Source organism: Euleptes europaea, chromosome 4, assembly GCF_029931775.1.
Source record: "Euleptes europaea isolate rEulEur1 chromosome 4, rEulEur1.hap1, whole genome shotgun sequence".
Classification (NCBI taxonomy): Eukaryota; Metazoa; Chordata; class Lepidosauria; order Squamata; family Sphaerodactylidae; genus Euleptes; species Euleptes europaea.
In genome coordinates this window covers 101,017,353-101,305,710 of record NC_079315.1, presented here as the reverse complement: position 1 = coordinate 101,305,710, position 288,358 = coordinate 101,017,353, and the positions used below count along the sequence as shown (strand labels likewise).

At 43.1% G+C, this 288,358-nt stretch overlaps 1 protein-coding gene across 1 annotated transcript; it reads right to left on the bottom strand.

Annotated features, from left to right (window-relative positions):
- Positions 1-47,864: 47,864 nt before the first annotated feature.
- On the bottom strand, positions 47,865-282,822 carry HCN1 (hyperpolarization activated cyclic nucleotide gated potassium channel 1). Its single transcript, XM_056848743.1, has 8 exons — positions 282,431-282,822; positions 243,109-243,532; positions 141,214-141,375; positions 123,860-124,078; positions 99,006-99,152; positions 75,448-75,688; positions 54,061-54,225; positions 47,865-48,801 (listed from the first exon to the last, which is right to left on the bottom strand). The coding sequence occupies exons 1-8, from the start codon at positions 282,820-282,822 to the stop codon at positions 47,939-47,941; spliced, it is 2,613 nt and encodes an 870-aa protein (XP_056704721.1). The 3' UTR covers positions 47,865-47,938.
- Positions 282,823-288,358: the final 5,536 nt, after the last annotated feature.

The window sequence follows — 288,358 nt, the reverse complement described above, 5'->3', positions numbered from 1 at the left end:
TACAACAAATGGTCATGTGGCAACTTAAACATTTAGGCCCTTTTCAAACTGCCTTTAAACCTGTTTTAGCAGCAGGTTGCTTATGGGTTTTTTGTTTCAGTTCAGACACAACCGATTTGGCTCTCAGCTGCTAATGGATTTTTTTTTTTTTACCTGTTCAGACAACGCTACTTGTGTCGCAAAGCGGGGCTGAGCCAGTTTTTATGAAAACTGCTTTCAGTTTCAACCATCTTCAGTTCTTCGTTGCGCTTCATTGTGCTGTTTGAACAGTCTGGAGCGCTTCTGAAAGGACCGCAATTATTTTCCTGCCTTTTTTGGCAGCACAGTCTTTTCTATGTTTTTTTAAAAAAACATTCTGACATTTGTGCTTTAGCGTGATAGCACAAATCTCAGAACGTTTTAAAAAAATGCCGGAAAAGAACACACCACCCAAAAAGGCAGGAAAACAACCACGGCGCTGTTTGAATTGGCCAGAGCGCTTTAGAGACGGCTCGTAGACAGATTGAAATGAGCTGTATGAACGCCCATCTCTGTATCGCTTCGCTCCAAAATGGGCCAACAACACATGACATCCGGTTTAGAATGGTAATCTGAACAGGGCATTGTTGTGCCATAAATTTTGGTAAGCCAGAGTCAACTTGGCATGCTCTATGTACCACAATAAATGTGTTCCTCTTTCAAGTGTTACAAAACTGTTCATTGTTTCGGGCTGCCACAAACAGACACAACCAGCCCTTCAGGAATTGGTTTAAATGAGAGCTCAGTAGAAATGTTCAAATCTGCTTTTGAAGTAAATGAGTCTAAAACTGTTATGTTTTCATATTATTAAGACACTATACAAATCCCCTATATTGTGTTCTTGAGATGCACACAAAAGATCCTGAAAACCCATGTTCTCAAGAAAATATGTTGTTTTGCTGAGTCATAGGCTAACATTTTTGCTTTACCACTAAAACAGAACCTACAGCTGTTGTGTGGGATGTGATTAATTGATGACTGAATACACAGACAGTGAGAGGAATGGGATTTGGTGTGCCTCTCAGAGCTTACTAACATGGCAACATGAATGTTCAAAAGCTATGGGCAGTGAGAACAATCCAGCGATCTATTGCAGGTGAACGTTGTATTTCAATGTGTCTGGCAAGTCTCAGGATTACACCTGTAATCATTCTTGTGGCACTTCCAAGCATCTTAAGACATGGCCAATTATCCAGAAAAGCATGAAACTGAGAACCACTTTACATGGTCATCTTACACTGCAGTGTATGTATCAGTTTCCGAGTGGATCTCTCTGATGTGAATCAGTTTACATGGTTCTTGTGGATCCCACAAGTTGGACTGAACTATTGTAAGATACATATACAACGCATCTCGTCAGCAAGTTTCTAACGGACATCTCTGTCATGACTCATTCTCCATCTCTCCAAGAACCCAGATTTTTATCCATAGTGTTGACTCTTCTGTTCAGTAGCAAATTTAGTTATATATGTGAACACCTTGAGTCAGTATAAATTTCATGACCCTGTCCTGGATGGCTCAGGCTAGCCTGATCTCATCAGATCTCAGAAGCTAAGCAGGGTTGGTCCTGGCTCGTACTTGGATGGGAAACCACAAACAAATACCAGGGTCTCTATGCAGAGGAAGGCAATGGCAAACCACCTCTGTTAGTCTCTTGCCTTAAAAATCCTACTGAGTTGCCATAAGTCGGCTGTGACTTGACAGGACTTTACACACACATACATTTCATGTTTGATAGTGGTTCTTGACCTGCGTGTATCAATTCCATGTGGATCTGACATGCTTACTTGTTTAAATGCTTTTCTCACCTTCTCCCCCCCTCCCTCAATTGACCCCTCTCCTTCTGTAATCATGTTCTGTTCCAACTTTCTGTTTTGGCAAGTTTTCTTAAGTTGTAACCCTTTCCTGGATTCACTTTTTCCTTTCTCTGTCTTTGATTGAACTAGGTGTGTATCTCCTTGAAGGCAGACTGCACAGGGAAAGAGTATCCCATTCCCAATGGGTAAAGAATACACAATAAAGCTTCCCTATGGATCTAACGCCTTCCAAATGTCTAGTCCCAGAGAGGCTATCTTGTAAGAGAAGCAGAGTTTTGTGGATATTTGAAACACAGCTATGTTTAAAAAATGCATGTGGGGAAGCAACTTCGCAAACATACCATGTGAAAATCAGATGATCAACAGATCATTCTGAATTTACAAAGCTTCTCTTCCTCCTCAGGGAATCAGTGAAGGGTTTTTTAAAAAAACCAAAACAAAAAACAAAAACTGAGCAGCCCACACTCCTGGCATGCCAATCTGCTTTTGAAACTTTTGACAACTTATCTGTTGTTCAAGCACAGCCAGGATGTCATTTCAGCTTCCAATGAAACCTTGCACAACATTTGTAAAACAGGGTGAGGTCCAAAGGCACTTTTTTGGTCATCTTGAAGGATAAGCCAAAAGAGGCAGTATCCTTTAAGATGGCTTTGCTGTGGTGTGAATTGGGATCATAGCTCAGAAGAAGTGCACAATGTCTACTGGAACACGCATGGATGCACATTAAACTGTGTTTTATTGAAGCAGAGCATTGGTCCATCAAGATCAGCTGCATTGCTGGTGACTTCCGGTGCTGACGCTGGGCTGATTGCCACGTCCTCCCAGGGGCTCCTGGGGAGAATCCAAGTTTGCGTGTAATTTGGGGTGTTTTACCGCACCCCAATCCAGCCCTTGCAAGTGGGCTGAGAAGCAGGAATTCCCTGCAGCCATATATGCGGTTTGATCTCCTGAATACTCCGAGGAAGCTTTATTAAGTCCCCCGGAGTTTCAGACGTTTGATCCCGTGGGCACGAAGGGATTGAAATCGCCAGCGCGCAACTTCGGCTTTAGAATCTACCCTCCAGCACCTTATAAACATCATAAGGACTACATCAAGATTAAAACCTCACCTCCAGACGCCCAAGTGAGTAGATAAGAATCCTTCGCTTTTCACTGGCGTTATCGAATAACAGGGGGTTGAAGAAAACATTCCTGGTAACCGTTTCCCTCCCTTAATTGAACTGGATGATTTTGCTGCATGAGATCCATCAGACAAAGCAGCAGGAGCCTTACCAAACTGATCAACTTAAACTAAAACAACGAGCTTGAATGATTGTCGTAAGATCTGCCAATCCGACGCGTTCTTAAAGGAAGGGGAGGGAGAAACCTTTGAGAATTTGCTTGGGGTAAAAAAGGTCCTCCAGCCACGTTTTACAACAAAGAGGATTTCTTGACCGGAAGACTCTGTGCTTCATTCAATATCCCTCTCTATTGTTCTACAAGCAAATCAACAGGAAGAAGGTCGTAGGACCGGAAATTCGTCTTACTCGTGTTACACCAAAACCATTCCTGAAGGTAACAACCATAGAGAAGAGACGATAGAAGGTCCGCGATGAGGCAACTCCTGGAATACTTCCTGGTTCTGCCGATCTAGAGCGTCTGGTAAAACTCGTTGGTATTTTCAACTTTAAAAAGTTATTTTAAGCCTAAATACTCACTTCTTCAACCCGAAAAAGATATTAAGCTGATCAATGAAATATTCTCTATCAACTACATGTAATGGACTCCTGCTAGATGACCATCAATTTTTTAACTAAGTTACATATGTAAATGTCTGGAACCTCTCCCTGATCTGGCTAAATTCATAGCCCTGTCCTTATGAAATTAAAGGAAACTACAGAATTTAACCATGGAAAAAAAAGTACAGGACATGCTTGCTAAACATTCTGAGGCGACAATTAAACAAGTAAAACAGATATCAACACAGATGGCTCAACTGATTTCAATGATGATGACTCTTGACCAATCATCACAGGTATGTAATCAGAAGTTGGATCTGGTTACAGAAGACATAAAAGTCATGAAAATTCAAATGATGGCCACAAATACAGACATACAAGTAATGGATTCTTCTGTCCAAAAAGTCATGGAAGAATACAAGGATACAAAGAAGAAGACAGAAGTCCAAGAAGGTAACCAGCTGGTGACAAAGAGATCAGACATACAAGAAATGGACTTTTCATCTAAAAAAGTCATGGAAGGACGTGTGGATATAAGGAAGAAGAGAGCAGGTCAAGGAACACAGACTGAAGCCATGATGGAAATGAAGCCCAGAAAGAATTATTTTTGGATACGCACCTTGTCTGAGGAAATGAGAGAGAATAAAGAAATCCTGTTCCCATACCTGACTGACTTATTTCAGTTGCAGAAGGAAGTATTAGACCATGGTTAAAGGACTGATTTAAATATGATTGCTGGATTGGAAGGCTTTGACAGTGTGGATGGGTGGCATGGCTATTAACGATGTAGTGGAATTAAGATTTAGACATCATTTTGGGATTATGTAAACAAGTCCTCCTTATATAGACTATCAATTGATATAAAAGTATACTGGAATATGTGATTATTACTTTAAGGAAAATGTTGGAATGTACTAAGGATATTGGTTTTTTCTCCTTTTTTTTATAAGGGGTGGACTTGTGATATGGATTTGGGATATGATTTACACTGAAATAAGATCGATTAAACAGGAAATATCCCTAAAATATTGGAGAGGATGTTGTTTAGTATGATTAAATTTATGTTATACTGGCTGCAATCTTATGCAGCCAAACGGAAAGGGACAAAGGTTTCAGAATAAAGGGATTAAATCATTTAAATGTTAGAACTGGTGGAGTTGGAGAAACTAGGGAAAAGGGGAGAATTGAAGGAATCATTGTAATAATGTATAAGATCTGGGGAAAATGGAAGGTTACTTTTTACTCTGATCCAGAATGTAAAATTTTATATAACATGAAACTTTAGAATGAGATTAATACTAGGATCAGAATATGTTAACGAAGGATAATAACACTTCATTAAGAGGTAGATGGAGGTGATGGGGAAGTCGATTTATTTTTTATGTTTAATGGTAATCAAGACAACAATTAATGTAATTGTGATTGTGATATTATTTTTACATTGTTGTTAAAATTATGAAGAATTTATAGTTTTAAAAAACCAATAAAAATTTATAAAAAAAAAGATCAGCTGCATTGCTGGTAAGCACCCCAGGAAGGGGGTTTCATTATACCAACACCCCCAGATTCTGGGAAATCACTGGACCAACCTGAACCAGTGATCTCTGTGTATATTTTTGGCTCGGGAATTTCATTTTGCACACTCCTAATGGTTAGCATGTCAGACTAGGATCTGGTTTGCATCCCTACTCTGCCACTGTGACTTGTTGGGTATCCTTGGCCCAATCACACTCTCTCAATCTAACCTACCTCACGTTGTTGTGAGGATAAGTAGGGAAGGACGAGAAGAACAAGGTACAATGTAGAAAGTGTATTGAGTCATTCTAGAATCCAACATGCTTCACCTTGGGAGCTGAGAAATCTCTATAGAAGATCCACTTATGAAGCTGTATGTGAAATGCCCAGGGCTCTAGAAGGACTCAATACACTCATTACCTCACACCTTTTTCTTCTTAGCCTTCCTGCCTACTGGTTCAGCCTTATTTTCTCCTGTTGTGAGAATAAAACAGAGGAGAGAAGAATGATGTTGTTGTACCCTGTTTTGGGTCCCGATTGAAGAGAAAAGCAGGGTATAAACAAGCCAACAAATCATGGGTCAAACTGTTCTGAAGCGTTTTGTTAAAAAGAGCTGAAATACCAATGACCAAATGATTTGACAACTGGCCTTTCTCAATACATTAAGCTGGACAGTGAAATATTGACAAAGGAGAATTCACCTCCATTTTTCTCTTGTCCTTTTGTTCACCAATCACATCGTGTGCATCCAATTTCCCAGAAATGTCATAGAGTGTTAGGCATGAGATGCAGAAATGCTTCTTGCTAGGAATTCACTGGGCAAATGAAGTGACATAAAAATATCATTAAGGAAAAAGGGGGACACGTGTCACCCATATAAAAAAAGACATGGTGTCCCTTTCAAAGAATGCCACTCATCTATTCTGATATTTGGCAGATGGTAAAATCTACGCAAGTTAATAACAAAAGCGTCACAGGCTAAAAATAAGCTAGCAAAACTTGGAGGTTGCTTGGTAGCTCTATCAGGGGTTCTGGGAAATGGAATATACTCAAGAGTGGATAACGTGACACTAAGATGTGTAAATTGGAAGTTTCCATTTTGAGTAGAGAAAAAACAAACAAAACTTGGGTGATTATACATTTATCCCAGTGCTGGAGTCCAAATATTTGTCTTATGTCCAAGACTTGAAAAAAGAGTGAATTAGAACTAACTACTATTGAATGTATTGTATTTGTAAAATAGCTTACCTTAGTTCAAATTGAAAGGTAGGTCATGATCATTAAAGAGGAAAGGATAAAACTGTAACACAAGATGCAGCATACAGTCCTGTTTTATGCACCTGTTCAATTTTTCCATCGAAATGAATGGAAGTACTGGACTTTGGCTGGATTGTGCCTGCCATAAATAAATATGATACAGTCACAATGAGGAAGGTCCTTCTGGGTTTCTCCTGGCAAGCCGCACACTTAATAGACTGCAGTATAGTGTAAACGTAACTTTTAAATGCACTGGGAAACCAAAAAATCCACGTGACTAGCTTTATTGCAGAACAAGAAGAGTTGGCTTTAATATGCCGACTTTCTCTAACACTTAAGGGAAACTCAAACCGGCTTACAATAACCTTCCCTTCCCCTCCCCACAACAGACACCCTGTGAGGTAGGTGGGGCTGAGAGAGCTCTAATAGAGCTGTGACTTGCCCAAGGTCACCCAGCTGGCTTCATGTGTAGGAGTGGGGAAACCAACCCGGTTCACCAGATTAGCCTCCACTGCTCATGTGGAGGAGTGGAGAATCAAACCCAGTTCTCCAGATCAGAGTCCACTGCTTCAAACCACCTCTCTTAACCACTACACCTGCACTATCTCTGAGGTATGGTTGTACACTCTCTCCCGTTCCTCCCATTTACTGATATTGAAGACTTCCTGTTTTCTAAGAAGCTACATTTTGTCATAATGCCCAGATCAGACAAAGTGACAAATTATAGACTGTAGGCAACAGAATAAACCACTCTCATGTTACCCAATCCTTGGGAATCAGGATGCCTTTAAGATCCCAGCTGCACACAAGGGAAAGTGTGCACAAGGCCAAGGACTTCAGAGTTTTTTTCATGGATCAAACAAGTGCTGGTTTGTTTCACCATCTGAATGCAGAAAGTGGGAATGATAAAACCAAAGAAGTGATCATAAATTCTACTGATTGTAAATCCAGCTGAGATCCAGAATAGTGCTGTACTTGTAGAAAAGAGCAACAGTCCAGTAGCACCTTAAAGACTAACAAAATTTCTGACAGTTTATGAGATTTTATGAGTCACAGCTCACTTCTTGCCATATTTGGAAGACCAGATCTGCACTTTCGTATGAAATTCACTGGATTAATTTGGGCTGGCCATTCTCTCAGTTATCTTGCCTTACTGAGTCACGAAGGTAGAAGTAAGAACCCTGTTTTCTACCCTGTGCTCTAGGGAGAAAAGTTGGGACAAAAGTCTAACCAGCAATTTGATTTCAATGGAAGAGGTAAGCAGGTGGTTAAATCTCTTCTGTGAAAATTGATTAAATTTCAAAATGCTTTGCTTGGGCTGGATCATGTCCAGAAAACTCAATTCCAGAGATGTGTGAACTTGGTAGAAAAGGAAGATAGCAGACATGCAACCAGATTAACCCAACAGCAAACTACTATACACTCCCAGGTTCCTAATCACATTTCCTAGGAAGTGCCACATATTTCAATATGACTCATTCAAAGTAAATATCTGATGAATGCAAAGCACCCTGAGTGAAGCTGAGTCATAATAATCAGCCATTTCATTCTAGTGTCAAATTCCCACTGACATTAGTATATCTTCAGTTATGTGCTGTTTCATGTTAGAAATAAGCAACTAATCAGACAATAGGTGCAATCCACAGCAAATTATACAGAGGACAAGAAGTCAAATAAGAAAGTCAGCAATTTCCTCAACTTGTAACTAGGGTACTTGGTAGAGTTGCCACCCACCAGGTAGTAGCTGGAGATCTCCTGCTATTACAACTGATCTCCAGCCAATAGAGATCAGTTCACCTGGAGGAAATGGCCACTTTGGCAATTGGACTCTATGGCATTGAAGTCCCTCCCCTCCCCAAACCTCACCCTCCTCAGGCTATGCTCCAAAAACCTCCTGCCAGTGGCGAAGAGGGACCTGGCAACCCTAGTATCCGGGTACATCTGGTAGGAAAGCACATTGTCTGGACATAGGTTTGCCAACATCTGGGTGGGGCCTAGAGATCTCTTAGTATTAAAATGGATCACCAGAGTTCAGGACAGAGATCAGTCCCCCTGCAGAAAATAGAGTCTATGACATTATACCCTGCTGAGGTCCATCCCTTCCCCAAACCCTCCCTCCCCAGACTTCACCTTCAAGTCTCCCAACCTGGAGTTGGCAATCAATCATATCTGGACCAATTAGATGATGAAGAGGACCAAAGTCTACATAATGTGACTGCTGGCCATTGTCTTGTTTTTTTCACTTCCTGTGTTGTCTCTTGTCATTCTCAAACACTTATTTTTTTCTCCTTTTGTTTCCTTCAGACGCCCCCCCCCCCCCAAAGCCAAAGGGAAAAAACCCTTAAGAATATACATAAAGACAAAAATATGATAACGGTGGTGGTGTATCTAGACATACGTTTCTATAACTAGTTCCCAAATATCTAAAAACAAGTCCATGCGCAAGTGCCGTCTATATGCTATATGTTCAAATACTGGTAGAGTTCTAAGGCCCTCAATCCATTGATTTACCAGAGGTGGGCTTTTGTCTTTCCAGAGTTATGATATAAGTGTTTTAGCTGTAAGTAAGGGCATGGAAGGTCCATTTTCATTGACCATCAGTCAGACTCCATGAGAAAGGCAATTAGTTTAAAATTACACAAGGAACATAAGGGAGAGAATCACAGAAGAAGAAGAAGAAGAAGAAGAAGAAGAAGAAGAAGAAGAAGAAGAAGAAGAGTTGGTTTTTATATGCCAACTTTCTCTACCACTTAAGGGAGACTCAAGCCGGCTTACAATCACCTTCCCCTCCCCTCCCCACAACAGGCACCCTGTGTAGTAGGTGGGGCTGAGAGAGCTGCAACTTGCCCAAGGTCACCCAGCTGGCTTTGTGTGTAGGAGTGGGGAAACAAATCCAGTTCACCAGATTAGCCTCTCCCGCTCATGTGTAGGAGTGGGGAATCAAACCCGGTTCCCCAGATCAGACGCCACCTCTCCAAACGACTGCTCTTAACCACTACACCACTCTGGCATTAGTCTCAAATGGCCTGTACTTTTTTTCTAAACACTTTCTGTGTAGTGTGCAAGGTGAAAAACCATGGACTTCCCCTAGGGTGGGATGAGCAGATTCCGTAAGTTGACTCATATAGTCAGGCTATTGGTCCATTTAGCTCTCTGTTTGCCTCCTCAGACTGGCAGCTGCATGCTGTTGGTCATTTGGGGGTTCAGTGGAAAAGGGGTGATGTGAAAGTACCATTCCACTGACAGAAATCCCTTCCTTTAGCAAAGATTCACCTTGGGAGAAAACACTTCTTTCATACACCAGCAACAGCCTGGCTCAGATTCAGCACATATAATGAGAAGGCAACCACGTCCTGCTCCTTTCAGTCCCATCACTGTTTTTCCTCAACATCTTTGTTTGGAATAATGATGGCCCTAAAGGCTTCTCTATAATTAATTCTCATATATGAAATTTCCCTAATGTGATTATCTGTTCCCACAGTAATGAGGTTTCCTCTCTGGCAGATTTGCATCTCATCTCATTCTTCTGCCTGCTTCTGTTCTTTCCAAGTGAAGAAAATAAACATTTAACCAGAAGTGTGACACCCCCTTTTGCTTCCCAAACATGGTGAGCTCAAATCCATCATTCAGAGGGATAATTTACCTGAAATGAAGATGCAAAGGACATGACACCAGCAGTCAAGAGTTCCGTATATATTTCTGTAGGTGAGTCCAGATGCAAAGAAGGACAGGGCTTCTATTAACTGTACTTAATAGCTGTGGGCCCTGACCTGGATGGCCCAGGCTAGCCTCATCTTGTCAGATCTCAGAAGCTAAGCAGGGTGAGCCCTGGTTAGTATTTGGATGGGAAACCACCAAGGAATACCAAGGTTGCTGTGCAGAGGAAGGCACTGGAAAACCACCTCCATTAGTCTCTTGCCATGAAAACCCCAAAAGGGGTTGCCATAAGTCGGCTGCGACTTGAAGGCACTTTACACACACAATAGCTGTGGTAACAAGGAAAAAATGTGGCAGATTGTCATGTAGGATTGTCATGCGGCAGATTATCATGCAAATCTGCATCTGCTGGAATTTCTCTTCTATACAGCTGTCAAAAGTACAGGAACTTGATCCTCCTTTGCATCTTGTAACTCTATGGGAGACTGTGCTTCTCCATTTAATCACGTTTGCATTATTGGGTACAGTTGAGCAGCCCTTATCACAGTGTTCAATGGAAAACTCTTGAGGATGAGGGAGCTTTATGGATTCAAGGCTGGGTTTGAGGCCAAGACTAGGAATACAAAGTTCCCAAGGCCCAGATTGCACTGGGGTCATGAGAAGTCAGTAGGGTTGCCAGCTCCGGGTAGGGAAATACCTGGAGATTTTTGGGGGGGAGCCTGAGGAGGGAGGGGTTTGGGGAGGGGAGGGCCTTCAATGGGGTATAATGCCATAGAGTCTACCTTCCAAACTGGCCATTTTCTCCAGGAGAACTCATCTCTGTAGCCTGGAGATCAGATGTAATAGCAGGAGATCTCCAGCCACAACCTGGAGGCTGGCAACCTTAGAAGTTAGGCAATCAAATGACTCATTTTGCTGTGGAGGAGGGGGTGTTACTCAGTGGTAGAACATTTGATTGGCATGGAAAAGGTCCCAGGTTCAATCCCTGGCATCTCTAGCTAAAAAGATCAGGTGTTAGGTCATGTGAAACACTGGAGAACCACTGCCAGTCTGAGTAGACAATACTGACCTTGATGGACCAATGATCTGATTCAGAATAAGGCAGCTTTACATGTGGTTGTGTTTTTACATGAGGGAAAGGGAGCAGCCGGCACAGCACCTGTTGGTCCAGGTTGATAGCGTGACACTTGGGGCTTCAGTGACAACTTGAACCCTGTCTAGGAGTACAAATGTGCTCGTTTTAACCCTTTGCTTGACTGGAAAGCACAGCCAATGCTCTCCTGTGGCAACAGAGCACTTAGAGGGGTGGAACATAGACAAGAAAGAATTTTGGAACAAAAACAAGGAACATAAGGGAGAGAATCACACATGCACTTTCATCTTCTGAGGCCTGCTGTTCTTTCCTTGAGTGAAACCAGCTATACCAGAAGCAATACCACTGAAACAGGCCCATCTAACTGAGTAATGCATACACTGACTAGTAACAGCTTTCTGGTGGAAACCTACCTACAACCTGGTAGAAACCTACCTACAACCTGAGATCCTTAAAGTGGAGACAGCAGAGACCAAACCTGAGACCTTTTGCAACCAAAGCATGGGCTGTATGGCTGACAGAGCTCTGATATCCCTTGAAAGGCAACATTTTTTCAATGAAAGCTATTAAATGGTTCAGCTGTAGATCACCAATACTGACTAAACTCATGACATAACATCAGGTTCACATTGGCTCTATGTGCCATTCAAAAGAAAGCTGTCTGGTTCTCCCCACCACATCCATTTCTCTTTGGCCCTTTACGCATGGATACTTGGACTCATGCTCGCCCCTGGGCTGACTTGGTTGTCCTTGGAGTTATGCAGGAATTTCCCGTCCCTCAGTGATGACCTTGCACCCAGCCCTAGCAAATCCAGGGTCTTCCCGATGCTGTTTAATCCCAATTCTTCAATCTCTCCTGAGATCAGCCAGGATCAAATCCTCCTCCTCTCCATGCATAAGCCAAGGGGGACGGGGACTCAAATGCTTCCTGATTTTTCGTCTCCCAGCCAGAGTTTTTTCTGAGTATATTTGTCACATAAAAATGGGTTTTAAAACAATGCTTGGGTTCCCCCCTCTCCATTCTGTTCCTTTAAAAGAGCTCCTTTTTGTGAAATGATTTTTAACATGCACTTGGGTTTTTGCAGGGGTTGGGAGAGGGAAACTGGACATTTTTCTCACATAAAGCACTTTAGCCAATTAGTAAGCAGCGTTTTCAAGGGGCGGGGACTCAGACGCTTCCAGAATTGATTATGCCGGTGCATAGCAATTTTAGCATTCACAACAGAAAAGTGTGGGAGAAGCGAGCATCGAGCCCCAGGTGAAACTCCCATGCATAAATGACCTTAGTCTCACAAGCATTCTATATGCCATTAAACTAGATCCAGTATCTGAAATGAGAGCAATTCCAGTTCGATCTTAAAACATTTCTGTTAATTAACCCAATTCGAAAGCAGCAACTGGAATAACAAATGACAGCTCTGAGACCATTACCATAATTTAAATCATCTTGGTATTATGGGTTGACTAACAATGACAGTTTAAAGAACATTACACTGGTTGGTGCTCATTAGCATCTTTATTGCAAGCATCCTGTTCAGAAAGAGTAAAAATAAATAAATCCCAGTTTACAATAAGAATATTTAATGCACACAGGAGAAAATGAAGCACCTGAGAATCTGAGCAAGCGAAATTTGTCTGTAGTCACTTACTGCATGCTGTTTTTGCATCAAACACACACAAATAAATACCACTATCTTATTTGGATTAGTAAGCAGCTGGGAAATTTAATTGAAGTATATTTTAGAGCACTGATGGTGCAGTTCTATGCATTGCAGAGCCGAGCTCCATCCTATTAAGGTCACTGACTTCACTAGAAGGGTATAAGTCTATTTAGCACTGCACTGGGTATGTCCTAGTTGGCATGCTTTTGCATGGTCTGTGATGATTGGTTTTATAGAATCATAGAATTATAGAGTTGGAAGGGACCACCAGGGTCATCTAGTCCAACCCCCTGCACAATGCAGGACATTCACAACTACCTCCCCCCCCCACCCCCAGTGACCAGAAGATGGCCAAGATGCCTTCCCTCTCATCATCTGCCTAAGGTCACAGAATCAGCATTGCTGATAAATGGCCATCTAACCTCTTCTTAAAAACTGCCAGGGAAGGAGAGCTTACCATCTCCCGAGGAAGCCTGTTCCACTGAGGAACTGCTCTATCTGTTAGAAAATTCTTCCTAATGTCAAGATGGAAACTGTTTTGATTTAATTTCAACCCATTGGTTCTGGTCCGACCTCCTGGGGCAACAGAAAACAACTCAGCACCATCCTCAATATGATATGGTTTGGTCAGTGGTTACATGCATACGTGCAGCATGGTGTAGTGGTTAAGAGCGGCGGAGTCTAATCTGAAGGTTTGATTCCCCACTTTTCCACATGAAACCTGGAGACTAATCAGCAGCTAGTGAAGGGACTTCGGGATCGGAATGACGTGGTACTGTCAGCTAGTCCCAGGTAACAGACGATCTGCCACATGCAGCTTCAGGATCATCTTCAAGGGCAGACCCATGTCCATCATGTTACAGTATTGTAGCCTCAAGATTACTCAAGTATGAATCAGCACGATCAGATTAAGTCACTGCAAATAGGGAATGTAGCTGGGGAAAATGCATTTTTCACTGTCACGGACACCTGTTTCTCCAGCAGGAGACCAGGCTCCAACAAGAGTCCCATGGTTTAAACAGTCTTTCACTGAAAGCTGCACACTATTGATGTGCACTATTTAAAGCAGTAGCCCTTCCAGTCAGCAGCACCTCTGTGTTATCTGGATTCATTTTCAGTAGGTTCCCCCTTGGCCACTTGACTGCTGCATTCAGACATTAGGCCAGGGGAGTACTTAGGGTTGCCAGGTCCCTCTTTGCCACTGGCGGGAGGTTTTTGGGTGGAGCCTAAAGAGGGTTTGGGTAGAGGAGGATTGGGGAATCAAACCCGGTTCTCCAGATCTACCACTCCAAACCACCGCTTTAACCACTACACCACACTGGCTCTCATTAGCCATATATTAGTCTGAACAAGCCACCAGCTGTTACTTTCTCAGAACTGCTAGGGTTGCCAACCTCCAGGTACTAGCTGGAGATCTCCTGCTATTACAACTGATCTCCAGCCGATAGAGATCAGTTCCCCTGGAGAAAATGGCCGCTTTGGCAATTGGACTCTGTGGCATTGGTTTGGAGTGGTGGACTCTGATCTGGCGAACCGGGTTTGATTCTCCACTCCTCCACATGAGTGATGGATGCTAATCTGGTGAACTGGATTTGTTTCCCCCCTCCACACCAAGCTCCAGCTACCTCACAAGGTGTCTGTTGTGGGGAGAGGAAGGGAAGGTGATTGTAAGCCAATTTGATTCTTCCTTAAGTGGTAGAGAAAGTTGGCATATAAAAACCAACTCCTCCTCCTCCTTCTCACCAGCCTATTAATGACAATCTACTCCAATACTTTGAACGATCTCATTAAAGGTCCTTGCATAGACTGAGCAATCCACTGCAATCCAGCAATCACTTGCTAGAAAATTGCCCGCTCACCCTCAAGTTGAAGACTGTACCAAGAAGACACCTATTATTGCAATGGTCTCAAAAGCTGAGGCGTCATTTTTTGAGGTTGCTTCAGTAATATATCATTAAGTACCAATACAGCAGGAGACAATCAAGGTTGTGTTGCTCTTAAGAGATTATGTAGTGAGAAAGCCATACTCTGGCAACTGCAATCTGGATCCTGTCAAAAGCTAATAAATTGCAAGGTCATTCTAAAGGACTTTAATGCACCAAGGTCCCAAGTACCACCACACTCAGATTTATCCTTAATGAGGAGCTACTGCATTTGGCATTGTGCTGAAAAAACAATGTGTATGGTACATGTCGTACCCAGAGTTTTTCAGACTACTGGCCGCAGTCAGTGACTTTTCTTTCCCATGTTTAAACGGCAAACGATATTTTCCCTAACTCTTCAACTCCAGTTTGTTAGCATCAAAAAATCCTAGCATTTCTTTCTGTCTAGCACTTGTCAGTGAAACAGTACTCGGGGAGACGAGAATTCCCACTGCCTCCCTCTCAGATTCCATCAACAGCACACCCTTTCTCCCCAATGGGGACCCAAAGTGGCTTACATCATTCTCCTCTCCTCCATTTTATCCTCACAACAACCCTGTGAAATAGGTTAGGCTGAGTGTGTGTGACTGGCCCAAAGTTTACAACAGGTTACATGGGACTTACTGTAACTATCGTCAGAAATGAAGTAATTATCCTTTATGACACATAGGTCTATAATGAGTAAAATAAAATACATAACAATTAGCAAAGACAGGCACATAAAGATACAATGGAAAGTCTCCCAAACCCAGGTTAAAACTTACAATATGAGACAATGAAGCTATAAATTCAATTAACAGGCGCAGTGTAAATGACTATGGGCTGAAATGGAGCACAGTGTATTACCCAGGCTTCTATGCATGTAGGGAAATACGTCCTTAAAGGGACCAAGAGCAAACTGAGAGAGATATTCTATGTGTAAACCTCACACATGAGCAAAGTTTATAAAAAAGGAGGTAGCTCCAAACGATCCTTAAGGCCATATGGAGCTAATGTATTTGAAGTGAAATTCCAATGGGCCTACCTTTGTAACAGTAATTTTTCCATTTTATAAGATTGGTAGGGTCTGGGTAATATCCTGTCAATAACTAAAAACTTGAAATTAGATGGTGAATGGTGTTTTCCCATGAAATGAGCTACCAAAAGAGCTTGTACATTGCAATTTCTGATCTTGCTGCGATGTTCAGAGTCTGTATCTCAAGGGACGTGTGGTAGCGCCCACTTATAAAAGATCACAAGAGTAAATGAGAATGTAAACCATGTTAAAAAGAAGAAGAAGAGTTGGTTTTTATATGCCAAGTTTCTCTGCCACTTAAGGGAGACTCAAACCGGCTTACAATTACCTTCCCTTCCCCTACCCACAACAGACACCCTGGGAGGTAGGTGGGCCTGAGAGAGTGTGACTTGCCCAAGGTCACCCAGTTGGCTTCATGTGTAGGAGTGGGGAAACAAATCCAGTTCACCGGATTAGCCCCCACCGCTCATGTGGAGGAGTGGGGAATCAAACTCCAGATCAGACTCCACCGCTCCAAACCACCACTCTTAACCACTACACCATGCTGGCTCTCCAGCTGGTCCTCAAGTTAAATGATGAGCAACTAGAAAAATGATTTAAAGTAAAGGCCCTTTTAGTAAAGGGATGAATGAAAGTTTTGGTCTGAATTGTCTGCAAACAACAGGTACACCCATGACATTTGTAATGGCCTTTCAAAATAGGTGTGACACTTGCAGTTTTTGAGTCAGCACGTACCAAAAGCTCTTTAATGGGCTGAGATTTTGTAAATCCAATAACAGGCTTGGTGTCACAAGACGGGATGGAATTTAACAAATGCCAGTGTCTAAGGATGATATTTTTAATCCGCATAGCCAGAGGAGAAAATTGTAATAATAATAAAAAAGATAGAGCTATCCTGGGTAGAGGTGGAATGTTTGATAAATAAATCTTTCCTTGGTTTGCAACTAGCTGGTTTTCTTTTTTTCTTTTTTTTCTTTTTTTCACCAAAAAAAGAAAAAGTGATATTTAAACAATATACAATAAAAAAGAAATCACAACCAAAATACAGGAAAAAAATGGAAAGAAAGAAAAAATGAAAAAACAATTGTTGTTTCTTTTTGATACATTATTTTGGTTAAATTATTAAAACATACATTGAAACAACAAAAAGAAAACATACACACAGAACATAACAATAATAAGAATGACAATACATCTTTAAGATTAATAGACCCTTCCCCCCCTGTGATTATGTGCCCACCCCCCACCCCCATTGTGACTTCCGGAGAAGTATCCCCTAGCTTTATATTATCCACTATATATTTTATTTCCCATATTCATAACAATTCATTTACAACTCTTTCACAATCCTTGTGAAGTCAATCTTTGCTGAGTTGTACAAAGGCCTTTTGCCAAACTTTTTTGAAGTCTTCTACATCCTTTCCATGTAGACTATTAGTTTGGCCATTTGTACAAAGTAGAAAAGTTTATCTCTCCATTCCTTTAAAAAGAGCTTAGTTTTCCCCTTCCAGGTTTTAGCTATAATTATTCTTGCAGCCGCAAAACTATAATGGCAGCTAGCTGGTATTCTGAGTGATATAACCACTCTGATGGGGTATCCACATCGTTGAAACTTATGAACCAGATTCTCAGTTTCCATGTCATACTCTAAATCGGACATGGTATTCCGTTTAATACGTAAGAAGCAGCTATAAGGAAGATTCCTAATAAGCCAGGGTGAATGACAACTAGTGTAATGAAGTAACGAGTTCTTATCTGTTGGTTTGGTATTAGATCTGACTTGCAACTGCATCTCTGCTTCCATGGTGCTGACTGACCCCAGCAGTTTCCTGCCTTCATTGCTATTTCATGTCTGCTGCTGGTAAGGTTGGCGGTGGTCAGTAGTGACAGCCTCTGTGATGATAGAGAAATGCAGGATGTCTTAATTAACACTCTGGGAGGCCATGTTCTCAGAGAAAACATTTTCCACTTCTCAGATGTCAGGCTCAGAGGAGATGAGTTTTCCTTTATGGAGACAAATCGGAGGCTGATGGTACCTACCTGCTGGGAAGGAGCAAGATAGCCAGCTATTCAGATATCCTCAGGTGGGCCATAAAAGGCTTGGAGAACCTTTTTTTTAAAAAAATAAATTATTATTAGTTTTATATCTTTTCCATTAGACAAGCAACAGTTTAAAAATATATAACATTTAAATGTCTAGGTATGTTGCTAATATTCTAAGTACATAATAATAGAAAAAGAAAAAAGAAAAAGAAAAAGAAAGAAATTTTGACTTCCCCTTCACCTCCGTCTGCCTCTTAATAAAATGGTTAAATTCCGTCATGATGGGTTCTGATCCTAATTCTTTCCAATAAAACCATAACATTTTCATTCCTAAACTATATAATCTATTCAACATTAATTATTAACATCATTATTATCACATGGATCAGATTAATAAGTATTCTTCCATTTTTCCCAGTCCTAATTCATGTTTACAGTAATTCATCCAAACCTCCCACTCCCCCATAAATTGCTCACTGTCCTTTTGATTTATAAAGGCTTGGAGAACCTTTGATTGGATTGGAGAAAGGTGCAAGACTGCATGTGGACAGGTCAAAGTAAAACTCTCCCAGTGGTGTCAGGAAGGGTTAAAAGGTTCTTCTGATACACTGTGAGTGGGGCACAAGCCAAGAAGTGGGGAGCAGGGGGGAAGTAGTTAGTAGGCTGATGACATGCATTTCTGTGTTTTTTTTATAATGCTGGTCAAATGACCGTAATAAATTGGAATTGGGGGGAAGCACAGTGAAGTCTGCCTTGATCAGCCTCTATTTCAGCGGATGTGTGTCCATTCCACAGAAGGAAATGCCAAGGTAACACCTGTGACTGTACAACTTAGCCTCACGTCTTTTTAATTTCTTCTCTCGGTTCTGTAACACCCTGTAGTGTTTTGATATAGTTTCCCTATGACCTTGTGCTCTAGGGTCTTGAGAATGTATTTAGGTAAATAAAGATCTTTCCCTTTTTAAAGATCTCAGACTGCGGTCAGAGAATCTCACCCAGGGCTCCTGACCACTCATTCCATGCACAAACTAGATACTCCTAACTGCTGTATAGACAGAAGCAGTTCACACACACACACACACACACACATATACACACACACAGCCTCTGTCTGCACCTCAAGCAACAGATAGTGAAAGAAAGGGCAGAGCTTGAGTGATGGTGGTGGCAGCCAGAATAAGGCAAGAGAAATAGAGGCAATAGAAGCAAGCTCTCTCTCATGCACAACCTTCCCACCTTTAAGGGGAGACATGATAGAGGTCTATAAAATTATGCATGGTTTGGAGAGAGTGGACAGGGAGAAGTTTTTCTCCCTCTCCCATAATACTAGAACACGAGGTCATCTGTTGAAGCTGGAGGGTGAGAGATTCAAAACAGATAAAAGGAAGTACTTTTTCACACAATGCATAGTTAAATTGTGGAACTCCCTGCCCCAGGATTTGGTGATGGCTGCCAACTTGGAAGGGGAGTGAATATATTCATGGAGGAAAGGGGTATTCATGGCTGTTAGTTAGAATGGATACTAGTCACGCTGCATACCTATTCTCTCTAGTATCAGAGGGGCATGCCTATTATATTAGGTGCTGTGGAACACAGGCAGGATGGTGCTGCTGCAGTTGTCGTCTTGTTTGGGGGCTTCCTAGAGGCACCTGGTTGGCCACTGTGTGAACAGACTGCTGGACTTGATGGGTCTTGGTCTGATCCAGCAGGGCCTTTCTTATGTTCTTTTGAATGCTCTGAGGTGAGGAGGAAGAAGAAGAACAGTTGGTTTTTATATGACAACTTTCTCTACCACTTAAGGAAGAATCATACCACCTTACAATCACCTTCCCTTCCCCTCCCCACAACAGACACCCTGTCAGGTAGGTGGGGCTGAGAGAGCTCCAAGAGAGCTGTGACTAGCCCAAGGTCACCCAGCTGGCTTCTTGTGTAGGAGTGGGGAAACCAACCCGGTTCACCAGATTAGCGTCTGCCACTCATGTGGAGGAGTGGGGAATCAAACCCAGTTCTCCAGATCAGAGTCCACCACTCCAAACCACCACTCTTAACCACTGCACCACGCTGGCGAGGATGAGGACCGGGTTATTACAGCCTCTACCTGCTTCATACACCCAAGCATATCACTTCATCTCCCCAGAGCCCAAGCATGGGGTTGATGATGGACACTGATACACGTTGTCAGGAGGGGCTTCACCAAAGCTCCAAGGTTGATACGGTCTCCTTATGTCACTTCTACCCCAGAAATAGCTGGAGCTTTTCTTTTGTATTCCTGCAAATGATACCTGTGAGAATTGCTTTGGAACTGTTCCAGGACAAATGGCAAGGAGCTGTAGAATTAGACCATAGGGAGAAAGTAAGTACAGAGTACTTCACTGAATTGTACAATAAGGCAGTCAACATGAGGTCAATAGGGTACTTTCCCAAGCAGCGGAAGTTGCATTAGTGTGTAGCAAAAGTCACGATAGGTGAGCAGGCAAGCAAAATGCTGATCCATCAGGTCAGTTAGGCATAATAGCCATAATTACATAACTATGCACTAGTCCAGATAAATACAGCACTGTACACAGAGACTCAGGAACAATTAAGGAATAATTTAGGTATTTATGCTGAAGTAAAGTGCATTAGTCTCTTCGAAATCTCTATTTTCTCCCATCACGATCTGTCATATAGTAGGGGCCATTTTCAATGATGACGCATAAGAATCCCTCACCTTCTCCATCAGGCATTTTTAGCATAATTCAATAAAACCAAAGGCAATGGTGTAAGCATATGGGCCGCTCAAAGCTCCCGGGCGGGTCCTGGCATCCCAAGCAGAGACGTGCGCATGAAGTTCAAGCCGTGCGCCTAGCCCCAAATGCTACGGGGAAGGCAGTCGTGCACCAGTGAAATTGACACAAGCCGCTCCATTCACCGTGAAGCTACCGGCAGCTGAGAAACAGCGACCAGGGTACCCTCCAGTGAACCTGAGAGACTCCATTTCCCCTACGCATTCCTGTTCCAGCAAGAAGCCATTTCGTGGAAGCGAGAAGGTCACGTAGCCTGCTCCTACATTCCCCCCTCCCATTGCAACATCAGCAGATTAATGGGACATCAGCAGTGATCCTGTTATCAACGATGTGTCATCCTGCCAGCCATGCCCAGAAGCAAGCCTCCGGACTTTGCAAAGCTGCGCTATTGTGTTGAATCGTTAAGCCAATCACACCTGAGACTCCCGGATCCTCCCGGTTGTGCAAGTCATTGGCATTAGAATAGATTTCTAAATTCCAACCTTCCCCACCCCGGCAGCTAGTAATTAATTCTTTTGTCACCTGGGAACCTCGGAGGGCTAATCCCATCACCCCGCCCCCAGCAAAAGAGTATAACTGGGGTAACCCACACTCATTATGTTACCTTAGGTCTTTCCTTGGCATCTTCACTGTTACTCTGTTGGTCTGGTTTTGCGCAGCCTGACCACGCTCCCCTCTTGCCTCGCTGGTTCGAGTCTACGGGAACCCCCTTGCCCTCGCTATTGTTTCTCTGTCTAGTCTACTGGAACTTTGGGACAACTCCTCTACAGGAAAAGGTGCAGTATTTCCCCACCAACGATATCCTACCACATTGGTTACCGTCTCTAATCTCCTCTCTTTGAATTCCTAGTTTCTCTGTATGGTGTGTGTTGCATCACTGAATGAATGACTACATAAACATTATTAATTTGAAATCCATTCGCTTCTGTGTATTCAAAGTCACAGATAACAGGCTCTGAAAAAGTTGGTTGATCTCGCTATATAAATATTGTAGTTTCCAATTGCTCAAGCTAATTTCCCCATTTAAAGAGAAATTCAGCTAACAAATTACTGGTGGAGAATGCGGGCAGCCCTATACATCTGAATGCATGTGAGTCGACATACGTGTATTTCGGAGGTATAGATGTAGGAGGAAGTTTTCTGTGACTTTTGAATTTCGACCAAAAATACCGTCACCTCAGTCAATTGCCACTTAAAAAAAAAACAGTGTGTGTGTGATTCTGTGTGTTTGGCTCTAGAGAGCGCTATTTGTGGGTTTGGCTTTTCCCCATTCTTGTCTTCAGCTGTGCAGTCTAGACACCCGTCTTGACATTGCCAGTGGGCTGTACAGTGGGAACCTCATCTCCTTTGTGGGGATTCCTTGTTTAAACGGCTATCGGGGTTGGGATTTGCAGTGTAGGATCACACCTAGACACTTGCACGTCTACACGCAGGCTCATATAATACTCCCCATTGCCTATGAACCTTCGTCCATAGGAAGACTGCCCCCGTCTGGAACTTTGCTCATGAGAGGAACTTTTTGAAATTTTTCTGCTCGCTTTTAAAAACGCCTCTAAGGCTTCCTTTCCTGGCAGAGCCAAGCTCCGCTGTGATCATTTCACTCCATTCTAGCGAGAATCATAGCTAGGACAAGTTCGAGTACCTAGGGCCGTGTTGGCGAACCTATGGCACGCGTGCCAAGTCCGACAGGGCTAGCCCTCTCTGTGGGCACGCGTGGGGGCGGTGGGGGCTTTGAAGGGAGTGCGGAGTCCTTCAAAGCCGCCCCCCTTCCCTGGACTCCCCACCGCCGGCTTTGAAGGGCTCCACGCTGCCTGCAGGCAGCGTGTAGCCCTTCAAAGCCACCCCCTTCCCTGGACTCCCCATGGCCCCCCCTTGCCGAGCTGGGAGGAAACCTCAGTATTCAAGTTAAATTGCCGTGGGGCACTTTCGATAAATAAGTGGGTTTTGGGTTGCAGTTTGGGCACTCGGTCTCTAAAAGGTTCACTATCACTGACCTAGGCAGAGGGCCAAGGAAGGCCAATCCTACAAAAGACCCTAGAAAGGAGGAAAAGACACTTCCCTCCCCCAACTAAGCTGGGACAGATGAACCGGAGAGAGTTGTCTGTGAATAAGGATAGGTGAGTCGGTGAGTGCTGCCTAATCCACCCCCAAATAGTAGGAAAAAATGGACGGGTGAGCCGGTGAGTGCTGCCTGATCCCCACAAATGGACAGATGAGCTGGTGAGCGCTGCCTGATCCGCTTCAAAACAAAAGGGACAGACGAACCGGGAAGCGTTGTCTGGTCCCCTGGAAAGTAACAGGTGAACTGGTGAGCGTTGTCTGCCTTTCCATAGTGTGAATCTGGAAAACTAAGCCCTGTTCAGGGTTAAGAGGAAGGGATTGAACTGTCTGATCCATCTCCGCCTGGAATAGAGTTCCTTAAGGTGAAGCCAGGAGAGGATTAGACTTTTCACGCCATTCCACCCGGGGAAGAGAAAACAAGAAAAAGAATGTATAAGAAACAGCAAAGCCTCCCACAGTTGGCAAAATGGCTCACCAAGAAAGGCAACTGTCCTTGGGAAGAGGGGAGGATCCCATAGATCCTTCCACACGGAGGATCCCATAGAAACTTTAAACAATGCTTTACAAACCTTCTGTGAGAAGGACAAACCTTCCTCTTCCAAGAAGGACAAATATATAGCTTGGGGCATTTACACTGCACCCCAGGACAGTGTGGCCAAGTTAAAAGAGGCGCGAGGCGCATTTGATGAGGCAGAACGGCTCTCTGCCCAAAACCAAAGCAAGGAGGCTGAGAACCAATGGCTGGCCACCAAAAAACACTCAATAACCACAGCTATGATTGAAATAACTAGGGAGAGGGACGCTTTAGTCCTGCACACCAAAAATCTAGAGCAACAATTAGAAGAATTCAAAAATGTCTGCCAGAGCCACTCAAGCGGCCAAATTTCTGGTAAGGCAAGCCAATCAAAACTTTGAGGCTACCTCTCATGAAGCATGCCAAAGAGAGATCCAGGCTTTAAAACAAAAATTGGATCTTCAGCACTCCATCATAAGCACCGTGCACCCGTGTGATGATAGGAGGAGGCCTTCCCCCTCTACCCAATACTCAGTCAGATGGACGTGCCTAAGCCCATTTCCTCCCATGGGAGACCCCCATCCCAGAGCAAGCCCCGGTAGAACCAATACAATCCAGATGCGTGACCACTAAGCAGGGAAAACAAGCTGCGGTGGTTAAGTGAGTTACAGAAACAAGGAAATGGAGTGCTGAGGAATTAAAAGCCATTGCTGCCCATGTTGGCCCCCTCAATCAGGACACGGTCATTTCTTGGCTGGCAACCGCCTCCTCCTCGTACCCCACAGTAGATGGAGACGATCTAAGTACCTTGGCCTTAAGGTGCACTCCCTTGCACAAGCACTCCAGACTGCAGTCAGTCCTGGCAGCTCGGAATTTGAGAATGGCTCCAGTACTTGACTGGATGAAGGGGGAAAGGAAACCAAGGAATGTACTTTTTGGAATGGAGTCTTTTTGTGCTAAATGACTGTGTAGAATGATGCAGCAGTATGTAAGAAGACAGGCTTCACTTCACCTGCCATGGATGCCACACTGACAGGTAAGATTACCAAGTTTGGTTGATTTATTCTAGTACATGCTGGGGGGAAAATAATTTATTACATATTTACAAGTTGCCTGAGAAGCCCTTGTTGGCAAATCTATGGTGTTGTCAAGGTAACAGAAGCATGGGGACACTTTAAAGGAAGAATCAGAGGGTGAGCACGCCTCCACATGAGTGGCGGATTCTAATCTAGTGAACCGGGTTGGTTTCTCCACACCTCCACGTGAAGCCTGTTGGGTGACTTTGGGCCAGTCACGGTCCTCTCCAAACTCTCTCAGCCTCACCTAACTCACAAGGTGTCTGTTGTGGTGAGAGGAAGGGAAGATGATTGTAAGCCGATTTGAGACTCTTTTCAGTAGAGCAAACCGGGGTATAAAAACCAACTCTTCTTCTTCTATTGCTAGGATACTCAAAATACAACCTGTCTAGCAACCTGTCTGCTCCTTGTCATAACTGATTGGTGTTCTGCTTCTCACTCAGAAATAGTATGAATATACTACATTAAGAGCCATCTCAGGAGGTTCCTTATGTTCATCCAGGCCTCTCGCTTGTTAGGGACACAGCATCCCATTAGCACCCCTAAACATATGGGGTGCCCCATTGGCAAGGATTGTGCCATCCTTTGTTCTATAGGTAACTCAGTGAACATCAAAGGCTCAATGCACTAGCAAAGTGAATTTGGTCTCGTAAACTTTCTGGATGTGAGACTCCCTGGCAACGGTATGCAAGTTGCTCTGAGCTCGCTGGAGGAAGTAGCAAAGTATCATCAATAAAAAATAAGTACACTCCATCAGTGTGGTGGCGAACGTCCTCATGAACAACACTGTGCCGACAGCCTTGCACAATGATTGTTGGATCAGTGCAGTTGTGTCTACATTATTTATTGATTGTACATTTTTACTCCCCTTGTCTGAGAAAAAAGTGCTCTCAGAGTGGCTTGTAGCAATTGTAGCCAATGATACTGAGGGCTTCTCAGAGAGATCTGGCATGACTTAGGCAGATTGGCCATTTATTTACCATGAAAAATCGCAGTGGGTCACTGCCCTAAGCCAGCATGGTGTAGTGGTTAAGAGTGGTGGTTTGGAGCGGTGGGTTCTGATCTGGAGAACCGGGTTTCATTTCCCACTTCTCCACATGAGTGGTGGAGGCTAATCTGGTGAACTGGATTTGTTTCCCTACTCCTACATATGAAGCCAGATGGGTGATCTTGGACTAGTCAGAGCTCTTTTAGAGCTCTCTCAGCCTCACCTACCTCCCAGGGTGTCTGTTGTGGGGAGGGGAAGGAAAGGTGATTGTAAGCCGGTTTGAGTCTCCCTTAAGTGGTAGAGAAAGTTGGCATATAAAAACCAACTCTTCTCCTTCTCCTTCTCCTCCTCCTCAATCGTGTGTCCAGCATGGAAGAGCACAGGTGTAGCAGTGCCTGGCTTCACCCTGCCAGCCAGGGTGTGGTGCACAGGGTTGCCAGGTCCCTCTTTGCCACTGGTGGGAGGTTTTTGGGGGGGAGCCTGAGAAGGGTGGGGTTTGGAGAGGGGAGGTACTTCAATGCCATTGAGTCAAATTGCCAATGCGGCCATTTTCTCCAGGTGAACTGATCTCTGTCGGCTGGAGAGCAGTTGTAATAGCAAGAGATCTCCAGCTAGTACCTGCAGGCTGGCAATCCTAGTGGTGCAGCCGGCAAGGAGGAGCATGACAGAGCCTCCTTTCTCTCCTGCCAGCTCTTCACCCTTCCCTCAGGTGACAGGGCCATGGTATCAGTAGGGTTGCCAGGTCCCTCTTCACAACCAGCGGGAGGTTTTTGGGGCAGAGCCTGAAGAGGGCAGGGTTTGGGATGGGGAGGGACTTCAGTGCCATACAGTCCAATTGCCAAAGTGGCCATTTTCTCCAGTTGAACTGATCTCTATCAGCTGGAGATCAGTTGTAATAGCAGGAGCTCTCCAACTAGTACCTGAAGGTTGGCAACCCTAGGTATCAGGAGGGATCTGGGCCCTTTTCCTTGGCCATTTTGGCCCTCCGTTTTGCCTTTGGGCATGATAGAAGGGTACCTGGCTGCTGCTTTTTTGCCCTCTGGAATTTCTGATAAAGTTGGTAGCTGGAAGAAAGGGAACTTTCTCTCAGAACCTTATCTAGGCAAGATGGAGAAGGGTCTCCCTACTGTCTCTGCTTTCTTTGGTGGTCGGTTGCTGGGAGGAGGTGGTTCAGCCACTACTGGGTCCAGACCTAATAGAGGGAGAGGTTACTGCCGCTGTCTCTTCTTCCTTTGGCTTTAGCAATAAGTCGTTTCCCCCATTTAAATAAATGTCCACATGCTGAAACTCCTTGGCAGCTTGATCACTGTGGTGGCAGGAGTCCTGTCCCCAATTAATTCATCATGGCTCCCTGCCAAGATTTTAATGTGTAGATTTATCTTTATGTTTTCTGTTCCTGAAATTTGGCTAGGTAGTGGTAAAACAATGATGATAATAAATGTGTTGAATAAAAGAAAATTATGGTCTCTTAAAATCTCCCAGTAAATGTTTAATTACCTTTGTGCAATAATACAGTTCAATAGAAAGTTGAGGAAGGGAAAGATTCCCCCCCCCCCCCGGAAAAAAAACATATATCTCCTAGCCTTTTGGCAAGAAGGCCATTAAGAAAGGAAAATGCCAAAATGTCACCCTTGGCAGTTAATGCGACAAACATAAAAGCAGTAATTATTGAGTCATTATAACAATAAATATAATGGCATATATATGTGAAAAAATAGGATAACTACCTGTAAAGTTGAGAATGAGGTAGATGAAGGAGTCCACTTTCCAAAGCGGCCATTTTCTCCAGGTGAACTCATCTCTGTCCCCTGGGCTCAGTTGTAATCCCAAGAGAACTCTAGCTACCACCTGGAGGTTTTCAACCCTAGCTATGGTTACTGTGAGTTACTAAACGGGGGATGAGCACCGTTCTGACAACTCTAAATCCTTTTCACTGTCCCATAGGTTTCAATTAAAGTAATGTAAACACATATTTAACATTCCCAGTGAAATTAGGAGGACTCTGTACTTAATTTTGGCCAGATTATGCTCACAATAGTTCTTAGAGGTCTTAAAATGCCCAAGATAGATGTCCCATGCACGAGTAGCAAGCATTTCCACTCCCCAAGAGAATGCTCTTGGTCTTCCCAGGGCTGTCAAAATCTCATGCTTCCCCACACGTATGGCACAAGATGTAGTATGGGAAGCTGCAGATTCAGAAAAAATTTGGTAACTGACCCAGATACAATGCTCTTTTTGAATCCACCTACTGCATTTTTGAAATTTACTTTGGCAGGAGTTTAGACATCACTGAATCTTGCTTCCTTCCATTAAAATCTGTTCTCCCTGCCATGAAATCTTAAATGATGTCTTGAATAGATTCAAATGACAAGCGGGTGACCCGAGGCAGTCCAGAAGAATGTGAAGCCTATTTTGTTAACTGTGGAATAAAAAGTATTTTTGCATAGACTGGTATAATAAGCCAGTGGTTTTCAGACTTTGTACATTCATGCTACCTTTCTACTTTGACTTGCCTCCCAAAGAACCCCTGCCAGAATACCTCTGTGTACTACTGAAGATTCTAATGCACATTAATTTAGAGTTCATACAGAACTCTGACTAGAGTTCACAGAATCATAGAGTTGGAAGGGGCCATACAGGCCTTCTAGTCCATCCCCTTGCTCAATGAAGGATCAGCCTAAAGCATCCCTGACAAATGCTTGTCCAGCCACTGCGCAAAGATTGTTAGTTGATTGAACTGAGAGTGAATCGAACTCTAGAACACACCTAGTATAATCCTACACCTGTACATTGCAGGGGAAGCGCAGCAGTGGTAAGCAAACTTAGAGCTAGGAAAGCATATATAATTTTTGGTCTTACTGAGAACCCTCCACATGTAAGCTTCTGACCTACAGCCATATGAAGCTGCCTTATTCCATAGTTGACTTAGCTTTGCATTGACTAGCAACAGTTCTCTAAGGCCTGAGGCAGAGAAAGATCTTTACCAACATTTACCTCCTCCCCCATGGCGCAGAAGGGTAAACTGCGGTACTGCAGTCCAAGCTCTGCTGACGACCTGAGTTCGATCCTGATGGAAGTTGGTTTCTGGTAGCCGGCTCAAGGTTGACTCAGCCTTCCATCTTCCAAGGTCGGTAAAATGAGTAACCAGCTTGCTGGGGGTAAAGTGCAGACAACTGGGGAAGGCAATGGCAAACCACCCCGTAAACATAGTCTATCTAGTAAACGTTGGGATGTGATGTCACCACATGGGTCAGTAATGACCCAGTGCTTGCAACGGGGACTACAGTTACCTTTTACCTACTTCCTCCAAGGAGCTCAGACACAGTATATGTGTGTCTCTCCTCCTTCAGTTTATCCTCATAGGTAGGCTAGATGGAGAGACTGACCCATGGGAAGTCAGTATGCTTCCTGGTCAAGTGAAAATTTGGACTTAGGTCACCTCCTAGCCTTGTCCTACATTCTAACTACTAGACCAAACTAGTTCTAAGCTGAAGATGCCAGGACTGAATTGGAGCTCCTCCATGCAAACCATGAGCTCCACCACTGAGCCACAGTCTCTACTAAAATCTGCAGTGACAAATCACGATGATAGATTAGATTAGATAGTAGATGATAGTAGATTATGAGATACGGGAAATTTTATATGACTATCACAGGCTCCATCCCTATCCTCTTCTCTTATGTAACCATTTAAAATGTTTCTAGTGAATTAGTTTTCTTGATGGAGACCTGCAGAAGTATTTCTCGGTTCAAGTCCCAGTTCTTTTATATTACTCTTGTTTCTTAGATTAAAACTTTCTGAATACATTTTAAAAGTTATGAGCGTTGTCCTTTATCTACCCTTGATATCAGCCGATCTTAAAACTGCCTTTCTCCCTGTGGACATAAATGCTAATGTTAACAGTGTATTAAGTTTTCCTTCATAATGATTCTGGCTAATTGCAAGAGTTTTCTAAGATCAATAAGAACACTGAGTGTTCATGGTTGACCTATGAATGATGAAGAAGAGCGCAGAAACCAAAACAGACAAGATATGCTATTTTAGATCTGCCCCAATGTTTTTTTTTACTATTATATTCATATCTCACTGCATTCTTTTCCAAACTCAGTCACAATTTCAGTGTTTTACATAAAATTCCTTACAACAGACTATGATTACTTAATCCATTCTGTTCTCCTACAAACGGACCTTGAGCTTGTTTGGGGGTTCGAGCAGGGGAGCACAGCTATTGTATACCCTTGACTGAAGAATGGTACACTCCTTCTATTTGGGATGGTTGTCCTCTTCCACCAAGCGTGCAGCTTTGGGAGGGATGCACATGGAGCAGTGAGGGAGGTAGGGGACACCCACCTAGCCAGCCAGATCAGCCGTATCAACCCTGGCAATCAATGGGGTGACAGATGTCGCAGCCAGATCGCCCTCACATCCTGATTACTTAATCAATGTTAAGTTCATTCAGCCATGAAACGTCCTAGGAGACCATGAGCCAATCATACTCTTTCTTACTCTGTGTATGTGTAAAGTGCTGTGAAGTTGCAGCCGACATATGATGACCCCAGCAAGGGGCTTTCAAGGCAAGTGAGAAGCAAAGGTGGTGCGCCATTGCCTTCCTCTGCAGAGTCTTCCTTGATGGCCTCCCTTCCAAGTACCAACCCTGCTTAGCTTCTGAGATCTGTCAAGATTGGGCTATACTATGCCACCTTCCCCTCTCTCACTTTAGCCTTCCTCTAAAGTTAAAACGGAAGTGGGGAAAAAACATGTACACTGCCCAGGGTTCCTTGAACTTATAAAACTGATATATATTGGTCTATCAAGTGCAGTATTGTCTGCTGTGACTGACAGCAACTCTTGAGGCCCTCAAGCAAAATTCTTCCACATTCCCTATGATCTGAGCCTTTCTTCAACTGGAGATATGAAGGATTGAACTCAGGAGCTTCTGTGTGCAAAGCAGATGCCCGACCACTGAGGTACAGCCCCTCCATCCTTGAAGGAAGGGCTACATAAAACACAATAGATTAACACACATGGGATCTTCTGGGTTTCTTGCATGCTTTTTGGATCTTAGTTTGTCCATCTTTGGATTGTCTTATCATAGGGTTTTTGAGGTAAGAGTTGGTCAGAAGTGGTTTACCATTGCCTTCTTATGCGCAGTACTAACCAGGGTTGGCTGAAGTGATACTGCTGTTGTCTACAAAAGCTACTCTGCAGAGAATATAGAGAAACATAAGGGTTTCCAACTGGCAAATGTGTCAGACAATGATGTATTTTATCTTCCTGTCCATTCTGTATGCAGAACATATCATAAGGAAAGCTGGATTAGATTTAGATGAAGGAGAAGTGAAAATTGATGGAAGGAGCATTAAAAATTCAAGATCTGCAGATGACACCACATTACTGGCAGAAATTAATGAAGACTGGAAATGATTATTGGTGAAGTTTAAAACAAAAAGTGCCAAAGCAGGGTTACAACTGCACACGAAGAAGACAAAGCCATGACTACAGGGGAATCACACACCTTTAAGCATGACAATGAAGAAATTGAAATTGTTCAAGATTTTCTGCTCCTTTGCTCCATCGCCTGCTAAACAGCAGGTGCAGCACCGCCATTCCCGGCACCAGTGGAGGTTGCCGAAAGTGGATAGGGAGCCGCCTAACCGGCAGCTCCTCCCCTTGGCCCGCCCCCGGAACGCCCCCCTGCACTGGCATGGCCTCTCCACACCATTGCCGGTGCCACGGAGAGGCCGAACCAGTGGAGGGGGGAGGCGTGGTCCCTCGGCACTCGGCTGCCACCGGGAATGGCCTCGCCGCCAGTGTGAATGTGTGTAATTATGTGATTACACGCATTTATGCCGGTGGCCAGGTCACGCCGCTTCCAAACAACTTTCAGCCCCATTCTCAGGAATGGGCTGTAAGTGATCATCCCTTACAGCCTCAGATTGTTGAGTAAGGTAATAAAATTACACGGAGGGAGGACAACCCTCCACAGTGTGCAAAAAATGCACATGCATAAAATAATGTTGAGAACCCATCCTTAGATAAACACCAAATAGCAATACTTTTTTTTTTGGAGGGGAGTGTTTGTTTATAAACACCAGCAGCCTGATTGGTTTGCTCACTCTTTATTTAAATGGCTTAGAGGACGACAGGGAGCTGTTCCTGTTGGCAGCAGAGGATAGGGTTGATGTAAGAATGGAAGTGTCAAGATACAGCAGACCTAACATTTCAGAGCTGGGCAGATTCAAGATGCACCAAAAGTGAGTTTTATAGAACAATCCTGGGGGAGGCATTTTTTGAGGTAGAGTTCTTCTAGTGTGCTCAGTTAGGCACACTAGAAGAAAGTAGGGAGCTGTTCCTGTTGACAGCAGAGGAAAAGACTCGCAATAATGGATTTAAATTGCAGGCGGAGAGGTACTGGCTGGATATTAGGAAAAATGTTTTTACAGTAAGAGTTGTTCAACAGTGGAACCAGCTACCTAGGGAGGTGGCGAACTCCCCCTCACTGGCAGTCTTTAAGCAGAGGCTGGACAAACACTTGTCAGGGATGTTCTAGGCTGATCCTGCATTGAGCAGGGGGTTGGGCTAGATGGCATATATGGCCCCTTCCAACTCTATGATTCTATGAGCAATCCACAGCCACAACACATGTGTGTTTGCGGGGGGGGGGGGGGGCTGATACTCCCATCTGGCTGTGCGAGACTGTATATGTATGAAACACTACTGATTGTACTGTATTAGAATATGCAGAAAGTAACCAACTGGTCATTCAAACTGTTTGATATAAAAATAGGCTCCCTGCTTGCAGATGGCAAACAGAATACAAACCGAATCAGTGGTTACTTAAGCATCTCTTTCTCTGACACAGCTGTCATCCATCTTTCCTCAGCCCATTCTGACATATACCTTTTTAATATGGCTTGCAAAAGACAGGGTTTGTCAGTATGCCAGAAACAATTGAAATGGAGAACGGTGAGGTCGGCAGATGTTATTACTTCCATATCAGTGCTGCAAGCCACTAAGTTTCTTCCCTTCCACTATTACTCGTGTAATGATACAGCAAAGTTAATTCATGTGTGGAAACAGGAGTCTGTCCAGTATTTTAAAAGGAGTGACCAAAAATCACAGTTATTGACTAAAATCACAGTGATTGAAAGCTAGCCACAAAACCAAGGCCTTGAAATTCTTCTGAAAATTTTTTTTAGCCATTACATACTGTCCAATTGAGCATAAAAAATATCAACATTGAGTGAACCTGATTCTACTTAGACAAGGGCAGGGAGCTGTTCCTGTTGGCTGCAGAATATAGGAAGTGCAATAATGGGTATCAGTTACTAGTGGAAAGGTATTGGCTGGATATTAGGATATATTTTTTTACAGTGAGAGTAGTTCAGCAGTGGAATCGGCTGCCTAGGGAGGTGGGGAACTCCCCCTCTCTGTCAGTCTTCAACTAGTGTGTACTGGCTGGGCAGGGCTGGCTGGGGCTGCTACTGCAGCATGGTGCAGAGGGAGCTGAGAGCAGGTGTGGCAGCAAGCCATGGAGGGTACAGAAGCCAAGGCTTCTGCAGCCTGGACGGCTGCACAGGAACAGTGGGGTCAACAGTGGTGAGGCAAAGTCTGGGAAGCAGTCCAAGAAGTCAGGTCCAGGTCTCTTACATACCACAGACTAGGCAGCAAGTGTCATCATCAAGCAGTCTAAGGTCTGGGTCACAGGCAAGCGTCATCGTCAAAACAGTCCAATGTTGTTCTCAGGCAAGACAGCAAACAGGATGGGGTGTAGGAGTGGCGCTCAGCTGAAACTGGGAATTCATTACATTGCTTCCACGCCTGGGCTGGCTTTAGCTGTGCCTTAAATCTGGCCAGCTATCAGAGTGAGGTTGGTCCTGTCATCACTCACTGTCATTCTCTTCAGCTGGAATGCCTCTCCGGTTTTGCAGATGAACCGATCCTCTTCTTTCATGTAGCAGGGTCCAGAGTCTCTGCCACTGATGAGCCATGGGGGAGGATTCTTCTGAGTCTCTGGCTAGCTCTGGCAGTCGGGCCTCAAGGGGGACTGGAATTCCTCAGCCTGGCTAGACATAGAAGCCTCTGGTGGCCCCTTTAATTCAGTGTCTGGCTCAGAAGGCTCATCAGCTGCATTCCCTGGAGGGTCAGCTGCCGATGGGATGGCCAACTGCTCCAGTTCTGCATCCGAAGCCTCGAACTTGGCCACAGGAGGGGCCATGACACAGCGGCTGGACAAACACTTGTCAGGGATGCTCTAGGCTGATCCTGCATTGAGCATGGGGTTGGACTAGATAGCCTGTATGGCCCCTTCCAATTCTCTGATTCTCTGATTCTAACTGTTCTGTTACTAGATCTGTCCTCTGTACAACTCATAACCATAATGAGCAAATATGGATACATCACTTTTTTTTGGTAAGCTGTTAATTTCACCAAAATGTGGGTCTCTTTTACCTTCAAAAGCCAATCTTGAATCTTAGGCGTTTGGGGTGGGGGGTCCATTTCCTGGCAAAGACTAATCTGAAAGCAGTATTAGTATATAAGACTACCATTTGAAGATCTCTAAGGATGTCAGGTACATAATTTAGCAGAAATTTCTCTGGTTTGTCGGGAATTTGTTTTCCCTACCTGGCTGATATAACCCTTGCCACTTGCTTCCGATAACATAGTAGCTTTGATCTACAGATATTTAAGGGTAGCATTGGTATCTCTGCCAAACAGAGAATTAGTGTTGTTGTTGTTGACTATGATAGCTCTCATCAATTGGGGGAAAGGGAGGGAATAGGTCATAGGCATCAGCCTTCCAGTCCAGATGATGATCAGAACTGATGGGTACCAATCACCCGAATAATGGTATGCATTACAGACTGAATCCAGCAAGAATCAATGTGTACACAGCTGGGGGTGCTCTATTTGGGGTGGGGGAAGGGAGTTTCTGTGCACAGCCCATTTTTGTATACTGCATCCACTGGATGAGTCCTACCCTCCCTCGAATGTGTTCAATTTATATTTCAAAGCAGTTTCATACTGAACTGAAAAGAACACACTATTGTTAATAATCATTAGAAGCATACTTTCAGTGATGTAGCATGCATGACTGCATAGGGAGATACAATTCCATGTGGGGATTGGCTTGCTGAATGGGTAACTAAAGAGCAGCAGCTGATTGTTTTGTGTAAGAAACCTACAGCTTCAAATGCAGAGATCCTTGCTGGGTGAAAGCTTCACCTGCAGCACAGCATATAGTTAACACAGTCAGCATCCATCTACTGCTTGAAATGAGCTTGAATCCCACCAAATGGTTCGGATGATGGCAGAAGTTCCATCTGCGGAGGGCAGCTTCCTTGCCTGTCCCTTCCTGATGTATCTTGAAATACTCTCTGATAGGGTTTTGCATATTGATAAACCCAAACCGAAAATAAACCCCAAAAAGGCCTTTTTGGCTTCTTTTCGGTTTAATTTAACCCAAATATTAAAACTGGGAATAAAGCCAAAGCCAGATAGCCGATTGCCAAATCAGCTGGATAGGTATTTGGCTTTTTTTTTTGCTTTCCCCAGGCTTTTCCTTATGGTAATTTTTTTGATGAGCTCTGGGGGAGGCATTTCTTGAGGTAGAGTTCCCAAATTTTCAGGGTAGTTTCAAAGGACTCTCCTTGCATGAACACTGAAGTTTGGTGAAGATTGGGTCAGGGGGGGTCCAATTTTATGAGGTTCCAAAGGGGTTTTCAGTCACTTCCTATTTTAATTGCGAGCCAATAAGTTCAGGTACCATTTCATTAATCCCTTTATGTAAAAAATAATAATTCTACAATCGCTCTTCCTTTTCGCCATCAAGCAACAGCTGACTTATGGCCACCCCATAGGGTTTTCAAGGCAAGAGATTTTCAGAGGTGATTTGCCATTGTCTGCCTCCTTGTCACAACCCTGGTGTTCCTTGGAGGTCACCCATCCAAATACTAGCCAGGGTAGGGGCTGAGAGTGTGTGACAGGCCCAAGGTCACCCAGCAAGCTTCCACAGCGCGAGTGGGGTTTTTAACCTGGGTTTCCCAGGTCCTAGTCTGACACCTTAGCCATTATACCATGCTGGCTCTCTCAGTCCTTTGTTTTTTGCAAAGCAATTAACTACTTCATCAAGGAAATTACAGTATTATCAGTTTAAACTGCTTGGATAGTCAGCACTAATTCCCTGTATTCAATTTAATGCCCTGACCTGGATGGCCCTGACTAGCCCAATCTCATCAGATCTCAGAATCTAAGCAGGGTCAGCCCTGGTTGGTACCTGGATGGGAGACCACCAAGGAATACCAGGGTCACTACACCAAGGCAGGCAATGGCAAACCATCTCTGAACATCTCTTCTCTTGAAAACCCTATGGGGTTGCCATAAATCAGTTGCGACTTGATGGCAATAAAAAATGTATCTAATACCTTATATTGCTCTACTTTCCCAAACAACAATAATTCAGTAGGCCAATTAAATGACAAGAGGTGAAGGTAGAACCTTTTTCAGGTACAAAAGTGATGGTGTCTAATAATGTACCACTTACAAATTTTTGACTTGGGATCTTTATGGATAATATTCAGCCATCTCAGCATGTTTTGCCCATATCAAAACATTTCGTAACTGAATGCACACATCTACACACTAATGGACATTTCTAATCTTGGCATGTCTAATAGCTTGCCATAGAAAGTTCAGAAATCAATTCCGCTCCACTGTATTGATAAAGCATAGCTAGTAACGGGCAGGGGGAAACAGGAAATTAGATGAATCACTTAGTAAAGGTAGAGAAGCCCTTCTAGCTGAACTTTCCCAAGATGAAAGATTGGGCCAGTGTCAGATTCCTCTCCATTTTCGAGTTTCCTTGCCAGAATAAATGTAACCTTTTGAAAGTGCAACAAATTCAGCTGACATGACTGATGGGGAACGGAAAAGGTTTCAGGGATGTAATCAGGAGAGTGAAAAGCAATACATAAACACTTCCACATTGAATTCCAATGGAACTGCAATTATATAGGTCAACTTGCCAATGCGATTTCTCAAGAGGAAATTTTGCAATACCACTGTGATATATACCACCGCACACCTAAGACTTCGACAAGTTGGGAATGCAAACACAAGCCCATCTTTCAGCAGCAGGTCACTAACAACAAATCTGTGTCCAGAAGCCACAGTGAACCTGTAGGCAACCAGAGCCCACCATATAATTCAGACGACAGCAGCAAAAAGGTGGAGGGTTGGGGGGAGGGTCAATCCTTCTCAGTTTCTTTTCCTCCACCTGGTGAAGCCTGCCTAATCCATCCGCAGGGCCTGACATAACACCCAAGTGTCGAATGTAGCCAGTAACGGCACACATTGTGGAACTCCCTACCCCAGGATGTGGTGATGGCTGCCAACTTGGAAGGCTTTAAAAGGGGAGTGGACATGTTGATGGAGGAGAAGGGTATTCATGGCTACTAGTAAAAATGGATACTAGTCATGATGCATACCTATTCTCTCCAGGACCAGAGGAGCATGCCTATTATATTAGGTGTTTTGGAATACAGGCAGGATAATGCTGCTGTGATTGTCTTGCTTGTGGACTTCCTAGAGGCACCTGGTCAGCCACTTTGTAAACAGACTGCTGGACTTGATGGGCCTTGGTCTGATCCAGTATAGCTTTTCTTATTTTCTTATCTGTGCTTTAAATTTAGATTAATTAGATTTGGTTCTTATACCCTCCAGATGACTATTTTTTAAGCATCTCTAGAAAGAAGGGTTGGTTTTTCTTTTTGAATGGTGGACTGTTTAATAACCTAACCATTTCTCAGTCACTGAAATCTCACATCCAAGTCCTCCTGACAGGTCACCTGCTGCACACTTCCTCCCCTACTGAGGCTGAACCCCTCAACGAGAGTTCAAAAATTCATGAATTGCAAAAGGAAGTTCATTTTTGATGAATAGTGGCCGGCCTAGCTCTGCCCGCAGTTTAGTGACAAAAGACCCATTGATTTCCAGAAATGCAGGCAACGGCTTAATAAGGTCTCCCAACTAGCATGATAAGCTCATGAAGAAGTGCCCGGTGAGCAACCCCCCCCCCCACTAAAATGTTTCCCTACCTGCCTATTTTAGGACTATTCCGATTCCCAGAGAGCACCGGCTATTTCTGTTTCAAGCTTTGCTAATGCGGCTGTTTGGAAGTCTCACAGCATACACGATACATAGATCATCGGGTTGTGGAGCCCCCAATGTGTCTTATTTTGTGTACTAGAATATATTTGCAGCATTGCAAATATACTGCTGAGTAGACCTCTAACTCCAGAGGCAGGTGTGTGCAAAAGTTGAGTGTTATTAATTGTTGCATAATATTGTCTTAGCACAAAGAGATTACATATGTTTTAACGAAGTGTGATCTGTTAGAGGAAGGTGAAAAAGAAATGCTCCATGACTCAATTCAAGTAGACACCTTTTGTGTTTTCTTGCCATTCTTGGCATAATTTTTAAACCGTCTTTCTTTTTCTTTTAACTTCAAATTAATACCAAGAGTCAGTATTTATTTATTTGTTTGTTTATTTTTTGCAGTTTCTAACCCGCCCTTCTTGGCCAAAGCCAGGCTCAGGGCGGGTTACATCATTTAAAATTTTACACCAGTAATATTAAACTGAAAACAATAAAACCCAATTGAAATCAAAGTCCCAAGATGGCGCTCACTATCTGATCATATTGGACAAGCAAACAGGTAGGCGCCCCCCAGATCGATCCAGCAGAACATATAAGAAGGGGGGGTAGGGAGGCCAGCCAGGGAGGGGCTGTGGCTCACTGGTAGAGCATCTGCTTGCCATGCAAGTCCCAGGTTCAATCCCCGGCATCTCCAGTTAAAGGCATGCAGGCCCCAAGTTTGACCCCCAGCATCTCCAGTTAAAGTGACTAGGCAGGTAGGTGATAAGAACATAAGAAAGGCCCTGCTGGATCAGACCAAGGCCCATCAAGTCCAGCTGTCTGTTCACACAGTGGCCAACCAGGTGCCTCTAGGAAGCCACAAACAAGACGACTGCAGCAGCACCATCCTGCCTGTGTTCCACCGCACCCAAAATAATAGGCATGCTCCTCTGATACTAGAGAGAATAGGTATGCAGCATGACTAGTATCCATTCTAACTAATAGCCATGAATACCCCTCTCCTCCATGAATATGACCACTCCCCTCTTAAAGCCCTCCAAGCTGTGATGTGATGTGAAAGACCTCTGGCTGAGATCCTGGAGAGCTGCTGCCAGTCTGAGTAGACAATACTGACTTTGATGGACCAAGGGTCTGATTCAGTATAAGGCAGCTTCATGTGTTCACATGTGTTCAATTGTGATATCCACGGCTGCCCTCAACTATAGGCCTGGCAGGAAAGCTTTGTCTTATAGGTCCTGCTGAACTCTTTAAGCTCCCACAGGGCCATGGTGTCATCAGCAGAGCAGTCCACCAGGCTGGGCCAAAAAGCCCTGGCTCTCGTCAAGGACAACTGCACATTCTTATGGCCGCGGATCACTAGTAAATTCTTAGCAGATGATCGTAATGCTCTTCAGGGGCTATACCAGGAGAGGCAGTAGTGCTTAGAGAGTTGGACTAGGATCTGGGAGACCCAGGTTCGAATCCTCACTCTGCCATGGAAGCTTCCTGCATGGACTTGGGCGAGTCACCCTTTCTCAGCCTAGCCAACCTCACAAGGTTATTGTTGTAAGGATAAAATGAAAGAATGGAGAATGATGTAAGCTTCTCTGGGTCTCCACTGAGGAGGAAAGCATTCAGGTAAATAAACAAACAATAATCAAAGTGTTGGACTGGTCGAACTTGAAAACCCATGACAGTAAAGAACCTCAATGGTTCGAAAAGAAGCTTTACCGTTTGATGAAGTAGGAAAATAGGTTTCATACTTTTGACTAATGTGGCTGGACAGTGCATTCTTAGGTAGTCATGGGTGAACACCTCTGAGCTCAATGCAAAACCATCTGCATCCTCCTGCCCCCCCCCCCCATAGCATCCCTTTTGGATGCTCAAATATGTTCATAGGCATTTTCAGTGTTCGGTGGGATAAGTATGAGTGCAGACATTGACACATATTCCCTCTGCACCACATCCCCAGCATGGCGTAGTGGTTAAAAGTGGTGGTTTGGAGTGGTAAACTCTGATCTGGAGAACCAGATTTGATTCCTCAATCCTCTACATGAGCAGCGGATGCTAATCTGATGAACTAGATTTGTTTCCCCACTCCTACACACAAACAGTCTTATTCCTTTGGGTTGGAGGGTTATCGAGTTTTACTTTGGCTTGGATTCTCAGGTTGTACATTTGCCTCACATTCCCGAGAATTGGTGTACGTACGGGAACAGCGGGGAGAAGGTGTAGGCTTTCGCAGATTTTTTTGGTTTAATGGGGCCTTTCACCCCATTGAAAACAGAATTGGACCTTTTGGTCCAATTCACTTAAAACTTGGAGTTTATTTAAAGGACAGGCACCAGCAGCTCAGGTGCAATTTTGGCATAATTTGATTTTTTTAAAAGCAGCTCCTGCAGCCCTCTGGAAAGATTACCCATAAGGGATAATGGAACCGAATAATATTGGAATCCTGAAAAAAAACAAAAAACCCCCACACAGATCTGAATATCAAACCAATATTTGAACACATGAACACATGAAACTGCCTTATACTGAATCAGATCCTTGGTCCATCGAAGTCAGCATTGCCTACTCACACTGGCAGCCGCTCTCCAGGGTCTCAGGCAGAGGTCTTTCACATCACCTACTTGCCTGATCCCTTTAACTGGAGATGCCAGGGATTGAACCTGGGACCTTCTGCATGCCAAGCAGATGGTCTACCACTGAACCACAAGTCAGTGGAACCTGGAAAATGGGGAATACTATTTTTTTTATCTCCCTGATATCTAGATCTGAAAAATACTGATTTTTTTTCAAGGTACACATCCCTAATCACAGGCGCCAATCTCTGCTGCTCGCCCAGATGCAAAGTCATCCTGCACCAGCAAGCAGGGACAATCAAGCTGCTATAACGCGATGACACTTTCAGAGGAAGAAGCCACTTTGTATGATTACAGCACAGCAAGTCAGCATTATGGGAAATAGTTATTAAGGAAGACTGATGCGTTTATTTACAGCATGCATTATTGTAATAGATCTTATGAATCACGGTGCCTCAGGAGGTAGGTTTGGTCCTCAACCTAACATTCTTCATATTGAAAGATTACTATTTACCCAGTGATTTCATGAAAGATAATGTCTAAGTCATGCAAAAAGTAAACCAAGAATTTGACAGTTGCATATTTCTTATATTCATTCTGAACTTTCACATTACCGGTCTCCTTTCATGCATTAAAAATGACTTTTGGAAATTTATGATCTTTAATTAATGATTACTTCCTCCCTGTTTGTGAGTCTCTGCGCTTATTTTTTATTTTCTTGTTTTAAATATTGTATAGACATTTATCTGTAGTTTAAACACTGTTTTAATTATTTGATTGTCTGCTGCTTTGGGGACCCTAAGCTGGGTCGACAGGTTGCATACAAATATTTTTAATAAACTAAATAAATAAATATCCTTATAAGCCACAGATTTGGCCTGGTAAGTTTCTCTGTTGCTTTCTCTTGCATCTTGATTTCAGGGATATTTAAGCTGCCTAATTGTATGCAAGTAACAGAGATTAATCCATGGAAATGGGCTTCTCAATGCACATCTGCTACTGATGTGAATGTACATAAGCTCTGAGTGCAGTGCTCATCTGAGGTTCCCTGAACTGGCATGTCTTTTGCTGTGGATAATGATGTCTTTTCCCATTTGAGGCCATCAGTTGTACTAGATCTAGACCTGGGCCAAGACTGCAGACTGGACTTCTAGCAGCTTTCCAGATGATCATTCCCAAGCTTAACGTAGGTGATTGTTGGGAGAAGGAGATATCTTCTGAAAGCGGTACTCAGTCTGCAGTTTGTCAAGAGACACTTTCCCAAATGTTTGTGCATTAAGTGCTGTCAAGTCGCTTCTGACTCATGGCACCCCTATGAATCAATGTTCTCCAAAATGTCCTATCTTTAACAGCCTTGCTATTATTACAAACTGAGGGTTGTGGCTTCCTGTATAGAGTCAATCCATCTCTTGTTGGATCTTCCTCTTTTCCTGCTGCCTTCCACTTTTCCTAGCATGATTATCTTGTCCAGTGACCCTTGTCTTCTCATTATGTGACCAAAGTACGACAGCCTCAGTTTAGTCATTTTAGCTTCTAGGGTCAGTTCATGCTTGATTTGATCTATAACCCTCTGATTTTCTTTGGGCAGTCCACAGTATCTGTAACACTGTCCTTCAACCCATTTCAAAGGAATCTACTTTCTTCCTATCAGCTTTCCCGATTACTATCAACCAGAAGAGCCACATTTACCAGAATTACTATCAACCAGAAGAGCCACATCTTTGGCATGGGGCCTGAGGGAGGCTTACGGCTTCGTTCTTCCAGCAGTGGCTGTTTCAAGATGGGAACCACCTGACAGCAACAAGCCTTGCCCAGTTTCCTGAAACATAGGGCAGGTGCCACATGGAGGAACACTACCAAGAAAAGCCACAGGTGCAATGTCAAACAACCACATGTGGCTCCTGAGCCACCGAGTATCACTGTCTTATGCCGAAGTAGCACTTTTGAAAAGGGGGATGTTCCAGAGAACTCAGGTATGTTTTGTGCCCGAATACAAGTGCCAGATTAACCCCCCAGGGATTGACTTACCCAAGCAGGTGATGGCCAAGACAGGAGCAGAATTGCTGGCAAGCATTTTGGATCTATAACCCTGCTGGATAAAGCATCTGGCAGAAACTTAGCAGCAGTCAGTCCAGATCAAGGAGGCACAAGCAAAGACATGGCAGTACTGGAAATGACATCACAGTTTTCATGACAACGGCCACAGCAATAGCACGAAATCTGGAAGTCTCATGAATGGGAGAAGGAGAAAAGAAGGTGCATTGGGAATGCAGCTGGGTATTTAAAATCCAGCTTGGCAAGGCTGAGGAGACTTCTTGTACTTTTGGTATCCCACAGTTAGACAGCAGAAAGGACTGGAGAAAGCTGCAGAGCACTTGCCTCTCATCTGAGGTCATCAAAAAGGGACAACGTAGTCTAGGAAAACCTGATGAGGTTGCTCCCACTCTCCTGGCTTTATGCACCCTATGCAAAACTTTTCTACACAAGCAATAGGGTTGTAGTGTAACACAATGGTTCAGAAAGTTTCTAGGGTAAAGGTGTTAAAGACTGTAGTCTATACTTCTGTGTAGAGTTTGTACTGCCTGTTGCTGTAAGTAGGATCCTACTATGTAATTTTTGCATTAACTATCATGTTAATACTTATGCTTTGCTTGGGTTCTGTTTTCAGAACTGGAGATGAATGCTGTGTCCACAAATCTGTGTCATTTGATGAACCTGATATTAACCTGCTGAAAACCTTCTAGCTTGCTAGGAGAATGTTTGCTTCCTCCAGACTAAACAAGCTGGTTATGTCTCACATGTTAGTATATGTGGCACCTGCAAGGTGGATCACACCAAACCAAACTTAAATCCAAAACATGTTTCAGTTGGGAAACTGCTGGAGATTTGCTAGTCCTGTTCCAGTTCTGCCATGGAGTTAACTGGGTAGCCTCCAGGAAGTTGCTATGTATTACACATAATGTATTACACATAATGAATAAGGTATCCTAAAAAACATCCAAGAATGGCAGCTGTTATCCATCTTGTCCATTTGGTTGAAACTTTTCAATCTAGCTTCATGTCCTATGGCCAGAGACTGATTTAGGGGCCTTGGGGGATAGTCTACCTCTACAAATAGATAATTTTATTGAGCTCTTAGCAGCTGATCATTCCATTCTTGTTCAATTTGGAAATGTGATTAGAATCTTTGGGGCTGCTTTTAATTGGTTCCAGTGTTTTTAACAGCAGAACCATACAAATTACTATAGGAGCTGCTGAGTCATCATTCTCACTGATGTTATTCAATGTATATACTGCTCAGTGAGATTATCCATAACTTTGAAATCAGATATCATCAATAATTCTGGTAACACCCACCTCTATATTTCTGTAACTCTGTAACTGGGAATGGCTGTGTGTCTAGCACCTGAAAGCGATGGCCAATAAAATTACTTCCTCACCTCAGTGAAGGCATCTCTGCACATGTGGTAGTGAATAGCTCGATGAAGATGTCAACCCAGTGTGCGGCTGCTGTGAAAAAGGCAAATTCCATGCTGGCCATAGTTAGGCGAGGAATAGAGTATAAAACTGCTGCTATCATAATGCCCTTGTACAAATTAATGGTGAGACCACCCTTGGAATAGTGTGTACAGTTCTGGTCACCACACCTAAAAAGGATAATACACCTTGAGAAGGTACAGAAAAGAACATCCAAAATGATCAGGGGGCTAGAGCTACTGCCCTATGAGAAGCGGTTAAAACGGTTAGGGCTGTTTAGCTTGGAAAGAAGGTGGTTAAGGGAAGAAATGATAGAGGTCTATAAGGTTATGCATGTTATGGAGAGAGTGCACAGGGAGAAGCTTTTCTCCCTCTCTCATAATACTAGAATGGGGGTCATCTGCTGAAGCTGGAGGGTGAGAGATTCAAAACAGATAAAATGAAGTATTTGTTCACACAACATATAGTTACATTGTGGAACTCCCTGCTCCAGGATGTGGTGATGGCTGCCAACTTGGAAGGCTTTCAGAGGGGAGTGGACATGTTCATGGAGGAGAGGGCTATTCATGGCTACTAGTAAAAATGGATACTAGTCATGATGCATATCTACTCTCCAGGATCAGAGGAGCATGCCTATTATATTTAGTGCTGTGGAACACAGGCAGAATGGTGTTGCTGCAGTCGTCTTGTTTGTGGGCTTCCTAGAGGCACCTGGTTGGCCACTGTGTGAGCAGACTGCTGGACTAGATGGACCTTTGTCTGATTTAGCATGGCCTTTCTTATAGTCTTAACAACCACGACAGAAGTGAGTGGGCACATTCCTCATTGTGCTCACGAAGATACTCTGCATGCTTTTCCATTCTCAGAAATCCTTATATCACAAGTTTCCGAGTGACATTTCCTCGCCCCCCTTTGCACTGGTCAAACATATTTTTCAAAACACAAATAATATATCTCCAAAATTCATAGGGGAATATGTAAATTAAATATGCAAATTATCATAGGCTATTCAACCATCACTGTATTTTTAATGTGGACCTCAAAAGTTGAACCAGCTACACATCCCTGATTGAGAATGTCTTGCGGCACCTTCTTACAGATCTAATCTCTGTGAAATTGTTTTACACAAGGAGGACTCTGACCAAAGGTCTCTTCCTTGCCTTCTGATATATTTTAACTTTAGTATGCTCTAACCCTACCTGCGTTTTATGATATCTGCTAGCTATTTATTTAACAACTTGCAAATGAAGAAAGGACTCAGGTTCCTATTGAAACAACACACCATCTTTGGTGAGAAACATCACAGATCAAATAAAATATTCATGTTTTATATTTTTGTTCAATTTATTAATAATCTTTATATTTTTATATATATTTATGGCTTTGAGCAAAAACAAAAGAAAAAATCTAACTCGTCCCTGATCATACAGTCATTGTAAGAATCAGTTCGATGTATTGTCTTTTCAGCAGCGACACGATCCAACCTCATCATAAATACATTTCATCCTATACAGATGTGAGATTCTGTATTTAAGGGCTTTTATATATATGTACAGAGAAAAATAGGTCAGTTCTCAAAATAGCAATGGATATTCTTTATATTACAGAAATGAGTCATTTGTTTCATAACCTAAATATATATATATACACATTCATACATACATATATATATGTATATAGTTTTTATACCCTGTACCACTTTTAAGTAACTTACAAACCTTAGATTTTGCCCCTTCTATTACAAAGTCATTAAAAAGTTTTTTTCATTTTATGGTTTCACTGAAAGACCATGTATGTTAATGTTTTTTTTATTATACTTAAAATAAAATAAACATATGTATAAAAATAGTTCACTACTAACTCCATTTATATGCCTATCAAATGTAAACCTTGAGCAGTTTTAAGGACCAGAATATGATTCATCAACAAGTTGGATATAATTTATTATCAGTATTAAAATAAAGTCAGGGTTCTATTGTACAAAAAAATAAATGGTCTTGCAGTTTATCCATAACACTTCAAAGTTACATTCCTCACACACGATTCCTGACCACTCCCATTTACCGCTAGCATCGTATTCACGGAATAAATGACATCGTTGACTTGATTTCACTTGGGAAGCAGGATTCGCTAAGCAAGTTTAAGGGCTGTTAATTTATTTAGGTATTTGAAATACCATTTGAAAAAAGGCATAGCAGGCAACATGATGTTTGGGTATCGCTCCTCAAGCCACCTGTCTCCACAGATGTGGTCACTGAGAGCAATGAGGCCCCTATAAAGACTCTGTACATTTCAAAGGCTAAAAAATTTGGAGGCAATACATTGAGCTCAGCTCATGGAAATGGATGCGGCTTGCACCGGAGAAGTACCTGCTGGATTGCGATCTTGGCCATAATTAGTACAAGCTTAACTGGGAAGCACCACAACGTGTAGTTCGATGATGCCACTTTTTTCTTCCATTCCCCTGTGACACCCTTATTAATGTACCCGTTCCCATACCAAGTATGGGAACGCTTCGGGCTGAAGCAGTAGATAATGTAGTTTACATAGCAGTTTGGAATGCGATTCAGTTACGACATGGCCAGTTTCAGTCTTTGTTCAGCTGTAACCTTCCTCAGGCACTAATAATTTGCTAAGGGACGCCCTTCGCAGGGAGGATGGCACAGGTTTGCTCCACTTCCACCATGTCTGGTTTTGTAATGTAGTATTAAACCGGAAGCAGGGGGAGGAGAACCACAGTCACCAACCATTATGGGATTTATGTGCAACAGTTGCTCTTCTAGACTTTGCTATTTTATGGGGAACCATGCAGTTTCCTGTCTGCCGCCTTGTCTAGAGGGGATCAACACACAGTCCTGGCTGGGAACCAAAACACTGAGGCTGGGCTACATATTACCTACAGAGGCACAACCACTGCTATCTCACGTGGCTGTCACCAACATTCATTCACATGGTTAGGAGGGGTGAATCGTTATGCACTGCACACCCACTAATGTGATAGGTGTTGATAGTGTGTGTGTGGGTGGGGGGGTAATGTATTCATGCCCACAGCAGACACTTAAAAAACCAACCGTTCGGAAACACCCCAAGTCAGAAAATGAAGAGCAGAGCAAATGAAAGAAATGTTTTACAAAACCGTATGCTTTAACCCTGCCTTCTGTTACTGTGTCCCTCCCTTTTGTGCAAACATTACAACGGAAAAAATATAACACCTAATTTTCTATGGTTGAAACTACATGCCGTAGTAGGATATGTTGTCCAAATTATTATAGTACACACTAAGCAAGGTGTGCATTCCCAGACAGACAGGATGCTATAGTATACTCAGTTGTTTGTAAAAATATCACCACAGTCAACTACAAAACTACAGTGAGGACAGAGAACACACTTGAAAGCTTAACAAAAGAAGTGGCTGACAAAAAAAATCAAATAAAACAACTTCTTCATTTTAGTGAGCATCATAGGAAATGAAAGGACAATTCACATTTATCGTTTTCTAAACTTAAGATCTATGTTGGATTCCCCTCCCCCCCGCTGCCTGAATCTAATACTGGGATGCAAGATACATTTTGTTTGGTCTTCTTTTGGTTTGTTTTCTCCCCTCCCCCCTAAATAAAAAAAAAAGCATGCATGAAATATTTTTAGTCACTGTCCAGGGCAAAGAAGAGAAGGGTGATGGTCCTTGTGAAATACACATAGCAGGATCAAGCATACAATTTTGCATAAAAACACTACATGGAAAAGTAGCATTGTAGGTCTCAAGCCATTGCATTACGATTGTGTTGCGTTTTATAGTTAGTAAAATTTTAAAATGTTATATTTTGGCGTGAAGAGCTGGAAACTAAATTTCTAAACAAATACTTTGCGATGGTACACCACACAGGAGCTATTTTCGTTGTATTTGGGTCTAAAAAGTTATTTACAGAGAGATTAATGAGCCTCCGCTAATTCCCCCCCCAATATGAAGACAGAAGTACACCCAGCTTTCTTAAAAAGAATGATTCTGAGGACAGACTTCATTCAGAACAACAGTAAAGCTACATCCTCTTCTGTAGATAGTCAAAATTTAATTGGTCCTTCAATCTAAACCTGAATGTAAAGCACCATGAAAGGAAACTGGACCTCTAAAACGGGAAATGTGACTCAATTATCTTTGATTAATATAAATAAAAAAATGTTTAACAGCTCCTAATACCATACAAACTTGTATTGTATCGATTTAATTTAATTTGTGGCTTAGTTCCTGGAGTTAATAATACTGTCTTTTTGCCATGGAATTTCATTTTCCATCAGAACAGGAAATCTCTTTATTAACAGAGAAGCAGTTTAAAAACAAATCATGTTACAACCAACGGTTTTAGACTCGTTTAACGGTTTATAAGAAAGGAAGACATGAGAGGCTATTTAGATATCTCTCTTTACTTTTGGATGTCTGTCTGTCTCTCTATATTGTACATTCGAATTTAAGAGTTAGATTTGTATACAGGTTTCCTTTTATAGAAGACAGCCGGAGTCTATCAGACAATATGATAACATTGTTTCCTGGTAGTGATCTCAGTTTACGTTAATGTCTCTGCTTTATTCATAAGTCTGCATGGATCATAAGTTTGAAGCAAACCGTGGTTTATCGCCCTCTAGTTCAGTGTTTAAGACTGCGGAGGAATCCTTTGGTGGTGTGGCCGTGGATGGCGTGGCCCCTCGCGTAGGCGGAATTGCTCCTGAAGACATCTGGCGGAAAAGGGCGACTCGTTGCGGCACCGTACCTTTGCTTCCGGCCTGGATGCCTGTGCTTTGGAGACCTGCGACCGGCTGTGGAATGGAGGCTAATGATTCTCCCACTGTTGGATGAGGTCTAGCAACCACAGCAGAAACCTCGTGCGGCAACGAAGGCTGCGAGGCCGAGAGAGGCCTCACCTCCCTCGTCAGACTAGCATTGTGAAGAGCTTGCGTGCTCTTGTGGACGTCGCTCTTCTGTGAGGTGCTGGGCATTTGCTGCGGCTGCTGCGACGACTGCTGCTGTGGTGGTTGTGGTGGTTGCTGCTGCTGCTGCTGCTGCAGTAGCGACAACTGTGAAGCTGTAGGTGTTGCATATTGAAAAGTTCGACCAGCCAGAGGGCTTTGTACCGGAGGACTGCAGACCGCTGAAGGGTAGGGGCTGGGAGAGAAAACGGCAGCTTGCTGGGGCGTCTGTGTGCTTGGTGTTGGAGAATTCAGGCTCCCATGAGAGAGGTTGGGGACAGAATATACAGGTGGGGACTGTGTCCTGATCTGCATCGATGAGGCTGCGGCTGGAGTGTTCAAATTCAGCGCTGACATCTGCTGTAAGTTCATCGGAATAACAGCCTGCACCATCTCTCGGTCATGTTTTACTATCTGCTTCAAAATTTCACTCTCTTGGTTGTTGAAAACGCCGGTATTGAGATCTTTTTGGAATTTCTGCAGGAGAAGCGAATTTTTCTTTCCTTTGGGGGGGGAAGGGCGTGAGGGGCGGGGTGGTAAAAATGGACACAATGGCATGCAAAGTTAGCAAATTCCCAACATGGCAAGAGATACATGAACAACATTTTACGAGGCAATTTAAGGTCATGATGAAAACAATTAAAGACCATCATTAGCTGTCTTTGCTCTGCATTCCCAAGTTCCCTGTCACATTTGAGCATGACCAAGAAATATAACTGAGGATGGAACCAGGCAGATGAAAAGCTGAGGCTATGCAGAGAGGGGTAAGCTTGTTTCTTAATGGCTGAAAGCACTGAGATCCCCAGGGTTAAGGACCACCCCTATGGTGTCCTCACTTCCCTTCACATCCCTTCCCTATGGTGCATCCCTTCACTTTCTTCTAGTCTACTCCCATGCTTATGATAACCCTATAATGGTGAATACAAAAGCTGGTACTGGAGGGGGGTATTGCCATCCTTGCCATGGGTCCCAGGGGAATATCTTTTTGCACACAGAACTCACCAGTTCCAAGTCACCCTTTGGCTTCACTAACATTGCATCCCAAGGACTATCAGAGGAAACCCTCAGAAACTATTAAAGTAATCAATGACTGATACCAAATGCCTACAAATACTAGACATTTTGCTTCCACTGCTGTTTTGACTCTTAATGAGCAAATATTCCCTGCCATCTAGTAAGGTCAATTTAATGACAATAGAGAGGAAGGGAAAGGCAGCAATGAGACCCTACGTATTAAAGAGTCTATCTTTCTCCTTGCCATGCTGTTCCAATTTCATAAAAGCTAAACATGTTATGTAAGTTAGGGGAGGGGCCGTGGCTCAGTGGTAGAGCACCTGCTTGGGATGCAAAAGGTCCCAGGTTCAATCCCCAGCATCTCCAGTTAAAGGGACTCGGCAAGTAGGTGATGTGAAAGACCTCTGCCTGAGACCCTGGAGAGCCGCTGCCAGTCTGAGTAGACAATACTGGCTTTGATGGACCGAGGGTCTGATTCAGCATAAGGCAGCTTCATGTGTTCATGTGTTCAAGTATACCCATTTAACATGGTGCCTAGAACCAGTTATGAAACTTCGGTAAGCAGCGACCACCAGGTTGAGAAGGGTCATCTTCCTCTCTGTCTTTGAACTAATATGAACCTGGTTGTGTAATAAGGGTCTCTGCAAGCAAACATAAGACCTTGTCTACCTCTTATAGAACAGAGGTTTCACAAACCCACTGGCCAAAAGTTAATTCTACCGACTACCCAACTTGAATGCTCCTTGTAACATTTTTGTTTTTGTTTTGCTGTGGCTAACATCCTAAAAAACAAACAAAACAGTCATACTTAATGTTTGTATCTCCATATGAGTGTGGCAATCTCAAACCCCTTGCAATAATCTGAAGTCTGGATAAAACAGCATTCTTATTTAGTTGGGCTTACATAGCCACAAGGGCTGGCACTGCTGAGGGAGGGTAACGCATGCGCTGTGAACCTGGGCAATCACTTGGGTAAGCTGGGGCTGGTGAAATGGAGAATTACCTTGCCCACTGTCTGAATTGGTTCACCACGTGGATTGAGCGACTGTCCCCAGGCCACAGGTTTCAGCCAAAGAAGGGTCTGTGATGACATCAAGAAAACTGGCCAATCCGTGCAATGATGCGTTCCACACGAACCATTTTTTTTTTAAAAAAAACAGCAGCCTTGATGCGGCAGCCATAATGTGTGTGCTGGACCCAAGATACAGACAGCAATGGTCGTACAGCACACCGTTTGGGGAAGAAAACCAGCTTTGAGGTTCTCCGGCCCTAATCCGTGTAGCGCTGGCATTGCTGAGAATGCTGGCAGCACCCACATACGATTAATAAACAACCAGAATCATGACATTCAGAATTAGATCCTCAAGGGGCACCCAAGAGCTTTTTGAAGCTCTTTGCATTACTTAAACTTCAGTGTGAGCTTTTCAAAACTTTAAATATTTGATTTAGGAATACTCGTCTTCAGTGGTTGCCTTCATGCAGAATTCTTTAGAATCTCAGCTCCCTTTTCATTGGACGTTTCTGGCCCTCATGGTTGAAACGGGGCTGGCTATGATTGCAAAACGGCCCTGGGAGGATGTGTGATAGCCTTCCCTTCCCTTATGGCTTCATCCCTTTTTGAATACCACTCCCCTCACCACCTTGCTTCCCCCCAAAAAATGGTAGATGCAGGGATGTTCTGCATGTTAAAAGTAGGAATAATAGGGGGAGAGGTCATATGTACAGTGATGCCCAGTTCTTATTCTCTGGTCTGGAGTATGAATTTTAGGGGCTTTCATCAGTCACTTGTAATGCAAGGTCAGCATTTAGGGTTGCCAGCTCCCAGGTGATAATGGGAAATCCCTTGCCGCCATACCCAATTGCCCTCCAGCATGATATAGTGGTTAAGAGCGGTGATTTGGAGTGGTGGACTCTAATCTGGAGAACCGGGTTTGATTCCCCACTCCTCCACATGAGCGCCGGACGATAATCTGGTGAACCAGGTTGGTTACCCACTCCTACACATGAAGCCAGCTAGGTGACCTTGGACTAGTCACAGCTCTCTTAGAGCTCTCTCAGCGCCACCTACCTCACAGGGTGTCTGTTGTGGAGAAGGGAAGGGAATGTGATTGTAAGCCAGTTTGATGCTTCCTTAAGTGGTAGAGAGCACTGGCATATAAAAACCAACTCTTCTTCTCCACCAATCAATGTGGCAGTGGGAGGGAGAAAGGGGGGAATGGTGTATCTGACACCATGATGTCATTTCCAGGCAAAATTCTAGAAGTGCGAGGCTCCTAGTGCGAGGCTCTAAGAATGCCACTGATCTCTATGGTGTTTACCTAGAGTGTTGAGGGGTCTTCTAGGTATTTTGCCTGGAAATGACCTCACAATGACAGCAATACCATTTTCCAGCACTCCGCCCCTGGAAAGTTCCCAAAGGTTGCCAATGACGAGCTGGCAACCCTATCAACATTAAGACTGCTGAATTCTTCTCCCTCCCACTTCTACCCACTTGTCTGGTTCCTGTTGCTGCTCCAGCATTGGTAACATGAAGGAAGAACAGTTGGCCTCTCCTTTTCTTCTCCTGCTCCTCTCTGGGGCTGTGGTGCTAATAGTGGCAGGGAAGGGAAGGAAGTCTCATTCTGTCTTGACCTTCTCCCTCTCCCTGCCACTTTGAATGCGGCTATCTCAAGGGAGCCTGGGAAAGGTAGTTCTCCCCCCACCCCAGGCCACCAGGGAGGATAAGGGGAGAACAAAGGGCAGATCTCCCTCCTTCTCATGCCAATGCAGGAACAGCAGCAAATACCACTGGAACAGCAGCTGCCAGTGGTAATGTGGTACAGTGGCTCACAAGGGTGTTTTGCAATTGCGAACAACTTTAGGACTCTTGGGAAAGGGGAAAAGATTTATTGGTATGCTGAGAGCAGCTACTTCTATTTCTTAGTGCTTACTAAGCATCTAGCTATGGCCAGAGACTAGAGGAGGATGGCCTAATTCAAATAAACTGAACAGTGAGGTTGACGAAACTTGCGGTTTCCTGGCTTGGAATGAAAACTTGCCTAACTTGTAGTGCTCAAATAATCATTCTTATTGTTAACGATATGTTCTGAGTTAGTTTGCAATGTAAAATGAGCTTCTGCACATGCTCAGAATGTGCCTTTAGTTCTATGCTCAGTCTGCTTACAGTTGGAAAATATGGACACTAGCCCCCAAAAGTGATGGGCAAGCACTCTGCCAAGGAAGATTTTTTAGGTTCTACCATACTGTGAGCAAGCTGGTGCTTTTTTGGTCCCAAAATATTGCTTCTGAAGCTTTGTGGAGCAACATTTTTGTTGGCTCAGTGTGAGCCTAAAGGTTCAAGGAAATAAAGGCCACACAAGGGGAAAAGAAAAGGAAAAAAATAAAGCCTCCATAATATTATTATCTGGGAGTGAAAAACTAAACTTTCCAGTGTTTGGGTCATTCAAGCTCAGAGACTGCATGACTTCTTTTTCCCTAAGGGTCTGGGACATCCTTGAATCTGCCCTCCATACTGTCAAGCCTTAAAAGTCCCCAATTGTGGTATGTGTGTGTAGTCTGGAGCTACAACTACCTTGTGTGTACGACTCAGACTAACAACAGACATAAATGCTAGCGCATTCTGAGCATGTGCAGAAGCTCATTTTTATATTGTAAGACAATATAAGTCTCATAAATAAATGAGAGAGAGAGCATTTTTGGAAAGTGTCTGACACTGCTGATTTTTACTGGCAACCCAATTAGGACATATGATGGGAAGAGCTTACCCATTACTAAAACTGATATAATCCTGGTTGGAAGACCCACTACTGTGGGAGGGACAGAAACATATGTCATAAATGGAAATAACCTTGGCTGATTGCTGGGCCTGAATGTGGAAGAGCCAGTAGTGAAAAGCATGGCAGTACTTGTTAGATGCATAAATCTCAGATGATTCAGATAGCAATCTCAGGGTCAAAGCTCCACACATGAGTCAGACTAATGATTCTTCAGAAAAAGCTGTTGGCTTTCTGGTAGAATGAGACAGGATTCTAGGTGTTTACTGTGCCAGTGCACAGGATTTTACATAGGGTTGCCAGGTCCCTCTTCGCCACTGGCAGTAGGTTTTGGGGGCAGAGCCTGAGGAGGGCGGGGTTTGGGGAGGGGAGGGACTTCAATGCCATAGAGTTCAATTGCCAAAGTGGCCATTTTCTCCAGGTGAGATCACCTTTTCTCCATCGGCTGGAGATCAGTTGTAATAGCAGGAGATCTCCTGCCACCACCTGGAGATTGGCAACCCTAATTTTACACCATATTCCTATTATTTTCCAGAGTACATAATTTAAGGTGCTCTTAATGGCCTGCATTTAGACTAAGAAATGTGACTATCAAATGAAAAGAAATTGGTGGTTGCTCCCCCAAATACGGATCTCACATACCTAGGGGTCTGGGAAGCTTTAGCAACTGACTGAAAAGGTAGGGGGGAAAATTAAACCATATCTACAGAAATTCAGTACATTCATTTACATTGTTAGGTACAACACTTTTCTTTCCATAACCCAAAGGAAATAGGATCAGGGCTTTTTTTGGTGTGGTACTCACCAGTACTACTGGAACCTTTTTTGGGGGAGGGGGGTCTCCCATGTCCTGAGGGGTGAATTGGTGGAATCAGTGCAAATTTTTATATAAATACCAGCACCTCTTTTTTTTAATATACAAAACAAAAACACTGCATAGGACTGTGTTCGGTTGAGAAGATTAAAATAACATACCTATCCTGTCCAATCTGTCAATGGCTACTGTTTCAAATGCTCTTCTCATCATGGGGTATTCTTCCAGAACTTCATTAAAATTGTCCACAGAAAGAGAATACAATCGGCAGTATGTATCAGCTCGTACGCTGGCAGTGCGGCGGCCTTTGGTCAAAAGACAGATCTCTGGAGTACAGAAAAGGAAAGAACACAGAAAGGAAAATGGAAGAACAGTTAGATATGGATACTGAAAGGCTAGCCAGTGCAGGAAGCAACCATTTAAACCCTGTTGTGGTATTTCCCATGTTTTTAAGGGAAACATGAGTTTAGTCAATGGGATGACTTAATTTATCTTTTCAATATGCACTTTTCAAGTTTTTTTTCCTTCCCAGAACACAGAAACAGTATCACAACACTGATATCATGAATACTTGCACAGAATCTAGGTTACTTGTGATGAATCCTGTGACCATCAGATGTTTTCAAGCTATTTTCTTACTAACTGCCATCTATTGGTGAGGATTCTACAAAAGAACCATCTAGGGCTGGTCTGAAGCTATTTTGCTGCCCTAGCTGAACATTCATCATCTCACCTCCCCTATAGCGTTGGGGCAATGGTGTCCTCACAAATGTTTCCCCAACTATACCTCTTATTCTGCTCCATACAAGAAAACAGTTGATGTGTGGTACTGAAGAAGAGAAGGAAACACAACACAGATGTCACTTGCCCCAGCCTCTGGGAGAGGGGAAATTGTGTTCCCTCCTCAGTTTGGTTCTTCTTAAGAAGAACCTTGCTAGATCAGACCAACGTTCCATCTAGTCCAGTATCCCATTTCTTAAAACAGACAACCAGTTTGTTGCCCTAGAGGGCCAACAAACAGAGTGAAGGCCCTTTCTCGATGTGGCTTCCTAGCACTGAGTTTAAGAAGTTTACATACGGAAGTTTCCTTTAGTCACCGTGGATAGTGCCTGCTGATGGAGCTCCTCTCTATGAATCTGTCTAATCTCCTATCTATGCAAGTGGCCATCACTGTTCATCACTACTCTTGAATTCTACCACATGAGGCAGCTGCCTGAATTGTTTATTGGCGTGCACTAACCTGGGTCATCAGAGTAATATGAAGATATTTTTTCAAAGGATACCAACCTGACCTCCAAGCTTCAACATTTGTACCAGCCCTTATGATATAAACATATTTGCTAGAGATTAAAAATATAATCACTAAATACGTCGAGGTATTTGCTAGGAACTGTCATATTACCTTATGTGTCAATTAGAACTGTTGTCAACATTGAGAAAGAAGTCTTCTGAATTAGCATCACTACAAGTGTCGATGTTACTTTCATTGAGGTACTGATAGCAATAAACCCTGTTAGAGCAGATGAATGTGCCAGTGGGAACAGGGCCCCGTCAATAAAATCCAAGATACTAGGAGGTTAAACCATTAATAGATTGAGCACAATAAATTAACTTGGGGTTAGCATCAAGTGTCATGCTGGGAACTCCTGTAACGGAAACGAGGCCATGAAGAACCACTGACTCACATGCCCTATGCCATTGATGGCAGGCAGCCTAGTCCCTGGAGACCAATGCTGTTCAGTGTTATATTTATGGCCACCCTCTGCTAGTGTAAAAAGGGGAAGAGATTTTGCTGCAAGAGAGGAGGAAAATGATGGCAACTCAGAAATCCTTTCAGTTTCCTAAGAAACCTCTTAAAAGCTTGCTCCACTAAAAGGCAGTAAAATGGAGAGCAAATTACTGTTGATGTAATAGAAGTAATTCACTAGCTAAAAGGAGAATGATGCTTTCCTCAAATTGTACTTGCTGGAAGAAACCCTTACAGTAGTGGGACAGAATGCTACGTATGTGGGTGGGGACAGTATATCAATAGAATATGTCAGTGGCAAAAGGGAAAAGGGAAACTGAGCCAAGTTGGAAGCATGATGGGAAAGTCCTGGGTTATAGTGGGAATCTATGCTCACTTAGGAGTTAGTTTCTCTTCTGACCAGGATGCAGCATGACATAAGGGGAAAGGGTGGTCTGAAATCAATAGAAATTTAGTATTGAGAGTTTGGCACCCCTTCCCCTGGACTGTACATTTGGTCCCATTATTGTTTATTAGTAGAAAGCAAATGAAGACCACCTTTTCTCCATGGGCCTTTGGCTGAGGAACATGTTTTTAAGGGGCTGGCTATCTCTGCCCATTACAGTCTTTCTCATTTTTACCTACTCAAGAATCCCTAATGGATCATTACATTGTAGTTGCCTTCCATCATTCCTCACCATCTCCCCAATGATTCCCCATCAGTCCTGACCATTTCCCCAATATTTCTGTCTGGTTCTTCCTCCATTGGATTGGGGTCTGGGGACATTGGACCCTCCAGGACAACTCCTTTTCCCCAGCTGGCCTTGATGCAGGTGCCAGAATATGGAGAGGAGGGGGTTTACAGCACCCTTGGGCCCTCTCTCTCCAGCCACCCTCCTCTATTCTGACAGTGTGGGAGAAGTCTGGCTCTTCCTCCCTGACCCAACCTCAGCCCACCTAATAAAGAGCTTCCTTAGGGCAGAGAGCCAGCATGGTGTAGTGGTTAAGAGCAGTGCTTTGGAGTGGTGGATTCTAATCTGGAGAACCGGGTTTGATTCCCCACTCCTCCACTTGAGCAGCGGAGGCTAATCTGGTGAACTGGGTTGGGATCCCCACTCCTCCACATGAAGCCAGCTGGGTGACCTTGGGCAAGTCACACTCTCTCAGGGCCACCTACCTCCCAGGGTGTCTGTTGTGGGGAGGGGAAGGGAAGGTGATTGTAAGCCGGTTTGATTCTCCCTTAAGTGGTAGAGAAAGTCGGCATATAAAAACCAACTGTCCTTCTTCTTCTAGTTTGGGTGTGAGAGACTGACAAGAGGTGCTGATCCATTAGACAGTGACAACCATTCTAATCAGGACAGGAACTGGTCCAGAGGATAGGTCATTGCTCTAACTGCTTATGAAGGCTCTGTCTCAGGTGTGTGATTGGATCTTTTCCCAGGAGTCTGCAGCCAAGGACTGAACCTGAGGCGTCTTGTAATAGTCTGTGCTGTTCCACTTAACTACAGGTGCAAAAGAGATCCCTTTTGACTGGGCTGAGTGCTGCCATACAGGTGGGAGTGAGCAGAGGTGAATGTCCTCCGTGAACGTGACTGCTTCTCTCTTTTTGATGCTATGGCTGTGTGAGCAAAGTACTAGTCTTTGGAATGGAAGGTGTGGATTCTGGCCTGGTTGCCTCTCTCCTTTTCCATCTTATTGGGGGCAAGAATCTAAAAGACAGTTGTGTCTTGAGGAGACCATTCACATCTTCCATTTCCCCTTGTTCTACTGAACTACTGGCCAACTTACTAGCCAACTGTTTTCATTGTTCCCCATGCACTGACTGCAGGGCCCTCACCTCATCACAAGATAGCAGTACCAATATAGCCTGTAATGTGTTATGATGTTTGTATGGAGGCACCGTTCCCACACTAGGACCCAAACCATTTTTCCTGCAAAGCATCTGGGTTCTCTATGAAGGCCTCCTACCTGCAGCTCCATGTTGCCATGCGCAGGGAGAGGAGTTGTCCTATCCATTGCAAGATGCTTTTGAAGGGTATATTTGTACTTAGTTGGATTTGTTGGGTTTGTTGGCTGCAGCAGCATGCTGATCAGTACCTTCTGCGCCCAGCTAATGCAGGAGCATTATAGCAATATTTCCAGGGATGCTGTAGGAGCATCTGTTGATATTGCTATGGTAGCATTTGTTTCTGTAGCAGTTTTGGTTGAGCACAGAAATGTAAATAAATTACATTAGCATTGCCCCTGACTGGTTATTCTCTCCCTCTCCCCCCTCTCTCTGGTGTGCATTTAATTACCTCCTTGAAATTTTGTCTTTCCCCCCTCGTATCCTAGACACCAGAAAGTAGTTTTTGAAAGCACTCAAAAGCTGGTTATTAAGGGTCAAATAATGTGAGGTACTAGGGAACTGTGACAGGATCCCAAGATATGTATTTCATAGGCCAAAAGCAGCTGGGGGCAGGTGGCGGTGGGTGGGATGATACACATTGGGGTCACAGTACTGAGGACGGGGAGCTTAACTTCCTTTGTGTTGTTTCTCCGATTGGGGATATTTCCTGACGCCAGGCTTCTGGAATTGTTATTGAATTATTTATTAAATTCTTAAAGCAGTTCAGTGCTAAATTCCAGTTGGGAAAACAGCAAGAGTTAACACCCTCATCCTCCATTTTTGGGAACTAAAATACATGTGTGCAGATCCAGTTAATGGATGCCCTGCATCATGTGTGATTTGGCCCTACTACTCCAAGTGTCTGTCCACTATAGAGCTAGACCATGTGGCAAGCTTAAGGAAGCTCCCAAACCTTGGGAGCGAGACAACTGTGCAACCCCAGAAGTAAACTGCTTCTCTCTTTTTGATGCTATGGCTGTGTGAGCAAAGTACTAGTCTTTGGAATGGAAGGTGTGGATTCTGGCCTGGTTGCCTCTCTCCTTTTCCATCTTATTGGGGGCAAGAATCTAAAAGACAGTTGTGTCTTGAGGAGACCATTCACATCTTCCATTTCCCCTTGTTCTACTGAACTACTGGCCAACTTACTAGCCAACTGTTTTCATTGTTCCCCATGCACTGACTGCAGGGCCCTCACCTCATCAAAAGATAGCAGTAAACTTCCCAAATGTGTTGATCTACAGCTTAGGCAGATATTCTGTAGGTCTCTTCCCAGCCCACATGTGAACAAAAGCTCTAGCTTAGCCTTCTTATTCCCATATTTGCCTGCAGTCATATAGGTTGGAAGAAGGGATTATGGAGAAAATATGCTGTATCTAACTTTTAACTTTGTCAGGAGCAGGAGCTTCCTTGAGGAGCTTCCTTGAGATAGGCAGAAAGGTTCTGGGTTGGATCCAACCCATTTTTCCACTGGTGATAAAGGGAGGCAGGTCATAGATAAAAGTCCTGTGGCATAGAGGCTATTAAAAATGGGGATTGGGACATAGAATCATAGAATCATAGAGTTGGAAGGCACCACTAGGGTTATCTAGTCCAACCCCCTGCACAATGCAGGAAATTAACAACTAACTCCCTTCACATCCCCAGTGACCCCAACCCTCCCTCCACCATGCAGGATCCCACAATCAAAGAACTCCCAACAGATGGCCATACAGCCTCTGCTTAAAGACCTCCAAAGATGGGGACTCCACCACCCTGCGAGGCAGCACATTCCACCATCAAACAGCCCTCACCGTCAGAAAGTTCTTCCTAATGTTTAGGTGGAATTGCTTTTCTATTAGTTTAAATCCATTACTCCGCGTCCTAGTCTCTGGAGCAACAGAGAACAAGCTAGTTCCCTCATCAACATGACATCCCTTCAAATATTTAAACATGGCTATCATGTCTCCCCTCAACCTTCTCTTCTCCAAACTAAACAAACCCAACTCCCTAAGTCTCTCCTCATAGGGCTTGGATTCCAGACCTCTAGACATGCTCCAACTTGTCAAAATCCTTCTTAAATTGTGGAGCCCAAAACTGGACACAGTATTCCAAGTGAGGTCTGACCAATGCAGAATACAGTGGTAGTATTCAAGAGAAGTAATAATTGTGTCTAGATCTAGACACAATACTCCTATTGATGCAGCCCAGAATTGCATTGGCCTTCTTAGCCGCCATATCACACTGTTAACTCATGTTCAGTTTGTGGTCCACTAAGACTCCCAGATCTCTTTCACATGTACTGTTGTCAAGCCAACTCTCTCCCATCCTGTACCTGTGCCTTATGTTGTTTCTGCCTAGGTGAAGTACTTTACACTTCTCCCTATTGAAATCAATTTTATTGCTCATGGCCCAGCTCTCCAGTCTATCGAGGTCATTCTGAACTCTGACCCTACCCTCTGGGGTATTAACTACCCCTCCTAACTTGGTGTCATCTGCAAATTTGATTAGCATGCTCTCTATTCCATCATCGAAGTCATTTATAAAAATATTAAACAGTACTGGTCCCAAGGCAGACCCCTGTGGTATCCCACTGGTCACTCCTCTCCAGGATGAAGTTGTGCCATTAATGAGCACCCTTTGGGTTCAGTTGTTCAACCAATTACCAATCCACCTAACAGTAGCAGTGTCCAGCCCACATTTTACTAGCTTTGTTTCAAGAAGATCATGGGGGACTTTATCAAAGGCTTTACTGAAATCAAGATACACTACATCTACAGCATTCCCTTCATCTACCATACTTGTCACTCTTTTAAAAAAAGATAGTCAAAAAGGGCAAGAGTCCAGTAGCACCTTAAAGACTAACAAAAATATTTTCTGGTAGGGTACGAGCTTTCGTGAGCCACAGCTCACTTCTTCAGATACAGCTAGAATGTGAATCCATTGGTCTACCTGTATCTGAAGAAGTGAGCTGTGGCTCACGAAAGCTCGTACCCTACCAGAAAATATTTTTGTTAGTCTTTAAGGTGCTACTGGACTCTTGCCCTTTTTGACTACTGCAAACAGACTAACACGGCTACCCACTGTGAATTAAAAAAAGATATGAGATTAGTTTGCATGACCTGTTTTTGAGAAACCCATATTGACTGTCAGTGAGCACGGCATTTCTTTCTAAGTGCTTACAGACCATCTGTTTAATTATCTGTTCTAGTATTTTACCTGGTATTGATGTCAGGCTGACTGGGCGATAATTGTTTGGGATTTCTCCCCCCCCCTTTTTAAAGATGGGGACCACATTTGCCCTCCTCCAGTCTGCTGGAACTTCTCCTGTTCTCCAGGAATTCTCAAAGATTATTGCCAGTGGTTCTGAAATCACTTCAGCCAGTTCTTTTAACACCCTTGGATGCTGTTCGTCTGGCCCCGGAGACTTGAATTCATCAAGAGTAGCCAGGTATTCCTGTACTATCTCAGTGTCTATACTATGCTGTAATTTCCCTATTGCATCCTCTGCTCCATTATTCCCAGGTTTAGCACTATTCCCCTTTTGGGAGAAGACTGATGCAAAAAACGAGTTAAGTAATTCTGCCTTTTCTGCTTCCCCTGTTAATAAGTCACCATCCTCTCCACAGTGTGAGTGAAAAAGCTGGCTGGATCCAACCCACTGTTTTCTAGAGCTATGAGGAGTCTTTGCACTCCTCAGTCTGACTTCTAATGAATATGCATGAAAAAAAATTCTTTTGATTTTGTGTGATTTGTTGTGTGTGATTTGTTTAGCCTGTTCCACAAAAAGGTTCTCCCTTATCAAGCATGAGAATTCTGACACAAAAACTGAAACACACACAAAAATGGACTTCACCCTAATTAAAATTATTCACATCATTCCCTTCTGCAGGTTTCCTTGAATTGCTTGGCCTTTTGGAACAATTGTTCCCACAAATGTTTTTTTTAAAAGAAGGCCAGTAACTGACTACCCTAAGCACAGGGAAATCGAAAGGCACCAAGTCAATGCTTAAAACATCAATTTATATCTGCAGGCCAAATATTGTATAACAATTACAGCTTTAATTAAATGGAAAAGTCAAACAGATGGTACCATGTATCTCCAATGCAACCTAGTTACCATGAATACCCAGCCATGGAAAGTAGAATTAACCTGTGTGGTCATTAATCTACATACACACCAAGCTTTGGGGTATGTATCTACATAGCATTCAACAGATTTATGAACAGTGCAGAATATTTTTCTAGAGCCCTAATGTTACATTTGTTCTTCTTTCTTGACACGAACTGCTGCAGGGAAGAAAATATCCTGGAAGTGTCAAAAAGACTCCAGAAAAAGATTGACTTTAGTGAGATTTGAGCATCCTAAAACTGCTCAGAGGATAGTAAGCAAAGTGTACTCCAGCTCACGTTGGTCAGGGCAAGGCATTCACATTTTGAGGCCAAATCCAATTGCCTAATCCTTCCTTCAATACCATCACAAGAGCATAAGAGGAGCCCTGATGGATCGGACCAGTGGTCCATCTACTTCAGTATACCATTTCCCATAGCAGCCAACCAGTTGCCCTGGAGGAAGGGTTGCCAACCTCCAGGTGGCGGCTGGAGATCTCCTGCTATTACAACTGATCTCCAGCCAATAGGGATCAGTTCACCTGGAGAAAATGGCCACTTTGGTAATTGGACTCTATGGCATTGAAGTCCCTCCCCTCCCCAAACCCCGCCCTCCTCAGGCTCTGCCCTAAAAACCTCCTGCCAGTGGTGAAGAGGGACCTGGCAACCCTACCTGGAGGATCAATAAATAGGGCATAGAAGCCAAGGCCTTCTGAATATGGAGCCTCCCTTTACTCACAACTCACAAAGGGAGCTTTGAGACTCAGCAGATCAGTATCTATTTGAAGCCACCACCTGAAACATTTGCGAAGGATATTCATGTGGTTCTCTGGAACAGGAGTGAGCCTCTCTTTTCTCCCCCATTTCTACAACCCTTTCTGAGAATCAGCCGCACTGAGAATTATCGTAATACCTGGCTGACAATGCCACACTGATCCAATTACTGCCACATAATTGCCCATATAAAATTACGCTTCTCGACGTTATTACTTAACTTGCAGCATCATGTCAATATTAGATTAAAATCTGAAAATCAGCGAGCAACATAACCAGCATGCAGTTGCCTTCTGGCGATAATGTGGATGCAGGACTGAAAGGTGAATGAAAAGTCTAGTGACAATCTGGCCACATGCAGCACAGTTGGTATCTCATTCTCGTTTGGAAATGACAAACAGTGAGAGGCGGATTCGTGATATCTTAGAATGCAAGTGGCCAGGCAATTCAACGTTGTTTCAGGTTTAATAAAGGGAAAACATGAACCTTTATCACTGTGTTTCATGTTCCCTACGTCCCTGAACAGCAAAGCAGTCCCTAAAAACAAACCAGGCACACATTTATAGAGCTATAGTTTAAACAGATTAAGTTAATTCATGCCATCGTATTCCCTATTACTATATGTGGGTATGGAAGCTGGACAATGAAGAAAGCTGATAGGAAGAAAGTAGATTCCTTTGAAATGTTGTGTTGGAGGAGAGGGTTACAGATACCATGGACTGCCAAAAAAAGAAATCAGTGGGTTATAGATCAAATCAAGCCTGAACTGACACTAGAAGCTAAAATGACTAAACTGAGGCTGTCGTATTTAGGTCACATTATGAGAAGACAAGAATCACTGGAAAAGGCAATCATGCTAGGGAAAGTTGAAGGCAGCAGGAAAAGAGGAAGACCCAACAAGAGATGGACTGACTCTATAAAGGAAGCCACGGCCCTCAATTTGCAAGGCCTGAGAGAGGCTGTTAAAGATAGGACATTTTGGAGGACTTTGATTCATAGGGTCGCCATGAGTCGGAAGCGACTTGACGGCATTTCACACACACACACACACACACACACACACACACACACACACACACACACACACACACACACACAGAGTTTAAACAGAACAAAGCCCCCTCTAATTACCTTAAGGAGTTGGTAGAACCTTTACAGTGGCCCGGTTTACAAGTGCTTCCATCAGATGTTATTCATGGTAGATATGGTCTTATTCCATATGGTTTTGCCCCTGTTCTGCTGACCAGGTAGAAGACCTGCCACATGTTCTTTTCCACTGTGCCCTGTACACCACGATACGACCTAGATTGATCCAGTGCGTACCACAGGTGCTGGTCTCTCTCAGAAGAAGCGTGAGTAAGATTCTTGCTGGCTGATGTAAATTTACCTATTACACAGAGAGCGGCCTCTTTTTTCATTATAGCATTTAAACTAAGGAAAAGTTTTAATAGGCCTGATACAGGTAATATAATGGCTTTATATGGTACACAATGATTTTAATGGGGGGAGTCTTTATTGTTTTATCTCAATGTGTAGTAGTAGACGTTATTGTGATATTGGATCAATACATGCTGTGGGTTGAATTTTTTTTAGGGTGTAGTTGGATTGTCAAGGTCTGTGACCACAACATAAATTTGATCTTGATCTATAGAGCTACAGTTTTGCACTTCCATTGCCTGAAATATGCACTACTCAAAATAGAGGCAAGTTTGCCCCCTTTCAAAGCTGCTTCTCGCCAGCCAGGCTTCAAACTGAAACTCGTTTTCTCTCAGCCCAAACTAAAAACAGAATTTCCCTTCTGGCAAAGTCCAAAAGCGTTTCAGCCCTCAGCCAGCAAAACAGGTATGCTATCTCTAGCTGGCCTTGATTTCCCATTAATTAGAGTTCATTGTTAGTGGACAAGCCATGCCAAATTGTGAAGGGGAGCTCTGAAAACAGGACATCACAACCCAGAACATTCGGAACACCTTGTGCACCAAATCTGTCACAGATCATGTTTCCTAAAGAAGGAACTTAAGATGCTTTTTGGGGGGGGGGTTGTTTCACAATCTTGTGCAGTTATGAACAATCAGGTTTGTTTGGTAGCACAGTTTTAAAAAATAATGGCTTGTTGATTAAAAAAAAACACTTCCATAAAGATTGCTCTGCAGCATTCAGATAAAACATAACTGAACTTCTGCATGGATCGGCCAGTCTCTTGCACATTTGTGTGAGAAATTCTGTTCTTCTAGCACTGCCAGGGCCAAGCCAAGCCAGGCCTTTTCATCATCTGCTACAGAATTGCAGATTAAAAAACCCATAATGAATTATATCCTTCCAGCTGAGGAAAGCAGACTTCAGCTTAAATTTCTCAGTGGGAAGTGGGTGTTTCATCACGTACCAGGCATATTATGTTGCTGTCTAAACGGGCAAGCTGCTATCTAGGCCATATGGTAGCTTTCATCAAAAGGAGGAAGCAAAAGGCTCGGTGCACTTTACCTTTCGAATAGGCACGTTTTGCCTTCTCATTGGCTGAAATGTACACTACTAGGAAACAGGGAAGTTTCCATCTTCTTCTTTTTTTAAAAGCCAAACTAGGAAATCATTACATTTTATTATTTATACTGCAGAATGGTCAGAGGTAAGGAATCCATGCCCTATGAGGAGAGGCTTGGGGAGTTGGGTTTGTTCAGTTTGGAGAAGAGATGGTTGAGGGGAGACATGATAGCCATGTTTAAATATTTGAAGGGTTGTCATGTTGATGAGGGAACTAGCTTGTTCTCTGTTGCTCTAGAGACTAGGACATGGAGTAATGGATTTAAACTAATAGAAATGCGATTCCACCTAAACATTAGGAAGAACTTTCTGACGGTGAGGGCTGTTCAATGGTGGAATGCACTGCCTCGGAGGGTGGAGCCCCCATCTTTGGAGGTCTTTAAGCAGAGGCTGGATTGCCATCTGTCGGGAGTGCTTTGATTGTGGGATCCTGCATGGCGGGGGAAGGGTTGGGGTCACTGGGCATGTGGGGGGGTAGTTGTAAATTTCCAGCATCGTGCAGGGGGTTGGACTAGATGACCCTGGTGGTCCCTTCCAACTCTATGATTCTATGCTGATTGACCATTTTTCTTGCCAACCATTTCATTAGAGATCAAAGAGGATTTTAAAACAGTAAGAATAAAACTTCAGGCATACAGATTTCCCCCCCCCCCATCGTGCTACATAAATGGATGAAGGACTTGTCACCGTATTAACATGTTAGGTCTTATTGCCCCAGAGACCAATCCAGACTCCTACATTTTGTTTCCACAAGGTTCAAAGGTCTTAATGAATTCAGTTTAGGTTTGCCAGCTCCATCTTCGGAAATTCCTGGAGATTTGGGGGTAGTGGATGGGGAGGGCAAATTTTTGGGGAAAGCTCAGAGGACAGCAAGGATATGATTCCACAGAGTCCACACCTCTAAAGCTGCTGTTTCCTCCAGGGGAACTGATCCCTGTGCTCTGGAGATCTACTGTAATTCTGGCAGAACTTCTGCCCTCACCTCACAACTGGCAACCTTTATTCAGTTTGTAGCCAGCTATGTCCTCTTGTATTTTTCATTAGCTTGGGACCAGCTTTTCTCAAGTCTTCTTCTCTACATCCTATTGACAGTCTCAACTGAGAGCATCCTCCTGAATTTAAAGCTGTTTGGTGTTACTGAGCCAAGACACATTGAGGGGCATTCTCAGTGAAATGAAGGCTGCTGGGAGAGGAAGATGAAAATGTTTATACTATTTTGCTTAGTCAGCTTCCACCACATCCAGGAAATATGCAAGACAGCACAGCTGCAACCCACATACCATTTCTGGGATGAGAAAAAAACAAAACCAACTTCTTGGCCAAGTCTGTCGGCTTAAATAGTTTGTGGATTGTGGTGTTCAGTTTTAGTTCTGCAATGCATGAAAATAAACAATCCGCATGCTCTCCGTTTGCCACTAAGTCCCAAAGCAGACTCTGTTGCTTAATTTGTTAAATTTTCCTAATTGAAGGCTGGCAGACATGTTGGGTGAAACATATTGTTGGAACAGACACATCTGTAGTTGTCTTAATAGAAGAGAGTCTTGGCACCTGTTATGCGTGCATATGGAAAAGACTCAATTTATACATGTTCAGAAATTCAAACAAGTGCTGAGATTTTCTTTTAGAAGAAGAAGAGTTGGTTTTTATATGCTGACTTTCTCTACCTTTTAAGGAGTCTCAAACCAGCTTACAATCGCCTTCCCTTCCTCTCCCTTCCACAGACCTCTTGTGAGGTAGGTGGGGCTGAGAGAGCTCTAAGAGAGCTGTGAGTAGCCCAAGTTCACCCAGCTGGCTCCGTGTGTAGGAATTGGGAAACCAACCCAGTTCACCAGATTAGAGTCTGCTGCTGATGTGGAGGAGCAGGGAATCAAATTCGGCTCTCCAGATTAGAGTCCACCACTCCTAACCACTACACCATGCTGCATCTTGTGGTGATTTAGTTTTGAGGATGCCAACTAATCCTCGGCATAGGGTTGCCAACTCTAGCTTGGGAAATTCCTGGGGATTTGGGACGGTGACTGGGGACAGTGGAGTTTGGGGAGGAGAGAGAGTTCAGCAAGGGATATGATCCCATAGAGTCCACCCTCGGAAGCTGCTATTTTCTCCTGCCATATTTTATTTTTCATAGACTGTTTTGATTTCTCCACGGCAATATGGGCTGGCTTTTAAAATAATGTCTAATTTGTTGGCCACTGTGTGAACAGACTTGCTGGACTTATTGGGCCTTGGTCTGATCCAGCATGGCATTTCGTATGTTCCTAAAACTGCTTTAAATCTGTCTAATCATTTTTTAATTTTACTGAATGTACACAAAAATCATAAATGAACTACAGAAGCTGTAACTAGAACATAGGTGCTGTAATATGTGCTTAAAAAGAGAAAGCAGGTATATTAGGATCTGGCTGAGCTGACACCATCTCAGAACAAAACAGCAAGATGGTAGCATGCAGAATGCTAAGCAGTAGTGCTCACCTTCTGGTTGGAGTGCTACATGTCCAATCATTGAAGCAAAACAGAATATTCAAAGCATGCAGTCCCAAAAATATATAAACCCAACACATTCTGGCTTATACAGTTCTTCTTCATGGATATATTGCTTAGTCAATTCAACAGAAATATTGAAGTGGGCATCATGGCCTAAAATAAAATAAAACAGTTTGTGCCCTGACCTAACCGTTAATATAAATGAAGACTGTCCTGCTCCATTATTAGTTTTCTCTGGAAAAAGGGGGCACATTATGTCCCCTCATGCTTTGCCTCTATTGAGCAGGTGCAATCTAAGTTTCTTAGAGCGGTCCTCTAGTTACCAAAATGTGTGCCAAATTCTGTGGTTCATTTAGAAACTGGCCTGATGAAGGTTGAGGTGAGGGTTTGCTTGTCTTCTCTTTAGGTAAAGGTCCCCTGTGCAAGCACCGGGTCATTCTTGGGTGATGTCACATCCAGACATTTTCTAGGCAGACTTTGTTTACGGGGTGGTTTGCCAGTGCCTTCCCCAGTCATCTTCTCTTTACCCTGAAGCTGGGTACTCATTTCACCAACCTTGCAAGGATGGAAGGCTGAGTCAACCTTGAGCCGGCTACTTGAAACCAACTTCCGTTGGGATTGAACAGGTCGTGAGCAAACCTTTGGACTGCAATACTACAGCTTACCACTCTGCGCCACGGGGCTCCTCTGTCTTCTCTTTACTTATGGTTAAAAATCTACTTTCTCCCTAAAGGTCTCCTTCCACTCATTCTTAATCCATCTGGCCAAGATTTCACAAGGCTTCGCCCAGAGGTTTGAAGAAAAATACCTGTTGAACACGGGCAGAATTCCTTTCTGTCAACTCGAAAAACTACAACCTCCATTCTCCTCACATACTAAAAGATGCAGAGGAAGCAGTGTGGTCACTCAGTAATATTTTTAAAGCCCTCTTCAAAAATGAGGATGCTCTGTTCCTTTCATGAGAATAAAAAGAGCCCTGTTGGATCAAAGCAAAAAGTCTGCCTAGTCCAGCACCATATTTTCCCACAGTGGTTTGCCATATGCTTCTGGGTAGGTTGCCAACAGGCCTGGAGAAAAACACCCTGGTCCTTTAATAGAAGTTTCATATGTGGAAATGGACAGCTGATGCTTTGTGTCACAAAGAGGTTAATAACATCACCAAGCAAATATTGTCCCATTACGGCCCTATTAAAGAGACTGGACATTTTCTCCAGCAGGGGATGAAGGCAACAGCTACTCCACGTAGTTGCCCTAACTACTTGAATTTAGAGATGGACTGCAGCTACGGGGGAAGAACGCAGCGGCTGCCGACCACCCTTCTATCAGAACTGTGGTGATCTGCCTTTCTGCCAAGTGTGTAATAAAAACAGATTATTCATTTTTTCGGAGCAGTGAGAAACCGCTGCTGCAAACCGCTTGGCAAGGCCTATCAGAGAGGGATGAGACTTCCAGCCAAGGCAACGCAACGGCTTTTACCCTGCTTCTTTCCCAGACAGAATTGAACTAAAGGGCACGGAACACCCATCCCATTTGTTTTCTTGCATTCTCCGTGTTCCTACAATTAACCCTTGATGCTCGCTCAAAAGTTAACAACTTCCAAAATGAAGCCTTGTAATACCAGTATGCAATGCTTCATGTAATACTAAAATTAATTATTAGTCATCTGAAATTTCAGCTGGCAGTTTTGCTGGGAGAATGCTTCCTGTAACAGGATGTAACTCAGTACACCTATTCTACACTAACTAGAAATTAGCCACTGGCATCAGGAAACCTTATACGTACCAGCCCATCTAATGTAACCAGCTACAATTAGGAAGTCTTGTGTAAACATAAATTGTACTTTCGGAAGATCAGATGATAACCAATTAGCATGTCTGGGTAAGAGGAGGGTTGCTTTCAATCAAGAAAGGTAAGCGATAAAGCCTTACGCATTTTCTAAAAGACAAATGGAATTTACAGTATTAGAAGATGGCTCTTTTTATGGGATGGACCAAGACTGGTAGCAGATACTGGGAATTCAGTCACTATGCCAGTAATGGATTAACACCACGAACTTGCAAACTTAATCTTTCCTCAGTTACTAAGCCACGTGTTCCCATGTCTATACACCATCAAAAGAAACAGTCCCAGACATTATGTGAATCCTGACCTCTTCCTTTAATTTGTATTTGGTTTTAACTTTGAAGTAAGCTACTTGGGGTCCTGTTGATCGAGAGGAAAGAGGGATATAACTAAATAAATAGACAAAACATTAACCCCCAATTTTGTTGCTGGGGGCCCAGCAGTTACCCCAGAATAAAATTGGGGGGGACAAAATGTGGGCATTTGGGGGGGTCTGCTGTGGGAGGGGTACTCAGCTGGAGTTGCTGTGCCCTCTTCCGAAGACTTACATGCCATTACATCCTTGGAACTGTGTGATTGGATACACATCACACCTTATGTTCACTGCTAAAACATGGATTGAAATAGAGTGACCCAGAATATAACACTCCTGAAGGGAGTGGCAACATCCAGGTGAAATCAGAAGTCCAAGGATTAAAACAGACATGACATCCTCATGGAGAGGGTTAATTATAATATATACTGAATCTTCAACCTCAATTGTTTTAAAAACCAAGATTGGCTGATAGAAGCTTTAAGTCAGGGGTGGGGAACCTTTTTTTCCGCCAAGGGCCATTTGGATATTTATAACATCATTTGCGAGCCATACAAAATTATCAACTTAAAAATTAGCTGACCAAGCCCCAAATGGGCAGCTGCCCCAGATGACCTCCCCCCTGCCCTGGGCAAGCAGGCAGGCATCCAACTGGTGGTGCACTCGCCCACCTGGTGGCATAGGATGGTCTGTTGCACCAGCCGGGTGTAGCCGTCCAGCCACACGCCGGAATTGCTCCTGCTCCACGTGGTTGGGGCCGGATTCTACAGCCGGCTCCTGCTACCTCTGCCAGCAGGGATGAAATGAGGACACAATGGCTAAGAATCCCCCCTTGTGCATTCTGGCCCTGCCCCCTTTAACCCCTCCATTGTCGCCACTTCCACCCCCAGCCCTCTTGTAGTACAGAGGGAATACGTTTCTCCACGGCCTGTGTGGGAAAGGGTTAATACAATTTCTTGGGCAGTCCTAGCGGCTTCATAGCTAATGACTCTTCTGCAAGGGGGGGAAAGGTTCCTTTTCTCAGCAAAACAAACTCACATCCGCCTGGAATAGAGGCTGTTCCTGTCCATGGGAGGGGGCGGATCGCCAGTCTTAGATCCTTCTGAGCTAGAGATCTGCCAGGACCCACAAAGGGCCAGACCAAATGATTTTGCAGGTATTAAATGGCCCCCGGGCCTTATGTTCCCCACCCCTGCTTTAAGTGGAAGACTGGTGGCATGAGTCTTTCCTTCCTGCCATTTTCCCCACTCAAAATTGCCCAGTTCAACCATTATTCTCTACACGGGGAGAACATGAGGAGAATTTTAGCCGAGTTTCAGTATTGGAATTTCAGCAGAAAAATAGCCGGAAAAGAAGCAATTAGGCATCAAATCTCTTTCCTCCTGTTCTTCCCCATAAAACCATAGTTTCCCTAGGTTGCCTTTAGCTTTACAGAGAAATAAAGTTGAGGAAAAGATGCATGCAACTGTGCGTCATGACACATTTGAGCCTAAGAAGCAAAGAGGGCTGAAAGAGACACACAGCCGGAAATGACACGAAACAATTGCAGTGTTTATCTGCAAGCACTCTATACTTGTGAAAACAGGGCTGATTGCTGACCTGCTGATAAGACTGCTGTTCTTCTAAACCAGCATTGCTATAGTTGTCTGGCTTTCAGTTATTAAATGCGAGAGGCTTTGCCCACATACATATTTTGGGGATTTCAACAAACAGAAAATAAATGAAAATGACTCTTTACCCGCAAAAACAACAGAGATTCTTGTGCTCTTCAGAGAATGCCAAATATTTTATAACAAATAAGCATTTGTGGGTTTAATGCATAAAGTGTTATACTCAGTTTGGCATATCTTTCCACAAACCAGTGCACAAAAGATCTTGTACTTTTACTGATAGCATTTTCTTTTGATTTTAATTACTGATTTTGGTTCGTTCTTGGATTTTGCATTTATTGTTTGCCACTCTGGGAACTCAATAAGGAAGTGGGCCAAAATGCCATAAAACACAAGGGGTTGCTGAAAATCTGTTATATTTCTATGCAGAATTCAAATATTTCCAAAACAGAGTGATCCACCATCAGTCAATGATGGATAATACTAGCTGTCTTATTAGCTCTGCTATTCTAATTTAACATCTGCAGTGGGAAAAGGTTCCAGAGCCCCTATGACATAATCATCAATGAGTGTGATTAGTTATCAACAATGTACAATATTTATTTATTTACTCCATTTATATCCCACCTTTCTTTCCAGAGGGGATCCAAAACAGCTTCTATTGCTCTCCTCCATTTTATCCACACAACAACCCTGTGGTGTAGGTAAGGCTGAGAATGTGACTGCCCCAAGGGCATCCAGAAAGCTTCCATGGCAAAGTGGGGATTCGAACCTGGGTCTCCCAGATACTAGACTAACACTCTAATCCCTACACCACACTGGCTCTCACATATGTACACACGGAATATACATTGGAATAAATGTACTCTGGGAAACTATTATTTACAAATACTTTGGAGATCATATTTTAAGCATAAGGACAGCAACAGCCAAAAGTCATTTTCACATGATCCTTTGGGAATAACTCAATGCATGGAGGGAAATGATCAGGTCATGCCCAACAACTCTGTACCAAATCACTTTTCATTCAATGGTATGATTTGTCAGAGTCTACCTATGTACCCCTGAATGCACGTGGGCTCTTGTACATATAAGCTAGGCTCCTCCATATTGTAGGCTCCATGCACTGGTACCCCTGAAGATGTAGACTTTCACTGAAAGTGGGACCTGCAAGCTCTGCCTGATCACTTCTCTAACATATGCATTTATATGCAAATAATCATATGAAAAGGATGATAAATCAAGTCCTTATAGATATATAAATACCTTAATTGTATACATACATACATACATACATACGTACATACGTACATACGTACATACATACATACATACTTACATACATACATACATATGGTGCAATAAAATAATTGATGTGAACAGGGAAAGAATAAGTGGCATCTTGGCTCTTGTAGAATTTCCATTTGTTTCAATGGGTCATGTACAGGAGACTTTTTAGTGGTAGCCCGATATCATCAGATCTAATCAGGGTCATCCCTAGTTAGGATTTGGATGGGAGACCTCCAAGGAATACCAGGGTCACTATGGAGAGGAAGGCAATGGCAAATCACCAACGAAAGTCTCTTGCCTTGAATACGTTATTGGGTTGCCGTAAGTAGGCTGCGACTTGATGGAGCTTTATACACACACATTTTATCCACGTTTTCATAACTGGCAGCTCATTCTTGAGCCTTGCAGTGGCCAGGGACGGCAGGGACGAGGCGCTGCTGCGGCACCTCCAAAGAGGTCTCCTGACCGCTGCAAGGCTTTAAATCCTTTTTAAAAATGAAAATGCAAAAATGGGGAAAATAGCCCCATTGAAAACAGCGATGTTTCACCAAGAAAAACCTGGCGCAGCAACATTGTTGCTGGAGGGGGCGTCTCTGGGCTGGAGGGGCTTAGGCTTCGCCCCTGGGAACACCCCCCCCCCCACACACACACCGGTGCTGCATTTCTCTTCCAGGATATAGGTCCTGGAGAGACTAAAGAACGATGCCCAGGTGCTAACGGAACTGCCCCTGGCGCTAGCATAAGTGCCTCTTATTCCGTGATAAGAGGGCAATTACACTGGCAGTGGGGTCACGCTGCCCCCACTCCACATTCACCACAATCCTCAGGAATGGGCTGTGAGAGTAGTCTACTATGGGTTTAAAATAAAAGCATAATTATCAAATATTTAACCAGATTGAGTTTACTGGATGTAGGAAAAAAATCAGTTGTAAAGCTCCATTCCCTTATTTAGAAGCTATTAAAATGTCTCGATGAAAATAGCTGGGAAACTTGATGAGAAATGGTTATCCTGACCCGTTTAGATATAAAATGAAAGCACTTAAAAGTTCAAAAGCTGTTTTTACACATCGTGATATTGTGCTAATTAGCTCTTTGTGTCTATGTCTCTCCTAAGCTGCATAAAACATTTATTTGTTATTAATCACAATTTACGGTCAAACGTAAGAAGTCATTGACTTTCTTGGAAAAGGAAATCAGTAGATCTCAGTGGGAGATACTATAGCAAGAAAATAAGTGTCTGTATATCCTTTCTGCTCCTAGGAACTATCAGAACCTCTGTCCTGACTGCTATGTCCCTGTACGTGTAATGTTAAATATGGGCAATGCCTATAATGGAACACTGTTATGTTAGACCAAGGGGGCAACAAGGAAGACGTGTCTGACCCACTTGATAGGTTAGCAATGACTGCTCTAGAAAGGTCTTAGCAAAAAGTTAGTTCAGTTTAAAGATGTACACCTCAGAAATTTTCATAATAATTTCAGCTCCGGATTTTCAATAGGGCACTGTTTTAATTATCCTGATATTTCGGAAGAGTTGATACTGGTTCAGGATTTTTTTCTGGGAAGTTTTTTCAGGTCCCAAAATTTGGGACCATTCGTTTTTGTCGTCCCCCTCAGGTACCAGATAAAGGGAGGGAGGGAGGGAAGGAAAGAGAGGAACCCAGCCCTAGACTTTCCATGATGGCATCCCTGCTGGAGGTTTCTCCCTGCTAATGGCACTGGAGGTATTGGGGCAGGCCCCACAGCCAGAAAATGGCATGTGGACTGGCAGGCTCCTGCACTTCTGTGAGGCTTAGCTGTCACAGCTGCCATTTCTTCCCCTGCCACTGGGGGCTTTTTTTAAAAAAATCAGCAATTCAATAATGTTATATCGATATAACAGTATAGCGATATGTGTTCCAGGTTCTCTGAATTTCCAGCTTTCATTTTCAAAAAGGAAATCTCTAGATCCTTTCATTGAGGAGATATAAAGTAAAAGGCATATCTCTGCAATCGAAGGAGCTAGAGACTTACTTCTTTTTAAATGAAAGCTGGGATCTCAGAGAACTTGCTACACATATTGCTGTACTGTTATATAGCTATAATGTTATTCAATTGCCGATTAAAAAAAATACAAAGCGCCACCCCAGTGGAGGAAACAGCCACTCTGACTAACAGCCAATCCTCGTGGGAGACGGGGGGCCCACCTGCTCTGCTGCCTCTGATACCGGCAGCATAGAAAAGCTTCCAGCAGGGACAGGCCTGGCATAGTAAGTCTGGGGCCATTTCGTTCCTTTCCTTTTTCAAAATGTAAACGACCATGAATGACAGCCAGGTCTATCCGAGCATAAGAACATAAGAAAGGCCCTGCTGGATCAGACCAAGGTCCATCAGGTCCAGCAGTCTGTTCACACAGTGGCCAACCAGGTGCCTCTAGGAAGCCACAAACAAGACGACTGCCTGTGTTCCACCACAACCAAAATAATAGGCATGCTCCTCTGATACTAGAGAGAATAGGCATGCAGCATGACTAGTATCCATTCTAACTAATACCCATGAATACCCCTCTCCTCCGTGAATATGTCCACTCCCCTCTTAAAGCCCTCCAGCTATTTATGAGCTATTAGCTGGTGTCTCCCTTGTTGAATAAGAGCTGTTTCCCCAGCTGGCTTCCTCTCCTTTGCTCCCCACTCCTGTATTTCCTGAAACCCCCCAAACACTCCCAAAATTTCAAGATACAAATTTTCATTACTCCCAGAATTTTGGGAGTGCTTTGCGCCATTTTGGGTGTCCCTGAGCCAACCCAAAGGAGCTAATTATGGGTATGATTTTAGCTTGGGTATATCCAAGCACACACCCCTAGTTCACTTACTGCCTCATACTGCCCAGATCCTCATGTGTAAACAAGATATGTCTGACAGTTGTGCAACATTGTCTTTGTAACTCTCCTGAATCCAAACAAGTTCAGATAATCTACATTCCCTCTTTCTGCAACATATCCTGTGTTTCCTTTGTACTCACCTCCAAAGTAGGACCCATCTGTCAGTTTCATCTCTTTACTGGATTTAGTGATGACACCAGCAACCCCATGTTGAATGAAATACATCTTCTTCCCCACAGCCCCTTCTCGGATAATATAATCTCCAGGCTGGAACACCTCAAACCGTAGTTTGCTCAGCATGGCAGTAACAAAATTTGGGTCAGCATTTGCAAAGAGCGGCATTGTGGCGACAAGCTTCCGGCAGTTGAAGTTGACAATCTCCTAAAATGGGAAGAAAATGATAATTTTAGGCTGCTAAACATTTTATGTTGTTTTAATGCTTTGGCTGGGCTTTTCAACGGCTGGGGCATTTTTGGTTTGTTGACTTTGTGAATTACCATGAGAAAATCTCTGGAGAGCTGGCACATAAATTTTCTAAACAAATAAATAATTTTTATTCTCCACAAAGTTCTGTTCAGGTGAGCAGCAAGAGATAAGCTTGTTTAATGGGTCATATACAACAAAACCATCCACACAATAACACTTAAGAGGTTAATACTGTATTACAGTACAACAAAATCTTCCAGGCTATAAGCTTTTGTGAGTCAAAGCACACTTTGTCAGAAGTGTATTCTATTGTCTTATATGGTGTCAGTGCTGATTACAAACACAGCGATTTATGACTTTCAACTCAATTATTATGAACTCCAGAATACAGGCATAGGAACAACATCTTTCAATAAATGTTCTGTCAACATCCCACGATTTCAAAAGTTGCTTATCAAAGAACGAGGGTACTTCTCTCCTTGCAAATGCAAGTTAACAGCAATTAATATTACCTGTAAACGTACTATGTGTTTAATTGAAGAAGTATCATGTCCTAATAAACCTCAGCACCACAAAGACACTCCTTTGGAAAGGGGTCTTGCCGATCTTATATATTTTTGTCTACTGTAGTGTTACTTACTACAAAGTAAGTATATACAAATATACAAAGCAGACATTAATTAACAAGCACCACGTCTATATATCTATAATATATCTATGCATAATAGATAGATAGACAGACAGACAGACAGACAGACAGACAGATAGATATGGCTTTAAAAGGTTGCATCAGCAAAAGGGATGAAGCCTGTTCCTCTGTAAGCAAGAAGGTTTTGGCCCCAACAAAGGAACTACCCTACACGAATCACCTTTCCTAGTGGTGATCCATGATAAAATTTCTCTAGCTCCTTGTCATTCATTTCCTTGGGAAGTGTCACTTCACCAGGAGAAAGTGGAAGATGAAGTCTTTCAATATAATGTCAAGCCACGTCAGCCAAAAATAAAAATGCCCTTAAAATACCCCAGCGATTCTCATTGTCCTTGGTTTTAACTGCTAAACCTGTTTGAGCATCAGCATCAGATCTGCATTGGGGCAGTGGGGGGGGGGAGAGAAGCTTTGAAAGGGCTCTGTGATAGCATGAAAAAATGCTTGGAAAATTCATGTTTGCTTTTACAAAGAGACAGGAGAAAGAAAGAAGGAAAAAAGTCTCAGATATAAAAAGCCCACAGCACTAAGAAATCCATGAGGTCAGCGGTTTTGCAAACTTTATTTTTCAGAGAAGAGAACTTTTTCTGCATTGATTGACCTGCCCCCCAAACCCACATGCTTCTTCTGTCTCTCTTTCTGTGTGTCTTAAGAAAGTAAGCTACTCAATATTATCCTTTAAAAAAGCAGAAAAACAACAAAAGAGCAAATTTTAACAAACTTAAACTTATGCTAGGTAGAATCCCATGGTCAGAAATACTTAAGGAGAAGGGAGTTCAAGAAGGGTGGGCGTTTCTTAAAAATAAAATACTGAAGGCGCAATCCCAAACCATTCCTATGAGAAGGAAAAATGGGAGGAGCCTAAAGAGGCCAGGGTGGCTCCATAAACAGCTTTTTAAAGAGTTGAGAAATAAAAAAGACTCATTTAGGAAGTGGAAGGAGGGCCTTATAACCAAAGAGGAATATAAGCAAATAACTAGTGCTTGTAGGGAGAGTGTTAGGAAAGCTAAAGCTCAGTATGAACTTAGGCTAGCGAGAGATGCTAAACGCAACAAAAAAGGGTTCTTTTCCTATGTACAGAGTAAGAGTAAGGACAAAATAAGCCCATTGCGTGGACCGGAAAGTTAAATTGTAACAGGAGATGAAGAGAGGGCAGAACTCCTCAATTCCTACTTTTCCTCAGTTTTTTCTCGTGAGGGAAGTGGTGCTCAACATGGCATAATCAGAACATGTGATGAGGGAAGGGATTTGCAGCCTAGAATTGGCATTGGGGTAGTGCACAAACACCTGGTTTCTTTAAATGAAACAAAATCCTCTGGGCCAGATGAATTGCACCCAAGGGTACTCAAAGAACTTGCAGATGTAATTTCGGAACCTCTGTCCATTATTTTTGAAAAGTCTTGGCAAACAGGTGAGGTGCCAGAAGATTGGAGGCGGGCAAATGTTGTCCCCATCTTCAAGAAGGGGAAAAAGGAGGATCCAGGTAACTACCGACCCATCAGCTTGACTTCTATACCAGGAAAAGTGTTCGAACAAATCATCAAACAGTTCGTCCTTGAGCATTTAGAAAGGATGGATCTGATCACTGAGAGCCAGCATGGTTTCTCAAGAATAAGTCATGTCAGACTAATCTTATCTCCTTTTTTGAGAAAGTTACTACCTTGCTGGATCAGGGGAATGCTGTAGACATAGTTTATCTAGATTTCAGTAAGGCTTTTGATAAGGTTCCACATAGTATTCTAGTTGACAAATTGGAAAAATGTGGGTTAGATCCTATTATTGTTAGATGGATCTGCAACTGGTTGACAGATCGTACCCAAAGAGTGCTAGTTAATGGTTCCTCGTCCATTTGGAGAGAAGTGACTAGTGGAGTTCCTCAGGGATCTGTGCTGGCCCTGTGTTGTTCAACATCTTTATAAATGATTTGGATGAAGGAATAGAGGGGATGCTTATTAAATTTGCAGATGATACTAAATTGGGAGGGGTAGCAAATACGGTAGAAGACAGAGCCAAGATGCAGGATGATCTTGACAGGCTGGAGAAATGGGCTAGAACTAATAAAATGCACTTCAACAAAGACAAATGTAAAGTTCTGCATTTAGGTAGGAAAAATCAAATGCATAATTATAGGATGGGGGAGACTTGTTTGAGCAGTAGTGTGTGTGAAAAGGATCTTGGGGTCTTAGTAGACCAAACACTGAACATGAGCCAGCAATGTGATGCTGAAACTAAAAAGGCAAACACAGTCTTGGGCTGCATCAACAGAAGTATAGTGTCCAGATCACGCGAAGTGATGGTATCGCTTTACTCTGCTCTGGTTAGACCTCAACTAGAGTACTGTGTTCAGTTTTGGGCACCACAATTTAAGAAAGATGTATACAAGCTGGAACGTGTCCAGAGAAGGGCAACAAAGATGGTGAGGGGTCTGGAGACCAAGTCCTATGAGGAAAGGTTGAAGGATCTGGGTATGTTTAGCCTGAAGAGGAGAAGACTGAGAGGGAATATGATAACCATGTTCAAGTATTTGAAGGGCTGTCATATAGAGAAGGGTGCCGAGTTGTTTTCTGTTGCTCAAGAAGGTCAGACCAGAACCAGCGGGTTGAAATTAAATCAAAAGAGTTTCCGTCTAGACATTAGGAAGAATTTTCTAACAGTTAGAGCAGTTCCTCAGTGGAACAGGCTTCCTCGGGAGGTGGTGAGCTCTCCTTCCCTGGAGGTTTTTAAGAAGAGGTTAGATGGCCATCTGTCAGCAATGCTGATTTTGTGACCTTAGGCAGATGATGAGAGGGAGGGCATCTTGGCCACCTTCTGGTCACCAAGGGTGTGGAGCGGGGAGGTAGTTGTGAATTTCCTGCATTGTGCAGGGGGTTGGACTTGATGGCCCTGGTGGTCCCAACTCTATGATTCTATGAACAAACATCACAAGTAGAAAGAAGACCTGTAAAGAGAATTACTAACCACGTTAGAACTGTCAACCTGATAGATGGGGAAAACGGAATCAATTACCTATGGTTTATTTTTTTAAAAAAACCTATTAGGGAACAGCAATTTCCCCTTCTTATATGTAGTTCAAAATTGAAAGGGCAGCCATGTGAAACGGACACACATCAGGTTTTTTTTTCTAAAAAGGATTTGTGTTGCTGCTTTTGCCATAGGATCCGAAATTGCTGGGGGTTTTGCTGCCACAGAACACAGTGATGGTCATTAATATTAAAGAATATTAAATATTAAATGAACTATTAGGAGCATGGGCACATTGCTTGCACTGTGGATCAAACTTTAGAAAATGGTCATCCTACAAATTCAAAAATCGAAATGCCACTGACTCCACAGCGAACAACCGGCTTATGTTCCCCCACCCCCAATTAAACTCTGCCACCAGATTAACAGAGGGAAAAAAGATTTGGTTAAGGACCTGGTGATATTTAATTCCATTTTCCCCAACTGAAGAAGATGCAGGGAATTCAACAAGAATCCTCTTCACAAACAAGGGAAATCTGTCAGAAAGAAGTGGTTAAAAGGGGAGGGGATGAGACAATCTATCTTGACAAGTAGGAAGAGGCCACTGCAGAAAAATATACAGAACATTTTGTCCTAGCACTCTGAACTGGACTGACACCTGAAGAGTTTTTTTCTCTTCTGAAAGCTCTTCTGCCTCACAGCAAACCATTCAGGCTGTATTTTAGATCTTTTAAAATGTTTACCTGTTTTTTTTTATTGTTGCTCCAAGACTTTGATTTCAGTTCAGATATCTTGTCTTTTTTGCAACTTTATTATTTTATTATGATTTATTGTGAAGCTATAACTGTGCAATCCTGAAGGGGAGCGGAGCTGCTCAGGAGCCGGTGTGATCCCTATGCTGGCGTCCATGCCACTGCGCTGTCCAAAGGAGAACGAATGCTGGCTCCGGGGGGTGATGTGGCAGCGCAGGACTCGGGCACCGGTGCTGGCTCCTTGGCAGTGGTTTTCTGGCACAAGGGCCTGTGCCGGCATCCAGTTCCCAAAGCCCTTTTGCCCTGGGAACACCCCATTTTGCAGGAATCAAGTTACTCCTGCAAAATACCTGGTGTAGCCCTGTGAAACCCAATGGAAGCGTTTCATAGGGGGTTGTAAAAAGAACATTTTAGTTTTATTTTTGGGCTGGGAAACCTCTTCAGAAGATGGTGTGGCTGCGCCGTCCCCGGCTGTCATCTAACTACCCCTTCCCTTCAGGATTGCTCTGCCCGATACTTTAAAAAGTTGTGTGTTATTTCCAGCTTGATACAGGTATGATATTAATAATAACAGTCTGTGATTATGTGCTTGAATCTAAGCATTATGTTACTGTGAAAGTGCCCTGCTGACAGGACTACAGATGTACTTTTGGCTGTTCCTGGGGCTGTTTTTAGCATCTGAGTTTGCCTCTGCCAGCTAGGGTTGCCAGGTTCCTCTTCACCACCAGTGGGAGTTTTCTGGGGCAGAGCCTGAGGAGGGCGGGGTTTGGGGAGGGACTTCAGTGCCATAGAGTCCAATTGCCAAAGCGGCCATTTGGTCCAGGTGAACTGATCTCTATCAGCTGGAGATCAGTTGTAATAGCAGGAGAGCTCCAGCTAGTACCTGGAGGTTGTAGTCAAAAATCGGCTGCAAGTGCTACTCAGGAGTTTAGAATTCAAGGTGCAAGCACCAGCAAAAGTAAACCTACAATAAGGTAACTACAATACAAAATTGCTCTTAGAAAAATATATTGAGAGTAATTTCTAACAGGCACAGCCTTGGTTGAGCAAACAAGAAATTTACAAAAGGTCCAAAGTAGATTCAATGTAACAGTGTACAAGCGTTACACAAAGATAAATATAGGCAAAAGTGCTCAATGCATATCATAATTTCAAGTCCATGCATATAGACTGCAAAATTCAAGCAACGGAGACAAGACGTGTTGCAATGGAAATCCGGTATAATTCCATTTCATATGAAACTTTTTCAAGCTTTTAGTCCTTCCGTGCTAAGTTCTGTGGAAAAACGCATGGCTAAATAACACCATTCAATATGAAATGCCAATAAAAAGTAAACATTCAAATACAAAATACAAAGTTACATACTTTTGTTTACTTTTTATTGGCATTTCATATCGAATGGTGTTATTTAGCCATGCGTTTTTCCACAGAACTTAGCACGGAAGGACTAAAAGCTTGAAAAAGTTTCATATGAAATGGAATTATACCGGATTTCCATTGCAACACGTCTTGTCTCCGTTGCTTGAATTTTGCAGTCTATATGCATGGACTTGAAATTATGATATGCATTGAGCACTTTTGCCTATATTTATCTTTGTGTAATGCTTGTACACTGTTACATTGAATCTACTTTGGACCTTTTGTAAATTTCTTGTTTGCTCAACCAAGGCTGTGCCTGTTAGAAATTACTCTCAATATATTTTTCTAAGAGCAATTTTGTATTGTAGTTACCTTATTGTAGGTTTACTTTTGCTGGTGCTTGCACCTTGAATTCTAAGTACCTGGAGGTTGGCAACCCTACTGCCAGCCAAAAACACAGGGCTACTTTTAATGGTTTGATTCTATGTGTCCATTCTCCTCTCTCTTGGGTCAGATGCAACGAAGGACAGAAAGTCTCTTACACCCTTAGTAGCTGAAAAGAAGGGCGGGCTTTGGCAAGTGCAACTTTTCTTAGTCTAGTTTTAACAGGCAGTCACAATTCCCTACTGTATAATTGTTAAGAGTAAAGGCATCTTGCAAATCTTGATTATCTCTATATTTCTGTTGCTCTTTTGAAAAAGAAACACTTACAAATGGTAGTGATTCCACAGATGCAATCCTGTGTAAGTTTGGTAATGATCCAGTCATTAAAGGCAGATGATTTACACAAAATTCCTTAGAATTATTACTTTGTTAACTTGATACGACAATAGGATGCTTCAGTAAAATTATCCATCTTGAAAATATTTTAATACATCAAATTTTCTAAAAGTTAACAAATCTTCCTTTGAAAACACACTGTCTAGCATAGACAGTACTTTACAGTCCATTGGGTAAAATCCAGTCTTTGTATAGTTTCAGAGGATAGCCAAGTTGGTTTGCAATAGAACAGCTAGATCTGCATCCAGTAGCACCTTAAGAGGCCAACAAGATTTTCGGGGTATAAGGTTTTGAGAGTTAAAGCTCTGACAAAGGGAGTCTTGACTCTCAAAAGCTTATACCGAAAACCTTCTTGGTTTCTAAGGTGCTACTGGACTAGAATCTTGCTGTTACTTTAAAAAATTACACTTCCTACCTTAACACGGAATACCACACAATTTTGTCTCCCAAAGAACATACAAATGAACTTGCCTTATACTGAGTCAGATCATTGGTCCATCAAAGTTAGTATTGTCGACTTTGACTGGCACTGGCTTTCGGTGGTCTCGGACAGAAGTCTTTCATAGCACAGATTACCTGATCCCCTGACTTGGATTGCCTAGCCTCCCCCGATCCTGTCAGATCTCAGAAGCTAAGCAGCGTTGGCCCTGGTTAGTACTTGGATGGAAGATCACCAAGGAAGTGTTATGCAGAGGCAGGCAATGGCAAACCACCTCTGTTTGTCTCTTGCCTTGAAAACCCTATGGGGTTGCCATAAGTCAGCTGCAACTTTGCAGGCACTTTGCATACACACACTACCTGATCATTTTAACTACAGATGCTGGGAGCTGAACTTCAACATGGAAATTTGAGGCTCTCCCACTAAGGCATGCCCTCTCCTCCAAGAATCTGTTGGGAGATCTGTGAGATCCATTGGGTGGATTTATCATCGGTAACCCCCGTTAAATTACTGGAACATGTGTGGGTTCTGTTGGATTCCATCTAAAAGGGAGCCAGTGTGGTGTAGTGGTTAAGAGCGGTGGTTTGGAGCAGTGGACTCTGATCTGGAGAACCAGGTTTGATTCCCTACTCCTTCACGGGAGCAGTGGATGGTAATCTGGTGAACTGGATTTGTTTCCCCACTCCTACACACGAAGCCAGCTAGGAGACCTTGGGCTAGTGACACTCTCTCAGCCCCACCTACCTCACAGGGTGTCTCTTGTGGGGAGGGGAAAGGAAGGTGATTGTAAGTTGGTTCAATTCTTCCTTAAGTGGTAGAGAAAGTCAGCATATAAAAACCAACTCTTCTTCTTCTAAAAAAAGTCACAGTGGAATTTCTTAGTGGCTTTCAGCAGCTAGTGTATCACGGATATTAAACACGTTTGACAGTGCTCAAAGTCCTCTGTCAGGCTACAGACAGAACGGCATGGGATGATTTAAAAATTCTAGCATTCTTCATATTTGGGTTTCCGACAGGTGCATGTGAAATCTGAATGTGCTGTGAGTGGATGCCTGCTCTTAAGACATAGCTTTTTTTTTTTTGGTCTTGACATTTCTGCTTATCTACTGTGTCCCTCCCCAAATGCCACCCCAATGGTTGGGGACTCTTGGTAAATGTGCAGCTTGTAGAATGGATGGCTGCAGCAGGAAAGGATAATTGATTTTTTGTTGCAAATCCCACCTTACTGGAGATCAGGAAAAAAAAGTTTTAAAAAGACTTTTCTACCTTCTGATTGTATATTTCATAGCATCTATTCACAGCCATTGTTCACAACACCTACTGTGTGTCCTCTATTGCTTAGCCAGCTGGGCTAATACCTTGCTACCCTGCACCGGTTGTTTCATTGCCTGCCAGAACTGCAGTGCAAGATTTTTGCCTGGATCCAGCTCTAGTCGTGCTCAACTACTTTGGGAAGAATGTGGAGGATGTCCAATGGACAAGCTTTGGCACATGCATTCAAGTGCACATCCTCTCCATGTTCTACTCCAACTAGTCACCACATTGTACCCAAGCTAGTCAATTAAGGATGACAGGACTGAACCAAGGGAGTGTTGATAAGTTGCCTTGGAAAGACTGATGCATTTCCAGCCAAGGAGTGTGAACAACTGCCAAAAAGGGAGGAAGAGAATTGATTCACAAAATGTGCCTGTGATTTCAGCTCAGCTCTAAAATGTATACCGTCAACCAGAGCATGGTTACCTGACTACTAGGAGCAAACATCAGTGGAATATATTTATAAATGTCTCTTGGTGGGAATGTATGAATTGTCTCCTTCCACTCAAACACACACACTTTGGTTAGTGAGACAATATTTTCCTTTCTTTCCTTTTCTTTTTCAAGCTCCCAAGACCCAAAGGTTTTGAGCAATAAATGGGGAGCCTTTATTTCTTTAAGGAAAATATGGTGGAGAGATACTTGGAGAACCAGGCTTGATTCCCCACTCCTCCACATGAGTGGCGGAGTGGAGAACCAGATTAGATTCGCCACTCCTCCACATGCAGCCTGTTGGGCGACCTTGGACCAGACACAGTTCTCTCAGAACTCTCTCAGCCCCACCTACCTCACAAGGTGCCTGTTGGGGGATGGGAGGGAAGGTAATTCTAAGCTTCTTTGAGACTCCTTTCGGTAGAGACCACTGAGCTTGGATGGAGATTCTTTTTTGTACAGAAATTCTGCTGTCAGGAAGAGGAAGTTTATATAGGAAGGGAGAAGGATGTAGGGCTTAGTGCTGTAGGAGATGGGCAGAGCAACTCAGAGTGCTGGAGCTTGGGAGAACTGCCAAGAGAAAATTTGAATTATTATTATTTTTCCAATTTTGTGAGTTTTCCCAATTTCATAAGTGATTATTTCCATAAGCAACATTTTCTCCTGTCTTAGTGAAGTAGCATGAATTATTTTAAAAGAGTGGATATCTCAGTTTTCACTTCTCTGAATACATTTGAAGTTTACTTGATTTTATAGCACTTGAATGTTCTCTACACTCAGTACAGGAAGTACAAGCCAGTGATTCATATGATGTATATCCATTAAAGTGATAAATGCAATTACTCTACTGCAGGTGGTGAAACAGTTTCTTGTTCTCAGTCAGGGCAGACTTATGGTAACTCTCCATGTGAACTTACTGCCTTGAAGGGTTGATGTAAGAATGAAAGGGTCAAGATACAGCGGACCTAACATTTCAGAGCTGGACAGATACAAGATGCATCAAAACTGAGTTTTATAGAACAATCCTGTGCTCAGTTAGGCACACTAGAAGAGGGCAGGGAGCTGTTCCTGTAGACAGCAGAGGATAGGACTCGCAATAATGGGTTCAAATTGTGGGCAAAAAGTTACCGGCTGGATATTAGGAAAACATTTTTTACAGTTAAGAGTTGTTCAACAGCTACCTAGGGAGGTGGTAAGTTCGCCCTCACCGGCAGTTTTTAAGCAGAGGCTGGACAAACACTTGTCATGGATGCTCCAGGCTGATCCTGCATTAAGCAGGAGGTTGGACTAGATGGCCTATGTGGCCCCTTCCAACCCTATGATTCTATTCTTTATGCCAAGCAACATCTATCCTTAAGCTCACAGAGGGTCTTGACAGGATTGCCTGAGGATATCTGGCAGAGATTCAGGCTGAGCGCCATCACCTCACTCTGGCCAAAGAAGAGAATTACCTGCCAGCTAATAAATGGGCCAGAGTGATTCTATCGCAGACCCTGCTGATGACAGAAAGAGGCCACAGACTCAGAAGAAGAGACAGATGGGCACATGACACTACAACACAAGGGGGCAGTCGGAGCCCCCTTTGATGTGCAGCCCCAAGAGTCTGAACCCACCTGGGAAACAGCCCTGTTTTCTGACTCAGATGTGGACCCTGAGCTCTCCATCCCAGGACCTGCTGCTGAGCCAGAGGTCTTTCCCCAATCAACCCCACATGCCTCTCCAAGCCCTGAACCGCCTCAGCTCTGTCACAATACTCACCGCTCTAAGCAGGCATGACACCTTTAAATACCAGTAACTTGCACCTGGAGGGGAGGGATCTGTATTTCCACCTCCACCCTCAGCCTTTGCTGGAAGAACATCTGTGATACACTGTTGACTCTAGCAGCAGCGCTTTGACTTTTGCACCTCAACCTTGAGCTGGAGAGATTCTCCCCCACTTTTCTATAACTGTCAGGTCTGACTTTCTCAGTTCTCACAATGGCGGGATGTGAGCAGTGGGGTGCCTCAGGGATCTGTGTTGGGACTGGTGCTTTTCAACCTGTTCATCAGTGACCTGGAGTTGGGGTTAAACAGTGAAGTAGCCAAGTTTGCAGATGACACCAAATTATTTAGGGTGATTAAAACAAAATCGGACTGTGAAGAACTTCTGAAGGATCTCTACATACTGGAAGAATGGGCATTAAAATGGCAAATGAGATTCAATGTGAGCAAGTGTAAAGTGATGCATATTGGGGCAAAAAATCCCAACTTCACATATACACAGATGGGATCTGTGCTGGCAGTGACATACCAAGAAAGGGATCTTGGGGTGGTAGTGGATAGCTCAATGAAGATGTCAACCCAGTGTGCGGCTGCTGTAAAAAAGGCAAATTCCATGCTGGCCATAATTAGACAAGCAATAGAAAATAAAACTGCTGCTATCATACTGCCCTTGTACAAATCTATGACCACACTTGGAATACTGTGTACAGTTCTGGTCACCCCACCTAAAAAAGGATATTACAGAGCTTAAGAAGGTGCAGAAAAGAGCAACCAAAATGATTAGGGGACTACAGCAACTGTCCTATGGGGAGCGGTTAAGACGCTTAGGGCTGTTTAGCTTGGAAAGAAGGCAGCTGAGGGGAGACATGATAGAGGTCTTTAAAACTATGCATAGTATGGAGATAGTGGACAGGGAGAAGTTTTTCTCCCTCTCCCATAATACTAGAATGCGAGGTCATCTGTTGAAGCTGGAGGGTGAGATTCAAAACAGATAAAAGGAAGTATTTTTTCACACAACGCATAGTTAAATTGTGGAACTCCCTGCCCCAGGATGTGGTGATGGCTGCCAACTTGGAAGGCTTTAAGAGAGGAGTGGACCTATTCAAGGAGGAAAGGGGTATTCATGGCTATTAGTTAGAATGGATACTAGTCATGCTGCATACCTATTCTCTCTAGTATCAGAGGAGCATGCCTATTATATTAGGTGCTGTGGAACACAGGCAGGATGGTGCTGCTGCAGTCATCTTATTTGTGGGCTTCCTAGAGGCACCTGGTTGGCCACTGTGTGAGCAGACTGCTGGACTTGATGGACCTTGGTCTGATCCAGCAGGGCCTTTATTATGTTCTTATGTGTCTGAGTACCTAGGAGACTTGCTCCTGCTGGCACTAAGTGGCAGTCAACTCCCACATGAATGAAATCACAATTGAGGAAACAGCACCCACCTAAGAACATCCTGCATGGCAGCACAGTGGACATGAATAATTGTAGCTTCTTCAATGCTGTATGCATGGTGTGGGTGAAGGGGTAACCTTGTTTGCTGCTCTGGAGGTGCTAGACAACTGAAAACTGGTTTCTTACCCAGTAATAACGATGGAAAGGGTATTTAGGGCAGCACTTCATATCAGTTGCCCCCTCCCCCAAATGGAAACAGCAACTTAACTAAAGCTCCTGTTATTGCATTCAGTGTTCCTTCTTTGGAATGCTCATAGAAAGTCGTATGTGTGCGTTTAAAAACAAATCTCTTTTTACAATGCACAAAAAGGTTGAGAGCGGAGGTTACATTCCAAATACCAATTATGTTCTCTGGAAATGAAGTGTCCCAATGTTCTATATTCTGCAAGGAGACATGATCTGTATCTATTCTCAGCTAACATCTTCTCACACTACTATCTAAAAATAGGCCAGCTCTGAACTTTAAATAATGGCTCAGAAAGGGTATTAACCTCTTTCTCACAAGCTAGCTTTGTCTTGCTGCTGCAGCTCTTAGCTTTATGACCTGTATTGTAAAATGAGAGCTGTATCTTTAAAGAGCATTGCGACCACCATTCTCATCTGAGGTTCTTCAGATCTGCATAGCTACAGTGGAACATAAAGCAATACGCAATGTAAACATGAAGGTATCATGAGCAAGATAATCAAGATGTAACTGTGCTACTATGCTATATATTCAGCCTTTTTTTTTTTACAGGTCATTTCAACAAACAAGTGGGTTGTTTTGCTTCTGAATGATAAGAGCATATGGAGAGTTTTGCTTCTGAATGATAAGAGCATATGAAGAGCCCTGCTGGATCAGATCCATTTGGCCCAGCATCCTCTTTCACATGCAGCCGATCAGTTGTCTTGGCAAGCCAACAAATAGGATAGAGAGGCTAAGGCATTCCCTTGATGTTGCCTCCCAGAACTGGGATTAAGAAGCTTGGTGCATCTGAATATGAAGTCTCCATGGCCAGTAGCCACTGATGGACCAACCCTCCACAGACCTTTTGAATTTCCTTTTAAAGTGGTGTTTGCTCATGGCCGCCACTATGTCCACCGGGAGAGAATTACATTATTTACAAGTACTTTCTTCTGTACGTCCTGAATCTATTGCTGTTAAGGCAAAATGGAAAGAGGAATGCCATCATCATGGATTCAAATGCATATATCTGATCAACGTGTCTTTTTCTCTTGATTTACAAACTCAGGTAACTGAGTAGAAAATAGCGAGAGTATAGTAGCACCTTAAAGACTAACAAAAGTTCTGGCAGGGTACGAGCTTTCACGAGTCACAGCTCACTTCTTCACGAAAGTGCATACCCTACCAGAAATTTTGTTAGTCTTTAAGGTGCTACTAGACTCTTGCTATTTTCTACTGCTTACAGACAAAACACAGCTACCCATCGTGACCTATCAGGCAATTCAGGTACAGGTTGAATCATAAGAGCAGCCATGCTGGATCGGACCAGCCCGAGACATTCCTCTACCAGCATTGCTTCTCAGTAACTGGTATTCTGAGACATAATGCATCTGAGCCTGGAGAGGTCTGTCCTCCATCAGTCTGACTATGTCCCTTTTCAAAGCCATCAAAGTTGGCAGCAGCTGTCAAGGATCTTATATAGGAGTCTTTCACATCACCTACTATCCAATGCTTTCAGCAGGTGATGCACGGGATTGAACCTCGGACCTTCTGCATGCCAACCAGCTGCTTCCTTCCACATGGATTCATCCACAATACTGATAAACCAAATGGCCAAATGTTATGCTAATATTTTCAGGGGTATACTCAGTAGGATTATTCTGACTATATCTGGGCCGAATATATCCCCGCTGCCTTTAAGTGTACTTAAACAGCTATACTGTGGTCAGGCTGTTTATATGCAAGTACACCTACATGCAAACTTGAAAGCACAAATTATTCTGTTAGGAATTTGACCTTGGGAAAGGGGATTTATGCTCAAAAGAAGTGAGCCATTTCTAAATCCTTTGGTAGTGTTTCCACATGTAGCTTTTTTGGAATTCAAGGGGGGAAATCTGTTTCCTTAGAGGTGCTTGAAACATCAACTATTGAGATCTTTCCATAGTTGTAAATTAGAAAATTAATGATATACAGAGAAAATCAATACATTTGTTTGCATGAAACCCCCTTCTAACACCAAACCATCTTCCTACATTTAGAATTATAGGAATAATCTCTGTGGTATGATCTAAACGAAATTAAAAATTGTGGCATGCCTATGAAATAATGGTGGAACCATTTACATGCTGGGTAGCACATGACACAAAGTTGATTTAAATAACTGCAAACCATACTTTGCCAGTTTTTACTTATTATTCCCTACAAGAAGCAAGACACTGGGACTGAATCTCTTTTACCAAGCGAGGTGTCTCTTCCATTCTCAGAAGGACAGAACTCCACTCTTTAGTGGATTTAAAAAATAGAACATGCAGCTGAAGATGGTCACACACACAGGAGGACTTTTATCCTAATACTCCTGAAATTGTATATCATATAGCTCAGTTTTCTGGAGCAGCAGGGTCATGAAATAGTGTTCGGTTTTGATTTGCCTTAACTAGCCCTTTTGGATCCAGTGGTATTCTTGTAAATCATTTTGCACAGATTTGCATCGTACACCAATGACTGTACTTTAAAAACAATAGTACTGAATGTATGCAATAATAATGGGGTGCTTTACAATGCTGTAAAAAAATTAAAAAAAATGGACCATTATTTAGCATGAAGAACCAACAGGAGATAGGACATTGGTTCTTCATTTTGGCCATGACAATTGCTTGGACAATATGAGGGATGTGACAGCTAACAATATCCCAATGATGAAATCATTAGGGTCTGGAGAGGTGGTGGCCCTGTGGTAGAGCAGGCACCTTGTATACAACAAGGAGAGTAGCAGGTGTTCGGAACGAACTTTCTTTATCTGATACCCTGGAGAGCCACTGGTAGTCATAGTAGACAGTACTGAGCTTGATGGACCAATGGTCTGGCTCAGATTTAAGGCGTTTTTGTATGTGTATATGTGTATGATTATGAAATGTCAACTATCGCACAAAGAAAGCTTGAAGATATAGGAGCACCAAGCAAGGAAATAGATTCCATTCTGGTAAAGAGAGCACTTTCTTTCAGCCTAAGGAGACCCACCCAGTGCAAGAGACTGGAGAAGACTTATTGTGCTGGGTGAAAGTGCTACAGTTAGCAGTGGCGTAGTGGTTAAAAGCGATGGTTTGGAGCGGTGGACTCTGATCTGGAGAACCGGGTTTGATTCCCCACTCCTCCAGATGGGCAGCGGAGGCTAATCTGGTGAACTGGATTTGTTTCCCCACTCCTACACATGTGAAGCCAGCTGGGTGACCTTGGGCTAGTCACAGTTCTCTTAGAGCTGTCTCAGTCCCACCTACCTCACAGAGTGTCTGTTGTGGGGAGGGGAAGGGAAGCCGGATTGTAAGCCGGTTTGATTCTTCCTTAAGTGGTAGAGAAATTCGACATATAAAAACCAACTTTTCTTCTTCTTCTACCACAGGGAAAAAAACCTACTGAAATGTGCAAACAGATTTTTTTTGGGGGGGGGGTGAACATCACTCCACATGCTGTCATCTTTAGAAAACTCTTGAAGCAACTGAATTACATTGATTTTGGTATGAAATGTTCCTTGCAGTCAATGTTTGGCTTTGCACATTTGCTGATACTGCGCCATCCAGAATCCATTCAGCTACTTCCAATTTGTCAGCGTGACCAAGTTGGTTGCTTCTAGATTTAGAGATTTAGGGAAGCAGAAGGCTGCTGTTCTAAACACACAGATTATTATTCAACAAATTAAGCAGCGTTCTTAATTTGGCATAGCAAGATAGGAAACATTAATTTTTTTACAACAATCTAAACATTCTTGATGGGATCACAAATGGAAACATGTCAATCCATCTTAATTTCTACCACTGTGGACATGTCAACAAGACTCAACATTCTGCGTTCATGATTATTATAATTTACCACAAACTAAAGCTATTACATGTAATTAATTAAGCTTGGTATACTTCAGCTTTTTTATCAACTATATTGATGAGAACAACATTAACCTCTAGCTATTAGGAATAATGGATGATAGATAATTGATCTGTTTACAGAGCTGTTGTGTGTCAAATAAATATATAAAATTGAGTACCATTTCAGACTTCATATTACAGATTTTAATCAGAGCCAAGATTCACTCTTGGATACGTTCAAGATTAAATTGGAAAAAAAGAACATTTTGGTGCAAATTGTCTTTTATAGCTAGTATAAATGACAGCTGTGTTATCTGCCCTGGACAAATATTCTTTTCTGAAATAAAGGGATCTGTATCTTTGGCATGTTCTTGAGAAATAAATATAATGTTGCTATGGGGGATTGGAGTTCTGCCTGATTCTGATTCTTCAAAGACTACTGGATCAGCTGTGCCATTATAGCAGTACTATGAGCTGAACTGAGATGTTCCATTTATAGTTAGCTCTTTATGGACAACACAAGTTGCTGTGGGTACAGAGCATGGAAAATATGCAGAATGCAGTAAACATGCCTATAGCAAACAACAGGTTCAGATCATATGCATTGCTTCAGAAAAAATATTACATGAAAACAAAAATCATCCAATTATAATTGTAATAAATTAACAGTGGAATCCTAATAGGGTTACACCCTTCTAAGCTCATTGAAGTCACTGGACTTAGAAAGGTATAACTCTGTTTAGGATTGCATTGTCAGTTGCCATTATCTGACAGCAAAAGCTACTTAAAATATAATCGCTGGCTATCTTTTCTACCTCACCATTAGTTAGCAATGCTAAGAAGTACCACTTGCTACCTGCATTCTATCAAGGCAATCACGAGAAAATAATATGGAAAAGGAAAGATCAGTTTTCAGCTATCTGATCAGATCAGTTACCACACTGTGATAACTAGATGCACTATTTAAACCATCCTAAGCAGAGTAACACCATTCTAAGCACACTGACTAACTCTGCTTTGGATGGCACTGTATTTAAATCTGTAGGAGAAAAAATAAAGAACAGTAATTGGTTAAGGGTAATTTGATTGCCCTGGAAGAGCAATTAGAAACCTTTCCATCTGTTAGAAAAAACTGCTGCCAACAGTTCCTTGGCTATAGAGTCTCACTGATAGCAGATCAGAGGAGTTGCATAACACAGAAAAATGGCTTCTAAAGAGTTGTGATTTAACACGGAGAGCAAGTTTGGATCTAGAGCCAACATCATGACATGACATCATCCTTTATTGGCATAAAATCACTATACATACATTTGCATGTAGGAATAAAGATTTTGGAGTATAGGCTTACAAAATGGTTAAAAGGCAACTTACATGAAATAGTGTTATGAGTTAACACATCCATCTATTTAACTGATTGGCGAAGTTTTATAGCTATCTTTAAAAATTTGCCACCTTCTCCAATACCTGGAGTGAATCGTTGTTCAATAAAAAGGAAGCAGTACAAGACTTAAGAGCATTCAGTCTATTTGTCAGCAAAGGACTTAATAGTTCATTATGGATTTCTGAATAAAAAACACAATAAAATAAAACATGGACAACTGTTTCAATACAATTCAATACTGCCACGGGAACAGAGTCTGTTTGGTTGGGTTTTTTCCCCTAAATCTACCTTCAAGTAGCACAGATGGCATAACATAACATTGAACCTAGCCAGGGAAATGGCTCTACGTTGGAGTGGATCATACATGTGAGATAAATATGGGGAGGGCTGGTAGACATCAAAAAGTATCCCTCCGTTTAGTGGAGCGCAGGTTTTATTAGCAGCCCTATTTAGACCTTGAAGGCCTATGTCTAGAAGTCTGCATTTTATCATTTGAAAAGCTTCTACATCAGAGACCATAAGTAAGGAATCAAAATTAAGCCCAATAGATTTCATTTTGCTTTCAATGTATGAGAACCAATTAGACGCATGTGACTGCATGAGCATATGATGAATAAGGGAAGAGGGGTCCGCCTTAAAGTGGAGGCGTAGCCAGAATTTAAAGGTAATAAACCATGCTCTTGTTTCAAGTAACATTTGGCTGATTTTCGGGCACAGTGCAGCATATGGTACGCAGCAGAGCATGCCCATTGTTTTCCTGAGAAATTCAGCTTGAGTATGTTCCAGTGGATATTCCATTGTAGAGCCAACATCTTTCATGCTTGCCTACCCCAGTTCCACCAAGCACTCTGTTCTTTTCAAGAAGAGCAGCAGAGCAAATATCAGTAAATACGGCGGCAGGTTGTATTTCCTACCACACCGCCATTTTCAAAAGAGTAACTTCAATGCATTTAACAAGCTTATTAACTTACACCTATAACCTGCTCATATAGCTTGTGCATATTTCAAAAATATTATTCCATGGTCTTTTAAAAGTACTATTGGTGCAGAATGCAGTGACTACAAGCCATGTAAGAGCATGCATCTTAGGTTCTTTTTTACCCACTAGAGGTCTGTAGGTTGCCAGCTGGCAGCGAATGAAAAGCCTGGACATAACCTGAACATATTGAGAAAATGTTTGCAATTTATGCATACTGCAGAACAAATGCATTCTTTGTGAGAATAAAGAAATATGCTAATTGCATTCAGCTATAATGTACACATTGTGTTTTTTAAAAAAATGAGAATTCTTGCTGTCCATCAGTATCTGTGAAATAGATCACGATGGGTAGCCGTGTTTGTCTGTAGCAGCAGAAAAGAGCAATAGTCCAGTAGCACCTTAAAGACTAACAAAATTTCTGGTAGGGTATGAGCTTTCATGAGTCACAGCGCATTTCTTCATATATCTTCAGAAGTGATATCTGAAGAAGTGAGCTGTGACTCACAAAAGCTCATACCCTACCAGAAATTGGGTTAGTCTTTAACATGCTCTATGTATGAAATGTATAAAATCTACCAAGCGAGAACAAGCTCAGATTCTCTTAATAATTTTGGGATTGAGTCAAAAGGAAGCTTAAAGGGAGGGTAAAGAGGGTATGGATATTTTGGAAATTATATAAATCTACACTAAAAAAAGCACAAATGGAATGTACACCCCAGCTTAGGTAAGGTAAGGTACCACTATATCGAAGAGGATGCCAGAGTGGTTAGTGAGTAAAGTCAATAAAGCCAGAAAATACAACAAGGATCCTTTTAAATAATGGAAGTCTTGTCAACATATGTCAAAGTTATGCCTAGTCTGCAGTTTGCTAAACAGATCATACTGATCAGAGTGACAGCTAAGTCATGTGATGAGGCTGGTCTGATCCAGTTTGTACAGCCAGGAATGGGGATTTCCAGAATGACTCATCTCAGGTGAACTGTGATTGGTCATGAATGTGTATATAAGTCTGTATAGTGAATGTAAGTTACCTCTTGCTGAAATATATATGCTGGCGGAGCATGCTGTTGCTCAGAGCTGTGAATGTTAACAGCCAAAGGACTCTGTGTAGATATTGTAAATAAACTGTACATAGCAGAACTGCGTGGTGTGAAGTTGCTACCAGGTAAACTCCTGAAGTCCAGACAAGCTGTGCGCGACAAGTCTTACCCAAACCAGGTGAACAAGAATTAGCATAGGCTCTAGTAAAACAAAGTAAGCTGATGATAAGGTGGATGACAAGTGAGTAAGAACAGCATACTGAATATATATTTTTGAATTGGTTTTTACTGTAGGAATTGTGGGGAAGTTACCCATGGTGGAACTGTTTTCTTTGGGAAGAGTGTCATAAACGAGTGTCATAAGAACTGAGCCCAATGCTTCACATTACAAAAGAAGCCATTTAACATGACCTTTGGTGTTTGGCCTAAAGAAATATCCTCAAGGAACAATGCAAAACAACAGAGGCGTGTTTGCTATGCAAATGGTAATGGCTATGCAAACAGCAACAAAGGAGCAGGCGCGTGGGGGGAGTGGAATTTTTCCTTTTGCGTCAGGACTGTGAAAAGGCATTTTTAAAGTTGCATTTTAAAAAAGAGCTTTGAGCAAGCATCAAAATTGACCATGCAAAAATGGGAGATCAAGTTATAGGGACAAAGGGCAAATTAAAAACTAACAAGCCACTATCCAGATAGCATACACATGAGGGCTTTTAACACTTGGGTGAGGGTGATCTGGTATACACTTCAACATCCAAAAAGATCTTAAGTAAGTCCCTCAGTTTGGATAAAAGGACAAGCCCTCTTGTGCATTAGAAACTGGTTGACATCAAGGGACGTAAGCATTGGAATTATTATCAGTAATGTGCTGATACTATTTAATGTGTTCATAAATCATCTAGAACTGGGGGTTAGCAGTGAGGTAGCCATGTTAGGATAATAGCCAAAGTGCATTGTGAAGAACGCCAACAGGAAGGAATGGGCAACAAATTTGGTAAACGAGGTTCACTGTAAGTGTAAACGCTTTAACTTTAAACATATGCTGATGATGTCTGAACTGGCAGTGATAGACCAAGCATGAGATCTTGACATTGTGATAGATTATAAACAAAAAATGTCAGCTCAGTATGCAGCAGCAGTGAAAAAAGGCAACTTCTGTGTGAGGAATGGTTGGGAACAGGACTGAAAAGCAACAGCCAGCATTGTGATGGTCTTATTTGTGTTCTTACCTGAGAACTAGCATGGTGTAGTGGTTAAGAGTGGCGGACTATAATCTGAAGAGCCAGATTTGATTCCCCACTCCTCCACATGAGCGACGGACTATAATCTGGAGAACCAGGTTAGATTCGCTACTCCTCCACATGCAGCCTGTTGGGCGACCATGGACCAGTCACAGTTCTCTCAGAACTCTCTCAGCCCCACCTACCTCACAAGGTGCCTGTCGTGGGGGAGGGGGGAAGGTGATTCTAAACTGCTTTGAGACTCCTTTCGGTAGAGAAAAGTGGTTTATAAATACCAACTCGTCTTCTTCTTACGAAGATCTATGGTGTGGCTGCTTGTCAGAATTAGGTCTCAGAGCAGCATTTTCTGGGCCCAGAGAGAAATCTCTAAAGTATGGCCCAGGTTTTAAAAAATTCAATTCATCAGTCAATATTTTTCAGATTTGCAACCTGTTCTACTACTAGGCTTTTTTGTGTGCATAACAACTGCATGTACATTCTCATTAGCACTTGATGTAGGCTTCACACTGAATACAGTGTCTGATGAGGGCTTTTTTTTTTTTCATTTGCAATGCTTTCACCAAGCACAAAAATGTACAACAAATGTAATCACAATATAATTGCACCAGAAACTGCAGTGACCTGCTAGAATTAATGCTGCATAATCATTTCCATTCTATTGTTCCCGATTCCAGCTGCCCACTTCTGGGCTGAAGCATTTTCTCTTTCAGTATCATCAGGCAATTGCTGGCTCACTTGTATTTTTCCAGGTGAAATTTGGGGAATAAAGCACAGCTGCTGATGTGTAGGAGAAATAAACCTTTGCGCCTAATAAACAATATCTTGAACACTTAGCTTGGGAAGATTAAACAGTTGCTGATTGTTGTACTATCGGGCATGCACGTTTCAGCATTTGAATCTACTACAGGTCTTATAACCAATGAGTGCGACACACTAATAGAAAATGTATGCATTCAATAAGAGAAGAAATTCTCTGATCATTAGTTGTGTAAGAAGCAAAAAACCACTGAGTTTGCTCAAGCTGCAAGGTTGGTGGATGAGTTGAGATGACTTAGTTGCACTTGATTCTCAGAACTCAGTGAGTAGGTTTGCCAGGTCCCTCTTCGCCACCAGTGGGAGTTTTTTGGGCTGGAGTCTGAGCAGGGTGGGTTTTGGGGAGGGGCGGGACTTCAATGCCATAGACTCCAATTGCCAAAGCGGCCATTTTCTCCAGGTGAACTGATCTCTATCGGCTGGAGATCAGTTGTAAGAGCAGGCGATCTCCAGCTAGTACCTGGAGGTTGGCAACCCTAGAAGCAAGAGAAGGGCAGCCAGAGATGGGGCAGGAGACTGTGAAATCTGGTGCTTCAACCCCTGGCCCAGGCTATGGCTCAAATTGTGGGGCGGGGCCAGGGAGTAGGGTTGGGGTGAACAGCAGGGGCAGGGAAGAGGAGGCACCACAACCAGGCTGGGGAGGAGAGGAAATGGAGCACTGTTCTGAGCTCAGGTGCCTGCAATGTTCTGGGAAAGAGTAGGAGGACCTAGCATGATGAAATCTCCCCCATCTTTCTTGTTCCGAGGCCTTGGGGGGATAGAATGGTGACATGGCTGAGGGCCAAAGAGTTGCACTGGCAAGAGAGGAACCTCACGCTGTTTATCAGAAGTAAAATGTTCTTGGGTTTATGGAAATAGTTGCATGATTCTTTGCATGATGGAGTGTCAGAGAAAAAGGGACATTTTATATGGTTTGGGCAATGAATGTTAAAATAATATCTTGTTGGAGGGATGGTTCTGTATCTGTAATGTAGGAGGCTGAAGGTGTTTTTAACTGCCCTACAAAATTTTATCTGTTTGAGTTTATGTCATGGACCTGGACTAAGCACAGATCTGATAGAATTAGGCAACAGCCCCATAAGCTTCCTCCCCACCCAAAACAAACTCACTGAAATGTCTCCCTCAAACTTAAAATCTGAAGTGGCATATTTGTTCAGAAAGCAGGATGGGAATTAGGAACAATATTGTGTGTGTGTGTTAAGTGACGTCAAGTCGCTTCCGACTCATGGCGACCCTATGAATGTCCTCCAAAATGTCCTATCTTTGACAGCCTTGCTCAGATCTTGCAAATTGAGGGCTGTGGCTTCCTTTATTGAATCAGTCCATCTGTTGTTGGGTCTTGTTGGAACAATATTAGTTTAATAAAAACTACACTGGTTAGGGTTGGTAGCTCCAGGATGGAAAAACCTGGAGATTTTGGGGGGTGGAACCCAAGGAGGGTGAGGTTTGGGGAGGGAAGGGACTTCAATGTGGTATAATGCCATGGAGTCCACCTTCTAAAGTATCTGTTTTATCCAGGGGAACTGATCTCTGTCGCCTGTGGATCAGTTGTAATCTCAGCAGATCTCCAGCTACCACCTGGAGGTTGGCAACTCTACCACGAGTACCTACGTAGTCATTCCTCCTATACTTCTCTTTACAGACGTTTTATATCCTGGATCTCTATTTTGTGTGGGTGTGTATGTGTGTGAATCAGTTTTCTAGAGCAATTGTTTTGAATAAGAAGCCTATTGATGGAATATGGAAGAACACATATAAACCAGTTGGATTTAGAAGCAATTGCTTAACCTTACAAAAAAATTCCCCAATCCCAAACCGTCATGCAATATTGTTGACTTTCTTACCTCCCTAAGTGGGTCGTTGAGCTCATTGAGAATGCTGTCCTCATCAAAGATCTTGCCCTGGTAACGGTGTTCATAATAATCATGGATCTTCTGACGCATGTCAGCAGGCAGTTTATGAAACGACATGTACTGTTCCACTTGTTTGTACTAGAAGGAGAAAACATAATAACATCAATGCATTTTTTATAAAAAAAAATGATGAGGCATATAAAGATTGTGCCTCCTCAGGACAATATGTAGTCTTCCTCATAACATAAGAAAAGCCATGCTGGATCAGACCAAGGTCCAGCAGTCTGTTCACACAGTGGCTAATCAGGTACCTTTAGGAAGCCCACAAACAAGATGACTGCAGCAGCACCATCCTGCCTGTGTTCCACTGCACCTGATATAATAGGCATGCTGCTCTGATCCTGGAGAGAATAGGTATGCATCATGACTAGTATCCATTTTACTAGTAGCCATGAATAGCCCTCTCCTCCATGAACATGTCCACTCCCCTCTTAAAGCTTTCCAAGTTGGCAGCCATCACCACATCCTGGGGCAGGGAGTTCCACAATTTAACTAGGCGTTGTGTGAAGGAATACCTCCTTTTATCTGTTTTGAATCTCTCCCCCTCCAGCTTCAGCAGATGACCCTGCGTTCTAGTATTATGAGAGAGGGAGAAAAGCTGCTCCCTGTCCACTCTCTCAATACCATGCTTAATTTTATACATCTCTATCATGTCTCCCCTTAACCGCCTTCTTTCCAAGCTAAACAGCCCTAAGTGTTTTAACCTCTCCACATAGGGCAATTGCTCTAGACCCCTGATCCTTTTGGTTGCTCTTTTCTGCACCTTCTCAAGCTCTGTAATATCATTTTTTTAGGTGTGGTGGTGACCAGAACTGTACTCAGTATTCCAAGTGTGGTCTCACCATTAATTTGTACAAGGGTAGTATGATAGCAGCAGTTTTATTCTCTATTGCTTGTCTAATTATGGCCAGCATGGAATTTGCCTTTTTCAAAGCATCACTTTACACTTGCTCACACTGAATCTCATCTGCCATTTTAATGCCCATTCCTCCAGTTTGGAGATCCTTTTGGAGCTCTTCACAGTTCAATTTTATTTTAACAATCCTAAATAATTTGGTGTCATCTGCAAATTTGGCCACCTCGCTGTTCACCTCCAACTCCAGGTCACTGATGAACAGGTTGAAAAGCACCAGTCCCAACACAGATCCCTGAGGGACCCCACTAATCACATCCCTCCATTGTGAGAACTGACCATTTCTTCCTACTCTGCTTCCTATTTTTCAGCCACCTCTCAATCCATAAGAGGACTTGCATATTTATGAAAACTTGCATATTTATGAAAATTATGGTGTACTCTCTGAGGTTGTCTAAAGTCTCTAGTCAAATAAAAATCAGTAGGTTCTTTGAGTTATAACAAACAATGTCAACCTCTATTATTTAAACTGTTTTTTTAAACTCTATTGTTTAAACTGTTGCTCAATTAACCATTTTTTATTTAATTCAGTGATTTATATTGTTCTTTCTTTCTCAGTGGTTGATTGATTACTTAAATCAATCCTGCCTCTTCAACAAGTTGCCCACATTTACATTATCTTTTTCAAAATATATGGCTTTAGGTAGTTCAAGGAATTACCAGTGGGCTTGTCAACATTATATTTTGCTAAGTTACCCCAGTACAAAATTATAGTATTAGAACTCCACCACACAATTGTATGCACTGGGGTTATTACAACTCCAAGAAGTATGTATTGCCATAGTTCCGCCTAAATGAACTATTGGTGTATTCTCTCATTTGATCTCTCTTACAGAATGCACTCTTGGCAAAAACCATTAATAGTTAATTGAAAATGCTGAAAGTCTTTCCAATTTTCTATGATTTATTGTTAAATCAGAGTTCCTTTGAATTTCACACATTTAATGTCTAATGCATAAGTACAGAAAAACTGACAGAAAGTCATTCTGCATTTTGTACTTCATTTCATTCCTGGTAATAAATCGACCTTCTTTTAGAAAATCCATAATCCTTGATGTATTCTGTCATATCTGAAAATAAATTGACTCAGATCTCTTATCATTAGACACCAATGATGACACAGTGGGAGCTGATTGTTCTCTGCATTTTGTTATTTGTTCATTTATCTTAGTACATTTTTATCTTACTGTCTTTCAGGAAGATAGGTGAAGTGGGGAAGATCTGCTTTACCAACTCTTTTTCTTGAGCTTCTTCAATAGGATCCAGCACGTGACATTTAAGTGAACTTGTGTTGGTGTTCATGTCCAGGCAGGTCTCATGACCTTCCCCCCCCCCCGAATAGTCCTTTTGGTGAATAAAGGGGACCCACCCCCTGCTTTTTCACCAGCAGAAACCCTACCAATATGGGACAAATTATTTTGAAAACTGGATGTTTGTGATCACTCTAAGTAATAGCCTGTCACAAATAATTTTCACCCTAGACATAATTTTCCTTCAGTGCTAAAAATGCATCTTCCTCCAAAACCCCATTTTACCTGTTGAAATAGTCAAATTATTTATTGATTGAGATAAACTTCTAAAATTACTTTAAGTATCAGATGAGTAGAATGTGATGGCACCTCTTCGAAGGACTGGTGGAGCATGATTCTAGAAATCTGATGCTGACAATGGACTGGCTATTGGCCACTGATGGCAACAAATAGACCATTCTTGTCTTAACGGGAGTACAGAATTGTACGGCAGTGGTGTAATCATTTTTTCCTCCATCTTCTCAATAGGCATGATGATGGAGACTAGCAGCAGGAATTGCGTGATTGCAGAGGTGGATGGTGAAGACACAAAAGCTGATGACAACATCTAGGTGAACATTCCCATTCATATGAACACATGAAACTGCCTTATACTGAATCAGACCCTTGGTCCATCAAAGTCAGTATTGTCTGCTCAGACCGGCAGCGGCTCTCCAGGGTCTCAGGCAAAGGTCTTTCACATCACCTACTTGCTTTGTCCCTTTAACTGGAGATGTCGGGGATTGAACCTGAGACCTTCTGCATGCCAAACAGAGGCTCTACCACTGAGCCACAGCCCCTTTCCATAGCCTTTTCCACATGAATGGTTTACAATGTTGATGCTGTCAAATGCTACGTTTTAATTTTGCCCACCATTTCCATTTAATAGCAGTGCACATCGGCACTAGAGTGCCTGAGCAAAAACACACACCACAAATAAGGGGTAAGTGAGGGGAGCATCCAGCATGATCATCAACAACGTCATGAATGATGTGATGTCCCCCACCAGAAAACACTGTTTTTTGGGAAAGCAGTGCAGACCGGATAAAAGTGATTTTGAAAACAGAAAACAACCTTGCAAAAGGAGGCGTGTGGACAAAAATAGTGGAATGCATTTCCATGTTTCACAGATCGACCACGTGGAAAATCCGGGTAAGCGATGCATGAGGAAGAGACCCATGCTGGGTGCCTCCTCCACTCAAGGCCCACCAGCAACTTTAAATAGGGTGAGCAGAAATGAAGGTGTTGCACTCTCTTTTCTCTCCCTTCCAGCGACAGCAAGAATAAATTGTTGGCAACCGTAATAATGCTATAGGGTGCTATTGTGTTCTCTTTCTCATTCCTGGGATCCTTCCACGACCTTTGTGGTTCCTAATGCTGACCATGCTATTAGATATAATATTTTCAAATGCAGCTCTGTTTAGTCCATGTCTGCAGAAAGAAACTATAGATTTCAGCCTACTGGGATTATGCTCCTAGAAGAAACTTTATCGTTGACATGATTAATTAAAAAAAAACCTCACCCAATGAAGATAGGTCATATGAAACTGCTAAAAAAACAAGCTCATTTCCTACTGCCTCAAAACACACCCTATAAACAGAAAACACAGTACAGCCATTTGCTGACTCATCCCTAATAAGATTTATTTTCAAAAGGGATTAAACCAAAAAGGTCATTATAAGGACGGTCATGATTTAGTCCTCAACACCAGATGTTATAAAAGAAGCACGTTTGTTGCCAGGATATTGCTGCCGATACTGCATTAATTGCTCAAGATGGATAGCTGACTGCTCTGGGTTTATACACATGAGCTATGTTTTCACAGTAAGATTTTTTGGGGGGGAGGGTGCCTAATTTAGAAAGGTGAACAAGTCACAAAAACATTATGTGTTACTACCAAGGTTATATAAATAAATGGCAGTGAAATAAACTGTCAGTTCCTACATCAATCTACCCCTACTCATGCCAAAATTAATAATGTACCAGTATCCTAATTTCAGAAATACCCCAGCAGCAGCAGCAGAAGAAGAAGAAGAGGAGGAGGAGGAGGAGTTGGGTTTTTATAAGCCAACTTTCTCTACCAGTTAAGGAAGAATCAAACCATCTTACAATCACCTTCCCTTCCCCTCCCCACAACAGACACCCTGTGAGGTAGCTGGGGCTGAGAGAGCTCGAAGAGAGCAGTGACTAGCCCAAGGTCACCCAGATGGCTTCATGTGGAGGAGTGGGGAATCAAACTCAGTTCTCCAGATCAGAGTCCACCGCTCCAAACCACTGCTCTTAACAACAACACCATGCTGACTCTCCACTACACCACGTAGGGCACTTAACCACTACATCACGTAATGCAGTGGCCCCAATCTGTGGGAACAGAGAACACTTCCCTTGAAGGTACTTAGAAGTAGCCACTGTGGAAAGACTGATCCAAGTCATGGCTCAAGTTCAGATTTCCAATTAGAGGAACCCACCTCAGAGGACTTTCAGTTCATGAATGAGCTAGAAATGGAATTCGAGGGGCCATTTCTTGCATATATCCTTCAAGAAAAGACTAGATTTTTAGCCTTTGAACATGGATCTTCATTCTTCTCAAGTGAAGAGTCTCAAATCCCAGTTACATCTGCTCCCCTAACACCCAGCTGCCTTTACATTCCTCATACGAAGAAGCAAACAGCACAATTGCTCAGTGATGCCACAATGCACAACTCCAACCAGCGATTAATTCCTTTAAATAATTCAAAACTTCAGTTAAAGGATGGGATTTAAGCTTATCCAGAATAGATAAGGACTCATTTGGGTGCTCCTCTTTATCAAACTAACACTGCTGTTATCCACAGCATCCAAATGGAGCAAAGGTAGGACCAGTATCTAATACTACCTAGCCATTTAGAAATTCTGCTACCTCCTTTGCTCTATCAAAGCTGCTGAACTATCCCCATTTGCTCCTTCTGCCTCCTGCTTCTTGCCTCTGACTTCCTCTAAGTCTTTTAAAGAGACAAAATCCATGATTTACATGGGCCAATATGACTGTTTACGTTTTTCTCTTTAAAAGGGAAACATGGCAGGAGTCTGGGTGAACAAGTATTTGTACTTATTCAGTTGATTTTTTGGTAACATTCACTTAAATTATGAATTATTTATTATTTCGTATCTCAAGAAGTACAGCCCATTGAAGAACAACCAGTTATCTTCTGGGGTAAAGAAAAAAATAATAGAAAATATAAAGAACAGTAAAAGTTTGTATCACTATCTGTAGGTGGTAATGCTATCTGCTATAGTCATGGCGATATTCTAACATTTGACTCCAAAGTTGTAATTTTGTTGTTGGTAAGACTATCACGTTCTTCTTGCCCAACACTTTGACCTTTACATCCTAACAGAGTTCATTGTATACTTTTTCAGCTTCATTGGTAGCACTTTAATACCGGAGTCTCCATTTAATTCCTTTGGTATAAGCCACACTTTTTCTGTACTTATCTATATTACTCTCTCCTGACGGATTACCAGCGCAGTCCAGAACAGAGCTTCACCCTTCTAAATCCATTAAAGTCTGAAGAGTATAACTCTGCTTATAACTGTGCTGTACAAGACCGAAGAGATTTAAATGCATATACTTCTGCAGGCTGCAATCCTAGCTTTAATTAATTGCCTCCCTATTAGCCTTCTCAGCAACCAGTTATTCAGTCCCCATATATTGATCCGCTGTCTTCTACCACACGTTTAAACACTTTTCCAAATGTTTATTTGTATGAATAGTCTCATCCCACACCTTCCTTAAGGCAAAAGGTAAATAAATAATAAAGGTAATCAGGCTTAGAATAGGTTTAGTAACTTTCATCAATGGATTTCTACGTGCTTCAACAGGCAGCAAGCCGGTTTCTGTAGGTATTAGAATGCCTCATTTAAAATGGTAATTTGAAACTGCTTAAACAGTTCTGTTCAAGGGCATTCAAGAAACTACTGGGAAAATCAAAAATCTCTGACTGAATCTGGACATCAGTCCGAGTCTGTTCACTCATAAAATACAATTTTGCTCACAATTTTGCTCACAATCAGGTAATTAGTGGAAGAAATAATCCTAGAGCCGAGTAAATGTTTTCTCAAAACCTGGAACAAATGTCAGTTTTCCAGCCTCAGTTTTCCTTTCAAAAAATATTTGTAACCCCTGAAAAACAAGAAGTGATAAAAGAAGAAGAAGAAGAGTTGGTTTTTATATGTCGACTTTCTCTAGCACTTAAGGGAGACTCAAACCGGCTTACAATCACCTTCCCTTCCCTTCCTCTCCCCACAACAGACACCCTGTGAGGTAGGTGGGGCTGAGAGAGTGTGACTAGCCCAAGGTCACCCAGCTGGCTTCATGAGTAGGAGTGGGGAAACCAACCCAGTTCACCAGATTAGCCTCCGCCGCTCATGTGGAGGAGTGGGGAATCAAATCCAGTTCTCCAGATCAGAATCCACTGCTCCAAACCACCACTCTTAACCACCACACCACGCTGGCTCTCATAAAACATATGAACCTCCCCCCGCAAGAACACAGCCTAAGTCGTACATATTATTTCATTCATTTGGTACAAGGGCACAGCGAGGGTGACATCAGCCGTTATTGCCGATTCATTTGATAGGTGTTACCTTTAGCTTCTTGCTTTCATCCTTCCAACACCAATTTTGTTTTCCCTCGGCACATTCTAGCTTTGCCCTCAGCCCCCTTCTTCTTCAAATCCATTAGCTGAGTGTGTACATGACATCCTAGCGCACAGTGCTGTTGACGTGATAACAGAATTTTATCTCAGGTAGGCTGCTGGGTTTCTTTTTTTTTTTTTTAAGCTGTAGTGATCTATTTCAATGGGCCAGGAAGGAATCTTTTGCAAACTCTTTTTTTCCTCCTGCTTCAATAAGCCACAGAGCTCTTCCATATGGATTTCTTCTGTTTCTCTAATTTCAATTGGTGTCTGCCACTTTCTGAGCGTGGTATACTTACGTTTTGTGTTTAATGTTTATTAACTTTTAGCATTTTTCTAGTATTTTAAAGTGTTCAAAAGTGCTTTACTGTATAACCTCAATAATCCATATAATGTAACCGCGTGCTAGGTCAGTATTATCTCTATGTAGCGGATGAAATTTGGAGGCTGACAGCACATTTCTGACCTTTAAGGGGAAAAGCCCTTAGGACGCCAGGAAGGTGCTGCGCTGGCATTGGGGCCCTCCACGCCGGCATCCGGGCTACTTACCTCCACGTCGCCATAAGTAGCCCCAATGCCGGCAGGGAGGGCCGGACGCTGGATGCTAGGTGCTGCTGCGTTAGCAACAGCACAGCCCCGGGATGCCGGCGGGGCCTTCTGCCAGCGTCCCACCAGCATAAAGGCCCATGCTGGCATCCTGGGCAGCAATGGAGAGATCCTTCACAGCAGGCTTTTCACTGACAGAGCAAGGCTTGTTTCACGAGCAGCCCATTCTGACAGGAAGGGCTGCGCTGGTGGCTGGAGGCAGCGCATCGGCACCACCTCCAAAGGAGGATTCACCCCCCCACCACCACTGAAGCCGGGAAGCTGCCCTTACTTCCAAGCCCTGTAGAACAATCGCTTCCCCCCCCCCACAACAGTCACCTTGTTAGGCAGTTCTGTGACTAGCCCAAGTCACCCAGCAGCCTTCATGTCGAGCAGTGGGGAACCAAACTAGATTAAAGTCTGCCGCTCAAGCGGAGAAGCACTGAAACAAATCCGGTTCTCCAGATTAGAGTCCTCTGCTCTTAATCACTACACTACGCTGGCTGTTCACAGACTGAGAGAAGGGTGTGTGCAATGGATTTCCAATTATAAGGAGGCTGGGGCTTTAATATACTGGGAAATTTCCAGTGGGCAGTTGTCCTGGAGGGCTGATGGTAGCCAGGAGCAAGCTGGGACAAGCTCCACTGAAACTGGTAGTGCAAGAACTTGACTAAGGTGGAAATGATAGGCAGGGGAGGAGGTGATGAATGAGCTTTCACTCATCATTACCACCACCTATCTTCCCATCCCCAAAAACCAAGCAGACACACATCAAAAGAGGTTCAGGGTCTTGTTTCAATGGGTAAAAAGGTGAATCCCCTCTAAATATTGTCGAAGGCTTTCACGGTCAGAGTTCATTGGTTCTTGTAGGTTATCCGGGCTGTGTAACCGTGGTCTTGGAATTTTCTTTCCTGACGTTTCGCCAGCAACTGTGGCAGGCATCTTCAGAGTAGTAACACTGAAGGACAGTGTCTCTCAGTGTCAAGGGTGTAGAAAGAGTAATATATAGTCAGAAAGGGGTTGGGTTCATTTCACGTGTGAACCTTCATTCACTTGTGAACCTTTTGAAAAAGAATGACCCCCCAGTTTTCACCCAAAAAGTTCTAAGAAGTGATTGTTCTCAAATAACCCTAGCTCCAGCCTCTGCAATTGCCCTGCACCAGCCCTCAGCACTTCCTTCCTGAACTAACTTAGGGGCAGTAAGTTCATCAAACTTCATCAGCATCACACAGTGTTCTGCTATGGCCTGATAATAGGGTTGCCAGTTCCAAGCTGGGAAATACCTGGATATTTTGGGGTTGGAGCCTGAAGAAGACAGGGTTTGGGGAAGGGAAGGACTTCAAAAGGGTATAATGCCATAGAGTCCATCTTCCAAAGTGGCCATTTTCTCCAGGTGAACTGATCTCTGTTGCTTGGAGATCAGTTGTAATAGCAGGAGATCTCCAGCCACCACCTGGAGGCTGGCAACCCTACTTGATACATGGCCAGATTTGTCGGGGGGGGGGCTATAAAGATTACAGGAAATAACAGATTCTTCTCAGGCATATGTGAGGTATCAACAAAAATGTGCCCAAGTGGATAGATATTGTGTCAGGTAAATTAATATCACCTGGAAAATATCTATGCAGCCCCCCTTGAATTGTGCTGGCCTGATGGGCTCAATTTGGTGTCTGGTATTTTTTGGAAACACTTTGTGATTTGATTATTTGAGATCTTGGGCATTCCTGTACACAAGACAGAGGCTAGCTAAGCTACTGCAAGCAGTTTTATGGACAGGAATCATCCATAATTCCTATCCCCCCTAAGTTTCTGCTGACATCTGTGGATGCTATTCCTCTTGAGCTTGCCATGCAGTGGGGGCTGAGATCTTCTGCTTAGTAAGACCACCTGGATTGCATGATTTACCTGACAATTATAAAAGAGTTTAGCTCAACCTTCAATTTGCTCCCAGTTTGGAAATGGGGAGAAGTAAGCTCTGCACAATCTCGTGCTGTGTTGAGCTTAGGTACGAACGTGTGCTTTAGAACTATGTGTCGGTGGGTTGGCTCTGAAGACTCTCATTCACTAAGCGAAGAACCATTATTCAATGGAGAGATCCTTCACAGCAGGCTTTTCACTGACAGAGCAAGGCTTGTTTCAAGAGCAGCCCATTCTGACAGGAAGGGCTGCACTGGTGGCTGGAGGCAGCGAATCAGCACCACCTCCAAAGGAGGATTCATCCCCCCACCACTGAAGCTGGGAAGCTGCCCTTACTTCCAAGCCCAGTAGAACCGCTCCATAGCTTTCCACAGGGCTACGCCACCTAAAAAGGTGTTGTAAATGCAAATAAGCACAAAGCGGGTGTTTCCGGCCTGAAGGAGGGGGTTAGGAAGCCATCTAAAGGTTGCTCCGCCCCAGAACACCTCCAGAATGCCCCCTAGGACGACAGTGCATGGATGTGTGCTGTTTGGATGGCAGCGGGAGGCTGAGCCAGCGCAAGTGGCCTGGGTGCCAGTGGCCTGGGCCCTTCCGCGTCTCCTAACAACTTTCACCCTCCCAGGTCAGGAATGGGTTGTTAGTGGAAGGGTTTTCTTGGATCCAGTCCTAGGTGTTCATGGTACAGACTCCCAATTGACGCCTTCTTGCATTGCTTCTTTTTACCAATTAAATTTGTGACTCCCTCTTTATATCTAGTTAACCAAATGTTTATTGAGCAAATGCAATTAACCAGAGTTTCATAGGACTCTCGAGGCCAATGTAGCATCTCTAGGCGAGTTTTAGAGTAGAAATAACAGTCTGTTTGCCCGAAGGAGAGCACAATACTATTGCACCAAAATGCTTATATGTCCTCTTTGAAGAGATGGATCATGTTCTTACAAAGAGAAGAGATACTTTTGGCATTAATTCTTTTCAACTTCAGCCTTTATTTTATCCAATAAATGAATCCATTGACTTCAAGAGAAGCATTTGTCGACGTTTTGTTTTACTTTGTATTAAAGTACTATAAAAACCTGAATACGAAGAACATGAATTTATTTTAGGAAGATTCACTCAAACTTAATTAATTTCTCAATCACTGAAAATTAAAGGAACAATAATTAGAAGTTTTTTATGGTACAATAATTGAGATGAAATGTTTTATTACCTAGTGAAAATTAAATGACAGTAAAAAGATCCTTTGGAAACAAGAAAACACTGCTTGGAGGGTAATTAATGCATGTATTCTGGGAGGATGAATGAAGAGACATGACAAGGAGACAAATAGAAGACAGTGTACAGACATGAGAGCCAGCATGAAGTAGTGGTTAAGAGCGGTGGTTTGGAGTGGTGAACTCTAATCTGGAGAACCGGGTTGGATTCCCCACTCCTCCACATGAGTGGCGGAGGCTAATCTGGTGAACTGGATCTGTTTCCCCACTCCTACACATGAAGCCAGCTGGGTGACCTTGGGCTAGTCACAGCTCTGTTAGAGCTCTCTCAGCCCCACCTACCTCACAGGGTATCTATTGTAAGGAGGGGAAGGGAATGTGAGCCAGTTTGATTCTACCTTAAGTGGTAGAGAAAGTCGGCATATAAAAACCAACTCTTCTTCTTAAAAAAACCACATTTCCCTGTTATTGTCATTAAACCAGGGTACTGTAATTCATCCACAATTAACATGACTTCAACAAATGCAAGAATTAAAATGTCTATAGCCTACAACTCTTGAAAGGCCCATACAAAAATTCCCCAGTAAATTACAGTATCTAAAACCAGAGTAAAACATTTAAAAATTAACATCTAAAAGCCAATAACGAAAACAATTAGACCCAAACCCAAAACCTCCCTTTCCAAGAGCTCAGGAATAGGCAGATTTTCACCTATCTGAAGATGCAAAAGAAGCTTCCATTCTGACAACACAGTTCCCCATCAACCAGCAAGATCTAAAGCTTTTCTAAGTTTTTAAAGTTGATCTGGCCTGATTGGCAGAATTCTATAATTCAGGGGCCATCACAGAGAAAGCTCTGCTTTTGACTGAAATTGATGATACCTGGCATAGGACTTCATTGGTTGATTGCAAAGCCTCAAGGCAACACAGTAGGGAATGTATTCCGTAAGTTATCCAATCTGGGGGGTTGTATTGGATTTGCATGCAGAAAATTATTTAATGGTGATAAGAGAGTGAATCTTTATAGAACTCCATAATTTCTCTCGGTTATCCTCTTCCACTCTATCCCAGGCTTCAAGCCTGCACTGATAATTCCCAAACAATTAGTGCATAGTAACAGGTAATGCTGAAGGCAGTAAATAACTTGGTTGTGAGAAACCATCACATGGACAGGTGCTGGTGCTTGTATACAATCAGGCTGCAGCAACTTTAAATTTTTTTAGAAAAGCTTTAGATCTTGCTGGTTGCTGGGCAACTGTGTAGACGTGTGACCAGCAATTCACTCCACAGAGTGACATCTCAAGAGGACTGTTGCAACTACCAGTCTTCAAGGAACCTATCTTTGCTTTGCAAAAAATCAAAGTTTGCAATGTGAAGAACTGCTTAAATTGGAATAAACCTCCTTAGTGCAGACACACATCCTTCAGCCTATGGTAGGACACCAAAAGCAGAAGGGTCTATGTGACTGCTCCTCCACAAATCCAAAATTACTGTTAATTCATCATCTTTATGGCCAAATGTCAATGCCTGGCTGTACAGGGTTGCTAGGTTTGGGAAATACCTGGAGAATTTGGGGGTGGAGCCTGAGGAAGGTAGGGTTTGGAGAGAAAAGGGGCTTCAATGCCAAAGAGCCTAATTGCCAAAGCAGCCATTTAATCCAGGGGAAGTGATCTCCGTTGCCTGGAGATCAGTTGTTAATAGCGGGAGATCTCCAGCCACCACCCTGCTGTGCAATGAAGCCAGAGGGCTTAGCCAACACGGACTTCCCCTATACCTTGCCACCTCCAAATGATTGTGTGACCCAACTATTAATAATAATGGATAGACCAGACTTTGGATACACTTGACCACTGCTCCATTACAGTTCTAAAGGAGAGAAAGACATTTCCCTCCTCAAACTCTACTCTGGATAAATACTCTACTTCTTCTCCTTGTGCAATTTAAGAGAGGGAAGGAAAGTGGCAGGGTTTAGCCCCGTCTCATCAGATCTCGAAAGCTAAGCAGGGTTGATACTTGAAAGAGGAAGGAGAAGAAGGAGGTGAAGGAGAAGATGGTGGTGGTGGAGGAAGACACATGAACACATGAAGCTGCCTTATACTGAATCAGACCCTTGGTCTATCAAAGTCAGTATTGTCTACTCAGACCAGCAGCGGCTCTCCAAGGTTTCAGGAAGGGGTCTTTCACATCACCTACCTGCCTAGTCCCTTCAGGGGATTGAACCTGGGACCCTCTGCATGCCAAGCAGATGCTCCACCACTGAGCCACAGCCCCTCCCAATAGGCTATGGCAAAGGCAAGCCACCTCTGCTTCCCACTTGCCTTGAAAGCCCCTTGCTGGGGTTGGCATAAATTGGCTGCAACTTGACAATCCCTTTGAACACATACACGGTTTAAGAGACAGCATAAATAAGGAGTCTTAGAGTGCTTGCCAACTGCGATACAAGCCAAACAGCCATTCTGAGCAGCGGTGAAGGAGAACACACATTAACTACACACAGGCTACCATGCCATTTCTCCCTATTGATTAGGCTTCAGCCCCTCGGTGGGACAACTTCAATTGCTACAATTATTCGACTGAGAGTGGCATGCAATGTAATTACGGCTGATTCTTAGACTGAATCATTGCAATAGGTTTACTGGGCAAATCAAGTGAAGCAGTACCATAGAAGCCAAACCACTGTGGTTAAGAGAATAGTCGCGCAGTTTAATCATGAGAAAGTATATTGTTTAAATACAAAGCTCATGCAAAATAACAGGCTGGGATCTAAACCCTACAGTTATTGCCTTCGATGGTACTAAACAGACGGAAAGCTCCACTAGCATCACTGGGTCTCTACAACTTTAAATTTAAGTACTCTGGTTCACTTAATTTGTATATAGGTGGCCAAATCAGTGGGAAGTTCTACCTATGGTAGGAAAACAAAAGTGAAGTTAGTCTGATCAGAGTTTCCATTCAGACAAAAAGCAATATCCCTTAAGTAAGATTTCAAAACGATTCTGCCTCCCAAGAACAACTGTGTTACATAAACCGAAGAGGGAATATGGGGAGGGCTACTTTCTTTAAAGTGTATCTTAAAGTTACTGTCTCAGTACTTTGACACTGTTGTTTAGGAGGGTTCGACTTTAGGCCACAAGATTCTTCATTCTAAAATGGAATGACTTGTATCTTATGGTTCTTTCAATGACTGGCACGTTATTTTGATTCAAATAGCCAGCATGGTGTAGTGGTTAATAAAATGTTATTATAAGAATGGTCCACACATCTGTATTCTTAAATGTCCCTACTTCTTTGGAGAGCCAGCATGGTATAGTGGTTAAGAGCGGTGGTTTGGAGAGGTGGAGTCTGATCTGGAGAACCAGGTTTGATTCCCCACTCCTCCACATGAGTGGCGGAGGCTAATCTGGTGAACTGGGTTGGTTTCCCCACTCCTACCCATAAAGCCAGCTGGGTGACTTTGGGCTAGTCACACTCTCTCAGCCTTACCCTCCTCACAGGGTGTCTGTTGTGGGGAGGGGAAGGGAAGGCGATTGTAAGCCGGTTTGATTCTGCCTTAAAAAAGGTAAAGGTCCCCTGTGCCGGTTTGATTCTGCCGTAAGTGGTAGAGAAAGTCGGCATATAAAAACCAACTCCCTCCTGCTCTTCCTCCTCTTCTTCTTCTTCCTCCTCCTCCTCCTCCTCCTCCCAATATATCACCCCCATGAGTCCTCCCTCAAAGGTCAAAGCAGTGCTGGAAAAGGAATCGCCACTCCCCCTATTCCTGCAGAAACCAAGACTTGAGGGCTGACAATACTATGGTGGTTGCCTAGCAATGGCTACTGAGGGCATTCATTTCTTAAAGTTCTAGGTGTTGCCTCTATTATCTCAGGGGTGGTGGTGTTAACCTGCAATGTATTTTTTTTTAGGTTTCAGATTTTTCTGTAAACCTCAGTCTTTTCTCAGGTTTGTAGAAATATTTGTCTTGTCAGTTCATGGCTCTAGTACCTGGATTTAAGCATCCACAGATGGGAACATCTTAATAATTAGATACACTGATAATTTAGGAAAACCAGATAAAATTCTGTTATGTTTCTTTACAATAATACGTATACATATTAATGTCTCCCTTTTTCTTAAACATAAGCTTTCAGCAGGGATGTTATGCTTCAATATACCATGAATATTTATACTGCAAATACTGTTTTGTTGCCTCATATGGTGTTAACAACACTGGGAAACTTTGATTTTGCTTTGTAGGATAGAAAGCCTATTCTCCAGGAAGCATAAATTAATTAACTGCTCCCAGCAGTAGATCACTGCAACACAGCACATGGAAGATCAGCCTAATGGTTGGAATAATAAAGTATAACCATAAAATATGACCCTAGTAATATGGGTCATAAAGCTGTGTGTGCATCCAGAGAGGAAAAGGCAGGAGGAATAAAGGGAGATTTCCCACCAGTCTTTCAGCCTATTAAATAAAATAAGACTGTTGATAGGAAGGAATAGAAGACTGGTTCACATATACAGGTTCATGATTTGAAGACAAGTGATAATTTGTACATCAGGGTCATACAGTGCACTTTGCTCACCTGGAGAATTAGTTAGCTCTAACTTTTTTTTTTGAAAAAATATTCTATGACACAGCAGCTTTGCTTGAAATATCTGGAATTTGATATATGAAGAGGAACACATTTTTTAAAAAGGCACTCCCCCCAAAAAATGTGTGTGTAAAGTGCAGTCAAGTCGCAGCTGACTTATGGCAACCCCAGCAAGGGGCTTTCAAGGCAAGTGATTAAGCAGAGGTGGTTTGCTTTTTCCGGAATTGCCTATTTGGCTTCAGCTTTCTCCTCAGGTTTGTGCATTTGGTAGACCTGAACTGGAAATTTACCGAAATGGCTAATTTAGGGTTTATTTTCGGTTTGGGTTTATCGATACCCACACACCTACTGCCAGGATAACAGGACTGATGTAGTGTTGTTTTTGTCCATTGCATGGGTGATTTCTAGGATTACCAGGTCCCTCTTCGCCACTGGCGGGAGGTTTTTGGGACAGAGCCTGAGGAGGGCTATGGAAGAGGGCAGGGTTTGGGCAGGGGAGGGACTTCAATGCCAATGCTTAGCTTCCAAGATCTGATGAGATTGGGCAGGTCTGGGCTATCCAGATGAAGGCATAACCATCTGTAGGTACACTTTAATTAAGGTGTGAAACACCCTCATCCTTCTGCTTAACAAGGATGAACTATAGGACTAGATGATCCATTGTTCCAATGCAGTTCAGTAGTTTTAACATGGAAGCTAACATATAATTTTTGGTGTCATGGATAGATCTCTTCGATTGTTTCTCTATGTCTGCTCATAGCAGAGTGATTATCATTATCAGCTTGTTAAAGTATCTGTCAAATTCCATTCCGCAGCATAAGAAAAACAAAACAAAAAAATCATAGTTAAAGGGACAGAAAAAGATAATAATAGTGCCACTCTTCCTTAGCACGTTTCGAAATTATCTAGGCTTCAAGAGAACTAAAATGTGTCATAAAGTATAAATGCATTCCCAAGCCTCCTTTTATCACAAAAATCTTAATAATTTGCCTGGGGATTTTCTATCCTTTTTTGTTGTCAAGAGAGAAAATAAGAAAGAAAATAAGCCTATTTTTAACATGCAGAAATGTGCTGACAGAATAGGGAGCAAAAACCTGCTATTTGAAACAACCATTTATCCAGTTTGCACAAGAGAATAAACCTTATCAGAGATGTGCATGATGCTCATTAATTGACCCTTGCAACACATTACTGTACCTTTGGATCCATTTTCAGGTCCATAAAGGACACAGGACGAAAAAGGAAAAGATGATCGCTGATGACGTATGGCATGGTCATCACCTACCACTTTAACAGTAGAATTCTAAACAGAATTACTCTCCATTGTGGAGTACCAGCATGGTGTGGTGGTTAAGAGTGGCGGACTCTAATCTGGAGAACCCGGCTCCATTCCCACTCCTCCACATGAAGCCTGCTGGATGACCTTGAGCCAGTCACAGTTCTCTCAGAACTCTCTCAGCCCATGTGGAGGTTGGCAATTGCAAACCACCTCTGAATTAGGGTTGCCAGGTGCCTGGCAGAAAAACGTGCATGCACACGTGCATACCGCGCGCGGCACTTCCGGTTTAGAACTGGAAGTTCCGCCTCACGAGGGGCCTTATACCTCTTAGTTTGAGTGGTAAATGGGCCGCTTTACCAGGCTTGCTTTCCCCACCCACCCCCTCTCCCGCGCGATCCTGGCCCTGGCGGGGGCCAGGCTCACCTTCCTTGCCTCCCCCCCACCACTCTCCCAGGCACAGTCAGGCTGCCGCTTTCTTCCCCTCCCCCCTCCTCATGCAGGCCAGGTCTACTCATTGGTTTCTATGCACATAGAAACCAATGAGTAGACCTGGCCTCTGTGGGGGGGGGGGCGGTCTCAGTCGGGAGGCCAGGTCTACTGCCATGCAAACCAATGGGTAGACCTGGCCTCCGAGGGGGGAAAAACTCATCTCCATCTGGAGGCTAGGTCTACCCATTGGTTTGCATGACAGTAGACCTGGCCTCCCAACTGAGACCCATGGAGGCCAGGTCTACCCATTGGTTTTTATATAAACCAAAGGGTAGACCTGGCCTCCATGACGGGGGAAGCTTCCCAATGGGGACTCCCCCAAGGAGGCCACCCATCTTCGGCCTGACCAAGAGACATCGATGTTCAATCTGCCCCTCCTCACAAATGAGTTCGACACCCCTGCTCTATGGGGTCACCCTAAGTCAGCTGTGACTTGGTGGCAAACACACACACACACACATACACACACACACATAAGTCCATTAAAGTCAATGGGCTTAGAATGGTGTAACTCTGCTGAGAAGGATACTACATGTGCACTGAATGACTGCACTTGCAGCCTCCTGGCAGAGCAAACAGAGATCCTCCTTGCAGTTCCTGAGTTGTTTCAGTTGCTGAAAATGTGGGGTAGGAGCCCCTCCTCTCTATATCATGGTCCAGTTCAAAATTGGGCCTGCCTGAGCTTTTTATACAGGAGCTTGCAGCTACAGTATAACTGCTGTAAATTCCCATGGTGAACTCATGTAAAAGGTAATGCATAGTTTGTAGGGTTTCCAGCTCTGGATTGGGAAAAACCTGGAGATTGGGGGGCGGAGCCTGATGAAGGTGGGGTTTGGAGATGGTAGGGACTTCAATGCCATAGAGTCTAATTGCCAATTGCAGCCATTTTCTCCTGGGGAACTGATCTCTGTCGCCTGGAGATCAGTTGTAACAGCAGGAGATCTCCAGCTAGCAGCTGGAGGTTGGCAACTCTAATAGTGTGGTTCTTAGCCCCCTTTTCCCTTCTCCCCCTCCTTTTCTGCCTTGCTCAACATGTAAAATGTAGTTTGACAGACTTTAACAGCTTGATCTCTACTTTGTGACGTTTTAGTTGATCCTAAGAAAAATACTGCTTTACTGTTACTTCTGGATTTTTTTTTCTCAGTATGAAATTCAAGCTTGCAGACTCAACTTGTTTTGTGTGTGTGTGCTCAATTCAAACTCTGACTCATTCGTTAAATGTAAACGAATCACAGGTCTGAGTGAGTCAGGGATGTTCTCCTAGGATAAACGATAATATAAATTTCTTGTCACAAGAAATAATACCTACTGCTTTAGCTAGACTTTCCTTACATTTTCCTTTCCTTGCATCTGCTGTTGGGGAGTGCTATGATAAAACTATCATTCTTAATAAAATGGGGTTTTAAAAATCTATTAATTTTCAACTTAGTGGTATAGTCGTTCTTTATGGGTCCCAACATGATGTCCCAACTGCCCTGTTCTTCAAAAAATGGATGCTCCTGGAGTAGCGACAGAAATTTGGCTTAAAGCAAAATTCATAATTTATGTGAAGGTTCCTTAGGTGAAGAAGCTAAGGAATTTTAAGGGACCCTCAAAGTGTTTCACTAATGTTAATGGGTTTTCTTAGAGAGGGTTCCACATATTCCTTGGTTGTTACAGGGTTTTACCCAACATAAGAGTGAATTTGGAGGTCTTTCTTAAGACAAACAGCTAAGAAATTTGGAGAGAAACAAGAAGAGTTTTGATAAGACCGTAGAGTCCACCTTTTCCAAGATGCACAATGCAAGGGAATGAACAATTTTCAATCAACCATATATAGGGTTGCCAACTGCTAGGTAGTAACAGGAGATCTCCTGCTAATACAACTGATCTCCAGCTGAAAGAGATCAGATCACCTGGAGAAAAATGGCAGCTTTGGCAATTGAACTCTATGGCATTGAAGTCCCTCCCCTCCCAAACTCCACCCTTCTCAGGCTCCGCCCCCAAAATCTCCCACTGATGGCGAAGAGGGACCTGGCAACCCTAACCATATATCATTGTCATTAGGGTTTAATTTGAGCCCTGCAGCTCAGCCCTGCAGCTTGCTTTGAATACCAGGAGCTAACTTTAAAATATATGAATTATAGTTAAGAACATCTTAACACATGTATCAGGCACTTCTTTCGTCACTCTGTATCTACAGCCAACTACTGGAATAATGAAGTGGAGTTTCCATGCTGGAGTCTCCCCATTATTTCCCCAGAAATTTACCATGGAGGTGCTGTCATCCCAGCCAAATAATGCCACCCCTTCAATGAGTTTGTTTCAGGGATTTTTAACCCACATTTCTGTCAAAGGCCCTCAAGGTGGATGATCTAAACTACCGTATCACACTAAAAACAACATTAAAAGAACAGTAAACATAACTCTATATTTCTGATACCCTGACCTGGATGGGCCACGCTAGCCTGATCTCATTAGATCTCGGAAGCTAAGCAGGGTCAGTCCTGGTTAGAACTTGGATGGGAGACCACCAAGGGTTGCAAGCAATTGCAAACCACCCCTGAATGTGTCTTGCCTTGAAAACCCTATGGGTCACCATAAGTTGACAATGGCTTGATGGCAAAAAAAAAAATAAAAAATACTGGTGACTGACTGATATATCCACCTTAATAGGTACTAATTTAAGAAGGCTTCTTCTAAATAATTGTGCCTTGCAGTGATCTGGAAATACTAAAACCCTCCTTCCCAAAATCCTCAAAAAGGCCATTTCACAAGAGAGAAGATAAAGCAAAGGATTTGGTTAAGTGGATGGTGTTCATTTTTGCTTACAAATTGGTATCCAAAACAGGCCTTGACAGGGGAGACTTCCGGTGGTGCTGCTGGGCAGAGCACTCCATTTCCCCAGGCTGTCCTGGGAGAAATCCAAGTTTGCGTTATTTCTGGGGTACATAGATACCCCAATCCGACCCTTGCAAGTGGGTTGGAAAGCAGGAATTCCCTGCAGCCCGCAAACGCGGTTTGACCTCCTAGGTACTCTGAGGGGGCTTTTTAAGCCCCTCGGAGTCCTGGACGCTGGTCCTGCGAGGGCACTAGGGAAGGACATCGCCAAAACGCAACTTAGGCATCAAGCTCTACCCTCCACCACCTTAATACCAACATAAGGACTACATAAAGAAAAGAACCTCACCTCTTGACACCCAAGTGAGTACAAAAGAACTCTTCGTCTACTTACTGGAAACTTGAACAGACGGGGGGCTGATAAGAATATTTCTGGGACCCCCATTCCTCCTTAATCTGAACTGAAAAAGTTTGATCTGAGTTAGCCATCGGGATTAGCGACAGGAGCCTTATCAATCAGATCAGCCTAAACCATAATAAAGAGTCGGAAGGATACCTTTTGATTGACAAGAACTATCACCAATGGGTCCAAGGGAAGGGGAGGGTGATTTTTCTTCCTGATTTTCCGGCGAAGAATATCCTGCCACGTTTGCAGTAAGGGAGCGCCTGGAACGGAAGACCCTCTATAACAACCTATCTATCATCGGAACTAAAATAACAGGAAGTAGTTGTAGGACCGATTACGCGTCGCACTCGAGTTACTTGGAAATCATTCCTGAAGGAACGACCATCGAGAAGAGGCGGTAGAAGGTCCATAGCACTAGCAACTTCCTGTATACTTCCTGATCAGCCCGACCTAGAGCGACCGAAAAAACTCACTGGTATTTCAAAACTTTAAAACGCAATTCTAGAGCCAATTTCGACTCTTTTCAACCCGAAAAAATTATAAGGCTGATGTTTGAATTATTATCTTTTAATTAGAACTTTAAAGGCCCTGTCTGTGGACATGTATTTTACCAGCTTCTTTTGGCTTAATACATAGCCCTGCTCCTATGAAATCAAAGGGAATTTTACAGAATTCAAACATGGAAAAAAAATACAGGACATGCTTGCTAAACATTCTGAGGCGACAATTAAACAATTAAAACAGATTTCAACACAGATGGCTCAACTGATTTCAATGATGACGACTCTTGACCAATCATCACAGGTAGGCAATCAGAAGTTGGATCTGGTTATAGAAGACATAAAAGTCTTGAAAATTCAAACGATGACCACAAATACAGACATACAAGCAATGGACTCTTCTGCCCAAAAAGTCTTGGAAGAATACAAGGATACAAAGAAGAAGACAGATGTTCAAGAAAGCAACCAGCCGGCGATAAAGAGATCAGACATACAAGAAATAGACTTTTCATTTAAAAAAGTCATGGAACGACGTGTGGATATAAGGAAGAAGAGAGCAGGTCAAGGAATACAGATTGAAGCCACGATGGAGATGAAGCCCAGAAAGAGTTATTTTTGGATACGTATCCTGTCTGAGGAAATGAGAGAGAACAAAGAAATCCTGTTCCCATACCTGACTGGTCTATTTCAGTTACAGAAGGAAGTATTAGACCATGGTTAAAGGATTGATTTAAACATGATTGCTGGATCCAAAGGCTTTGATAGTGTGGACGGATGGCATGGCTATTAATGTAGTGGAATTAAGATTAAGACATCATTTTGGGAATAAAGGGCTAGAAATTCTTGAGAAAAAAGACTGGATTGTTAAAATGTTTGAAGTGGCAGAAATGGCAAAACTCATAGCTATTCTAAATGAAGAAAATGACGTTCGGTTTCTGGGGGAATGGGAGGCGTGGATGCATTATTGTGAATATGAGTTAAAATAGGGAAGAATGGAAGAATATTTTCTAATCTGATCCAGAGGATTATTTTTGGTTTTTTTTATAATGAATAAGCATAATTATATTTACTAACAGATTATGGTTTTTTTTTTATTATACAGGATATTGATAGTTTATTAAGATTAGATTAACTACGACGAGATGAACTTTTTATTAAGAGGAAGATAGAGGTGAAGGGGAAGTCAAAATTTTTTATTTCTTTTTTTTTTCTTTATTATATGTTATGGAACTATAACAACTTTAGGTTAGAATTGAAATTTTATATTGTCATAGATGTTGTTTAATGCAATGGAAAATTTTTAGTATAAAATCCAATAAAATCTATATAAAAAAAAAAAACAGGCCTTGACAGAACTGTACAGGGAGAACTGGTGTTGCTGGTATGCGTGTTGGAGGCTATGAAGTGGTTTATAAGAAATAACCAGCACGTCAAATTGTCAGGTAGGTAGCCAAAATGTGCATGTTCTAATGAGCATGTTCTAGATCTCTGAATCAAAAATCCTCATGCTGGAATAGTAGTTTTTGGTCTTTAAGGTGCCACTGGACTGCCATTTTATAATTCCACATCAACACTGTGACAAGCACAGAGATGCCCATAATTAAATTATGTTCCTCATGACACCAGAACCACTTGTAGAGAAAACGCTCGTATGTGAAAGATCATTTTGAGTACCAAATCCCAATCCAAAATCATGCATAGATGTCATGTTTCATCTTTGTTGTTCTAGACAAAATACCCCATTTTCCTCCCTCCAGCTTCTTCCACAGCCAAGCCATTCTGCCAGATCAACCGAGTCTTTTGTCAACTGAAAGTTTCGCATTACCACCCCATTTTCAGTGTGTTCTCTCATCGCATTTCATTGTTGACCTGAGCACAGCTCACCTTTATTTTTCTCTGCTTCTCCTTTGCAACCTAATGTATTCTGCTCTCAACCTTTTCCTTCAGAACTAATGTTCTGCCCACATTTATTCCTCCCTTTTAAAAACGACTTCCTACTGTGTAACCTGCACTGAAGCAAAATAAATCGCCCTTAAAAATCATTGATTGCAAGCCCTCTTCTCCTTAACTGTATCTATTGCTCTGATTTCAATGGCTGTGACCTTCACAGGGTAGGAAATGTCTTTTTCTTAACTATTCATCTTGACTATCCATTAATTGTACAGCAGCATGTGACAGAGCTCTACTGGTGAGTGTCATTTAGGAGGTAGCTGCTCATACAGTTCAATACATTTCTCTTACAACCATAGGATGGCTTGGAAAAGAACATGTATCTGGAATCATCATCTGATAATGAATGCAAAATAGAGACCCACAAATAACATTTATTCCTTCCACCACCACTACTGCCTATCACTTCCTCTGCATCTGTTTATCTTTCCCTCTTTTCCTTTCTTGCCTTTCATCCCTCAATATCCTCATCAGGTTTTTTTAAATTAAGAGTTAAACAATATGAAAGAAAAACATTAGCAGCCACAGTCTGCCTCTTGCCATTGGAAAAAATATTTCAGGCATGTATAAAACAGAGTCCAAAAAGATGGGGGGATCTATGGGGGCTTATGGAGGAGAGGAAATTCTATTCTCCAGCTGGCTCTCTTCTCATTTCATGCCCTTGCCACCTCCCCAGCTCTTGCCCTTGCTTCCCCATTTGTTCCTGGCTCCCACACTTTGTCTTTGCCAGCTCCCACTTATCCTCTCTGCGATACCTTCAGTTCTGCCTCCCTCCTGCCCTTCTGACTCCATTTTTTTCTCACCCCCCAGCCCTGTTCCACATCTTTTCCCCCTCCACTCACACCAGCTTCCGCTTTCCTCTCTCCTCCTGCTCTCTTCTCTCCCTCACAGTCCCCAGGGCCTCTCCCCTCCTCCCTATTATGCCTAACTCCTGCTCAGAAACTGCTCTTTACATTTCTCTTTTATATTTTTCTACAAAGCTTAGGTTTCCCCTGGTTTTGCAGAAACATATAACCTTAACACCAGGTGGTTCTTTTGTCCAGACTCTTTTCATTCAAACATTGTACATGAATGGCTTTACAGATACCGAGGGAGCATTTCCTTTTTAAAATTGTAAATTATTAATTTTTATAATGCCATTCCTGATTTTTTTCAAAGGTAAGTAAGCTGTGTCATTTCTACAACCACCTTCTCCAGCCACATTCTCTTATGAACATACGTCTGACCACAGAGCATTGTGGGGAGCAAGATATGATCCCATCCAGCCCTGTCATTTGAGGATAAAATCTGCTGTGGGGTTGCCATAGCACTGCTGACTTCTATTGCTACTGTAGCTGCTTATTCTCTGGTTGCTGGTCTGCGTAACTGAGTGACACAGCTCTGAAAACGCACCTTTCCCAAAGGCCCACAATACATGCTTGAGAATCACAGAATTTTCATGCAACTATAGAGAAGGATTACAGGCCTGAATGTCTTTGCAATGTCTACTGTTCATTAAATGAACTTACCCCTCAAAGTTCAAATTAATACTGGTGGGGTGATCACGTCTTTTTTTTTTTAATGTTCTCTTTTAGCATCAATTAAGATTTAGTAGTCTAAAATTAAAACTTCATTAGTAGTGGGAAAATGAAAAAGATGGAATCGAGGAAATTGATTGGGCCATAGAATAAAGCAAAAAAGATGCATTATAAGTAGAAGAAAACAATATTTGTTTTGATCCTGGAGAGCTGCTGTCTACTCAGACAATACTGAACTTGATGGACCAACTGGGTTGCCAACTCCAAGTTGAGAAATACCTGGACATTTTGGGGGTGGAGGGTGGGGTTTGGAGAGGGGAGGAACTTCCATGCCATAGAGTTCAATTGCCAAAGCGGCCATTTTCTCCAGGGGAATTTATTTTTATCACTTGAGGATCAGTTGTAATAGCAGGAGATCTCCAGCCACCACTGAAAACATGGCAACCCTATGGGCCAATTATCCAAGTTAGTATAAGACAGTTTCATGTATTCTGCATTCATCTAAATAGTCACCACTTCCAAAAAGAGCCACTTCTTAAATCAACAGCTCAGCAGTTTCCCTGAACATACTCTTTGAATATTCCTGCAGAGGTTTACATAGCTTGGTAATAAGTAAGCCTCGGAGATAAAAGGAATCATATTTCAGAGCAAATTACCTTTTCTTGATACTGACGCCTCGAGGAATCCAAAGACTGAATCAGGGCTGTGGCATGACCCACAAACATGGCATAACAGGTGGCCCCCACAATCATGCTCAGCATGGTTATCCAGAGGTCCGACATGCTGACGGGGGCTCTGGCTCCATAACCAATGCAAAGCATGTGGCTCATGGCTTTGAAGAGGGCATATGAGTACTGCTTCCCCCAGGAATCATTCTGCAAGAAAGAAAAAAAGAGGTTCAGTCAGATAAAAGTACAGAGGACTGATTAAAAAAAAACACAGGATTATGTGTTTAGGAACACAACTGCTTGCTCGTTTTCAAGACAGCTCATAACATATCTGACTAAAAAGAAGAGCCATACCAATTATCACTAAACTAAACTTTCCCAGTAATATCTTTTTGAGGAACTGACATCAAAAGAGTTTCCGTCTGGACATTAGGAAGAATTTTCTAACAGTTAGAGCGGTTCCTCGGTGGAACAGGCTTCCTCGGGAGGTGGTGAGCTCTCCTTCTCTGGAGGTTTTTAAACAGAGGCTAGATGGCCATCTGTCAGCAATGCTGATTCTGTGACCTTAGGCAGATGATGAGAGGGAGGCATCTTGGCCATCTTCTGGTCACTAGGGGTGTGGTGGGGGAGAGGTAGTTGTGAATTTCCTGCATTGTGCAGGTGGTTGGACTTGATGGCCCTGGTGATCCCTTCCAACTCTATGATTCTATCTCATGTGAACAAAACGGTGTCTCACATCACGGATTTCTTTCTTAATACTGCATTCTTAATTTCATTCCAGAAAGAAAGAGAGGGGGGGGGGGAGAGAAAGAAGAAAACATTCAAGGCTATGAAGTATATAAAGTGTTATTATTATACCTAAAAATATAAGCTAATATGTTAGAATCCCTTGACATTACTGATAACATAATCAGGGAAGACAACCCAAACTCCCCTCTCATGATGATCTGCAAAAGCTGAAAGCACCAAACCTTTATTTGGCACTGTGTGCATATTTTCAACATGGGGGGAATCCTGGAAGTGATGCCAGTCTTCTCTAGGAATTGTCAGAAACTCTCTGATTTTATCATGGAGTTTCCAGTGATTCCTAGAGAATGCCTAGTCAATGGTGAATTTTTGTTTAAAAAAATGTTTCTCCACTGGCCACTGGAGTGCCAGAGGACAAGGCCTGCTGGGGGTGGGAAATCTCCCACCCCTAGTGGGCACATGCCAACCCCACATGTCACTTATTTCCCCTTTATGGCTTATTTGGTTTGTTCTTCTCTCCCCCCCCCCCCCATGCTTTTTCTTTCTTAAAAACTATCACTCTGGCATTCTATTCAGTCTAGCGCTTAACCTAGCAACAAACTCTCATGTTGTCTTATACTAATCCTGTGAAGATACTTGTTATTGTGTAGGACCATATATTCAGTGAGGTGTAGGGTTGCCAGGTGCCTGCTGATGGTGGGCAAACCCCTGGAAATTTACTCCTCTGCCCACCGATCACCTAAGGGTCGCCGGGCAAACGTGCATGCGCACGTGCATACTGTGCATGTCACTTCCAGTTTAGAACAGAAAGTTCCGCCTCATGAAGGGCCTTATACCTCTTAGTTTGAGTGGTAAAAGGCCGCTTTACCACTCAAACTAAGAGGTAAAGGCCCTTTGCAAGGCGGTACTTCCAGTTCTAGACACATGCGTGCTTTCCGACAACAGCCTCCTGCCAGAGGAGAGGAGGGACCTGAAAACCCTAGCGAGGTATGAAAGGTATTTTGTATATGCTCTGAGGCATTTTTTCTTAAAGATAACACTGCCATCTCATTTGGTATAGTTTCTATGAATAGTAATAATAGCATCCCAGCATTCCAATATCTATAATTAAGATTTTTCTTTTGATAAGGATACATAACAGAGCCAGCATGGTGTAGTGGTTAAGAGCGGTGGACTCTAATCTGGAGAACAGGGTTTGATTCCCCACTCCTCCAGATGCACGGCGGACTCTAATCTAGTGAACTGGGTTTGTTTCCCCACTCCTACACATGAAGCCTGCTGGGTGACCTTGGGCTAGTCACAGCTCTCTCTGATCTCTCTCAGCCTCACCTACCTCACAAGGTATCTATTGTGGGGAGAGGAAGGCAAGGCAATCGTAAGCCAGTTTGAGACACCTTAAAGGTAGAGAAAATTTGGCTATAAAAACCAACTCTTCTTCTTAATAAGGGTGCGATTATGACAGATTTGACCTAATCTGAACTGCTCATGGCGTCTGATGAAAAGGGCACTCTCTCAGATTTCTAATGTATTAAGAACAAATGCCAGTTGGTTAAAAGCTAGTTAAAAATGGCAAGTGGGTTTAGGTCACAAGATTAACACAAGAGGTTGGTCCTTTTTAACTGTCTGAAGAACTGCCCTTCCCGATTAGCCTTACTTTAAGGAAGAATGCCCTTAAAATGTTACCTCATTGGCATCTTTCCCCAGCTAGACTGACCAGGATATATAACAGAGCCAGCAATCATTGTTGGTTTTGTAATGAAATCCAGGCACATTTTGTGCATATATGATGGAAGTTCATTAGCACAGAGAAATTTTGGAGTAAGTTTAGTATACTGCTGTCACACAGTATTGGTCTTTACATTTTATGTATCCCAGAATTATTTTTGTTAATTTTTTCTATACCTGTAAAGTATCATGTGATTGCACTACATATAGTGGCAATAGCCAGACTGATATTTGCTAAAAGTCATAGTACCACAAGCTTGAGGACTAGAACCTATTTCATCAGATGTATGAATTGAGTTGGGAGATATAGCTACTCACATTCAATTTTAAAGACAGTAATTGTTTAGAAATCCCAAAGTGTATATCCAAAGACTGATTACATAGTCAGACTCGAGGACACAAGGGATTCTTTCACATTGGTAAAAGCAGCAATCACTGATTATTTGCAATTAGTTTACCAAGTCTGAGCCTTAATTTAGATGTCATCTTCAGCCAACTGTAGTTAAAGAGAGTGCATTTTGAGGGTTTAAGGGTCTTTCCACCTTCTGATTCTGTTTGTTCTGTTAGTCACAGAAGAATGCGGTCTTCCACACAATGAATTAAAGTTAATTATGATTAACTCCCACTGAAAGCAAAAGGTACTAATTGGTCACAACTAAGTTGTTCTGTTGAGTTCACTGCGAAAGAGAAGAAGATGAAGAAGATGAAGAAGAAAAGATGGCTCTGAAAGGGCCAAATCAGTCATGCCTCTCTGATCATACATTATGATTTGCACACTATCAAAACCAGTATGCATTGCCAGATGTTTAATATTTCAGAACATCACAATGGGCTTGCTTACAAGAGCTGAATATAATCAATTGATACAACTTTTTCCTGGATTCTTCAAGCTATAGGAGAGACATGGTTTAAATTCTGCTCTGCACAAATTGCTGTCAGTTCCTATTGAAAAAGATTTACTGTGGATTGGAACTTGGCTTCAGCTACCTCTGAGAAAATATAAAACACATATGGCTTTTAAGGTATGACTACTGCAGCTTTTGCAAAACCTTCCCCTCTCCATGTTACAGACAATACTGGAACAAACCCTATTTTACAGTATTCAAACATTGGAGCCTGTGAGTGTCATGGGACTTTATGAGGCTAATCAGAGGCCTTCCTCCTCAAAGTAAAATGTACCATTTCTAATGTAAAGGGCATCCCATATATTAGTCACCACTGCTCCAAAGTACACTTTGTTTCCTGAATTTTCTCCTGACCAGATTCTGGGCAATAATACACATGAACACAAATGAAGCTGCCTTATAGTGAATCAGACCCTCGGTTAATCAAAGTCAGTATTGTCCACTCAGACTGGCTGCGGCTCTCCAGAATCTCAGGTCGAGGTCTTTCACATCACCTGCTGCCAGATTCTTTAACTGGATATACTGGGGATTGAACATAGGACTTTCTGCATGCCAAGCAGATGCTCTGCCACTGAACCATGGCTCAAAAAGTACAAAGTAAAATGGGCTTTGCACAGCGTGTGGAAAGCCAGGAGCTCAGTTTCCCTATGCATCCATTCTGCCCTGACCTGCAGCAAATGCTTTCTCCTACTCTATAGTGTATTGGCCTGATCTACAAATAAAGCAGTCAGAAGTGATAGAATCCTGAGATCTTAGACAGTTAAATTCAGGCTGCAGATAGAGAATGCCTTTTTAAAAGTAACCCCATGAATAAAGTACTAGGCACACTGTGTAAAACATACTAGCTCAGCCCATTTCATACTATACTAATGTTCCACTTGCAAAGAGACTTCATGAAAGGAACCTTTATAAATGTGTCCCCCGCCCACTTTCATATAGCCCTTTCTATTACATGCACAGTCCAAGGCAAAAGGCATGGTACACAGGGAGACTGAAGTGGGAGTAGAGAAAAGGGGTAGAAAGAGCTTTTTCTCCCTCTCCCATAATACTAGAACTCCTCCCTATATGGACCACCGGTCTGATCCAGCAGGCTCTACTTATGTTCTTAAGAAGCAGTGAAAGCACCTAGCAGTTGTTACTGAATTTCATTAGCAGTCATATCTTCCAACTCAGAAGGTAATCCTTGGTTCATCCTTAGTACTCATCGTGGCCTCATCCTGCAGTATATTTGACCAGGACAGATGACAATATTTTTATCCTTTTTAGGCTGGAAACAATTTATTGATGCACCATCACAAGTGTGCAGGTGAGCATTCCTCATTCTCTGGCTTCATTCTCAAAACTCCCATGGGTGGTGGGTGGGAGGGAAGCAGCCACCAAATTAGGCAACCATCTGTTGTTTAACGGGGTTTTCAGCTTACTTGAATTTCATGAAGTTATTCCTAGGAGATTTCACTTATTGTCAAGCAAATCAGTTCTATTGCCACATAGCGGCTTCGTCCCTTAAGCAAGGTTCGTCATCACTCATCCACACCCTCCCATTTGGTTATAAACTGATATAGAAAATCTGAAGCGTGAAGGTTATTGCCAAGATGGGGCCCTTCCTCTCCCTCTTTCCCATCCCCGGTTATGGCAGGCTAGTTCTAACTGCCAGAATTAGGTTTGCGAGCTTGCAGAATTACTGCCCCCAAACAGATGCCTCTGTTTTCCAGCAAAAAGAAGATGAAAATTGTGGAAAAAATGAGAAAACAATGAATTTTGTTTTCCCTGTTTAGAGGGTTTGTTTGTTCGTTGTCTCACTCGAGCATTTGAAATATCCACAGTGCAAAGTAACCTGAGGCAAACTGAGAGGCCCTTGAAATGGGACAGAAAAGAAATCCATAGTTGCAGCATTTCAGAGTGCCACATTTTTATTAGCAGCCATTTCAAATTCAATTACCAAAAACAGCGGTAAAAAACAAACTGAGCAATGGGAATTCAGAAGTACTACATACAGATAAGTAAAAGCAGCTACCAGCAATTAGGGTTGTAAACTCTGGGTCGAGAAATTCCTGGAGAAATCTGAGGATTAGGGCTGCCAGGTCCCTCTTCGCTACTGGCAGGAGGTTTTTGGGGTGGAGCCCAAGGAGGGCGGGGTTTGGGGAGGAGAGGGACTTCAGTGCCATAGAGTCCAATTGCCAAAGCGGCCATTTTCTCCAGGTGAACCGATCTCTATCGGCTGGAGCTCAGTTGTAATAGCGGGAGATCTCCAGCTAGTACCTGGAGGTTGGCAGCTGTACTGGGGATGATGGACTTTGGGGAGGGGCCATCAGCAGGATAGAATGCTGTAGAGTCCACTCTCCAAAACTGTCAAGGGGGGGTGGACATCATGGATGCTATGATGTCACTTCTGGTACCGGAACTGATATCACGGCACCAGCAATACTCCCCTTCCCCAGGTGATAGCTCTCTTCCCCCAAAAGCTCCTATGACTGGCAGGCATAGGCCTGGCAACCATACTGGCAGCGAATTACACAATCACTGAGTAAAGAAGACTTTCCCTCTGTAACCTAGGGACTGCTAATCTCCAGTGCTGAAGAGAAGCAGCAGAAACTGAAGAAAACTTATTTTTAAAAGTGAAGCGTTAGTGAAATGCTGAGGCATTTCTTTGTACCACCTACAGCCCTCCTTGAAAAGATCCCTTTTCATTCTCTCTCTTTTCATAAATTCCAAATTAGAAACAAATATTTTCACATAAAGGACTCTTTTTTTTTTTTTTAGCATCAATAATATAACAATATTTGTGGCTTTATGGCACACATATACACACATACTCCCATATGATCAGGGGGATGAAAGAAAATAACTTCTCTCTCTTAACTATCACTAATAAATTTGGTATGTGTTGGGGGAAGTAGAATCAGGCATTATGTGCTGCTACTGGAACCCTTCTCTCAATGGCTAACGCAAACGTTCAATCAGATTGTGTAATGCCTGAAGCTCTATTTCCCATTTCATTTGGGCTTGGCCTGCTTTGGTTTTCTTCATTAATTTATTTTACTTCAGTTATACCCCACCTTTCTTCCCAATATGGACCAAAAACAGTTTACATCATTCTCTTCTCCTCCATTTTGTCCTCACAACTACTCTGTAAGCAAGGTTAGGGTGTCAGTGTGAGGCTGGCCCAAGGTCACAAAGCAAACTGCCCTGCTAGAGTGAGGATTTGAACCTGGATCTCCAAGATCCTATACTTTAACCATTATACCACAGTGGCTCTTGAGTCAGGACACCCGTTATGGGGTAACCTACAAGTTGTAAGCTTTGACTAAGCCGATAAAAGGGGTACAGTTAATGTTATTTTCTGCATGAAAGTAGTGCATGGAGGGCTAAAATTTACCTCTTCAACTAGGGTTGCCAGGACCGCTGGGTTGCCAACCTCCAGGTAACAGCAGGAGATCTCCTGCTATGGCAACTGATCTCCAGCTGATATAGATCAGTTCACCTGGAGAAAATGGCAGCTTTGACTATTGGACTATATGGCATTGAAGCCCTTCCCCTCCCCAAACCCTGCCCTCCTCAGGCTCCACCCAAAAGTCTTCCTGTCGATGGCAAAGAGGGACCTGGCAACCCTAAGGACCAGGTTGGGAAATACCTGGAGATTTGGGGGTGGAGCCTAAGGAGGGTGGAGTTTGGAGAGGGGAGGGATTTCAATGGGGGATAATATAGCGTCCACCTTCCAAATCAGCCATTTTATCCAGGTGTACTGATCTCTGTTGCCTGGAGGTCAGTGTAACAGCTACCACCTGGAGGCTGGCAACCCTACCCCTGACTTTCCTTTGTTCAACTTTCTGGACACTGTGCACAGGCTGCTCATTGCTTGACACCATTGTTTAACCCAGATTTCACAAAGAGGATATGTTTATGTCCCCATGTCATGTAATGAAATCTGCCTGGTTATATGACAATGTCACAAAGCCAATTCAGAGTGCGGGTAATTTTCCTGTTTTTACTTGGAATGGGCAAACATTTTTGCAATTTCTTGTATCTGCTGTTATAGAAGCTACTGAACAGAGGAAGGTACTTTTTGCAGCTGATGAAAGCTTTTGAGGAAAGCTCTCCCCCTTTGTCTCAGCCCTAATGTCAAAATGACCTACTTTCAGAGTTTCCTGATAATTAGAGCATAGAGTACATATGTATTAAATTTCAGGTTTTTAAATGGTATACAAGTATCTTAAAAATCATTATCCTAATAATTCATCAGCCGATCATTCCCAAGTGCATTTTTTTCATACATACAATTCTTATATTCAATATTTTAAGCTTCATATTTGTGAAAATCTTTGTGTTGGGTACCTATTGTGGAGAAAGGCAGGGGACAAATGTAAAACAAATAAATAAATAGAGCATCAACTCTGCAGAAATTCTTCTCTTGGGTTAGAAATATTTTCCCCCTTTCATTTGTTTTTGTTTTTACATTGTCCTTATAAAATATTTAAAACTGTGACATACTTAAATTGTTGGAGGCAAAGCCATTATACAACAGGCTGCCGCTACAGTCAAGCAAAGATGTTGTTAAACGGTGATATGACAACAAAGTAAAAGCAGACGATACCCAAGTTTTATATAGTAACAAGTCTTGGAGACAGCTGAAGGAGTGAAGTGACATAAACCTGACTGGCTACTCCACAACAGATTTCCTTTGCAAGAACTCCAAAGAGAACCTCCCAGGGTAATAGTGTTACTCATTTAAAAAAAATCACATTAGGCATGGTCTCTAGGAGCTGAAGCATTCTTCTTACAGTAAGCAATACATTTTTCAGAGAACCTGACCTGAAACAATGCCATCTATGTTGTGAAAACCGCAGGGTATGGAACAACTCTCTGCAGAAATAATCTTTTTACAGCAATTTACGACGTTGATACACCATAGGAATTATTGAAGAAATCATCTCAATGCAACTATCTAAGCCAGAAGTGGTGAAATACAGAAGCACTTGGGTAACTTTAAACTCTTGAGCTGTGAGCCTATTCCTGCTTTACAGTTTAATTTCAACAGGGCGCAACGGAGGAATGGAAGAGCGAATTAGTTTCCGTATCAGTGCAGTGTTGTCAAAGAGTCACACAGGCCTCTGGCTATTGCCATCAGCGAAACCAAATCTAAGCAGGATAAGCGTGCTTAACACTTCTCAAGACTGTTTGCCTAATCCATAAATTTGCACATTTTGGTGGATAATACCATCATCCACATATTTCACTATAAAGGTAATTCAACAGTGCTGCGGTGAGAGTTCAGAAAACATAATGCCTGTAATCTCTGACAGGCTGAAACAACACTCTGCTACTAATAGCTTTACCCTATGAACTACTGGTCAAACACATACGTGTTCAGGATGAAGCTTAACTACTGCATTAGTACTAAGCGATGTAATGGTAGTGCAGCAGTATGAGCCAGGAAAGCTACATCAGGAACAACCACCCTCTGATCATTTATAGCCGAGTGGAAACATTTTTGCATGACTCATGAATGAAAAGATACAGAGCGCGGCTACATCTTAAAGGCTTTCAGCCTCTGTGGAACCAGGTATTCAGACTTAATTCTAAGTGCATTGTAAATGGCAGAAACTTTCTTTTTATAATGGCACTGCATGGCACAGATGCTTCCTCAAGTGCACTAAAACAAGCCCCATAATGCATCACTGTAACTATGCTTACCAGCAACCATTATTGGTTCAGCATTCTTCAGATACCTGCATTTCAGGATGTGGGTTGACTAAAGATATACTTCTGTTTTGTAAATGTAAGGCCCTCATGTACCTCTCTGGTGCTCAATATCTGAAAGAAGGCAATGTGATTTCAATTAAATGAAACGGGTTAGAAGAAGAAGAGTTGGTTTTTATATGCTGACTTTCTCTACCACTTATGGAAGAATCAAACCAGCTTACAATCACCTTCCCTTCCCCACAACAGACACCCTGTGAGGTAGGTGTAGGGTTGCCAACCTACAGGTACTAGCTGGAGATCTCCTGCTATTACAACTGATCTCCAGCCGATAGAGATCAATTCATCTGAAGAAAATGACCGCTTTGGCAATTGGACTCTATGGCACTGAAGTCCCTCCCCTCCCAAAATCACACCCTCCTCAGGCTCTGCACCAAAAACCTCCCGCCAGTGGCGAAGAGGGACTTGGCAACCCTAGGTAGGGGGGGCTGAGAGAGCTGTGACTAGCCCAAGGTCACCCAGATGGCTTCATGTGTGTAGGAGTGGGGAAACCAACTCGGTTCACCAGATTAGTGTCCACCACTCATATGGAGGAGTGGGGAATCAAACCCGGTTCTCCAGATCAGAGTCCACCGCTCCAAACCACTACACCATGGTGGCTACAAGTTGCTTATGTGTCCAAACCCACATGGCTACATGCTGCAGTATGTGTGTGACTACTGGATGTGCCATGCCATTCCACTGTGGGGAACTGGTTCACGCACTGCTGTTGGTCCACATGAAGGGAATCTGGCAACCAGTATATCACGTGGTTATATTCCCAATTGGGTTAAGTGCTGCTCTAATATGCTTTAACCATTTATGCATTTCAGATTCCACCTTTCCCCCCACACACAACAGTTATTCACCGGACAACTGTTCTGTTAGTGGAGTAACAGCAATGCCACTAGACAATGCAGAAATGCTTAGTAATCATTTCAGATACCGTTATATGCAGCAGAATAAAATATCTACCCATCCCTGAGCATCAAGCTGCAATGTTCTGATTACAAGATGATCTACAAAATTATCCTGCAGAGCAAATATAGAACCCACCTGCTAAAGCTTCTTCAAGGAAACTACACTGACAGTTCTAAAAATGTAAAGATGCAAATTTTGTAACTCAGTTCAGCCATTTACAGGCAGTAGGAAAAATCCAAACAAACAGGAGATGTTCTAAGTTTGAAACAGTAAAGTGGGGAAAGGGAAAAAAAGTACTTCAAGGGATGCTCTTTAAAGTAGCAACCATTCTTCTGTAATGGGTGCACAGAAAATGTGTATTCTCTGTTGATTCTGCTGGCTGGAGCCAGCGTGGTGTAGTAGTTAGGAACGGTGGACGGTAATCTAGAGAACCAGGTTTGATTCCCTACTCCTCCACATGAGTGGTGGACTCTAATCTCCACTCCTACACATGGATTACCTTGGGCTAGTCACAACTCTCTCAGCCCCACCTATCTCACAAGGTGTCTTTTGTGGGAAGTGGAAGGGAAGGAGATTGTAAGCCGGTTTGATCCTCCTCCTCCTCCTCCTTCTGTCTATTAGACCCTAGAAACAATTCCAGGATTACTTTTATAGAGTTTGACCTGGGTCAAGCATACTTCCAAGGCCTTACGCAAGTTATTGGGGTAATTGGTTCAAAGATGTTCCCTAGCCTGGGAACCCTTTGCTCAGTGAAGCTACTCATAGCTTAAACATTGATATCTTCTAGAAGTTCTTGACAATAAAATTACAAAAGTGAAATGCATACCTCCATCAACAAAAGCAAGATTCATAATTAATACAGAATAAGCAGCATAAAAAGAACACCTCTTTTGATCAACTGCAGCTATCAAGTAAAAATATGACAGCATATCAAAAAAGACCTAAATCCAATTCTGGAGCATGATGCTCCTTTCAGAGAATCAGTGGGAAATGGCATACGGCAATGCCCTAGTTTAAAGCTGCTGCTAATGAGCAATAAGAACTACATGGTGGACTTGCATCAAGGTGAAAAAGTTTGCAAAAGTACAAAGTACAAGTTATACCTTAGGGAACCTAGTGCCACCATCCACTACATGCAGAATGGCTACGCACATGATTCTACCAACTCTGTCTATTCAGAATCCTTTAGAAAGTGGGTAGGCAGGGCTGTGTTTGAGAAAGAGGATACATATACATCTTATTTTTTTAAAAACCCACAAATCTAAAAAGTTCATAGGGGAACATTTTAATCCCTGCTCATTCCACCAGACTCTTCAGAGTAGCCATCCATCTTCAAACATCTGGGTTGGGTAGGCATATAGAATGTGAAACAGCAATATAGGAATTTATTCAGAAATCTGACTGGGTCAAGCAAGGCATAAATAGGAATGATGGTTTACTCTTACATGATAACAGCGGAGGGTAAAATTGTTCTGTGCCCTTGACTTCCTATGCATAATCCTTACAACTAAGTGTCCCATTCATGCACATAGTCAATATTCATGTATCCATTCCTTCCACCCACCACCTAGGGTTTCCAACTCTGGGTTGGAAAATTCCTGATGATTTGTGGGTGGAGTCTTGGGAGGGTGGGGTTTAGGGAGGAGCAGGACCTCAACAGGGTATAATGTCATAGAGTCCATCCTTCAAAACAGCTATTTGCTCCAGGGGTCTCTGAGGCTTGACAGCTTAGGGGTGTGCACCAATTTCCCCCCGGTATTTTTTGGATTCAAGTTCAATAGAACCATTTTTTTTCGGAAAATCTTGAAAAAAGATGAATCCCCATAATGATATGGGTTTCTTTCTGGGTGTTTCTAATATCCAAAAAATTTTGGGTCTATTAAACCCTATGGGAAATTTTTGCGGATCTCTGGTGTGGAGGATGGTATTTTGAGGTAGAGCCACCAAATTAGCAGCATGACTCTCTTTACAAGAACTTCCAAGTTTGGTAAAGATTGGGCCAGGGGTCCAATTTTATGGGCCCGCGGGGTGCCCACATTTGTCCTCCATTGTAAACAATGCTTATGTTATGCTTGGCTTTGCCAAAGGCCAAGAGTATACCTGCCCCCTCATCTGATAGACTTGGCCTTCCCCAAAGAGCCTGGTTTTACACCTTGGGAAAGAGGAGAAGACAAGAATGGAAGGCCTGTTCATGTGCATTATGTACCATCAAGTTGCTTCTGACTTATTGATCAATGACCGCCAAAACGTCCTCTTGTTAACAGCCTTGGTCAGGTCATGCAAACTGAGGGGTGTGGCTTCCTTTATTGAGTCAATACATCTCATGGTGAGTCTTCCTCTTTTCCTTCTGTCTTCAACATTTCCTAGCATTATTGTCTTTTCCTGTGACTAAAGTACAGTAGCTTCAGTTTAGTCATTTTAGCTTCTAGCAGCATAATTGGCAGACAAAACTTTTCTTGGGCTGTACTTTATCAGGCTGCAAAGGAGCGTGAGGTGTGTTTTGTGTTTCCATGTCCAAATTATGTGTGCTGTATTTAAAAAAAAATGTCTGGGAAAAGGCTAGGCTGAAAATCTTTCTTTTTGGGTTGGGTTTTTATGTGCGCAGAAGGATTGAGGGAATATTCAAACATTATAGATAGAATTAATTAATAGTTGTTGATTATATACATTGATTATATGCAATAATATAAAGAAAAAATATGTATATAATATATGGGGGGTGTCATTTTGTAATTTTGCCCCCCTTCAAAAATGTAGATTTGGCCCTGCTTTCCCTCTTCCCTTTACAACCATCCCAACTAGTTCCTTATACAGAAGTTCAGGTAGTGATAGCACTTTCCTGTTCTGATGAAAACAATTAAAATGGGTGATTAAAATGTGGAATTCTCCACTGGAGAATGCAATGAAGGCCACAGGCATAGACAGCTTTAAAAAGGTTTAGAGAGATTAATCAATCAGTGGCTACTAGCCATGATGACTCTCTGGTGCTCAATATTTGGAAGAAGGCACCACTGGTCTGATCCAGCAGGGCTCTTCTTATGTTCTTATATTCTTATGACCTCTGTGTCACGAACCTGGGGGGATTTATATCAGTCCAAAGGTAGAGCAGATGGTTTTCCAACCCATTAATTTGCTATTCAGTGTTGACCTCAACGATATACTTTTTCATGATCTGTGACCAGATATGCTTCCTATACATTCATGACATTATTTTTAAAATCTCTGAACTAGAAATAATCTCTCATCATATGTCAGAAGGCTTTTTAGCTCACACAATTCCACCTGCAAGTCACATTCAATATTTCTTGCTGAAGTCATCTAAAGAAGAACCAATGATTGTGAAGGACATGATCAACATAGCCCATTTCAAATAATTGCCCTGCCTTCTGATAAATGTACATCAGATTCTAATATATGTATGTAGTTGACCTTGAAAGAAAAGGTGCTGCCTCTGAAAGAATTATTGTTACACACTACCAAACATTTCACCTCACACTCACACACATAGACGAAGACAGTGAATTTTTAGAGTGATATAAATTTGATTTCTCTTTCTTTTTATACTAGTATGCCCATTTTGAGTATGATGCCCAGCCAATCATCATTGTATTTGTCTGTCACCATAACATCTTATGTCAAACTTTGCTATAAACTGTCCCAAGTACACCAAGCTGAAGGACTAACGTTGGTCAATGTTTCTCCATCCCCAAAATTGCTTCAATACAGTCTAATGGGTAGAATGTGGTAGGGACTGGAGTGTATGGCTGAATGGGGGAAAAATCCAGGCATGCATAATTTCAAAGGCAATGTACCTGGATGTGGAATAGTAAAATATAATTGTATCTATGGAAGTATAGAATAGACAGACTTCCTTGCCACAGGATGACACTATGATTATTCATATTTCTGGCCCAAGTATGCCATTCTGAAGGCCCAAGGTTGGTCAATGTTTCCCCATCCCTGAAACTGCTACAAGACAGTATATAGAATGTGGTAGAGACAGGAGTACAGAAAATTCAGATATGCATAATTTCAAAGGCAACGCACCTGCTGTGCAATAGTAAAATGTAATTTTTCCCCAAGGAAAAAAAACCCTAACAAATTAAGTTGCAAAGAAAGGTTTCATTATCTTCTACTGAATTTGGGTAAGGTATGGTGTGAATGTTATGGGACAATGGGCAACCACAAACAAGGGCAAGTGGTCAATCTGTCAGTGGGCCATTTCCCCTCATATGATGGAGACCATCTACATGTTCTTAATGAACAATAACTTCTGTGGTGCTGTTCAATCTCTCTGAGAAGAATACGGATTTATGCTTCTCCTTTTGCTTCATAATGGGTGAGCCCTTTCCAGCACAAGATGGTTGAGATCAAGATAGCATGACTGAGAGCCAGTGTAGTGGTTAGAGTGTTGGGACTAGGATCTGGGTGACCCAGGTTTGAATTCCCACTCGTGCCATGGAAACTTGCTGGGTGACCTTGGGCCAGTCACACACTCTCAGCCTAACCTATCTCACAGGGTTGTTGTGAGGATAGAATGGAGGAGAGGAGAATGATGCTAGGAGCTTTGGGTCATTACTGGGGACAAAGTCCAATAAATCCCCCCATATAGCCTTTTCAAGAGCCCAAATGCTGTGTGAGGGGGGGATAGGAGCAGCTCCTCCACCTATTCCATGGTCCCTATCAGGATTGCCCCCCCCCCCACCATAAAAAGAAGGAATTTCATCCTTCTAATGGCTGAGGCATCCCTGTGGTGGACTGGGGGTTGCTTTCACATCTGCTTTGACTCTCACCCTAACCTACCCCTAAGGGTTATTGTGAATACATACTGGAGGGACTCCCCTCTAGCTTCTTTGAGGAAAGATTGGATAAAGGTAGCTAGACAAAGCAGTCCGAAGTAGGGAGGACCAAGATTTGACTGTGAAATCCTCCCTCATGGGATTTCTCAGTCATTCCTATTCATGAAAATTAGTCAAATCGTTTTGTTTCTTTGTATTCTACCATAATCACTAGTAGCATATCATTTTCAACAAATGTCTGGCCTACACGTCTTAGTTACAGCTCATAAAATATTTGTATTGTGTAGCAAACCTCCCATTACAGTTTTGATAAACTCTGGACACATGTAATATCCTCCCTGGCAAACATTATCATAATCAAAACAGACATCAATTTATGGATATAATAGGTCAACTATAACACCTGTAAATTATGTCTGCAATCCACACAGACGTCCACATTTCTAAATTCTTCCTCTCCCATAGAACAGCAAACTGTGAGCTTAGCAAATAATTTATGATATTCTGGAGGTGGCCTCCAGAAGCAGAGAAAAAGAACTAACTGTGAATTGAACAATACTACTGAATGCGTGTGTGCAATTACTTGCTCTCAAATTATGAACTTTTCCAGCCAAGGAGCCTTTTCTGGAAATTAAGTCCCAGTGGTTTCAGAGAGACCTACTTCCATTTGTGTGTGGAGTTGAAGCAATAGACTCCTAGTAGGTACAAGTTCCAAAGAAGATTCTGCTGTGCTTGCTTTTACCGTCTCTTCTTGGACTCTTCATTCAACACAATACAAAATCTGCTTCTTTCACTCTGACTAGCTGATTCAACGGTGCTTTTGTTCCTTTGGTTTGACTCCTGTTTCTTTTCAGCGATTCAGCGGGAAATAAGTACTTTGAATTTCCAGTACATGCAGAGAAGACTCCACAAAGCGGAACACAGACTGCATAGAGATTGTCAAGACACGCCAGTCAGCAACTCTGTGACCTACTTTTATTAGAGTAATTACATTTTTGAAGATATGTCACTATTTTGTCAGGAAAGCTGCACTGTGAGGTGACAGCAAACATGCCACTTATCGTTAAAGATGTTTTGAGATGTCTATAGTCACTTAGCTGCTGGGAGAGTGACAGCGTCACAGAATGGGCTGGGGGAACAATGGTCCATCAGAGTAAACAACAGAACAAGCTTGTGCAGCATAGATGGTTTCTCATAAAACAAAACCAAACACCAAATATAAATGGTTACGAATGGGTAAAAAACACCAATATTGCTAAAAGATGGCCTTATCATAGTCCAAGCAAATCAGTACGACATGGCATATTATTATTATTATTGATGATGATGATAACTACAAAAACTGATTTGAAAGTTACTAAAGATGATATTAGTAGCAATCAAGTATCTTGGAAGCAGCACTTAATTTGAGCCTAGGATTCCACTGGGCTCAGCTCCAAAACTTCTTTCAAATGTCTGCCTCAAAAATGGAACAGATGAAGAAACACTAGCATGGCTCTTTCATTGTGTACCATATTTGGCCCCTTTACTACTAATCCAAACAAGGCAAGCTTGAATCCCGTCAACAGTATGTACTACACTATCATAGTTACGTAATGTGCTTGGTCTAGAAATCACAGTCTTTGTGATTCGTTTTAAGGTTGCCCAAGAGTGGGCCCACCCAAATTGTCAGAGCCACCTGTGGGCTTACCCAGGAGTCACAGGAAACTCATGTGTATGTTTCTTACAGCCCATTCCTGAGGCTGGGGGCCAAATGGGCTTAGGAAGCGGCGTGACAACTATGTGGGTGTCCGTGCCACTTGCGCTGTCTAAACTGACATGGATGCCAGCATAGGGGCACTTATGCCGGGCCCCCTCGACTGCGGTGCCAGTGTGGCCCTCGGACGCCAGTTCAGCCTCCCGCTGGTGTCCTCCTGGGAGGCGTTCCTGGTGTGTTCTGGGGATGTAGCTGTTGTTAGGCAGCTTCCTAATCCCTTTCAGCCCGGGATTGTCCCCTTGACCAATGGCGGTGGTGCATCACCTTTTTGTTGGCACCACATCACTGTTTTCAATGGGGCTTTCCCCATTTTTTTACTTTAAAATGCCCCTTTTTCCCCTTCGCTGCCATAGTGAAGACTCTTTGGAGGCTCCGCGGCACCACTACAGCACTACTGTCCAGCTCTCAGGAATGGGCTGTTAGTATAGATCTTCAATATCTACAGCTGTGTTTTATTATATAGCCAGCTTATTAATTATCTTCTGGTCCCTTCTTGTTTGTCTGTTTTTACTATGAGTTACCAGACAACCTTACATTTTGTTGTTCTCAACTATAGAAGGTTTGTTAGTGGAGTACTTTGGAAGGTTGTCTCGTAACTCATAGTAAAAAGAGACAAACAAGAAGACAAACAAGCCTTCTATAGCCGAGAGCAACAAAACAAATTCCTTTTTCTTTACAGTTTAGAGCTAACACAGTAACAAACATTTTAGAAGAACGTTTGAAAAAACACAATGAAAAATGAACAATACTTACAACCATACCATTTAGCGACACCCAGCAGTCTTGTGGGAAATCCTGCAGCAATGGGACCAAGAATTGAAGGCAGCCATCCCAGTGACAAAGTAGCAACATCATTCCAATTAAGTTGAAGATTCTCACCACAGCACTTGCTAGATCGTACGTCATGTGGAAGATCTGTTGGTAAAAACCAGACGTTGTAAGCATGCCAGAAACAAAAATGTAACTGACTTAATGCTCAAGTCACATAAAAGAGACATGATCATTCTGGCTCCTCAAGTGCAGAAGTTTTCAAACTATGATCAGGACTTTGAATGCTTATCAAGAATTCTTCTTGAAGATGATTAGTAATGACTGTAAGCTTTCCAAAAAGAAAGAGTATTGGTCAGGTTCCAGGCTTTGCTCTTAGCTCATATGGGAAGTTCACAAGGTCCCTCTTCTAGAACTTTCTGTAACACTCAAGGGTCAGGGTGCTTCTTACATATGTCAGTACGGAAAGGCTTCCCTGAACGTGAGACATCTGAAAGTCATTCTAGAACACAGTCAAATAGATGCTTACAACTGCCTAGTTTGATGTGTAAATACAAAATAAAACACTAACCACACTGAAAAGAACTGAGAATGAAATTTCAGTAGTTTTTTTTTCTCCCACATTCTCCTCATGTGGACTGCACTCTCACAATCTTGCCCTGCTATCTTTAATAGGGATCAGCCCCAGCTTGTGTGGGTGCCCTTTGCAAGAATGTGCTGGGTCAGTCCATCAGAGCGCTGCACCGTCAAAAATACAGACAGGTCCCAAACATGATTATATGCAGAGATGTAACCAAATGTTTTGGCAATGCTGGTGTTCAGTCCAAGAGTTCAGGTTTCACACTTTATCCACATCTGGGGATGAAACTATGGTCACCCTTTCCCCCAGCCATATTAATTAGGGTTGCCAGGTCCCTCTTCACCATTGGCGGGAGGTTTTTGGGGTGGAGCCATGAGGGGGGCAGGGTTTGGGGAGGGACTTCAATGTCATAGAGTCCAATTGCCAGAGCGGCCATTTTCTCCAGGTGAACTGATCTCTATCAGCTGGAGATCAGTTGTAATAACAGGAGATCTCCAGCTACTACCTCGAGGCTGGCAACCCTAATATTAATGAAATTCATTAACAAGCATTGCTGCTAAATTTTATACCTGTTTTTGCATCGTCAATATCTAGAAATGATATATAAAGTCAAAAAAGCTGTAAAGGAGACAAATCAAACAGGATATTTTCCCCCACCTCCCTTTCCCCCTAAGTCCTGGCAGAATTAAAATTGTCTTCCAAAGTAAGCACGGAAATTAAAAGGAATAACTCCCCGTACTTCTATATCATTAGTAATACAATGATTGAAATAATGCAAAATCAAGACAAATCACCCACATATGAAATTCTGTAACTGATTGTTCTAATAAAAAAGCAAAACCAGCCTCTGCTGTAATCAAATGTAATTACAGTAGTACCATAGTGATCTCCAAATATTACGTGGTTACGCTGTCCCATGAATTAAACATTAATCTTACCATTTTAAAGTTATTAAGAGATAGCGACATACTGCTTAAATATCATTCTTAGTGTGATTATGATTATATATAACTTCTCTGGAAATTGCAATATTTAATGAGCAATGGAGAGGAAGTTTCTAAGAGCATATTTCCTCCACCTAAGCAAACTAAAAGTATATGTGTGAGGCAGCGTGGTGTAGTGGTGGTTTGGAGTGGTGGATTGTCCCCTGTGCTTGGGCTTCTTCTGTGTGGGAGGCTCTGCGTCCAGCAGTAGCCATTTTGTGGATGACTGCACCTTCTACAGCAGCTGTTTTGTGGTTGCACCTACCAGGTGGGTGGTATTGGCGGGTAATTGCTCGCCGGCTGCTACGGAGCGGCGGCCATGTGCATGCGTGCTTATGTGATGACGGCACTTTCAGTTTTACTTCCAGAAGCGCTGCATCACGGCAGAGGGAACACCACTTGGGACGCCGGCACGAGGACTTGAGCCGGGGAATTGAGTGTTAAATCACATGTGCACGCCCGCCTCAGCCCCGCCCCCTAAAACCTCCTGCCAATCGGGAGGGGTGACCTGACAACCCTGCCTATCATCCTGTGTAAGAATTCCAAAGGTGCCCACAGGCTCAAAGAGGTTCTGGATCCCTTGGTTAGAGAAAAACAAACTACCTGCTTTGTATATCCCTTGTTCTCTTCCCAGATTTAATTGAGGTAAGGAGACTGAACTCCATCTGGGGAAAGAGTGCAGAAGGGGAAGTCATAGCTGCTCAGTGGTGTGTCCTGGGATCCTCAGAATTATATATATTTGACGCTAATATTTTGCATATAGGAACATGAAAAAAAAATTCACCAAGGCTGCCTGTAAGTCTATAAGCTCCTATGAGGAGGAACTTGAAATCAGATTCAGATCCTGATGCTTATCTAACATTGAACAAATACTCTCAGGAATATGAGTCAATTAAAAAAAAATAAAAGGAAAAGAAGCTGCAAGATTGAGTCACAATTGTCTGAAATTATTTTCTGTTAGGTGAGCTGTGAATCAACTTAGAGAGCAAAGAATGGTTTCCTTTCTCAACAGCAGGTACTGCTTAGGTTATTTAGAAGTATTTATAAATGTCACACACTTATTTTTAAAACCACATTCAAATTTTCTATAATATCAGCTTAGACATAAATGACAAACTGCCAACATTAAAATTGTAGAGTCTGTTAAAAATGATATCACATTGGTAGCCTATATAGATTTTTTTTAAAATCCATCTAGGGACAACTGTCAAAATATTTAGTTTTGAAAAAGGGGGAAACTGTTTTTACCTTACCAGAAATGTTGTACAGCAGTTTGGTGTGGTTAGCTCACAGCCTATTGGCTGGAGCTGTACCATGAGAGAGAGAAGGGCAAGAGTCCAGTAGCACCTTAAAGACTAAGGTGCTACTGGACTCTTGCCCTTTTCTACTACTGCAGACAGACTAACACGGCTACCCACTGTGAATTATCATTAGAGAGAGAGAGAGATGGAGAGACAGAGAGACAGACTGAGACAGAGAGACAGAGAGAGAGAGAGACAGAGAAAGAGAGACAGAGAAACGTTATAAAATGCTCTCTGATTCTGGAAGCATTGTTTTTGGCACCTTGGAATAATGTGGATCGCCAGCATAGTAAATTGTGATATAAATTTAAATACATATTGCAGATCTTTTCTTGAAAGCATGGTAATCCATGCATTCAACAACAGCTCCATCACATGTTTATTTGGGTTTGGAAAGAAAAACATAAACACCACCAGCCCATCAATATTTTTACTAGCTTCTCTAGTTGCACATGCCTTATCCTATTCATTGGTCGCCTAAAAGACATAAAGAGCCCCATGGCGCAGAGTGGTAAGCTGCAGTACTGCAGTCCAAGCTCTGCTCACGACCTGAGTTTGATCCCGATGGAAGTCGGTTTCAGGTAGCTGGCTCAAGGTTGACTCAGCCTTCCACCTTTTCGAGGTCGGTCAAATGAGTACCCAGCTTGCTGGGGGTAAAGGGAAGATGACTGGGGAAGGCACTGGCAAACCACCCCGTAAACAAGGTCTGCCTAGTAAACGTCGGGATGTGACATCACTCCATGGGTCAGGAATGACCCACAGGGGACCTTTACCTTTTTAAAAGACATAAGAAAGAACTCTTTGCACCTCTTCCCCATTTGAAGACAGTTCTCATGTGTCAAAGGCAGCCAGATGAATGGCTGATTGGAAGCCTGAATTAATCCTCTACCAAAAAAATGCACCATCACAATTTCATTCACACACAGGCCTTTTTAACTTGCGGAGAAAATCCATGGTAGACTGCTATCCTGGAGGGTCATTGGAGGCTTGGGAGAAATTTAACTGTTGGCTCTGCAGTGCAGGCAGTACTGCAGCTTCCACGCTGTTTGCACTTGGACCATAGCAATGATGTAGGGTCAGTGTAGGGTCACTAGCACCGTTCTTATTGTGACCATAGCATGTGCCCAAGCCGCATGGACCATGTGGTGCTGTCAGCTTTAGGGCTGTTTGAACGTCCCTGTCCACTCTCATCCATGCTGCAATGTATGACAGAGATCCAGAGCAAACAAGAAGCCCTATGCCATAAACTTCTTACCTAGCCAAGCACAGGTATATTCTTGTGACTTCCACACTTCCCTTTCCCTCTTAATGGCATAACTCCACGGGCTTATCAGTGACATCACTGCACATTATCCAGGGCTGACAGGTCTCAGGATTTCATCCCAAGCATCAGGATTGCAAGCTTCTTCTCAGAAGAGAGGAAGAAAATGTCACAGTGAGGGGCCAGTAACAGGGAACAGGATGACCCAGGCAAGCCTGATCTGGTCAGATCTCAGAAGCTAAGCAAGGTTGGCCCTCGTTAGTATTTGGATGGGAGACCACCAAGGAATGCTAGGGTCGCTATGCAGAGGAAGGCAATAGCAAGCCACCTCTGTAAGTCTCTTGCCTTGAAAACCCTATGGGATTACCATAAATTGTTGTGACTTAATGACACTTTACACACACACACACACACACACACACACACACACACACACACATGTATTTTCTGTTTGGTGTCCATTTGCTTCTCCCTCCAATGTCAATCACAGTGTGTGTGGGGGGAGGGGGGAGATGCAGCACAATTTTTCTCCAGTACCATTTCAGCACACAATGGACACCGTGATGTTTTGCCACCCTCTGATCTACCATACTTCCCAAGCACTCCACCCTACATTTCAGAGTCTGAGCCGGATTCAAGGATAGTATTTGGCTTCTCTTCCCTACTACCATCAAACACAAGACCATATTCAAGAGTCTTTCACACTATTGTCGAAGGCTTTCACGGTCAGAGTTCATTGGTTCTTGTAGGTTATCCGGGCTGTGTAACCGTGGTCTTGGAATTTTCTTTCCTGACGTTTCGCCAGCAAAACGTCAGGAAAGAAAATTCCAAGACCACGGTTACACAGCCCGGATAACCTACAAGAACCAGTCTTTCACACTGTTTATCAATTAAACAAAATCCATAATATAAGAACATAAGAACATAAGAAAGGCCCTACTGGATCAGACCCAGGCCCATCAAGTCCAGCAGTCTGTTCACACAGTGGCCAACTAGGTGCCTCTAGGAAGCCCACAAACAAGACGACTGCAGCAGCATTATCCTGCTTGTGTTCCACAGCACCCAATATAATAGGCATGCTCCTCTGATACTAGAGATAATAGGTATGCAGCATGACTAGTATCCATTTTAACTAATAGCCATGAATGCCCCTTTCCTCTGTGAATATGTCTACTCCCCTCTTAAAGCCTTCCAAGTTGGAAGCCATCACCACATCCTGGGGCAGGCAGTTCCACAATATCTTACAATATCTTACAAATGACACACATATTGAGCACAATATAAAATAACAGACGGACAGAGACATATATAATTAAGAAAACATTGCACGCACACATAGGGGAACTGCACCATATTAGGGAGATTTTATCCCATTCTGTGATTGCATTGTCCTTGTAGTTTTCTCCCAACTGTATCCCATTTATCCTTAAATCAAGTTCAACTCTGGGCATTTATCCAATTAATTTTGAAATTGGAGCATGTACACTTTACTGCATTTTTCAAGTCCTTCAGAAGATTCGCATCTCTTTTAGCCATTGCTGATGTAAATTTGTGTATTGCTAAAACATGAGCAAGACTAATCTTGCATACGCAATTGCATCTACAGTCCCTTTCATATCAGCTCTTTATACCCACTTTGGCTTCTGAAGGCAAACACATTCTAAAAAAAAAAAAAAAAAATCACACACCTAAAAGGTAAAGGGCAACCCCCCCCCCCAATCAAAACATGCTTTGGAAAACATGGTTTGAAGCGTAATTAACTGCAGGAGGACAGAGTTTTATCCTTGTGGTGTAGGGAGCCAGCGTGGTGTAGTGGTTAAGAGCGGTGGTTTGGAGTGGTGGAGTCTGATCTGGAGAGGTGGGTTTGATTCCCCACTCCTTCACATGAGCGGTGGAGGCTAATCTGGTGAACTGGATTTGTTTCCCCACTCCTACACACGAAGCCAGCTGGGTGACCTTGAGCAAGTCACATTCTCTCAGCTTCACCTACCTCACAGGGTGCCTGTTGTGGGGAAGGGAAGGTGATTGTAAGCCGGTTTGAGTCTCCCTTAAGTGGTAGAGAAAGTCGGCATATAAAAACCAACTCTTCTTCTTCTTCTTGTGTGTGAAACCTTGAACAAAAAATGAAATGCCCTCAGAAGCCAAAGTGTGTTAAAGCGCTTGTATGGAAGGACCAAAGTGTGATCTTTTAGTGATGCCCCAATGCACTTCTGAACATTGGTACTACAGCATTCAAAAGAGGCTCTGGATGCAATCATACATAACATGTAATGTTTTATTAATCCACATGTGTAGGTAAGTAATATTGGAGGGACGGGGAAAGACACCAAAGTAGTGAATGAAATAAAAGCCATGGCACAAAACAGTGGATTTCACCACATTGGTAAATCCACTGAACCTGGAATCAAGATTAGGCTCCTAAGGCGAGAGGGGTAACTCTGCGCCTTCACCTGAAGGAACATTAAGGGATGACAGCCATGTCTTTGAAGATATACATCAGAAACACGTTAGCTCTAACTTGTACTGAGGGAAGGGACTTATGTGTTTACTTAGTTGTATATACAAGAAACAAAAAAAAATTGCAGCAAATTCATCTAGATTGCTAAATTATTTGTGGCCAAATAAAGGTGGAGGGCTAAGCAGAGATCACAGCAAAATTTACATATTGATATATTAATTGGCTCAGGGTACTGTTCTTGTCAGATCTGAGAAGCTAAGCAGGGCCGGCCTTGATCAGTATTTGGATGGGAGACCACTAAGGAAGTCAAGGGTTGCTATGCAGAAGCAGGCAATGGCAAACCACTTCTGATCATCTTCTGCCTTAAAACCCCTTCGAGTTGCAAAGTGGCCCCAGGTGAGTCTGTGGCCAAGATTTGTGGTATTCTGGTGGAATTTTGGTGGAATTCCCCACAGATTTCCCCTGGCATGAGCAATTAAAAAATGTTATTTCTGACTGTAGGTAGGTAGTCCCCCTGTGCAAGCACCGGGTCATTCCTGACGTCACACCCCGACGTTTCCAAGGCAGACTTTGTTTGCGGGGTGGTTTGCCAGTGCCTTCCCCAGTCATCTTCCCTTTACCCCCAGCAAGCTGGGTACTCATTTCACAGACATCGGAAGGATGGAAGGCTGAGTCAACCTTGAGCCGGCTACCTGAAACCGACTTCCATTGGGGTTGAACTCAGGTCGTGAGCAGAGCTTTTGTCTGCAGTACAGCAGCTTAACACTCTGCGCCACGGGGCTCCTATTTCTGACTGTTGTAAGCACTTGTCCCGAGACAATCCCTGAAACAACATCCACAGACAAGGCGTCCAAAACAGAGTTGATTTATTAGGAAAAGTCTACAGGTTTACAGCAGCAATAAGTAAGTTGGCACGAATGAGAACTAAAGGCACGGCCTAAGGCCTATATGGAAGAGCATTGGTCATATCAGATAGCGGTGGCAGCCATGGCAACCCCCACACACACACTACGAGGGCAGTTCCCACAGAGTTAGCGAGAGGAATTTGACAGTTAACAGGCCCAACCTTGGGCCGCACCTGGTGAAACCAAAACATGCATAGTCTGGCTGTCTCAGCAACGAGCAGGCCTGACATCCTGCTCCCCTTAAGACCCCCCTCCCACTGTCCTGTGCATAGGCGCTGGTTTGTGAGGGTAAGCCGTTTGAAATTGACGGATTAAACGAGGTGCAGAAACATGTGGTTTCAGCAAACTGATATGAAATACGGGGTGAATACGTCTTAATGATTTTGGGAGCGAGAGTTCCACAGTTACTGGGTTGATGATTCGAGAAATGGGAAAGGGCCCCACGTATTTGGCACTGAGTTTGTTACACAGGCGGTTGGAACGTAGATTCTTGGTGAACAAATAAACCATGTCTCCCACTGTATAGTCCTTCCCAGTGAGCAATGTTTGTCAGCTTGAGCCTTGTATTTACGTTTGGCTCGTTCCAAGTTCTTTACCAACCAAGGCCAGGTTGTTTGAATTTTGTGTGCCCAGTCAGCAACATCTTCACCTCCCTCCACCCTGGAGGCATCAGTATGGCCAATGGGGCAGAAGTACATACACGGCCCGGAAGGGGCTATACCCTGTGGATTGATGTACAGCATTATTGTATGCATATTCAGCAAAGGGCAACAATTCAACCCAATCATCCTGATGATAGTTAACATAACAACGCAAGTAGCACTCTAATACAGCATTTACCTGTTCTGTTTGGCCGTCGGTTTGGGGATGGAAAGCACTTGAAAGACCTTGTTCCACCCCCACCAGTTTTAGGAAAGCTTTCCAGAACTTGGCTACATAGCTACTTCCGCAGTCGCTGACCACCTTGTGCGGGAAGCTATGGAGTTGGAAGACATGTGACACAAAGAGGCGGGCCAGTTTTGGGGCGGATGGGATACCTGCGCAAGGGACGAGATGCACCTGTTTAGAGAACAGGTCAGTGATTACCCAAAGTACTGTTTTCCCTTCACTGAGGGGGAGATCAGTCATGAAATCCATTGCAATTACTTCCCAAGGTCTAGTGGGGGTCTCTAATGGTTGTAATAACCCGGGAGGTTTACCCTGGGACCTTTTGACAGTAGCGCATACTGGGCAACTGCGGATGAACGAATCCATGTTGGTTAGCATGCCCACCCACCAAAACTGTCTCCGTAACAAATGCAACATTTTTAGAAATCCAAAGTGCCCCGCGGTTTTGGCTCCATGGACTAGCTGCAGAACCTCCCTTCGCAGTCCCTTAGGCACATACAGCTTAGAGTCTTTATACCAGTAACCCCCATGTTCAATCAGAGAAGCGGGAAGGGTTTGCGCAGAGAGTTCGGCTTGGCTCCCAGGATGAAGAGAGTTCATAAAGGAGTTTGTTAGACCCACCCCATCTGGCATCGTGGGTATCATGCTGGCGGGTTTCACTGCGGGAGGGGAAGCTGGTGTCTCTGAGGGGGGTTGGACGGCTGGATCAACCGGGCGGCTGGGCGCAGGCAAAGCTGGCGAAGGAGGTGAGGGGGGTGGAGTGGTCAGGCCGACCGACGTGGTGCGGCTTGGAGTCCCCCCCCCCATGCGAAGACTGTGGCATAAGCCGGGCTTGCGATCGGGTTTGAACCGCCAGAGTGGGCAGTAAACCTCTCTGAGCAGGAATGAAAGGGACTCTGTGGGGCGCTCAACCTTGGTAGGGTATTGGGGTAGCCTGGATAGAGCATCCACCAAGACATTCTGCTTCCCTGGTACATGTCTTAATACGAAGCGGAACTGAGCAAAGAAGTCCGCCCAGGATACCTGTTTCGCGGACAGTTTACGGGCTCCCGTGAGCGCCTCCAGGTTTTTGTGATCGCTCCACACCTCAAAAGGGACTTTAGAACCTTCCAAAAATTGTCTCCATACCGTCAGGGCATGGTGGACGGCAACCGCTTCTTTTTCCCAGATCGGCTAGTTGAGCTGAGACTGCGCGAACTTCTTAGAGAAGTAAGCGTACGGATGCAGAAGACCGTCCCTCCCTTGCTGTAGAAGTGCACCCCCCATTGCCACGTCCGAGGCGTCAACCTGGACTATAAACATTTGCTCGGGATCAGGGTGTTTCAACACAGGTTTGGAGGTAAATAGTCGCTTGAGAGTATCAAAAGCGGTTTGGCACTGGGGGGGTCCAAACAATTTTGGTCGAAGGCAACGTGGCTGCACTTCCCTTTCCCTTAGTTTTAAGGAGATCAGTGATGGGGAGTGCGACTCGAGCGAAGTTGGGGATGAACCCTCTGTAAAGGTTAGCGAACCCAAGAAATTGTTGAACCTGTTTGCGGGTTGAGGGTGGCTCCCAACTGGTTACAGACTGCACCTTCTCAGGGTCCATAGTGAGACCGTGGTGTGAAATTATATAGCCCAAGAAAGTCAACTGTTTTTGGTGAAATTCGCACTTGGACACCTTAGCATAGAGCTGATTGTCTCTCAGACATTGCAATACTTCCCTCACCAGGGCAACGTGTTCGTCCATAGTTTTAGAGTAAATGAGAATATCATCCAAATAAACCACCACTCCTTTATATAACAAGTCATGTAGGATCTCATTAATGAATTGCATGAAGACCCCCGGGGCCCCTTTTAATCCAAACGGCATCACTAAGAATTCATTCATGCCAAAGCAACTGGAAAAGGCTGTTAGGGGTACATCCCCATCCCGGATCCTGATTCTGTAATAAGCTTCCACCAAGTCTAATTTAGTAAAGATATGCCCCTCCTTTAGTTGCCCCAAGAGATCTGAAATCAGAGGAATGGGATAGGCATTGGACTGGGTGACTGCATTGAGTTTCCGAAAGTCGATGCATAACCGCAAGTCACCCGTCTTCTTGCGCACAAAGAAAGCGGGGGCCGAAGAAGGGGCGGTAGATGGTTGGATGAAACCTCGAGCCAAGTTCTTGTCCAAGAATTCACTGTACGTTCGGAAGCGCTTATGGGGTAGATCTTACTCTTAGGCAGTTTCCCAACCCCCACTACCTCAATAGCACAGTCGGTTTTGCGGTGGGGGGTAGTATATCACATTCCTGTACATCAAAAACGTCTGCAAAGTCCTGATATTCAGCAGGCAGTGGAGAGGAAGAGGGGGTGTCTAAAGCCGAGGTTGATGGAGGTACAACAGCTACCTAGTGACGGTGTTGGTTGCAATTAGGATCAGATAACTTTATAGTCTCAGCCCCCCAGTCAATATACGGGCTGTGTCCCTTGAGCCAGTTTATTCCCAACACCACTTCGTATTTGATAGGGGCTATGGTGAAGGTTATTTGCTCCCAATGGTGGCCAATGCCCATTGCTACCCCGCTAGTACGACGATCCACTGGCCCGCCCTTAAAGTCACTGCCATCCATTTGGGCAAATTGAATGGGAGCTGACAGAGTCTCTGACTTGACTTTGAGCACTTTAAAAGTGGCCTCATTGATTAGGGAGAGGGCACACCCGGAATCTATCAGTGCTTTGACTTGTAATTGGGGGCCCTTTTTGTAGTGTTGTAATGCTACGTCTACATACATAGTATCTTTGATCTCACTCACCATTACAGGAGCCTTGGGTTTTGCAGGAACAGCTGCGAGGGTCTGCGGTGTCGCTCCACTCACCGCAGACCCCGCCCATTTTTTGACAGGTCCAAAGGAGACTCTAGATTTAAAGCTGGGGGGTCCCAGCGTCTGTCCTCATCCGAAGAAGGTGAGCTGTCCCCTCCCAGGGCACTTGTAATCCGGGACCCCGATGGGTCTGTTGGTGCAGGCTCGCTGGGTGCATCTCCGACGTGAAGCGCTGACGGCGCAGTCTGTCCCGGTGCAGGACTACGGTTGGCCGCGGTGCCTCTTCGCTGAGTTCGCCCCCGATTGCGGGGCGGCCCATCAGGTCTAGAGGGGATTAACCAATCTGGTCGAAGTAGACAGGCGGCAGCAAAATGGCCCATGGCACCGCAAACGAGACAGGCTCCCCTTTGAAATCGAGACTCTCGGTCTTGGGGGGGTTGAGCCGGTCTCCGCGGAGTAGGAGCTGCAGCCTTAGATGGGGGGTTTTGGTGGCCCCCCTCCTTGGCTCGACGTTGGCCAGCGAAATGAATTGGTGGCGGCTTTCCACTTCTTCAGCTAGTAAAATCCATTCTTCCAGAGTGTCTGGGTCTCGTTGCATATAAGCCCAGTTCAATATGTCAGGGTGTAAGGCTTCCTGGAAATAATGTATTCGGGTAGCCTCAGTCCAATCCACTATTTTACTGGCGACTCTTTGAAATTCGTCTGCGAACTCTCGCACAGGTGTAGAGTTTTGTCGGAGCTGCTGAAGGGCTGCTTTGGCCTTCTCGCCCAGGAAGGGGTCCTCAAAACGTCGCCGTAATGCTCACATAAAATCGTTGAGCGAGCGTATGGATCGGGCCCGAGTGTCGAACTGGAGGACCATCCAGTCGGCGGCTTTTCCGATCAATAGTGAGGCAACGAAACGTACCCAGCTGTCTTCAGTGGAGAAGTACTGCCCCTGTTCTCTCATGTAACTGTCCACTTGGTGTAGGAAACAGGGCAAAGCCTCAACAGAGCAGTCGTAAGTCACCCTTAGCCGTGGTTGCTTCCACTGCATAAGAGGGGGCACTGGGGGGTAGCGCTGGCGGTTGTCCTGGGGGCGGCAGAACCGGTGCTCCCAGGACCGGCTGGGCTGGATTTCCCAGAGGCGGTTGGCCTGGTTGGCCCGGAGGGGGCAGAATTGGTGGTCTCAGCGGCGGAAACTGTGGTTGTGGAGCCGGCTGAGTTGGATGCCCTGGCAGCTGTTGAACTGGAGGCGTTTGAGCTCGCTGTAAACGTTCGTTTTCACGCATTAGGAGCTCCATTTGGTCCTGCAGACAGGCCACACGATCAGTCAAGCCCCGGTTCTGGCCCCGTAAGAGATGCATTTTGTCCCCAGTTCCCCCAGTGCGTCGGGCCTGGCTGATTCGGAGGCCAGTAGCCCAGGGAGACTCGTCACACAAGCCCTCCTCATCTGAGTAATCCGGTTCGATCAAGCGACCAGCGAGCCAACGTGCGCGTTGCACGTCTCAAGGAGGGCCATAGATCGGGAAAAATGATCCAAACCCTGTGCTTTCTTTAGGACGCACGTCCGCAGCCGCCGTCGCGCTGCTTCAAGTGGAGGCCGCTTTAGCCAAACGTAGCTCCTCAGCCTTGTCCAGATCGGACAGCGCCTGAGCTGCAGCCGCATTGGCGGCCCACAACTGTTCCTCGGCTTGCTTCCGATCGGCAAGCGCTTGGTCGGCCTCGAGCTTAATGGCGATCGCCGTTGTGACTATCGGGAGGGCCTCCTGCTCCAGAAGCAGAAGGAGCTCAGGGGGATTTTGGTCCAACAATGGTTGAAGACGGACTGCCAGAGCAGCTGCGTCCGGTCCAAACCTCGGGGTTAATCGTTTCGCGATCTCGGCCACCGTGGCCGTGGCCGAGGTCAGTCCCACAAATTGTAAAGCCGTCCGGGCCGCCACATCCTGTGCCTCCTTCAGGCACACGTTGGGATCGGGAACGGTTGACATTGGGACCTCCTCCTCCCATAATCCTGCCATGGGAGAGTCACACACGGGGCGGACCGGGGTCGCCACCGGTTCCTGTTGCGCCTCACGTACTGTTAATCCCTCAAACAAGTGGGTCAACGTTGCTAAATCCTCCTGCACCAGCCGAACTTTCTCCAACAACCTGTCCAGTGTCCAGAGGTCGTGCTGGGTGCTCTAATCAGCGTCGTGGGTCGTCCAAGGGGTTGTTTCAGCAAGGTGATGCCACTGAACCTGAATAAGTACAACTAGGCGATTGATCACTGCATCAGTCCGCAGCGCCTCAGCAAGAATGTCATGCAGCAGGGTAGGGTCGTCGGGGAACTCGTCCGATGGTTCCAACGGAAGGTACCAATGTTCAGGACCCTCCAGGGCTCCAGCCAGGAACCCTCTCCCCGGGGAGCACTTTCCTTGCTCCCACCTGGGGCCCAGGCGAACCCTCCGGGGCTCCAGCCACAGGCAACTCACTCGGAGAGCACGTCCCCTGCTCCAATCTGAGATCCCGGCGATCCCTCCAGGGCTCCAGCCAGGCAGGTAAAAATAGAGAGTGATTCGTGCCAAAATGTAAGCACTTGTCCCGTGACAATCCCTGAAACAACATCCACAGACAAGGAGTCCAAAACAGAGTTGATTTTTTTTCATTTCATTTCATTTCATTAACCTTTATTGGCATACCAACAGAGTTGATTTATTAGGAAAAGTCTACAGGTTTACAGCAGCAATAAGTAAGTTGGCACGAATGAGAACTAAAGGCATGGCCTAAGGCCTATATGGAAGAGCATTGGTCATATCAGATAGCGGTGGCAGCCATGGCAACCCCCTCCCCACGAGGGCAGCTCCCACAGAGTTAGCAAGAGGAATTTGACAGTTAACAGGCCCGACCTTGGGCCGCACCTGGCGAAACCAAAACATGCATAGTCTGGCTGTCTCAGCAACGAGCAGGCCTGACATCTGTACTGTTTTTAAAACTGTCTTGCTCTTAACAAATATTACTTTAATTGCAGCACAGTCATAAGCATGTATACTCAGAAGTAAATCCCATTGAGTTCAATGGGGCTTATTTTCCTGCTGAGTGTGTTCAGGATGATTTCAGTGGACCTGCAGTTCAATCACATACACAGCCATGTAAACCCATTGGGTTCAGTGGGTTTAGACTGAGTGACTGCATAGGATTGTACTGCCAGATAGGTGTATCTCTGTTTAGGATTGCACTGTAAATGCAGTGTGGTAGTTGAGCTACACGTGAACTGTGAACAACAATGTTGCTACCATTGAAATCCTCTCATTGGGAGCAGCTTCTTCTCAAGAAAGTTTATTTTTTTAAAAAATCTATACTTTAATCTGCTATTAATGAAGTAATTTGTTTATGCTGTTTAGCATTGCTTGTGATCCCCTGCCCCACTAAAAATGCACTCCTAAGCAGAATTACACTCTTCAGGGCACATTGATTTCAATAGACTTAGAAGAATGTAACTCTGTTTCAGATTGCATTTTAAGACAGTAATTATTACTTTCCCTGGCACAGAGTGAAGTTGCTTAATGATCTTTGAAAATGAGACAGAGACTAGTTTGGATCTGTAGTCTGTTTGACAAGAATAACACCCTAAATCCATGTTTAGGCATCTATATATAATTGGCCTGGTTTTTAAAGGTGCTCGGCACCTGCGAGTCTGACTAGGAGTTAAATAGGATTTGTGCTTGGTGAGTGTCTCCTAAAAAGGAAGGCAGTTATATTTAAAAATCTAAAATTGGACTGTGGAGCTTCTAGATTGAATGGTTTGGGCTGTGAATGTTGTCTTGACAATTTCCTTTCATATGAAGAGGTCTTCCCTCCTTCCTTCCTCTTCCTTCCTCTTCCTTCCTTCCTTCCTAACACGAAAATTATGTAGCTTATTTGCATGAGCTGTAGTTATATGTTTGTCAAGCCTGCCGTAGTTCTACATTTTTGCCTCTTTCTATCAGCTCTTATTCAGATTTGTTTTGATGATCCTAAGTTTTTACCAGAGTGCATTTTGAACAGAAACTTTATACTGCATGTCTAAATGCAATTATTTGGAAGTCAAACCCATTAATTTCAATGGAACTTATTTCCATATAATTATGCATAGGATTGCAGTGACAAGAGAGAGATTACACAAATGAAAATCATAAGGGCAAGAGACATTGTGATAGAGTTGAGATGACTGGATATATTTATAGAGAAATTTGGATTAGGTCCTACTGTTATAAATTGGATAAAGCCAATTTATAATAACTCAAAAGTTAGGAACATGATTTTATGCAAACCTATCTGAAGAATATGAATTAGGAGGAAGCAGACAAAGCAGCCATTGTCATTCCTTCTGTTTGTCCTTACAAAAAACCCTTGGCAATATACAGCTGAACAGATCAAAATATAAAGAGTCAAAGGAAACTAAAGTATCATTTTATACAGGTGATATAATAATTACTTGCCACAATATCCTTGGGTCTTTAAGTAAATTGCTTGAAGTAATGACTGAAACAGGTAGTACACTGATATATAAAATTAATATTAATCAGCTAGAATTTTTGAAAGGTAAGTTTAGGAGAAAACAAAGCAGGAATGGACGTGACAACATAAAGTAGAAGGAGGTGGAAAGTTAAGTACTTTGGAATCTTTTAAAAAGAACTTAAGCAACCATATTCGTTTAGGCCTTTTATGCATGGGTTGTTTCCATTGCCATCAAGCAGGGCTGTTTTCATTATGCATATATATTTTCCAACCTTTAGAAGTCATCTCACTCTCCCCTCGCATTTCCCCTGCATTTTGAGGATGCTGTTTTACCACAAGTTTAATGTCTGCCTCAATCCCAAATCAAAAGCTGGTCCTGTGTATACTTGTCATTTCAGGGTTTTCTCCCCACACCCATTCTCGGTTCTCCCTCCCACTTGTTTTTCCCCCTCATCCAACCCTTCGCCTTGAAGCCGGAATACTATGAGGCTGCTTATTTGGTCAGTTTCACAGTGAGTGGTCAGTTTCAGACCTCAGCCTAATCAAACAGGTGGGTTTTTTTGTTTTTTTGTTTTGCAACTAGCAAGAATGCTGAAATAATCACTAATGACCTATGCAGCTGCTTATTTGGTCAGTTCCATAGTGCTGTAGAAGGGGATTTGCAGGACTCTGCCAGAGGGGAAAACAAAACAAAACTCAGGTATTCTATCTCTCCTTTGCCCTGAACAACATTCTCTCCTGTTCCTGTCCTGTAGCTGTGGTTAAATGCATGGGAGTTTTGCCAAAGGGTGAAAAAAAATCCCTGTTTGAAGAGCATGATAGACATGTATGCCGTTTTGTTTTAAGGAGTACTTGGGGTTAAATTTATTTGGGGCAAAAAGTCCCTATGCATAGTGATTTGAGAATTTGACTGCAAATACTGTGCATCAAGAGAGCACCATACCAAACGCAAACTACCCGTGCATAAAAGGTCTTAGTAATATGGGAAGGTCTTGAATGGGCAAGATTTTGCCAATTAAATGGATACAATAAGTAACTAAAGAGCCAGCGTGGTATTGTGGGTAAGAGCAGCAGACTCTAATCCAGAGAACCGGATTCAATTCCCCACTTCTCCACATGAAGCCTGCTGGGTGACTTTGGGCTAGTCACAGTTCTCTCAGAACTCTCTCAGCCCATGCAGAGGCAGGCAATGGCAAACCACCTCTGAGTGTCTCTTGCCTTGGAAACACTAAGGGGTTGCCATAAGTCAACTGGGACTTGACGGTATACACACATAACAATAGGTAACTCTATATTTGTTTAATTGTTTATTATTACTGGTTTACCAATCACTGTTATACCAATGGCAAAAAAAATCTATTGGATGATAAGAAAGCTAGAATTAGATCCTTAATGCTGGGAGGGGGGCTTGACAGAGGGTTTGCTAAACATTTTGGAATGTATGTCAGACCCTTGAAATAACTGAGGGGGGGGAAGTAAATTTTTAGAAATTAAAACCGGACACATGTAAATTTGCTAGGCTAAAGTAAGGGACATATTACCAATTGCTTCTTGGTTCATTTTTGAATTTTGTAAAGAGTGCAATGCATGCATAGTTTCTCATTAGGGATCCTGGCAAACTGTAATTTCCTGGGCTCTATGATCTCCAGTGGTTTATGATGCTCCCTACCAGTGTGATTACTGAGCAGGCACCCTGTGAAATTTTGTCCTCAAAGTGAGTACATTTCTCAGGGTGCCCTGGAAAGACCTCTGATGCAAGGAAAGGAAGCGGAGAGAGACTTTCTGCCCATCTGCTGGACGGTGGCCAACTCCAACACAGGCAGTGGCCACTGAGTCACTGTCACCAGATGGTAAGTGGGGCTTAGGGAATTCACCCATCGGTCTCATCCAAGCTATCACCTAACATGACTCCTCTCCCTTCCAAATTAGTCAGCAGACACCTGGCATCCTCCAATGATGCCATTTCCTGGTGCCAGCTCTGGGAGGTGGTTTCTCTGATGAAGTGAAACCAGGAAGGTGTAAAATGGCATATGCATGCTTCATGGCTGTACATGCTCTTCTGCTATTCTGGATGCCCAGAGTTAGCATTTTAGAACAAAACCTTTGTATGGCTGATTGCCATAACATATATTATTCCCAGAGCTTCCCCAACGTGTCCAGAATAGGAGTGAAACAGAGTTGCCCCTAGTTTCATTCTCATTTGCTTCTCTGAATTAGTCATAAAGGCTCACATGGCTTCAGTGTGCTCCAATACCCCGTGTTCGCATTAGTTGTGGTACACATGCTACAGGTTGGCTACTAAAACCTATTACATTTCAAACAAAATAAAACTCTTAAGTAAATTTAGACAGTGCAGGTTGAATTCTGGATAGGATGCACATCAAATTAGCACCTGCTGTTGACATTCTCAGTAAGGGATTGCGGGCAAACTGTTGGCCTGATTCACTGTCTGTTGAAAACAAGAGGAGCTTTCTCATTGACGTCAGCAAATGAGTCTGGTCCTATTGCCCTACATAGTTTGTAACACTTTGAAGTACTTAAAATTAAAGCTGTGTCTGCAACAAAGAGGGTGTAAACAGACAGTAAGTGGCAATTTTTGGATACCTGGAGAACTGTGTTGTGTGCTTAAATCCTAATGTGCATGGTTAATTTTCAGTGCACTGCTTGGAAGTCAGTGATTCTGCAAAAACAAAAACAACACCCCCCCCAAAAAAAAAACACATTTAAAACCTAGTTATGTTTGTGATTCAAAGCTGCCAACAAGTCTAGAATGTGTGAACTCACTTAAACTAACCCTGGAGGGAATATGACAGAGATTTAACAAAGGGCACACTATTTTTAACCAAAAGTGTATCTGAAAAGCTGTGGACAACCTGTTTATTGTGACCTTTTGGATTTGGTATTTTCTAAAGTCAAGCAACGTGACATTTAATTTTATTGTGCTAGCCTCATTTCTTCCACTTTAAGACATGTAACAAAAATAAGGACCCTGCTTGTGAACTACAACCCCCCTCTCACACGTACAGGCTCTCTCTCACGCTCTTTCTCTCTCTCATTATACACACATTCACACACAATGAGAGGGAAAACAATTCTATGCTGGAGCACTAATATGAACTCTGAACAAAGGAGGTTACAAGTGGTAGGTAAACTGGCAATTTGTACAAAAGCTTGAACAGCCACAACACCACCATACCCAATAAGACACACATATTTGAAGCAATTACAGATTGGGGTTATTTTACTGACGGGTACCGCTGAACTTTCCACATGGGTTATGGTATAGACCAGTGGTTCCCGAAGTGAGCGGTACCACCCCCTGGGGGGATTACCTAGGGGGGGGTACTAAGAGGCAATGCCATTTTCTCCAGGTGGACTGATCTCTGTCGGCTGGAGATCAGTTGTAATAGCTGGAGATCTCCAGCTCCTACCTGGAGGTTGTGATAAGAAGGCAAAAAAAAAAAAAAAAAAACAGCACTGGAGCTCCAAGTGAAAAACGTTCTTAGAGTTTATACACGTAAATATTTCGAAACACCTTATGCAACATGTGAGGTCATACACCAAACAATGTGAGATCTTATAAACAACCTAACTATCTAACTATACAATATGACAGATACAAACATGCTCGCGCGCAAGAAAGACAAAACATAGGACAGGCAGCAGAACTTATAGAACAATGCTATACAACTGCATTAAATCCATATCAAATAGGTAAATCCTTCCAGGTCAATATCACTGCAGGTGAGTCCTCCTTCTGAAAACGAGTGACTTCTCAACCAAGGCACTGGGCTCATGGTGCTTTGTTAACTTGCCCTAATCATTGCAGGCAGAAGTGAAAACAGTGCATGGGCAGAGGGGTAACACTGACAACTGGATATGCTCATCTATAGCTGAGTTGTGTAGGCAAGCCCCCCTTTTATATATTAATCTGTATTTATTTAATGCATTTATTGGTCTACCTTCTTTATTACATTTTATTCATCGTAGCTGTCGATTATGATAGCTTTTTATCATTAAAGTCATTATAAAGCCTTATGAGAGCTGCAGAGAAAATAACTTCTTCACAGTGTCATCAGCATTCACTCAGACTAAGCAAAAGCAACTTTTTTAAAAAAAAGGATTAGTGCAGGGGTGGGGAATGTCAGGCCCGGGTGCCGTTTAAGGCCCGCAAAGTCGTTTGGTCTGGCCCTTGGTGGGTCCTGGCAGATCTCTAGCTCAGAAGGCTATAAGACTGGCAATCTGCCCCCTCCTGCGGACAGGAGTAGCCTCTATTCAAGGCAGATGTGAGTTTGTTTTGCTGAGAAAAGGAACCTTCCCCCCCCCCTTGCAGAAGAGTAGTTAGCTATGGAGCTGCTAGGACCACCCAAAAAACTGTGTTAATCCTTTCCCACCCGGGCCGTGGAGAAACGTATTCCCTCTGTACTACAAGAGGGCTGGGGGTGGAAGTGGGGACAATGGAGGGGTTAAAGGGGGCAGGTCCAGAATATGTGTGTGTGTGGTAGTTCTTAGCCAGTGTGTCCTCATTTCACCCCTGCATGCGGAGGTAGCAGAAGCCGGCTGTAGAATCCGGCCCCGACCATGTGGAGCAGGAGCAACTCTGGTGTGTGGCTGTAAGGCAACAGACCATCCTGTGCCACCAGGTGGGCTACAGCGCCACCAATTGGATGCCTGCCTGCTTGCCCACATGGGGGTGGGTTATCTGGGGTAGCTGCCTGCTTGGGGCTTGGCCAGCTAATTTTTAAGTTGATAATTTTGTATGGCCCGGGAATGATGTTATAAATATCCAAATGGCCCCTGGCAGAAAAAGGTTTCCCACCCCTGGATTAGTGGATCTAATGCTGGCGCAGGCTATTGCCAAATCTAGTCCAGTGGTGCCATCATTCCTAATTAGTGATGATGGCTGAAAAAGGCAGTCAGGATACCCTTGTTTTACCTCTTCTTCACCTTGGCACCATTTTGATGCCTGTGTGTGTGTGTGTGTGTGTGCGCATGTGCATCTGTATGTAGAATAATCTTTCTTCTTCCCTCTCATTTAGCATGCATTTGTTTTCATGGTAGCATTGCCAACCTCCAGGTGGGGCCTGGAGAGCCAGCGTGGTATAGTGGTTAAGAGCGGTGGCCTCTAATCTGGAGAACTAACTTTGATTCCCCCACTCCTCCACATGAGCAGTCCCAAGAATTGACTTTCATGGGATTTGAAGTGTGCAACTCTGCTTAGGACTGCACTGCAAGGGACTTTTAGGGAAAAGAAAGATTTGAACCCTGATCTCTCTAGTGCTAGACCAACATACTATTCATTACGCTACACTCATTCAATGGCAAGCAAGAGCTAAACTAATGGAGAGAAGGAATTCCAACATTTTGTAAATAATCTTATTTACTTTCTCTGAAGCCATTCATTATTTTGATATACTCTGGCCATGTCCGCTCCTTTCCCTCCTCTCTGATGAGCGTTAATCCTTTAAATCTTTCCTCATATAGAAGTCCTTACATATTTTTAATCAATTCTCTGTCCTCCAGTAGCCTTATTTATCCGTTTTTCTTTCGGAAATGAGGCGACCAGAACCGACCAGACGTCAGCAGAGGTTGAACAAATCATTATTCAAGGTTAGCGTGCATTATTCTCATTCTAATATATATCATTGCATGAGAATTTTCTTCTTTTTTTAGTTTGCTATAAATGCAGGGCAACATAAGCCACTACATATTCAAATGGGTGTCATCAAAATATATCGTATGTCCAAACAAAGTTTGCTGATCTTCATAAGACCAAATGCCTTAGCCCCACTGGTCTTGCTAAACTAGTTTATTTGGATTCCAGGCTATGCTGAAGACTTAGGAGTAAGAACAATGTACTGGTGAGCATAAATAATGACCACTTGGAGACACTGGCTTCCAACCAGAGGTCTGTGTGCACTCACATACATCCTGCTTGCATTAGGGTCACCAATCAAAAGGGAATCTCTCTCTTGCCACTGAAGTGAATGAATTCCCCCACCCCCATGCCCAAAACATACAATGGATTGGAATCAACCACCTTTTCCAGTGGTGAAATGGGTAGGGGGAGACCCCTTTGACCACCCAAAACTGCTATGCTAGAGATCATGGGACCCACATGGACCAAAGCTAGGTGGGACAGGATGTAGTAAGGAGGAGAACTGGAGGAGACAGGGGAAAAGCTGGCTAGCTCTAACCCAATAGGATCAAGATAATCTATTTGATTTGTAGCTTGCCTGATCACAAAGGCAAAGAAAAGAAATATTACGAACATTAGAACTCAACCCACGTACTTCCCTTTCATCAATGTCAGCTCTAAAACTCACAAGTCAGCTAGCATCTTTCATTTGAGGCAACACAGTTCATAAGTAATATACCAGTACAAAGTCTTAAATAAAGTCTCAAATGATTTGTAAACAATCTGTTTTTCCACTGAGTAACTTCACAGTGCTATTATTTTTGATTTCTAGTTTTCTATAGGGTTGCAGATTTTATAGCTTTCAGCCTAATTGGTGCAATCCCATAAACTTAGGCCTTTTTCAATAATTTTGCATCCATTTCACCCACAGGCTTTACAGCAATCTGCCCCAATCAAGAAAACTGCAAGAGCGAAGGAAGTTTACTGGTTGATAGTGTTTTCATTGATCTACCAGGGATGAAGATTTAATTTATTAATGTTATATATATTTTTCTTTTAAAATTTTTTATTAAAAGATTTTGTGAAGCAGTTGACATGAATTAAAAGAAAGTACTTAAACGATTAACAAATAACCTGATCAATGGAAACACATTATTTTTTAAAAAAAAAACACTAATTAATAATTGCTAATTAATTCCACCCAGGACAGCCCAGAACTCCCTCATCATATCAGGACAGGCTTGTAAGCTTTCATTTGGCCCCCTTTATTGTGTGCTTTTATTGCTTAGGTGTTAGGTTGTCTAGGGTTCAACACATGAAGCTGCCTTATACTGAATCGGACCCTTGGTACATCAAAGTCAATATTGTCTACTCAGACCAGCAGCAGCTCTCCAGGGTCCCGGGTAGAGGTCTTTCACATCATCTACTTGCCTAGTCCCTTTAACTGGAGATGCCGGCGATTGAACCTGGGACCTTATGCATTATTTCTGGGAACATCTCCATTCCCATAGTTAAGTGCTACTACCAAAATTCTGGACCTTGGTAAACATAGACAGGAGTCCCCAATTTAATTTTATCTGAACATATGTTTGTGTGCTCTTAACCTGAAAGGGGGTCACACACAGATAGGCCATTTGGGTAACAAAGTAAAAAAAATAAGTAAGAGCTTGCATAAAACCTCTCCCCCCACTCCTTGCACAGGTTCATTATAATCTTTTTTCCTCTCTCCACCTGTCAACACATGAGTAACTTCCAGGCTAGGGCACTGGGGAGGAAAGAAGTAGCTGGAGATTGCATTTTGTGTTTGTGCATGCACACACACAAGCAGGGGCCTCTCACTGCAAAGGAACAGTTGATGTGTTGTAACTCACAAGATTGCCAACCTCGAGGAGGGACCTGGAAATCTCCCAGAATTACAACTTATCTCCAGACAAAGATCAATTCGCCTGGAGAAAACAGCTGCTTTGGAGGATAGACTGTAAATCCTCCTGAGGTCCATTCCCTCCCCCAACCCCACCCTTCCAGGCTCTCCAGAAATTTCCCAACCCGAAATTTCCCAACCCGAAATTTGGAAACCTTACCTATGAAACTAAGGGTGATCCCAGGACAGAGGTGATCACTATTGACCTGTATACACTATTCTTTGACCTGTGCAGCAGTGCAAGCAAAAACTAGTGAATGGTTTGTGCCTATGGGTAATACCTGGCCATCAGGTACAAGCTTTGCTTTCTGAACAAAAGCCATCTGTGACGAATATCTGAACAAAAGTCATCTGGGGAATCTCTCCCACATCACCTACTTTGCTTTACCTCAGACAATTGAGACACCAGAGTAGGGCTGTCGATTCGGTTCAGCGGTTTTTAGTTCGGGACGAATCGAACTCAAAAATGGCGGGAAACCGGGGGAGCCGAATTCAGCGAGTTCGGGAGTTCACGAATAAATCCGGCAAATTCGGCGCCGTCAGTAAGCAGCATTCTCCTCCCCCGGCCAATCAGTGGCCAAGCTGGGTCTTCTTCTGGCCAGTCAGGATTGAGTACTGGAGGAATCAGCTGCTGCGCGGCCGGGCCGGGGAGAGAGAGAGAGAAATCCTCGTGTGTGTGTGTGTGTGGGTGCTTGTGCACATTCGCTCCTTTCCGTGGCTGCAGGGGGTGCATTTTTGGGGATACAGACCCCAAACTTTCAGTGGAGCTTCAGACAAGCCTTCTTAAGAGACCCCTGAAGTTTTGTAGACTTTGGGTCAGGGGGTCCCGAGATATGGGCTCCACCCCTTTTCTCTCCCCGCTTTTCCATTTCCGTGGCTGCAGGGGGCGCTTTTTTTGGGTGAAGCCCCCAAACCTTCAGGATATCTTCAGACGAGCCTTCTTAAGAGACCCCCCAAGTTTTGTAAAGTTGGGTTCAGTGGGGGCAGAAATATCGGCTCCCCCCTTTTCTCTTTCCGTGGCTGCAGGGGGTGCATTTTTGGGGATACAGACCCCAAACTTTCAGTGGAGCTTCAGACAAGCCTTCTTAAGAGACCCCTGAAGTTTTGTAGACTTTGGGTCAGGGGGTCCCGAGATATGGGCTCCACCCCTTTTCTCTCCCCGCTTTTCCATTTCCGTGGCTGCAGGAGGCGCTTTTTTTGGGTGAAGCCCCCAAACCTTCAGGATATCTTCAGACGAGCCTTCTTAAGAGACCCCCCAAGTTTTGTAAAGATGGGTTCAGTGGGGGCAGAAATATCGGCTCCCCCCTTTTCTCTTTCCGTGGCTGCAGGGGGCACATTTTTGGGGGTACAGACCCCATACTTTCAGCGGAGCTTCAAACAAGCCTTCTTAAGAGACCCCCCAAGTTTTGTAAACATTGGGTCAGGGCCCCCTGAGATATGGGCTTTCCCCTTTCCCCTTTTCCCTATTGGGATGAATGGATCACCCGATCCTGTATGCATCTCCAGAGCAAAACGTCCCGTGCTTAAATGGAATCGTCTTGGATTACCCAGTCCTCCTCCCAGCCCCTCTTGATGGAACAGAAGACAGCCACAGTAAGACCCCTTTGGGGGCTTTAATCTATACTTTTTCTCCTGTGTGTGTGTGTGTGTGGGGGGGGAAAGCAGAGTCTGTGTGTGTGTGGGGAGGGAGCAGTTTCTGTGGGGGGGGAAGCCAAAGGGGGCTTTTGCCTGTTTTGCCTGGGGCGTGTGTGCCCCCTCGAGTCTCTCTCTCCCTGGTTTGAGGGGGGGGGCTTCAGTTGTATGTCCTCAGGTTTTCCCTCATTCATACAACGGTTAGGTCTATTTTGATGCTTGCTAAAACTGGTTTTCAAATGGTGACTTAAAGAATGCATTTGCCTGGTCCCGAGTCCCATGCAAAAGGGGAAATTCCACCCCCTCCTGCTCATTATGCATAGCTAGCTGCCTCTGTCCCTTTCCATGGTTTGCAAACTCCTAGGTGTCAGGTGTTGCTTTGCATGTTTGCAAAGGTGTTGCTTTGCAATTGTGTTGCTTTGCAGTGTTGCTTTGAAGTTGTGTTGCTTTGCAAACTTCTTAGCACCTGCCCCACCCTTTGCATGTTTGTAAAGGTGTTGCTTTGCAGTTGTGTTGCTTTGCAGTGTTGCTTTGCAGTTGTGTTGCTTTGCAAACTTCTTAGCACCTGCCCCGCCCTTTGCATGTTTGCAAAGGTGTTGCTTTGCAGTGTTGCTTTGCAGTTGTGTTGCTTTGCAAACTTCTTTGCACCTGCCCCACCCTTGCTCTCATCAGCTGTTTGTCGGGGCTGGGAGCTTTGTGCGTGGGCGGCAAGCTCTGCTCAGAGATGCACATTAAGGGTGGGGGGACCCCTTTCGGGGCCCATATCTCAGCCCCCCCTGACCCAATCTTTACAAAACTTGGGGGGTCTGGCAAGAAGGGTCCTTTGAAGCTCCGCTGAAAGTTTGGGACCTCTACCCCCAAAAATGCCCCCCAGAGCCGCGGAAAGGCGCGGTTGTGTTTTTAATGGCTTTATTCGGCCGAATTTTTTCCCCAAACTTTGAATTCGCGCCGAATTGCACGGACCCGAAGTGGGGGAGTTCGGACTTCGGCATATCCCGAATCTAAACGGGCCGAATTCAGCCGAAACCGAACTATACCTAATTTTTTTTTAATTCAACAGCCCTACACCAGAGGCTTTACTCAGTTCAACAATAAAATAACATAATTTTATTATATTTCACAGGGAAAGGTATGGCGGCTTGGCTTCCTGTCCTGAAAACCTCCAGACTAACAAAGACTACAGTCCAAAATAGCCATGAGGATTAGCTTTGGATTCCACATGTTAACAGATCAGGATACAATGGTTACCACACCCTCAGGTTTTCAGGACAGGAAGCCAAGCCTTATTCATTTTTAAGAATGACACTTCAGGATACAATGGTTCCACATTAACATACCACACCCTCATTAGCACATTATCTTGATACTTACAGGACAATGATTAGCACATTACCTTCAATACTTTACAGGACAATGACTCAGCTCAAACCCAACCCCCTTCTGACTAAATATTGCTCTTCCTACACACTTGACACTGAGAGACACTGTCCTTCAGTGTTACTCCTCTGAAGATGCTTGCCACAGCTGTGGGCGAAACGTCAGGAAAGAAAATACCAAAACCACGGTCACACAACCTGGATAACCTACAAGAACTGATGAACTGTGACCGTGAAAGCCTTCGACAATATTCATAATAAGAAATGCTAAATATTCCATGAAGCCATGAATGCCACAGAGTAGACTGCACCTCATGAACCAAGATAAAACCCCAAGAGAAGAGCTGTTTGGCAAATTGTTCACATAAATAGAATGCTCATTTAACACAGTTAAAAGCGACAATCATTTATTCTAATGTTTGAAAAAGTGAATCCCAGGTGTGTTTTTTATTTGTTCTTGTAATTTACAGACCTGTTGATAGATCAATGGTGTTGTTACTGTTTTGTTATTTGAAATTCTAAATGGTTTAAAATATTTGGCAACTCTTTGACAATATTTGGCCAATATTACTGGTCAATTGACTAAATCTTTTTTTGACCAAATGCCCAGTTCTGTGTAACAGTATGCATGGGAATGAGGCACAGTGATCCTTGGCATGAGATGTACAGTGCAGAGTTACATCCTTCTAAGCTCACTGACTTCAATAGACTTAGAAGGGTATAACTTTGCTCAGGACTGCACGGTTAGTGTTACAAACAAATCCCTGATTTTATCTGTTAAACCTTGGAGAGTAAGTACTTAAAAATACTGTGTTGGATCCAATCCTTCTATATATGTTTCTGGAAGGGAGTTTTTTCATTTCCCCCCTTTCCCAAGAGTCCTATACACCACTAATAAGCCACCCCTGAAGGACATATGAAACTGCCTCATACTGAATCAGACCCTTGGTCCATCAAAGTCAGTATTGTCTACTCAGACCGACAGTGGCTCTCCAAGGTCTCAGGCAGAAGTCTTTCACATCACCTACTTGCTTAGTCTCTTTAACTGGAGATGCCAGGGATTGAACCTGGGACCTTCTGCATGCCAAGCAGATGCTCTACTACTGAGCCACAGCCCCTCCCATGGGACCTTTAGAATGAATGGGGGAACAAAAAGAACAGCCCTGTCCATTCTTTCAAGAGATTGGGAGGGGGAATATTTTTCTAATTTCCCCCTTTTTGCTGCAGCCTCCCCTCCCATAGGATGTTTCTGAGGGTTTCCGAATGCTAAGGAGTAACATTCTGTGATCACCAGGGTTTGGCTGGGGGTGAGTGGCAAAAATCCTTTGATTTCCATTCACAGAGGGATTGCATCCAATTCAATATGCACCTTAGCCTCAGGTGTCCCAAACCACCATCTTATTAATTCTGTCTTTCACAACTTAGTGAAGCTGTATTATTTCTCTGTTCTCACTGCTTTCTCAATTAACATCTTGGCTTTATTTCACAGTCAATGGAGACTTGATTAATGTGGAACATTTATTCTCTTCCAAAACAACAAAGTGTCAGATCTCTGATCTTTCTACTAGATTACAGAAAATAGGCAGTTGAAAAACACACACAATGGTATTTAATAAGATTTTAACAACAAGAATTGTTTTATACTAGACATTTGGATGGAAGAAGATGGACTCCTTTTATTAATTTTTGGAACAAAGCAAACAGAACGGGTGGAAAGATCTAGAATTGTTTCACTTTGGTATAATAAGAAAGCAAGCATCATCAATTATTTTCAGTTGTTTTTGGAAAACAAAAATCCAGGAAGGTATAAACAGCAAGAATATATGTTTCATTTTATAGTCTACTTGTAGTAGTAGGAAGGTGAATTTCAGAGTCGTAAATATTTGGAGTCACTGAATAATGGTATATTTGGAACAGTTACAAATTCCGAATCCGAATGTTATAGTTCTGGATATAGTTCTGAAAGTGTCAGAAGGCAGAGACAAACCTTTTAAAAAGTGGTTTGTTTGTGAGTGGGTGTTTAGTGGAATCCAAGATATTCAGAAATTCCACATTTTCCATGTTTTGAATTCAAAGGATCTTAATTACAATTTCCAAATCCGGATGCTGAATCCACATTTTGGTGCTAGTGCACATCCCTAACTGGTACATTATTTGGGGATATACGATTTAGATCGTGGGGTGGGGTGGGGAGTTCAATAGAAAAACACTGAAACAAAACAGGCAGACCTTGGCCATATCATAACACAACTGCAGAATGCATTCATCCAAAATTACTTCCTGGTTATGTAGTTGCCATTATGCTGTTTTTACACTCTGGCTGGGTTTTTAATGCTTGGATTTTAATGCTTGGACATTAACAATTTATCAATTGTTAACAACTTTTATGGTGTTTCATGTTTTATTATCCTTTACTTTGCAAGTCATCTCCAGTAGGTTCTCTGAAGGGGTGACGCAGAAACTTTCCAAACAAATATACAAGCAATGTGGCACAGAAGGGCCCCACATTGTCAGCATGGGTGTCTTCTACTACACATCGTTCACTTATTTGATTATTATTAAAAAACAGTGTTTGACTAGTTTTAAAACTATTTTTACAAACATTGTTTGTTTTACAAACCATTGTTTGTATTGTTAAAACTATTTTTTACAAATGTGTGGAAAGTTATTTATTGAAATGGTAAAGAAATTCTCGTTCAACATTTTTCAACACTGAATCTGATTGAGTTAAAGTCAGCCTTGTCTTATAAGATACAATGGTAATGGAACAGTGACTAATTTGTTCTATTCATTGGTTTCAATTGGTCATGTCTAATTTTAGCCATTATGGGGATTATTGACAGCAGGTACTATAACAATGCTGCAACAGAATGTAAATGCCCATTCATTTACATATATAATTGCTTATATATATATCCCAAGTTTAATGCAGGGAGCCACTCTGTCTTATTCTCTTCACCATTATTTGGCATGTTCTCCCTTTAGGATATATGACAGTGAAGTTCAGATTCCTTACATATACAACTATCCTTATTAGCTACAGAATGATTGCTTTAAAGAATGAAGACCTCTTTTATGAGACCAATAACATTGAAGATGTAAAGAGAAAGCCAACATGGTATAGTGGTTAAGAGCGGTGGACTCTAATCTGGAGAATCAGTCTTAAGAACATAAGAACATAAGAAAAGCCCTGCTGGATCAGACCAAGGCCCATCAGGTCCAGCAGTCTGCTCACACAGTGGCCAACCAGGTGTCTCTAGGAAGCCCCCAAACAAGACGACTGCAGCAGCACCATCCTGCCTGTGTTCCACAGCACCTAAGGTAATAGGTATGATCCTCTGATCCTGGAGAGAATAGGTATGCATCATGACTAGTATCCATTTTAACTAGTAGCCATGAACACCCCTTTCCTCCATGAATATGTCCACTCCCCTCTTAAAGCCTTCCAAGTTGGCAGCCATCACCACATTTTGGGGCAGGGAGTTCCACAATTTAACTATGTGTTGTGTGAAAAAATACTTCCTTTTATCTGTTTTGAATCTCTCACCCTCCAGCTTCAGCAGATGACCCCTCTAGTATTATGGGAGAGGGAGAAAAAACTCTCCCTGTCCACTCTCTCTCCAAACCATGCATAATTTTATAGACCTCTATCATGTCTCCCCTCAGCCACCTTCTTTCCAAGCTAAACAGCCCAAAGCATTTTAACCACTCCTCATAGGGCACTTGCTCTAGTCCCCTAATCATTTTGGTCGCTCTTTTCTGCACCTTCTCAAGCTCTGTAATATCCTTTTTTAGGTATGGTGACCAGAACTGTACACAGTATTTCAAGTGTGGTCTCACCACAGATTTGGACAAGGGCAGTATGGTATCAGCAGTTTTATTCTCAATTCCTCGTCTAACTATGGCCAGCATGGAATTTGCCTTTTTTACAGCAGCTGTTTTTTACTTTGCTGTTCACCCCCAACTCCAGGTCATTGATGAACAGGTTGAAAAGCATCGGTCCCATCACAGATCCCTGAGGGACCCCACTACTCACATCCTTCCATTGTGAGAACTGACCATTGATTCCTACTCTCTGTTTCTTATTTTTCAGCAAGCTCAATCCATAAGAGGACTTGTCCTCTTATCCCATGACTATGAAGTTTGCTTAGCAGTCTTTGGTGGGGGACTTTGTCAAAGGCCTTTTGGAAATCCAAATACACAATGTCCACAGGCTCATTCCTGTCCACATGCTTATTGACACTTTCAAAAAATTCTAATAGGTTAGTGAGACAGGACCTACCTTTACAGAAGCCATGTTGGGTTTTGCTCATAATTGAGGACTGCTAAATGTGAGTGCAAACCAGAGAGCTTTAAAAGCATGAACAGGATGGTACATATCAATGTTCCTTGGGAAGCAAACTCGCTGCTGGATTCTGGGCACAACGGAGGAGTGCCTGGATGCTTCCAGTTCTCCATTTTTGATGGCTTTGATGTGATGCATGGCACTATACAGCACAAAAAAGATTCTTCCCAGGACAGTACTGTACAGTCAGGGAGATTTTTTAAATTAAAAGATGACAGCGTAAGTCTATTCCTACTCCTAAACTCTATGAAGAAACCTGTACCAAATGGGCTTTAAAAATATTCAAGAGCAATCTGATTTGAGGTGGGAGTCAGGTTAAGAGTTCGCCAGTGTTCACTTTAATACCCATGGTAAGAACCAGATGTATGTCACTGAATATGCTGTCCACAGAGAAGTGAAATGAAGTAAACAAACCTCTTTACTAGAACAAAGAGACACTTCCATGGCACCCAAGGCACTAGGTTGTCCTTCCCAGTCACCACAACATCCTAGGGATGCTTCTTAAATTCTCTTCCTCCAAATTTCCACTCAGACTTTGAATTCTGAAGTTCCCAGTTTTATTTGTGAAGTGGATCTGAAGCGTGTGGAGCCCTCCACTGCATCATTCATCATTTTTTCAAATTGTGTACACTGTGCATGCACCCACATGCATCAATAAAACACTGTTTGATATAATTATACACATCACATCAAGGCTGCATTTTAGTGGTTCTTCAGCGCAGTGAAAAAGATGTCACTGAACTGAAACAAACTTAAAAGCTGAAATCTCTATGGCGCACTTGGAAAAAGTATCTATGAAACAAGATTCCCAGTGCATTGGTTCCAATTTCAAACCAAGACTAGGCAATTCAAAACTCCAACATTTGGGCGGGAATTGAGATCAGAAGAATTTTGGAAGTATTTCCCTACTAAAAGCAGAACTGTGTTTAGCTGAATGATGCAGTTCCTTGACATCCCATTCTGTACTCGTGCTGAATTTGCTGATCGTTGACCGTAATAAATACTTTTGACTTTGACTACCACTACCTTCCGAAATGATATCAGTGGTATTGGAAGGAACTGTGCAAGTTAGTCCATCCATACACTTATGTGGTCTTTCTACAGATATATGATCGCTATGGTTGGGAGCAAGTAATAGGACAGTGGCCTTAGCTGTCAGATTTTTTTAACACTGATTACTCTGTTGGAGGGTGGGTTGATAGCTTGGGATTTTGGGAAGAAGAAGAAGAAGAACCTCCTCCTCCTCAAAGGCTATCTGGATGGTTCAATCATTATGGCTTCTTATTTGGTTAATTTATGGAACCTGTGCTGCTTTAATCTGTTGCTTTGTTACTTTATCTTTTTCCTTTCTGTTTATCTCTTAACAGATGTTTTCCTGTAATATATTCACAGGAAGGCCGTATAAAAGTGTTTCTAGTTACAACATTACTGATTATGACGTTATTAGCTGTATGCAGTGCCAAGCAGTTCTGCTCAGAAAGCTCTCCAGGTCTATTAAATACTGCTAATTCCCAGGGAAGTGTCCTTAGGATTTGCACTGTATATTTTCCCTTTAAATCGTTGCAAGATTCGAACTGATGTTTTCACTGAAACTCTCAAGATAGCAAATGTACTCTATCATGCGAAGTACTGTTTCATCCAAAAATCCGCCAATGCATGGAGATTGCAGAGGTGGATCCCAATTTCCCTTCTCCTCGGCAGACCCTGGGAACCATGAAAAGCTGGTGCTGAGGGCCTGGGGCTGCAATGAGGAGACAGAATTAGTCCCCTTCCTCTTTTACTAGTGAAGAAAGTTTGGCAGAGCAAGCTGTTGGCTAGTGCAAGAGGAACAATTCAATTTCACCCAATTTTTACACCCCAGTGCAGCACCCCCTACACACCATATGGCTCACTGTTTTCTTAAGTTTGGAGGGGGGGTCACAGACACTCCTGGGAGAAGGGGAAGTTCTGCCTCCACAGATTCTATGCATTAGCAGGGTCACAGCATCACACTCAACAGGTACATATCATTAGAGTTATGTCATTCTCAACATCCGTTAACTGGTACTTATCAAGATTAATGTCTTTTATTGAAAGACATTAAAGAGCCCCGTGGTTCTGAGTGGTAAGCTGCAGTGCTGCAGTCCAAGCTCTGCTCACGACCTGTGTTCGATCCCGATGGAATTCGGTTTCAGGTAGTTGGCTCAAGGTTGACTCAGCCTTCCATGCTTCCGAGGTTGGTAAAATGAGTACCCAGCTTGCTGGGGGTAAAGTGTAGACGACTGGGGAAGGCAATGGCAAGCCACCTTGCAAACATTGTCTGACTAGTAAACGCTGTAATGTGACATCACCCCATGGGTCGGTAATGACCCAGTACTTGCACAGGGTCATTTACCTTTACCTTTTTTGTAAGACATTAGAAAACAAGACTTTAATATATGGAATGCAATGTATGGAATTGCAAGTATTTCAATACAACCATAGGAAATAAGCTATAATTCATATTTTATATCCTGTAGAACCAAACAGAGTCCAACAGAATTCTTGAGCAATATTCCACTCACTCCCCCCACCCCCCGAATAGGCACAAAGCTATTTTTAGACTCAAAAGAGTTCAAACTGAAATTACCCTCCTGTGTCTGTGATATTTCAGGATACGTAATTGGTGGCACTGCCATTTCATTTTTACTAATTCGTGCTTGAAGGGCCATAATGACTGCAGACTCTCTTTGCCTCCATTATTAGGGAAGAGAGTGACGTGTTATTGATGCCTCTTTGGCAGATTATAGTGGCTGATCTGAACAGAGGAAAATGTTTTCCAAAACCATTATAATATGCAGTTGACAGTTTATATTATTTGTGTGTGACAGTCTTAATTTTATCAAACATTCTGTACAGTAATGCTGAACAGCATATGATTCTTTACAGCTTTGCAACTGTGGGAGAACAGGTCCAGCTTCCACCGGGACTCACTCTGAGGAAAACTGCACAATTTTCTCCTGTTTAGCACCCTTCCAATATATGTGAGACTCCCTTTTAGGAATGGGTGAATGATTCCTATTTAATTTCTTTTCTTTTTTTAATTTGTTGATATTTGCTCACAGTTCTGGCTATTTGCATTTTGTTGATTTTTTTGTAGCTTTGTTTATATTGTGTTGTATGGTTGTTGTTGTTGTTGTTGTTTCACACAAAGTCTATGTGACATTTGTATGTACAATATAGGTCACTTATGTTTAAAATCATACATCTAACAGTCATAGGTGGCCCTTCTGTGTGGATCAAAGCATCTGCAAGGGGGACCACCCAAGGCCTCTGTGAGCCAATGGTAAACTGGGAAAGAAATTATGATGAGGATAATTTCAGAAGAATCTTTTTTTTTTTAAATGTAGGAAAGTGGTTAGGCAAGAAACCCCTTCCCCCAGTATCCTTTTTACAAGCGAGAAAGTTTTTTTTGTCTTTGCATCTTTGTTTTTACATTAAAGAAAGATCCCCTTTGAGATTGCATCTCCCCCCCAAAACTGAAGTGGCACGATCCAGAAAGGAGCATATCACATGACATTCCTGAATGTACAATTTGACCCATGTTTGTTAGCCTCAGTCTTGCACATTAATTTATAAATAAGCTAAGAAAAGCATTAGTGTGCAGAAAGGAATTTTAAAGTTTTAAGTGCTTTCCCCCCCTGAGTTCCTGAGACTATCCAAACCAATTCTGTAGATTATGAACTCTTTGAGATGACTAGGGTTGCCAGCCCTGAGTTGGGCATTACCTGAAGATTTTGGAGGTTGAGCCTGAGGAAGGTGGAGTTTGGAGAGGGGAGGGACTTCAATGCCATAGAGTCCAATTGCCAAAACGGCCATTTTCTCCAGGTGAACTGATCTATGTCGCCTGGAGATCAGTTGTAATAGCGGGAGATCTCCAGCCACTACCTGGAGGTTGGCAGCTCTAGTGACTGATAACTTTGTTGAAATTCATGTAAACCACACAAGAACCACAGAATAAGGTGAGACAGCAGTATAATGCAGAGAGACTCCCACCACATTCTGGAGATAGCAATTGCCAAAAATGTGAATTAGGGTTTTGAGTAAAGAGTATTTCATAAGAACATAAGAACATAAGAAAGGCCCTGCTGGATCAGACTAAGGCCCATCAAGTCCAGCAGTGGCCAACCAGGTGCCTCTAGGAAGCCCACAAGCAAGACGACTGCAGCAGCACCATCCTACCTGTGTTCCACCGCACCCAAAATAATAGGCATGCTCCTCTGATACTAGAGAGAATAGGTATGCAGCATGACCAGTATCCATTCTAACTAATAGCCATGAATACCCCTCTCCTCCATGAATATGTCCACTCCCCTCTTAAAGCCCTCCAAGCTGGCAGCCATCACCACATCCTGGGGCAGGAAGTTCCACAATTTAACTATGCGTTGTGTGAAAAAATACTTCCTTTTATCTGTTTTGAATCTTTTACCCTCCAGCTTTAGCAGACGACCCCGTGTTCTAGTATTATGGGAGAGGGAGAAAAACTTCTCCCTGTCCACTCTCTCCAAACCATGCATAATTTTATAGACCTCTATCATGTCTCCCCTTAGCCGCCTTCTTTCAACGGGGCCTTATCTTAAACTGAGCCTGATTATTGAGAAATGTTATTTGAAGAGTGAAGGAAGATCAAGTGCTTCTGAATGTTCTTTAAAAAAACATATTCCATAGTAGTCAGTCAGTCTGTTTCCCTGGAAGGCCAACAAACAAGACACAGAGGCCAATGGTGTTTCCTCCTAACGCTGGTATTCAGAGCTTTCCTGCCTCTGACTATGGAGGTTCCCTTAATTCACCATGGCTAGTGATGGGCCTATCCTCCATGAATCTATCCAGTCCTCTTCTAAAGCAATTCATTCCTTTGGCCATCGTTGTGTCCACTGGCAGTTAATTCCATGATGTAATTGCTCTTTAAGTAAAGAAGTATTTCCTTTTCTCCATCCTGAATCTATTGCCCATCATCAAGCGCTCCAAGTTCTAGTATTTTGGGGGAGGATTAAAAAACTCTCTGTCTCCCCACCCCATGCCTAATTCAAAAAATCTCTATCACTTTGTCATTTTTCTAAACTGGAAAGCCACAGGCTCCTTAGCCTTTCCTCATAGGAAAAGTGCTCCAACTTTTTAATCATCTTGGATGCCCTCTTCTGTGCTTTTTCCGGCTCTGCAATATGCTTACTGACACATGGAAAGGATATGTGAAAAGATTAAAACGAAGCTGAGAATTTTAACCTCAAGCAAAATATCACTGCATTATATGAAAAAGTAGGATACAATAACATTGCACATACTTTCATAGCTGTCGAAATTAAAATATTGCGAACAGCGATATCATCTGCCAGTGTGGTATAGTGGTTAAGAGCAGTGGACTCTACTCTGGAGAACCAGATTAGATTCCCCACATGAAGCCTGCTGGGTGACCTTGGGCCAGTCAGAGTTCTTTCAGAACTCTCTCAGCCTCACCTGCCTCACAAGGTGCGTGTTGTGGGGGGGGGGGAGAGGGTGACTGTAAGTTACTTTAAGACTCCTTTCGGTAGAGAAAAGCGGGGTATAAAAACTAACTCTTCTTCATATAGCTCACTAAAAAAATATATCATGGAAACATTTTACATGGTTCTAATTTGTTAAGGGAGTGTCTACATGTATTATTCAGCATTATAGTAAAACAAATGGAGAACACGCAAGGACTGGCGTGGGGAGGAGATCTCCTTTCCCCCTCCTCCCTATTTCATTTTGCCTTTCCCTGAAATCTCCCAGTCTGTCCTTTTTTTCTGCTTCCTTCTCTCCTTCCTGCCTACCTGCTAACCTAACTTTTATCTCCCCCTTCAGCTTTCCCTGCTTCCCTCTTTTTAAAAGACTTTACCTGGGAAAACTATGGCCTTGTTGTTTCACTGACAGCCCGCCCCCCTTCAGCGGGCTCCGCTGGAGAGGCGCGGGCTGTCATTTAAACTCATCTGCGCCTCCCAGCTGGGAGGCTCAGATGAGTTTAAAGGGCAGCCCGCCCCCCTTCAGCGGGCTCCGCTGAAGGGGGGCGGGCTGCCCTTTAAACTCATCTGCGCCTCCCGGCCGGGAGGCGCAGGTCAGTTTAAAGGGCAGCCCGCCCCCCCTTCAGCGGGCTCCACTGGAGAGGCGTGGGCTGCCCTTTAAACTGATCTGAGCCTAGGCACAGGTCAGTTTAAAGGGCAGCCCGCGCCTCTCCAGCGGAGCCCGCTGAAGGGGGGCGGGCTGCCCTTTAAACTGACCTGCGCCTCCCAGCCGGGAGGCTCAGATCAGTTTAAAGGGCAGCCCGCACCTTTCAGCGGGCTCCCCTGAAGGGGGGCCGAATTTGCCGAATTTATTCGCGAACTCCCGAACTCGCTGAATTCGGCCCCCCCGGTTGCCCGCCAGTTTTAAGTTCGGATCCGTCCGAACAGAAAATCACTGAATCAGGGGAAATTCGGTTGATTTTCAGTTCGGACCGAACCGAATTGACAGCCCTACCGTCTACTCAGACCGGCAGCAGCTCTCCATGGTCTCAGGCAGAGGTCTTTCACACCACCCACTTGCCTGGTACCTTTAACTGGAGATGCCAGGGATTGAACCTGGGACCTGCATGTCCAGCAGATGCTCTGCCACAGAGCTATGGCCCTTCCCCTACTGAATCAGATCCCTGATCCATCAAAGTCAGCCTTGTCTACTCAGACCGGCAGCGGCTCTCCAGGGCCTCAGAGGTCTTTCACATCACCTACCAGCCCAGTCCCCCTAACTGGAGATGCCGGGGACTGAGCCCGGGGCCTTCTGCATGCTAAGCAGATGCTCTACCACTGAGCCACAGCTCCCCCACCCCCCAAAGCAGGATAGACTCACCTGGGGGGAGATCTGAGTCCACCTTAGCGCAAAGTGTGAAACGGTGCACATGATAAACATTATAAATGTCACTGACCGATGAATGCTGCAAGCTACGCATGCACAAAAGCATAATGTAAATGGGAAACATACCTGACTTTAAATGATTCATGACCTGGCCACAATTACCCTTGGGCATGCATTCCATATGCTACACCATAAACCAGTTCTGATTTGAATTACAATGGTATTACTAATTGCTCGTCACTGCTTCTTATCCTCATTTCCCCTTCTACAAAATGGCAATGATGACTCATCTCAAAAGAGTTTTGCAAAGATGATTGAAAGATATTTTGACAAAGGTGCCCTAAGAGGAATGAGAGTAATGACAACTCAATACATTTTTGTACAGCTATCAAATCCATATTCCATTTAAGTTTGGTACAACATCATAAAACAGTAACACTGGCCTGTTCAAGATCCTTCTCTTCCAGTGTTTTGGGTTAAAGATAATTTCTGGGGTGTTCCTAATTTGAACCGGTTGATCGTATTCCAGGTAGTACCTGCACACACAACCCTGCCTTGTACCAGAGTAACATACACAGAAAGGAAGCAGCAATGAGGTTGGTCTCTAAGGTGCTACTGGGCTCAAATCTAGCTGATCTACTGCAGACCAACACAGCTACTCTCTGAAGCAATGAGTAGGGTTGCCAACCTCCAGGTAGTACAGGAGCGAACCAGTATAATGAGGTGCAAAAAATATATTTATGAGCTACTGTGTCTAATAATTACGCACAAACAATTACACATACATATTAACAAGAAATCTTATACATCAACTGTACATCCCATCTCATGGACGGTAAGACAAGGAATATATCTGAACAAGAGTGCAATGTCTCTCATTGTATGTACATCAATCTTCTGTATAAGTATCATACAGGTAAAAGAGTAGTTCTAACAATAATAATAGGTTCAAGGAGGATTTCCTTGACCCTGCACATTCAAAAAAAGGTTCTTCCACTGAGCCACAGGGAAGGGGAAAGTGACATGATAAGCCACTTAGGGTTCCTAGGGGCAAATGCAGGATATAAATAAAAATAAGGATAAAATAAATAAACCAACAAATTATGTATGTAAACTCTTAGGTCTATAGGAGAGACTCTTCAGAAATGAAACTCCCTAGCTTCTATGAATTTTCTGGTACTGTATGTACCGTATATACTCGTGTATAAGCCGAGTTTTTCAGCCCAAAAAAAGGGCTGAAAAAGCCGGCCTCGGCTTATACACGGGTCAATACGGTAGAAGGGGGAAGGAGGGAGGAGGGAGGGGGGAACTTACCTCTGCTGCCGAGCCACCGCCATTTTCTCCCGCCGGGAGGGGCCCTGGGCAGCCTCTCTGCAGCCGCAGAGACTGCCCTGGCCCCCCCGGCCCCCGCCGCCATTTTTCCCGGCCGGGAGGGGCCCTGGGCAGCCTCTCTGCAGCCGCAGGGAAGCTGCCCTGGCCCCCCCGGCCCCCGCCGCCATTTTCTCCTGCCGGGAGGGGCCCTGGGCAGCCTCTCTGCAGCCGCAGAGAGGCTGCCTTGGCCCCCCCGGCCCCCGCCGCCATTTCCCCCGGCCGGGAGGGGCCCTGGGCTGCCTCTCTGCAGCCGCAGGGAAGCTGCCCTGCCCCCCCCCGGCACCCGCCGCCATTTTCCCCGGCCGGGAGGGGCCCTGGGCAGCCTCTCTGCAGCCGCAGGGAAGCTGCCCTGGCCCCCCCGGCCCCTGCCGCCATTTTCTCCTGCCGGGAGAGGCCCTGGGCAGCCACTCTGCAGCCGCAGAGACTGCCCTGGCCCCCCCCGCCCCCCACCGCCATTTTCCCCGGCCGGGAGGGGCCCTGGGCAGCCTCTCTGCAGCCGCAGGGAAGCTGCCCTGGCCCCCCCGGCCCCCGCCGCCATTTTCCCTGGCCGGGAGGGGCCCTGGGCAGCCTCTCTGCAGCCGCAGGGAAGCTGCCCTGGCCCCCCCGGCCCCCGCCGCCATTTTCCCCGGCCGGGAGGGGCCCTGGGCAGCCTCTCTGCAGCCGCAGAGGGGCTGCCTTGGCCCCCCTGGCCCCCGCCACCATTTTCCCCGGCCGGGAGGGGCCCTGGGCAGCCTCTCTGCAGCCGCAGAGAGGCTGCCTTGGCCCCCCCGGCCCCCGCCGCCATTTTCCCCAGCCGGGAGGGGCCCTGGGCAGCCTCTCTGCAGCCGCAAGGAAGCTGCCCTGCCCCCCCGGCCCCCGCTGCCATTTTCCCCGGCCGGGAGGGGCCCTGGGCAGCCTCTCTGCAGCCGCAGAGAGGCTGCCTTGGCCCCCCCCTCCGGCCCCCACCGCCATTTTCCCCGGCCGGGAGGGGCCCTGGGCAGCCTCTCTGCAGCCGCAGGGAAGCTGCCCTGCCCCCCCGGCCCCCGCCGCCATTTTCTCCCGCCGGGAGGGGCCCTGGGCAGCCTCTCTGCAGTCGCAGAGAGGCTTCCCCGGCCCTCCCGGCCCCCGCCGCATTTTCCCCGCCGGGAGGGGCCATGGGAGGCCCCTGCCCGTCGCGCCGCTACCGCCCACGTGCCTGGGCGCCTTCCTCCGGCCGGCAGCGGCCTGGAGGGGCCTCCTGCCAGCCCAGGAAGGACGCGCCGCCGCCGCTTCGCCGCCTCTCCAGGTAAGGAGTGGGTTCGGGGTCTTTTCCCCCTCCCCCCTTGGATGGGACTGGGGTCGGGTGGGAGGGCCTGGGAGGCGGCGGGAGGGCAACCTGGGGCAGGGGCCCTGCGCTCTAAAATGTCGGCCGCCATTTTAGAGCGCAGCATTGCGGGTAAAGGAAATTTCTTATTGCCCCTCGGCTTATACGCGGGTCAATAAGAAATTCCCTTTTCTGGCCTCTAATTTGGGGGGTCGGCTTATACTCGGGTCGGCTTATACCTGAGTATATACGGTACACATTCCCATGCACCAAAAATGTCAAAGAGACCTCAGATGTGTTTTCTGGTACAGTCACTGTCAATACAGTGGCTCTCACATTTTGACTTCCTCCAACACTGACGGTCTTAACAAACTTGATGGGTAGGGTTGCCAGGCCCCTCTTCTCAACCGGCAGGAGATTTTGGGGGCAGGGCCTGAAGAGGGTGGGGTTTGGGGAGGGGAGGGACTTCAATGCCATAGAGTTCAATTGCCAAAGCGCCCATTTTTCTCCAGGTGATCTGATCTCTATCGGCTGGAGATCAGTTGAATTAGCAGTAGATCTGGCAGTTGGCAACCCTATTGATGGGCCCCCTAAGTGTAAGGTGAGATTCTTCCCACATCAGAGGATCTGAACTAAACATTTTCCAAAGGCTGTGCCTGTGCAAAACTGTTTAGCAGCGGAGTTCTCCAGGATTTATCTATTAAAAGGGTGATTATTAACCTTTAATTCTGATAATACAAAAGAACAAGAGAGTGAGTTTAGTTCTTTGAACTGTTAACCACAAACCATACAGGGAACCTGTAGAAACTTTTATCTTTTATTGAGACAAAACATATATATTCTCTTTATTGAACAAGACAGAAAAAAGAAACCACAGGCATGAAAAGTCAACCCTACAATTACTGTGAAGATAAATGCTAAAATTATAAAAGTTCCTAACATTGCTTAATCATATTATAGCAAGTAATAGTTTTAAAAGAAAATAAGGTTTCAGCTTGTTATCTTACTGCTTTTAGGGATTATCAAAAAAGTCCCAAATTACCCACCAAGAAATCTCACCTAGTCTTCTTCTGAGACTTCCATCCAGAAATCTGATCTGCTTGTCACAGTAGTGCATGTTTATAGAAAAAATATTAATCTTATCTTTCTCTAAATCTCTTTTATCATAATCTCAATTCTTAACCTTTATTAAAAAGCAATTGATCTAACTGTTCTGTAACTATTTTAATTACATGTACATGATAAAAATAAGTTTAAGCAAACAGAGTTCATTGACTCTTGAAAAGTACCTGAACTCTCGGTAGGGTTGCCAACCTCCAGGTACTAGCTGGAGATCTCCTGCTATTACGACTGATCTCCAACCGATAGACATCAGTTCACCTGGAGAAAATGGCCGCTTTGGCAATTGGAATCTATGGCATTGAAGTCCCTCCCCTCTTCAAACCCTGCCCTCCTCAGGCTCCACCCATTAAACCTCCCGCCAGTTGCCAAGAGGGACCTGGCTAGATGGTCATCCGTCGGGAATGCTTTGATTGTGAGATCCTGCATGGCGGGGGGAGGGTTGGGGTCACTGGGGATGTGGGGGGAGGTAGTTGTTAATTTCCTGCATTGTGCAGGGGGTTGGACTAGATGATCCTGGTGGTCCTTTCCAACTCTATGATTCTATGAACTCTCGGTTTGCTTACAAACAGCAAGAAAAGGTTAGTGATATTATAGCTACCTCTGTATAAGGACTTATCAGAGTATACTGGAGATCCACATTTGGCCAGATTGAATCAACCTTCATATTTGGTCATTCTTTCAGTACTGATGTAAGTGTGAGGGTTTCCAGCCTCCCTGGGCAGTTTCCATAAAATCACTTGCTCAGACGACCATTCAGAAACAGGTAAGTTTATTGGAACGCTTCAGGTATGACTAGGCCCTACAAGGTCAAAGTTGCAAGTGCTAGCATTTCCAAAAGAGCAAGATTATAAACATTTCTACACAGCAGATGTCAGTTACATGTTTTGAGAACCATGAGATAATCGTGTCAGGCCATTCCTTGCACAAGAACATCAAAAGGTCCCAAGAAGCTCGTTATTGCAATCTACAGAAGCCAAGGCCAGGGAAGCAGGAAGCAGGAGGGAGGTAGGGAGGGAATGGGAGTCAGCATGACATTCCAGCTTGGGGCCTGCTTAGGGTTTACAACACCAACAGCCTGAACCAAAGTTAGCAAAGGTCTGCCTTGCTGCTTTTACGAAGCAGAAAGCGCACAGAAAAGGAGCACAACAGTTCCTCACAGTAAGGACGTTCAAGTAACACAGTGATGCCTCAACATCCATGTGTTGGGCAGAAATTAAGCACACTTGGGGGAAAGACAATGTGCTTTGGTTTGGAACCACAAAACTGGGAGGGGGGTATCATAGAACTGTTACTCATACTGATGAGAATAATGCAGTTACTAATTCAGATTTGACTGCTCAAGGTACAGGTTTATTCCATATATTTCAAACCACCATGAAAGCAATCCAAAACCAATTTCACATGTCGGTGCTCCATGTAGAGAGTCATGCCATCTTATACAGAGTCCATTGTGTGCATTCTTCATGCGCTGAAGTCAATGGGATTAGAAGGGTGTAACTCAGTTTTATAGCACTGTAAATCTTTCACCACATACACTGTTTCAACCCTATGGAAACCACGGCTATACAGTTCTGGGAGCTGCCTATACTGGCATGAAAACTCATCTTGTGGTTGTCCATCATACAACATAAGCAGCTTTCAAACTGAATGCCTCCCATGTGAGGCACAATATGTGGAAGGGGTATTTAATGACCTCCACACTCAAGTTATTAACTACTCCTTTCTGCATGGATAGTTCTCTGAACATGGATCAAGTAGCAAACCCCTACCCAGCAAAACATCTCTTAACTGTGGGTTCTAAAACATGGGAGAAACCATAATTTATCTGATTAGGTAACGGTAGTCCCTGTGCAAGCACCAGGTCATTACTGACCCATGGGGTGACATCATTAAAAGGAACAACATTAAATCATACATATTTTTAAAATATGGTTGAATCTTTCCATCAGATGCCAGTAGGGTTGCCAGATCTCTCTTCTCCACCGGTGGGAGGTTTTTGGGGCGGAGCCTGAGGAGGGCAGGGTTTGGGCAGGGGAGGGACTTCAATGCCATACAGTCCAATTGGCAAAGTGGCCATTTTCTCCAGGTGCAATGATCTCTATAGGCTGGAGATCAGTTTAATAGCAGGAGATCTCCAGCTGGTACCTGGAGGTCGGCAACCCTAGATGCCAGTGTTGTTGTGGTTGTATTGATATCTTTATACAACTAGGATAACATGAAGGAACAGCCTCATGGCTACAGGTCAGCCATTTTGCTCTGTGCTGTACTTCTCTGTAGTAATTCGCTTTGCTGTCAATTATTCTTGCTTGTGCAGCTCAGCCACTTTATAAAGGGAATCAGTGAATTAACAATTATAGCCTTGAACTGAAAGCGCGACAACCCTCAGGCGTTCTCTCTAAAACACTTGTCAACTAATTGCTGTTTGTCTGATAGACGCAGGATGAAAGGGCAGCCTTGCAGCGGCCACCGGAGACCACCTTTTCATAAGCTGTTACATTTTCAAGAAAGATTGTTATTTCCTGTATAAAGATAGGCCGTAAAGTGATTTAAAAACACACACCAAAACCTACATTTTCATGCAAAAGAGACTTTGCTCACTGGGCAAATTTGTCCCAAGATTTCTCATTGTTACATCAACGAGGCCAAATTCTATAAATGTCTTTCCCTGTGAAATGTATCACATTTTCAGACTGCAAAGTCAAATTATTAAAACTGACATCCCATTAAGTCCAGCAGTGGCACGGTTCCTTTTAAATATTTGAGCTCTGTTCTTCTAGTTGCAGGTAGTCGAAACACAGTGGCTTCCATTTTGGAACTCCCTGCCACATGGTGTTCCAGCATAGAGAAACTGTCAAACACTCATAGCCACAGGGACAAATAAAACATTTTTTTCAGCATGACTTATCATGAGGGTTGCTCAAAAGAACTGTGCAGTCAGCTCCCAAACTTTCTAATATTGTTCATCTCTTTAAAGGGAAAAATACACATCTTTTCCCAAACACATTGTCCTCCAGTCCCATGAAGCTGTCTTATACTGAATCAGACTCTTGGTCAATCAAGGTCAGTATTGTCTCCAGGGTCTCAGGCAGAGATCTTTCACATCACCAGTGAAAGTCTTTTCGGCTGGAGATGCCGGGTATTGAACCTGGGACCTTCTGCATGCCAAGCAGGTACTCTACCCCTGAGCCACAGCCCCTCCCCATACACACAGTGCTCTCCTAGAATTATAGAGTTGGCAGGGACCTCCAGGGTCATCTAGTCCAACCCCCGGCACATTGCAGGAAATACACACCTCCCCCCTACACATCCCCAGTGACCCTTACTCCATGCCCAGAAAATGGACCAACCCCCCCCTCCAGGATCTCTGGTCAATCTGGCCTGGAGGAAAATTGCTTTCTGACTCCAAAGTGGCAATCTGCATTACTCTGGGCATGTAAGAAAGGGCCACGAGAGCCAAAAACTGACGCAACCAGTCCCTCCAAATATCTAAGCATTCTTATTTTAAAATGTTATTATAAGAATAGTCCACACATCTGTATTCTTAAATGTCCCTACTTCTTTGGAGAGCCAGCGTGGTGTAGTGGTTAAGAGCGGTGGTTTGGAGAGGTGGATTCCCCAGGTTTGATTCCCCAAAACCGGGTTTGATTCCCCAACTCCTCCAAATGAGCGGCGGAGGCTAATCTGGTGAACCGGGTTGGTTTCCCCACTCCTACACACAAAGCCAGCTGGGTGACCTTGGGCTAGTCACACTCTCTCAGCCCCACCTACCTCACAGGGTGTCTGTTGTGGGGAGGGGAAGGGAAGGTGATTGTAAGCCGGTTTGAGTCTCCCTTAAGTGGTAGAGAAAGTCAGCATATAAAAACCATCTCTTCTTCTTCTTCGCTATACAATGTTGAGACACAGTATGGTGTGGTGGATAGGGGTGCCAAACTAGGATCTGGGCGACAGCTTGGAATCCTTACTCTGCTATGGAAGCTTGATGGGTGACCCTGGGCCAGTCACACACCCTCAGTCTCACCTACCTCACAGGATCGTTGTGACTATAAAATGGAAGAGGAGAATGGTGTAAGCTTCTTTGAGTCCCCACTGGGGAGGAAAGAGGGGTACAAATTAAATGGAGATGGAGATGGAGATAGATTTTTTTTCTGCTGAATGAACATTTTAGCCTTTAAAAATAGTTAATAAAACATATATTAACATTATAATAAAAATTAACTATATGAAGAGATTACTATGCAAGGGAAGCATATAAACTCCAAATATTTTGTAAAAATTAGAGAAACATCAGGGCACATATTCAATGATTGGAGAGACATGGTTAGACTGACAGAAGTTATGAGGAACACTTATATGGCATTTCATTTCACGTTGGAAACAAATGAAAACCAGCGTATGGGTTAAACTATTAATATCTGTTCCATGTAACTATTAGCACCTCACTCCCTTTCAGTGTGGATTATAACTTTTAGGCAGACTCCCAAGCAATCCCACCCTGGATGAACCTCAGCTAGCATTAGAGATGTCATCTACCTGCTCGGGGTAGAAGATCTCCTGCTTCCAAATCCCCTTGCTCACATCAGCTCCAGAGGCAGGCAGGTAAAAAAAAAATAACAAAAAACTGCCGTTGGCATGACAGCATTATGTCACTTCCAGGGTTTTCCCTAGGCATCACTCCACTCTAGGAATCACCAAGAACTCTAAGGTTTCGAGAAAATCCCAGACCTGAGTGATGTCACTTATGGTTTTTCCTTGGAAGTGACAATGTCATGCCAATGATATCCCCATGTTCCCACCCCCCACACTTCTGCCAGCTACTGGCTGGCAACCCTAGCTGGCATTGCTGCTGGCCTTTTTCTTCCTACCCTTCATACAAACCTGTACTGAGGGGTGCCAAGCCTTATCCCCTTCCCGCTATGCCACCTAGCGATTAGGGTTCAGCTGATCTGCTATACCATGCCCTCACTAGTTAGGGCCTAACCAACACTTAAGGGTCTGGCCTAATCACACAGACGTCAAATGCAATCAGTGTGGAACATGTGAAAAAAAGACTCCCCCCCCCCTTGTAAGCCTCTCTGAAGACAGCCCCTTCCCACAAAGAACCTGTTCAGCCCCAGTGGTGACTAGATTACCCCACGAGATCGATCACAGTCAGGCTGGCAGGCAACTAATAACCCTGCTGCTGGGGAGGCAGAGCAGGCTTAAATAAGCACTCCCTGCCTCCCTCTCCTTGTCTGGGCAATTTGGCCCAGCCCTGCCTACACACAAGGGTTGCCAGGTCCCTCTTCGCCACCGAGGGGCGGGGTATTTTGGGGGGTGGAGCCTGAGGAGGGCAGGGTTTGGGAAGGGGAAGGACATCAATGCCTTAGAGTCCAATTGCCAAAGCGGCCATTTTCTCCAGGCGAACTGATCTCTGTTGGCTGAAGATCAGTTGTAATAGCAGCAGATCTCCAGCTAGTATCTGGAGCTTGGCAAGCCTACTCCACATGGTCTTGTGCTCCGTTCCCAGTTGGGGCAAGGGCAAAATATTCCCTTCATCCATTCAGGAGGGGAATAGGTTTTTTCTCAAGGAAGTACTTCCAACGAGAGTCACTCTCTTACTACCACAAGACAGCTGGACCTTGAGGGCAGTCATATGGCACATTTAGGGAGGGGCAAACATACACCTCTAACCTCACAATCCAACCTACCTGGTCCTGAACTGATGCTATCACCTGTTCACCTATTAGGGTTGCCAGGTTCCCCATGGCCACTGGCTAGGGATGGGGGGGTAGAGTGGACAGATCCAGGTTGGGAAAGTCCTGGAGACTTGGGGGTGGAACCTGGGGGGGGGGACAGGGACCTCAGTGGGTTACATTGCCATAGAGTCCACCCTCCAAAGTATCAATTTTCGCCCTGTAGTCTGGAGATGAGCTGTAATTTCAGCTCCCACCTGATCCCACCTAGAGGCTGGCATCCCTATCACCTGTTCCCATCAGTAGTGCAGGCCTTGCCTTCAATGCTATAGTTTCAATACTCTGAATAGTGCATTTGGGATAGGCTGTGGTTGCACAGACCCCAACAAATGTGGTTTCTTACATCTGAATACTTAAATTTCCCCCTGAAGTGTTGCATAAATAATAATTTTATAACTATAGTCTGGGCCATGGCTCAATGGTAGAGCATCTGCTTGGCATGCAGAAGGTCCCAGCTTCAATCTCCGGCGTCTCCAGTTAAAAGGACTAGGCAAGTAGGTGATGTGAAAGACCTCTCTGCCTGAGACTCTGCCTGAGACCCTAGAGAGCCGCGGCTGATCTGAGTAGACAATACTGACTTTGATGGACCCAGGGTCTGATTCAGTTTAAGGGTAGCTTCATGTATGTTTGTGTGTGGTTATAATGTTACATTTATCATTTTTAGGATGGTACATAGCAAGCTATGGGTGACCAAGATGTGTCAGTGTTCTCCTTCTTGAAAATAAAATCATCATGGACGAAAGCCCCTGGTCATTGTAGAATTCCTTGTATGCTGAACATTTTTCAATCAGTAGCAATACTGAAGATAAACACTACTCTTTACCTCTTATGTACTTTCTCCTTCCCAAATGTCATCTTAACCTATAAACCTTATTCGATATTTCTAAAATTACCCAGTTTGATGCAGTTTTGGAAGAAAGAGGAAGAAGGGAAAACAGAAGTACTCGGTTGATGTTTCCACTTTGACTCATAGCATTAAACTTTAATATAATGTAAATATTTATGTACAGCATTTTAAAAAAACCTTAGCCTCTACTTGTAAGATCCTATGAAGAGTTACTCCAATCTAAGCCTAATGATTTCAATGAGCTTAGACTGGACTAGCTCTGCATTGGTTCACTCTATAAGAGTCTCTTTTTAAAGAACAGATGTTTGTGACCTAAATTGAAGTTCTAAAGTTCCAACTTCCTTTTAATCTTTCACAATTTCATTCTGTCTAAAGCTCGGATAGATACTTATCTTCACTTGGCTGACCTAGAATTCTACAACACTAGAGCTTTACTAGTATTCATTTTCGCTAACACCATATAAAAAGGGGGGGAATCTGTCTGAAAGCAAAGGCCACTGGTAAATCTCACGCTCTATTCTGCATTGCTTGGCAGACATCTTGGAATTGTTTAGAAGCAGGGCAGAACTCTTTCTTCATTTTAAATAGCATTCCTCTCTTTTTTTTTAGTTAATATAGTCCCTGTGTACTAAATCGAAATGTGTCATCCATGTCAGGGGAAAATGCTTGAGCCATTTATCACGTAGCTTTAAAAAAATCGATAGTCTGAGTTTTCTTTTCTTTTTCCCCCCAGGTTTTTTCCCCCCTGATGGCAAATGGCCTGTGGAAAAGAAAGAAAGCCTTGGTTCTCAATTTCGCTTCAATGTGATCCTGTGTTTTGAGAGTCCTCTTTAAAGGGATACAATAGCAACCATAAATTTGACTCCTCGCAAAGGTCATGCTTGGTGCACTATTGTCTCTGGGGTTTTTTGTGACATTTCAAACAGACTCTGGAAAATGTAGCATGTAAATATACAAATGACCCAGGCTAGCTTGATCTCATCCGATCTCAGAAGCTAAGCAGGGTCAGCCCTGGTTAGTATTTGGATGGGAGACCACCAAGGAATACCAGGGTTGCTGTGCAGAGGAAGGCACTGGCAAACCACCTCTGTTAGTCTCTTGCCATGAAAACCCCCAAAAGGGGAGACCATAAATTGGCTGCGACTTGATGGCACTTCACACACACACTCAAATATACAAATAAATACACTGCATAAATATGTGTGTGTGTGTGTATAAAGTGCCATCAAGTCACAGCCAACTTATTGCAAACCCAGCAAGGGGCTTTCATAAATATTGGGAGATTGAAATTCTTAAAGGCTCACCTGCGCCCTGTGACGCAGAATGGTGAGCTGCAGTACTGAAGACAAAGCTCTGCTCACAACCTGAGTTCGAGCCTGACGGAAGTTGGTTTCAGGTAGCCTGCTCAAGGCTGACTCAGCCTTCCTTCCTTCTTTCCGCGGTCGGTAAAATGAGTACCCAGCTTGCTGGGGGTTCAGTGTAGAGGACTGGGGAAGGCAGTGGCAAACCACACCATAAACATAGTCTGCCTAGTAAACTTCGTGATGTGACGTCACCCCATGGGTTAGTAATGACCCGGTGCTTGCACAGGGGGCTACCTTTACCTTTTACACAATGGGGACTAATTTATATGTTCTACCATCCCTGCTTGCTGCTGCCTCTGCTACCAACTTCTCCCAATGCTATAGTGCAGGGGTAGGCAACCCTGGCATGCATGCTGAACATTGACATGCAAGACTGTTTCACCCAATATAAAAGGTAAAAACAACAGAAGTGAGTCCCAGAGACACTGCCAGTGTCACTGAGGCTGGTGGCACAGGAAAGTGCAGCCACAAACTGGTTCCACAAAGAGCCACTAGGGTTGTTAACCTCCAGGTGGTGGCTGGACATATCCTGAAATTACAACTCCAGGTGACATAGACCAGTTCACCGGGAGGAAATGGCTACTTTGGAAGGTGAACTCTACGGCATTATAACCCGTTCAAGTCCCTCCCCTCCACAAACCCTGCAATCCTCAGACTCTACCCCCAAAATCTCCAGGTATTCCCCAACCCACTGGCAGCACTATGGAGCTTAGCTTGCTTTTAGTGTGTCTAATCAAGTACAACCCTTGTTTCTCCTCCTCCATTTATTTGCCAACACACTAACATAATTGTAGGTAGATGTTACTTTTTTTTTTCAGCACATGGGTCAAAAAGGTTGGCTCCTATAGACCAATCACGTTTATTTGTATCTCTACACATTTTAACAGCTGTACACATGCACACAAGATCAAAAACAATCTCCAGTATGGAAGCAACATGTAGCACTAAAAATGGTACTGGTAGTAGATGGCTGCTGGGAAGGGCAGGGGAAAATCCTAAAAAGCCAGTAGCTAGTAGAATCTTGAAAGAACACAGTTTTGTTAACAAGACAAGTAACCAATCCAAGAAAAATACTTCCTATACAAGGCCCATTACAATTTCACAGCCATATGCTTCCATATCTCCCTTATTCGAATAAGACTCATACACAGAAATTATGTCTTATATATGCAGTAAGGACAGCCCCTCACTGGGGTGGGACCATAGCTCAGTGGCAGAAAGTCTACTGTGTATGCAATAGGCCCCAGGTTTATTTATTTAAATCATTTCTATGCTGCTTTTCCACACAAATGGGGTCCCCAAGGTAGAGAACATGAAAGTATTAAAGTGGCTGTTAATAGAAGGTATATATAAAACATTTAAACAATTCAACATATAGACATACAAACACACATAACACAACACAGGCAGCAGGGTCAATGAGAGTTACTGGACATATGCCAAATACAACTAAAAAGTCTTCACTGGCTGGCAGAAGATAATGATCAAGGGAGATAGAAGACGAAGAGGAGGAGGAGGAGGAGGAGGAGGAGGAGGAGGAAGAAGAAGAAGAAGAAGAAGAAGAAGAAGAAGAAGAAGAAGAAGAAGAAGAAGAAGAAGAAGAAGAAGAAGAAGAAGAAGGCTATTTCAAATACTACTCAGATGCAAATCCAGAGCAGGTACACTCAACAGAGAGTGGTTGACAATTTGCAAGCAAGCAAGAAGAAGAGTTGGTTTTTATATAACGACTTTCTGTACCTTTTAAGGAGAATCAAACTCACTTACAATCTCATTCCCTTCCTCTCCCCACAACAGTCACCTTGTGAGGCAGCTGGGAATGAGAGAGTTCAGAGAGAACTGTGACTAGCCCAAGGTCACCCAGCTGGCTTCAACTGGAAGTGTGGGGGAATCAAACCCAGTTCTCCAGATTAGAGTCCACTGCTCTTAACCACTATACCATGCTGGCTCCCACTGGCACCGTGACAAATCTCCCTGTGCATCATAACAAAGAAGGACCTTTCTCGGCTTGCCACCTCAGGTGGTGGGGCCTCCCAAAGCAGGGCCTCCAAAGATGACTGGAGGGGATGGGTATGCTGTCTCTAGGGTGGCCAAGCTCCAGGTGGTGGCTGAGATCTTTTGCTATTACAACTGATCTCCAGGCAACAGTAGGGTTGCCAGGCCCCTCTTCACAACCAGCAGGAGGTTTTTGGGGCAGAGACTGAAGAGGGCAGGGTTTGAGAAGGGGAGGGACTTCAATGCCATGGAGCCCAATTGCCAAAGTGGCCACTTTCTCCAGGTGAACTGATCTCTATTGGCTGGAGATAGTTATAATAGCAGGAGATCTCCAGCTAGTACCTGGAAATTGGCAACCCTAGGCAACAGAAGTCTATTCATCTGGAGAAAATGGCTGCGTTGGAAAGTGAACTCTATGGCACCATACCCCATTGAAGTCCCTCCACTCCCCAAACCATGCTCTCCTGAGGCTCCACCCTCAAAGTCTCCAGGTACTTCCCAACTTGGAGCTGGAAACCCTCAAGCCATATAGGGCTCTAAAGGTCAATATCAGCACCTTGAATTAAGCCTGGAAGTAAATCGGAAGCCAGCATAAATGGGGCAAGACTGGAGTAATATGGTCCCTATGACCTACTTCAGTCAGCATTCTGGCCTCAGCATCTCCAGTTCAACCCCCAGCATCTCCACTTTTAAAAAAGATCAGGCACTAAGTTATGCGAAAGACCTGGAGAGCCTCCAGTTATAACTATCTGACTTCCACCAAGCATGCAGCCATACAAAAACTACCATTAGATTCTGAAAGAGTTTTGTCTGAATGTTTAAAACCAACTGCATATATTTCCCTAATGTGTTTTTCATTAAGTAATGTGCCCTCTAAAAAAAAAAAAAAAAAAAAAAAGAGGCAGCTTCTTTGGCTCTCATTTTAGTCAATAACTGTTCTACATTGCTACATAGAGAGAGCAGGAGAATTAACGTGCATTGTCAAGACTTGAAAATATAATATCACTGTCACTGTGATATGCATTCAAAATAAGGCAAACATGACGTGATTTAATCTCGAGGAAGAAATATATGAGAAGAAATAAAAGATGGGTCCATACTGAACAAATAAGGGACAGGTGGCTGACTCAGTTAGAGTTGCTATTAGATGTCCAAGCCAGAAATTTCATCAGGGAGGAAAAGAAGACTGAAATGGGTTTATAACGAATATAATGTCTTTAAATCTGCTTTCGCAAAGAGTTTGTCTTTTAGAGTTTGAACAGGAAACTATTAAAATGTCCCTTTTAAAAATGCAGGCCTCAATAATTGCTATGTTAACATAATCTCTCTTCTTTCAAACTGAGGTAATAGCGAAATATATTTTACCAGAGGAAGCTGATACTGTACTTATAGCAAAACGGAAGTCATATTAAGTTTCTGGTTAACGAAAAGCCATACTACATGAGCTGTATAAACTGATTAATATGAAGAACTAAACCTACACTATATGTGCTTACTGTCTTCTGATGTTCAAGGTGATTTGTAGGTTTTCCAACCTCCAGGTACTAGCTGAGGATTTCCTGCTATTACAACTGATCTCCAGCCAATAGAGATCAGTTCCCCTGGAGAAAATGGCCGCTTTGGCAATTGGACTCTATGGCATTGAAGTCCCTCCCCAATCCCCACCCTCCTCAGGCTCCGCCCCAAAAACCTCCCGCCGGTGGCAAAGAGGGACCTAATGATTTGCCTACATATCCTGTTTCTTGGCAACCTCTGACACCATTGTGACTATGTGTGGGAATGCCTACAGCCCAAGGCCTGTCTCCAGCTAGTTCCAGGACTACTCTCAGCTATGCTCGACATCCTTTGGAAAGTTTAGCAAAGGGAATAGGGTCAGGTTGCCAACCTCCGGGGGGGGGGGGGGCTGGAGTTCACCCAGAATTACAACTAACCTCCAGAGTACAGTGATCAGTTCCTCTGGAGAAAATGGCAGCTCTGGAAGGTGGGCTTCATGGTCTCATATCCCTGCCTTAACCCCTTCCCCAAATGCCACCCCTCCAAGGCTCCACCCCCCAATCTCCAGGAATATCCCAAACCAAAGTTGGCAACTCTGCCTTTGTCTCTCTGTTGGGGTCTTTTGCCAGCAGGTGAAGATTTTTTTCCCCATCTGGCATACCCCCAAGAAAAGTTACTGGCCCTCCTTCTTGTATTGTTGACGTGTTCTTAATTGAATTATTTTATAGTTTTAAACTGAATATTTAGTTACATAAATGGTTTCATTTTTTTATGTTCAATGCCTTGTAGACTCTGATTGGGTGGAAAGGCAGGATAAACATGTTTTAAATAAAGAAAAGAAACCCTAGGTGGGAATAGCCTTCCAGGCTGTGGTAAAGTAGAACTGATTCGTTTTTGGACTAAGCCATTAATTCTTTGGAGTAGGAAGGGCTCCAAACAAAGTTGAGTTTACAACTTCCATAGTTTATGAGCTTGTCCCATCCCTAACGGATATCACAAACTACAGTAAGTAAGCTGAGAGCAACTGACTGGTCCAAAGTCACCCAATGGGCTTCATGGCTTGGTGGGAATTTCAATTCAAATCACACTACCCTGTCTCTGAGAGATATATTATCTAAGGATCTATTTCACTGTGATGGCTTCAAGCTATTGGCAGACATACTATACAGTATATGTCTAATATTTTTTTACAGCTAACCAATCTAATAGAAATCAGTATAACCCATATCCAAAAACTGCACATCAGCACAAAGTTAAAGAGACTGGTGTAACAATAAGAAGTTTAACTTGTTCAGTTTCTACGCCATTGGAATACTTAAGCATACTGTACGATAATCACTAATTAGGGTGTAAGATACTTCCCTTTTGAAATGTGTGATGAGATAGGGATGAACAGTGCCACTGAGACAACATGCAGAAAGAGCACCTCAACAGGGATTGTTTGTTTCAACAACTTTCAAAACCCTTCAAATGACGCTTAACAGAATATCATTTCACTTCAACTGATACACACAGATACATTAACAGTGCAACCCAACACAGAGTTACACCCCTATGTGTGTGTGTAAAGGTGCCATCATGTGCCAACTTATGGCGACCCCTTTTGGGGTTTTCAAGGCAAAAGACTAACAGAGGCGGTTTGTCATTGCCTTCCTCTGCATAGCAACCCTGGTATTCCTTGGTGGTCTCCCATTCAAGTACCAGGGCCAACCCTGCTTATCTTCTGGGGTCTGACGAGATCGGGCTAGCCTGGGACGTCCAGGTCAGGTATACCCCTCTAAATCCCCTGAAGTGTGTGCACTTAGAAGAGAGAACTCCACTTAGGACTGCAGTGCAAATATACAATAAACTGTATAATTACATAAACTAAATATTCCTGCACCCCATCCACTACTATGGGGTCCTACATACGCAGCCAAAGCTGGGTTAAACCTTCCTTTCCATGATGCGATCCAAGATGGCTGGATGTCTGCAACCATGAAGGAAGGGTAAGTACATGGATGTTTCCCCTCCAAGAAAGAGTGTGCCAGCTGAAAAAGACCCATGTGATCCACTCCACATACATGGTTGCATCATTTACATAGCCCATGCCACTGGAGGTCACATCATAGAAAGGGAGAGTCCACACAGCTACATGTCATGGGCACTATTTTGAGAATGTTCTTCAAATCCATGGGAGGAAAGAAAATGCACGCTCTGACGCTCAAACAAAACTGATCTGTTATATTATACTTGCTGAAGGAAGCCGTCAAGTAAAAAGAGTAAAACTGCACATGTATTGTGGAAATGTCCCATGCATGCATACCCATGCTATGTCAAATTAACTGAAAAACTGAAGTATCACTTTTGTTCTCACCTCACTATTGTATTGTATACTTATCACAAGCTTCCTAACCAATTTCCCTAATAAATTATATAGGCTTATTGCACTTCCTGAATTGAGCAGCCTGAACATCCAGAACTCACTTATCTACCTTGTCCCAGCCCAAATGCTTTTAATTTTGTTATTACTTATTAATAATTTTAATTATTATTTTTAATAAAGTACAGCTATGAAACATGGAGACAGCAAAATTACAAGCTAAAAGTCCTCCAAGTAGCTTTCCTTCAATTTTAGATTTGGAGGAAGGCTCTTTAGATTGGAAGAAGGCTTCAAACCTGATCCAAAGGAAAACGGTAGGTATAAATATTCTAACAAACAAATAAACTTTGCTCAGTAAACCTGGGAGTGACACAGACACTCTAGGAATCATCTCTAAAAACTCTATGGTTTCCATAATGTTTTCAGAGGTGATTGCTAGAGCATTCCTATCACTTCTGGGTTGCATCACCCCAGCCCCAGAAAGCTCCCACCGGTCGCCGGTGGGACCTGGCAATCCTAGGTAAGATCCAAAGTTGCCAACCTCTTGGCTGGGCCTAAATATCTTCTGGAATTACAACTGCTCTCCATACTGTAGGGATCAATTCCCCTGGAGAATACTGATGTTTCTTAGAGAATGCCAGCCCTTGCTCCTGGACACCCGTGGCTAATGTTTCATTCAACCCTTATTTATGGGTGATCAGTTTTCAGAGCGAGGATACTGTTTAGGCAATTTTGCTTGATGAGCTTAAATAAATTCTGTATACCTGTCAGACACAGGTAATTACAGGTAGGCTTTAGGTAGTTTGTGGCATGAGGAGACGGGGGGAAAGCTGGTAAAATATATGAATCCCTTTTCAGACATCTCTGATACAGATATTTGATCTGCTAACTATCGCAAAGGTTAGGCTTTGTGCAAATATCACAGCAACCATCAGAATGTCATTCTAATACATACAGTTTTTACCAAATTATTATGTAGTAGTTTTACCTACTGTTCATTCTGTCCTTTTTTTAATTAGTGTTTGCCTTTTCATTTTTTTATTAGTGTTTGCCTTTTCACTTTTATCAGTAGGAAGCCAAGTACTTCCTGTATGGACCTACTCCAGTCTAAATTCTAAACAGATGTACTGTTTGCCTAGCTAGACATCTAGGTTTGCCTTGCTATAATCAATTTTCTTGTTCACTAGATAGCCAGTTCCTAAATGAGAAGGTACATTTGTCAATCCCAACAAGCATATATCACAATATATTATGTTATAGATGTACTTGCACTACTACTGCAAGTTTAGAAGCTCTGCTTCCTTGATCAATGAAGTAGTGATGTTAAGGAGCATAAAATCATTAGAATTTTGAAAGCATGAGAATTAAATCTTCCAAATAGGAATGCACAACCTCTTGTATTGCTCTGTATGCAGCATCTTGAGGGATTGTACATATGCATCCCATATAAGAAGACAGGCGTAGCACCCACATGACCTTAGATTATATTTTTCTTTAAGACCTTAGATGTTAGGTGAATATGGTAGAATATCAGAGAAAAGGTCATTGTTGAGAGAAGAAAGCACTCCCAGCATAGGGATGAAAGGTGAATCATGGAGAAACAAACTAAGGGGTAAATAAGAGTTGGGGGCACTGAAATATAACCAGGACTACAGGGCTATGGCTCTGAACTGGATGGCCCAGGCTAGCCCAATCATATTCGATCTCAGAAGCTAAGTAGGGTCAGCCCTGGTTGGTACTATGTGGGACCCCAGAGGCCAAGGGGCAGATCAGCAGTCCCCCAGCACCAGTCTGAAACATTCCTTTGAGATAGGTCCCAAACCATTGCAAAAGAATGCCTCCCAGTTCGAACCCTGGAAGGCAGTCCAGAAGTATAACACCAGTCCAGAAGCATAACATAATTGATGGTATCAAAAGCCACCAAAAGGTCCAGGAGAATTAATAAGGTCACATTCCCCATGGGGAGCCAGTGTGGAGTTCTGGTTAAGAGTGGTGGACTCTAATCTGGAGAACCGGGTTTGATTCCCCACTCCTCCACATTAGCGGCGGACTCTAATCTGGTGAACTGGGTTGGTTTCCCCACTCCTATACATGAAGCCTGCTGGGTGACCTTGGCTAGTCACAGCTCCCTTAGAGCTCTCTCAGACCCACCTACCTCACAAGGTGTCTGTTGTGGGGAGAGGAAGGGAAGGAGACTGTAAACCAGTTTGATTCTCCTTAAAAGGTAGAGAAAATCTCTCTATAAAAACCAATTGTTCTTCTTCCTGGCACTGGTCATCCTCTCGGGTGACCATGGCATTTTCAGTCCCATAACCAGGCCTGAAACCAAATCCACTTCAAGCAGGAATCCCTTTAGTTTGACCAGCTGTCACTTGTTCAATCACTTTGCTCAGGAATGGTACACTTTAGACTGGATGGTAATTTTTCCACTCTCCTGGGTCCATGGTAGGTTTTTTTAAGGAGTGGACACACCACTGCTCATCTCAAGGCAGGAACAACCTTTTAGGGAAGCATTTAGTGTCTCTCAGACCAATCTGCCATCCCCACCCTGGCAGATTCAAGAAGCCAGGAGGGGCAAGGACTGTACAAGCAGGTGGCAGATCTCAAACATCCAAGAGCCCTGTCCACATCCCCAGAGTGGACAAGCTGAAAGGGATCCTGCATGATGGGACAAATTGGCACCCTGGGACCATCTGATCCTACCATTACTAATGGGCAATCCAAGTCAGAACAGATGCAAGAGATTTTATCTGCAAATTGGCACCCTGGGACCATCTGATCCTACCATTACTAATGGGCAATCCAAGTCAGAACAGATGCAAGAGATTTTATCTGCAAAGTGCTTGCAGCCAAAGAATCCATGCAGAAATGGCTGGTTCTGCACAGCTGGGTTTATATCTTGCACTGCAAGAGTTCAGCTCACTGCTGATCTACAACCTACACTTAAAAGGTAAAAGGATATAACTAAAAAAAATTGCCTGTTCGCTAGAGTGAGCTGCTGTGCAACAATTATGTATACTAATTTATTTATAAGATTCATATCCTGCCTTTCTTATAAATTCCCAGAGGCAAACAATAAAACATCTGGAACACACCACAGGATCATGCTGGATCAGGACCATGAGGAATGACTTTATGCCTAAAATAAATTCCAGAGGTGTATCCATCAGTTGCAGTAAAAAAAGAAAGATGAGTCTTCTGGCACCTTTACTACAGACTAAGAAATTAATTGTAGCATAAGGCCTGAGCCTACCTTATGCTACTTAAAATTTGTAACTTATGCTACAATAAATGTGTTAGTCTTTAAGGTTTTGGGGTTTTTTTGGCCGTCAAGTCACAGCTGACTTATGGAGACCCCGTAGGGGTTTTAAGGCAAGAGACCTTCAGGAGGTGGTTTGCCATTGCCTGCCTCCACATCATGACCCTAGTATTTCTTGGAGGTCTCCTATACCAATACTTGCCAGGGTCAGGGCTGAGAGTGTGTGACTGGCCCAGGGTCACCCAGCAAGCTTCTATGGCATAAGTGGGGATTCAAACCTGGGTTTCCCAGGTTTTAGTTTGACACCATAACCACTACACCATGCTGGACATTTTAATTTTGCTTTAAATAGTTTGGCAGGAGTGTTGTTAAATCTGATGATTTAATATATATTTGGTAAAACCAAAGCAGAGAATTTTCTCTCTCTCTCTCTCTCTCTCACTCACACACACACACACAAAGTAATAATAATATTTTATTTATTCTAAAATTTATATCCCAACAGTCTTTTTGCATAAAAATAGAGGTGACCTATTTTAAATGGTGAGATGAATTTGTGCTTTACAATTCCAGTGTACGTCAAAACATTTTATGAGTTTGGGATATATGTATGAAGTAGAATCTGCATTATTTTCTGTGCAATATGTACTCTGACATTACACACCCATTTCCATCTGTGAAGTAATTTGCAGTCACAGATGTCTGGAAGCATAACTGAAGACCTGACGAAACCAAGTGGTTGACGGTATTACGGCATCTCTGCTTGACGCATCACACTGTTATTGAAAGGATAATCTCAGCGTGGGAGTAGATTGAGAGGTGGCCAATGAGCACCATACGGTTTACAAATCTCAAGTCTCACATAAATTGATGAACACAGGCTCAGGAGAAGGCAAAGGAAAGCAACACAGACTTTAAAAGCAAGAGAGACAGGACGCTACTCACAGGGCACTAGGGCTAAGAAATAAACGAAGGATGGTTACATGAGAAAATCTGGTTAACTGCATCTACTATATAAATACACGAGTGAGGAAAAAAGGGGCACATGAATCAGAAGAGAGAATCTCTTGTCAAAAAATGATCCAAGCTGGCTTTGGAACCTGATAAATTCAAGCAGCTCACTCGGGTATCGTTTTTGTGGTTGCAAAAGATAGAAAGAATTTTGCATTCAGGAACCAGGTGCTATGTGGGGACCAAGGAAGGTTGGAGAAGAGATGGGTGACCTTTGAAGCAGAACAGGAGCAAGAAAAGCTACCAACAATGGGCTTGCGAAGTATGAAGCTTGAGTAAGTGAGAACAAGCAGTAGCAGCCCACAAGGTTGGCTTCTTACTCTATACTTTCTGCTCTGGTACAGCTACAGGTTATAGTCACAGAACACATAATATGAGGCACACTGGCGGGGGGGGGACATCAGGAAGAGCTGTGGCTCTGTGGTAGAACACACGCTTTGCATGTAAAAGGTCACAAGTTCAATCCCCAGAACTTCCAGCTAAAACAGAACATGGGTTTTGGAATTTCCTATGTCTAAGAGTCTCTGCCAGTCAGAGTGGACAATACTGGAGAAGACCAATGGCCTGATTCAGTATAAGGGAGCTTCATTTTTATTTTTATTTACATTATATATAGTCTCATTGAGACCCCGGGGTGGATTACAAAATATAAAGCCGGTGCAATCAATAGAATAAGACATTTGATGAATGAAGTACTAGGATTACAGAAATCTGAAAACAAAACATAACTATTAGACTTGATATGTTAACAATGCCAAAAAAGTGGAATTACATAGGAATGACATGTGTGTGTGTTTTATTGGAATATTATTATATATTGTTTTCAAAGCTGTTTTAAGGTTCGAAGGTTTTACTATTTTGATGTTCACTGCCACGGGGACCCTACTTCAGTGGAAAGGCAGCATAGAAATGTTTTAAATAAATAAATAAATAAAAATGTAGCAAAAGCAAGGTAATATAGAGGGCAAACAGACAAATAAAAATGCAGCAAGTGCAAGATAATATAGACAGTGTTTGGACATGTTCATGGAGAACTATCCATGGCTACTAGTCAAAATTAATACTAGTCATGATGCATACCTATTCTCTCCAGTGTCAGAGCATGCCTATTATAATAGGAGCCATAACGATCACAGGCAGGCTGCTGCTGCAGTCATCTTGTTTGTGGGCTTCCTAGAGGCACCTGGTTTGTCACTGTGTGAACAGACGGCTGGACTTGATGGGCCTTGGTCTGATCCAGCATGGCTCTTCTTATGTTCTTATTGCATGCTATACACAGTGCAGCCCACTGCCTCATTCCCTTCCTTAAATTATCTTCTTGAACCATTGCATCATAACACAGTCCTGTTGCTTTAAAAAATGCCCTTCAGAACAATTCTGTTTTACATAGTTTGTGGAATGCCAGAAGTATAAGGGCCTCCCTGACCTTCTCAGGCAGGTCATTCCACGGGGTGGGGGCCACAACAGGGAAAGCACATGTACAGGCAGTTGTATCTCACCGATTTGCAGGGCAGTACTTGCAGAAAGCCCTCATCAGTTGAGTGAAGCTATTGTGGTGGGGAATAGGTGAGAGGCAGCCCTGCAGATATGAGGGTCCAAGGCCATGAAGGGCCTTATATGTGACAGTCAGTACTTGGAATTAAGCCCAGTAACTAATGGGCAGCCAGTGAGTGACTGCAGAATAATATGCCTGTTACACCTAGCTCCTGACAGCAGCTAACCTGGGGCATTCTGTACCAAGTGGTGTCTTTGAATTGACCTCAAGGTCAGACCTATGCATAGTGAATTACAGTACTCTTGATGTTGTTATGGCATGGATCCAGGTGGCCAGAAAGCCCTAGTCCAGGTTTTATCTTTCAGGCTAAACAGAGTTGGAAGAAAGAGTATTTGGCAGCTGCATTAAGTTGCTTCTCCAGGAGTAATGCTGGATCTACTATAACTCCTAAGGTCTTAACCAAAGTCAAATATGTTACATTTAAATACACAAAAGGGATAGGGGATTCTTTTCTGAGCACTATTTACTTCATTTTTTTCCTCTGATACTGGCAACAGATGCCAGTATGTCTGCATTTTGTTCTCAGTAATTGTAAGAAACTAACCCAGTAAGTATAAAGGGAAGAAAAACTCTGGCTCAAACAGAAAGCAACTGGCTATAGGAATGAGGAGATGAAAGAGGCTCCACTGAGAAATCCAGTATCATAGGAGGCATGATAAAGATACTGGGCAAACACACCATAATGTCTTTAAATTTTGTTTGCAACAGGAGTGTAACCTTATGTATAGTTATTCCAGTCTAAACCTGTAAATTTAAACGAGTTTAAAATGGAGTGACTCTGTTAGGGTTGCCAGGTCCCTCTTCGCCATCGGCAGGAGGTTTTGGGGTGGAGCCTGAGGAGGGCGGGTTTGGGGAGGGGAGAGATTTCAATGCCATAGAGTCCAATTGCCAAAGCGGCCATTTTCTCCAGGTGAACTGATCTCTATCGGCTGGAGTTCAGTTGTAATAGCAGGAGATCTCCATCTAGTACCTGGAGGTTGGCAACTCAAGATGCCACACAGGATTGCACTGTACCATTTCATGCTTGATCTACAAGGTTTGATTTTTAAAACATTTCCAAGGGTTGAAAACAAAGATGGGAGTTGGGACGGGAGTTAGAAAAAACACCTGTCTTTCAGAAACCCATCTGTCAGTCAGCAATTCCACCCACTGGAAAATAAAGGATACCACAGTCAGCCCAGCAATAAAATGGTTCTGAAAGTTATGATAGCAAAATATTACTGCTTCTTTTGTTTTTCTTTTTTTAAAAACAGCCAATGGCAGGCTTCAGCTGAGCAAACGGTAACAAAATAGCATGGTAAGGTCACACTTCTGGATGTAGGAGGACATTGAGACACCAGTTCTGCAAACACAAATGTTAAATTATTGCCGCACAGCATTTGTTTTTCAAGATATACTGTGGATTATAGGAATCAAATTACTAATCCTTTCTTTTGTTGATGGGGAAAATGAAACCCAATGAAAGCTATCCAATGTTAGCAAGCATGGAAAGGTGACCATAGATTCAGATAACACAAAATATGTACAACTGCATGCTAAAATTATTCTATTGGGCGAGGAAACTCTGATCTTAATTAAAATGGAGGGGAAAATACTACTGTGTCAGAAGAGTGTTGCTACTGAGCAGGAAAAGGGGGCGTTTTAATTGTCTTGCACCCAGCAGCTGTTTAATTTCACTTTGCTATAGCAAGAGCCATTAAGGGGGAAGAGACCACATACTGAGCTGGTAGACAGGAAACGGCTTGCTGAGTGAAGCAGCGGCAACTGAAGAGGCTGTTTTAATTAAGCACCCTCCTCACATGATAGCATCATGTGAACTGGACTATGAACTGTGCACTCGCCTCTCCACTCAACACACACAAAATGAGCCCAGGACTATGCAAACTCAAAGGACATCTTCAGTTCAAGTGAACAGCCAATTATCCTTTAAAACCAACATATCTACTTCATCACTGGGACGTTACAAAGTCACCCCCATCTTCTCCTTGTCTGATGTCGTATGAACCTACTGCATTATGGGACATCTGTTCTACCAGTGTGATCCTACACAGTTACTCAGGCTTAGGATTGCTAAATCCCTCTTCACCACCAGCAGGAGGTTTTATGGGTGGAGCCTGAGGAGGACGGGGTTTGGGGGAGGGGAGGAACTTCAATACCATTGAGTCCAACTGCCAAAGTGGCCATTTTTTCCAGGTAAACTGATCTCTATCAGCTGGAGATAAGCTGATAGAGAACACATGCATCACACACAGAATGGGATAAATTCTCCAACCTTGAGGTATCAGCACCTTGCAAATCTGCCTTCTATACCAAAGTCACATCTTAACTGTGTACCCTCTTAAGTATAATAAACTGAGTAACAGAAGAATACAAGTAGACGATCTATCAGGGACTTGCAGGTGAGGGGCAATCCCATCCCTATTGGTCCCCGCTTCCTCTCTGTGACCCTTCTTCCTCTCCCCCACCCTGATTCCACAGCATTTACTACCTTGTTCTCCCTCCACTGCCACTTCATTCTTCCCACTCTGCTTCCACCATAGTCACTGCCTCCTCCTCCTCTCTCTCTCTTTCCCCACCACCATGTACTTTTCGTGGTGGAAAGTGCCGTCAAGTCACAGCTGGTGTAGGGTTTTCAAGGGGGGGGGGGGAATCACATGAAATACGCTTTCCCCCCTTCTGGAATGAGTGGAATGTTTTTCAAGACAAACTTTTACTCACACTAAATGTATAGTATGAAAAAAGTATGTAAGACAACCTAGAACATTACATATTAATAATTCCTATGTAGTGTGGATTTGTACAACATATTCTCAAGGATACATTTATTCTTTAAATGTGAATACTTTTGGCAATCATTAGTATGATACAAGCAGGGGATCTGCACAGACTTTACAGATGGCAAAACTTACTACACGTGTGCTAAGGCAGCACAGGGTTTGCAGATCTCTCAAGTATTTATAGTCTTGCTTATTGAAAACCAAGGCATTTATCCTTTTCAATTCAGCAAATAAGCCAATTTTATATGCCAATGAACTTAACAAAGGATGCATTTTATGTTGTTAAAGTAGCAAAATGGAGAACTGACAGAAGATATATTTTCAAATAATTCCTTGATTCCCTTACATGTTTGTAAACATTCTCACACGCTTTCCAAAGTGTTATACTACTATTCTCACAAAACATCATTCACATTATATTTCCATAATATGATTCCCACCTTTCTAAGACTGCAACTGAAATTTAGGCAACAGAAGTGGGGACATGCAACACTATGTTATAGATTGTTTTACTGCTTGCTCCTCACCTTTCCTACAACTCCAGCCCAACAAGGCAGCTTTCCTTGAGGAGTGAATTTCACAGGTTCAAGCTAAGAGTAGAACCAATGTTTCCAAAGCCAGGGAACAGAAAACAAGCTCTTTAATACCTGAAACAGAGCCCTTTATTGGGCAAGGGGTGGAAAGCTGAGAAGGTGTTTTTTCATCCCAATCCACAGGGTTGCCAGGTGCAAGGTTGGAAATATCGGGAGATTTTGGGGGTGGAGCCCGAGGAGGGTGGGCTTTGAGGAAGGGAGGGACTTCAATGGGGTACAATGGCATAGAGTCCACCTTCCAAAGAAGCCATTTTCTCCAGGTATATTGATCTCTGTCACCTGGAGATCGGTTGTAATAGTGGGAGATCTCCAGCCACCACATGGAGGTTGACAACCCTACCAACCCACAGTTACCCCCTCAGGTACCCAGAAATCTCTCTCTTCTATGTTGGTGGCCCTACTATGTTGTTTGACCAACTGAATACAGTTATGACAGCTTCACATTTAATTCTGTTCCTTTCTGCCATAGGTTTAAGGCTTTTTTTTCATTCTTGAAGTATCACGTTATCGTCAGCTTCCATCAGAGGCTCATTTAGCCTTAATGGAACTTGAGATTAGCGAGAAGGCAAAACTCAACAACAACAACAACTTTTTTACTCACAAAGCAAACAAATCTTAACATCCACATATTTGGACTTGCCAAGCACGAGACCACCCACCTAGTTTTGTAGTTCCAAGCACTGGACAGACATAAGATGTGCACCAAGCCCCGCTAGGCCACAGTTTGTACAGATCAGAATGGGTCTCTCTGCATGTACAAAGATTCTCTCTCTAAAGAAACAACACGGCAAAGGAAAGGTTACAGATGAAAAGGGACTGTGCCAGTAAGAAAGCTTTCAAAATACCAAAATGTTCAGAAAATAGGAGAATGAATGGGAAGAGTGACAAGAGAAAAGATAAATGATAACCAGCCACAGTGGAAGAGAAAATGGCTTCAAATCCTTTTGTTTTCAAGAAAACAAAGAAAGAATGCATTTGCTTGACACTTTAAACAACATACAGCCTATTCCTGAAATAACGGTGTGCGGAGTCGGCAGGGAAGAGGCACAGCAGCGCCTCTTCCTAAGCCAATTCGCGCACTCTGTAAAAAAAAAAAAAAAAAAAAGCCGTTTCGCGGGGTTTTTTTGTTTACTGGGGCTAAAAGCCCCATTGAAAACAGTGAGGCTGTTCCTGCTCAAAAGCAGGCGCAGCACCGGTGTAACCAGCTGAACCGGGATAGAGAGCTGCCCCGCCCCCAGAAAGCCCCCCTGCGCCGGCGCGGCCTCTCTCCGCCGGCAGAGGGGCGAGGTGCGGTCCTGTGGTGCTCGGCAGATGGCGGGACCGACCTCGCCGCCAGCGTAAGTGTGTGTAATCGCGAGATTACACTGGCAGCGGGGTCACGCTGCCTCCAGAAGACTTTCGGGGGCCCTTTCAAGAATGGGCTGATAATCTGATAAAAAAGCAGTTTTTAAAAAACCTCCAATGATTGTTACAAAAAGGTTGTTTTTTTAAGCAATTAGTTGTTTTATAACAGGGAAGGTGTCATGGAAATGTGACTGCATCTTTTATTGGTCTGAACTACACAGGTGACTACGTATGACTTTATAATTTATTTATTTATTTTAAACATTTCTATCCCACCCAATCCCTTGCATTCAGATTAGGCTTGCAACCACCAGTGGGAGGTTTGGGGGGCAGAGCCTGAAGAAGGCTGGGTTTGGGGAGGGGAAGGACTTCAATGCCATAGAGTCCAATTGCCAAAGCGGCCATTTTCACCAGGTGAACTGATCTGTATCGGCTGGAGATCAGTTGTAATAGCAGGAGATCTCCAGCTAGTACCTGGAGGTTGGCAACCCTAATTCAGACCCACAATGTTTTTGGTTTGGGTGCCATATTGAGCACACAAAGCAAGAGAGCAGAGTTGCAACCAGTAATTCGGCACCAGAGCTATAAGAAACATCAACTCTACTAAGCTCCACCCCCCACCCCCCACCCCCCATTATCCTGGCTTCTGACCTGGAGGTGAAATTGGTTCAATTTAGTTGTGAGACATGATAATGAGATAGCTTGCCTTTATCCAGCAGCTGCTAATTCCACACTGTCTACCTTTTAATACAGTATACGTTTAAGTTTCAAAAATGACCTCTTCCCAGGATGGTTAATTACCCTAATGTGTTTATCTAGTTCTCTTAACAATAATACCCTAGTGTCACATGGTTAATTTCACTTTAAAAATAGAGCAGATTAAATAAATCCCTTTACTCATCTAATAAAAATAGTGGTTGTAAACTTTCACAAAATGTGTGATTAGTCTATCAAAATTTAAAGCCTTAAATCTATATTGTCCACTTCTCCATCGTGCTGAAAGCAATTCTAAGAGAAATTAAATGCCAAACTTGCTATAAGTTTGTTTCATTAGCTATAATAATCTTACTTTGATGTACCACTTTCATTTATTTATTTGTTTGTTTTTTATATCCCGCCCCTAATCCTCAGCCAAAGTCTGGGGAAAGGGGAAAACGAGTGTGCATTTATTTAAAAGTCAGTATTGTATTAAATGAGGAGTCTCGTGGCGCAGAGTGGTAAACTGCAGTACTGCAGTCCAAAGCTTTGCTCATGACCTGAGTTCAATCCCAACGGAAGTTGGTTTTAGGTAGCCGGCTCAAGGTTGACTCAGCCTTCCATCCTTCCGAAGTCGGTCAAATGAGTACCCAGCTTGCTGGGGGTAAAGGGAAGATGACTGGGGAAGGCACTGGCAAACCACCCCGTAAACAAAGTCTGCCTAGAAAATGTTGGGATGTGATATCACCCCATGGGTCAAGAATGACCTGGTGCTTGCACAGGGGACCTTTACCTTTACCTTTATTGTATTAAATAAAATGGTGTACACTTTCTGAGCAAACAGGAAAAATGTGAAATTCAGAAGATTCTCACACAAATCATTATGAGAAGGAAACTTTATCATTTGTGTCCTATGTTTAACGTAGATCTCCATTTATTTATACATATTATAGGTCCACTTATTATGAAGATTAACAGCTAGTGATCAGTGTGGCAACATGTCACTGAACATCCTCCGAATGTTCCAGACTGGACCTGGTGTGGACTTGATCCCTGACTCCACAAACTCTCTTCCAATTCCACTTACCCCTTCTCAAACTTAGATGGCAGTGGCAGTTACTGCCTGAAAATATACACAGGAGAGAGGAGGGACTTCAATGCCATTGAGTCTAACTGCCAAAGCAGCCATTTTCTCCAGGTGAACTGATATCTGTCGCCTGGAGATCAGTTGTAATAGCGAGAGGTCTCCAGCCACCACCTGGAGGTTGGCAATCCTACCCCAACCCCACCTAGGGTTGCCAACTACCAGGTAGTAGCAGGAGATCTCCTGCTAATTGAACTGATCTCCAGCCGATAGACATCAGATCACCTGGAGAAAAATGGCCGCTTTGGCAATTGAACTCTATGGCATTGAAGTCCCTCCCCTCCCCAAACCCCGCCCTCCTCAGGCTCCGCCCCAAAAATCTCCCACCGGAGGCAAAGAGGGACCTGGCAACCCTAACCCCACCCTTCTCAGGCTCCACCCCCATAATCTCCAGATATTTCCCAACCCAGAGCTGGTAACCCTAGTAGCAAGTCCCGTTATTTTTCTGAAGCTTGTATTCCTCCCTGTCCTAACATATCTCTATGTTCTAATCTAAGCTATTCAAGGTCATAAGAACATAAGAAAGGCCCTGCTGGATCAGACCAAGGCCCATCAAGTCCAGCAGTCTGTTCACACAGTGGCCAACCAGGTGCCTCCAGGAAGCCACCAACAAGACAAGTGCAGCAGCACCATCCTGCCTGTGTTCCACCGCACCCAAAATAATAGGCATAATAATAATAGGTCTTATGTTACATAAATATATTTGATTATATTGGCTAAGTTTCAAAGAGCAATTTTGGTGTGCATGCCCAGCAGATGCCCCCCTTTGAATAGCTCACTGACATGCCATTTTGGCCTGCTTTTGAAAGCTTCCACTGTTTCAAAAGCAGGTTGCTATGTAAAGTCCAAGACTTGCAGGCCAGGAACCCACTTTGGGTATGTAGACGAATAGTCCTCTGGAACCTGCTAGGAATGCTGCTGAACTTTTCCTCAATCAGATTTCTCTCTTGTGAACAGAATTCTGTACTGCATGTTTCTGAAGTGAAATCAATGTGTTAACAGCCCCCTACTTTTCCATTTTTATTTTTTTCAAAGGGAAAAAAACAGCAAGAAAAAAGCAGGTACCTGATTGACCAGCAAAAGGGACCAGGGAATGGCTACCCCTGTTGATTAGGGATGGTTGAACTATATGTGATCGCAATATCGTTTCTCCACCTGATGAGATGACATAATTGTATTTTCAAGTATATATTAGATTTACTAGAAACAGAAAGAGTCCACAGAACTCTAAGCTAAACATGCTAGAGTATGTCACCATTACTTAAAGATGAAACCCTCCCCCCTGGAATGTTAATAAGCTCTTTTTACAGACGATAGTGCATTTGCACAACCGAGAGGACACCATTCATTTATTTCAAAGTTCTGGTTCATATATTTCACTGATTTGGTATTCAATTTGCATGATTGCACACTGGCACAATTTAGATGTTAAGCTGGTACTCAAGGGGAGAGGCTTGCACCACTCATGTTCTACATGAATCCAACGTTGACCCTTGGAATCAGAGTTGCCAGGTCCCCCGTCTCCACGGGCGGGAGGTTTTTTGAGTGGAACCTGAGGAGGGTGGAGTTTGTGGAGGGGAGAACTTCATAGAGTCCATTTGCCAAAGTGGCCATTTTCTCCAGGTGAACTGATCTCTATCGGCTGGAGATCAGTTGTAATAGCAGGAGATCTCCAGATAGTACCTGGAGGTTGGTAACCCTACTTGGAATGCTGACCTGGTCAACTAGGTCCATGCTATGGTTATCTCAAGGCTAAAGTACTTGTGATGCACTCGGCATTGGTCTACCATTGAAGACAACTTGGAAACTCCCGTTAGTATAGAAAGCCACAGCCCAGCTACTGCAGTGTGCTAAGCAGAATCTGTATATCACTCCCACTCTGCAGGTTACTCATCAGTTACCAGGGTCAATTCAAGGTTGTAACTATCACCTACAAATGGTAATGGTATTGGATCCACATACCTACAGGACCTCACTTCCTGCTATTTTCTGCTGTGACTGCTTTCTTCATCAAAGCAAAGCCTCCTAAAGGTGCCATCATACAAACAGGTAAAATCAGCAACTGCCTATTAACATGTATTGTCTGTGGTGGCTCCCACACTATATGGATAAGGCTATTAGGAAGGCCCCAGTTAGGGTTGTCAGGTCCCTCTTCACCTACCGTCGGGAGTTTTTTTTGGGGGCGGAGCCTGAAGAGGGTAGGGTTTGGGGAGGGGAAGGACTTCAATGCCATAGACGCCAATTGCCAAAGCAGCCATTTTTTTCCAGGTGAACTGATCTCTGTCAGCTGGAGATCAGTTGTAATAGTAGATCTCAGCTAGTACCTGGAGGTTTGGTAACCAGTGAAAATCGGTATATAGTTATTGCTGTATTCCATATGAAAAAATACCAAAATAATAAACAAAATTACAAATAAACCTTATTTCCTTTTACTGTATGTTGTATATACTTCATACAAACTCACAATCATATGACTTTTTACATACATATACATACAGATTTACAATTCTGAATATATAGGCATAATTTGCCCTTGCAGTTTTTTCAAGTCTGGCATAATTGCCAATTTTTCTATGAGCATTACTTGCCCTTACAATCTATACTGTGCCATGGCCATGCCAACTTTATTTCCCGGGATTGGGTAAAGTTTCAATGATCTTTATCAAGGCATCAACTGAAATTGAGGCAACAGCCTTTCCTTGCTGGTCACGATTGAAAAGTGCTTCTATTGTTTCACAAAATGTGCAAAACAGAATGGTTCATGAGGGCATTCTTGTGGATGGAGTAGAGCTATGATGTAACGGATCCACTTGGGAGATGACCTCAGTGAGGAATAACATTTGTTTCCTTCCATTTCTTCCAACCCCACCCCACTGCATCATGCTTTTTTTTTTTAAAAAAAAAATCTTTGCTGTTAGAGACTCAAATTTTACCATATTTCAATTTCAGGCTGATGAAGCCCTAGTGGCGAAAACGTTCCCTGCTTCCTTGCATTTTTGCCCTGACTCCTCGTGCCAACCGACCCTGGTTTGTTGCCTTGTTGGGAAAGAAGACATGATACAACGAAATTGCTGATTACCAAGCTACTGGATTCACAGTCAGCTTTATTTTTGGACTTCTAGTTGCCTGTTTGTTTCATATTGTATATATCCTTGGACCTTTTTCATGTTTATTTGTGTTATTTTGTATACTCACTTTGTATTTCGTGCTTGCAATTGTTACACTTGGTGTTTTTTGTGGATAGATACATAAGACTGTCGTTTAAATTTGTAGTTCAAATAGTCATTTGATTTTGAGTTTTTTGCTGGTTGTTCTCCTGTCAGTACCTGGAGGTTGGCAACCCTAGCCCCAGTGCTTCTATTGTTTCACAAAATGTGCAAAATAGAATGGTTCATGAGGGCATTCTTGTAGACAGAGTAGAGCTGTGATGTAACGGATCCACTTGGGAGCTGACCTCAGTGAGGAATAACATTTGTTTCCTTCCATTTCTTCAAACCCCACCCCACTGCATCATGTTGTTTTATTATGAATCTTTGCTGTTAGGGACTCAAATTTCACCATATTTTGTATTCTGCTTGCTGACTGATCAAATAGCTTTTGTTCTGCTAGGGATCTTTGCTGTCAGATTCAAATGTTATCATTCAAACGCTATCATATTTTGCAATGAGCTTAATGCCTGATTGACCAGTTCTATCATACTTGTAATCTGTCTTGAGTTGCAGTGAGAAAGGCAGATTGCAAATGAAAATAAATACATTTTAAAGATCCTATCAGTAGGACAGCAAAAGAACTTGGACAATTCCCTTTCATTTCAATGCAGCAGGTATATGAGACTGTATTTATCAACAAGACCGACAACAGGAACCCACTAGTTCTTTTCTTCTCAGCATTAGTAAAAGAGACCCTGAAGGTCCTGTTTTCTAATACAAATAATAAAAATATTGATTTCCCCCCCCTCTGGAGTTGGAGATAGGGTGCTGTTTTTAAACCTTCCATTGTAGAGTTCCTCAAAGCACAGAAAACCCTCCTTGCTGCAGGATGCAGGAAAACATATTCAGGTATATTTATTCTACTGTTAACCATCCTTGCCTTGATTCAAAAAACTTTCTCTCATTTTAGCTATAGCAACTCAATTAAAATATAACAAGGATACTTAAAGACATCCAGGAAGCCACAGTGAAAAGGCTGCTTAACTCAATCTAATCACTTAACAACTTCTTCAGATTTAAAAATGTAGGAAGAATAAATACCTAAATGATAGCCAACAACTGTCCTGTGCAAATTAATCTCAACAATTCGCTCCAGATAAGTTATTTCTAGTTATCACATGAAATTCTTAAGTAATCTGTCTTCATTAATCCATAAGTAGTGATACAGCTTCCTTGCGGTTTAAAGATGGTACTTCATGGATTACATTCTTTAAAAAAGGAATCACCCTCAAAGCGCCTTGGTGTTGGTAATTTTGATCATATTGTGGGATCTGTAATCTTTTAAAATGTAGTTTTCATTTTAAATACTCTCTGACATTAGATATGTTTCTTGGACATTATCTTGGTGCCTAGCTATTTTTCTGAGCCTGCATCACAGTTCCTATTTGACACAAAATAGATATAACTTAGGCTGTGAATCTCACTCTAAAGAGTACATTGACAATACACATAATAATAGAATCACAGAGTAGGAAGGGGCCATACAGGCCATCTAGTCCAATCCCCTGCTTATTGCAGGATTAACCTAGAGCATCCCTGACAAGTGTTTGTCCAGCCTCTGCTTAAAGACTGCCAGTGAAGGGGAACTCACCACCTTCCTGGGCAGCTGATTCCACTGTCAAACAACTCTTACTGTAAATAATTTTTCCTAATATCCAGCTGGTACCTTTCCGCCTGCAATTTAAACCCATTATTGTGAGTCCTATCCTCTGCTGCCAACAGGAACAGCTCCCTGCCCTGCTCTAAGAAGCGACAGCCCTTCAAATATTTAAAGAGAGCAATCATTATCATGAACAAAACACTACTGAAAAGATGTGTTTTAATGAGAAAGGGGATACACATCAAGAACCACGAGCTGCTATTATTTATTTATATAGCATTCTCCAATGTGCACAGCACTCTACAAAGAGTCAGGCTCCTGTCTCAATGAACTAAAACTAATACATTTGGACTATGTCTGTTTTGGGATTACAGCTGGATTGTTGCTGTGATATACAAATGAAGCAAATGATATAATGTTAGGGAAAGAGAAATCCCACTGTCAACTGCGCTGCACTTTATTGTTTTTATGATCATTAGTAGCCCATTTGATCAAATTGCTGCAAGCAGCTTACACAATGTTTTAATAAAACAGACATAAAATATTGCATCAAAAATCAGTACAAAAGTATCACAACCAGGAAAGAACTTCAGTTTACATATCTCAGAGACTGTAAAATAGGTTAGAGGCAGATCTCTCAGACCAACAGGGTTGCCAGGTCCCTCTTTCCCACTGGTGGGTGGTTTTGGGGACAGAGCCAGAGAAGGGCGAGGTTTGGAGAAGGGAGGGACTTCAATGCCATAGAGTCCAATTGCCAAAGCAGCCATTTTCTCCAGGTGAGCTGATTTCTATAGGCTGGAGATCAGCTGTAATAGCAGATCTCCAGCCACCACCTGGAGGTTGGCAACCCTACACACCAGTGAATTCTGAAACATGAAACAATGACTAAAATCTGAACAATTTTACTCTGCAGTAGCTTATTTTATTCATGTTCTATTTTTGTACCCATCTACATTGTCAGCTGAACCCTGATAATTTTCATGCTGATAATACAAAGAGCAGGGGAGAAATGTCAAGTAATTTCCATCGCACATACACCAAAAGGTAAACAATGCAGAGAAACAATTGATCCTTCCCTACTTAATATTGGCTTTACCTTCTGCCCAAATGCCAAGGGTTTGCTGTCTGCCTCGCTTCTCCTTACAATTTTGTCCCTCATCATCATTTCACACATAGCTTTACTTTTGCATTTCACGACAAGACACAGTGGAACTTAGGGTGTGTGCTTTGTGAAACGATTTGTTAGCAAAGCAGCAATGGAACAGAACATATTGTCCCTTTTATCATTCCAATCACTTGTATCTTATGCAGCTATGTTTTCCTGTGGCAAGATATGAACACCATTACTTAAGGTGGCGCATGTGAGCAAGATGAAGAACTCAGTTGTTTTGCCTTGGTTTTGTTTGTATCCTGGTAGACTGATATTTCAAAGAAGGAAATTATTGGCAGGGGTAATATTAAAAACATCAGGCTTATGAAAATCCAGTCATCTCTCTTGCCTGTGGCAAACACCTGCCCCCTCAAGGTGACCAGGCAGTGAAGCATTTCTAATTTGGTCTCCTTCTCCGCTTCTAATGCCATCAATTTGTCACAAATGACCAATGAAGGTATGTGTGAGAAGGTGAGGCTTATTTACAAGGTTCTTTTCATAAATCATCGATGGATTTTAAAATCATGTCATGACCTGAAGAGGACACATTAATGGCAGACAACTCAGTCATTAAAAAAAATACGAACAGCCCATTCCTGAGGATTGGGCTGAAAGTGTAGTGGCGGCAGTGGGACCTCAACACCAGCGTAAGAGCCCTCTTATCATGGAATAAGAGGCACGCATACAGCGGGGGGCAGTTCCGTCAGCGCCTGGGTGCCGCTGAGCTGCACGGTGCTCCTCTGATGCCGCAGCCTCTCTGGGACCTAAATCCCAGAAGCGAAATGTGGTGCTGGGGGGCCTTTCCGAGGCATTCCCAGGGGCGGAGCTGACTCTAGTCAGCTTCCTAAGCCCCTCCAGCTGGGGAACACCCCCTCCAGCAACAGTGTTGCTGCGCCAGGTTTTTCTTGGCGCAGCATCACTGTTTTCAATGGGGCTATTTTCCCCATTTTTTTTAAAGGCCTTTTTTAGCCTTGCAGTGGTCAGGAAACCTCTTTGGAGGAGCCGCAATGGCGCCTCGACCATGCCGTCCCTGGCAGCTGCAAGGCTCAGGAATGAGCTGAAAGAATATCAAAACTCTTTTAGCAGTATCTTTTGCTTTTCAGTCTTCTCTAAGTACACAGAATATAACAGTAGAATGCAAATTAACAAAAAGAGGATCCTTTGGGAATATATCCTTAGGCCAACTGTCCGGCACATCTGTCTAACAATCTGCCACTAGCTTGAATGTATAGCTAAATCTTAACTTCCCTTATAACTGCATTCCTGTCCTTCAGACCCCTGGCCCTTGTTAATATCATTATTCTCCCTGCCACTCACTCTTCCATTTTCCCTATACACAAGACACGGTCAAAATTATGCTACATTTTTTCTTCTTCATGGTTTCTTAAATCTAGCAAATGAGCTGTGTGGTCTGTCACTGTTGTGATACCTTTTGGCAAATTGGTAAAGAGGATGGATGATATTACTCTACAGTTTCCTTGTGAGGAAAGATGGTCTTCCATTTTCTCACTACATGACATAAGAGTCAGGTCCTTAGAAGCCAGAGATTATACTCCTGAAGTAGGTTTCAGCTTTTATACCTGGCATTTGGTACTGAAATGTGAATGTCTGTGTACATGACAAAAAAAAAAGAAAAAGAACTGGGCTTGCCTTTATGAAAAGCTATAAGTGCATATTAACCAAACCCTCACTATACATCTGTAATTAAACTTTATGAAACAAGTGAGCAAACAATTCAATACTTTTTTTCCACTTATTTAATATTCAGTAATAATGAGTCCTGTATTTTTTTTTTAATTTTTTTATTAAATTTTACAATATAAAAAAAAGAAAAGAAAAAAGAAACAAGAAAAAAAAAATACATATATAGATATAAAAGGGTATTCACATAACATATTGAATACATTTCATTTTTTAATACATTCATCAAAAGAAAAATACCCTTTCCCCCCACCCACCAAAAGTGACCCATCACCATGACTTCCATAGAAGTGTCCGGTAGCTTTATTTATTTATCTAAATTCTAATATTGCTTAAAGAATAATTTTCTATAGCTCACTAAATAACAAAGTAAAATCCATTTTTGCCAACTTATCCCATATGAGGTAGCCTTAAACCATGTTAACTTAAATTCTTCCAAATCATTTCCATGCAGAATTTCTGTTAATCTAGCCATCCTCATATATAACCACACTTTCTCTCTCCATTCTGTAATTGAGGGTTTACTTGTTTGTTTCCATACTCTCGCTATCACAATCCTTGCAGCAGCAAAACTATATTGACAAATAATCCTATCCCGATCATGAATATCGTTTGTGGGTATTCCCAATAAACAAAATAATGGTTTTCTTTTCACTTTACTATTAATCAAATTATTTGTTTCTTTTATTATTTTTTTCCAAATTTTTTTGATTTTTTTACAAGTCCACCAGACATGCATATAAGTTCCTCTTTCTTTTCCACATTTCCAACAGATTCCTTTATCTTGACTGTTCATTTTAGATATCATAAATGGGGTTATATGCCATCTATAAAACATTTTATAGAGATTTTCTCTAATTTCATTAGTTATTGTAAATTTAAACTCCCTCTTCCATAAATTTTCCCATTTATCCAAGTCTATATTGAATCCTAAATCCTGCATCCATTTGATCATGACTGGTTTAATTCTTTCTTGTTCTAAATTAATAGTCATCAATAATTTATACATCCTACCAATCAATCCTTTATTTCCTTTATCTAATATCTTTTCTAACTCGGATTTATTTTTACTGAATCCAAGTTTACTATCTTTATTAAAAATATCTTGTAGTTTATAATATAAAAACCAGTCTTTTATATTTAATTCTTCCCTGCTTTTTAAAGCCCATTTACTCTCCTTCCATTCAATAATACCCCTATATATCTCTATATCTAAGTTTAATTGTTTTCCCCTCTTCATATAAGCTTCTATTGGATTAATCCACCCCGGGGTCATATTTTCTAAAGTCTTCTTATATTTTGTCCAAATTTGAAATAACCCAGCTCTAATAATATGAATTTTAAAATCTCTGTTTACCTTTTCCTTTTCATACCACAGATATGCATGCCAGCCATATCGAAGATTATACCCTTCTAACTCTAATAATCGATAATTTTCTAATTTAATCCAGGTTTTTAACCAGAGAAAGCAGGAAGCCTCATAATATTGTTGCAAGTCAGGTAAACCTAATCCTCCTGTTTCTCTTAATTGAATCAAATTTTTATACGCTATTCTATGTTTTCCTTTTCCCCACAAAAATTTTTGAATATCCTTCTTCCAAATTTTAAAAACTTTGAACCCCTTAATAATCGGTAAATTTTGAAATAAAAAAAGCATCCTGGGTAATACCATCATTTTAATCACCGATACTCTACCCCACAATGATAAGGGTATTTTTTCCCAATTTGTCAAATCGGTATTTATTTGTTGCCATGTTTTTTCATAATTATTTTTAAATAGGTTAAAATTGTTAGGAGTTAACCATATTCCCAGATATTTTACTTTATGTTCTATACCAAAACCTGTTACTCTCGCTAATTCCTGCTGCTGCAAGAGTGTAATATTTTTAACCAATATTTTAGTTTTATTTTTGTTTATTTTAAAGCCTGCAAGTTTTCCGTAAACCTCAATCATTTTGCTCCATTCAGCTATCTGAGTAATAGGATCAGTTAAAAAACACACTAAATCATCTGCATATGCCTTAACTTTATAATGATTTCTCCCTATTTTATAACCTACAATCTCTGCATTCATTCTAATTTTTCTCATCAATACCTCTAAAATAATAATAAACAACAGTGGTGAAAGGGGGCACCCTTGTCTGGTGCCCTTTTGTATTTCAAATTGTGATGATAATTCTCCATTAATTATTAGCTTAGCAGTTTGACAAGTATAAATATTTCCAATAACCTTTTGAAATTTATCACCAAAACCCATATATTCTAACACTTTCCTCATAAAATTCCAATTTACATTGTCAAACGCTTTTTCTGCATCTAAAAATATCATTGCAAAAGGTGTATTATCAAATTCTGCATATTCTAGTAAGTCTAACACAACTCTAACATTTTGATTGATTAACCTCCCCGGAAGGAATCCTGCTTGGTCTTCATGTATAATACTATTAAGAATTTTCTTCAATCTATTCGCTAAAATCATCACAAACATTTTATAATCATTGTTTAATAATGATATTGGTCTATAGTTTTTAACTTCCATTAAATCAGCGTTTGGTTTAGGTATTAAAACTATATTTGCTTTCTTCCAGGTATTTGGAATGGATCCTCCCTGTATACAATTATTCATAACTCTCAATAAATTTGGTGATAGTTGATCCATAAAAGTTTTGTAATAAAGATTTGTGAAGCCATCTTCTCCTGGTGCTTTGTTTAATTTACTTTTCTTTATTACTGATTTTAACTCCTCTAATGTTATTTCTGCATCTAATAATTCTTTCTGTTCCTGTGAGATTTTATCCCATACAAATTGTGTTAAATATTTTTCTATCTCTTTTTCTAAAACTATTCCCTGTGTATAAAGATTAGAATAATAATCTATAAAAGTTTCTGTAATTTTTTGTTTATCTAATAAAATTTTTCCATCCTTCCTTATTTTCAATATTGGCTTTCTCCTCTCTTTATGTTTAAGTTGCCATGCTAACATTTTGCCTGGTTTATTTGAATGTTCAAAAAATCTTTGTCTATTATATAATATTTTTCTTTCTATATCGGTAGTTAATAAAATCTCATATTGTTGTTGCCAAGTTTTTATTTTATCAATCTGTTCTTGTTTAAGTAATTTGGTTTGTGCTTTTCTTAACTGTATTTCCGCCTGTTTAATTTCCTCCAGTATTTTTTTCTTTTTTGACTCTCTTTCTCTAAACCACCGCGAGTTTTGTTGTATTAAAATGCCTCTTATCACTGCTTTCCCCGCATCCCAGACAACATCTTCAGATGTGCCTTTATTTATGTTATCTTGAAAATAATGTTGTATTTCTACTTTTATTTTGTCTGTAATTTTCTTATTTTTTAATAAATATTCATTAATATGCCAAGATTTGTTTTTCTTAATTCCCAAATTCATTTGCAACAACAGTGCATTATGATCTGAAAGAACCTTCGGTAAAATTTCAAGGTCATCTAGTTTGCATATAATATCTTTAGATAGCCAAATCATATCTATTCTAGAGTGAGAGTTATGTCTTGAAGAGTAAAAAGTATATCCCTTTTTATTACCTTTTTTCATTCTCCACGCATCAAACATTTCCCATTGTTCTGTTAAATGATCAAAAATACCAGGTATTTTACCTTCAAATTTCCCCTGTTTTTTTTTTGCTGATCTATCTAAACGAGGATCTGTTACTCCATTGAAATCACCCATCCATAACATATTTTCCGTAGCATATTCAGCCAATGTCGATATTAGATCCATATAAAATAATTTTTGGTTATTATTAGGTGCATATATACCGACTAATACTATTTTTTGGTAACCACACAGAACCTCTACCATCAAAATCCTCCCTTCCCTGTCTTTATACAACATCTTTGGTTCAAATATTAAAGGAATGTACATAGCTATTCCATTAACCTTTTTCTTATCATTACATGAAGTAAACAGTTTACCTAATTTATTTTGTTCTAATCTTAAAACCTCTTTTGTTAAAATATGTGTCTCCTGTAAACAAAAAATGTTAGCTTTTGATTTCTGTAGATGATAGAATATTTTTCTCCTCTTATTTGGAGAGTTTAAACCATTAACATTCCATGATAGTATCTTCATCATTTGTTGGTTAGTAACTCAAATTTTCCCCCAGGTATAATACCCCTTCCCCCCCTCCTCCCCCAATAGTATCCCCATCTCCTTCTCATAAATCCTCAGACCCTAATTCAGTCTGTGTCCTCTTCTTCCGTCAGAGATTTTCCTCCTGAAGCTTCTGCAGCCTTCTCATTCTCTGTAAGATTCTTTTCAACCAGTTCTTTAATTGGTTGTTGTGGTGGTTTACTTAATTCTCCTTCATATCTCCGAAAGAACTGATCAACTTTAGCCATGTCAGTAAGTTTGAACCTCTTTGTTTTGAATATAAATGAGACTCCTTGAGGGTATTCCCATCTATGTTGTATTCCATTATATCTCAGCCTTGCCACCAATTCTGCAAACTCCTTTCTTTTTCTCAGTAGTCTCCCTGGTATCTCCTTCATTAGTCTCACTGGTTGACCTTCTATTGTTAAAGGATTGTTGTAATGTTTATTTAGTATCAGGTCCCGGTGAGATCTTGAAAAAAGCTGTACCAAGCAATCCCTTGGAACTTTGTTTCTGGCTGCATAAGCAGAGTTGACTCTATAAGCTGTAATTATCATCCCTTCCACTATTGCTTCTTCTTCTTGCAAAAAATCAGCCAGGAGCACTTTCAAATATTCTTTCAGGTCAGAACCTTCAGTCCGTTCTTTAAATCCGCGAATACGAATCCAGCTCTCCTTTATCCGCATTTCTAACATCGCCACATTATCCTCTTGCCGTTCTTCACGTTCCTGGCGGGCCTCCAGTACAAGTTCCATAGTATCAACCTTTTTTCTGGTTTCTTTATTTTCCTTTGCTTGTTTTTGCTGTTTCGCCTCCAACTTGTCTTGCTTCACAGTCAAAGCTGAGATAGAGTCCTGCAATGTTGAGATAGCTGCAGTATTCTGGTTAAGACCTTGCTTTACATAGTCCATATCTTGCTTCATTGAGACAACTTCAGATTTTACTTCTGTCACTTCTTTTTTGACTTCAACCACTTCAGTTTTAACTGATGTCACTTCCTGAAGTGTTTTTGTTAGCAGCTCTTGCAAAGAATTCAGCGTGGCATCAGCTTTCTTAGTCATTTTTGCCAAAGAAGTTGATCCTGTTACTGGGGAGGAATCTGGAGAAATAGCTGGACTAGTGAGAGATGGTCTTCTTTTTGTTTGCATAGATAATTGAGTCTGAAGGGTCTTGGGGTCTTTAATAAGTACTTTAGGGTGCTTTTCTGAGTCCTTTTTATTTTTTCCTTCTTTATCTCCCATTGAAGGGCTCAAAAATGCAACATTTGTAATCCAAAGGAGAGGAGAGGGGGGGGGGAGAGATGACAGTCTCACAACATCAGTTCAAAGAATCTCAATAATGGAGCATTTAACTGGTAAAGTCAATCTTGAAGAGCCAGCTCAGTGATCATAAATCTGCTGGATATCTCTTAAAACTGTCAGAGTCAACAGAGCAGGAAATTCAACTGCGCCACAGTCTGGCAAAAAGCCAAGTTTCTTTTTGTATTCGTTAGCAAGTATAGAAAAAAAAACCAGCTTGCTTCTCCCTATGAGTTATACCACCAGACACCCCCGTGAATCACTAGTTGTACATCAAAAGAGTAAAAAAAAAAAACCTGTTGTTTCTTCCGTGCCTTTAAACCGCCGTCCCGATCAGCCTGAGAACAATGGCGCCTGCTTCTCCGCTGGTTCGCCCGAACGCTCCCCGCCGCTTCCAAGGCAGGGAGCGCATCAAGGGCAAGCCGCGAGCCGGCCGCTTGCTCAGCTTCCCCTCTACTTCAAGGGGAGCCGTGGCTGTTGTTCGGGGGAGGGGGGATTCCCTCCCTCCCTTGCCACTTTGATCGGGGCTCGAGAATCGTGCTGCCACGGTGATCAGCAACGGAAGTGGAAGTGATGAGTCCTGTATTAAGTTGCTACACTAATCCTAAAACGCAGTGCAGTAAACCAAAGATTGATATTTTTAATTAGTAAATGCCAGCTGTACGTGAAGATAGAACCAAGAGAGCTGGGGGGGGGGGATAACATGTACCGAGATTATACAGTAAGCAAATTGAGAAATCACATAAACCCATACAAGACCCCAAACCTCTGCCTCATTCGCTTTGATCCTAATACTTGCCTTCTAATCAATAGACTAAAATCTATGACCTTTTGAACATAGAAGCTGAACAAGCTTGTTGACAATTTTTGTGGGACAGTCACTTACAGGAGTAAAAGTTTAAGTGGAAGAAATGGGTTTTAAATAAATGAGTTTTAAATAAAATACAATTCAAGACCAGTAGCAGGACTTAAGTTTTCATGAACCAAAGTGTGCTTTGTCAGATACAGGGGTTCATTATATCTGATGACCTGAGCTTTGACTGACAAAAGCATTTTTAAAAGGGGTGATATCACAGCTCGATGTTTTTGAGGCAGACTTTGTTTACAGGGTGGTTTACCAGTGCCTTCCCCAATCATCTTCCCTTTACCCCTAGCAAGCTGGGTATTCATTTTACCGACCTCGGAAGGATGGAAGGCTGAGTCAACCTTGAGCCGGCTACCTGAAACCAACTTCCGTCACGATCGAACTCAGGTTGTGAGCAAAGCTTGGACTGCAGTACTGCTGCTGCTTACCTCTCTGCGCCACAGGGCTCATGACAAAAGCTTACATCCTGGAAATTTTTTTTGTTTTCTAAGGTACTATTGGACTTCAATGCCATAGAGTCCAATGGCCAAAGCGGCCATTTTCTCCAGGTGAACTGATCTCTATCGGCTGGAGATCAGTTGTAATAGAAAGAGATCTCCAGCTAGTACCTGGGGGTTGGCAACCCTACTTACTTGATATATCTGGGGCTAGGCTGCTCATAAGGCAAGTTGGAACAAGTTTGGAAATGGTTAAAAGATATCTGGAATTAGAATTACTATAGTATTAAAAGCCAGCCTCTTGGTCTATTAGAGTAATAGGACTCTTTCAGATGCAGTATTATAGTACTGTTCTTTTCGGTGGTATTTATTTCTTATAATCCAATAATGTTTTAACTTATATTTTCTAGTTACTTTTCCACAGATCATTTTATCCTTTTATTTATAACTATGCTGGAAACTCATGGTAATTCTGTCTCGGTGATTTCCCAACAAGAAAAATTTAAAGAGGGAAGAGACACTACAAGCAAAAATTGAGGAAATGCCTTGCCTAAGAAAGCAGCAACATTGTTGGGCTGTCAGGTTCCTCCAGCCACCAGCGGGTGATGTGGGGGTGGGGGGCTTAAGGTTGCCAGATCTAGGTTGGGAAACTCTTGGTGATTTGAGGCTGAAGCCTGGGGAGGATAGCGGCATCAACAGGGTACAATACTATAGAGTCCACCCTTCAAAGCATCCCTCTGGAGATTAGATGTAATTCCGGGGGATCCCCAGGTCCAGTCTGCAGGCTGGCAACCTTGCAACATTTAGAAGAATGCGAGATTTTCTAAATCCAAAGGCTTATTCTCCATCTCATCCCCAGAATTACCAATACCAGGAAGCCTTCTCTTACTGTAATATTTTGAACAGTCCCCTTGTGTTCTACAGCCTGAACAATAACCAGTGATAATATCTTGTGATCAAAATGAGAACACTACTAAGCAATGATTGAAATGTGGAAAGCTCTAATAGCTTCATAATTGTTCCAGGCACCATAATGCTTTTAGCTGTTCCTGAAATGGCCTATTATAGAGAATCCATGCTCACCAATTTCAGTATGTACAAAAAAGCTGTTATTACTCGGATCGTTCATGGTGTTTCCCCCCCCCCTCCATTCCATACACAGACAGAAGTCTGCAATGAGTCAGCAAGTTGCTTTAATTGCTGCAGACATACTTCTAAAAATTAGTTATTTTAGATGATCTGTGTCTATTTGGATCAATTTCAGAAGAGCGTTGGCATATGAATTCAGAAACCGACTGAACTACCAACGTAGCTTGCAAGCTAAACAAAGAACAGAAAATAAATGATTTTTATATTTCTCAGGCATGTGAAAAGTTTAACTCTGCAAATTATATACCCCCCAATTCCCTTTTTGACATAATATTTTACCCATCCTCTGACTGAAAAATTACTTAACATATTATACCCCAGGTTGCACTCTCAGTGGTAACTCAAATATTAGCAAAGCTCTGTAAGGCTTCAGACATTATAGGAAGTGCTGTAAAATAGAATGTCCAAGTGACCCATGACTCTACTTTCCATGCTTTCTCTATTGAAGTAATAATTGGTGCATCTCCACTTGGAAAGATGGATCAAGAAGGAAAAAAAAACAGGGGGCTGTTAAGCTTCAAAGACTAGAAAATTTTTCTAATATTCCCTCAGACTTTCTTGAATTGGGGCAACCAAAGCATATCAAAGAAGAAGGATGAAGGTATTTAGAAGGGAAGGAACTGTGATGGATGAACAATGGCATGTACACCATCGGCTGAGCCACACGTCACTGAGTTTTGTACTAATATAATAATTTATCTCCCAAAGAGGTGAAAGATATTGTTCTACTATTGTAACTGAACAACATGCAAAACCCCTGTAGTAGCCATGAAATCAGTTTAATATAGAAATAGTAATGCAAGTTAAAACCAATTGAGCATCCATCATGTGGTTGACTTATGCTCATGTTACCACACCCTTACTTGTTCAAAGGTAAAGCTACAACCTGCACTTATTTACTTAGTTATTATTCACTTTTCTTGTTGAAAATTACAGAATTATAAAGAAGATGCAAAAAGAAAAGGAAAACAAAACATTATTATACATACAATGACTAAGGCAGTGCAGCTGAAAACAACAGCCATATAAAGCCTCTCAAGTCCAATTGATTTCAACTCTTATGTTTTTTTTTTTTAAATTTTAAGATGATTTCTTATCATAAGTGTTTTAATGTCATGGTGCATGGCTAAATACATAACACTGTTTGAGCAGCAGTCATCAAGTTAAAAGGAGAGAAAAGACAAAGAAAACTATATTGATAGGTGCATATTGCCTAGAACGCCTCCAACTGAAAAGGAAGCACTTGTAGCCAGCTTTTCATTAGCATTTATTGTTCAAATTATCTTCATCTACTGGATTTCAAAAGTAATTGCTACTGGAGACAAAAATCTTTTCACCTAAAAGATACCAAAAAATAATGGTACTGTGCCACATTGAAATTGAATGTCAAGGTTTAATTATCTGAACAGAAGGGAACAGCAGGGCAATATTTGACAGTCCATATTCAAGACAGTGCCAAATCATATGCAAGAATTTGTTCTGCAGTTGAGCCATTGCAGACATTTTTCTCATCCTTGTTATCATGGCAGATCATTTGCAAACTCACAGTTTCGTCAAGCAAGTAACAGAGTTGCTGTCCGTACAATTAAAACTTGGTTCTTGTAGGTTATCCGGGCTGTGTAACCGTGGTCTTGGAATTTTCTTTCCTGACGTTTCGCCAGCAACTGTGGCAGGCATCTTCAGAGTAGTAACACTGAAGGACAGTGTCTCTCAGTGTCAAGGGTGTAGGGTCTGAAGATGCCTGCCACAGTTGCTGGCGAAACGTCAGGAAAGAAAATTCCAAGACCACGGTTACACAGCCTGGATAACCTACAAGAACCAATGAACTCTGACCGTGAAAGCCTTCGACAAAATTAAAACTTGATTTGATTTTTTTTAAAAGAGTGAAAGAAGGCATTACTAAGCGAACATATTTAACTCATATGATAGCTGATCACTCAAATCTGACATTTAAGCAACTGATCAGAAAGTTGTGCAGGGCATTATACTAACTGAGTAAAGAAGTATTTCCTTTTATACATCCTGAAACTACTGCCCATCAACCTTGCTGGGTGCCCCTGGTTAGTATTTTGGGAGAGGGAGAAAAAGTTCTTTGTCAACTCCCTCCACTCTGTGCATAATTTTATAAACCTCTATCATGTCCCCCTTCAGTCGCCTCTTCAGTCTTTCCTCATAGAGAAGGTGCTCCAACCCCCTAGTCTTCTTGGTTGCTCTCTTCTGTACTTTTTTCCATATCTGCAGTGTCCTTTTTGAGATACAGTGACCAGAACTGCACACGGTATTCCAAATTAGGCTGCACCATAAATCTATACAGGGGCATTACAATAGTGGTTTCTTTATTTTCAATCCCTTTCTGATTAATCCCCAGCACAGAGCTTGCCTTTTTCATCACTATGGCACACAGGTAGGGTTACCAGGTCCCTCTTCACTACCGGCGGGAGGATTTTGGGGTGGAGAATGAGGAGGGTGGGGTTTGGGGAGGGACTTCAATGCCATAGAGTCCAATGCCCAAAAAGTGGCCATTTTCTCCAGGTGAACTGATCTCTATAGGCTGGAGATCCACTAAGATAACAGGATATCTCCAGCTACTACCTGGAGGTTGGCAACCCTACACATTGGGTTGACATTTTCATTGAGCTATCAGATACAAACCCAAGGTCTCTCCCCCTCTCAGTCTCAGCAAGTTCAGACCCCATTAGCACATACTTAAAGCTGGGATTTTTTTGTTCTAATGTGCATCACCTTACACTTACTCACATTGAACTTCATTTGTCACATTGTTCCCATAATTTGTGGCGATCCCTCTGGAGCTTTTCACAGTCAGCCTTGGTTTTCACCATTCTGAATAATTTTTGTCATTTGCAAACCTGGCTCACTGTTCACCCCCCCCCCCCCCCCGTTACAGATCATTTATGAAAAATTTAAATTGCATCAGATCCTGTTCTGATCCTTGTGAGAACCTACTGGTTATTTCCTTCCACTGAGATAATTACTCATTTATTCCTACTCATGGCTTGTTTAACCTGTGTTTAAACTCATGTTTGTTTAACCTATGTTTAATCAATAAAAGTACCTGTCTTCTTAACCCATGGTTGCTAGCTTACTCAGGAGTGTTTGGTGAGGTACATTTTGAAAGTCCAAGTACATTATGACAGCCCCATAGGATTTTGAAGGCAAGAAATGAACAGAAGTGGTTTGTCATTGCCCTGGAGTTCCTTGGTGCTCCAAGTACTAACCAGGGCCAACCTTGCTTAGCTTCTTAGATTTGACAAGATCAGGCTAGCCTGAGCCATCTGAGTCAGGGTGTAGTGGTAAAGAGCAGTGGACACTAATCTAGAGAACCGGGTTTGATTCCCCACTCCTTCACATGAGCAGCATACTCTAATCTGGTGAACCATATTCGTTTCTCCACTCCTACACATAAAGCCAGCTAGGTGACCTTGGGCAAGTCACAGTTCTCTTCAAGTTCTCTCAACCTCACCTACCTCACAAGGTGTCTGTTGTGGGGAGAGGAAAGGGAAGACGGTAAACCAGTTTGATTCTCCTTAAAAGGTAGAGAAAGTCGGCATATAAAAACCAACTCTTCTTCTTCTTCTTCTTCTACTACTACTACTATCATCATCATCATCATCATTTTATTCCTTTGTCATCCAAATGCCCAAATGTCTCTCTGGCCAGTTTCATGCTCTGGATATATTTAAATAAATGCTTAGTGTTTGTCTTGATGCTTCTAGCAACTCACTCCTGAAATTCTATTTTTTTGCTGGCATAATTAATAACTTACACTTCTTTGCCCCAGACTCCCTTCTGTTAATTTCATTTGGGTACACCTTCCACTTGCCTTTTATGTGGTTTCTTTTTTAAAAGCGGAGGGAGAGCAAAAATGACATGAAAACATTCAGTCTGAGCAGGGAAGAGAGACTTGTGCAGCGCTGAGCCTGGACTTGCTCCCCACACAGGGAGGAAGTTCCTCCCTGAAGGAGGGAAAGGAGGAAATAAAAAGGAGGCCCCAGAAACAGGCCAAGGAGGAAGCAGTTGGCCACCCCAGAAGTTGTGCAGGGTTGTGTCTGACAGGGAGGCTGAGGAACCAGGCAAAGCAAGCCCCTTCCCTCCCATTCTGATGCCAGGGAGGCCTTGCTCCAAGGCTGTTTCAAGATGGTGGAGCGAAGGCCGTCTCCTATGGATCCAGTGGAGCCTCATACATAGCAACTACAAATGGGAAGCCACCTCCTAATGAGAAATGCAGTATCCCATAAACTGCACTAATGTCAACTGGAATAGGAGCAGGGCCTTTGCTGACCAGTTTCCAAAGCTGTAGTACAACACAGACTGTATCAAGGAAGTAGTTGCTACTGCAGCACTGACCCCATTCCCTTGTGTCTGAACCTTGCTGTGTGAAATCTCCACACCCTTGCTACCTTGAGGATTCCAAGGCCTCATTGCCCTGGTGACTGCATCACTGCATCCACAGCTATGTGACTGGACTGCAATGAAGTCTCTGTTTTCTGGTCAGTGTAACTGCAGTTTACCAATTTTACTGGCCATATGTTTGGATGGCCACACAGGTTGAGTAAAGACTGGAAGCCCTGCTGCTGGTATCCCATGTTATCAAGTGGAACCAGAACAGAGCCTGTGAATATGGTTGCCAGGTCCCTCTTGGCCATTGGAAGGAGGTTTTTGAGGCAGAACCTGAGGAGGGCGGGGTTTGGAGAAGGGAGGGACTTCAATGCCATAGAGTACAGTTGCCAAAGCGGCCATTTTCTCCAGGTGAACTGATCTCTATTGGCTGGAGATCAGTTGTAATAGCAGGAGATCTCCAGCTAGTACCTGGAGGTTGGCAACCCTACCTGTGAATTACAAGAAATAAAATCAGGGGTGTGTGTGCTATTTTAGGACCAAACAAGACATGACAGTGTCCCCAGGTCAACCTGCAGACGACACCACCATTTTAAAGCCTAATGAAGCAATTAAAAAATGCCGCAAGGAATCAATCCTGATTGGGCCTGCACCATCACAGAATAAGGCATTTTTGTTCCCACCCACACCTTTTCAAATGCTGAAATGCCACCCACACACACACACACACACACACATGCAGCTCTTTGGCAGTTGAAAAGGCAAGGGGGCATAAAACATTTCATTTTGCTGTGCTGTGGGATCACGTCCTTGTGGCAGTTTTAAATTACCTAATCAGGCTTTAAAATGGGTCATCCATTAGGGTTGCCAGCTCCAGGATGGGAACTATCTTGAGATTTTGGGAGTGGAGCCTGAGTAGGGCAGGGTTTGGGGAGGGGAGGGACTTCAATGCCACAGACTCCAATTGCCAAAGTGGCCATTTTCTCCAAGGGAACTGACCTCTATCGGCTGGAGATCAGTTGTAATAGAAGGGGATCACCAGCCACTACCTGGATGTTGGCAACCCTATCATCCACAGATGTCGTCACGTCTAGCTTGGCCCTTAGAGAGGGGGCTTGGAATGAGAACTACTCCACCTGGGCAAGAATACATAAGATGTTCTGTATACAATTTAGAGACTTGCCAGATTGCTTGCACAGTTTCATATGTAATTTCTGTCACCTAATCACCAATCATGGTTTTATTTCCAATAAGGGACTGTAGCAGTCAGTTGTCATAACACACTTATTAATTAACAGAGAATCATCATTTTGCCAACAGGAAAACAAGATGGTGAAAATATGACAGTTGTTCATTTTCCCTGGAAATGCAATATCTAAAAAACAACCATTTCCAAATAAACACTAAGCACCAAGACAAATTTATTTCAAAGTACAACAGGTCACATTTGCTTAAAATCAAAACAAGTTGAAGTCTTGTAAGCATATTTTCTTATTTAGTCAAGTAAGACACTGTCACCTAAAAGCAATCTCGTGTTGAATTTTCAGTGCTGGAAAAAGAATCAGAGGACCCTGAGCTACAAATTCAACAGCATGTTCTACATTAGTGCTGACACTTCACAACTCTTGCCTTTAAGCACAGTGCTGAGGCCCGCTGCTTTTCAGATATTTGTGACAAATGGGGGAAGGAAGGAAGGTCGTATGACAGATGGATACTACAAAATTAATGTCTTTTGGCATATTTTGCTTTCTGCAAACAGCTGACTTGAGATTACCTAAGTATCCGTGCAATCCTGAATGGGGGGGGAGGCAGAGCCACTTAGGAGCTGGCGTGACCCGGCGCTGGCGTCAGTGCCACTTTGCGCTGTGATAAGTGGCACCCACATCAGGACAGGGGCACTTATCATAGAATAGAACTGGAAGGGACCACCAGGGTCATCTAGTCCAACCCCCTGCTCAATGCAGGAAATTCACAACTACCTTCTCCACACGCCCCCAGTGACCCCTACTCCATGCCCAGAAGATGGCCAAGATGCCCTCTCCTCTCATGATCTGCCTAAGGTCACAGAATCAGCTTTGCTGACAGATGGCCATCTAGCCTCTGCTTAAAAACCTCCAGGGAAGGAGAGCTTACCACCTCCCGAGGAAGCCTGTTCCACCAAGGAACCGCTCTGTTAGAAAATTCTTCCTGAAGTCTAGATGGAAACTCTTTTGATTTAATTTCAACCCATTGGTTCTGGTCCGACTTTCTGGGGCAACAGAAAACAATTCGGCACCATCCTCTGTATGACAGCCTTTCAAGTCCTTGAAGATGGTTATCATATCCCCTCTCAGTCTTCTCCTCTTCAGGCTAAAGACTGAGAGGTGATATGCCGGCCCCAGGAACGGCGCAGCAGCATGGACCTCGGGCACCAGCACTGCTGCATTCTGGGAAGTGAGTGCCTGTGCCGGTGTTGGGGGGGGGGGGAAGGCAGCTCCCAAACCCCTTTCGGCCTGGGAATGCCCATTTACACTGCAGCGGAGCCACATCAGCAAAATAGCTCTATACTCAGTAATGCATTGATACAACAGATATCAGATAGGATCATGCTGTTAAGTCACACATGGAATAATGCTGCATAGGATTGTTTAGACTGATTTGTACTCTTTGATGCCTCAATCAGATCAGCCCATAACTTTCTGTTATATTCTTTCCTGCGATAGTTTATCAGTGCTTTATTTTTTTTTTCTTCAGGGTTAGCAAAGAAAGGTGGGCTCCATACTTGTCCTCATTGTCAGGCCCTAAAACAAGTTTATATGCAGAAGTCAAAGCATTTTTTTTTTGCCAAAACACAAGTATAATCAAACCATGGCTTAGACACAGGTTTAGCCTTCTATACTCTTGCATAGGATTTTTTTATGGCAGTGAACCTGAGTTTTTAAAACTGGGAATATAGACATAAATATTTTACATGCATACGTGTAAAGTTTTTAGCTGGTACCCATGCTCATGGTATTCCAGGTGCCATGGACCAGCCCACCAGATAGCATAACCCTTTATGACCTTAACTTGCAATAAAACTCGTATGCTGAAAGGTACCCACAAAGTTATCCTGGGTCCAGCCCATTTATGGCTCGTATCAGCTGTATCCGCAGTTCAAGTCAGCTGAAGTTATTTTTGCATTGTTTTGATGTGTTCTTGCTCTTTATGTGTTTCACTGTTCTTCCTGCATATCTCAAACACTGAGAAAAATGGGTCAGTGAAGTAAATAAACAAATATACATTATATATAATTCTGCTGAATTTTAGCCTTAAATAGCATTAGCTAAAAATGCACTCATATTATCTTTCCCTTCGTACATCCTCTACATGATGTGAAGGGAATTGTTCCAGTCTGATACAGAAGAAAGGCAAGGACAGCCTATTAGCCTGCCAGATGAGACACAGGTAAAAGATGTTGCATTTATTTATATGCAAGAAATGTTAGGGCTTTGGGCCTAAAGGAACTAATCTTTATAATTCTAGTTTATTTACCCGATCAATACATGAATGACTTGACTGCAAAGCTGTATATTCACAAGGGACATATGGTTCTGCTTTTAATAAACATCCCAGTGTATTAAGCATTAAGCCAAGTACTGGCGGTTTCCCCCCCCTAGCATCAGTAATGCAGAAGATGCATTCTCTGTTTTTTACCCAAGACAAGACATATGCAGTTCCAAAATTATTTGTATCCCTTACATGCTTTTTATAGTATCCCATTTGAGTGAGGCAAACAGCTATGCATTATAGTCTTATCCATCACTCAACAGACTGCAGGTCAGATCCAGTGAACTATAAATGGAATAAATTGTTGCAATGGAAATCTCCTTCTTCCCCCTCTGGAGCTCTTGGCTGACCCAAGAAAGATCCTCCTCAGGGCTGGGGAACCCTTGGAAATGGAGTGGAATGTCAGGAATCACTAGGGTTGTCAACCTCCAGATGGTGGCTGGAGATCTGCTATTACAACTGATCTCCAGATGACAGAGCTCAGTTCACCTGGAGAAAATGGCCGCTTTGGAAGGTGGACTCTATGGCATTATAACCCATTGAAGTCCCTCCCCATCCCAAACCCCACCCTCCAAATGCTCTACCCCCAAAATCTCCAAGTATTTCCCAACCTGGAGCTGGCAACCCTAGGAATCATACATTCTTTTCATGATTTGTTGCATCCAAAGCTATAAAATACCAGCACATATAGATAAGCCAAGATCCATCTCTGGCTGCCACTAGAAATCCCAGTCCCCTAGTTGGAAGCAGATTACTTTTTACGGCTCAATATTCTCTCTCATTTTTGCTTTGGTTTGTTCTAGGGTTGCCAACCTTCAGGTAGTAGCTGGAGCTCTCCGGCTATTATATCTGATCTCCAGCCGATAGAGATCAGTTCACCTGGAGAAAATGGCCACTTTGGCAATTGGACTCAATGGCATTGAAGTCCCTCCCCTCCCCAAACCCCGGCCTACTCAGGCTCCACCCCAAAAACCTCCCGTCGGTAGCGAAGAGGGACCTGGCAACCTTAGTTCATTCTGTGCTAGAGGCTAGCTACTGTTAAAGAGCACCCTTTGAGCCACATTATTGTTATATATAATGTGTTACATTTTAACCATCCTTTTCAGACCTGCTTAGTTTCAAAAAGACCAGTATCAGTAGCCCGGCACCTGGATAGTGCTTGCTTACTACACTAAATGTTCTAGTGTGTTAGATTCACAAATTATTAGAATATATATTGCACCTTCCTAGATCACATGTACACACAGTATGAAGTGGTAGAATTCAAAATTCTTGCTCTCTCATTCCCTGTCTAGAATGGATTCATGCTGGCTTGTTATTACGGTGAGAAAGAGAAGGTATTGTTTTTTTTTAAGAAGCCTTAAGGTGATGGACATGTATTACATTGCCTATTTCTGGCGGGGAGGATTATCATATAGGATAGAGAATTATCTTTAGGATTCCAGGAGAAAGAGAAGACAATGATTTGATGTTTTGGGGAAATGCTGGAAACTTTTCACAACTCTTCAGGAGATTCCAAATTTCACAAGAATATTGAATGATTTTTTATACAGACAGTTTGAATCTAGGTAATCTTACTGTTACAAGCTATGGAACGAGCTTTAACAGTCCCTTCTAGTTTCTCCAAACTGAAAATGCTTTGACTTCTTTGAATCTTAAAAGTAATGCCTCATTCGCTAACAAGCTACAGATTACACTACTATAACATGGTAAGAACAGTTTCCCAAGATTCCCCACAAGTTATTAACCCAAGCATCCCTTGTATTTCTCATTTTACTCATTAAAAGGGTACTAGAAATGAGGCACCAGACCTTTCTTTAACATAAAATCAGATTATCTATGGAGGAAATAGGCAGCGGAATAATTTTCAAATTTTACATTTTTTCCCTGATTAGAATTTCAGAAATGCTTCTGAGGGGAAGATAATGTTCAATTTGTATGCCTGGGAAAATCATTTTCTGTACAATATGCCTACAGGTGAAGCACTGATACATTTAAAAGAAGGCAACTTTGAACTTGGTCTTCAGAAATATTTACCTGTCTTTATGGGAGAAGCATTACTGCCTCTTTAACAGTATATGAATACTGATGAAATGCCTGTTGGGTTTTGCAAACCATGAGTTTCCATTAAATCTCCAGCCTCTTGTGTTCCTCATGTGTAGGGTTGACAACCTCCAGGTACTAGCTGGAGATCTCCTGCTATTACAACTGGTCTCCAGCCGATCAGTTCACCTGGAGAAAATAGCTGCTTTGGCAATTGGACTCTATGGCACTGAAGTCTCTCCCCTCCCTAAACCCTGCCCTCCTTAGCCTCTGCCCCAAAACCTCCTTGCACCAGTCTAGCTTGAGACCTATCATTTGCTCTGGTCCTGTTAGACTTTAATGAAATTTTGCTGTGCATCCTTTTGATACATGTTGCTGATGAAGCCATGTGCGAAACGTGATTTGAATCTAGACAACACGTCCGGTCACCTTCCCTTTGTGGCTCTCGCCTGGGACATCTGCTCCTTCAGCTGTCTATAAGTACAACAGAAGTCCATACTGGATTATAAATATTGACTTACCTGTTTTCGGGATATTTACCTACTTTGTGTCTTTGGACATTTGAACTTGATATCATATTGGACTTCCATTATTTATTTTGTATGTGTATCTTCGTCATCCTTGTATATATATTTTGCACCTTTTGCACTATTTCACACTTTGATAAAGCTTACTTTTGTATTACAATTTGTGAGTGCTGTCTGGATCTTTCCCACACCTGGAGGTTGGCAACCCTACAACTACACCTTGCAGTTTCCATGCAAGATTTTGTCGATTCTAGCCTTCTAGCCTCAATTTTTCTACTGCACTCTATTAAACCTTTATATGTTAAACTAAATTAGGAAAATATATGTATATAAATTTCTTGCTGCCCGGCCTGCACAGGTCATTTTTCTCAAGGTAAAAATATGATTTGTGAAAGGAGTTCTAACCTTCTAACACCTGCACTCTTTTATCGTTAAACCTTTACGTATTGATAATAAAGTTTCCATTTTTCAAAAAACAGCTCGTAGTATTGATCTTTATTTACTAAGTTGGTCATTTTTGCCATAATTGCGTATTCGGACAACTTCTCCTTCCACTCTTCTAAATCCGGAAGTGATATCGTCTTCCACTTTCTTGCTAATTCTGGCGGCAGTTGCGGCATATTTAAAGGGTCTTACTATATTTTTATCACTGGTGTTTTGTGGCAGAATTTTTATGGCAGTGCTATTGAGATCAAATAGGTTTATTCCACAACTGCATTTCTTGCAGCATTTTGATTAACTATTGTATACACACTGTCTGCAGGCAGTAACAGTTGCAATAATCACTTACCTTGGAAGCCCCTTGCTGGGGTCACCACGAGTTGACTGTGATGGCACTTTATACACATGGTTAAACGATGAAGTGCATCACTGCAGTTCATAAGGTAATGTTCACAGCTCTTCCTACAATGTTTTACTTGAGATGACTGGAAACATGCACTTTCTTATATGATTTCCCTCACCACATGAGCAAATTTACTCTTCTGCCTTACATTTATAATATCCTTGATGGGGGAGATCTGGGTCAGGATGACGTTTCCCAATCATTTCTCCTTCCCTGTGATTCCTTCTTATTAGCTTCAATGGTAAAATGGACCCTCCATATTCAGTCGCAGTCCATGTCTGAATACCAGATCATGGGAATGAACAACAACAGGAGAAAACTTTTGAGAGGTCCCAAAAGAATCTAGGTAGCTACTGTTGGGAACAGAATGCTAGACTAGATGGACCTTAATCTTATCCTGCAAGGTAGTTTTTACACACTGATACTTCATAAATCCATCACTCAAAACTCCAGTCCTTCAAATTACTAGATTTATACTGCCCCTTTAGAACAGCCGCTGTTATTACAACAAAGGACAATCTTCAGGAGACTCTACAATTTTTGTTTCCATCAGTCATACAACGTGTCAAAGGGGTTAGTAACGGAGGCACAATTTCGTCTTCTGATGTATTACTTATATTAGGCAAGCCATATTTATTCTGCAAACAGAACATCAGAAAGATATTGTCAAAACTGCTTCAGAAAGATCTGTGCTTTAAAAGGTTCCAGAAAACTGTCAAGGATCAGGATAAAGGTCTAGACAGAAATCCGGGCAAAGATTCACAGGATGTCAGATCTCACACAAATTGCTTGACCTCTCTGTACACCAAGCTTAAGCCAGATGTGGCATTATATAAACACAGGCAGTAAAAGCCAGATGCTCCATTTATCTGAATATGTTTAGAATGAACACACTGTATCCGATTGCTTAAATAACAACAAAATTATTTTTTCTTTTTTTGAAGGAAGCAGCTTGGTTTCCAAGACCACTGTTCTCAACTGGTTTATTCAAAAGTAATATCAAAACACAACCTTGCAAAGGATTTCCCGCTTCTATAGTCATTGAAAATATTACAAATTGTCATTTGTGAAACTCTGCTTTAGACAATTGGGTGGAAACTGAACTCTGATATGAACAAGATTGGCCAATCTAAGGCCTCCCTGGCAACTGACAAGAGACACATCTCCAAGTCCCCTATCCATTTCAGACCACAGGCAATTTTTCCTCAGAAGCATTGTGCTTATTATGAAGTCAATAAGAAGTAAATACCGTAACTTTCTCTAGACATGCACAGCTTTCTTGCACTTTGACACAGAGTATGCTAGCCTTTGCTGTGAATCTTGCCCTTTCTCCTTTACTGGAATCCCTTCACTTCGCTCCTAAGTGAGCACCAAAACGCCACTCTGGCAGTGACCTGATATTCTTGACATGAATGAACCGCAAGACATATTTCAACAGTAAAGACTGAACTAAGTGAACTTGTTGCCTCATTATATAACAAAGGCCTCCCACATCTTGTTCATGCTACTTCCAGATCTTCTATATCCCTCCTCCCATACCTCATCCCTGATGGGCAATTTATAGTGCAATCCTAAAGAAAGTTACTCCAGTCTAATCCCGTTCATTTCAGTAAGCTTAGACTGGAGTAACTCTGCACAGGATTGTACTACTACAGTTATAAAATAGTAATGCAGCTAAGAATTATATAGATCATACTGTGCTAGAGAGAGAAAAGCAGTAGCACTTTACCCCCTTACCACATAAGCATGCTGTTGAAGCTACAAAAATAACTAGTTCAGATATTTGGAACGATAATTAGTAGAAAGTCTGAGAATAATCAGTGTCTGTATAGAATTTGCTCTAACTCATTAAATTATGAACAACTCGCATAAATAAGAAAGGTCATCCAGTATATTAGCATTACGCTTGGCATTAAAAACTGCTATTTCAATTTCCAAGTAAATGGGCTTTTCAAGAACATGATGATTATTTGTACACCTTTAGGTACTGATCCATATGGGATTTAGACCGATGAGACTTTCTTTTCAAGACATTCTTTAGCTACCGATTGCCAATGAATGATGTGTGATCTGTAACTACAAACAGAAATTTAGAGAAAAGGTGCATTTCATATCAGATAAACCAAACTACCCTGCTGAAAATCATTAAAAGTAGCATACAACTCACACAAAAAGAACAGAAGACAACCCAAAAAGAACAGAAGAAAACCCACAGAATTCAATATAAATATTCATTTTTAGTTATTAAAAGGCATTTTAAATTACACGTTTAAGAACAAGGATTGGTATTGGGACCAGAGTTATTCAATCTATTCATAAATTAAATAAGAATTTGGAATTGGGGGTGTGCAGTGTAGTGGCCAGATTTGCAAATGATAACCCAATTGTTCAGGATGGTGAAAACCAAGGCAGACTGCGAAATGCTCCAGGAGGGTCTCTGTAAATTGTGTTAGTGGGTAAATTAAGTTCAGCATTGGTAAGTATAAGGCGATGATCACTGGAACAAAAAATCCTAACTTTAAATATATGTTGACAGAACTGGCTGAGACTGAGGGCCAAACCAGATGTTATGTCTGTTTCGAGTCAGGTTGGGGTTCCCTGACCTGACCAGCATGCAGACATTACATCAGGGAACTAATGTTCTCAAACATGCTGATGCCGGACTTGGCTCAGGTATGTGGTATAGGATGAGAAGGAACTTAGATTTCCCTTCTGCATAGTCTTCCTGAGCTAAAAGAGCTGTGGTAGAACTATTTACCCTATCTGAACCAAGAGAAAAGGCAGGATATAAAAGTTTTAATTAATAAATAAATGAACAAACCGTGTGGCTCCACATGCACTAACTGCAGCATGCAGGCCAATCATGGACTGCTGTGACTGTTTTGGCTTGCAAGCATGGACCCCCGTGGCTGTTTTGGCTCCCAAAAATGGCAAGGGAGAGAAAGCAGAAGCCTTTCCTCCCTCCTACACCACACTACTGAACCGAATCAGGTTTCTGAACATTTGGAAACGTTAGTTCTCTGATGTAATGTCTGTCTGCAAGTCAGGTTGGGAAAGGACACCTTACTCATGGCAGATGTATTCTCTAGTTTGCTCTGAGACATTAAGAGATTTGGGGGCTGTAATCGTTAGATCCATTAAAATGTCAACTCAGTTTGTTGTAGCAGAGCAATGATAGAGCATATACTTTTTAAGTGTCTTTGGTTCAACTGATGCAATCTTCAGTTAAAGGGTGTGCCCGATATCACCATGAGGTGATTTTCTTTTTCTCATCTCTTTTGTTTGCTGGGCATTTTTTCTGATGGCACACACACATTAAATTTAGTATTCTTTATGGAAACCAAAATGTATTTTTTATGGAAACCAAAATATACCACATTTTTAGGAAGGGGTCAATCAGATCTCACCAGAATCAGGCAGATTTTTTTTTAAAAAAATCATCCAATAAAGACTGTCTCATAACTAGAATTATAACTTTATAACTAGAATTATAAAATTCTAGTCAAATTTTGCCTATGAAGAAAAGGTTTAGGGCAAATCATCATCTTTGTCAACTGATTTCCCCCTTTTATGCACATCCATTAATTGTGTCATGTGATTCATTTAGGATTTCATAACGCTAATAAGTAGGTGAAGATCTGGTGCCAATTTGTCAAATCAGTACTAATAAATCCTGCAGAATTATCCACTGCATGTCGATTTAAATGCCTTTCATTTCCATTTCCTTTGTCAGTCTGTCATTCGATTGAATTGCTAACATGAATTAACGTTCTCAATGCCATTTCCAATTTATGTTCGATATCCTGAAGTCTGCAGCTATATTTATTGCGAATGATTTGTATCATGAGAGGAAGAGCTTCAAGGCTGTTCTGATTACTACCTCAAAATTTATGATAAATTAAAAATTGTGGGAATGGAGGGGAAAAATAAATAAATAAGACCTTGCAGAAAATATTAGTATCATTTCTAACTGCTGTCCTTACCCAACGAACTATATTAAAGACTTTTTCATCACTACAGAATGTTTTATAACATCTTTCATACAATTAAGCTTGAAAATATTCACTTTTTTTAATGGAGTCTGATATAAACCGGGAGTCTGGTTACGCACCACCACCACCCGTTTCCCCATCACCCCATGACAGGAAAGGGGGGTCCTGGACAAGAAGTCTTCCTCTACCGCAGGACATCTGGCCTCCCTATATCTACGCCTTCCAGATTGTTTTAGCACGTTTTCGCCCGTAGGGGGCTTCTTCAGCCTGACAGAAGATATAATTATAATAAGCAAAGTTGCTTCTACTAAACACAATTATAAATTGTATTAATATAGCAGTATTGGGAACCAAAAGAAGTTAAAACATACATACATCTCTATAGCACAGTCAGCTTTAGTCTGTCCCGGGGCAGACTAAAGCTGACTGTGCTATAGAGATGTATGTATGTTTTAACTTCTTTTGGTTTCCAATCGTTCCATTTCCCTTTCTGGCATTGAAGATTTCCTCACAAGCCATTGCTTCTATCATTAGCCTATCAGGCAATAACTATCCGTGTCATTTGTATCGTGGATGAACTTTAGCAATGCCAAGTGCATGAAAGAAGAATGATATACACAGAACCTTTTGTATATAATTATTGTGTTAGATTGTATGAGTCTTTATCGTTGTATGTATTGTGTTTGTGCATTTTGGTGGTGTTTTTCACTTATACACTGTGATTAATGTTTTGTCATTTTTATTAACTTAATACAATTCTTGCACTCATATTTTGAGCTCCTTGCTGTTTTTTCCTACGACCACCTGAAAGTTGGCAAGCCTACTACTGGAGCCGGTTCAGTAAGTGGTGACAGTAGTTGTTTTCAGACATTTTAAGCACATATAAAAAATGAGAGGGAGAGGGGAAGGGTGGAATCGCAGCAGAAATGTCCATCATGGACCTACACCTCTTCACTGGAATGTATAAACACACCCTCTGCACATAAGAGTGTACTCATTTAGAGGTACATCTGTATGTGCGGGAACCCTGAAAAAAGCAGGGCTCCCAATTGCCACAGATATGCAGGCTCTACAAGGAATGAGAATAGACAGAGTTTGTCATGACAAACCCATTCCTGCCCCGTGCTCCTTCCTTGTACATTCTCAAAATATCTGAAAACGTTTTGTTTTGTGTATGAATGTGGAGAACCACATCAACCATTACAGCCAGTGGGTGGCCTCTGGCAAGTCAATGTCACTCAGTATGGCATATCTCACAGGATTTTGGTGCAAATAAAGTAATAACCCTTCATAGGACACCCTAAGACCCTTGATAGAAAACATGCATACAAATAGGACAAATGAAGGTCAGCTGGGATCCAAAGCACTTATTCCTATTTCAAATCTTATACAAGTTTACTCAAAAGTAAGAGTCAGTATATTCAACAAGTCTTACTTCCAAGTAACTGTGACTAGGCTTGTAGACTTGCATTATGCCAAAAAAATTTGGAATACCCAGTGAAATGTTTGACCTTCTTCTTTGAAGACTAGATAGTGTCAAATCACAACCTGTTTGTGAAAGTCACCTCGGTCTCAAAAGTACCCTAACATGGAAGGGAGGGAAAAGCTGGTACTTCCTTTACAAACTACATTCCTCCCAGGGCGATCCAGAGCTTCTAGTCTTTCTAACATGCTCTCAGACAAGGATATGGAGATAACTTTTAAAGTGGCCAAATTTGGGTGGCAAGCAATGAGGATCAGGTGTGCATGGGTCGAACTTAATGGTTGAGCAATTTTATATTTATGTTTATACTAATTCCAAACATGTAATATTTTTTAATTAAGCGCTTAACGGCTTCTATGAGTGAGAGATTGTAAGATGTTATAGGGGCTCACACCTGATGCACTTTTATATGTGTTATATTATGTATGTATATCTGGTATGTTTTTATGCTGGTCTTGGACCGTATTAAACTCTCTTTGTACTTTGTACAAACTACATTCCTTGCTGAGATGCAAGACGCACAATAAGTATAAAAATGGTGCAATAAACAGTATAAGACATACCAAATACAAAACCGTTTAGGAAACAGAATCCCAGATACCTCTGAGGCACACAGAACTAGTTGAATATTCTTCAGAACCCAGCCAATACATATTCATTCCAATTAAGTTTTGCTGAGCCCTGGGACAAAAGTAACCGCCCCTGTTTCCCCATTGTGCTAATCGTAAAACATATTTATTATTTATTTATAAACTAGTTAATTGCCGATCTGTTCCAGGAAGCACAAGGGGCAGCAAAGAATAAGAATAGATAGATAGATAGATAGATAGATAGATAGATAGATAGATAGATAGATAGATAGATAGATAGAGAGAGAGAGAGAGAGAGAGAGAGAGAGAACGAGAACACACAAACAACAACACTGAAAAACAGCACGGCTCATCTACCACCAACTCTCTCCAAAATGTTCCATAAATAGTGATATCTCTAAACTGCATTGAAATGGTATATATGTATGAAACTTACACAGAAAAGAACTGTATTTAGGTCAAATTAGTGAATCGGGGTGAATATCCTCACTCATTTTGAGTCCTTCACAAAACCTTGTCTACTGTCATTAGTGACGCTTCCAAAAATTCAGTTTTCATTTCATCAGACTGCACATACTACTAACTTGTGGTTTTCCTCCCTCAATGACTTTTATATCAAAAGAAGCACTTTGTTTTCCTGCTCAGTATTCCAAAGGATTAATCAAAGGAACAAGAAGGCAACCTTGCCAACACCAGACTCAGCACCCATTAGCAACTCGGTTTGCCAAAGTTAAGAACCTAAGGTTCACCTCAGGCCACTGTTCCTATCACTTCTCTTACTGAAGAATGATCAAGCCAGGTAGATGAGTAGAAAAAACCCTGAAAGGGAGCATTTTCCACCAATGTGGAGTAGCTCTTGCAACATATATACACCAACTCAGAAATGAAGTTCAAGCTGTTTGAAATGAGGCTCATAACAATGGCCTACCAGACAGAACAGTCGTAAGGATTACTACATGATAATTCATGTAAAATGCTTTGGACACTGAAAGCACAATACAAATATATTACTAGCGTGGGGAAACTGATATTATCAAATGACAACATAACTGTTGTTGCAAATAAATCAGTCCCTTTTTGAGATACTTTTTCCCCCTTTTATTTACACAGGCCCCTCTCAGCACCTGACTGCTTTTCTCTTTTCCTGATGGTGGAAGCAATAGCTTTATTATGTTTTTACTGTAATTTTACTGTAATTGTTTCTTATGGGTTGCTGTAAATTTTGATTGTAATCCACTTTGGAGGCCTAAATTAGATGAAAAAGCAGGATGTCTTGCTTTAATAACTAGCTAATATACCGTGCTCTCTTATGAATTCTGAGCCAGCCAAAATAGGCTGGTTCATATAATAAAATTTCACATGTTTGGTACTTTATGTCCCTTTAACCTTTCAGGAAAAAGTTGTCTTTCTTCACAGCGCAAATAATGTTATGCTAAAACCCTGTTGAGTTTTAAATAGACTTGCTGAAACTCATCTCAAGAACTGCATAACAAGCCATTTGACGAAAGGCGCTACTCACATTCCTACAAACAACACTGATTCCTAAATGAAGTCTGCACTAAGAAATCTCAGTTGGTTGCACAATCTAAATATAGTAACATCACTTAAAAATATCAGACAGATGAATACAAAGGAGAATCTTACCTCTTCCCACTGGTGTATATATCTTATTAATCTTGAGAGTCGTAATAAACGCAACAGACTGAGGATTTTTGTGAACCTCACAATGCGAAGTGCTCTAGCTGTCTTGTACACTTCTGAATCCATCCCTTTCTCGACAATAAGAAAGATATAATCCACTGGTATCGATGAGATGAAGTCAACTACGAACCAGCTTTTTAAATAATTCATCTTGATGACTTTTGGGTCCAGTATAATCTCAGAGCTATCTTCGTTAACAGTCCCAGTTCTAAAGTTCATAATTAAGTCGAACAAAAACACAGTATCTGAGGCTACATTGAAAATAATCCATGGTGTCGTTGTCTGCTCCGTGAAGAATGTGATTCCAACAGGTATGATGACAAGATTTCCAACCATCATTATAAGCATTATTAAGTCCCAATAGAACCTAAGATAAATAGAAAATAATAGACAATAATTGAACAAACCATAGTGTAAAAGTTGGTCTGAGTATAATATGAGAGAAAACCACAAAAGAATTTTGGGAAAGAATTATAGCATATTCTTCATATCCTGCATGGAATTATAAAAAGTTCCTTTATCTAGTATAAATGATCTATGGATTAAACTTGGCTCTGTTGACTCCATCACTGATTCTAGAAACTGGTTTAACAAACCCATAGCCCTTCAGGATTTGTTGACAAAGACAGGTAAATCTGGGTATCTTGTATCTATCAATTATTACCGATTATACTTCAAACTTGTAGAAACGTCTCCTAGCAGTTTAACACAGATGTTACTTTGTGGAGCCTCACAGGCCAGAGGCAACAAGGAAGAGTAGCAGTCTCCAAAGACCACTTTCTAGAACCTGCAGTCCAAGAAGGATGCCTTAGTAGGCAGTTCAGAAGAATACCAGTGCAAATAATATTGAAACTAAGAAGGACTCCACACTTAATGATTACTCCAGGCACACTAGTATGAAGCACATACTGTATATACTCGCGTATAAGCCGAGTTTTTCAGCCCAAAAAAAGGGCTGAAAAAGCCGGCCTCGGCTTATACGCGGGTCAATACGATAGAGGGGGGAGGGAGGGAGGGAGGAGGAGGGAGGGAGGAGGGAGGAGGGAACTTACCGCCACCGCCGCCGCTGGGACCGCGCCGTTTCCTGCCGCCGGGAGCGGCCTCCTGCAGCTGCGCGGAGGCTGCCCCGGCCCCCACCCGGCCGCGTCGCCGCTTCCTGGGGCCTGGGGCGGCCTCCTGCGGCTGCGCAGAGGCTGCCCCGGCCCCCGCCCGGCCGCACCGCCGCTTCCTGGGGCCGGGAGCGGCCTCCTGCGGCTGCGCAGAGGCTGCCCCGGCCCCCGCCCAGCCGCGCCGCCGCATCCTGGGGCCTGGGGCGGCCTCCTGCAACTGCAGGGAGGCTGCCCCAGCCCCTGCCGGGTGCACCACCACCAGGGCCGCACCGCTTGCTCCCGGGAGCCCGTCAGGTAAGTCTGCGGGGGGGGGAGGGGTTATAAGCCGACCCTCGGCTTATACGCGGGTGCCTAATTTTTTCCCATTTTTGGGGAGAAATTAGGCACCTCGGCTTATACGCGGGTCGGCTTATACACGGGTATATACGGTACCTATGTTTTGTAAACAGCCATGTGCATGTGACTGGATAATGGGACTGTGACTGCATTTAAAGATGTGTCTGTTAATCATCCACAATTTTAATAGGATGGATCCAGCCAGCTGTTCAGCTAGTGAAAAGGGGAGCAGGATAGCCCTTTGACCACCCAAAAGTCATGGGACTGGCACGGACAAAAGCCATGGGATGGGGTTGCAGGAGAATTGGGGAAGACTAAAAGCTAGCCGGATCCAACACAATGTTGGGTGCAGTAAACACAAAAGTAACACTAGTATACCTGCCAAAATTGTCTGCTCCAAATGGCTCTACAACATCAGGAATCACCAGCGTGCACAGGCTAAGGTAAAATCTGTTGTTCAATTTGAATTGTTGAATTGAAATCTTTACAAAGTATTTTGATGTGTAATTGTTTTTTATACCCGGAGCCACTTTATGGGACTTGCAGAGGGTGAAAGATGGCCACATTGGTCAATAAAAGTTCAATATTTTAACAGATAGTCCAAGCTTTATTTATTAACACGATAAATAAACAGAAAGAAAGATCCTAGGAAGTTTTACATGCCCTGAAATCTACAAGGGATCACCTTGACCCAAGGTCCACTATAAAGACAACTTTCATAAAAATCAAAGGTATGAATCAAATTCTCAGCATATGAAATTCTGCACCCACTGTTGTATCAAGTGTAGCACACACTTACAATATACCCAGAGTTGAAAAGTTTTTCTTCTTGACTACAGAAGGCTCACTGTGACAAAAGCGGAGAATTCCTCTACAGAAGACACCCAGAATTATATAAACATGTTCAGGTTCTGCCATTCCTCCCTACTAATGATTGGCATATGGAATACATTCATCATTGTGCTAAAAGAATTATTTTATTATTCCATGGCATATCCAAAAGGATGCATGGCATTTAGTAAATTTTCCCAGCCCTCCTGTCAAAACCTATCAATGTGTTTACATAAAAAAGAACTGGTGCCTGCTGCTTATCATGAATACTTTGGCAGCCCAATGAAATTGACTCTTGGACTTCCTCCAAATGCAAATCCAAAATGAAACTGAATATACTTAAGGAGGAATGGACAATGTATAGCCTACTCCCATTTTACATAGCTTCAAAAGGAAAGTCACTTCCTTCTTTCCAGTCTGCAGTCCATATGATACAGGTAATGTTTCTCATGCATGGGAGAAGCGGAGTGCTTATGCTCTGGAGAAGCTTTTTTATTAATAATTTTTTTTATTTTTACTTTTAACATAACATAAAACAAAACACACATACATACCTATTACAAAACTAAAACAAGACCTTCATCAACCCCCATTCAGAGTGGGTCTATAACACTCCTACCATCTATTGTACTATTTAAAAAATCTATTTGTACATATAAGTATAAAATATGCACAAACCCTATGAAGAAAGAGAAAAATAAAATGTCTACTTAAACCTACCGAATGCAAAAATTGCATCATCTACTTCAGTACCACATGTACATAATTCGCCTTTTACTTAAAAACTTACCTAGCCTGATTATATTATGTATATTTTGTTTTATATATATCATATATATTGTATAAACATCTAATATTAAACTGCTACTATATCGTTTCTACTGTCACAATTCATCTTATCATTTTACTTTGTATCTCCTGTATTACACTGAAATATAATCATAATACATTTTCCAATTCTTTGAAAACTCTTATTTTGATCTTTCATTCACGATGTTTGTCAGCTTGGCCATTGCAGCACATTCTGCTAGTTTCTCTAGCCAATTGTCTATGATGGAATGCTTCCTTGTTTCCAGTTGTGGAAGCTTATTACTCATAATTGATATGAGCACTATGAATTTGGCAAGGGGGAGAGAGCGACCATGAAGCATAGCAAACGTGGCTGAGATGCTGAAGCGTATAATGATGTCATCATGGTGGCTTTGTAATCAAGCTACAATCTGTAACTATAATAGAGCCACCGGTGCCACTATCATAGAAAACATGGTTCACACTAAACCTAGGGACGATTTAATAGGTTAGATGCATTGCCCATCTCTGCACCAAATGTATTAATCACAACACTGATAAATGCATGCAATACCACTGCAGTGAAACAAGTCTATTCAAACAGTGCAGAATTGTTTCTGAACTAGTGAAATACTGGGGTGAATGAAGAAGTAATGGAACCAGGAGTACTGAAGCATTAAGTGGTTGCTAGATTTTGATTTGGGGCGGGGGGGTGATCAACAAACAAACAAGACCTTAAAATTGCATGTACTTGTTGCTATACCAGCCCCCTATCACAAGTTATATTATTATGTCAACAATTCAGGGTTATTCTAATAATGTTTTAACTCACTCGTTTTAATGCTGCTACTTATTTTTCTAGCATATTTCAAGTGTTCCCATATATGTTACCATCGAATATGTGTGGAAACAAGTAATGGCTTGAGAAAAAGGGCATATTTTAAAATGTCTGTACAAGATTCCTATCTGTCATGAATTTTAAGTCCGCTCTTGGACAAGATAAATATTTGTCACTCTCCCAGATGTCAGGGTTTTGCACAAATACAGAGAGTAATGAAACTCATCTGTGTTTCTTGTATTCATGAAGATCATTAAAAACCACTCCAAAATAATATGAAATCAGTGCTAATCCAAGGAACACTCAAGGACTTAACATCATTCATTACTTGATGTTTGTAAAAATCACCACAGTGTGAACTGCTATATAACCCCAAGTGATGGTATTAATAAAGAGGGCTTCATCATTCTTATTTAGCTTTCAACATCAGTATGCAGTCAAGACAATCAAAGCAGTACATCTTTCGTAACACAGATATCAGGAGAAAGATTTTCAGAACAGTTTCTTAAATTCATTTCTCTCCAGTCAAAAACAGTTTTGCCATTTGATATGCCAAACAGATGAACTATTGTTAAGCCATTTCCTTATCCCCATTCAATAGTTTTACATAGGATAAAAATGTCTTTCAGATTTTAGACATTAATTAGAAGAAAAATAGAACCTGGCATTCACAGAGTGCTTTGCATCTGAAACATTTCAGGACATTATTCTTCATAATTTTTTGCCCCATTTAGATTTTTGTCTACCAAGGACAGAAAAGGAATAGGGGACATGAAGCAAGAGACCATTAAAAAAGGCAAAGCATCTTTCTCAAGTTTTGCATAGAGCCAACAGAAACCAGAAGACTGAGTAGACAGAATATAGGGTACAGTCAAGCCCTTGGTCAGACATAAACATAACAGCATGCTTGGGCAATTTCTCTCAACCTTGCTTTCCCAGTGGCAAAATGGAATACTATAGCATGATAAAACTGGGGAAAATATTTGTTGACAGTAATCATCAGAACTTTGTGGATTGCTGACAAAGTAGCTGGGCTGATTTATGACCTCAAGAACATGGCATATTGAAATGCTGAAGAAAAAAGGCGGTATTTTCAAAATATGAGTTTTGACTTCTTTTTTGCCATTAAATCACAGACAACCTATGGTGACCGCACAGGGTTTTGAAGGCAACAAACATTCAGAGGTGGTTTGCCATTACCTTCCCCTGTATAGCAACCCTGGTCTTCCTTAGAGGTCTCCCAACCAAGTACAACCAGGGCTGACCCTGCTCAGCTTCCAAGATCTGACAAGATCGAGCTATCCAGGTCGGGGTCTTTGACATTTACCCTGCCCCAAGGCATCTCAGTGATGTTAACTGGACTTATAAATCATAATACGTGAAAAGACTTGAAAAGCTCAGGGATCATTGTCTGAAGTCTGCTCAAGTCTGCTCCCTAATTACATAGCTAAGAACTTCTCTTATTGAGTAGGTCAGATCAGTCCTGCCTCAAATTAAGCCCTAAGGATAAGCTTTGTCCCATGACCATTAACTCAACTCAACTTCAGGGCTCTGAAGTTTCCAAGTTGCACAGCAATCGGTGAGCCATCAAGATTCATAATGAGGTTTAGCAAGCGCAGAGCCCTGGAAACATTATATACACTTTGAATCTTACCTAATGTGGATTCAAAGATTTATTGGGGCTTAAATGATCATAACAAAGAGCCATAAGACTAGACCAAGCTGCGTCACAGAAAAGTAAAGATTCATGATGTAGCTAAATAAAATGAAATACTGCTAAGGAAGACACATACAGCAACTGCAACGTGAGCAGAAATTGTCTTAACACGTAATCGGAAGTGTTTTCTAAGGTTCCAGCTGGTAGGTGCCAAAAATTAGTAACCTTATTGCTATTACTCTTACTACTTAGCATTTTACATTGTTCTGTAATGTTCAAAGCACACATAAGTTACTACAGGAAACCTTACATAAGTCATATAAGGCGCACAGTTGTGACTCCCATTCTGCAGATCTAAGCATGGATCCTAAACCTTATTTCTGCTTGCTCTGTGCCTTCTCTGTTGTGGAGGTGGTCATCCACTGCCCAGCGTGTTGCTGGCAACTTTCATACATTTCAGATCAGCATTTCTCAATGAATAGGAAAGTGCCATGGGCCAGAGGGAAGCCCTTCACAGAGAAGGACCAGCTCTGCAAAAGGTTTTCATCCAGAAAAACCTGAAGTTGCTTGGCTGCCGCTCTCGCAACTACCTTTCCCAGGTACAGTAGGTTCGGCACTGGGCAGTAGTTGGCAAGATCCCTAGGGTCTAATGATGGTTTCTTTAAGAGCAGATGCAGCACTGCCTCTTTTAAACCCCCTGGGAAGGTCCCAATATCACAGGACAAGTTGAAATCTCTCCCGGGTGGGCTGCATCACCTCCCGGGAGGCCTTAATCAACCAGGAGGTACATGGGTCCAGGAGGTAAGTGGTGGGCCTTACAACTGTCAGGATTCTGTCAACATCTTCCAAAGAAAGCTGGCTGAAGTGGTCCAGTATCAGACCAGAAGATGGGCAAGGGGCCTCCAGTTCCATTACTGTGTTAAAGTTGGCTGGGAGGTTACGGCAGAGCGACAAGACTTTATGCGCAAAAAAAGCTCAAAAATGCCTCACAGCTATGGACCAAATTTGAAATTAAATTTGGCTGTCCTTCTGATAGGGACATTACTGACCTAATAATTCTAAATAATTGTGCTGAGGGAAAGCCAGCGGACGCAATGGGGAGGGGCTGTGGCTCAGTCTGTAGAGCATCTATTTAGCATGCAGAAGGTCCCAGGTTCAATCCCCGGCATCTCCAGTTAAAGGGACTAGGCAAGTAGGTGGTGTGAAAGACCTCTCTGCCTGAATCAGTATAAGGCAGCTTCATGTGTTCATGTGTTCAATAGCAGCTGCATAACATTCTTTTTAGCAGCTTTCACTGCCACCTCATAGGCCTTCATAAATGTCCTATAAGGTGCTCTTGCAGCCTCGTAACGAGCTCACCGCCAAACTCACTCTAACAGAGATGTTGCCTCCAGGTGGCATCTGGGGATCTTCTGGAATTACAGCTCATCTCCAGTCTACAGAAGTCAGTTCTCCTGGAGAAAATGGATGCTTTGGAGGGTGGACTCTATCATATTTTATCCCACTGAGGTTGCTGTCCTCCCCAGGCTCCACCCCCAAATTTCCAGAAGTTTCCCAGCCTGGATCAGGCAAGCCTCCCCACCCCCATCCCCTGCCGGTAGCCAGGGTGGACCTGACAACCCAACACTCTGCTAATCAAAATTCTTCCACTTGACAAGTATTCACTAACTCAACACAGATCCCATTTATATTAAGGAGTACAAATTGCTTCATCTTATTGTGAAACCAATGAAGTTACATGTCATGTGTGTCAGAGCATTCCTTTTTAATTACTTTTGTGTGGCTTTACAAAATTTTGTATTTTTTGTTTCCTTCTATTTTAGATTCCCACCACACCCCTCCCACATCAAGCAGCAAAAATTCTTTTCCAATACGATATGGAAAGATTAGCAAAAGTTTTTCCACTGCCTAAACTTCAGGGTATATGGTTGGATAAATAATCCATTCTGGTACCTTTTCAGGAAGCTAGAAGCATCTTCAAACTCAGATTCAAGCCTTGCTATTTTGTGACTTACTGATATTAGAGCTATAATGGGAAAGAAGATGCACCATCTTAAAGCTATTTTCTGCTCTTAAAAGCTCACTCTGTAGAAGAATGTAGGCCTATTACTGGAATACTATATATAAAGAAAATGAACTGGTAACATGTCAGAATTGCTCATTTGTACTGACACTCCAATTATTTCTGGGACTTTGTTGATATTATACTGTTCGTACATACTAATCAAATTATTTCTCATCTGCATGTGGCCTGCACAGAATTCAGGAAGGGAGTGTTTTTCATTTTAAAACTTTCTATTCTACATTTTCTTCAGATTCTTGGTCCATCAGTATCATTGGTGCTCCTATAACAAAACAGAGTCATATCCAGTCTTAAAGATATAGCCCTATCCCCCCTCCACCACACACTGAACAAGGCAGACATTTGGCACATTTTACCTTGGGGATGCCAAATCATAAATTATCTTTCACATAACCAATTCACTGTGGAGAAAACATCACCAAATATTCACCAACCATTCATGTTTGCCTACAGGGTAACAGTATCCCTCTGGACCGGCTTCAGGCAGAAAGTCACCAAATGCCTGCAAGACAGAGAGTGCTTCCCCCACGCCCACCCCCGGGACCAGGGTATAAGTTGCAATGCAAGAAATTCCTTTTAGCCGGTTTTCAACCCAAAAAAATGCATGCAGAAAAGTGTGCATGCCCTTCAAAAGCTCCAGTCAACATTCTGGGCGCAGCATTCAATACCAACGGTAGCATTTGTACAGTCTTCAAGGGCAGTCCCTCATAGAGCACACTGCAGTAATCTAATCTAGATGTTACCAAGGCATACACCTTGCAGTAGCAAGATCTTGCAGTAGCAAGATCTTTCTTGAAAGACTAACCTCTACCATTTACCAAAGAGAGCACAGAAGAACACAGTGGGTGGATTCAGAAAGCCATGGACTGCAAATGGACTCCAAGATGGATTCTAAAATGAAGACCAAGTAGGGATGCCAGCCTCCAGGTGTGACCTGGGGATCCCCTGGAATTACATCTTTATTTCCAGACTACAGAGATCAGTTCCCCTAAAGAAAACGGATGATTTGAAGGATGAACTCTATGACATTGTACTCCACTGATGTCCCTGTCCTCCCTGGGCTCCACCCTCAAATCTCCATGAGTTTCCCAACCTGGATCTGGCAACCCAGAGGGGCCATGGCTCAGTGATAGAGCATCTGCTTGGCATGCAGAAGGTCCCAGGTTCAATCCCCGGCATCTCCAGTTAAAGGAACTAGGGAAGTAGGTGATGTGAAAGACCTCTGCCTGAGACCCTGGAGAGCTGCTGTCGGTCTGAGTAGACAGTATTGACTTTGATAGACTGAGGGTCTGGTTCAGTATAAGGCAGCTTCATGTGTCCATGTGTAACCCTACCCCCCCCCCATGCCCTGCCTGTGGCCAGGAGGAACCTGGCAATCCTAAATCCAAGACGGATAGTCATGTTTTTTTCTTCAAAATAAACCATCTGCCTAAAGTTTCAGATATTCATGCACTGTACTTTATAGCATCATCAAGATGAAACTCTCCATATTTTTGGAATGGTCTTTCGACTACATCCAGAATCTACAGTTTGCTGACAGGAGTTCAGACACAAACTTTCTAGAGCTGCAAATTTAAACTCTGGAAAAACACAACCAACAATTATCTTTTGTAGTGGAGAACAGATTTTTTAGCTAGATTAATATTTATTCCAAATGCTCACTATGTGTTTTACTTCTGTTATGACTATTGCTATTTAACAGTGTACAGACAATCAACATAAATCAAAACACTGCTTCCTCTTAATCTAATTAATGGAATACAGAAGAAGGCACTCAGCATTGCTAGTTCAACTTCTCCAAGTTTACCTGTACAAATACAATTATTGATAGAATATTTCACTTCCAGTTAAGCGTAGCTATCCCTAAAGATAAGTGCTAATCTCATGATAATATGAAAATGCTTCAAATAATTTGCTTCTTTTTCAACATAGCAATGATTGAACTGAACTGGAGTTGGGAAAGGATTCTTGTCAAATCACTCATGATATCACTTGCTTAACCGTAACCATAACTAAAGTTACAACCTTCTAAACGAATTGATTTCAACAGACTTTTAAGGTTTAACTCTGTCTAAGAATACAGTACAGAGGTAGCAAGGTATAATGGTTAAGGTGTCGGGCTAGGATTTGGGAAATGCAGGTTCAAATCCCCACTCTGCCATGGAAACCTGCTGGGTGACCTTGAGCCAGTCACACTCAGCCTCAACCCTGGCAAGTATTTGGATGGGAGACCCTAAGGAATACCAAGGGTGTGACATAGAGGCAAGCAATGGCAAATCACCTCTGAATGTCACTTGCCTTGAAAACCCTACTGGGTCACCATAAATCAGCTGTGACTTGAAGGGGAAAAAACCAAAACAATTATACCCTCCATCCAGGCACTGTCCTACCTCATTTCAATGCAGAAGGACATGTAAGACATTGTCCCACATGAGAAATGCTTTGTTAGCAGAAAAGCTTGAACTCTAGCCGATGTCATAACTGAAATACGCTGGAAGGTATATTCGTCTCATGGGAAATATGCATTCGGTGAAAAACTAGGAAGTCTCATTTGTGTTCAATGAACACAGGATGATCTTGCTAAATTCAATAACTCCCTCCTATTTTCATGCCACAGAATGATGGCATATTCCAAGCTTCTGGTTAAAATGAATAAATTAGAAAAACACATATGCCCTTACACTTGGATCTCCATAAGAGTCAAATCAAAGCAGCAGCTGAAGAAAAAAATTATCTGTCCGCAAACTAGAATGCTAAACTGTTTCATATACTGAAAGAGTTGCTGAATCTAAACCTTTCAGTGAGAAATATGAACATGCTAATAACATGCTAATCAAATCATTCCAGAGTTGGGTAAGAACGTTTTCCAGATCTCATGGTCAATGTTAAATAAGTTTTGAGTGTTATATACCTTAGCAGATAATTACATGGTACACTAAACCTCATCCACAGCAAGTAAGGTTGCTGGGTCCCTCTTCGCCACCAACTGGAGGTTTTGGGGGCGGAGCCTGAGGAGGGCAGGGTTTGGGGAGGGGAGGGAATTCAATGCCATAGAGTCCAATTGCCAAAGTGGCCGTTTTCTCCAGGTGAACTGATCTCTATCGGCTGAAGATCAGTTGTAATACCAGATCTCCAGCTAGTACCTGGAGGATGGCAACCCTAGCAGCAAGACATCCACAAGACTCTGCACCTCCATTAAAAGTAAAAAATAAATCAAATGTGAAATTTTAAAATACCAAATGCTTGCTACATTAGCAACAAAAATCTTCTAAACTGGTCACAAACATTTTGAAAAATATTTATATAATATATTAATTCATGGTCAAAAGAAAAATCCACACAAAAAGATACTCTGGGGAAAAAAAAACATTACAACTTTTAATATTCTGCATGTTCGTAATGAGGTTTTGCAGTATTGACTGAACCAGCTAATGTATATAAGCAACTTGGCATAACCATCACAGATCAATTTCTCAGACATACAGTGTGATGCTAACACTTGCATGGGAGTAAGTTCCACTGAATGGATCTGAATAGGACAGGAAGTAGAACAGCACAGGTTGGCATTGTTCATAAATTAGTCTTAAAGTGTTTCAGCACCTTTGAATCAAGAGTTAGGAGACTTCCAATACTGCAACATAAAGGTTTTTGGCATGGAATGTTAGTTATAAAAAAGGAAGCTACCAATGATCCTCTGTGATCATATGTCACAGAAAGGAATTGAGCTCCTCTGTGCCATGCAAAAGCCACTGAGAAAATCAAAGATCAAAATACAGTCAGCATTTCTATCAGACCCAGTAAAATTCCATAATCCATAATTTTGTATCATCAGACAGCCACAAGCAGGGAACCTGCAAAGACTTGGGGGAGGGGGGTTATGTAACCCTCCTCCACTATTTCCTCTTTCCTTCTTCCTGGCAACCCACATATTCTCACCTTTCCCTGCCTCCTCTCCTTCCCACCTACCAGCCAACTTACTTTTATGGTTTGAGCAGTAGATAGGTTGCCTTCAGGAGTTTGCAGCGTTCTCTGCTATAAACAGAAGCTGAGGGCTTGTGCAACAAACAACATCAGGGTCGGGAGGGGAGCTTTGAGGGATCTACCCTGCTGGGAAATAAAGGTGACAACAGCTAGAGAAAGGGGTCCTCACAAGCAGCTGACAGTTTTCGGGACAACTTGCTTATTACCAAAATTGGATTAAAAGCTATAGTTGCCTTATATTTTTGGAGATGAAGAAAGCCTTTGAAACGTGCACCAACGACTAGCCACACGTTCTCCTTTGTTTCCTTCTTTTTGGATTTATATTGTTACTACGGACTCTTAGAACTTGAGACTTGGACTTTGACTTTCTACATCGGGAGCCTCCGGCCCCATTTGATATCTTGTGTTTCGCCTACTTTGGTTTAGGTTTATATTGTATATTTGTGCTAAGCTTGTTTATTCTTTTCTGTACTGTTTATGCATGAGGTAATGTGGTTTAGCATAATATATAATTTCTGTTAAACTCTAGTGTGGTTTTGTATTTGAGCCCTCATGCCGCCAACCTCCAGGTACTAGCTGGAGATCTCCTGCTATTACAACTGATCTCATAAGAACATAAGAACATGATAAAGGCCCTGCAGGATCAGACCAAAGCCCATCAAGTCCAGCAGTCTGTTCACACAGTGGCCAACCAGGTGCCTCTAGGAAGCCACTAACAAGACGACTGCAGCAGCACCATCCTGCCTGTGTTCCACCACACCCAAAAAAATAGGCATTCTCCTCTGATACTAGAGAGAATAGGTATGCAGCATGACTAATATCCATTCTAACAGCCATGAATACCCCTCTCCTCCATGAATATGTCCACTCCCCTCTTAAAGCCCTCCAAGCTGGCAGCCATCACCACATCCTGGGGCAGGGAGTTCCACAATTTAACTATGCGTTGTGTGAAAAAATACTTCCTTTTATCTGTTTTGAATCTCTCACCCTCCAGCTTTAGCATATGACCCCGTGTTCTAGGGCTGTCGATTCGGTTCATCACAAACCGAAAAACAGCCGAATTTCCCCCGATTCGGCTGTTTTTCGGTTCGGGACGAACCGAACTCAAAAAAGGTGGGAAATGGGGGGGGGCTGAATTCGCCGACTTCGGGGGTTCGGTGAATAAATTCGGCAGATTCGGTGTCCCCCCGCGCCTTCACGGGGCTTCCATGAAGGCGCGCGGGGGGGGCCTTTAAACAGATCTGCGCCTTCCAGCTGGGAGGCGCAGATCTGTTTAAAGGGCCCCCCGAGGGCCTTCAGGGATGCCCCATGAAGGCGCGCGGGGGGCCTTTAAACAGATCTCGATCTGTTCCACCCAGTGCAGAGGGGCTCCCGGGAAGAGGGGGGGGTCTTTAAATCCCTCAGCTCTGCCTGCGCAGGGACTCCCGGGAAGAGGGGCGGGGGGTCTTTAAACCCCTCTGCTCTGCCTGCGCAGGCAGAGCAGAGGGGCTTGCCAACTCCTCCCCCCTCTTCCCGGGACTCACTACTGGGAAGGGGGGGTCTTTAAACCCTCTGCTCTGACTGCACAGGCAGGCAGAGGGGCTTGCCAACCCATCCCCCCTCTTCCCGGGACTCCTGGGAAGAGGGGCGGGGGGTCTTTAAACCGCCTGCGCAGGCAGAGCAGAGGGGCTTGACAACCCATCCCCCTCCCAGGAAGAGGGGCAGGGGTCTTTAAACCCTTCTGCTCTGCCTGCGCAGGAATAGGTTTGTGCCTCCCGGCCGGGAGGCACAAATCTACTTAAAGGGTCCCCCGCGGGCCTTCAGGGGAGTCCCCTGAAGGCGTGTGGGGGGGCGAATTTTCCCCCGAACTCCGGATCTCACCCGAATTTCGGGGATCTGAAGCGGGGGAGTTCAGACTTCGGCACGGCCCAAATCAAAACAGGCCGAATTTTGCTGAATCCGAATTATACCGGATTTTTTTTTCAACAGCCCTACCGTATTCTAGTATTATGGGAGAGGGAGAAAAACTTCTCCCTGTCCACTCTCTCCATACCATGCATAATTTCATAGACCTCTATCATGTCTCCCCTCAGCCACCTTCTTTCCAAGCTAAACAGCCCTAAGCATCTTAACCGCTCCCCATAGGACAGTTGCTCTAGTCCCCTAATCATTTTGGTTGCTCTTTTCTGCACCTTCTCAAGCTCTGTAATATCCTTTTTTAGGTTTGGTGACCAGAACTGTACACAGTATTCCAAGTGTGGTCTCACCATAGATTTGTACAAGGGCAGTATGATATCAGCAGTTTTATTCTCTATTCCTCGTCTAATTATAGCCAGCATGGAATTTGCCTTTCTTACAGCAGCCACACACTGGGTTGACATCTTCATTGAGCTATCCACTACCACCCCAAGATCCCTTTCTTGGTCTGTTGCTGCCAGCACAGATCCCATCAGTGTATATGTGAAGTTGGGATTTTTTGCCCCAATATGCATCACTTTACACTTACATTGAATCTCATTTGCCATTTTAATGCCCATTCTTCCAGTATGCAGAGATTCTTCTGGAGCTCTTCACAGTCCGATTTTGTTTTAACCACCCTAAATAATTTGGTGTCATTTGCAAACTTGGCTACTTCACTGTTTAACCCCAACTCCAGGTCATTGATGAACAGGTTGAAAAGCACCGGTCCCAACACAGATCCCTGAGGCACCCCGGTGCTCACATCCCGCCATTGTGAGAACTGACCATTGATTCCTACTCTCTGCTTCCTATTTTTCAGCCAGCTCTCAATCCATAAGAGGACTCCAGCCGATAGAGATCAGTTCACCTGGAGAAAATGGCCGCTTTGGCAATTCGACTCTATGGCATGGAAGTTCCTCCCCTCCCCAAATCCCGCCCTCCTCAGGCTCCATCCCAAAAACTTCCCACTGGTGGCGAAGAGGGATCTGGCAACCCTATTTACAAAGAAAAAATATGCACCAGTCAGAAGCAAAAAATGAGGGGGGTTATTTCAAAGGAGTCTGCACCACCAAAACAATTTATATTTTGGTGATGCATTTTGTTTTGTCTGCACTCTCTGAAACCTTGGACAAAATTTCTGTATTTGATCCTCAAGAGCTTAAACTGTACCTAGTCCCTTAATGACTTTGCACAGCTCTGCCGCAAATGTTTCTTTGCTTCAGACACAAAAAGCACAGGTTAAAGGTGACAACAGAAAGTTGTCACCTCCAAGTAAGTTGCCCAGAGCATAAAGTACTGATAAGCTGCTCTTAAAATAAGCAGTTGGGGAAACTTTATTCAAAGTCACTTATGACCAGACACAGCTGTTAGTCATGTTCTGTTCATAAACAACTTTGTTTTTTTTTAAAAGTTATACAGAATCTCTTTAAGTTTCAAGAGCAGAATGAGGAGAGAGAGAGCTTCCTATTGTGTTTTGGAGCCGAAAATCACTGCATTTCAAATGATGATGCTGGATAGTCAGCTGGTTAAATGAAAAAAAATAACCATAGCAAAACAGTGTGTTAAACAGAAAAGGTCTATCATGGCTGTGATAGGGTACAGATGAAAATAAAGTGTGGTCTAACCTTATTTTTAAAAATGCAAAAGTCTACTCAAATGATAAATGATAAAAAGTATCTTACCACTCCAACCAGAAGTCAGCTAAGCACCAGTGGTTCTAGCAGCAATACTGGGAAATTAGCATCTGAGTGCTAGGGAAGGGCTGTAGCTCAATGGCAGAACATCTGCTTGGCATGCAGAAGGTCCCAGGTTCAATCCCCATCATCTCCAGGTAAAAGATTAGGCAGTAAGTGATGTGAAAGACTACCTGAGTCCCAAGAGAGCTGCTGCCAGTCTGAGTAGGCAATACTGACTTTGTTGGACCAAGGGTGTGATTCACTATAAGGCAGCTTCATAAGTTCATGCGAGTGGCCCTGATGTGGCATCAAATGTTCTGCTACTTTCCCAACATAACTTAATTTCATTGTTAGGTTCTTCCAAAAATCACAATTTGCTAATATTGTCCTTTGAACTTCCTTTTGTTTCTGATCACCTGAATCTACTATAGTATTCTTGCAAGGTATAGTATTTCCGAACCAAGACTTTTTTGTAGCAAATATTGTTGACTTAAAAAAAAAAAAAAATTTGCCGTGCAATCCCCTAAACATATTTTTTTAAAAAATTGGTTAAGGTTTGCCTGAATTTTCATTATCTTTTTTTTCGTATTTCTGGTGAGCAATGAAAAATGTTTACATTCATTTTACTTTCAGTTCTGAAGCGCCACTACGTCACCTGGCATTGCAAAAGACAAAATCAGAAAGCAGGTCTTTGGCCAACCACAGTTCCTACTTTACAACATGAAACAGGGTAGACAATAGGGGGACAGCGGGAGAGATAGAATTAAACTTTGTAATGGATTTCTCGTGATCACAAATGAGGAATAAAAACACATTGCTTTTTGGCAGCAGCGGCAGCATGTTAGAAGCACAAAACGGTTTAGCAAACATCAATTATTGACGTTTTGCTGATCTGCTCCCTTTCTTGCACATCACAGTGAGGATGGTGCTTTAGTAAAAGGACAGACGACAAGCACACCTCCCGACGCTGGAAGTGGTCTCGGCAGACTTTGAAGCAGAAATATCAAACAGGCTAAAATGTCAGCTCGGCAGAACTTCTGAACAAAATGGAAGCCTGGATTGTGGCTTACAAGTGACGAAGCACCTGAAAAGCCTACACTTTAAACAGGATTCCCTCAAAGTATTCGGACTGAAAGCCAGCCTAGCAGTCTCGAGCAAGGCAGTATTAACCAGCACACTAAATAAGCAAAATATGATTTTAGCAAAGAGTCTCTCTTGGTCTTTTCATCTAGCTGCAATTCCAGATGACCTGTGTAGCATTAAGCATATTATCAACTCAGTTTTAATACAACTATGGAATCTGATATATCTGTTTTTCTAGTGTTCTTCATTTGGCTCTTTAGGGTTTTTTTTTTAAAAAAAAACTATCTTCATGAAAATATCCATTCTTTTAATAATTATCATTTGTACAGCCTGGAATTGGAGGTACTACAAGGTTGCTCCTTCCCTCACTGCTGAGTAATTCAGAAAGTCCAAGATCACATTGGAAGAACCCACACTGAGCCCTCTCTCACACCACCTTTTCTCCAGTTTCCAAAAGATGTTGACAATGAAAGGAGCTTGGGAATTTTCTCTTCCCACATGCCCTTACGTTTCCAGCATCACCAAGCAGCACAAGGAGACACCCTTCAATAGCCGTCACATAAGGGTGGTTACAGAGTCAGACAGCGTGGCCAGCCAAGTGCTAGCAACCCTCTGGAGCTTCTGGGGGTGGTGCTGAGCACTGCATAGTGTCACATAGCATCCTACAATCCCATAACCTCACTTCCGGTCACATAACTGGAAGTGATGTCATGTGTCAGAGGGGATACTCTATCGATCCTCCCCCAAACTGCATGCATTTACCACAGAGTTTGGGGGGATTTTTACAGCATCCTGGCAATGGGTGATGCCAGGTTAAGTGACTGGAAGCGACATTGAAGCATTGCTGCAATGTCACTTTCTCAGCCCAATTTCTCCCACTGGGTAGCAGCAGGGGACCAGGGCTGGGAAGTCTCCCAGTGGGAGACCTGGTCCCCTAGTCTCAGACCATGATCTTGGAGACTCAGGTTCAAATGCCCACTCTGCCATGGAAGGTTGCTGGGGTGCCGTGCTCCTAAAAGTAACATTGGCGAGAATGCTAAGACCACCACAAAGATATTCAATGCAAGCATTCACGAGGGCCAGTGTAATGTAGTAGCTAGAGTGTCAGACCAGGATCTAGGAGACCCAGGTCACTCTGCCATGGAAGCTTTCTGGGTGTCCTTGGGCAAATCATACACCCTTAGCCTAACCTAACTCACGGGGTTGTTATGAGGAGAAAAAGGAGGAGAGGAGAATGATGTAAGCAACTCTGGGCCCCACCTGCATATAGGGTTGCCAGGTCTCACCGGCGGGAGGTTTTGGGGGCAGAGCCTATGGAGGGTGGGGTTTGGGGAGGGACTTCAATGCCATAGAGTCCAATGGCCAAAGTGGCCATTTTCTCCAGGTGAACTGATCTCTATCTGCTGGAGATCAGTTGTAATAGCAGGAGATCTCCATCTAGTACCTGGAGGTTGGCAACCCTACCTGCATGTAAATGAAGAAAATAAATAAATAGCCTTGGATGGACTGTGTCCAGAGTGGGGGCAAACCTAAGAGGAGGGAAAGGAGAATGACACAGAAACAATGGAATTGCGAAAATCAGGCCACAACTTTCTTGATTACAGGTTCCTCAGGTCTTGGTGCAGATAGGCAGTATGAATGCTAACAGCAAACCACCTCCTGTTGGGGTATCTGAGGAAGGAGCTAGCCTTAGGGCTGGAAATGGTGGAAGCCACTGTTGCTGTTTGCTACCAGACTTCTGGGGGCATGATCAACATGTATGGTTGCCAGGTCCCCCCCCTTCACCAGTGAGAGGTTTTTGGGGCGGGGCTGGGGCAGCGATCCCACATGTGCAGCTGTGTGCGACGCTATCACATCACTTCTGGGTTTACCCCCGGAAGTGCTGCGTCAAATGGGACACTTTAGCACTCAAACCCCCAAAACACTAGTGTTGAGTTCTAAAGCATCCCATTGCAATGTGGTGCTTCTGAGGATAAACCTGGAAGTGATGTAATCGCATCATGTGCAGCTTGTGCATGTGCGAGCGCCACTTCGAGTAGCCCGGTGGATTGGCAGGCAATTTCCCACCAATCCCAACAACCTGGCAACCTTATCAACATGCCATCCCTGTAGGTGACTATCATGTTCTCATCAAAATAGCCCCTTAAAGGGCCCTTTGTTTTCGGATCATGCAGGGAGCCCACTACTGTACACCCTGCTAATCCTTAAATGCCAGCAGCCCATTGTGACGGCTATGCTTATTCAATAGTACCATCAAACATACGCAGAACATACTCTTTTGCTACAGGGAATGCATAAAGCCCAAGGCCTATTAGTCAGTCGAGGGTAAAAATTCTTTCCTGGCTCTGTTACCCAGCAGGCCCCAGCAGGCATAGCAAGAATGAGCACCAACACAGGATTAAAATATGAAAGTGTAACCCAGCACAATCCTAGATACACAAATCCCTATTGGAGGATAAGGGGGGGGGGGTCAAAATTCAATAAAATGGCAGGGCCCCTTGTGAATCATTGAACAAATGTGAAATTGCTTCACAAATCTAAGGTATCAAACATTTAATATGAATTTATGCAATCTGAAGTAACTACATGATGACTATAAACATAGCCACACTAAAGTATACAAAATCTTCAGTGCCCTTCAGTAAGGGCACTCAAAACATTGGTGAACAACACACAATTCAATAATACAAAAGGGAAAGAAAGAAAAGTCCACAACTTTTCTTCCCTTTACGCTCGATTAATCCTGCTGCTGAGGCTTCTGCAGACACTCTCTCTCCAGTCTGGCCTGCAAGGGAAAATTATTAAACCCCTCAATCGAACTCTGGGTTTGTCCAACTCACTGAGGGGTGGGGCCCTTGCAGTTAGTAACATGCCTAACTGCTCATGCTCAGTGAGCTCCCTAGGACCTAAAGTCCACAATATTGGCATGGGCTACAGAAGCATGGGGGAGTAATGTCAGACTGCTCCAAATGCCCAGCCTGCCTCCATCCCCTTCTTTTAAACATGCAGTGAGGACCAAACTGGACCCTGACGTTCATGAACGGTGGCCCTGCTCCTCCCCACAATGTATAGCTGACTGACATATAGCTGGACAAAAGGGTGCGGGCTGTAGAAAGCAGTGTAAGAGACCCCTGGCTGAGCCAATGCTGGGTACGGCTGCCCCAAGTCTTCTGCTTCCTCCCTTTCTCTCTACCCAGCCACAATAAATTGCTCCAGCTTAAGGCTGTGAGCAGCCTTTTTTAAAACAAATAAATTGCTGTTTGCAGGCACACAAACCCAATACATTGAGGGTCAACTGTTTTCGGACCATAGACAAAACAGTTTTTATGTTACTCTCTTCTCTCAATACCTCTGGTCTTGGTGACAGCGGGCCATTCTGGCAAAATGGACACATCACAAAGAGGTTTCTGACCTAATGTCTTTCTCAATACACTCTTTCTTAACATATACATTTTGAAAGCTATATACCAATGACCTTGAAGAAACACCGACACTCTGAACTGATCTTGTCATTAACTTATTTTGCTATGTCTAGAACAAGCCCTCTAAGTAATTAGGGCTGAATACACTGTGAATTTCAAAATTGAAATCTGGTCTCCGGAGAAAATTGAACCCAAAAAATGGCTGAAAGGCTTTAGACAATTAACAAGTAATCTGTTGTACTTTTCTACATTTATGAAACAACCTCCCCAGGGAGGTACATCTGCCCCCCCCCCTCACTTTCGAGCTTTTGGAGGCAGTTAAAGACGGTTTTATTTAGGACTCTGACTAATTTGTTTTATTTATTGGCAGTGCAAAATAGTGATTTTAAATTGTGGTCTTTAATGTATCTTGTATAATTGTTGTTTTATTTACATTGTAAGCCACCTGGAGTTCTGCAGGGTAGGCAGCTAATAACAGTTTTAAATAAATAAAAGAATAAGTTTATTTTTTTCCTCTTAACCAAAGTAGGTTCACTTTCACCGTATTCAGGTTTAACAGTTCAAAAGCCGTACACCAAGAAAATATTTAAGAATTAAAAACAACAGCAAATTTAAAAAATTGCAAGATCAACTGTGCATGCTTTACAAAAGCCACTCAGAAACAATCTTAATTTATGAGTCTCAGAAGTGGCTGAATATTCAAGAATATGCGTCTATGTCAAGACTTTCAGCTTTGCTCCAATATGAGATGATTGACGAACATAAACAAAGATGGCAACCTTTTAATGATAGATATCTGGGACTTAATGTCTCTTTTCTTTGCTATAGGTAATACGTCAGGTTTAAGACTACCTAGAAATAGTTTTGAAAGATATAGCATAAGTAAAACAGAATAAAGTATGTTGTGTAGTGCTAGAAATAAAATTAATAGTCAAGGTTTAACTATGGTATATATAACTTTTAACAGTAGTAAATGAAAAACGATATACAATTGAATAGATGCAGTGGTATCAGCAAAGCAATGGATGAAGGTCTTATTTAAGAAAAGAATTTGGGCTCCAACTAAGAAAGTGGTGAGGGTTGCGGTTGTGCTAGAGGCTGGCAAGAAGTGATATTTTTTTCTTTCCCCTTCCCCATATTTTAATTTTCTGTACCCTAAAATATTTAATAAAATTATTCAAAAGAAGAAGTGGCTGAATATTTTAACAGCCTTTTTGTGAGAAATTTCTCCCTGGCAATAGGAAGGCTTTATGAGGGGAGTGAACATGTTCATGGAGGATAAGGCTACCTTTGGCTATTAGTCAAAATGAATACGTCATGATGCCTGCTTTCTCTAGTGATGATACCTACTCTCTCTAGTATCTCTCTAGTATCAGATAAGAATGCCTATTATATTAGGTGCTGTGGAAAACAGGCAGGACAATGCTGCTGCATTCGTCTTGTTTGTGGACTTCCTAGAGGCACCTGGTTGGCCACAGTGTGAACAGACTGCTGGACATGATAGGCCCTGATGGGCATGGCTTTTCTTATGTTCTCATGAGAACATGCAATAATGAGTCGACCATTGACAAGGAGCAATCACAAAAACATTGTAATGGAGGAATCCCAGCAAAACGCCCCTTCATCTGTGCTGTAGGTAGCACATTACAGCATGCAAGCATATATGACCATTTTAATTTAGGTATCGTCAGCAAGCATACAAAGGTAGGATGGGAATTCAAATTCCACTAATTATTGGATAAAAAATAATTTCTTAAATGCTAACAATGACAGTTCAGTTTTTTGTTTAACATACTGAATATGCTTAGGCCAGGATAAATCTAACCTGAAGATGTTCCTCAGATATCTAAATTAATTGATCACTTGCATCAAGCGGGTGCCAATTGTCCACCTTTTGGTTGGTGACTTTTTAGATTTTGCAAAAAATCATAAATTTTAGATTCATCACCATTGATCTCCAGAAGTTCATTACTGCAGTAGGTCATAAAAGTGTTTATGGTTCTTTTTTCAGGTCAATCTGAGATGCTGAAAGCAGTACTCAATCATCCGCAAATAGTAAGGCACGAACTGAACTGAACAACCTTCCAGACAAGGTGCATGAACAAAAATATCCCATAGATTAGGCATAAAATCATTCAAAAATAGGTTGAACAAATGTGGCACAAGTACACAGCCCTGCTGCACTCCTCTCTGGACAGAAATTCTTTTAAATTATCAGGTTTAATATATAATAAATTCCCAGAATAAAGGTTCATAAATAATTTCAGCAGGCAAGTGGGCAGCACAAAGCTTGTTCCATAAATGTGAGTGATAGACTGAGTCAAAAGCAGCTCTTAAATCAACGAATGCTGTGTATGAAAAGCCTGGCGCATCTGCAAAATATTTATTTACCAGTGAGGCCAGTGTAAAACAATGATTCATGCAGGATCAACCTCTTCTAAAGCCTGCTTGCTCATCACCTAAAACTTTCTCATTGTCCATCCAAGGAAGAAGGGTTTTTTTTGCAGAAAACGTGCATATATTTTGCCAATTATATCCAAGAGACTGATCGGTCGGTAGTTATATGGATCCATTGTATCACCTTTTTTAATAAATCGGTGTAATAAAGAAGATTTTCCATGAATCTGGTATGATTCCTTCCTGATTGATCAATGTGAATATTGAAGCCAGCACTGAAGCTCCCCACAAGGGGTTCATTTTCAAAAGTTCAGAAGGGAGACCATCAAGGCCTCAGGATTTCTCTGTTTTCAACTTCTTAATCAGTTCAACTATTTCACTCTGAGTTACAGGTTTCCATTGTGGAAGCTGCTGAAAGTCAATTTCAAAGGCCAGGCCTGGTCCCTTTCCGGGTTTCTTATATAGATTCCTGAAACGGTTTTCTCAAGTAGGTGTTGATATAGGGACTGTAACTGTACTTCTTGGTTTCATTATTGGAATAATTAGATGCCACAGAGAGGGATAAGATTTTTTTTCCTTTGCAGGCATTATATTATTCCAAGAATCTATCAGTAGGTTAAGAATTTCTCACACATCTCTTGGACAGTTAAAGTGCTTGAACATGTAATGAGTGAAAGTCGTTTTTATATACCGACTTTCTTTGCCTTTTAAGGAAATTCATACCATCTCCTTCCCTTCTGTGAGGAAGAAACCATTGAGCAATCCGGCCTTGAGAGTTCACCCCCCAGGGAATCACAGCTGGGATAGTTTTGAGATCAGGTGAAACTAATGAGGAGGCAGGAAGCCAAGGTCAGTGGTTAAAGGAAAAAGGGAGGTTGCTCCGGAGGGAGGGGTCTTGGTTCGGGATTTTGTTTGTTATACAGGGACTGATAGTAAGAAGGAACAAGACCAGCTCTGCATTGTAAGTAGAGTAGATTTCTAGCTGCTCTGAGTTTGTTGTTTTACTTTTTAAATTGCCTGTAACGGTGTGAAAGCTTATTTTCTTTTTTGCTCTCTCGCAACCAATAAATTTGTTTATATTACTTAAGCAAAGGTGTGAGTCTCCTCCCTGTGTGGCTCTTCCTTGCCCAGAACGAACCTGCAGGCTGGAGGAGAAAAGCCTGAGTATTGGGAAATTACAGCCACCAAATAAAGGAGGTCTAGGTCTGTCTCTTGCTTCTTGTGTTGAGGAGAGACTAGAACCATACACCTTCCTCTCCCCACAACAGACACCTTGTAAGGTACATGGGGCTGAGAGAGTTCCGAGAGAACTGTGACTGGCCCAAGGTCACCCAGCTGGCTTCACATGTAGGAGTGGGGAAACCGAACTGGTTCACCAGATCAGAGTCCGCCACTCATGTGGAGGAGTGGGGAATCAAATCCAGTTCTGCAGATTAGAGTCCACCGCTCTTAACCACTACACCATGCTGGTAATTTATACCTCACTGTCTGTTGCTTAAAAGTTTACATTTTTGTAAGATCTTAATTTGCTTCATAGTGAAATCTTCTACTCCGTATTTCCTATCATCTGGCACCTGATCTGAAGCATCTACACTGGCATATCTCCTTGCAATAGCATTATGCTACCAATATCAGTGAGTTTCACTGTTTGAGCAAAGATGTGCTATTTCATGCATGCACAAGATCTATGTAAGCTTTCTCATTTGTCTGGCAGCATCTCCCAGGCTGGCTCTTTGAAGGTTTCCTGTTCACCACACTAATTAAAAAAAAAAAGATTACAGTTCAAGCAACTCATCTGTGCACACTGCGCTGGGAACCTGCTGTTACTAAAAAATCCTGGTGGCCATACAGATACAAGAGCAGCAGCCAAATGGCTGTTAAGTGACACATCCAAGCTTATATAAGTGAATGTTGTTGGTGTACTTGTCCATCGGGCAAAACAAGTGATAAAGCAATAGCCTGGGAACGTTTTTCAAATTTCCTGCCATTTTAACTCCCCAAAAACCATTCTGATTTTGCTTCTCACGCATGTGAATTAAACCTGATTCCTTATTTCCATGCTATTTTTGCTTCTTCCACTCTAAATTTTTCCTGTAAAGTGTGCATGTTCTCATAACTCTGCATCAATAAATCATAAGTAGACATTATGTGCATAAAAGATGCACACTATAAATATAACCACAAAAATACACAGTACATACAAATGTACAAAACCAAGAAGAAACAGTGCAGAACCTCAACTGACAAAACTATAAGTGAACGAAAGAAGGAACATTTGCGTATAGATTTGGAACAGTTTATTGATTTACTTCATTTATTTCCTAAAGGGATCCAGAAGCAGCTTACATATTCTCCTCCCCACCATTTTATTCCTTACAACAACCCTGTGAGGTAGGTTAGGCTGAAAGTGTGCAATTTGAAGGAGGTCACCCAATGAGCTTCCACGGCACAGTGGGTATTTGAACCCCAGTCTCCCAGATCCTAGTGCAAAACCCTTAACCACTACAACACACTGTCTCTCAGTTGCAAAGGCTCCTCAATCTATTCCTAAAGCTGCTTTGGGAATCCAAAGCTTCCCTAGCTAGTTGCAGTGTCTCTTGAACTACAGCAACTAGAATACTGTGCCCAGTTACCCACCCAATCTGGGGGGAGAAGGAATTATTTTTCAAATCCAGCAAAGCTCTTTAGAAAAATGCAAGAAGGGTTGATTGCACACATGTTGGCCTTCTGTCAATCATTCCTGCTGGAGCAACCCCACACATAGTGCTGCAGACTACTTTTTAAGACACTGGAGTCTTCCAGGGAGGACTGCCGCAGTAGAAATGGCAGAAAGAACCCTAAAGGGTGTGTGCCTGGAACGCAGCCAACCACAGAATTCTCCCACATGCATGAACTAGCAATGTTATCCAACTAATGAACACCTACCACCGAATGGGCCATGGCCTGGATGGCAATTATGCAGGCCCATTGCAAGCATTCATGGGAAACTGAGTTTTGCTACAACTCTTTGGAGAAGAAACAGCCATTACAGATTGTGAACAGTAAGTCTTTTTAAAATTCTCATTGAGGGGGGATTTTTCTAAATAGAGTCACCAAATTCGCAGTGTAGCGTCAAGATACTCTCCTTGCATGATTCCCAATTTTGGTAAAGTTTGGTAAAATTTACAATGCTTCTCTATGGAGGGGGGGCGACCCCTTCCGGAGTCTTCATCTATCTCAGACCTACATTTCCTTCATTTATGTATGCAACCATTACTTCATTCAAAAAATGAAATGTGCATGCAAAAAAACCCCAACCCCAAACAGTATTGGACAGGTAAATCTGCCATACTAACCCAGACATTGAACCAAACCCAGCTGTGCACTGAGTCAGTTATGCATCCTTGTGGCAGGCTATACTAAACACATAAGCAGTCTTCCACTCCTGCTATGGTTCTCTGACCGTGGTGCATTAAAAAAGTAAGAGCCATTCAGTTTGGGTATTAAATTTTCTCCCATTAGTGGGAAAGATTTAGCCCTTATTTTTACAGAGAAAGAGAAGCCTGGAGACACTGATCCTACCTGGGGATTTAGAAGTAAAAGTAATAGTACAGATTGAACAAATATAGGCACCTTTAATATGTAAGCTGCTTCAACTGCAACTATTCACACAATTATTCCTACATATATTCTACTCAGATCAGTGGGATTTATGCAGGTGTAAATTGCCTGAAGATGAGCACATGAAGCTGCTTTGTACTGCTGCATTAGGGGAGGGGCTGTGGCTCAATGGTAGAGCATCTGCTTGGCATGCAGAAGGTCCCAGGTTCAATCCCTGGCAACTCCAGTTAAAAGGACTAGGCAAATAGGTGATGTGAAAGACCTCTGCTTGAGGCCCTGGAGAATCACTGCCAGTCTGAGTAGACAATACTGACTTGGGTGGACCAAGAGTCTGATTCAGTATAAAGCAGCTTCCTGTGTTATTACAGTGAATCAGACCATTGGTCCATCAAAATCAGAATTCTGTACTTACCCTGGTGGTGGCTCTCCAAAGTCTTAGGGAGAGGTCTTTCACATCCCCGACTATCTGATCCTTTTTAACTGGAGGTGCTGGGGATTGTACCAGGAACAGTCTGCATGCCAAGCAGATGTTCTACCACTGAACCACAGCCTCTCCCCTCAGGTCTCAGACTAGTTTCTAGCACCGTGGCCACTTTTCAAAGAGCAACATCAATCAGTAAATTCTGGAAATGTCTTTTATTCTGACCACTTGACCCTATGACCACATCACAAAGTAGTATACCATGTGGCATGGAAGGAAGGGGCTGGACAAGGAGAAAAAAAAGCCCAAACTGTGCAATGCTAAATAGAATGACAGCCTTCTACATCCACTGAACCAGTGGGGTTTAGAAGGGTGTAACTCAGCCCTGTATAGCAAGATCTGACACACAGAAATAGGGCACTGGATCTTGACCAAATAAGATGGCTTGCACTGGAACTAATGGAGCTTCTACAAGCAACTCGTATGCATAAGCACAGAAAGACTTAATAATTAAGAATGGGAAGACAATGATTCTCTTTGAACCATACACCTAGTAACTAACAGAAATGGCAGTTTAGGAGTACAATATGTTTTGCATAGGGTTGCCAGGTCCCTCTTCGTCACAGGCAGGAGGTTTTTGGGGCGGCACCTGAAGAGGGCAGGGTTTGAGGAGGGAAGGGACTTCAATGCCATAGAGTCCAATGGACAAAGCATCCATTTTCCCAGGTGAACTAATCTCTATCAGCTGGAGATCATTTGTAATAGCAGGAGATCTCCAGCTAGTAGCTGGAGGCTGGCAACCATAGTTTTGCATGAATGAAGTTCCAGGTTCAGCCCTTGGCATTACTAGCTAAAAGCATCTTAAAGAGTTCCACAGGGCCAGCAAAATGGAGATATTCCACCAGGCCTATAGTTGAGGATGGCCACGGTTTCCATCAGTGCTGGCCTCCCTACCCTCTTTTTTTCTTTTAATGTTGGATACCAACTTTCGGGGATGGGGCCTGACTGCCTTGTTATGTTATGTGGTTACACTCTAGTGATGAGTGCCATCTTTGGAATTTTTAATTATTGTTCAACTATTGTTGTTTTCAGAATTGTTGAATGTATATTTAGTGAATTTCATGTTTTATGGTTTTATTGTATTTATACATTAATACTTGTTGGTGGCCGCCCTGAGCCCAGCTGTGGTTGGGGATGAGGGTGGGATAAAAATCCGATAGATTAGATAGGATAGCTAAACTAGATAAGATAGATAAGACTGATAGGATAGATAAGATAGGATAGATAAGACAAGACAGACAGCTCTATAGACAGACAGACAAACGGCTCGATAGACAGACAGACAGACAGAGACAGACAGACAGTCAGACAGATAGATAGCTCTCTGGCTGCAATGTTGGGAAAGGGCTCTACCTGTGACCTTGGAGAGCTGCAGGCAGTCAAAATATGCAGCAGTTACCAGCAGTTAGGCAACTTCAGACATCTATGTGCTGATGTCCTTTTGAACATGCAATTGGACCCAGACGTTACTGGTGACTATGGACAGGTCGCCAACATCTCAAAGACAATACAACCAATCACAAGACCTGTTTCAGCTGAAAAGCAAAACCCCTGCCTTTTTGAGAAAGATCTCCCAGAATCATAGCCTCCGTGTCACACTTGGATTGTGAAGAAATAACTGTTCAAGACAAAGATTTATCATGCTGCTTACATAATAGTTTGCTAATTATACCTTGAAGCCCAGAGGAATTACATGCTCTGCCCGGCCTTTCTGCTTCATTTTGTAAAGGTTTTTCTCCCTCTTTCTTCCCTCTGTATGGATACCCACTTAGCTGACCATTTCATGCATCTACAGTGTGGGTTCTGGCTCTTGAAAGCATACGTTGTAATAATATATTTGTTAAGATGCCACAATGTTCTTTGAGGTGATCTCTGAAGTGGGAGGGGGGAAGAGAACTGCTCTCTTTATGAAGAAGCTTACGTAATACTTGCAAAGTTTTGTTCCTTCAGAACGACAAACCATGAGTGCAGAAACACCTCAGCAATGTAGGAAAACTAACACTGATACAAATCAAGCCACAAGGAAAAGAACCCAGAATCCATGAACTGTCAGTATGTTATCTAATGGATTTTTCAAAGCCCTGCTGAAAGCACTAAAAACAGGAATACAAATTGTATTATGATACAATTTGAAGAAGCCCTTCTTGGCATTCTTGACTAGGCAACATAAAGCTTGACGGTGTATATACTTATAAAATCCTGGGGAAATCTAAAACTTGCACTTACTATTTTGTGATATTTTGGTTGGTCCTAATAAAACCAAAACTATTACACCCTTTTTGTGTGTGCATGGATATGTTTTCCAATGAATCAGCATGGCTGCCTATGACTGCTGTTATGAGCTAACCACTTCCAATCTCTATTGGGTCGAAGTCTAATAGTATCAAACTGGATTAAGGGTTCCAACTCTGCAGGGGTTTTTTTTTTTTTTTTTGCTGATGTCTGCCTCTGAAACTCTCCTATTGAAGTTCTGAAACCTTTTTTATTCAGTGCTGAGGATGGATTAAAAGTTTCCTCAACAGCTTCTGAGTATTTCGATTTTTAATGTCTGATTTGTGTCCATTTATTTTCTTACACAGAGACTAACTAATTTGGCTGTTGTAAAAGGCAGAAGGGTGTTGATGGCATATTGCAGCATGTATTACGTTACAGCAAGGTCCCCAAACTTTTTGAGCCTGTGGCATCTTTGAAATGTTAAGAGGGTGGTGGTGAGCGCCACCCCAAAATGGCTGCCACAGGAGGTGGAGCCAAATCTAAAATGGCTGCCTCAAGGAGATTAGACCAAATGAAATAGCTCCCTCCTCACACTTCCTGGAAATAAATAAATATTGAAGTGGGAAGGGAACCACACAATGACTAAGGAAAGCTCAGATGCATACCAGTTCTCCTTGTTCTCCAGAAGAAAACTCCTTCACTTGAATGAGGCAGCCAATAACAAGCCCTGCTTTACAACAGCCCCACTCTGAAAAGCTTCGGGGGGACCATGGCACCCATGGGCTTGGGGAATCCTGTGTTAAAGGATGAGAAACACCCAGTGCCAGATTTACGTATAAGTTAAACAAGCTCTAGCTTAGGGCCCCACTCTCTTGGGCCCCCCAAAAAACTTTAAAGGAAAAAAAACTGGATGTACATTTCCAAAATATAAGATAAAAAAAAATAAAACCTACATATAGCAACAGTGTTTTGTGTTAAATCATTTTAAGTTAGAGCTTAATAATTATTTCACTATTAATATACTACTTCTTAATTGTATTTCAGTTCAACAATTACTTTGATAAAATACGTATTTTGTTATGTGCAAATGGCTTTAGATACCTACTAGGTCCATAAATTACCATATAGCATATATTCAACACAAAAAACAGTAACAATTTGTTGTTGACAAAGGATAGCTGGACATATAAAGGGCCCCATTACCTTCAACAGCTTAGGGCCTCATCAAACCTAAATCCGGCCCTGGAAACACCTTAGTGTGTAATTATTTCCCTCATCAACAAATATGTTGCATTTTACTTTATAACTGACTCTTACAGGCACACACACAAAAAGGTTATCTCTGTCTCCCTCACAAACATACCCTCACAAGCAATGAAACCCTCTTCCTTTTCCCCTCCTCTTCCCACTTCGCACTGGTGACTCAAATACCCCAGTTTTGCTCATGACCTGTTGGGTCCACGAGAATAAAGAATGGAATAAAGGAAAGGAATACCCCAGTCTGAGGTTAGAAACCTTGAATATTGCAGTAAAAAGCAGGAGACTAGGCCACCCATTTCCACTTTATAGCTGAGGTCATCCATAAGCCACACAGCAGGGGATGAGGTGAACTGATGAGGGGGAGGGAATCCAGCAGGCCCCTCAGTCCAGAATCCTACCTCCCTGCCTGGTGAACGGTATTGAATAAAGGCTCAGCTGATTTCATGTTCTAAGCCAAACACCAGGATGGCTTGAGAAAAGGATTTCACTCCATCACACCCCACCCTGACTGTTCTTTTGTCCTTCAGATATAACTGCTTTGGGGGCAGAGGGAGCCAGATGGGGCTCAGCCCCTCTGACATGACAACAGGAAACAAACATGTTTAAAACACTTTACCCCACCTTTTCTCATGGTTCAAGGAAACTTATAAGGAAGCTTACATGGTTCAAGGAAGCTTCCATGGGGAAGGGCCGTAGCTCAGTGATAGAGCATCTGCTTGGCATGCAGAAGGTCCCAAATTCAATCCCCAGCATCTCCAGTTAAAGGGACTAGGCAAGTAGATGATGTGAAAGACCTCTACCTGAGACCCTGGAGAGCCGCTGCCGGTCTGAGAACACAATACTGACTTTGATGGACCAAATCAGCTTCATGTGTTCATGTGTACTCCTTGCTCAACAGACATTTTTGAAGAGGGGTGATGGCTCAGTGGTAGAGCCTCTGCTTGGCATGCAGAAGGTCCCAGGTTCAATCCCTGGCCTCTCCAGTTAGGCAAGTAGGTGATGTGAAAGACCTCAACCTGAGACCCTGGAGGGCCGCTGCCAGTCTGAGCAGACAATACTGACTTTGATGGACCAAGGGTCTGATTCAGTATAAGGCAGCTTCATGTGTTAATTAAAACCAAAATAAAATAACAAACCCCAAATATCTCTCTCCCACCCCTTAAAAGATGCCTGATATTTAAAACCCATCAAAAGCCTTAGCAAACAAGCCAGTGCCTCCGGAAGACGTCCAATGAGCAGGCTCCCCTCACCTCCCCAGAGAGGCCATCCCACAGAGTAGAAATCATGATGGAAAAAGCCCAAGTCCTGGTCAGTGTCTGATGGGCCACCCTAAATGGTAGGATAGACAACAAATGGCTACTTGAAGATGTCAGCTCAATAAAGTAACATTTCCCTGCCACAGCAGACTGGGCACTGGCGCTTGCATGTTGGGGAGGAGGCGTGGCTCAGTGGTAGAGCATCTGCTTGGCATGCAGAAGGTCTCAGGTTCAATCCCCGGCATCTCCAGTTAAAGGGACTAGGCAAGGAGGTGATGTGAAAGACCCCTGCCTGAGACCCTGGAGAGCCACTGCCAGTCTGAGCAGATAATACTGACTTTGATTGACTGATTCAGTATAAGGCAGCTTCCTGTGTTCATGTGCTGTCCTTCTACCACCTTCATTTGGGATTTTTTGGGGGGTGAGTATTCTAACTCCTCCATTTTTCTTCAAGGCTAGTATGCTTTTCATCGGTAGAGATGCTCTCCTACTCTACCCTCCAGCACTGCTCCATTTTTGTGCCTTCTGACTTTACTTTCAGACATATGACTTCAGAAATCATAAGAACATAAGGCCCTGCTGGATCAGACCAAGGCCCATCAAGTCCAGCAGTCTGTTCACACAGTGGCCAACCAGGTGCCTCTAGGAAGCCGCCAAACAAGACGACTGCAGCAGCACCATCCTGCCTATGTTCCACCGCACCCAAAATAATAGGCATGCTCCTCTGATCTTGGAGAGAATAGGTATGCAGCATGACTAGTATCCATTCTAACTAATAGCCATGAATACCTCTTTCCTCCATGAATATGTGTAGGAATCATGTGTAGGAACTGCCTCAAGGGTAAGCCCATCAAGCATTGCTTTTACAGTTCCTCTGTTCATACCAGTCAGACTTCATTGCATAAGCAAATACATGGAAAATAGTCTGAAGCACATGGCACGGTTCAGCTGTTGAAGGGGGTCTCACTCTGAGCAGTGCCTGGATGGGAGACCATCTGGGGAACCATAGAAATTTGAGAACTTTGAAGGAAGAGTGTGGAGTAAAGGAAACAACAATAACTACACAGCAATAAATGGAGCATAATTTCCCATAATGTGCTTACAACACCAGTCTTCCCATTTACAATACAGCTGTAAAATAAGACTAAATTACTGAAAAATGTTCATTATTACAATTTCCTCCAAAATGTCTAAGGCTGCATTCCTGAAAGGGTGTGTGTGAAGCTCCTTAGGAGCCAGGGTGACCCTGCACCAGCATAGGTGCCACCTTATCATGGAATAAACTGGCACCTATGCAATCTCAGGGGCAAAAACACCGGCATCGGGGAGCCACAGAGCTGCGCCAGCCCCTGCTGCCAGCGCAACCATGCCGGCGGGGAATTCCCAGAAGGAAAAGCCCGCATCGGCGTAGGGGGGCATTCCATGGAATGGAGCTGATGTCAGTCAGTTTCCAAACTCCTTTCGCCCTGGAAATGCCCCCTCATGCTGCGGCATAGCTATGCCACCCTTTTTAGGTGGCGTTGCCTTGCTAAACTCTGAGGGGGAATTTTCCCTATTTTATTTTCAAAATACCTTTTATTTTCTTTGTAGCAGCCGGGAAGCCTCTGTGGAGGCAGAGTGACGGCACCATTCCTGGCTGCGACCTAACTGCCCCCACTTTCAGGGATGGGCTGTAAGTTTGTCAAGTACTCCTCATGTAGTTCTTCTCAATGTCATCCTATATAAACAGAATTCCCACTTACCTAAACCAAAGAACATTATATTAACTCTTGATTATATCCTGGATTTTAAAAGAAAACTACTTTGCTTGAGCATATCGTAGGAAGAGTTCAAGCAAAAACTACCGTTAATTCTTACACAGCAATCCTAACCCTATATACTCAGAAGTAAATCCTCTTGACTTCAACAGGCGTAGAAGGCTGTAACTCTGCTTAGGACCGCAGCATTAGTCTTTTAAAACCGAGAGCACTCCCTGTATGGTTGTGTCCCACCAATACATTTAAGTGTGCCTAGTTTTCTGGAGACTGTGCCCAGAGTGAAGTTGAATAAATTGTTTACACTGATTATCATGATGCTTCCAGGACAAATACCCTATGGAGCTAACCTGTATGAATATTAAAATATTAAGTGCCGCTAGTTTTCAGAAATCACTCAAATAGCTACTCTAAATATTACATGCAGCAGAATGCTGCAAGGGAACTCTGTTGTCACAGAGAATCACTGATAGCTTCCCCTTTCTATGCTTCCTGGCAACATCCAAAGTGGCAACTCATGCATATTCCCCATGCATGTTCTACAAGCACATCCAGTTCACTAGGAATCTCCACACTAGGATGAAGTTCAAGCTGCCACTTCAGACATTAGCCAGGGAAGAATCCCGGGAAGAGGATCCCTGGCATCTCCAATTAAAGGGACTAGGTAAGTAGGTGATGTGAAAGACCTCTGCCTGAGACCCTGGAGAGCAGTTGCTGGTCTCAGTAGACAATACTGACTTTAATGGACAAAAGGTCTGATTCAGTATAAGGCAGCTTCATGTGTTCATGAGCAATCTGTACATCCTCCTTTCTACACCCCTAGCTGATGTCCAAAGAGATCCTGAGATCATGTTCCGGACTTTGCAAATGACTGCTTGGTGTGAGTTCAGACAACATCAGTACCTATCAGGTTAGAAACCTTTTTCTGGTTAGGGATCCATGCTGTGAATATGAAATATAACAGTGTGACACTTTAAACAAGAGAAGTGGCAAGTCCCTCTCGTAAATTAAATTTCTACATTTCACAGGCAAGCACCAGCCTGCTTTCGAGGAGGAGGAGGAGGAGGAGGAGGAGGAGGAGAAGAGGAGGTTTTTATATGCCGACTTTCTCTACCACTTAAGGGACACTCCAACCGGCTTACAATCACCTTCCCTTCCCCTCCCCACAACAGACACCCTGTGAGGTAAGTGAGGCTGAGAGAGCTCTAACAGAGCTGTAACTTGCCCAAGGTCACCCAGTTGGCTTTGTGTGTAGGAGTGGGAAAACCAACCCAGTTCACCAGATTATCCTCTGTCGCTCATGTGGAGGAGTGGGGAATCAAACCTGGTTCTCCAGATCAGACTCCACCGCTTCAAACCACCGCTCTTAACCACTACACCATGCTGGCTCTCTCGTGCAAGCCATCAGGCTCTTTGTAAAAAAAACCCCATTAAGCCCATGTTCCGTTCCCTGAAACCTCCCCTCCCTGCTTGATACTGCCTAGAGAAACATAGGGTTTAGATGGACCAAAACCAAGCTATCAGGAAGGCTACCAGAGGACAGATGGAAAAATAAAAGCTGATGGAGCTCAAACTGGCAATCAGATCTTAAGCTCCTACTTCAGAATGTATCATTTTGTTTCAATTAAAACCCATTTATTCCTAAGCACAGCATCTATCCTAGCTTGTGGTATATGGTAATCATAGATTTTGATCCTGCAGTTACATATGAAAATAACTTTAGTGATACAAATAGCAAGGCTTTTCATCTAAATAACAGTTCTTGCCTGCATGCTGGTTCTTCTCCATGTAGAACCAATGGAACAACGGAGTGCTGAGGCTCTATTTATACCTCATTCACAAATATGTGGATCTCAAGAGATGCTCCCAGTAGCTAGGATACACACTAAGGCAGCCACCCAATATGACTATTCCGGGGCTTGTTGGTAAACATCATGGCAAGCTTCACTGTGTAGATTTAACATAACTCTAGACCCTATGAAGGGTAGTAAACAAATATCAGCACAGTTAAGATATAACTAGTCAGTCATTTTATCTGTCAGCTCTTGTGTTGTAGCAAAGCAGCTCATTCCAAGAAAAGGGAAAGAACTGTACCTTTTCTTAACTGTACCTTAGATGTGTGGATTTAACACAGCTCTAGATCCTACAAAGGGTAGTACACAAATATCAGCACAGTTAAGATATAACTAGTCATTCATTTTGTCTGTCAGCTCCTGTGTTGTAGCAAAGCAGCTCATTCAAGAAAAGGGAATAAACGGTACATTTTCTTAGCCCAAACAACCAAAAGATTGTAAAGGTGAACTGATTCATCATTTAGTTTTTGAATTTTGGTACAAAGACAACTAGACACGACTCATGTGTGCACACATTTAAATAAATAGATTCCTCTATGATAAACAAGGACGTGGAAATCAAGAAAAGACCCCTGATCCTATGTTTATTCCAGGGATTCTCTGCCATTTAAAATAGACACAGCAAAAGTTAAAGATAGCAAAAGAATTATTACCAAGTGATAAAACACAATATTTCAAACTGTACTTGGATTGAAGTCTAATTTTAATCATTTCCCAACTAAATTTACTGTGTTAATGGGACTCATAAACAACCCAAGATTAATTACACATGAATTAAACGGATGAAGTTCAAACTCGACCAATTAAAGCACGTCACTGCAATTCCCTTAACTTACTTTGGAAGGCAGATACAACATTTGCATCAAAATCCATCCTAACCTTTTGTGAAATGTAAAGTCATTAGCAAATATTATACAGAAGGTTAAAATATGTTCATGATTTCCAGACACATTTGAATGTAGCGACACAAGAAGAGATAAATGAATGGAAGAATAAGATGCTAATTACTAGTTTCTTTACTAGTTGTACATATGCTGCCCCCTCCCCTGATCTCATTCTGCAGTCTATCCAACCCTAAGCCAGAGAAACAACTGCTTTTTTTAACTACCTGGGAATCCTCATTAATACGGAGACAGTCTCAAGCCAACTATTAATGGTTCATCTCAGAAGGTCATTGATTGTTAATACTGTCTCTCACTTTTGGCATCCTCTGCCACCCATTTAAGAGATGGAAAGCATTTCATGGACATTTAGGGGTGGGAAAGCTCTATTTCTGACAGAATCTATGGGAAGAGACATTACGTATACACTGGAAATGACAAGGACGTGGATCCCAAGGTTAAAGCTGGGATTTCCGGAAACACTATTTATTCAATACCCTGGATAGCTCCTAGTTAGGGGCTGTGTATAAATTCTACCTGTGTGGATGCTTCTTCCCAGCCTCTCCCCTCCAGCCCATAACGGTTATAGCTCAAGGAGATATTGCTCTCTGGGTGACTTTCAAGCACCAGGTAAATTAATAAGGACAACCCCCATTCTGTCCAAAAATCATTAAGCAAAATCCCAGTTGCCCTCAATCCATGTAACCCTGCCCTTCTCCAGCCCCGTTTTTTGTATCATGCTAATTGTATAGCCTTTTTATCTGAGAAAAGCTAAAAATGTGTGTTCACTGCCAGACAGGGAAAAGCTTTCTCACACAACTCTGTGCTAACGTAACAAGAGGGTACGTGTCTGAACCAAGAGGCCCAATCTTGCACACAGTCTTCCAGCAATAAAACAGCACTGTGGGGGGGAAATTGCTTTAATTGTCATAACTTCCCTGAAACTATTATTCTGCTTTTGCATGTACTTTTTCTGTCAGGTTTCCAGTTTGCCAGTCTTTTTATTCGACACAAAGTAAAGTTTTAATGGGGGAAAAAACTTAAAGCCCTCTGAAAATAGTCTTATCACTGTGTGCAGGAGATGAACCAGATAACGCTGAGTTGATGCTGCCCCCCCCCCAAACATGCTTGCTCTCCACGGACACAACATCTGCATAGTGGCCTATGCGCACAGACCCACTTGGTGGGCTCCGATGTGGTTAGCACATCTGGGTTCTAGCCGCACACCCCACTACAAAGGCATTCTGGCCAATGTATGAACATCAGGGAAAGCCGGTGAGCACAATCCACAATCTCTCCCAGCTGCGAAGAACCATCTGCACAGGGCTTTGTCCAAGGTCAGTCACAGTGTTTCTGTGTGGAGCACCAAACAAAGAAATGCAGAGGCTCTTTCTAAAATCTGAGCATCCCCTGCTAACTCCACGCAGGTGGAGGAGGACTATGTACTTGCCCGGTTTTGAACCAGAAGTCAAAGAATATATTGATCTATGCTGTTTCTGGCTCCGAATGCAAACGCTAGACCTCAGTCAAGCAGCTTTCATGCAGTTTGTCTGAAAGTGTGAAACGTCTGATTCTTCCTTTCACAAAATGAGGGAGCAAATAAACCCTAGCCTTGGGCCAGGGTGGAAAATTTTATATTCCACACACACACACATTCACACACACACATTATATTCTATATTCCACATACATATATATATATTATATTCCACACACACACACACACATATATATGCTGTATATAAACATATATATATAAATCAGATTTCACACCAGTTATGTTTATGCAGTTTCTCTATTAATGGAATATAAGAGGCATCCATGAACACTTATAGTGCTTGGAGTCACAGCTGATCCTTCCTCAGAAAAATGGATTCAAGCCTCCTTTTTCATTGCAAAAAGCTCTATCCTCCGTTCCCATTATGAAGGTCAGTGGTTGCCACCCGGACAAGACCAGCGGCTGCGTTGTAAGGAGCATATGTGTCCTTTCCTGGGGGGTGGGGGGGGAGAAGTAAAGTCAAACCGGGATCCTGTGTCCATTGCACTCCATTGTGGAGTGGGGGGAGATGAGGACTCTAACCTCAAGTGCAGCTTGGTGACAATGTTCAAGCCTGCACTACTCAGATGAACCATTCCAAATCTGCCCCATGGGGATCCACAGCAAAGTGAATGAATTGATGTGCACGTCAGGGTGGAGCCAGAAAGAGAAATATATTTGCACTCCAGGAAGGCTCTCTCTAGCCAAGAGGGAGGGGAGGGGATGCTCAAGATCCCAACAAGTAAAGCCGAGTCAAAGATTACCTTTTGCAAAAGGCCAAACTGGGTTTCTGTATACCTAGGTGTGAACAGACAGGTGAGTACGGGTAAGGGTTATGGTTTTTTTTTGGGGGGGGGGTGTCCAGGATGTCAACGAAAATCAGGCACTCTGGAACTCTCTGGACAAAGACGAATTACGTCTTTCCCCTATCCCGGGGTGAGGTTTAAGGGAAGCAGGAACGAAAGTGGGAAATCCATTTTGCCAGCGGGGATTCTTCCCAACTCTTGGCACAGGCTGCCTTTCCTACAGCACATCGTCGAGTTTGGGCCGGAGAGAGGCAGGTTCTCTTCCTCCCTCCCTGCCAAGGTGCCCGCTAAGGCAGGACCCTAACTGGGTCACATGGAGGCAGAGGCCCCCAATCGAATTATTAGCATTTTGGGATAGCGCCGAGCACCCCAAAGAGCAGGAAAGGGGGCAGAGGTGCAGCAGTCCCAGAAGCCCCTCCAGGCTCGTCCCCGTTGAACCCGGGGCGTGCACACTTTGTGCACACTCATGCACAGTGGGTAGCCGTGTTAGTCTGTATACAGTAGTAGAAAAGAGTAACGCTGTGGCTCACAAAAGCTCATACCCTACCAGAAAATATTTTTGTTAGTCTTGAAGGTGCTCCTGGACTCTTGCCCTTTTCTACTCATGCACAGCCGTGCACACTTGTGCACACTTGTGCACACGTGAGCTCAGCTGTGGCTCATGAAAGCTCATACCTACCAGAAAATATTTTTATTAGTCTTTACGGTGCTACTGGACTCTTGCCCTTTTCTACTCATGCACAGCCGTGCACACTTGTGCACACGTGAGCCCAGCTGTGGCTCACGAAAGCTCATACCCTACCAGAAGATATTTTCATTAGTCTTGAAGGTGCTCCTGGAATCTTGCCCTTTTCTACTCATGCACCACCGTGCACACTTGTGCCCACTGGTGCACACGTGAGCCCAGCTGTGGCTCACGAAAGCTCATAACCTACCAGAAAATATTTTTGTTAGTCTTTACGGTGCTACCGGACGCTTGCCCTTTTCTACTCATGCACCGCCGGGCACACTTGTGCACACTTGTGCACACGTGAGCCCAGCTGTGGCTCACGAAAGCTCATACCCTACCAGAAGATATTTTCATTAGTCTTGAAGGTGCTCCTGGAATCTTGCCCTTTTCTACTCATGCACCACCGTGCACACTTGTGCCCACTGGTGCACACGTGAGCCCAGCTGTGGCTCACGAAAGCTCATAACCTACCAGAAAATATTTTTGTTAGTCTTTACGGTGCTACCGGACGCTTGCCCTTTTCTACTCATGCACCGCCGGGCACACTTGTGCACACTTGTGCACACGTGAGCCCAGCTGTGGCTCACGAAAGCTCATACCCTACCAGAAGATATTTCCGTTAGTCTTGAAGGGGCCCCTGGACCCTTGCCCTTTTCTACTCCTGCACCGCCGTGCACACTTGTGCACACGCCCCCGGCACGAGGGCGGCCAGACCCCCCCCCACCCCTCCCCGCCCAGCCAGGCGCCCCTCACCTGAAGTCGCTGTAGGGGTGGATGATCCAGAAGCCTGCAGTTTTAACCCTTTCCTGCTCCTTCTCCACCGCCTTCTGGCTGCCGAACATGCGGAGGGAGAATTTGTTGACCCCGGGCTGCAGCATGGAGGTGAACTGGCGCTGCATGAAGCCGTACTGCCGCTGGGCGCCGTCGGGGTCGTCGAAGCCCCCCGCGGGCTCCTCGCCGCCGCCGCCGCCGCCGTCCACTTTGAAGCCCACCGAGTTGCCCTGCTCCTTGAGGCTGCCGCTGCCGGCGCCGGGGCTGCCCGCCGCCGGCTCGGCCGCCTTGGCCGGGGCGCAGGCGTTGGCGCTGGGGCTGGGGCTGCCCCCGTCGCGGCTGCCGGGCGAGGCGCCGGGCTTGCTCGCCTCCATGCCGCTGGCCGCAGAGGGGGCGGCCGCTCCGGCCCGGCCCGGCCCGGCCGGCGGCGTGGACAGGCGGCGGCGGAGAGGGCCGGCCAGGCGCGCGCGCGCTCCTCCGGCCGCCCTTCAGCGGCGCCTCGGCCCCTCTGCTGGCCTCGCCGCTCCCGCCGCCGCCGCTGCCAGAGGGGCGGGGAGGGGCGGCCGGACAGCTCCCGGAGCCCGCGCGGACACGAGCGCCGGCGCCGGCGCGCCCCCTGCCGGCGGCCGCCCCACCGACGCCGCGCGCGCGCGCGCCCGGCTCTCCCTTTGCCTTGACATTGAGCGCTCCGGAGCCCTTGGGCCCAGGCGGGGGGCGTGTGTGTGTGTGATAAGCCTGCATCAATCAATCAATCAATCACTCACTCAATCAATCAATACACCTTTCAGGGCATATCCATTGATCGCCAGGGTTGATTGGGCTGATCTGGCCGGCTAGGCGGGTGTCCCCTGCCTCCCTCGCCGCCCCGTGCGCGTCCCTCCCGAAGATGCGCGCTCGGTGGAAGAGGACGGCCGTCCCAGGTAGACGGAGTGTACCGGGCTTCGGTCAAGGGTGTACGACAGCCGCGCTCCCCTGCGAGAACCTCCAAACAGGATGAGCCTGTATCGTGGTGTCGATTCCCAATGACAATAACGCAGTAGCAGGTTGAGAGTTCAAAGCAGTTTGTTTCTTAGGCCCAACAGACACGCCCGGGTGAGAAGGGCCCCAAATGCCAGGACAGTTCACACACACACGTCAAAGGAGGGCAAGCACGGATATAATCCTTGGGAATGGGAGGTACCAAAGACGAAAGGCATGGCGTCAATACATAGAACCTGTTGTGTGTGTGTGATAAGCCTGTATCATTGTATCAGTTCCCAATGACAATAACACCGTAGGAGGTTGAGAGTTCAAAGCAGTTTGTTTATTAGGCCCAGTAGACACACCCGGGTGAGAATGGCCCCAAATGCGCAGGACAATTCACACACACACGTCAAAGGAGTACAAGCACAGATATAATCTTTGGTAATGGGAGGTACAAAAGACGAAATGCGTGGCATCAATACATAGAACCTGTTGTGTCTGTGTGTGTGATAAGGCTGTATCATTGTATCGATTCCCAATGACAATAACGCAGTAGCAGGTTGAGAGTTCAAAGCAGTTTGTTTCTTAGGCCCAACAGACACACCCGGGTGAGAATGGCCCCAAATGCGCAGGACAATTCACACACACGCGTCAAAGGAGTGCAAGCATGGATATAATCCTTGGGAATGGGAGGTACCAAAGACGAAAGACATGGTGTCAATACATAGAACCTGTTGTGTGTGTGTGTGTGATAAGCCTGCATCATTGTATCAGTCCCCAATGACAATAACGCCGTAGGAGGTTGAGAGTTCAAAGCAGTTTGTTTCTTAGGCCCAATAGACACGCCCGGGTGAGAATGGCCCCAAATGCGCAGGACAGTTCACACACACACGTCAAAGGAGTGCAAGCATGGATATAATCTTTGGTCCAAAGCTCTGCTCACGACCGGAGTTCGATCCCGACGGAAGTTGGGTTCAGGTAGCCGGCTCAAGGTTGACTCAGCCTTCCATCCTTCCGAGGTCAGTGAAATGAGTACCCAGCTTGCTGGGGGTAAAGGGAAGATGACTGGGGAAGGCACTGGCAAACCACCCCGCAAACAAAGTCTGCCTTGGAAACGTCGGGATGTGACGTCACCCCATGGGTCAGGAATGACCCGGTGCTTGCACAGGGGACCTTTACCTTTACCTTTAATGGGAGGTACAAAAGACGAAATACATGGCATCAATACATAGAACCTGTTGTGTGTGTGTGTGATAAGCCTGCATCATTGTATCAGTTCCCAATGACAATAACGCAGTAGGAGGTTGAGAGTTCAAAGCAGTTTGTTTCTTATGCCCAATAGACACGCCCGGGTGAGAATGGCCCCAAATGCACAGGACAGTTCACACACACACATCAAAGGAGTGCAAGCATGGATATAATCCTTGGGAATGGGAGGTACCAAAGACGAAAGGCATGGCATCAATACATAGAACCTGTTGTGTGTGTGTGTGATAAGCCTGCATCATTGTATCAGTTCCCAATGACAATAACGCAGTAGGAGGTTGAGAGTTCAAAGCAGTTTGTTTCTTAGGCCCAATAGACACGCCCGGGTGAGAATGGCCCCAAATGCGCTGGACGATTCACACACACACACGTCGAAGGAGTGCAAGCACGCATATAATCCTTGGTAATGGGAGGTACAAAAGACGAAAGGCATGGCGTCAATACATAGAACCTGTTGTGTGTGTGTGTGTGATAAGCCTGCATCATTGTATCAATTCCCAATGACAATAACGCAGTAGGAGGTTGAGAGTTCAAAGCAGTTTGTTTCTTAGGCCCAACAGACACTCCCGGGTGAGAATGGCCCCAAATGCGCAGGACAGTTCACACACGCGCGTCAAAGGAGTGCAAGCACGGATATAATCTTTGGTAATGGGAGGTACCAAAGACGAAAGGCATGGCGTCAATACATAGAACCTGTTGTGTGTGTGTGTGTGTGTGATAAGACTGCATCATTGTATCAGTTCCCAATGTCAATAACGCCGTAGGAGGTTGAGAGTTCAAAGTAGGGCTGTCAAAAAAAAAAATTCGGTACAGTTCGGATTCGGCCGAATTTGGCCCTTGTGGGTTCGGTACGTGCCAAAGTCCGAACTCCCCCACTTCGGATCCTTTCAATTCGGCGGGAATTCAAAGTTCGAAAAAAAATTCGGCCGAATAAAGCCATTAAAAACACAATCGCGCCTTTCCGCGGCTCTGGGGGGGGGGGCATTTTTGGGCTTAGAGGTCCCAAACTTTCAGCAGAGCTTCAAAGGACGTATATTGAAAGACTCCCCCAGTTTTGTAAAGATTGGGTCGGGGGGCTGAGATATGGGCCCTGAAAGGGGTCCCCCCCACCCTGAATGTGTATCTCTCAGCAGAGCTTGCCGCCCACGCACAAAGCTCCCAGCCCCGACAAACAGCTGATGAGAGCAAGGGTGGGGCAGGTGCTAAGAACTTTGCAAAGCAACACAACTGAAAAGCAACACCTTTGCAAACATGCAAAGGGCGGGGCAGGTGTGAAGAATTTTGCAAAACAATACAACTGCAAAGCAACACAAGCACGCAATGCAACACCTTTGCAACAGTGCAAAGCAACACCTGATACCTGGGAGTTTGCATACCATGGAAAGGGACAGAGGCAGCTAGCTATGCATAATGAGCAGGAGGGGGTGGAATTTCTCCTTTTGCATTGGACTTGGGACCAGGCAGATGCATCCTTTAAGTCACCATTTGAAAACCAGTTTTGAGCAAGCATCAAAATAACCTAACTGATCTTATGAATGAGGAAAAACCTGAAGAATAAAAATGAAGCCCCCCCTCAAACCAGGGAGAGAGAGACTGGAGGGGGAACACATACCCCAGGCAGAACCGGCAAAAGCCCCCTTTGGCTTCCCCCCCCCACAGAAACTGCTCCCTCCCCACACACACACACAGACTCTGCTTTCCCCCACACACACACACAGAAAAGAAAAATTATAGATTAAAGCCCCCAAAGGGGTCTTACTGTGGCTGTCTTCTGTTCCAGCAGGAGGGGCTGGGAGGCTGGGTAATCCAATATGATTCCATTTGTATCCAATATAAGATCCATATGTATGCATCTCTCGAGGGTGATCCATTCATCCCAATAGGGAAAAGGGGAAAGCCCATATCTCGGGGGGCCCTGACCCAATGTTTACAAAACTTGGGTGGTCTCTTAAAAAGCCTTGTCTGAAGCTCTGCTGAAAGTTTGGGGTCGGCACACCCAAAAATGCGCCCCCTGCAGCCACGGAAAGAGAAAAGGGGGGAGCCGATATTTCAGCCCCCACTGAACCCATCTTTACAAAACTTGGGTGGTCTCTTAAGAGGGATTGTCTGAAGCTATGATAAAAGTTTGAGGGCTGCACTCCCAAAAAAGCGCCCCCTGCAGCCACGAAAATGGAAAAGGGGGGAGAGGAAAAAGGGGTGGAGCCCATATCTCGGGGGGCCCTGACCCAATGTTTACAAAACTTGGGGGGTATCTTAAGAAGCCTTGTCTGATGCTCCGCTGAAAGTTTGGGGTCAGCACACCCAAAAATGCGCCCTCTGCAGCCACAGAAAGGAGCGAATGTGCACAAGCACCCCCTCACACACACATGAGGTATTTCCCTCTCTCTATCTCTTTCCCCGGCCGGCCGCACATCAGCTGATTCCTCCAGTACTCAATCCTGACTGATTGGCCAGAAGAAGACCCAGCTTGGCCACCGATTGGCCGGGGGAGGAGAATGCTGCTTACTGAAGGTTATGCTGCTTACTGACGGCTCCGAATTGGCCGAATTTATTCGCGAACTCCTGAACTCGCTGAATTCGGCCCCCCCGGTTGCCCGCCAGTTTTGAGTTCGGTTCCTCCCGAACTAAAAACCGCCGAATCAAGGGAAATTCGGCTGATTTTCAGTTCGGGCCAAACCGAATTGGCAGCCCTAGTTCAAAGCAGTTTGTTTCTTAGGCCCAATAGACACGCCCGGGTGAGAATGGCCCCAAATGCGCAGGACAGTTCACACACACGCGTCAAAGGAGTGCAAGCACGGATATAATCTTTGGTCCAAAGCTCTGCTCATGACCGGAGTTCGATCCCGACGGAAGTTGGGTTCAGGTAGCCGGCTCAAGGTTGACTCAGCCTTCCATCCTTCCGAGGTCGGTGAAATGAGTACCCAGATTGCTGGGGGTAAAGGGAAGACGACTGGGGAAGGCCCTGGCAAACCACCCCGCAAACAAAGTCTGCCTTGGAAACGTCGGGATGTGACATCACCCCATGCGTCAGGAATGACCCGGTGCTTGCACAGGGGACCTTTACCTTTACCTTTAATGGGAGGTACAAAAGACGAAATGCATGGCATCAATACATAGAACCTGTTGTGTGTGTGTGTGTGATAAGCCTGCATCATTGTATCAGTTTCCAATGACAATAACGCAGTAGGAGGTTGAGAGTTCAAAGCAGTTTGTTTATTAGGCCCAATAGACCCACCCGGGTGAGAATGGCCCCAAATGCGCAGGACAATTCACACAAACATCAAAGGAGTGCAAGCACGGATATAATCTTTGGTAATGGGAGGTACAAAAGACGAAAGACATGGCGTCAATACATAGAACCTGTTGTGTGTGTGTGTGATAAGCCTGTATCATTGTATCAATTCCCAATGACAATAACACCGTAGGAGGTTGAGAGTTCATTCCTTTTATCCCTTAGAACAGGAGTGGGGAACCTTTCTTCTGCCAAGGGCCATTTGGATATTTATAACATCATTCGCGGGCCATTCAAAACTATCAACTTAAAAATTAGTCTGCTATATTTGGCCAAGAGGCACGACCGTAGACGGCTCCGAGTGTCTGCCACATAGAGCGACTCGCTTTTGAGCTCTGCCGTCCCCAGCTGGGCCCAAGAGATTCAGGCAGGGCAGCATCCTTCTGAGC

What these genes read in the sequence shown, in the direction of transcription:
- HCN1 (XM_056848743.1), bottom strand. Translation starts at nt 282,822, where the DNA reads ATGGAGGCGAGCAAGCCCGGCGCCTCGCCCGGCAGCCGCGACGGGGGC. An exon ending in CACCCCTACAGCGACTTCAG is followed by an intron (nt 243,533 to 282,430) that starts GTGAGGGGCGCC and finishes TATTTATCTTAG; the next exon opens with GTTCTATTGGGACTTAATAA. An exon ending in TGACAGATTGGACAGGATAG is followed by an intron (nt 48,802 to 54,060) that starts GTATGTTATTTT and finishes CCCCCCCCAAAG; the next exon opens with GAAAGAAAAATTCGCTTCTC.